Source organism: Canis lupus, chromosome 6 (assembly GCF_048164855.1).
Source record: "Canis lupus baileyi chromosome 6, mCanLup2.hap1, whole genome shotgun sequence".
Classification (NCBI taxonomy): Eukaryota; Metazoa; Chordata; class Mammalia; order Carnivora; family Canidae; genus Canis; species Canis lupus.
In genome coordinates, this window is record NC_132843.1 from 65,103,798 (window position 1) to 65,355,738 (window position 251,941).

General features: G+C 39.8%; 3 protein-coding genes and 1 long non-coding RNA gene across 9 annotated transcripts; 2 read left to right on the forward strand and 2 right to left on the reverse strand.

Moving 5' to 3' along the window:
• Positions 1 to 1,994: 1,994 nt before the first annotated feature.
• SHCBP1L (SHC binding and spindle associated 1 like) lies at positions 1,995 to 47,195 on the forward strand. The gene is made up of 10 exons (XM_072830962.1): positions 1,995 to 2,485; positions 4,967 to 5,116; positions 19,269 to 19,483; positions 20,946 to 21,032; positions 21,104 to 21,322; positions 35,119 to 35,224; positions 43,605 to 43,758; positions 44,959 to 45,209; positions 46,074 to 46,196; positions 46,821 to 47,195. The coding sequence occupies exons 1-10, from the start codon at positions 2,021 to 2,023 to the stop codon at positions 47,070 to 47,072; spliced, it is 2,022 nt and encodes a 673-aa protein (XP_072687063.1). The 5' UTR covers positions 1,995 to 2,020; the 3' UTR covers positions 47,073 to 47,195.
• Positions 47,196 to 54,473: 7,278 nt separating this feature from the next.
• DHX9 (DExH-box helicase 9) lies at positions 54,474 to 113,293 on the reverse strand. 2 transcript variants are annotated; one of them, XM_072830960.1, is made up of 28 exons: positions 113,138 to 113,293; positions 109,454 to 109,586; positions 108,710 to 108,850; positions 86,480 to 86,594; positions 85,390 to 85,502; positions 84,465 to 84,613; positions 82,101 to 82,147; positions 80,199 to 80,335; positions 79,786 to 79,875; positions 79,528 to 79,689; positions 79,307 to 79,384; positions 78,343 to 78,534; positions 73,133 to 73,274; positions 72,630 to 72,712; positions 71,005 to 71,161; positions 68,724 to 68,824; positions 66,568 to 66,781; positions 66,330 to 66,424; positions 65,955 to 66,028; positions 64,662 to 64,814; positions 61,934 to 62,094; positions 61,030 to 61,141; positions 60,273 to 60,434; positions 60,033 to 60,160; positions 58,662 to 58,891; positions 58,184 to 58,299; positions 57,272 to 57,472; positions 54,474 to 55,142 (listed from the first exon to the last, which is right to left on the reverse strand). In XM_072830960.1, the coding sequence occupies exons 2-28, from the start codon at positions 109,562 to 109,564 to the stop codon at positions 54,776 to 54,778; spliced, it is 3,831 nt and encodes a 1,276-aa protein (XP_072687061.1). In that variant the 5' UTR covers positions 109,565 to 109,586; positions 113,138 to 113,293; the 3' UTR covers positions 54,474 to 54,775. The 2 variants fall into 2 exon arrangements, with proteins under 2 accessions (XP_072687061.1, XP_072687062.1); XM_072830961.1 differs by lacking the exons at positions 84,465 to 84,613; positions 85,390 to 85,502; positions 86,480 to 86,594; ... (1 more) ...; positions 109,454 to 109,586; positions 113,138 to 113,293 and adding an exon at positions 82,943 to 83,079.
• Positions 113,294 to 113,355: 62 nt separating this feature from the next.
• LOC140635796 (uncharacterized) lies at positions 113,356 to 132,768 on the forward strand. Of its 2 annotated transcripts, none has more exons than XR_012033119.1 (3): positions 113,356 to 115,290; positions 116,782 to 116,957; positions 130,726 to 132,768. It is a non-coding gene; the product is annotated as an uncharacterized lncRNA (long non-coding RNA). The 2 variants fall into 2 exon arrangements; XR_012033118.1 differs by lacking the exon at positions 130,726 to 132,768 and adding an exon at positions 121,132 to 122,456 and having other exon boundaries at positions 113,358 to 115,290.
• On the reverse strand, positions 122,909 to 160,254 carry NPL (N-acetylneuraminate pyruvate lyase). 4 transcript variants are annotated; one of them, XM_072830964.1, is made up of 13 exons: positions 160,232 to 160,254; positions 157,319 to 157,373; positions 155,318 to 155,403; positions 146,278 to 146,351; positions 144,488 to 144,575; positions 141,031 to 141,088; positions 135,632 to 135,707; positions 133,962 to 134,054; positions 132,620 to 132,768; positions 132,441 to 132,487; positions 130,076 to 130,160; positions 127,350 to 127,389; positions 122,909 to 124,139 (listed from the first exon to the last, which is right to left on the reverse strand). In XM_072830964.1, the coding sequence occupies exons 3-13, from the start codon at positions 155,383 to 155,385 to the stop codon at positions 123,955 to 123,957; spliced, it is 963 nt and encodes a 320-aa protein (XP_072687065.1). In that variant the 5' UTR covers positions 155,386 to 155,403; positions 157,319 to 157,373; positions 160,232 to 160,254; the 3' UTR covers positions 122,909 to 123,954. The 4 variants fall into 4 exon arrangements, with proteins under 4 accessions (XP_072687065.1, XP_072687064.1, XP_072687067.1 ...); XM_072830963.1 differs by lacking the exon at positions 160,232 to 160,254 and adding an exon at positions 159,251 to 159,313; XM_072830966.1 differs by lacking the exons at positions 130,076 to 130,160; positions 160,232 to 160,254 and adding an exon at positions 159,251 to 159,313.
• Between the last annotated feature and the right edge of the window lie 91,687 nt (positions 160,255 to 251,941).

The window sequence follows — 251,941 nt, forward strand, 5'->3', positions numbered from 1 at the left end:
GGACAAATGGTCTCTGTTAATTCTGAATCTAAGAATGAAAAAAACCCCAGACTTTATTTAAAAAAACACACACACACACACACCTTTTTGGAGAAATGCTAGACTAAATAGATTTTACTTTCGGTGAGTGAAATCTGTGGCTAGTACCATTTTAAACAAAATCCAGGACTCCTGACCAAAGGCATAAACTTAGGGTCAAAACGTGATAAATGTCGTAATTATTCCCTGACATTGAAATGAAGACTAATATTTTCCCCAAAATAAACTCAAAATGTAACACAGTGTCCTTCCAGAGGAGCGTGAAGGAAGGCAGGTGTTTTCCCAGCGCTGCTCTCTGTGGCAGCTGTTGGCTCCCACGTAGCACTGTCACAGCGAGGGTGTAAACAGAATTCGTTCCAACTGGCTCCACGCACTTAATAGTCATCCAACAGAAACCGGGGGGCTCACTCCTTCTCCAAAATGTATTATCTTGAGCCGACCTCTATTGTGAGGGAATTCGGAGTTTGCACACAGTCCGCCCAGCTGGAAATCGGAGTCCAGCTGAGGAGTTACATAAAGAAGAGTCTTTAAGGGGAATTTTGAGCAGCACAACAGGGACCTGAATGTAGACTCACCTACCGTTTTTGGCACAAAGTGGCGTGTTCAAAATGGAAAGGTGGTTTTATATCGGGAGCCGTGTGGATAGGCCGGGGGAAATCTAGGTGGCCGCATTTGTTCCCGGGGGTCCCTCGTCGGGGGCAGAGGGTGCCGGCCGCCAGCTCCAGGGTCAACCCAAGGTTCTCTCAGATGGCGTCCGGGGGTGCAGGAGTGCGGCACGGCCACCTGAGGGTGCCTCACAAGCCCCCTGAGGACCGCGGGGCCCCGGGGCAGAATTGTCTCCAGGGGGTGCCGAGGGCAGCGGCGGGGCGTTCTGGCGGGGCCCTGCCCGTGCGCGCCACCTAGTGGGTGCGCCGCCCTGAGCGCCACACTCCCCCGCCCCGCGCCCCCACCCCTCGCCCTCCATCCCCTCGCTCCCCCAGCGCCCCCACCCCCTCACCCCCCAGCGCCCTCCACCCCCTCGCCCCCCATCCCCTCGCTCCCCCAGCGCCCCCACCCCTCACCCCCAGCGCCCCCACCACCTCGCCCCCCAGCGCCCTCCACCCCCTCGCCCCCCAGCGCCCCCACCCCCTCGTCCCCCCAGCACCCCCACCCCCTCGTCCCCCAGCGCCCCCACCCCCTCGTCCCCCAGCGCCCCCACCCCCTCGTCCCCCAGCGCCCCCACCCCCTCGTCCCCCCAGCGCCCCCACCCCCTCGTCCCCCAGCGCCCCCACCCCCTCGCCCCCCAGCACCCCCACCCCCTCGTCCCCCAGCGCCCCCACCACCTCGTCCCCCAGCGCCCCCACCCCCTCGCCCCCCAGCGCCCCCACCCCCTCGTCCCCCAGCGCCCCCACCACCTCGTCCCCCAGCGCCCCCACCACCTCGTCCCCCCAGCACCCCCACCCCCTCGTCCCCCAGCGCCCCCACCACCTCGTCCCCCAGCGCCCCCACCCCCTCGCCCCCCAGCGCCCCCACCCCCTCGTCCCCCCAGCACCCCCACCCCCTCGTCCCCCAGCGCCCCCACCCCCTCGCCCCCCAGCGCCCCCACCCCCTCGTCCCCCAGCGCCCCCACCCCCTCGCCCCCCGGCGCCCTCCATCCCCTCGCCCCCAGGCGCCCTCCGCCCCCCCAGCACCTCCACCGCCTCCTACCCCAGCGCCCCCACCCCCTCGCCCCCCAGCGCCCCCACCCCCTCGCCCCCAGCGCCCTCCATCCCCTCGCCCCCCAGCGCCCTCCATCCCCTCGCTCCCCCAGCGCCCCCACCCCCTCGTCCCCCAGCGCCCTCGTCCCCCACCCCCTCGCCCTCGCCCCCTCGCCCCCCGCCCCTCGCGGGCTGCCGCCCCCCGCCCCCGTCCCCGGCCCGCCGCCCTCGAGGCCCTCCCTGCACGTGGCGGGCTCCGCGGGCTCCGCGCCTAACGGCCGCAGCGGGGCCTCGCGGGCGGGGAGATGGCGTCGGCGGCGCGGCCTCCCGAGCCGGAGGAGTCGGTCGGAACCGGCAGGCCCGGCAGGCGAGGCGCCCAGGGACTCTCCGCGCCCCCCGGGGACTCGCTGGCGGTCGGGACCCTGAGGGGCGCCGCGGCCCCGGCGCGGTCGGTGGTGGCGTCCCCGCGGCCCGGGAAGGGGAAGGCGGGCCGGGAGGCGGCGCGGCGGCGGCTGCAGCTCCCGCCCGCCTCTCAGGCCGAGGGCCGGGCCGCGGGGGCCGCGGGGGCCGCGGGGGCCGCGGGGGCGGAGGAGGAGGAGGAGGAGCAGGCGGCGGAGGCGGCGGAGGCGGAGGAGCCGCCTCTGTCGGTGCCCCAGGAGGAGGAAGAGGAGGCGCAGCCGCTGCCCCCGGTCTGCGTGTCCCCCATGAGGGGGATGTGGCGCGACGAGAAGGTGGTGCTGTACTGCGACCAGGTGCTGCAGGGCTGCAAGGTGAGGGTTACCGTTGCCTTGTGGCAGCCCTGCTGGAGCGGTTGCCGCGCTTTTGGCAGCTTCCAAGGGGTGACAATCTGATCGGTGATGGATCAGTTATCAGTGCCCAGGGTTGCCTCCTGGATCCATAGGCCTCATCAGTGCCCAGGGTTGCCTCCTGGATCCATAGGCCTTATCAGTGCCCAGGGTTGCCTCTTGGATCCATAGGCCTCATCAGTGCCCAGGGTTGCCTCCTGGATCCATAGGCCTCATCAGTGCCCAGGGTTGCCTCTTGGATCCATAGGCCTCATCAGTGCCCAGGGTTGCCTCCTGGATCCATAGGCCTTATCAGTGCCCAGGGTTGCCTCCTGGATCCATAGGCCTCATCAGTGCCCAGGGTTGCCTCCTGGATCCATAGGCCTCATCAGTGCCCAGGGTTGCCTCCTGGATCCATAGGCCTCATCAGTGCCCAGGGTTGCCTCTTGGATCCATAGGCCTTATCAGTGCCCAGCCTTGCCCTTGCATCGATAGGCCTTATCAGTGCCCAGGGTTGCCTCCTGGATCCATAGGCCTCATCAGTGCCCAGGGTTGCCTCTTGGATCCATAGGCCTCATCAGTGCCCAGGGTTGCCTCCTGGATCCATAGGCCTTATCAGTGCCCAGGGTTGCCTCCTGGATCCATAGGCCTCATCAGTGCCCAGGGTTGCCTCCTGGATCCATAGGCCTCATCAGTGCCCAGGGTTGCCTCCTGGATCCATAGGCCTCATCAGTGCCCAGGGTTGCCTCTTGGATCCATAGGCCTTATCAGTGCCCAGGCTTGCCCTTGCATCGATAGGCCTCATCAGTGCCCAGGGTTGCCTCTTGGATCCATAGGCCTCATCAGTGCCCAGGGTTGCCTCCTGGATCCATAGGCCTCATCAGTGCCCAGGGTTGCCTCCTGGATCCATAGGCCTCATCAGTGCCCAGGGTTGCCTCTTGGATCCATAGGCCTTATCAGTGCCCAGGCTTGCCCTTGCATCGATAGGCCTTATCAGTGCCCAGGGTTGCCTCCTGGATCCATAGGCCTCACCAGTGCCCAGGTTTGCATCTTAGTTTTCTCATTTAACGATGTATGCCCACACATAAGGATGCGATGACTTAGCGGTGACTTTGACCTGACAGTACTGCACAGGTCTACACGGGATGGCTGTGGAATCCTGTTTCGTATACAAGATAACGTACCTTGTAACACTCTGTAGAGCAAATACCAGATGTTTCTAGCCTATTTTTTAAAAAATTATAGTGGAAGAATATGTGTATAAAGATATTGGTTGCAATGATATTTGTTAGAATTAAAAATTAGACTCCTGAGTGGCTCAGTGGTTGAGGGTCTGCTTTCGGCTCAGGGCGTGATCCCCGTCGGGAGTGGAGTCCTGCATGGGGCTCCTTGTGAGGAGCCTGCTTCTCTCCCTGCCTATGCCCCTGCCTCTCTGTGTCTCCTGAATAAATAAATAAATAAATAAAATCTTAAAAAAAAATTAGAAACTAAATTTCTGACTGTGGGGATAGTAAAGAATGTGTGGTGGTGGCATATAGTGGAGAGACCCAGGCAGAGTAAAAATGAGGTTTTCAAGAACGTTAGTTATGCTTATCCTTTAAGGTTAAAAAAAAATGCCCCAGGAGACAAAACCAAATATGATTTATATGTATGGATGAATACATACATAGAAAAGTGACTGGAAGGAAGTAGCAACAATGGTTATTTTGGCTGTCAGGATCAGAAGTGGTTTTGGTTTTCCTTACATTTTGTGCATTTCCTTACATTTTCTGCAGGTGAACTGTATTTTATTTTATTTTATTTTATTTTATTTTTTTTATTTTTTTTTTTGAACTGTATTTTATAATTGGATGAAAAATTTTTTAAGAACACAGTTACCATAAAACTAGGACAGTATCAATGGCCAACTTATATCTGATACTGAGAGTTGGAGGAGATGAAGTCTCCAAAACGCAACTGAAAAACGTTTATGTAAATTTTTGTGCCATTAATCAGACAGGCTCTTAAGGACTGTGTTTCACAATAGCTTACATTATTATCCTTGAGGTAGCTGGATTTAAATTTTAAAAATCAAATGGGCAGTATTTGTTGAATGCTTAGCATGCTCATTTGTTTTATACAATGAAGTGCTATCTTAAATTTTTATGTAGTGTTTTATTTTTTTTATTTTTTTATGTACTGTTTTAAATAGTTATTGTATCTTTAAAGTTCAGAAAAAATAATTGCTGTTTTTAAATATGATAATTACTATTTTTTAATGTATAATTACAGTTCTTTCTCCTCAGTGGATTAATAAAACAAATTACTTAAATATAAATAAGTACATGTCTTAGCACTGAATTACTCTATTGAGTGTATGGATCTCTTTTAAGTTTTTAATGTTTATGATATTTTCCAGCAAACATAGATTCAATTTATAAAAGTATATAATTTTATACAACTTACCTATATTTTTTCTTTTGCTAGGCAGAAGATGCTGATGAGGCTATGAGTAAATATCTATCAGAAAAATTAAAGTTGAAAGACAGATGGCTTGGAGTCTGGAAGACTAACCCTGAGTTATTCTTTGTGAAATATGAAGAAGCTTCTATCCCTTTTGTTGCTATACTGGTTGAGGTAAATAATTTTTACCTGATCTTTGTTCTTTTGAGTGAAATTACCAGTTCTTTTTAACACTAAAATATGGCATTACTGATTTGGGGCTTTGACTCTTAAACGGAGATTGATTGACAAAAGGTTATGTCTATTTTAAGTTTCTAAGCAAATTAATAGTGTAAAAAGAAGGGGGGATATTAGCATCCATTTACCTGTGCACAGTTAATTATTAAATGGAATCTAGTGTATCAGACAGTATTTATTAGTTTAATTTTAATTGCTCAAATAACAGAAGTACATTTCTTTAAAATTAGTAACTTAAGCTTTAACAGACTTGGGGCTTCTTTTTCTATCACTTTAATCTTCATTTATCTGTGAAGATAAATTACCAGGTTTAGTTAGATTAAGACAGAAAAAGTGGATCAGAAAACTATTGGTGGGTGCCTGGGTGGCTAAGCAACTAAGTGTTTGTCTTTGGCTCAGGTCATGATCCTGGGGTCCTGGGTTGAGTCCCACATCAGGCTCCTGCTCTATGGGGAGCCTGCTTATTCCTCTGCCTCTCCGTCTCATGAATAAATAAATAAAATCTTAAAAAAAAAAAGAAGAAAACTATTATTTTCTTTCCATGAAAAGTATCCTTTTAGTATAATACATCAACTTTCAAGCATTCATCCTATAACATTTTACTTTTTTAGGTCTATAGGTTAAATGTGGCATATATAATGTCATAAATTTGATTCCCTTAAAGATTAATTATCCTTGTGTAGACATTAATATCTATAATCACAAATGGTATCCCTGCCACAGATATCTCAAATCTATTGTTTTGGTCACGAGAAAAATTTGAAGTTCATTACATTGCACACTACCTGAAAACAATTCAGTTCCATTTCCGTGGAAAAGTAAGTTAGTGGTATTTTTACAGATAAAAATTGGCTTATTTTTGATCATAGAGACTATACAAAAAATATAATAGAGACTTGAGATTAGTTTTTCAATAATATTCTGTGTTTAGTGTTTCTTTGAGGTTTGCTCAATTTCAGGTTTTGAGTAGCCTTTCCCTGGAACTTTCATAACTTCTCTGGACCTTTTTTCATGTAAGAGGAGGTGTACTATGTGGGTATCTTTAACATTTGGGGGGGGCGGTTTAGTCAAGTTTTATGTGGAAGCCTGACAGATATAATACGTTAAGGGAGGATATTTCTGACTGAAATGAAGGGAATGGGTTTTCTCCCGATACCTCATGATAGCCCCTATACTCCATAAAACATTTAAAGATCCTTAAAGTTGTGTGAAAACTCACTGGATTAGATTATCTAGAAATTCTACCAAGTTCTAAGATTTAATATGCAACATATTGATTATTTGTTCTTTCTTACTCCTAAAATAACAAGATTACAGATAATTAGATTGCTTTAGAATCCTCTAGAGATTGCCAATGTTCTTTAAACACTAGAAAGGTAGGAAGAAAAGGGGTGGACAGAGGGAAAATAGTATATTGGAAGATTCTAATTCTTTGAATTATGTGGCAGTCAAACTAGCTCTTTGGACCTCTGAAGGTAGCACTGCACAATTCAGACATTGTTTTGTCTGCCTCTGCTTCTTAAGTCTTACTTGGATTAAAGTATCAGCAGTTGCTATATGATGCTCCTTGTTCTGAAGTCACAATAATTTATTTCTATGGACCTCATTCTCTTTTTATTTAGGTGCTCAATTAGTTTTCTATTGCTGTTGAAAGAATTTACCATAAGGTTTGGTGGCTTAAGCAATACAAAATTTATTATCTTACAATTCTATAGAAAAAAATCTGACATGGGCCCAGTGAGCTAATATCAAGATGCAGACAAGGCTGCATTCCCTTCTGGAGGCTCTAAGGGAAAATCTCTTTCCTTGCCTTTTCTACATTCTGGCCCCCTTCCTCCATCTTCAAAGTCTGTCTTTCTTTCTTTCTTCTTTTTTTTCTTTCTTTCTTTTTAAGATTTTATTTATTGTTCACAAGAGACACACACACACAGAGAGAGAGAGAGAGAGAGAGAGAGAGGCAGAGACACAAGCAGGCTCTATGCAGGGAGCCTGACATGGGACTGGATCCTTGGTCTCCAGGATCACACCCTGGGCCGAAGGCAGGGGCTAAACTGCTGAGCCACCCAGGCTGCCCCAAAGTCTTTCTTAGACTATCTGTCTGGTTCTTTGCAGGCTGGAAAAGTACATGTCTTTTAAGATTCATGATTAGAATGGGCCCAACTGGGTAATTCAGGATAACTTCCCATCTCAACTCCTTAACCTTAATCACATCAGCAGAGTTCCTTTTACCGTGTCGAATAATATTAATATATTCACAGGTTCCAAGGCTAAAGGCATGAATATCTTTGAGGGCCATTATTCTGCCTGCTGCAGGTTCACAACAATAACAAAGAAAAATTTGGAAATATTTGATTGGAACGAAATCTAGCATATCCTTAATCTTGGTTACAAAGTGGTCCAGAAATTAAGGAAACTTTTTTATAACCTCTGTAGAAAGCAGTTTGCCAAAATACATTAGGAATTTTAAAGTAGTTCACTTGTTTTATGTCAGTTATCTCAATAAAGCTGGAAAAAAATAAAAATAACAAAAATAGACTCCCCTGCACAGAATAATAAATGAAAATGGAAAAGTTCACTTAATTTCTAGAAATTTATTCTACAGAAATCAGAAATGCAGAAAAAGATTTATATATTGAATGTTCACAGTGATATTTATAAAATTAAAGATTGATAATACCATACAGCTTTAATAATGAGATGCTGGTCAAATAAATGATGATATATCCATAAAATAGAATATTATATAGTTATAAAACTTATGTTAAAAAAACTTTTCATGATTAAGAAATTGCTCATTGGGGCAGCCCCAGTGGCACAGCGGTTTAGCGCCGCCTGAAGCCCAGGGTGTGATCCTGGAGTCCCGGGATCGAGTCCCACGTTGGGCTTCCTGCGTGGAGCCTGCTTCTCCCTCTGCCTGTGTCTCTGCCTCTCTCTCGCTCTCTCTGAATAAATAAATAAATAAATAAATAAATCTTAAAAAAAAAAGAAAGTGCTCATTGTGTATGTATTTAATAAAAGATTATAGAACTAGATATGCGGTATGATCCAATTATGTAAATTATATAAGTACATAGGAATAAAACTGGAAGATAAAAAGGTTAAGGTTAATGGTGGTTGGCTATTCTGTTGATAGGATTATGGTTGATTTTTAAACATTTTTAAACAAAGAACATGTTTAGTCACTATCAATAAACTTAGAGAATCTATTTTTTTTAGTTTTATTCAAATTCTAGTTAGTTAACATTTAGTGTAATATTAGTTTCAAATGTACAATATGGTGATTCAACACCTCCATACGGTACCCAATGCTCACCACAGTGCACTCTTTAATCCCCATCACCTATTTAACTCATCCCCCCCAGCTACCTATCCTCAGTAACCATCAATTTGTTCTCTATAGTTAAGAGTCTGTTTCTTAGTTTGCCTCCCTCCATCTTCCCCCACCTCCTTTGCTTGTTTTGTTTGTTAAATTCCAAATATAAGTGAAATCATATGGTGTCTTTCTCTAACTTATTTTACTTAGCATTGTGCTCTCTAGCTTCATTCATGTCCTTGCAAAATGGCAAGATTTTGTTCTTTCTTATGGTCAATGTGTCATTGTGTATATATACCACATCATTTTTATCCATTCATCAATTGATGGATGCTTGGGCTATTTCTATAATTTGGCTATTATAGATAATGCTGCTGTAAACATCGGAGTTCGTGTATCCCTTTGAATTAGTATTTTTGTATTCTTTTGGGTACTTAGTATTATTTACTAAATTACCCAGCAATTGCTGGATCATAGAGTAGTTCTATTTTTAACTTTTTTGAGGAAACCCCATACTGTTTTCTAGAGAGGCTGCACCAGTTTGCATTCCTACCAACAGTGCACAAGGATTTCCCTTTCTCCATATCCTCACTAACACCTGTTATTTCTTGTGTTGTTGATTTTAGCCCTTCTGACAGGTGTCAGGTGATATCTCACTGTAGTTTTGATTTACATTTCCCTGATGATCAGTGATATTGATGAAAAGACACATCTTTTCTGTTGGCCATCTGGATATCATCTATTCATGTCTTCAGCCCACCCACCCCCCTTTTTAAAAAGATTTTATTAGTCATTAGAGAGAGAGAGAGAGGCAGAGACACAGGCAGAGGGAGAAGCAGGCTCCATGTAGGGAGCCCAACATGGGACTCCATCCTGGATCTCTAGGATCATGAGAGAGAGAGAGAGAGAGAGAGAGAGAGAGAGGCAGAGACCCAGGCAGAGACCCAGGCAGAGGGATAAGCAGGCTCCACACAGGGAGCATGACATGGGACTCAATCTTGAGTCTCCAGGATCGCGCCCTGGGCTGAAGGTGGTGCTAAACCACTGAGCCACCCAGGATGCCCCACTTCAGCCCATTTTTAAATTGGATTGTTTTCTGGCTGTTGAGTTGGTTAAGTTCTTTATATATTTTGGATACTGGCCCTTTATCCAATATGTCATTTGCAAATATCTTCTCCCATTCTGTTGATTGCCTTTTATGTTGCTTGTTTCCTTCACTGTGCAGAAGCTTTTTATCTTGATGAAGCCTCAATAGTTTATTTTTGCTTCTGTTTCCCTTGCCTCAGGAGACCTATCTAGAAAGAAGTTGCAATGGCCGATGTCAAAGAGAATACTGCCTGTATTCTCTTCTAGGATTTTTATGGTTTCAGGTCTCACATTTAGGTCTTTAATCCATTTTGAATTTATTTTTGTGTATACTGTAAGAATGTGGTCCAGTTTCATTCTTTTGCATGTTGCTGCCCAGTTCTCCCAGTACCATTTGTTGAAGAGACTCTTTTCTCCATTGGATATTCTTCCCTGCCTTGTCAAAGATTAATTGACCATATGCTTGTGGGGTTATTTCTGGGTTTTCCGTTCTGTTCTATTAATCTGTGTGTCTATTTTTGTGCCAGTACCTTATAATTTTTTTTAGTACCTTATAATTTTGTTCATTACAGCTTTGTAATATAACTTGAAGTCCAGAATTGTGATGCCTCCAGGCTTGCTTTTTTTTTTTTCCTTCACAGTTGTTCTGGCCACTCAGAGTCTTCTGTGGTTCCATACAGCTTTTAGGATTGTTTATTCTAGCTCTCTGAAAAATGTTGGTGGTATTTTGATAGGGATTGCATTGGATGTGCAGATTACTTTGGGTAGTATAGACATTTTGACAATATTTGTTCTTCTAATCCATGAGCATGGCATGTCTTCTCATTTCTTTGTGTCATCTTCAGTTTCTTTCATCAATGTTTTATAGTTTTCAGAGTGCAGGTCTTTCGCCTCTTTGGTTAGGTTTATTCTTAGATATCTTACTGTTCTGGATGTGATTGTAAATGAGGCTGGTTCCTTACTTTCTCTTTCTCCTGCTTCATTATTGATAAAGAAATGCTTCAGATTTCTGTATGTTGATTTTGTATCCTGTGACTCTACTGAATTCATGTATCAGTTCTGTCAATTTTTTGGTGAAGGCCTTTGGGTTTTCTTTTTTTTTTTTTTTTAATTTCTTTTATTTATTTATGATAGTCACAGAGAGAGAGGCAGAGACACAGGCAGAGGGAGAAGCAGGCTCCATGCACCGGGAGCCCGACGTGGGATTCGATCCCCGGTCTCCAGGATCGCGCCCTGGGCCAAAGGCAGGCGCCAAACCGCTGCGCCACCCAGGGATCCCGCCTTTGGGTTTTCTATATAGAATATCATGCCATCTGCAAACAGTGAAAGTTTTACTTCTTCCTTGCCAGTTTGAATGCCTTTTATTTTGTTGTCTGAGTGCTGTGGCTAAGACTTCAACCAGTCTGTTCAACCAGTACTGTGTTGAACAACAATGGTGAGAGTGAACATCTGTGTCTTGTTCCTGACCTAAAGGGAAAGCTCTCAGTTTTTCCCCTTTGAGGATGATATAAGCCATGGGTTTTTCATATATAACCTTTATTAGGTTGAAGTATGTTCCTAGTTTAGAGAATCTTTAGTTTGGAAACATTTAAGGGATCTCTCCATGGATTCTGGAAGCTGGTTATTTACCTGGTTTATTATATCATAGTTCTGAAGAACAAATAGTTACTTTGAGCTTTTCTCAACATTTACATCTTGCATTGTGGCTATTTCTGCAAACGCCCACCTTTAGTTATAGAATCCTTGGTTTTATTATTTTTATTTTTAGGGCTAGGGGCAGAGGGAGATGGAGAGAGAGAATCTTAAGGAGGCTTCACTGCCAGCATGGAGCCCAGTCTGGGGCTCAATCTCACAACCCTGAGATCAAGACCTGAGCCGAAATTAAGAGTTGGACGCTTTACTGATTGTACCACCCAGCTACCCTCAGAAACCTTGGTTTTATTTTATTTTATTTTATTTTATTTTATTTTATTTTATTTTATTATTATTTTTTTTTTTTAGAAACCTTGGTTTTAAAGCCTGTTCTGTAACTTGCTATCTGAACAAATTGGAAGCATTTAAATTCACATTTTAGACTGCTTGGGACCATTCTTTTCCCTTTAGCTCCTACTCTGTTTCTTTCCTTTCTTTCATTATAAAGGCCTCAAAATTGTAGTTTATATTAAATGTCTCAATTCCTTACCTTTTGTGTACCCACTTATTGCTAAATGTTTTCTTAGTTTTATAAAAATTAAATATGTACATAATTTATAGAGTCAAATACAGTTACAACGTTTGTTATAAAATGATGTAGTCAGCCAACCTCTATCTACCTCCTGCTGCCATGCCTTGTATTTTCCAGGTGCAGCCAATTTTAACCAGTTTAGTTAATTATTATATTAATTCCCTGTCTCCAAGAATCATGCTTATATTGCTACTTCTTGACTTCTCTGTTTTAGGTTTTATATGTAGGCTCCCACTATGGAAAATGGAGATTTAGGTATTTTATCTACCACCACCAGTATCATTCCATGTTCTACCTTATACCCATATTTTCCACATGCTTCCAACCTCCCTAAATACTTATATAATAATTTTGGTTTTAACATATGCTCTGTTTACCTTCATAGATATGTAGTATCCATTTCATATATAGATAAACCGTTCAGTATACTAGGATTAATTTTCCTTTCCTGGACATTTAAAAACATTTTCCTAGAGTTGAATACCCTGTTTTTTCACTTCTTTTAGTTTGTTTTTTATTTATTCATGGGAGACTCAGAGAGAGAGGCAGAGACTTAGAGGGAGAAGCAGGCTCCTCACAGGGAGCCCGACGTGGGACTCAATCCCCAGAACCAGGATCACGCCCTGAGCTGAAGGCAGATGCTCAACCGCTGAGCCACCCAGGCATCCCTCTTTTATTTTTCTTACAGGTTTGTCCTCGGTTATGTAAATCTTCACAACATAAACACCTCTATCAACTTTGTCTTCTTAAAGAGGTTATCTCTTACACCCTTTTGATCCGCAGTCGATTGGTGATCTCTGTGCCTGATGGATAGCTGTCCTTTTGGGATCTCCCTCCATCATCACGTTAGGAATTCCTTTTGCTATTCTCTTGTACAAATAACCTGTTTCCCAGAATTCCTGTCTTCCTTTATTCTTAATTCTATTGTTTTGGCTAGGGACCTTTTCCTAATAGCTTCATGGGTAAGGACACAAAAAAGATAAAACTATTGCAGTCTTGTGTTCTTGAAAATATCTTTATAGGGCAGCCCTGGTGGCTCAGCGGTTTAGTGCCGCCTACAGCCTAGGGCATGATCCTGGAGACCCTGGATCAAGTCCCATGTCGGGCTCTCTGCATGGAGCCTGCTTCTCCCTCTGCCTGTGTCTCTGCCTCTCTCTCTCTCTGTCTCTATGAATAAATAAATTTTTAAAATCTTAAAAAAAAAAAAGAAAATATCTTTACAGTATCTTCATATTTATTTGAAAAATTGACTAGGAACATGATTCTAGGTTTGATTTTTATGGCCAGAATTAGAAAAATACTGTTCATTTTCAAGCTTCCAGTGTTGGTGATTGAGAAGCCAATATCATCAATCCTTTGATAATACGTATATGTTTTTTTCTCTCTGAAAACTTGTAGGATCTTTTTTTTTGTCCCTAGAGTTCTCCATCAAAATGATAGCAAAGGAATTTTTTGAAACATATGTAAGGAGAAGAGAGAGGAAAGGAGATAATGGCAAGAAAACTTAAAAGGCATAGAACAGATAAGTAGGTGGCAACTGACAGTAGAGCTAAGAAAGTTGAATTCTAAATTTGTATTAGGGAAAACCAAAAAACAACATGATATACACTAAATAACCCCAAAGAATTGATTGTATTTAGGTCTCTGGGCATGGGGTTAAAGATGGAGCTGAGAAAGAATTGGTTGAAAGCTATTTAAAAACAGAGACTTCCATTCCCAGAAAGATGGAGTAGACATTATTTTTCCCTATTCTTCCTACAGAGTATAACAAAAAAAAAACCTGGATTATGTTAATATAAAGCCAACATAAGACTCTAAAAAGATGGATAGAAGGCAGAGTGCCTAGGGACCTCATGACCCAAGGAATGACCATAACTTCCTTGAGGTTTGCTTCGTATATCTTAGACTGGGTATCAGAGAAGCTGGCAACCTAGAAACATCAATAGTAGTAGATCAAAAGTAAAAAATTAAAATTAAAAAGTCCAGGCAGCCAGGGTGGCTCAGCGGTTTGGCGCCGCCTTCGGCCCAGGGTGTGATCCTGGAGACCCAGGATCAAGTCCCACGTTGGGCTCCCTGCATGGAGCCTGCTTCTCCCTCTGCCTCTGTGTGTGTATCTGTCATGAGTAAATAAATAAATCTTTAAAAAAAATTTTTTTTAATAAATAAAAAGTCCCCCACTCCTAAAGGCCTGCTTTCTCTAGTCAAAGGACCAGGAAAGGGGCAACACCACAGGAAGAAAAAAAACAAACCTGCTGTCCCTCTTTCCCCACTGCAGGAAAAGACCAAGTGAAGAACCTAGACTTCCACTCTTGTTAAGTTGTAACAAGGCACACTAACCCCAATGCCAAAGTGGTCTTAGAGAAGACCTAGTGGGGAGAAAATGGGGAGCTGAGTGATAAAGAACTTCTCCTACACCCCTGTTATCAATGTAGACTACATGGGAAGACTGGACTACCACCCCCACCAGTAAGGGGAGACTCCTTCCACTTCCTGGAGCAGTGGTGTCAGAAAAGATCTAGTAGAGAATCAGGACTCCACCCTACTGTGATGTCAATGGAAACAACATGGGGAGCAGAAATGAGATGCTCCTCTCTCTCCAAGCTAGGGGGAAGTATCAGTAGAGATCTCATGTTGAACCTGAACTCCTACCCCAGAATAGCAGTAAAGAAGAAATACCTCTCCCCATTCCTACAGTCAACAGACACTGGAGAATCTGGACTTCACTCCCTATCTGGCAGTAACAGGGTGGAAACTTCCTTTTTATGCCATATTGGTGTCAGAAGAGGACTGATGAAATAAAAGATTTAAATAAGGTCAAGAATCTCATGACATAATATTCAAAATGTCTAGATTTAAATAGAAAATCACTTGTTATCTCTTCTCAATCCCTTGTAAGAATTAGAATAATCTCAACTTGAATGAGATAAAACAATAGACACCAACACTGAGGTAACCTAGATGTTAGATTTACCTGACAAAGACTTTATTATTTTTTTTTAAGATTTTATTTATTTATTCATGAGAGACACAGAGACAGAGAAAGGCAGAGAGACACAGGCAGAGGGAGAAGCAGGCTCCATGCAGAGAATCCAACCTGGGACTCCATCCCAGGTCTCCAGGATCACACCCTGGGCTGAAGGGGGTGCTAAACCTCTGAGCCACCCGGGCTGCCCACTGACAAGGACTTTAAAGCAACCACCATAAAAATGCATTACTGAGCATTTATGAGCGCATGTGAAACAAATGAAAAAATAGGAAGTCTCAGCAAAAACAGTTTTATTTATTTTATTTTATTTTTTTAAAAACAAAGTTTTAGAACTAGAATAATATAGTAACTGAAAAAAACTCAAAAGGATGTGCTGAACAACAGAATGAAGACAGAGGGAACAATCAGCAAACTTGACAATAGAAAGTTAGAAATTATCTAATTGAACACCAGAAGGAATAGACTGGAAAACAAAATGAACAGAGCTGCAGGGACATGTTGGGCTATAACAAAAGACCCAACATTCATGTCTTCTGAGTCCCAGAAAAAGAGAAGAAAAGATGTGGCTGAAAAAAACTTTTGAATAAAATAATGGCTGAAATATGCTGAATTTGGCAAAAAGACATAAAATTTACAGATTTAAGAAGCTGAATGGTAGTATCCTACTGAGAAGGGAGTAAGTCAAAGTTTACTGGCACTGAATGTTAGGATCCTCTTCCTTCTATTCTGACTCTGTTTCTAGCATACAGGCAGTTAAGGCATATCCCTTTAGGCATGAGAGTTGGAAGATTTTTCTATGTTCAGCTCAAAAGAAAAGACCTAAAGATAATTGGCATATTGAGTTCCCATGGAAAGAGCCAGTGCAGAATATCCTGCATTTACAGATAGAACATCCATACTTGTTCCACCCATATACACAGACCTCTTTTTTTTTTTTTTTTTAAGATTTTATTTATTTATTCATGAGAGAGAGAGAGAGGCATAGAGAGAAGCAGGCTCCATGCAGCGAGGCCAATGTGGGACTCGATCCCGGGATTCCAGGATCACGCTCTGGGCCGAAGGCAGGCGCTAAACCATTGAGCCACCCAGGGATCCCCAGACCTCTTTTTTAATGCTCCACCTTTTTTTTTTTTTTTTTTTTTTTTTTTTTTAATGCTCCACCTTTTAATATGAGCAGACAGCCAAGGATCACCAGATATCTAAAGAAACTCTAATAACAAAATAGTGGTTAAAACAGCAGAAAAGGGATCCCTGGGTGGCGCAGCGGTTTGGCGCCTGCCTTTGGCCCAGGGCGCGATCCTGGAGACCCGGGATCGAATCCCATGTCGGGCTCCCGGTGCATGGAGCCTGCTTCTCCCTCTGCCTGTGTCTCTGCCTCTCTCTCTCTCTCTGTGTGTGACTATCATAAATAAATATTTTTAAAAAATAAAATAAAAATAAAACAGCAGAAAAGAAGACATTTTGAAGAAACAAATGATAAGGAGAAGGAAAAATATATATATATACACACACACACATATATTAAAAACCTATTAATATTCTCAGAAGTAAAAGACAAGGCATCCATGAACTGGGACCTATTCTAAAAAAATAGAAAGGGAAGGAAAGCTTTCAAATTCATTCTATGAGGCCAGCATTACTCCAATACTAAAACCAGCTACCAAAACACTGCCAAAAAAGAGAGGGAGAGAACTGTAGGCCAATATCTCTGATGAGCATAGATGCAAAAATACTCAACAAAATTTTAGCAAACTGAATCCAACAGTACATTAAGAAAATTACTCACCATAACCAAGTGGGACTTATTCTTGGGATGCAAAAGTAGTTGAGTATTCACAAATCAATTAATGTGATACATAACATCAACAAGACAAAGGATAAAAACCATATGATCATTTCAATAGATGCAGAAAAAAGCATTTGACAAAGTACAACATCCATTCCTGATTTAAAAAAAATACCCTCAACAAAGTAGGTTTGGAGGGAATATCCTGTAACACAATAAAAGCTATATATGAAAAACCCAGAGCTAATATCATACTCACTGGTGAAAAACAGCCTTTCCCCTAAGGTCAGGAGCAAGACAAGAATGTCCACTGTCACCACTTTTATTCAACATAGTACTGGAAGCCCTAGCCACAGCAGTCAGACAAGAAAAAGAAATAAAAGGCATCCTGGGGATCCCTGGGAGGCTCAGCGGTTTGGTGCCTGCCTTTGGCCCGGGGCGCGATCCTGGAGTCCCGGGGTCAAGTCCCACATAGGGCTCCCCGCATGGAGCCTGCTTCTCCCTCTGCCTGCGTCTCTGCCTCTCTCTCTCTCTCTATGTCTATCATAAATAAATAAATCTTAAAAAAAATAAAATAAAAGGCATCCAGATAGGTAAGAAAGAAGTAAAACTTTCACTATTTGCAAATACTGTATATAGAAAATCCTAAAGATTTCACCAAAATACTAAAACTGGTAAATGAATTCAGTAAAGTTGCAGGATACAAAATCTGTATGCAGAAATTCATTGCATTTCTATACACTACTTAGCAGAAAAAGAAATTAAGAAACCCCTTCATTTCAATTACACCAAAAATAATAAAATCCTTAGGAATAAACTTAACCAAGGAGGTGAAATACCTGTACTCTGAAAACTATAAAACACTGATGAAAGAAATTGAAGACAACACAAAGAAATGGAAACATATTCCATGTTTAGGGATTGGGAGAACAAATATTGTTAAAATGTCCACACTATCCAAAGCAATCTGCAGATTTATTGCAATCCCTATCAAAATACCAATAACATTTTTCACAGAACTAGAACAAATCATCCTAAAATTTGTATGAAACCACAAAAGAACCCAAATAGCCAAAGCAGTCTTGAAAAGGAAGAACAAAACTGGAAGTATGACAATCTAAGATTTCAAGATATACTACAAAACAGTAGTAATCAAAACAATGTGGTACTGGCACAATAACAGACACATAGATCAGTGGAACAGAATAGAAAACCCGGAAATAAATCCATAACCATCTGGCCAATTTATCTTCAACAAAGGAGGCAAGAATATGCAACAGGAAAGAGACAGTCTCTTTAACGAATGGTATTGGTAAAACTGGACAGCCACATGCAAAAGAGTGAAACCAGGCCACATTCTTACAGCATACACAAAAAGAAATTCAAAATGAATTAAAGATCTAAATGTGAAACCTGAAATCATAAAAATCCTAAAAGAGAACACAGGCAGAAATTTATCTGCTATTGCCATAGCAACATTTTTCTAGATATGTCTCCTGAGACGAGAGAAACAAAAGCAAGAATAGGCAACTAGGACTAAATCAAGATCAAAAACTTCGGCACAGAAAAGGAAACAAGCAACTAAAATACAACTTGTAGAATGGAGAAGATATTTGCCAATGATATATCTGATAAAAGGTTAGTATCCAAAATAGAAAAGAAATTATACAACTCAACAGCTCAAAACAATCAAATTTAAAAATGGGCAGAAGACATGAACAGACATTTCTCCAAAGAAGACATCCAGATGGCCAACGGACACATGAATAGTTGCTCAAACTGATCATCAGGGAAATGCAAATCAAAACTACAATGAGATATCACCTCACACCTGTCAAAATGGCTAAAATAAAAAACACAAGAAACAATAGGTGTTAGTGAGGATATGGAGAAAGGGAAACCCTTGTACACTCTTGGTAGGAATGCAAACTGGTACAGCCATTAGAAGACTGTACGGAGGTTCCTCAAAAAATTAAAAATAGAACTAGTGATCTAGCAGTCACACTACTGGGTATTTACTCAAAGAATACAAAAATACTAATTTGAAAGGATACATGCACCCTATGTGTATTGTAGAATTATTTACAATAACTAAATTATAGTAGTCCAAGTATGCAGTGATAGATGAATGGATTAAGACAATGTGGTATATATATTTACAATGGAATATTGTTCAGCCACAAGAAAGAATGAAATCTTGTTTGCAACAACATGGATGGATTTAGAGAGTATAATGCTAAGTGAAATAAGTCAGAGAAAGACGAATACTACATGATTTTACTCATATGTGGAATTTAAGAAAGAAAACAAAAGAGACAAACCAAAAAACAAACTTTCAAGTATAAAGAATAAACAAATGGTTACCAGAAGGGAGTTTGGGTAGGGGGATGGGTGAAATAGGTGGAGAGGATTAAGACTTATCGTGATGAACTCTGAGTAATATATGGAATTGTTGAATCACTGTACTGTACAGTGATATAATGTTAGTAACTACACTGGAACTTAAAAAAAAAGGAAAACAAATAAGGTTTGAAAAAATTGTGTTATTTTATTTAATATTGATCTATGATTACTTTGTGGTAAAGAGATCTTCAAATTTAAAAGAAGAAACTTTGTAAGTAGATCATGTGTGAGGAAAATATCTTTGTCGTTCATTTTGATTTGTAATTACAAATTTTATAATATTTATCTTAGGTAACTTGTAAACCACGCCAAAGCTCATCATCTTGTTTCAAAGTTAGTGTATCTCTTGCTGAGCCTTTTTCTTCTAACATTGCAAATATTCCAAGGGGTTTGGTCAATGAGATTTTGGAAGAACTGGAGCATAGTGTGCCTCTCTTGGAAGTGTATCCTGTTGAAGGACAAGATTCTGATATACATGATATTGCTTTGGCCTTGGAAGTTGTAAGGTATTAGACCTTTTTACCTCTTAAAGTTATGATATTCAAAAAGTTAATATGTAAGTATACAAGCACTTTATAAATAGTTATAGATTTAATTTTTCTTACTGCTGAATTCAATTTGTCCTTTTTTAAGTTTATTTATTTATTTTAAGTAATCTCTACACCTAACATGGGGCTCGAATTCATGACTGAGATCAAGAGTCACATATTCCACTGACTGAGCCAGCTAGGTGTCGATTTTTAATGAACATATTTATAACTCTTAACATTCTCCTGCAGAAGTATTATATATGGGCAATGAAAAGTTTGCCATTTTTTGATCTTGCATTTTCAAAAATTGATTTAAAAAGTTCTAGAGATAAGTAACACTAAATTTTGTTCATATTTAAGCATCTTAAATATATTACATTTTATGTTTCACATGTAAGGACATTACAAATACTAGATGTCATCATCCACATTATGATTGCTTCTTAAATTGATACAATTTGAGAGAAGTTATCCATAAACATAATTCAGAATTTTAGGGGCATATTTTTTTCTTTTTCTTTTTCTTTCTTTTTTTTTTTTTTTTTTTTTTTGAAGATTTTACTTATTCATGAGAGACACACAGAGAGAAGCAGGAGACATAGGCAGAGGGAGAAGCTGGCTCCCTGTGGGGAGCCTGTTGTGGGACTTGATCCCCAGGCCCCAGGATCATGCCCTGAGCCAAAGGCAGACACTCAACCACTGAGCCTCCCAGGAATGCCCATATTTTTGTTTTTCTAATACTTCCCCAGAATATACAAATTTGATTATACCTGAAGTATTATTTCTGGGGTGCCTGGGTGGCTCAGTCAGTTAAGCATCTGCCTTTGGTTAGATCATGATCCCAGTGTCCTGGGATTGAGCCCCACTTCAGGCTCCTTGCTCAGTAGGGAGCCTGCTTCTCCCTCTTCTCCCTCTGTTCGTCCCCCACCTAATCTCTCTCTCTCAAATAAATAAATAAAATTTTAAGTATTATTTCTTTGTTGAACAAAACAGCCAAATCTATGAAATTTGGAACCTGCATTTTACATTCCCACTTCAAGAAACATGATCTGTAGCAACCTTCAATAGAATGTAGATCATCTTGGGATGCCTGAGTGGCTCAGCCGTTAAGCATCTGCCTTTAGCTCAGGCCGTGATCCTGCAGCCCCAGGATCAAGCACCATGTCGGGCTCCCTGTGAGGGAGCCTGCTTCTCCCTCTACCTGTATCCCTCTGTGTCTCTCATAAATAAATACACAAAATCTTTAAAAAAAAAAAAAAAAAAGAATGTAGATCACCCAATTTTTAAAAGTTTGATTTTAATATTAGTTCACTGAAAGGTCATTTACAAATATTTTTCTTAGAATTCATATAAAGAATTCTGACATGAGAATGTCTTTAATTATATACATATTATTGGCTCTTTTTGATCACTTTTACATTATTTTCATTCATCATAGGTTTTTTTATGACTTTCTTTGGAGAGACTGGGATGATGAAGAAAGTTGTGAGAATTACACTGCTTTAATCGAAGAAAGAATTAATTTGTAAGTATAGTTAAAAGCTAATTTAGCACATTTTATAAGATAAACATTGTAATTATATTGATACTTTTCAGGTGGTGTGATATACAAGATGGAACCATACCTGGTCCTATTGCACAACGTTTCAAAAAAACTTTGGAGAAATATAAGAAAAAGCGTGTTGAGCTCATTGAGTATCAGAGTAATATTACGGAAGATCCATCTGCAGCAGAGGCCGTTGAATGCTGGAAAAAATACTATGAGATAGTAATGCTCTGTGGATTATTGAAAATGTGGGAAGATTTACGTCTCCGGTAATAATACTCTATTTTAAACAAAAAAATTACATGGTTATTCTTTTATCATATTACTTAACTTAGGATATATGTTACCCTGACTGAAGTAGATTATAAAATTAGATGTCCAATTTTTGAGATAAGAACAAAGTGCAACTACCAGTATTAGAAAATCATTTTTATATAACTGAATTCAATGAAATCATTGGCTTTTTGGATTAAAAAAATATCATCAATCTAGTTCTTTCCTTATCTTTTATTTTTACATTCTTGATTTTGGCCAAAGCCTAAGAAAAGAGGAGGGAGAGCTCCACCACATATAATATACAAAGTAAAGAGAAAGTTGAATAATTTGGCTGCCTCTTAATTTCTTTTTTTCTCATGGATATTGATAAGTTGTTTTTATAATAAATGAAACAATGTGGATTTAACCAGCATCATTCTCCGTAATACTTCAAAATGTCTTAAAATGTTTTTACATTACTATGCAGTAAAGTATATATTTCTGTCTTTGTTTTAGATAGAGAGGAAAACAGGAATTCTTGCCCATGGTTTCAAAATTAAAGGAAAATTTTGAATGGAGCCAAAGGACATCTGACTATTTCATACTAGATTGTTAAATCTTTTTATGTTCCACCTGTACACGTTCTTTGCCTTAGGAATTCTGAGCCACATTTTATTTGTTCAACAATTAACTGTTAGCCTAAATCTTTTCTTTTTGTATTTTCTTTCAAATTTCACTTATTTTTTTAATCATTAAGAATCTCACTTCAGTGCCTATTTTGATGTTACTGGGATTCTTGTGTAACGAAGCCTTGGGATTACTTTGGGAAATCGGTATAGATAAGATTTTTGAAATCTATTTATCTAGAAATTCAGAGTCAACAAAAGTTGAATTTGAATACAACTTATCATTATTAGACTTCAGATTCTAATAGCATGGGACAACGTGGGGTTCTCTCATCTTAAAAGTTAAATCACAGAGAATCTAGGTCTGGGAGTGGTGGAGTAAGGTAACTGGTCAAACCTTTGCATAGATAACAATTATAAAATTTGGACAAAAATATATTAAAAGCATCCAGCTATTTGAAGGCACTGTAAAATAACCAAAGTAGGCAACAAACCTTGAAATATATCCTTGGGTAAGAAATGGGAATTTGTGGCTTTTCAGTATGAGAGTGATCACCAGGTTTTATAGCTTTGGTAGCAAAAAATGCAATCCAACTATTTCAAGATGGCAAAGCACAGAGTTCAAAGCTGGCAGAACAGCTGGAAATATAGGTGGGGTATCCTGAAAGAAGAGAGTTGCAAAAAGGGCCAGATCCAGAATTTGAGCATAAACTCTGCTCAAATTCTTGACTGACCACTAAACTATACTAGCATTGGTGGGGGAGAGAAATTGGGGAACGATGCTTTTTAAAAAAGTCTGTAGTTGAAGCGTGGAAGTCGAGAGAACTAAACAGATATATCAGCTGATTTTGAGCCCAGACAAGTTACCTGCCTGCTAGAATACAAGACTAACAATCCTTAGAAGAACACAACACAATCTAAAGTTATGAGAATGTATTTTCCAAAGTCTCCAGTGTTCAACCAAAAAATTTATGGGCATGGAAAGAAACCAGAAAATTAGATCCATTCCCAGGGAAAAAGATAGTTAATATAATCTGACTCTGAGTGGGCTCAGATGTTAAGATTTTCAGACAAGACTTCAAAGCAGCTATTATAAATATGTTCAACAAATTATAGGAAAATTTGGAATTAATAAGTGGACAGAGAATCTCAACAGAGAAATGGAAACTAAAAAACAAATAGTTTCAGATGTAGCTCTGATATGTAAACAGCTTGTTAGTTATCACTCACGTCCTTAAGACAAGAAAAAAGATGAACAAAACTGAAAATGATGTTCTTGGACCCATAAGAAAACTAAGGTCATAGGGCAAACTGCCACCTTGAAATCTGGAGAGAGAAGTAAATTCAGAATCACAACCAGGATCTCCTTACCTGGAACAGATAATCCCCTGAGCCATAAACTGTAAGAACACAAATGGTAATTTTGATAAACTGCTGGAGGTTGAGTATGGACTAGTATGCAAGTGAGAAATTCCTGGAGGGATGCATTTCCTAGTGAGACACCCCACATCTCTGTGGGGTTTTTGCCTCCAGGAATCTCTCTAGGTTCTCTGGTGAGAGCCAAGAAAAATCCCATTATGCCTCTAGTTGGGGATGGGAAAAGTTAATATTGTGAAATATACCCAGAGCATCTCCATGACAAAGATTCATTCACCAGAGGAAAAGATTACCATAGCATCTTCCCATCTAGGGGAGAAGGGTATTTCCTTGACTCCAGCCTCTTCTAGCCTTCCTTCCTATCTGGGAAGAGGAGGGCACTACGAAACTTGTAAAGATCATAGTCCAGGGACATAGATACACTAAAAGACTAATAAGAACAATTTCTCTCCATTATACCTTCCAACCACACCAGTTAGGCTCCAGTATAATAACTGGATTATAGCTAAAAGAACAAGACACAAAAGGAGGAGTTTTTAGGGAAGCTCAAAGGCAACAGAGGAGACACAAATAATGGAAACCATAGGAATGTGAGGTGTCTGACACCTACAGCTATAGCAAACATTAAACACAGTTTACCTCCTGGCTAGATTAATATAAAACCTCACTCTAAAAGCCTGTTTACTTTAGTTTCTAGTCAATGCATCATGGTTGGCTTTCCACAAAATATTATAAAACATACTTGAAGGCAAGAAAAAAACTAAGCTTAAAGAGAGAAAGTAAGCTTCAGAACCAGACTCAATTATGATTTTGGAATTAGATGGAATTTAAAATACCTAATTGATGTTAGTCTAATGGAAATGGGACACAAAATGTAAGAACAGATAATGTAAACATAAGATGGAAACTCTAAGGATTAAAAGAAACTGCTAGCGGGATGCCTGAGTGGCTCACCAGTTGAGCCTCTGCATTTGGCTCAGGGCGTGATCCTTGGGTCCTGAGATAAAGTTCCACATCGGGCTTCCTGCAGGGAGCCAGCTTCTCCCTCTGCCTATGTCTCTACCTCTCTCTCTCTGTCTCTCATGAATAAATAAATAATAATAAATGCTAGAAATAAAAAACACTAAATAAAAATGATACTTTTGATGGGTTAACTAATAGATGGAATGAAACTGAGGAAAGAATCAGTGAGCTTGAAGGTATGTCAGCAGGATCTCAAAGAAAAAAAAGAATGAAGAAACAAAACATCCAAGGACTGTGGGACCATTTCAAAAGGTGCAGCATATGTGTAATTGGAATGCCAGAAGAGAAAAAGAGCAAATGCAGCCAAAGAAATATTTGAATTAATAATGGTGAGAATTTTCCACAATTAAATGCAGACAACAAACCATAGATCCATGAAGCTCAGAGCACACCAAGCAGGATAAATACCAAAAAATTCTATACATTAGCATATCATATTCAAACTGAAGACAACTATGAAAAAGGAGTGGGGTGGGGGGGGAGGGAGGAGGAAATGCTTATCTATAGGTGAACAAGAATAAGAATTACAACAGACTTCTTATAAGAAACTATGCAAACAAGATGAAAGGAGTGAAATATTCAAAGTGTTGAAAGAAAACTACCAACCTGGAATTCTATGTATGCAGTGAAAATATTTTTCAAAAGTGAAAGGGTAATAACTATTTTAAACAAAAAGGAAAAAAAATGAGGGAATTTATCACCTTGCAAGAAAAATGAAAAATTATTTAGAGGAAAATTGTTAAAAGTCAGAAACTCCGATCTGTGTATAGGAAGGAAGAGCTTTGGATAAAGAATAAACAAAGGTAAAATATTTTTATTTATCTCAATTGATTAAAATAGCTGTTTAATAGTATTTGTGATGGTATTGGGTGATAATGTATGGATTGGTAAATTAAGTGACAGTAATATCATACTGGGGAGAAATGGGAATACTCTGTTAAAAAGTGCCTGCACTATATATGAAATATGATAGTGTTATTTGAAGGTGAACTAAGATTAACTTAAAATGTATATTGCAAGACTCTAGCCACTAAGCATGTGCCATGCAACTGATTTTCTGGGACAGAATGGTACCCACCCAGCTGCAAGTCTCTCCTCTGGGGGAGGGAAGCAGTCCTTGCCTTGCCAGGTACTTTATTTATTTTTTTATTTTTTTAAGATTTTATTTATTTATTCATAGAGATGCAGAGAGAGAGAGGCGCAAAGACACAGGCAGAGGGAGAAGCAGGCTCCATGCAGGGATGTGAGACTCCATCCCGGGTCTCCAGGATCACACCCTGGGCTGAAGGTGGCGCTAAACCACTGGGCATGCAAGCTGCCTGGAAACAAGGCCTTTGAATGACACTCCGGACCAGAGGAACTTCATAGGCATATTTAGAGCATTTTTTCATCCTAACCCATCAGAATATACATTATCTTTTAATGCACATGGAACATTCTCCAGAATAGATAACATACTGGGTCACAAATCAGGACTCAACAAGTTCAAAAGGATTGAGATCATACCATGCATATTTTCAGACCACAGTGCTATGAAACTTGAAGTCAACCATAAGAAGAAATTTGAAAAGACCACAAATACATGGAGGTTAAAGAACAGCCTACTAAAGAATGAATGGGTTTCTCCTGAAATTAAAGAAGAAATAAAAAAAATACATGGAAGCAAATGAAAATGAAAATATGACAGTCAAAAACCTTCTGGAGGCAGTAATGGCGATCATAATAAGGAAGTATATAGCAATATAGGCCTTCCTCAAGAAGCAAGAAAAGTTTGAAATACACAACCTAACCTTATACATAAAGGAGATGGAAAAAGAACAGCAAATAAAGTCTAAAACCAGCAGAAGGAAATAGTTAAGATTAGAGCAGAAATAAATGATACAGAAACTGAAAAAATAGTAGAGCAAATCAATGAAACCAGGATCTGGTTCTGTGAAAGAATTAACAAAATTGATAAACCCCTAAGTATACTTATCAAAAAGAAAAGAGAAAGGACTCAATAAAATTAGGAATGGAAGAGGAGAGATCACAACCAACACCACAGAAATAAAATTAGAATATTATGAGCAATTATATGCCAAGAAATTGGGCAATCTGGAAGAAATGGGTATATTCCTAGAAGCACATAAAGTACCAAAACTTAAACAGGAAGAAATAGAATATTTGAACAGACCTATAACCAGCAAAGAAATTGAATTATTAATTAAAAAATCTCCCAACAAACAGGAGTTCAGGGCCAGATGGCTTTCCAGCGGAATTTTACCAAACATTAAAGAAGGACTAATACCTATTCTCCTGAAGCTGTTCCAAAAAATAGAAATGGAAGGAAAACTTCCAAACTCATTCTATGAGGCCAGCATTATCTTGATCCCAAAACAAGACAAAAGACCCCACTAAAAAGGAGTATTATAGACCAATATTCCTGATGAACATGGATGCAAAAATTCTCAACAAGATATTAGCTAATTGAATCTAACAGTAAAAAGGATTATTTACCATGATCAAGTGGGGTTTATTCCTGGGCTGCAGGGGTGGTTCAATGTCCACAAATCAATGTGATACATACACCACATTAATAAAAGAAAGGCGAAGAGCCATATGATCCTCTGAATAGAAGCAGAAAAAGCATTTGACAAAACATAACATCCTTTCATGATAAAAACCCTAAGGAAAGTAGAGATAGAAGGAACATACCTCAATATTATAAGCCCTATATGAAAGACCCACAGTTAATATCCTCTGAGAGTTTTCCGCCTAAAGTCAGGAATACAGGGATTTTCACTCTTACCACTGTTTTTCAACACAGTACTAGAAGTCCTAGCCTCAGCAATCAAGACAACAACAACAAAAAAAATGCATCCAAGTTAGCAAGGAAGAAGTAAAATTTTCACTATTTTCAGATGACATTATACTCTATATAGAAAACCCCAAAGACTCCACCAAAAAACTGATACATTAATTCAGCAAGTTGCAGGATATAAAATCAATGTACCAAAATCTGTTGCTATTCTATATACCAATAATGAAGCAGAAGAAAGAGAAATCAAGGAATTAATCCCATTTACAATTGCACCTAAAACCCTAAGATACCTAGGGATAAACCTAACCAAAGAGGTGAAATATCTGTACACTTAAAACACTATGGAAGTAATTGAAGAAAACACAAAGAAATGGGAAGACATTCCTTGGTCATGGATTGGAAGAACAAATATTGTTAAAATGTCTATACTATCCAAAGCAATCTACACATTCAATACAATCCCTATTAAAATAATACACAGCATTTTTCACAGAGCTAAAACAAATAATTCTAAAATTTGTATGGAACAACAAAACCCCCAAATACCAAAGTAATTTTGAAAAGTAAAGGCAAAGTGGGAGGCATCACAATTCTGGACTTATAGCTGTATTAACAAAGCTGTAATCAAGACAGTAGGTACTGGCCCCAAAACAGACACATAGGTAAGGAGGAGGGTAGAGAACCCAGAAGGGGACTCACAACTGTATAGCCAACTAATCTTCGACAGAGCTGGAAAGAATATCCAGTGGAAAAAAGCCTCTTCAACAAATGATGTTGTGAAAACTGGGCAGTGACATGTAGAAGAATATAACTGGACCACTTTCTTACACTATACACAAAAATAAATTTAAAATGGATGGAAAGGGCAGCCTGGGTGGCTCAGCGGTTTAGCGCTGCCTTCGGCCCAGGGCATGATCCTGGAGACCCTAGATCGAGTACCGCATCAGGCTCCCTGCGTGGAGCCTGCTTCTCCCTCTGACTGTGTCTCTGCCTCTCTCTCTCTCTCTCAAATAAATAAATAAAATATTTTTTAAAAATAAAATGGATGGAAGACTTAAATATAAAAGATAAGAAACCATCAAAATCCTAGAGCAGAAAATAGGCAGCAACCTCTTTGACCTTGGCTGCAGCAACTTCTTACTAGACAGGTTTCCTGCCTGTGCCAAGGGAAACAAAAGCAAAAGTGATTAGGACCTCATCAAGATAAAAAGCTTCTGCATAGTGAAGGAAACAATCAACAAAACTAAAAGGCAACTGACAGAAGGGAGAAGATATTTGCAAAGGACATATTGAATAAAGGGCTAGTATGCAAAATGTATAAAGAATTTATCAAACTCAGCGCACCTGGATGGCTCAGTCAGTTGAACATCCAACTCTTAGTTTTGCCTCAGGTCATGATCTTATGAGTCATGGGATCAAGCTGCAGATCAGGCTCCATGCTCGGTGGGGAGTCGGCTTGAGGATTGTCTCAGTCTCCCTCTCTCCCTTCTCAGATAAATAAATCTTAAACACACACACATACACACACACACATCAAATTCAATACCCAAGGAACAATTCAGTTAGGAAATGGGCAGAAGACATGAATAGACACTTTTCCAAAAAAGACATCCAGATGCCAACAGACATGAAAAGATTCTCAGTCACTCTCATCAGGGAAATACAAATCGAGACAACAATGAGAAACCACTGCACACCTGTCAGAATGGCTAAAATTTTTTTTTTAATTTTTATTTATTTATGATAGTCACACACAGATAGAGAGAGAGAGAGGCAGAGACACAGGCAGAGGGAGAAGCAGGCTCCATGCACCGGGAGCCCGATGTGGGATTCGATCCCGGGTCTCCAGGATCGCGCCCTGGGCCAAAGGCAGGCGCCAAACCGCTGCGCCACCCAGGGATCCCAGAATGGCTAAAATTAACTCAGGAAACAACAGGTGTTGGCAAAGATACGGAGAAAGGGGAACTCTTGCATTATTGGTGGGAATGCAAACTGGTGCAGCCACAATGAAGAAGAGTTTGGACATTCCTCAAAAAGCTAAAAACAGAACTACCCAAGACCTAGCAATTGCACTACTAGGTATTTATCCAAAGGATATGAAAATGCTGATTCTAAGGGGCACATGTACCCCAATATTTATAGCAGCACTATAAAGAAGAGCCAAATTATGGAAAGGGCCCAAATGTCCATTGACTAATGAATGGATAAAGAAGATGTGGTGTGTACACACACACACACACGAATATTACTTGGCAATTAAAAAGAACAAAATCTTGCCATTTGCAAGGACATGGATGAAGCTAGAGAGTATAGTGCTAAGTGAAATAAGAGAGACAAATATCATTTCCCCCATATGTGGAATTTAAGAAACAAAACAAATGAACATGGGGAAGAGAAGGAAATATAAAATAAAAACAGAGAGGGAGTTAAATCATAAGAGACTCCTAAATATAAAGAACAAACTAAGAGTTGCTGGAGGGGAAATGGGTGATGGGCATTAAGGAGGGCACTTGGGATAAGTACCGGGTGTTGTATGTGGGTGATGAGTCACTGGATTCTGCTCCTGAAACCAGTGCTGCAGTGTATATTAACTAACTTGAAATTAAACTTTTTTTAAAAAAAGATGTATATTGGGATCCCTGGGTGGCGCAGCGGTTTGGCGCCTGCCTTTGGCCCAGGGCGCGATCCTGGAGACCCGGGATCGAATCCCACATCGGGCCCCCGGTGCATGGAGCCTGCTTCTCCCTCTGCCTGTGTCTCTGCCTCTCTCTCTCTCTCTCTCTCTGTGACTATCATGAATAAATAAATAAAAATTAAAAAAAAAAAAAAAAAAAAAAGATGTATATTGCAGTCTATAGAGAAAACACTAAAATATTTTTTAAAATAATTGGTGAGAATAGATAAAAGTGGAGCCCAAAATGCTTAACTAAAACTAAAAGAGGTGAAATAAATAAATAAAAATAAATAAATAAAAATAAAAGAGGCAGAAAAGGAGGGAAAAATAATGAACAAGTACAACAAACAGAAAATTAATACAGGTATGGTAGATATTAATTCCACTACATCAGTAATCACTTTAAATGCAAATGGTCTAAATATATAAATCAAAAGATAGAGATTGCCGTACTGGATAAAAAGACAAGATCAACTGTATGCCATGTGTAAGAAATCAACCTTACATATAAAGGCTTGGAAATGTTAAAAGTAAAGGGTCAGAGAAAGATACCACATACTAACATAACCATTAAAAACCTGGATTAACTATGTTAATTTCAGACAAAGCAGGCTTTGGGAAGAACTGGTTAAATTATCAGGAATAAATAAGGCATTGCATAATGATAAAGGAGTCAGTTCTCCAAGAAGACATAGCAGTGCTTAATGCTTAATGTGTATACACCCAACAACAGAACATCAAAATATGTGATGCAAAAACTGATAGAAATGCAAGGACAAATAGGCAAGTCCACCATTATAGTTGGGATATTTTAACATCCCTTTTTCAATAATTGATATATCAAGCAATAATAAAGGATAGAAGCATATTCCTCAAATTGATAAAGAACATCTACGAAAAACCTACAGCTGACCTAATACTTAATGGTAATTATGAAACTAGATGCTTTCCCTCTAATATAACAAGGCAAGGATATCTTCTCTTATTACTCCTATTTAATATCACGCTGGAAGTCCTAGATAGTGCAATAGGACAACAAATGGAAATAAAAGATATATAGAGTGGGAAGGAAGAAATAAAACTCTTTGCAGCTGACATAATTTTCTACATAGAAAATCTCAAAGAATCATCATCGTCAACAACAACAATAAAACCCTGGAACTAATAAATGTGAATAGCAAGGTTAATATCCAAAAATCACTTGATTTTTTATATGCCAGCCACAGTTTGAAATTTTAAAAATGTAGTTTATAATAGAACCAAAAAAAAAGAAATATTTAGGTATAAATCTAACCTAAAATATGTATAGGATCTATATGAGGAACACTATAAAACTATGACAGAAAAAAATGTAAATAAATGGAGAGATATTCTCTGTTCATGGATTGGAAGTCAATATTTTCAAGATATCAGTTCCTCCCAACTTGAGGTTCACATTCAATGCAATTCTAATGAAAATCCTAGCAAGCTATTTTGTAGGTATTGGCTATTTTTAAAATTCATATGGAAAGGCAAAACGCCTACAATAGCTAACATAGTACTGAAGAAGAATAAAGTGAGAGTACTCACATTAACCAATTTTAAGAATTATAAAACTATAGTGATCAAGAAAGCATGGTATTGGTGAATAGACACAAAGATCAATGGGACAGAATAAAAGTCCATGAATAGATCTACACAAATATAGTTGACTGGACTTTGGCAAAGGAGCAAAGAAAATTCAGTGGAAAAAGTATTATTTTTAAGAAATGGTGCTACAGAGTAATTGAACATTCATATGCAAAAAGATGAACCGTGAAAGAAAAAAATGAGAAATTGGGCTTTGTTAAAAATAAAAACTTATGTTCTGTGAAAGACACTGTTAAGGGACGCCTGGGTGGCTCAGTGGTTGAGCATCTGCCTTTGGCTCAGGGTATGATCCCAGGGTCCTGGGATGAGGTCTCACATCAGGCTCCCTACAGGGATCCTGCTTCTCCCTCTGCTTGTGTCTGCCTCTCTCTCTGTGTGTCTCATGAGTAAATAATAAAATCTTAAAAAAAAAGGAAAGAAAGAAAGAAAGAAAGAAAGAAAGAAAGAAAGAAAGAAAGAAAGAAAGAAAGACACTGTTAAGAGAATTAAAGACAAGCCAAAAATTTGAGGAAAATTTTTGTAAAACACATATCTCATAAAAGACTTGTATGTAAGAGATGCAAAGATTTCTTAAAATCATTCTGAGTAACAAACAGCCCAGTTAAAAATGGACAAACACTTCTTTTTAAGATTTTTTTTTTTAATTTACTCATGAGAGGCACAGAGAGAGAGAGAGAGGCAAAGACACAGGAAGAGGGAGAAGCAGGCCCCATGTAGGGAGCTGGATGTGGGACTCTATCCCGGGTCTCCAGGATCAGGCCCTGGGCTGAAGGTGGCACTAAACCGCTGAGCCACCGAGGCTGCCCCAAAATGGATAAACATTCTGAACAAACATCTCACCAGAGAAGATATACAGATGGTTAAAAAGTCTATAAAAAGATGCTCAACATCACTGTCATTAGGTAATTGCAAATTGAAGGAATGAGATATCATTACTTATCTATTAGAATGGTTAAAATCCAAAAACAAAACAAAAGCAGAAATAAACAAACAACCCCCCCCCCCCCCCCGACAATACCAATTGTTGGCAGGGGTGTGGAAAAACAAGAACTTTCATTTATTCTTGATTGGAATGCAAACCAGTGCAGCTTCTTTGGAAGATAGTTTGGCGGTTTCTCAAAAGCTAAATGTAGTCTGAGCATATGAATCAGTAGTAGTGCTCCTAGTTGGCATTTACTCACCTAAGTTGAAAATTTACATCCACATAAAAACCTACACAGAAATAAAAAAAAGAGGGCAGCCCGGGTGGCTCAGCGGTTTAGCGCCGCCTGCAGCCCAGGGCGTGATCCTGGAGATCCCGGGTCCATTCCCGTGGCAGGCTCCCTGCATGGAGCCTGCTTCTCCCTCTGCCTGTGTCTCTGCCTCTGTGTGTGTGTGTGTGTGTGTGTGTGTGTGTGTGTGTCTCATGAATAAATAAATAAAATTAAAAAATATATATTACTAAGGAATATTCCAAGCAATTATATGCCAGAAAATTAGATCACCAGATCAAATGGACAAAATTCCTGAAAAGAAACTGACTGAAGCCAAAACAGAAAACCTGAGTGAACCTATAGCAAGTAAGGGGATTGAATTAGCAAATTAAAAACTATCCACAAAGAAAAGCCAGAGACCAGATGTCTTCACTGAATTCTACCAAACATTTAAAGGATTAACATCATTTCTTTAACTTCAAAAAAATCAAAGGAAATGCTTACCCAATTCATTCAGTAAGGCCACTATCGTTACCCTCATACTGAAACCACAAAGACATCACAAGAAAAGAAAACTACAGAATAATGTCCCTTATGAATATAGATGCAAAAATTTTCAATTATATACTACAAACCTGAGTCTAGCAGCATATTAAAAGGATCAGACACTATGACTAAGTGGGATTTATCCCAGGGTTGTAAGGTTGGTTTAATGAAAATGAGTCAATATAATACACCATATTAATAAATAAAAGACAAAAGCCACACCTCAATAGACAGAAAAAGAATTTGGCAAAATTCAATGCTTTCATGATAAAAATTTTCAAAACTGTTGGAATAGAAGGTATATTTCTCAGCCTGTTTAAAGCCATCTATGGAAAACCTTTAACTAAATCCTACTTAGTGAAGGAAAGGGTGTTTCCCCGCTAAGATCAGGAAGAGGATAAAGATGTCCATTGTTACCACTTCTACTCAAATTGTACTAGAGGTTCCAGCTGGAGCAACAGGTAAGTAAAAGAAAAGCCATCTGGAGGGAAAAGAAGAAGTAATAAAATTGTCTCTGTTTGCAGAGGAGAGGATTTTGTTGTATACAGAAAATTCAGTAAAGGAATACTGCTCAGCAATATAAACAAAATGCTGATACACAAAATACCATGATGGATCTCAAAATAGACTGAATTAAAAAAGCTAGACACAAAAGAGTACCTCATATTATTTCACTTTAAAGTTTCATTTTAAAAATCCAAGAAAGGGAAATCTATGACAAAAAGATCAGTGGTTGCATGGGAATAGTTTTGGAGGACTGACTGCAAAGATGCATGAAGGAACCTATCAATGTGATGGGAATGTTCTATATCTTGATCATTGTGATTGAGTAAAATGGGTATACACATTTGTAAAACCTTCTGGAATGGTTTACTTAAAATGAATGTTATGTAAATTATACCTTAATAAATTTGATTTAAAAAAACACTGATATATACTTTTGATTTTAAAACTAGGATTGCTTGATAAACTGTATTTCCTGAATTTAGGATGCTGTACTCTTTGAGCAGCTACTGATAAAGTATATGGTGAAGAAATGTGTGAGTAGTTCTCTTTCTCAAGATCATAACCACTTGCTTAAATAGGTATAAAAAATGCTGAATGGGTTTACTTTTGAAATGTTCAGTGGAACTTTTGAAGCTGAAAAACATTGGTATTAAAGCTGCATCCCATTAGCATCAAGAAATAAAGTGCTACAGAGAACCCAAATGACACCTAAGGAGATTATTAGTAAAGCTACATCAGTTGGTAAAGGAATCCCTTTCAGCTGATAATAATGATAAAAATTATACTCAAACTTTCTTTCTTTTGTTGACACATGATTAAGAGATAGGAAACAGGGATTGTAAGGAAGAGCAGAAAGAACAGAAAGAGTGGAATTAATTAGAAGTTCTCAACAGCAAACAATAATAATAAAAAAAAAAACACAAGTCAGAGAGAAGCTAGAATTGTTCTGTTGGGAGGCCACAGCCAACATATCTATGGATACCGTATCCTTTGAAACAAAACACTATTAGTTGAACACAGTATCTAAAATTGGGCATGTCCCTAAACATTTTTATGCCTCAGTATCATAGGCATAACCCACCTTTGCTTTGTTGTGAGTTCACAATGCAATGGACTATAAAAGCACAATTAAGAAAATTTCCTACTGTATTTGAACAGTTGATGTGACAGGTATTGGTTGTAATGGTTATGTATATAGATTTTCAGGTACAAACAATGAAAATGAAAATATTTTAGAGTTTAAGGATTTAAACACGTAGTCATCTAAAAGATTTTAATCATTTCATTGCTCTCAAGTTGCTCATTGCTCTCAAAGAGCTTAAAATTAGTGAAACCTACTTCTCAAAGATGTTTGGTGCCAAGTTTTATTTTCTAAGTAAGTATAGTTTGCGTCTTTTTCAGTTACCTTAATCGTAATCAATGTTTTCAACTCTAGAGTTCATGGACCTTTCTTTCCAAGAATTCTGAGGCGCAGGAAGGGAAAAAGAGACTTTGGAAAGACTATAACACATATTGTGGCAAAAGTCATGACTACTGACATGGTAAGAAATACACTTTATCTCTATTTGTTCATTTAAGTTGCAGTTGTTTATAATAAAAAAGGAAGCTCTTTGAGGGCAGGGTTCTTGTCTGATATTAATGTCTTATTTCTCCTATTACATCCACTTCAGTGATTAACATAGAATAGATACTAAATAAATAAATGTCAACAACTATTTATTGAGTACAAACCTTGTTGCTAGGTACTATGCTAGTAGTATGGGAAGGATAGGAGACAAATATGAGAAAGACTGCATTTGAGGGAGATATAATTTTGAACCAGATCCACAGTCTTGCTGCTTCATAGATTTGAGAAGTTTGAATTATGGTGGAGATATGGACATGGAAATAGGCAGTTACAACACAGAATGATAAAAGTATGACAGGAATATGTACATAATGCACACAGGACAGGTATATAAGTCAGAATGAGGAATTATGGTAATGCTAGCAGGAAGAAATAACTCAGCAGAAACCTGAAAGATGAGAACATAAACCAGCCCAAGAGGGAAAAATGTTTTAAGTCAAAAAGTAAATATTTCCATCTCACTTGATGGCTCATTAGTATTTCACAGCTGTCTCCTTGAAACATTCTTTTCTGTTGTCTTCTATTACTGTACTTTTCCTGATTTTCATTCTCTGTAATTTTTTTTCTCCTTCTGTCTTCTAAATGCTTGGTACTTTTTTTCTTTACACTATATTGCCCTTAAGTGATTGATCTGATCTGATCTCTTCCCATTACTTGATTATATATACTGATAATCTAAAATGTGTATCCACAGCCCAGATTTTTGTTCTTTTTTTTAAAGATTTTATTTATTTGAGAGAGAGAGAGAGAGCATGAGCGGGTGGTGGGATGGAGGTGGGGCGGAGGGAGAGGGGTAGGGAGAAGCAGACTCCCCGCTGAGCAGGGATTCCCTAGACAGGGCTCCATCCCAGGACCTTGGGATCATGACCTGAGCTGAAGGGAGATGCTTAACTGAGCCACCAAGGCGCACCTAGATTTTTGTTCTTAGCCCCAAACTTTCATGTCCCGCTGCCTATTGGTCATCACCACTTAATTATCTCACAAGTACATCCTCTTCATGCTAGTAGTGTATTACATTCTTTTTTGTTGTTGTTGTTAAGGTACCCCTGAATTCCTAGAATAAATCCCACTTGATCAGAGTATGTAACTATTTTAGTATGCTGTTGAGTTTGTTTGCTAGAATTTGTATTGTTCAATACCTCTATTTCTTTATTGAGCTACTGTCTAGATGTTCTAGTTATTACCGAAAGAGGAGTGCAGAAATCTCCAACTAATTGCTGTTGAATTGTTTCTCCCTTTAATTCTGTTTGCTTCATATATGTTGAGGCCTCATTGTTTGGTGCATTTATGTTTGTTATATATTTTTGATAAATTTTTTTGTCAATAAATAATGTCCCTTTTAGTCTCTGGTAACAGTTGTTAAGTTAAAATAAGTTAAAATAAGTCTGTTTTGCTTAATATTAGTAAAGTCACCATAGTTTTGTTGTTGTTGTTGTTTATTGTTTGTATGGAATATATTTTTCTATTCTGTCAGTACTAACCTGTTTGCATCTTGGGTTCCAAAGTAGATTCCCTTGTAGAAATCATATAGTTGGATCATATTTCTTTATCCGTTCTATCACTCTCTGTCTTTTAATGATAATCCATTTACATTTGAAGTGACTACTGATATGGAAGATATAATACTGATATAAATACTATGCTCTTATATAGCTTCATTTCCCCCACTGCTATTGTCATAAATTACATCTTTATACATCATCTGTTCATTAACATGTATTTATGTTTATTATTTAATGCATTGCTTTTTTAAATCACTAGGAGGGACACCTGGGTGGCTCAGTGGTTGAGCATCTACCTTTGGCCCAGGGTGTGATCCTGGCGTTCTGGCATCAAGTCCCACATCGGGCTCCCTGTGAGGAGCCTGCTTCTCCCTCTGCCTATGTCTCCACCTTCTCTCTGTCTCTCTCATGAATAAATACAATCTTTAAAATAAAGTAAAATAATCTAGGAAACAAAAAGAGGAGTTATAAGCCAAGATTACAATATTTCTTTTTTTTTTTTTTTATTTATGATAGTCATCAGAGAGAGAGAGAGGCAGAGACACAGGCAGAGGGAGAAGCAGGCTCCATCCACCGGGAGCCCAATGTGGGACTTGATCCCGGGTCTCCAGGATCGCGCCCTGGGCCAAAGGCAGGCACTAAACCGCTGCGCCACCCAGGGATCCCCAAGATTACAATATTTCTGGCTTCGTATTTACCAATGTAATTACCTTTACTGGAGTTATTTCTTCGTATGATTCTGAGTTACTATCTAATGTCCTTTTCCTTCAGTCTGAGGAACTCCTTTTAATGTATCTTATAGAGAATATCCAGTCTTTTTTTTATCTGGCAATGTCTTAATTATTTTTCATTTTTGAAGGATAGTTTTGCTAGATATAAAATTCCTGATTGATAATACCTACATCCCCTTAAACATGCCATCCCACTGCTTTCTGACTTCCATGGCTTCTGTTGAGAAATCAGCCATTAATCTTACTGCCAATTGTTTGAATATACTGAACTGCTTCTTTCTCACTGCTTTCAAGATTCTTTCTTTGTTTTGACTTTGAACAGTTTGATTATATGTGGTTTGGTTCTCTTTGTGTTTATCTTACTTGATGCGGGTTAAGCTTCTTGGATGTGTGGATTAACATCTTCCAACAAATTTGGAATGTTTCAGCTATTATTGCTTCAAATATCCTTTTTGTTCCTTGCTCTCTTCTCCTTCTAGGACTCCTATAATACATGTTTGTATTCTTGATGGTATGCCACTGGTCCCTTCAACATTGTTCATTTTTCTTTATGCTCTTCAGACTGGATATTTTATTTGTCCCATCTTCAAGTTTGTTGATTCTTTCTTCTCCCACTCAAACCTGATATCTAATCTCTCTAGTGAGAGGTTTATTTCAGCTATTGTAATTTTCAACAATAGAATATCTATTTGGTTCCTTTTTGTGATTTTTATTTCTTTATTGATAGTCTCAATTTGTTCTTTCCTTGTCCTTTTGGTTTCTGTAGTTCTTTGTCCATGGCTTCTTTTATCTCTTTGAGGATATTTAAGACAGTTGATTTAAAGCTTTTGTCTGATAAATCCAAAGGCTTGTCTGGGCTTCCTCAGAGATGGTTTCTGTCAATTTTTTTTTTCCTGTAAATGGGCCACAGTTTCCTGTTTCCTTGAATGTCTGGTAATTTTTTGTTGTTAACTGGTTATTTTCAATATTATAATCTAATAACTTTGGAAAGTAGAGTCTACCCTATACCCAGGGTTTGCTGTATTAGTTGCTGAGGACTGCAGTTGTACATTGGGTTAGCAAATTTTCCAAACTATTTTTGCAAAAGCTGTATTTCTTTTTGTGTGTGGCTACTGAAGTTCCATTATGTAATCTCAGCAGGTAGCCAGTGACCTGACAAATTTCCATAAACACCTATAGCTAGAAAACAAAAACAAAAATCTCTGTTTTTCAGATTAGCTTTGAGCTGAGGCACTCCTTCAACATTAAGCCAGGCTCCTACAACTGTGCCTTGGCTCTCACCTCTTGCTTGCATAGGGCCCAATTATCAGTGGGAAGCAAAGCCTAGAGTCCTTTCAGATCTCTTCCAAGCATGCATCCAGCCCTGGGCCTGTGCATTTCACTCTAGATGTCCTAGTTTATGAGGTAGCCCTTATTCTTCCAAGAATCTTCCTTCTAACCCTGCTCCATCGTGGACTCTTTCTCTGTCCCAGATAGCTATGTGTATTGTATGTCTTTAAATGCTTTCATGAAGTGATACCTATACTGCCACTAAATTCTGAGGGAGGTGTGAGAAAAAGTCACCTTTGTCAGCCCTTCCTGTGAGATACTAACAGGTCAAAATGTACAACCACATTTTTTTCTTTTTCCTGAAAGAGAGCAAAGGAGGGGCAGAAGGAAAGGGAGAGAGAATTCTTTTTTTTTTCCTTCAAGATTTTATTTATTTATTCATGAGAGACACACAGAGAGAGGCAGAGACATAGGCAGAGGGAAAGGCAGGCTACTTGCAGGGATCCCAATATGGGATTCGATCCCAGGATTCTGGGATCACGCCCTAAGCTGAAGGCAGATGTTCAACCACTGAGCCACCCAGGCATCCTGGAAGAGAGAGAATCTTAAGCTCCACTGTGGAGCTTGGTGTGGGGCTCAATCTCACCACCCTGAGATCATGATCTGAGCCAAAATTCAGAGTCGGATGCTTAACTGGCTGAGCCACCCAAGGGCCCCTCACAACCACACTTTTTTTTTAAAGAATAAGGTTCATGGGGTGCCTGGGTGGCTCAGTGGTTGAGCACCTGCCTTTGGCCCAGGGCCTGATCCCAGGGTTCCCGGATTGAGTCCCACATCGGGTTCCCTGTGGGAAGCCTGCTTCTTCATCTGCCTGTGTCTCTGCCTCTCTCTCTCTGTCTCTCATGAATAAATAAAATCTTAAAAAAAAAAAGAATAAGGTTCATATTGCCACCACCCCATGCCTGCTCCAGCACCAGCAAGCCACAGAAACATGGGCTGTTCTTTCCACAGCTTCTGCCAAGCTGGGGAATAGGAGATGGTAGGTAGGTAGGCAAAAACAACACTTTTTTTTTTTTAACCAAATTTTAACAACTTCTTCATTAAGCACTTCCTTGGTTGCTGTGTTTAATTAGGTTTCAGAGTTCCAAAAATCTTGATTATGGAGTGCCAGGGTGGCTCAGTCAGTTAAGCCATCTGCCTTTGGTTAGGTCATGATCCCAGGGTCCTGGGACCAAGCCCTGCATCAGGCTCTATGCTCAGCCTGTTTTACCCTCTCCCTCTGCCTGCTGCTTTGCCTACTTATGTTCTCTCTGTCAAATAAATAAAATCTATTTTTAAAAAAATGCTGATTCTGTCATTTTTTCCAACTTACTATTTGCTTCAGTGGAAGAACCAATTTTTGGAGCTCTTTACTCCACCATTTTCCATGACATCACCTCTCTTTTGTATCATTCTCTCTTATATTTCCTTCTTAAATGCATTGAGATGTATTCAGTTGTTTTAAATAACAAAACAATGTATCCTAAATACCATACCTCTATCTCTTCTTTTGCACAGCAAAACCTCTTGAGATATTTATCTGTACTTGTCTCTTATTTCTTCCCATTCATACCTCTACTCACAGTGATCTTATTTCTGCCTCCAGAATACCAGTGAAAATGCTCTTGTAGCCAATGTGGGATCAAACTATGGCTAAATGCAGCAAGCACAACACAAGGATTACCACCATCTCCTTTAATCTTTCAGCATCTGACATTATCAACTACTTCTTCCTTTCATGACATCTTGGTCTCCTGATTTTCTCACTACCTCTCTGGTTACTCCTCAGCTTTGAGTTTGTGGGTTTTTTTTTTTTTAAGATTTTATTTATTCACTCATGAGAGACACACAGAGAGAGTGAGAGAGGCAGAGACACAGGCAGAGGGAGAAGCAGGCTCCATGCAGGGAGCCCAATGTGGGACTCGATCCCAGATCTCCAGGACCACACTCTGGGCTGAAGGTGGCGCTAAACCACTGACTCATCCAGGGATCCCTGAGATATTCTTTTATTTCTATTCTATACGTGTTCTTCAGCTTTTTCTCCTAGAGTGCTATCTTTCCTTTTTTATATAATCTTATAGCTAATCTTATCCGTTCCTATTTTATATGTAAACAACTCCAAGATCTTTATGCCTCGTCAAACCTCAGTCCCATATTCTAAGATTGTATTTATTTGACAGTGAGAGCAAGTGAGCACAAGCTGGGGGAATGGCAGAGGGAGAGTTCCGAAAAGCAGGCTCCTTACTGAGCAGGAAGACCAACATGGGGCTGATTCTAGGACCCTGGGATGAGCCAAAGGCAGATGCTTAACCAACTGAACCACCCAGGCACCCTCAGTCCTATATTCTAGACTCTAATGTGCAGTCTACTAGATACTTTTACATAGAGACTCCACCAGTATTTTAAAATAAATGGCACCAAAACTAAACTCATGCTCCCCATCAAACTCCTCTATTGGGTTTCCTATTCTCATGAATAAGAAAAATGAGATGGATTCTAGAGTTCTTCCAAATTATTTATTTACAGAGGGTAATTCTGGTAACCTCCGCCACCAAAGTGTTTAGAATACACACATGAATGAATATAGGGGTTTGCTGATTTAATAAGGATTGAGTTTCAAATATATCTGGGAAAAAATGTTCATTCTTGGTTATAAAGGGAATTTAAATGAGGCAGTGAGGATTTTTGCCTATTAAGGTGGTAAACATTTTAAAAATTTATTATTTTTTAATAATAAATTTATATTTTATTGGTGTTCAATTTGTCAACATACAGAATAATACCCAGTGCTCATCCCGTCAAGTGCCCACCTCAGTGCCCGCCACCCAGTCACCCCCACCCCCCGCCCTCCTCCCCTTCCATCACCCCCTAGTTCGTTTCCCAGAGTTAGTAGTCTTCTATGTTCTGTCTCCCTTTCTGATATTTCCCACTTATTTTTTCTCTTTTCCCCTTTATTCCCTTTCACTATTATTTATATTCCCCAAATGAATGAGACCATATAATGTTTGTCCTTCTCCAATTGACTTACTTCACTCAGCATAATACCCTCCAGTTCCATCCATGTCGAAGCAAATTGTGGGTATTTGTCATTTCTAATGGCTGAGTAATATTCCATTGTATACATAAACCACATCTTCTTTATCCATTCATCTTTCGATGGACACCAAAAGATACCCCACACTGATGAGTTTGCAGCAAAATGAGTTCTCAAGCCCAATTTTAATTGGTTAAAATTTTCTGGAGGGCAACTTAGCAATATGTATCCAAGAAACTTAGTCTTTTATACTTTTGACACAGTAATTCCCCATCTAGTAATTTATCCTAAAGAAATAACTAGATATATGCATAAGGATTTATTTGGTGTAGTATTTTCATATTGAAAAACTGTAAAGCATCTAAAGAGTAACGCAATCAATTATATTATGATATGTCCATATAATACATTTTATGTAATCATTAAAAATTAGGCTTTGAAAAATATTTAAAGACATGGGAAAATATGATGTAATGAAGAGTCAGGGTTCAGGGGTACCTCATGGTGCAGTTGATTAAGCATCTGACTTGGTTTCAGCTTAGGTCATGATCTCAGGGTTGTGAGATCTAGCCCCACATTGGGCTCTGCACTCGGTACGGCGTCTACTTAAGATTCTCTCTCCCTCCCTCTAAAATAAACTTTTTTTTTTTTAAAGTCAGGATTCAAAGGCATGTTCATGTATGGTATGATATGTTGGTATTACAACGAAGATATGCATGGGAAAAAGACTAAAAGGAAATATCTATATAAATACATATTTAGGTCCAGATTTCCACTTTTGTTATCTTTTCATTTTTTTGTTTTTCTTATAACCATTTTTATAAGAAAAAGGATATATGAATGATAATGCCATTTGTATTTGAACAAAATAGTAGATATTTTCTCAGGATATATTTTTAGTTTTCAAATTTAATTTGAAAGTTCCTCACTCTTCCTAATAAAGAAGTTCTTCTCCCCCCCCCCTTTTAAAGATTTTATTTATTTATTTATTCATGAGAGACAGAGAGAGAGAGAGAGAGGCAGAGACATACCCAGGCAGAGGGAGAAGCAGGCTCTCCACAAGGAGCCCGATGTGGGACTCCATCCCAGATCTTGGTATCACACCCTGAGCCAAAGGCAGGAGCTCAACCACTGAGCCACCCAGGCATCCCTCTCTCTTCTTTTCTATTCTCAGTGCAGACTCTTGGTATCTTTTTAGTTATACAATATTTAATATATAAAGTTGTATTGATTTACTAAAATTATAGGATTAGCTCGAGTTAAAGAAAATAAAGTAGTAGACTGGAAAGAGACCTGGTGTCATAAAGATCTGGATCTAAAAATTTGCTTAAGCACTCACCAATTCTATGTCCTTGGGCAAATCATTTCATCTCACTGAGTTTCAGTGTCCTTCACCTGATAAAGAACTATTGTGAGGCTTGGGAGGTAATATGCTAAGTTCAAATTCTGCCTTCTGGCACACAGTCTTTAAAATTAAAAATTTTTAGTGTCTGTAAAATTATTAGTGATTGTAAAGAAAATCCCATATCACCATTTCCTTAGTTGATGGACTGAAGATATTTGGAACATTTAATGAACACAAATACATGCAGTATTTACAGTGTATTACAGTGTAATACACAAGGTAATTCTTTGAGAAAAGCACATTACTGATAACTGATTAAAATGACCTGTTTCAGTTTAATTCATTGTTAAAAATGTACTATTTCTTCTTTTCAGGTAAAGGACTTATCTTCAGACACACTTCTCCAACAGCATGATGATTTAGATTTGGCTTTGGATAGTTGTTATAGTGGAGATACAGTAGTTATTTTTCCAGGAGAATATCAAGCTGTAAATCTTGCTTTACTGACTGATGACATCATTATAAAGGGTTAGCAGGGCATTCTTTGCAATCTTTTTATAGCAATGTATACGGGAAAAAATGTGCATTAGAAACATGATTTACCTAACACAAAAATCCCTACGTACCTTTTATTTTTTTTATTTTTTTTTCCTACATACCTTTTAAATTAAGATTTTCTCACCTGTTCATGAATACTATCTGTACAGGTGACCTTATTTGGACATAATGTACCGAGTGAATCAATGAGATTACTACTTCCCCATGATAATGTAGCAGTATAAGCAGATTCTAAAAAGATCAAAACCAGAAAAAAAAAAAGCAAAAACCCTATTGGTAACATTTTTAATTTGCTCCATCTATATTTTTATCCAAACTACTTTTTCTATCTCTATTGCACTTATCACTGTAGTAAGAAAACCCAAATGTAAGGCTATATTAAAATGTATTCAAACATTTTCTCAGGTCAATTCACACGCAAATTTGCTAAAATAGAAGAGTTTACTAAATTTCTTTTAGGTTCTGAACCTCTTTAGTAATTTTAATCCTGCCTTTTGACATTGCAGTTAGGATATTCCCACTGTCAGGCCAAAAGAAAAGAACCAGGTAACTTAGGCTTTTTTGCCCATCAATTCAAAAATTGAGCAAAAATTCACTATATCTTGATAACTAACCAGTAGTATTTGCTGAACTGCATAGGTAATAAGGACTATCCTTGTCATTTTCAAATTTCATAGCTTTCTGGAAGATTCAATCCTTATTTTTAGGTTGATTTTATATTTAGATGATTGCTTTGGCTACTCTAGATCAAAATTGTGGATATGATTAATCTTGTAACCTCTAATTCACAAGTCTCTGACAATCTTTTTTGTTATGGTAATTTACTATGATTTTGAAATCAGGTTATGGTTAAAACAATTTTTATATCTTAGACATTTTGTAAATGACTGCTGATTATGTAATAGGAAATTGAGAAAAATATATTATGGAATGAGTATGTTGAATAAATACATAGGTACATTTGTATTGACAATAAGCCCAGATTCTTCCATCATGGCATCAAAATATGGACAAAAGATTAAAGTATCTAATTAGTTAACAAGTAGATAATTACATATATTACTTATTAAAAATATGTGAAAAGGACAATTAGTAATAGCAAGTACTATTGCATGACTGAAGGACTTTAAACTTTGGGATTACTGATTTGTTTTTGTCTCTGTGAATCAGGAGTTGGAAAGAGAGAGGAAATTATGATTACTTCTGAACCGTCTCATGACAGTTTTGTGGTGTCTAAAGCTGATAATGTGAAGCTAATGCATCTATCTTTGATACAACAAGGGACAGTTGATGGTATTGTGGTAGTGGAGTCTGGTCACATGACTCTCGAAAACTGTATATTAAAATGTGAAGGAACAGGAGTGTGTGTTCTTACAGGGGCTGCTTTGACAATTACAGACAGTGAAATAACTGGTGCCCAGGTATTTCATTTTATAAAAACAGCTTTACACGATAGTAGATAACTATGAGTGATCTTAATGTGCAAAGGACAACAATTACTTTATCTTTGTATGGAGTTACAATCAAGCTTAGAATCTGGTAAAGGACAAGTACAGAGCATCATAGCACATGTAGGAAAAATGAACTAAGTCCAAAGTAAAGAATCATTAGCTTTAAGTGTGATTTTTTTATAATCTAGGAATTGGCAGCTACAAAACAGATCATGAGTCAGTTAACTTGTTAACAGATTAGTTAAAAATAAAAGAGTTCAAGTCTTCAGATAAGAATCACAGAGCATTAAAAGATTAGAAAATTGAGGGATGCCTGGGTGGCTCTGTGGTCAAGCATTTGCCTTTGGCTCAGATCATGATCCTGGGGTCCTGGGATCAAGTCCCAGTATCAGGCTCCCTGTGGGGAATGGAAAGATTAAAGAATGAAAATAATAGTATCATTTTATAGAATGAATTTCCACCAAATTGAGGAAGTAGATGTTAGCAGCATTAAGGGATTTAGAATACATATAAATACATTTTTATAACTATTTGAAAGAATTGCTTAAGGAGATTTTTGGCCCCCTTCTGGAGATTTCACTTGGGTGGGAGAGCAACGTGACTCAATGAAACTATGTGACCTAACACTCCTTCTAGGCCCAATGATCTTCTAACACAGATAATACTAGTTTTCAACATTTTTAAACATTATAATAAATCATTACCTAATTATATTTTTGTGTAACTTAGTGTTTTGTGAGTACTAATATAGAATTACAATGTTTGTATCTAAAGAAAATTTTGGAGAGGTACATGTGTGTTTTAGAGATTGTTTTATTTGCTTTTAATTTACAGGGTGCTGGTGTTGAACTGTATCCTGGGAGCATAGCTGTTTTAGAAAGGAATGAAATTCATCATTGTAATAACCTCAGAACCAGTGACAATTCAAAAAGCACCTTAGGTGGAGTTAATATGAAGGTATTCTCATATACAGTTGTTATATATACAGTTGTTATAAGAATTAGAATTATCACAAAAATACTAAAGTATTATTTCTAGACAAAGTTTAGTTTAAATGTTATCATTGATTTGGAAAATAGTAAAGATAATTAAAATATGGTTTAAATGATGGCTGCTATAAAACAAGTTTAACCTTCTAATTTAATAGTTTCAACTTAAATTCTTAGTGAATAGTTTTGCTTTTATAAAAATGTTTTCGATTTTTCATTGGGTGGATCTGTATATTATGTTTTGGGAAGTAAGGCAAATAAAAAAATAATGAATATATTAAGAAATATTTGTCTTACTCTCAAAGATTATAAGCTAGCCAGTTAAAATAACCAATTATAATAGCAATAATTTTTAAGTGAAGTGCCTTCCAATTCCTTTCTACTTCTTTAAGTTCTACCTTTCTAGATTCCTCTCTAGACTTAATGTAGTTAATGAAGTTTTTCCCTAGAACTGTAGGTTACATATAATTATTTGAAATTACTTTTGAGATGCAGTTGTTTTAAAGAAATGTGTAAAACCAAGAATTCTAGAGTTCATATCTTATTTTTATAGAAATTATTGAAAAACTAATTTCCTTGAATAATTTAACAGGTTCTTCCAGCACCAAAATTGAAGATGACTAATAATCATATTTACAACAACAATGGCTATGGTGTAAGCATTCTTCAACCAACTGAACAATTTTTTATCGTAGCAGAAGAAGCCCTCAACAAAGGGGCAGCTTCAGGGGATAAAAAAGAGGACAGTATGCTCTCCAGGGTAATGCAGAATCTGAACCTAGAGATGAACAACAATAAGATAGAAGCAAACTTGAAGGGGGATATCAGAATAATCACAAGTTAAAGCATCTGGATTTATGTTATGTTTTATATTTCAGATATTTGTTTAGTAAATAATTCTCATATCCCACAGAAATGGTAGCTTTAATTAAATTCAAACCCTATTAAAACTATTAAGCATTCTAAAGCTTTCATTGGATGATTCATTTTAACTTTTTAATATGTTTTGAGATATAATTCACACACTATAAAATTCACCCTTTTAAAGTATATAGTTTAACAGTATTTACTGTTTTTAGTTATATAGACCCCACCATCATCACTATTTAATTCCAAAACAAATGTGGTTTTATTTTTTTTCAAATGTGGTTTTAAACATTGTTTTTGATACTCAGTCCAGTAAGCAGCATTAGGTGTTCTATGCAGATAATAGGAAAAAATTAAATTTATAGCCAATTCCTGATTCATTCCCGTTTATCTGTGCTAGGAACTGGAATTAGGTAAGAAAGCACTGTAGCACTCACTGTATTTATATAGAATTAGGTTCAACTGTAGGAAACAAGGAAATCCAAAGAGAGGTAAAGAATATAGAAACAGATTTCTTCCTCATATTCAAGAAGGCCAAAGGTAATCAGTATAGGGTTAATAGATGTTCCGTGTTTGTATTTAGTGTAGGTAGCTGTCCATGTTAGAAATTCAAATGTTTTCTATCTTGTTTTACCACTGTAGGGCTTCCCATTCAAAATCACCACATGGGCCAAGAAGATGGCAATTGTTGCTCAAGCCATTATGTTTAAATTCCAGCCAAGCAAAAGGGATAGGACCTTCCTACAAAGTTACATTATTCCAACTTTCATGCCTCCCTCCCGCCATGAGCTAATTACATGGCTTCGCCTAATTGCTAAGAATTTTTTTTTTTGAGTCTTTTAATTGGACTGCTGTGGGTCCTCTAAAATAGGCCGTTTGTTTTCTAAGATAAAACCAATGGTCTTTTTCACAAAGAGAACTCATACTGATTTTAGCACACAAAAGGAAATAAGCACTCAGGCTCACTTATTTTCCTTCCTCAATTTGCCTTTTACTTCATGTGATCTGTAGCTTAGCAACATGTAACTCAGGTAACACAACCTAACATGTCATGTTATCTAAGTTACAGGTCACTCCGTATTGCCATAGAGAATCTGTTGAGGCTGGGTTGAATGGTTGTTTTTCAGTTTCATCAATGGCCTTTTCATGTATTTTTTATACAAGGTCTTGTTAACTGGGTGACATGAGATAATTTTACTTATTGTCATGGAGGCTTTAACAAGAATAGTCTTTCTATAATGAGTTTAATGAACTGTAAGAGGGGGGATTTTCCTTTCCAGTCTTCTCCACCTCCCTGTTTTTGGCTTCAGGAAGAGGCCATAGACAAAGATAGGATCTTTTGAGAGGGAGCAGAAAGAGCAAGAGCTTTGCATGTGCATACTGCTCACTCACAAGTCATTTGCCTTTTTATCTGTTGCCACCGTTGTTTCCAACAGATTTCTCTTTTCCAAGGCCCTCTTCAGAGCAGGTTTTTTTCCCTATTCTCTCGAGAATGAAAAAGCATTTTTTAGATTTTCTAAGAAATTTGATGTTTTCTCCCTCCCTTACCTTCCCATCTCTACTTTCCCCTCCAGTGTACCAAATTATCACAACTTTAAAGGTGTAACACCAATTTATTATCGCACAATTCTGTAGGCTGAAGTTTGACATGGCTTCCACGGGGCTAAAATCAGGCTGTTGACAGGAATTTTCTTTCTGGAGACTTCAGGGGAGTTGTTGTTTTCCTGTGCATTTGGGTGGCTGGCAGGATTGTTTTCTGCAGTTGTAGGATTGAGATGTTTCCTTGATGGTTGTCAGGCAGGGACTGCTCTCCCAGCTTCTAGTGGCCAGCTACATTTCCTGGGTTATGGCTTCCTTCCTCTGTCTTCTGAGGCATTAACAATGGAGTCCCTCTACTGCCTCTTTTTCAGTCTCACTGCTCTGACCTACTCTTTTAAGGACTTGGCGGTTAGATATAGCCCACCTGGATAATCCATAAATTCATCTCAAGGTCTTCAACTTTAATCACACTTGCAAAGTCCCTTTTGCCATGAAAGATACATATGTACATAGTCCCTGGTTCTGGGGATTAGGATATGGACATCTTCAGTGAGGGGCCATTATTCTGCTTACCACTTATTTTAACCAATTTTCTAGGTCAAGGGAAGACCAATCCAAATTCTTTTCCTCAAATGGGATTTAAAATGTTTCCCAGGATTAACTAATCCATGCATAGCTTGCGTTTCCCGATTTCCGTTCTGTCCTTCCCTTTCATTCTTAGAGTATTGGCAATGGGTTTTAGGAACATTACATCCCACTCTGTATGTGCATTCCAAGTAATAACTGCTAGTTTTAAAGTGATACTAAGGGGTCTCTGCCTATGCTAAAGACTGAAATGAGATTTACAATCCAGGATTTCTAAGGACATCTCATCACAGTTGCTGGAAATGGAAACATTAGAATTCGGAAGGTGAAAACTGTACAAATCAAGATTAGAAGAGTGGACTCTGATGGTAAACAAAAAGGGATGAAGTTTAATCCTTTTTTGCTTTTTCATAAGACTGGCAGTGGGAATGGAGACTTTCTTTGTTCCGTTACTCTGCCAGCAGCAGCTAGGAAAGAGCTTCAACTGAAGAGAAGAATGGGACCCACAATAATAGCGCATGTTTTCAGTTTATGAAGTAAAAGCAGTGAAAGTAGCAGGTGGCTACAAATCAAAGAACTGAAAGGCATTCCTCTGGCAGCACAGGGTACAGAAAAGCTGCTCTGATTATTGGAGCAAGTTGCCATTCTTGGTGAGACACCTACCTGAAGTGCCTAAGTATTATCTTCTAGACTGAACAGTTACAACCAAAAGGCATTGCATTTGAGAGGGGTCTAATTTTTCTAAATTATTAAGGTGAAAAATGAGAAAACTAAATATACTGTATACTTTCAGGGACTAAACCAAACTAAGTTTCTTAAACAAATCTATATATAGACAGGTTTCAAGAGTCTGTGAAGTACTGAAAAAATAAAAAAAAAACAACAAAAAACCTTATCAATGAGAGAGAGAGAAAGGCGCAGAGACACAGGCAGAGGGAGAAGCAGGCTCCATGCAGGGTGCCTAATGCAGGACTTGATCCCAGAACTCCAGGATCACACCCTGGGCCAAAGGCAGGCGCCAAACCGCTGCGCCACCCAGGGATCCCCAGTACTGAAATTTTAAGTAAATTTTGTGTACATGCCTTTTGGTGGACAGTCCACAGCTTTCAATTTATTCTCAAAGGAGCCTCTTAGCCAAAAAGAAGCTTACGCCCACTGATTTGGGTAATATTTAAGCTTCCTAAAAAAAAAAAAGCTTCCTTTCACATATTCTTCATTGTTTGGTCAAAGCCTTAAACATTTGTCTTTAACCAAAATGTTTTTTCTACAAAACACTGACAGAAAACTCAGGCAACTTTATAACTCAGTGTATTAATACTGAACATTCAACACTACAAATACTTTGGTGATTTCAGGTTTTGTGGTTGCATAAGATGTACATTTCTTTTACTTACCAATAAACTTCTGAAGCCATTGATAGGTGTCAGAATACTAGGTTGTTTTGGAAATGCTCAGAACTATTACTAATGCCAAAAAAATTTAATTTTATTTAGATTAGAAGGTTAAACAAATCCTATTATTTTAAAAAGAGCTTTACATTTTCAATCATTTGAATAATTACTAAAATATTAAAAATATAGTTATTTTACAATTTTACAGGTTAACATGGAAAAACACAGGTTTACCAGCTAAAATGAGAAGTGTTAAACACTGGATTATGTAGACAATTTCCTTTATTGCCTCTCTACTTAAAATTTAGTTCTAGTTTGAAGGAAATACGCAGTTTCAAAGTCTGGAGATTCCTGAATGATCGCCCATTAAGATTAATTCTAGGGTGACCAACTTGTTCCAGTTGGCCACCCTAATTAGTTCCCAGGAAGAGATTCTTTCCTAAAAGCTAAATTATTACTGAAGTAATCTGATAACCTCAGTTAGCTCTGAAAGATTCAATAGTAAATTTTCCCCACAGGAGTCAGCTTTTACACTATACCTAGTAGGACAGTCCACTAATATCTAAGGCACGCAAACACACTTTTAATAATTTTCCTGTCTCCCGGCCAAATCTTTCAGGGAAATCCAGTGGAATTCAGAAACCTTATTTTCAGTCAAAACCAAAACCCGTCAGTTTCAGTGCAATTCAGAATTCCATTTTTAGTGTCCTTACTGTCCTACAATCCAACTCTGCTTCTAGAATTAGAAGCAGGGAAACTAGCTTTCAAATAGGTGCTTTGGGGCAGCCCGGGTGGCTCAGCGGTTTAGTGCCGCCTTCAGCCCAGGGCGTGATCCCGGAGACCCGGGATTGAGTCCCACGTCAGACTCCCTGCATAGAGCCTGCTTCTCCCTCTGCCTGTGTCTCTGCCTCTCTATCTCTATGAATAAATAAATAAAATCTTAAAAAATAAAGCTCTTTAAAAATAAAAACAAAAAAAAACAGGTGCTTTGCCACAGCTGATGTCCTTCCTAGCTGTCTGTGCTGACCCTAAGCTGATCCACTGTTTATGTTGTCCTGGTCTGTTCCTTTGGCATAGGTGATGTCCAGAGGGTTTTGTATGTGCAGCTCCGTAACATGGGAGATTCCATCAAATTGTAGCTGTTACTTAACACAGTGCCAACAGTTTCTTGACTGACAGCTCTTCGGCATGGCTTCCAACAGATTCCCCCAGTTACCCTTTTGGCCTTGCTCTGGGCCCAACGGAGTTTTTAATTCCCTTCTACATCACCCTCAGTCTCAAAGAAAGCTGCTGAGTCATAACTGCTACAATCTTCCAGCTTCTACACAGTAAAGATGTCATCACAGACAGAAAAGGTCTATTCTCTCATTCCTGCCTAAATTTCTAGAAGGGCAGACTCAATTTGGTCAGTGCCAACTCTCATTATACTTCCAAACCCTTATGTATGTGTGTGGTGGTCTACATATTCCTTCTTTCCAAATTCTCTCCTCCTGTGTCTAGCTACTTTCCATCTCCTGAATGGGAAAGGGGTGCAATCAGCTCTCATTTTGGAAACACTTTCCAGTCACCTTGCACCTGCTGCAACATCCCTTAAACTGAATATTCTCTTTGGTCTAGGCAGACGGTAGAAGGATGCTTGAGAAAGGAAACATAACACATTGGTTGCAGTCTCCACGAGTCTGATCATTTTTTCAAAGAAGTTACTTCTGGATATGACGTTATAATGGACTGACAATTGAAATGGACTTGACTTTCACCTACAGCTATGACAGTCTGACAGTTGATTTTCCTTTCCACTCCCATGGAAACAACTAGAAAACCAAATGATCTATTTTTTAAAAACAATCTCCACACAATTATATGTATCTCTGCATGTATGTGTATATATACCTGAATCAACAGCTTTCACGCATCAGACAAGCAATGCAGAACTGTATAATCACCAAAATAAGGGAAACAAATGAGTCCTAAGATCACTCTGCCTTTCTGTGTGGAGGCACTTTGGTAGATCATGGCAGAGGAAGAAAGAACCAAGCAAAGCACACACAGTCTCACAGAAAAGAAGAGACAAAGGCCGGTTTAGGGAGGATAGCTACAATTTATAGGGCAGAATACAGACAGGAGGCAGCCACAAAGAGAAGGGTTCTAGAAATCTGCATAGCCATTTGCTTAGGTTTTTAGTTAAAGACTAAAAGATTATTAGAGGTCTCGAAGTGGTTCTTTCAACCTTTAGGGGATGTAATTTGACATCTCAGTCATTCTTGATCATCTTGATTTCTCGTTTGTGGTTGAAGTTTGTGGAGAAATTAGTACCGGTTAAGCGAGGCATTGAATTTATACATTCTGTGGTACAAGATTTCACAACACGTGCAAAAGGCAAGAGAAAGCATGGTCCAATGACAAGGCTAGAAGTTCAGTATGGTCGGTAAGGAGGACTGAGGCTAGAGTAGAAGAGGTGAGAAGTTTAGCCTCTACTCTCAAGGCTCTAGGAATCACTGGTTAAAGGTGGGAGTGGGTGGTAGTGGTATTAGATTTGAATGGGAATGTTTATTCTGGCTGTAGTATGGAGAATGGATTGTAGACAGCAGGAGGACTTCCAACAGGAAGATCAGTTAAGAGGTTGCTGCATCACTGTACATCCAAGTTAACGATAGCCTGAATAAAAGAGGTAGTTGGGCTTACAAAAGTACAACTGGAAGGTGTTTTGGGAGAACTACATGTGGCAATTTATAAGGTTTTGACAATTAAGTAGCTGAAACTCCTGAGACTTAAACAAACACTTGAACAGGGAAGAGAGTATAGGATAGGGCACAGGGTGAATTAGGTGGTTTTCTTCAGTCTGGTAAAGTGCTGAGTTCTTTATTTCTGTAGGATACCTAAGCAGCAATGTATGTCAAACAGCAAACAGTTGTTAGTATGATCTGATGCCCAGAAAGGAAGTCTCAGCTGGATACAGAGTTGAGACCCTAAATAGATAGGAGTCATCAGATGATCAACAGCAGGTGATCTAAAGCACATAAATAGAGGGGATCCCTGGGTGGCTCAGTGGTTTAGCGCCTGCCTTTGGCCCAGGGCGTGATCCTCGAGTCCCAAGGATCAAGTCCCGCATCAGGCTCCCTGTATGGACCCTGCTTCTCCCTCTGCCCGTGTCTCTGCCTCTCTTTCTGTCTTTCATGAATAAATAAAATCTTACAAAAAAAAAGGGGGGGGGGACATAGAGAAGATTTTGAAAAGGATACTAATGTAAAATATAACCTGCCCAAGATCATTCATGGGCCCTAGAGCAGCTTTAAGATAGGAGTCCAGTTCTAGTTAATCCAAAGCCTTTGTAATCTCTACTGTACTGTGCTATATCTCAAATAAGCGATGTAAAAATTTATTGAAAACCTAAAATGTTAAAAACATATAAATATCTCTATGAAAATGAACTTGATGCATGGGTGAAGCTTTACTTACCTTCATTCTTTGACTAAATATAACCTTAATTCAAGAATTGTGTAGATTAATTTTAAATTCTAATTAAAATTAATTTTTACACTGCAAAATAACTTAGAAAAGAGAATGGGATCTTGGTCTCAGATTTTATCAAAGACAAAACTTGGGAAAAAGTCAAAATGTTCAGCCCTAGGTCAAAAGTTTTATTCAGGGATCAGAGGTTCATGGAAAATTGTGCACTGACCAGTATTTACTAGAAGAACAACAATTCCATTTCAAGGCTATTTATTCTAAATACAAGTAACAGTATCACTTGGTATACTTTGAAAAACAATACAATTCTTCCTGTGATGCATAAAACTAAGATGTAACTGGCATTGCATAATTATTCTAATGTGTAATGTCAACAATGAACTACATGACCAGTATTTGGTATAATACTTTATTTTCTATTGTATTAAACTAAAGCCAAGAAAATATCAAGTTAATTTTAAAGGCAAATCTTTACTCCTTAAAGAAAAAAATACAAACTGGTAGTTTCAGAATCAGTATATTTTACATAATATAAACAAAACCACTAATGTATCTATATGCTTGGTTTCCTTAAACTATAATGAACCACAAAATGGGTGGAAAATGGGTTTACTTACTGGCATCAAATAAACAACTTGGGAAAACAGGTTGCATGCATTTTTTAACTGTCTATGCATAGGCACTGACATAACAAGTTTTAATAGCCACCACCTCCTCTTCCTTGTCCAAAGTAACCACTCCCATAGCCCTCTCTGACACCCCCTCGCTGGAATCCCCCAGAACCTCTGTAGCCTCCTCCACTAGACCCTCTATAGTCTCCTCCAGAACCACCTCTATAGCCACCACTGACAGCTCCTCTATAGCCTCCGCCATAGCCTCCCCGATAGGAGTTGGAGCCACCAGCATAGCCACCGCCACTGTAGCCTCCGCCACCAACATAGCCTCCACCACCTCCATAGCCTCCGCTGCCATAGCCTCCACCACCATAACTAGAACCTCCTCGTCTATATCCACCTCCATTGTCGTATCGAGCCATCTTGGGAGGACGTGGACCATCTCCATACCTAGGAAAAGTACAAAATCACCACTTTAGCAAAGCATCCTTAATACATCTCAACTAGTCACAAAGCATAAACATTTAGTCATATTTGAAAATTTAATACAATAAAGGAGACGAAGCCAAGTGCACAAATACAAAAAGAAATAAAATCTGACTAGAAATAAAATTCTCCACAGAAGAATGCATCGACTGTAACCATCTGTTTTTCTAAAATTCTTTTTGGTTCATTCTCAAAGATCTTACATTTTGACAGTAGGTCCTTACAGCTTTAGATGGTTCACTTACTGAGCCTCAGCTATACAGCATTCTACAAAAGCAGTAATATGTAAGAGGCTCCTGGAGTTGGCAGTTTGATCTTTATCACCAAGTACTTTTTTGCATTAACTCTGAAATATGTTTTTGAAAAATGCCTGTGATTTATTTACACCTAGATCTGATTCATGTGGCAAACAAAAAAATGAGGTGTAATGAAAAACTGCATAAATCAAGATGTCTCACTTGTTAACAACTCCAATTCAGCATACCCTTATTCTTCCTATGCAGTTTTTCTTAAAGACTAACACTATGAAATTCACAGCTTTTCAAGTCAGAAATATAGCTGGGATCTAACTTCACTCCTTCACCACTCCTCTGTTCCCACCCCCCATTTCAATCCATCACCCATTCCTCCCAATTGTCCTACAAACCTATCTAATCTACTCTTTCCCATTTCAATTCTCCCTACTGTAAATTCAAGCCACCATTATATTCATGCATCCTAAACTCTGATATTTATCCCATCCTTTGTAGGTTCTGGAATTTTGTCCTTCAGGGATTATATGTGAAGCTTCCTTAATCACCATCCTTCCTGCTGAAAGTAATCTCTCCTATTCTAAACACCTACAATTGTTATCTACCCATGACACTTCTTTATCTTTCTTTTTGAAGACTGTCCTCAATAATTCTATATATCTGACCCACTGGGAGAGCAAAGTATACACAATAAATAAGTGTGCTGTTTTAGAAGCTATTTACTGCCTTAGTTTGAAATCCAGTCCTACCATTCACTGGCTGTATAGCCTTGGATCTTAATGTCTCTGTGTTAGTTTCCTTACTCATATTAAAGGGGAAAAAGATCTACCTACATCATAGATCAAATGTTAAAATGAGTTAATATCAGAAAAGCACTTGGCACAGTGCCTGGTACACACTGAATACTATGTGTAAGATTAATAAATTTTAAAAAGTAAACTAGTTATAGCAAAATGGGACTCAGAATTCAAAAAGGACACAGTTCTATATAATAAAATTATTAACAGTTTATAACCAAATGCAGTAATGATCCTTGAAAGGAAGATCAAAGAATTATTCTTGGATGATTAGAAAAATTTTAGTATGTTTCTAATATTAGATAGGTTAATATTTAAAATTTTGGGGTGTGATCATGGTATTGCTATGTGCTTAAAAGATGCATGAAGTATACTGATGTAAAATGTCCTAAGCTCTGCAACTTAGTCACAAATGATTAAGCAAAAGTAGGTGTGTGCACACACAAATGTATAAAAGCAGGTGTCACAGAATGCTGACAATTAGTGAGTTTAGGTTCTAAGACTTTATTGGTGTTCACTGTACTACTCTTCTGCCTTCTCGGCAGATATCAAATATTTCCAAATAAAAAGTTGTAAGCAAAGAAAGATTAAAAAGGTGGAAAAAGTCAACCAAATAAGACATTTTAAGAATTAAGAGAAATTTCACACTTAAGATATTTGCATTCTTGCATTCCCCTACTAAGATGAACCTTGAGGCTTTTCATTTGAAGAAGCTCCGATTTAACCCCTCAATCAACATTTTTTCATTGGAGAAAGCAAAAGAGTACCGTGGAAAGAGAATGGTTTGGGCTCTGTCACTTTCCTGTCATGGGACCGACCCTGGACTTTCTCTGACATGCACTGATACAATATACTATTAACACAGACAAAAATTAGTAACATCCTTTTTTCTGAATGTGTTAACCCGCATTAAATCTCATATTCAGTGTTTGTCTAGAATTTTAACGTAAATAAACAAGGCCTCTATTAGCTAACTGTGAATTTTAGGCCAGTGTAAGATTACTGTCTTCTGCTTGGTTCAAAGAGATGTTACTGTGGTACTCACCGTGTACTGCCAATCATGAGGTTGATACCAGCAGCTGAGGGCCTAGAGATTTGGCGAATCATGTTTAGCATATGTTCATTAACAGGGTCCAACTGGCTGATGATATTAGGCTGTTTGGTTACTTCAACAACCAGAGCTTCCATGGCTGCCCGGAGAGCAGTGATACAGGCAGCAGCTTCATGAGATATTTGCAGTCTGATCCTAAAGCAAAGAAAAATGATAAGGTACAAGAAGGGTATATATAGCAAAGACTACTGTCTCTCAATTTCACACATGGTTAAGTGATGGAATAAATTAAACTTCTTACTAAGTACCAATACTTTCAACTCCTGCAATGAACCCTACTTAGGCAAACACAGGTATGAAGAATGGTAACAGTTTTTAAGATCCACTGCTGGCTACTGGCAGGTATTGTAAACCAAGAAGTCTATCCAGCAAAATATTGTAAGCAATATAGATCATTCAGTTTCCAATAAAAGAATGAAAGAGACTCACATTGCTGGAGTTGTCAAGAATATGACTGAGCCTACTGACTGGTCAACTAAGATCTACTCCCTTTTTGTCAAGTGCTTACTACATGTTTACCAGTAGTCTCTAACCAACATACAGAGTACATGAAAAGGTACCCAAGTTTCAAGTAGATTCCAATTCCCTAGGGTAATATTCATGTGGGGCAGATGTAGCTTCAATGCCTATGCAATTGCTTCCACTGGTATGACTTACTATCAAGTATGAACTGTACTACCAAGATATACCACTACTCTCCAAGAAGAGACAATGTTATAAAACACTTCATTTCTGCCATGAAATTTTGTCATGTTTATTCCGCAAATAAAGTTAGATTAGCAGCTAAATCCCATTACACCTCAATTCTAAGAATGTGGTTTGAAGTTCACATCTGAAAATCCATACCAGTCATCTACGAGCACGATCTGCCCATCAGACTGGACCTTCTTGGAGGCAAAGAGAAGCAACTGCAAGGGAGTGACTAAGGTCATGCCCTTAGCAGAGATGGCTCGGGTTCGAATCTGCAGATGGAAAAGGAGGCAAGAGGAAACAGATGACATTCCAGGTTGTCAAATGCCATATAATTTATTGAATTATGCTTTAAAAATAAAAACTCACATTCCCACCGCGCATTAATAAGTAATGACAATGTAGATTTCTAATGTAAATTTTTCTTTTTTTTGAGGTTGGGGGAGAGAGAGGAAGAGTGTGCTGGGCAGAGGGAAAGGCAAAGAATCTCAAGCAGGCTCCATGCTCAGCACAGAGCCCGACACAGAGCCCTGAGATCATGACCTGAGCTGAAATCAAGAATTGGATACTTAACATACTGAGCCCCACACAGGCGCCCCTCAATGCAAATTTTTCTAAACTAATCTTTTCTTACCTTTTCACCAAATACAAAGAAGGGAGATGGGTACTTCATGTCTTGGCTGCTAAAAGGACAATTAACAGACGACTTGTGGATAAGGGCATTACGCCCTTCAGTGGTGAGAATCTTTCTTTTTTCCTTATGATAGCACACATTAGGGTACACACCAAAAGCCAGAAGAGAGATAACAACATCCAAATTATTATCTGGTCCAGTGTTAGTAAACACTTGGGTCAACAAGCAATCTGTTAAGAGGAATGGGGTAAAAATATCAGATTATCTGGCTAATCCTCGGATTGCATGTAAACTTAAGAAAATTAGGACTGACTCCTTCCCACCTCTTTTTTCAGATTTCCTGTCTTCTCAGAACTTTTGCACCCATATTTTAAGTTCAAGGAGAAATTCTGAGTCTCCACAACAAAAAACTAAAATACTTACATTCTCTTATAGACTCAACCATAAGAGTTGAGTAGTTGAGTGTTTACTTAAAGACAAAAGCCAACTCCTCACTCAGGTTATCATCTACTTGCTAAAAGTGAGCCAGACCTAACAGGTGAGTAAAGTGGAACATCTACTGTTCCTCAGTAGCTGTTTTTTTTAAAGACAGAATGACAGTTCAAGGGGAGCCCACTGGAATGAGGGCTGATGTTTCCACCCACACTATGCTCTTTAGAAGTACTTCCTCATGGTTGAGAAGCATGACAGTGACCACTAAGAACATGGATATATTCTGTGCTGGACAAACCTAAGTTCTAGTCTCATCACTTAACTGAATGAGTTTAGACAAGTAATTTAAACCTCTGTGTTTCCTCTTCTATAAAACAGAGTAATATCTGTATCTTGGGATTATTGTGAGGATTCTATCATATAAGATATGTTCCTTTTTTCCTTTGATTTTGACTTAAAAAATTACAAATTTAGTCCATTTACAACAGAGGAAAACATTTGTCTAGTTAGATTATATCCTTTTGAAATTTGCCATCTTGCCCAACTATGTTCTCTGTCTCTCAACTATAATACAGCTATGTCCAGTTGTGTGCTTCAATTCCCAACTTTAGGAAATGACGCTCTTTTAATATAGTTGGAGAACAAAAGATTAAAAGCTCAACTAATATAAGAAATAAACAGCTAAATTACTCTCTCTCCATCAAATATCAAAGCCTCCTTACTCTCCAGCACACTTAAAGGCACTTAAAATTTAACATGGTAAATTTCATGTCTAAACACAAATGTGGGCAGAATGATCAATCACTGGACAAAACACTATTTGAGGTTATTCAACGAACACAGGGTCTAAAGTCTGAAACTAAAAGACACTGCACTGTCAACGTGCACATGCTACATAAATGTCACTTTAGATAGATCCTTAGAATCTGAGAGTCATACCTTCTGGAAATCCAGAATTAATCAGAATCTCTTTGAGCTGAACTTTGGCTTCCCAGGTCATTCTTAGTGTAGCCATATTGAGTCTCTTGTGCTCACAAAAACGTATCTCTGCTTCTTCTCCACCCATTCTAAAATAGGTAAGAGTCATTTTTTTTAAGAGTCATTCTCAAAGCCCCAAAACACATTAGAAACTAAAGAGAGTTCTCACAGCTTTGTAACTTTCTGCTTTCAAATGCATACCTAGCATCATCCCAAGCCTGGAAGACCGATAAAAGGGCCACATGATCAGAAAATCTGTTTCCAGCAAAATTTCGATGAATATAACCCAGTCGCTTTCCTTCACTAATGAAAGGCTCCGGAAAGCAGGTTGCAGCAGAGATGGTACAGACGGCGTCTCCCACACTGAAACAGACAGGAGAATTCAGCCTCATACTTTCTTTCCAGCAGTTCACGAGCCATACTGTCACTGTGGGTCAGTCTTTACTGGCTATGATACTGCTTTATCAGCACCAAGACTGGCTTAACAAAGAACTTTTACAGTTGCTCCCTCCAGAAGCAGAAAGAGAAAAAAATGAAGGAGCTCTAATATTAATGGATGAATATTTATCATAAATTATGACCAAGTATTTTATTTTTCCTTTCCTTATTCTCTTCCCCATCTTCTCAACTCTCTTAATTAATCTTCAAAATTTCCTGATAAAGTATACCTGTTTTCCTAGTTCCATTTCTCTTTTAAAGACAACCACTTACGCTCCTCAGAGGAACTGTGCTTCCCTTTTGAGAAACTTGTGCTCTTTCCCCCAACAAGCTGGGCCCTGGTACCCATCTACTGGTATCATGCATTCTCATTTCATACTTTGCTTAATATCTGAAGTATGCCACTTCTAAGAATTTAATTTTTTCTTCTGAGCCCATCCTGTTTTTTATGGCAAGGGGAATAAGATCCTGAAATTGTTTTTCTACCATTTAAGTATCAGCAATAAAACAAAGCACTTACTAGAAAATACATCCCATTATCATCATTTTGCCAAAACGAGGCTCAATGGGGAGTTTAGCCAGGATTCGTCCCAGAGGAGTCAACTCATCATTGGCATCTAACGCATCAAGTTCTGTGGGGAAATATTTCTTTATGAGCAGAAACAGTAATGAACACTCCTTTAACTGAGGCAAAGATGAAAAATTTAAGGTTAATTGAGTTTTTAATATTTGTCAAGTCAACTGCCAGCACCATGCCCATAGCCAATAATTCTCTTTACTCAAAAACAGAACAAAACCAAATTCTGGAGCACCTAATAGGGAGAAGGTACTAGAATTAGGTCCTGTAAGCTGTAAAGCTTGAATACAGCCCATGCAAACTCTATAGATAAAATAAAAACTAAAATAACAGCATAAGTACATATGCCCTAAACAAGTCTCATGCCATCTACAGGTAATTTTTAGAGAGAAATGAGATGCGAAGAGCCAAAGTCTAAATAAAGTTCATATAGCAGATGAGTATTGGATTCAAAATCAGATTCCCTTGGCCAATGTTCTTAGTTTTTCCCATGATACTACACCACTTCTATGACATGATTAGAAAATACAAATAGAGATTTTAACAGATACACATAAAATACTAGATAGTGAGTAATTCATATTCTAATTGTTAAATACTGGTGAAGAGGTTTGTGGGTTTTTTTTTTTTGCTTTTTTTTTTTTACCAAAAGAAGACTCATGTTACTCCTTTCTTACCCCATGTTGCTCATTTTATAAAACTGACCACACTAAATACATAAGGTAGCACTGGAAGTCTTACCACAGCCTGCCAAATGTATCTTGATTCATCTGTTACATGTTAGTTGCCAGGACAAGACAAATGGCATAATTAACACGTGTTAGGTAGGTTCTGTGTTTATAGGTACCTCTAAGGGTATGCTCTGCTTCGATCACAGCATCCAAAGGTGGAGGTTCAATCGCCTTGGCCAGAAACTGGCCAATTCCTCCCAGACGCAGAAGTTTTATGCTCAAAGCAATTTCGTGTAATGGTGTTCGGAACATCTCAGGTGTCATATGGGTTTCAAGTCTAAGTGAAGAAAAGCAGAAAATAACCATCCACTCTTGTATATACATGTCTGTCTGACAAAATCTTTGCAGAGAGATAATCAGGTTTATAGAGCTCTCCTTCCCTCACCCTTTTATAATTAACAAAAAATGTTTTGTATTTACCACAAAGACTCTCTGGACAAGACCCTTTTAACTGCTTGAGCAGTGGTTTACCACTTACAGCTTGATAGTATTTTTGTCTGAAGAGTGAAGGAGGATGAAAAAAAGAATTCTTAATGTTATTACCCATACCTATGACTTCAGGTCTTGCCTGCTGACAAACCTGAGTTATAAACAATGGCTAAGAAGGGAGAGGGTGAGGAGACAGGCAAAAATGGGTGAAGGGGAGTGGGAGATACAGGCTTCCAGTTATTGAATGAATAAATCACAAGGGTGAAAGGTACACCCCAAAGAATATAGTCAATTGTATTGTAAAAGTGTTATATGGTGACGGATGGCAGTTACACTTGTGGGAAGCACAGCATAATGTATAGAGTTGTTGAATCACTATGTTGTACACCTGAAACTAATGTAACATCAGTTATCAACAATACTCAAAAACAAACACCTCTCACCCCCCCCACCACCCCTAAATGGTAATAAGACTTTCTGTGGAGATTTGGGCTGATACTAACATTTCCCCACAATCACCTTCCCTTTCTGGTTCGTAAAATTTAGTGCCACCAGAAAGATTTTACAGATCATCTAACCCTTAAAAATTTTAGTAGTAAGTTACTATTACAAAATAATATTAACAATGATAATAGCTAACATTTACTGAGAGCTTACCATGTACCAAAGCACTGTTCTCAGTATTTTACATTATTAACTCATTTAGTTCTCAAATCCTGTGGGTTAGGTATTATCTATCTTCCTCTTTCAACTGAAGAAACAAAGTTAAGCAACTTGATCTCACTTTACAAAATGGGGAAAGAGGTCTACAAGAGTGTAAATATTTAGGTTTACGTGATATAATAGGTATAAATGGTATTAAAATCCAGGTCTCAATTTTTTTTTTTTTTTTTTTTTCTAACTAGGGTCTATGCCTAGCAGGAGCTCAACATGATGGGGCTTGAACTCACAACTCTTGAGATTGAGACTTGAGCTAACATTAAAAGTTGGCTGCTTAACCAACTGAGCCACTCAGGGGCCCTCAGTTCTCTACATTTCTAATTCACTTCTTGGCTATTCACTGTTCATGATGAAAATTCATGGAACAATTTACAGATGATTCCAACACTGCTGGCAAGACACTTAAGTCAGCTTAAATAAAGTTTACATAAATGCAGATAGCAAAAAGAAAAAAAAGCATATAGTGTTATCTGTTTCTTATCCTACAGAAAAAAGAACAAAAATCTTTACTATGGGTTCATGCCATTACTAATTAGTAGGTGATTTTCACTAAGATGTTCAAGTACAGCACTTGTTTCTTCAGTTCAAAGGACAATCTAGGGCAGCCTGGGTGGCTCCGCGGTTTAGTGCTGCCTTCCGCCCAGGGCATAACCCTGGAGACCCGGGATCGAGTCCCATGTCGGGCTCCCTGCATAGAACCTGCTTCTCCCTCTGCCTGTGTCCCTGCCTCTTTCTCGCTCTGTGATCTTAAAAAAAAAAAAATTTCAAAGGGCAATCTAACCTTTAAAAAGTAGGTATCTTCCAAATGTTGCAGCCAGTCTCCTGAGCTAACTTCTGATGCTCAAATAAACCCACATTTACAATTTACCAGGGAGCCATTTAAGTTACCAGGACAAAAACAAGTCAAAGTTTCCTTGGTTTCTCTTCAGTGCATTATATACACATTTGGCCACCTAAATTAAATCTGTCCCGCAATTCTTTATTGTGATAAATATACACATGTAGAAAAGCCCTAACTCTATCTTATAGTTAATCAGTTAAAGCTAATGCACACACATAGATCTTCAGAAACATATAACTATGCATCTTATTAAACCTGGAGTTCAGGGCAGCCTGAGTGGCTCAGTGGTTTAGTGCCTGCCTTTGGCCCAGGGGGTGATCCTGGAGTCCCGGGATTAAGTCCCACATCAGGCTCCCTGCATGGAGCCTGCTTCTCCCTCTGCCTGTGTCTCTGCCTCTCTCTCTCTGTGTCTCTCATGAATAAATAAATAAAATATTAAAAAATAAATAAATAAATAAATAAATAAACAAACAAACCAACCTGGAGTTCAGAGATAAGGATATTTTTTTTAAATCAACAAGTCCCAACCACAAACATTCCCCAAAAGGCATACAGTATTTTTTAAAGTACAATAAGTTAACCATTCTGTAAGTATCAGTAATCCTAAAGTGACCTATGTGGAGCCAAAATAATGATTTGTAGTAAGCAGGAAACAGTATCAAACATGCAAATCACTGACAATCTCATTCTTGGACAATCTTGTTTTTTAAGCCAAGTATCTATCCTCCAATATATGTAACCAAAAGCATTTATGTGCTGAGTTTGTTAAGTTCATAGTGGGTAGAGTGGGGGGATATATTCTATGAAGGGGTAAAAAAACAAATCTGTAATCTTGATTCAAGAATTGGTCTTACCTCTCAAAACGAGCTCGGCTACAGAGGTGAAAGCAGAATCCAGGCCGCACGCGGCCAGCTCGTCCTTTCCGCTGCTCAAGGTTTGTTTTGGATGCCCATACTGTAGCGTAGTTGGTCATATTGTTGTGAGCAGTGAACAGCTTCACTTTCTGCCTAAATAGGAAACAGTGGCTAATTCTAAGATTCACATGTATCACCAGTACATAACTATGGTATTTCCACTAGAGGATGGATACTTTTCAGGTAGCTATGCTGACATGAAGCCTGAGCAACAGCACGAAGAATGGTCAACCTCCTAAGAAGCAGTTACAACACGTCTGTGCCACTTACCAGCTGGACAGGTCCTGGACAAGTTACTAACCTTTCTGTGCCTCATTTTCCTCATCTGAAAATGGCTAACATACTCTTACTGACCTCATAGGGTTTTTATTTATAAACATTAAGTGAGTTAATAAATGGAAAGCATTCAAATAGGATTTAGCACATATATTTAAGTAATCAGTAATTACTCAAGCAAAATTTATTTCAAAATTTTGTATAACCTCCAGCATATCTATGATCTAAAAGTTAGGTGATAAACCTGAGTATGTGGCACTTCTGATGACCTCACCAACCAGTGCTCACACAGTTCTGCTGAACCCCTAAGGCAACCTCAGAATCCTTCAAAGTTCCACATAGGCAGCTGGCACTAAATGACTGGAATTGGCACAGAAGAGCTGCCTGCTACTCACCATTCCTATAGTGGGCACTGGTAGATCTTTCTCAATTACCCCGGGAGGCTGAGGTACTATGTAGAAAGACACAGGGCACAAGCTGGCCAGACAGAACAAAGTTTTGACTTTTCTGTCCTCTCTGTGTATCAATTACCATGTAATTGTGTACTTTTTATCCCTACATAATGCATCCGTGTGTATTTCCCCGGCTCATTGCTTTATCGAATATGAATCCTTTTAATTCTTGAGTGAATGTCCCATAGGTGGGATATTTGTCATAAGATAAATATTGATCATCTTTATACACTGAACAGTATACCACAATATGGCTGTGATCAATGGAAACACCCAATGAGAAATGAGCAAATATCCACGAACAAGAGCAGTGGGAAAGCTCAAAAGTTAGTGCTAAGCTTGGTCACTTTCAACACCAAGTATTAGTAATTAGCCTATAACCAAGTATATATAGTCACAGTATTATAGACACTACAGAACACAGGATTTCAAAAAAAAAGGTGTGATTTTTGAATGGAACATTCTAAAGATTTATTCTAGGCAAATAGGTTCCTTGGAAACTTACTTGCAAGAGTCAATGACATAAACAACATCATTTATGGTAATGCTAGTCTCAGCAATATTTGTGGACAAAATAACCTGTGAAGACATATTAAGAAAAATTATACCTCAGAAAATATTTTCCTCTTACACACTTAAAAGAATCATTTGCTCATGTAACAAATGATGAGAATTCCAGGAGCATTAAAAAAAATTCACCCACTGCCTAATAAAAAACTTACTTATTACTATTAGTAAGCTCAGAAAGAGAAGACCCTTTCTTTCCCTCCTCAATTTAGATGAATTACAATTTTGAGGGAGGTAGCTCTCTGAAGGCCTCTAATACCTGTTTAATATCAATGTAACTTCTAACCCCGTAAGTGTAAATGTTTATACTTACCTTGGTAACTCCCGCTGGTACTGGGTCAAATACTTTGCGCTGTTCCTCTCGAGGAATCTGAGAATGCAGAGGTAGAATCTGATACCTGTGGCTTCCTATAACAATAAGAAAAGGTTAAGGCCAAAAAATAATAGTCTATTTGAAAACTGCTCTACATTATGCACATTTTAATTCAAATATTGACACAACACTACATTTTTTCACATGCTGCCTAGGGCACAAGCAAAAATACTCATACCAAAATCTGGATTCATCTCCAAATGCTTCTGCATAGTATAAATCAAATTCCAGCCAGGCAGAAAAACCAACACAGCTCCAGGAACATTAAGGGTCTCAATGTACTTAAGTAGAGCTTCAATGAGTTCAAAAGGAGTTTCCTTTTCATTCAACTGAGCCATGCTCATCTTTGTCTCTGGACCATATTCATCACCACAGATCAGGTTGCAATTTGCCTGCAAATAAATAGGAAGACATATTTTGAATTGTTTTAATTACTACAGTTCACGAGCTGTCTCTAGATTTGTTCTTAACATTCAAATAACACCTAATGCTCTTATTAATTCTGCTGATTAGTCATATCTGGCATATAGAAGAAACAATTTCCAAAAATGTAGAACCTACTACATGTTGAGATACTGAATTTTTCTCACGACCAGTATTTCCCATAAGCAATGTCTAAAATTCAAGCACAAACTCTTAAATTTGACTCTGAAACTTCTAATGGCTTCTTCTACCAAGTCCATTTCTCTTATGACCATACTCCACTGGTTTCTCAAAAATATTCTAATTAATGAACTGCTCCTATAAATCCTGCCTGTGTATCAATTAACTGCTTTATCTATACACAAAACCTGTGTAATTCCCAAGTTCATCACATACCAAATTTTAATTCTATTTTTTTTCTTTTAAAGATTTTATTTATTCATGAGAGACACAGAGAGAGAGAGAGAGGCAGAGACACAGGTAGAGGGAGAAGCAGGCTCCATGCAGGGAGCCCGATGTGGGACTTGATCCCGGGAATCCAGGATCATGCCCTCGGCCGAAGGCAGGCACTAAACTGCTGAGCCACCCAGGTGTCCCAAGTCCTTTAATTCTTAAATCACTGTCCTGTTGGCAGCTTCATTTGATCATCTATTTCCAAAATAATGTGGTCTGTATTTTCTAAAAAGTCTGCCTTAGGGGCAGCCCAGGTGGCTTAATGGTTTGGCGCTGCCTTCGGTCCAGGACGTGATCCTGGAGACTCGGGGTCGAGTCTCACGTCGGGCCTTCTGCGTGGAGCCTGCTTCTCCCTCTGCCTGTGTCTCTGCCTCTGTGTCTCTCTCATGAATAAATAAAATCTTTAATAACTAACTAAATAATAAAAACATGCCAGGTTCTTTCCTATCAAATTTTGCATTGCTGTTTCATGGTCTGTTCAAATTTCCATATATAAGATGTCTTTTTATATTATTATTGGTCCACATCTCAAAATAAGTGTCATTTTCCTTTATGGTCTTCTTAGGAAATCCCTCATGACTCCCTGGTTTAATACTCTCCATCTGATGCCACCACTACACAGGCTCTATAATCTAGGAGGGGAACTGCTGTTTCGAAAACTTTATTGTACATATCATTCAAGTGGAGATTTTGTTAAAATGTACAGTGATACAGTAGATCTAGGGTGGAGCATAAAATTTTACTTTTCTACCAGCTTGTTAGGTACTGTGACCCATGGAAAACAAACCCTTGTAAAATTGGGAATTATTTCTAACCACATGTGGCCTTTAAACATCTCTTTCTTCCTTTTTCTTTTGACTTTTATCTAGAGAGGATTTAACTTGTAATATGAAAAAAGCTTATCACCCGACATGGAATCCTTTGGAGTAAAATATATCAATTAAAAAAAGACATGAGGGATCCCTGGGTGGCGCAGCGGTTTGGCGCCTGCCTTTGGCCCAGGGCACGATCCTGGAGATCCGGGATCGAATCCCACGTCAGGCTCCCGGTGCATGGAGCCTGCTTCTCCCTCTGCCTGTGTCTCTGCCTCTCTCTCTCTCACTGTGTGCCTATCATGAATAAATAAAAATTAAAAAAAAAAAAAAAAGACATGATAGTCACTTTTTAAAGAAGTTTTTTAAAAAAGATTTTACTTATTTATTCAGAAGAGACATAGAGGGGCAGAGACATAGGCAGAGGGAGAAGCAGGCTTCCTGCAGGGAACCTGATGCAGGACTAGATCCCAGGACCCCGGGATCACGATCTGAGTGAAAGGAAGAGGCCGCTCAACCACTGAGCCACCCAGGTGCCCAAGAAAGTTTTCTATAATGCTAACTCACTGCATGTTTTTACTAAAATCATTGTTTGTGATAATATCAATTTGTCACTAATGAAAATTTTCAATGAAGATTCACTTACATCATCATCCTCACCACCATCGTCTTCTTTATCTTTCTTCTTTTTGTCCTTTGGTGGAGGAATAAAGTGGGTCATCTGAATACAGTCTTCCAAAAAATATTCTGCCAAGACAATCCAGTAGGTAAATATCATTCAAAACTCAAAATTACCTTAAAACCCTTCAATCTGATTCTTCATAAATAGCAAAAAATTCCAGTCATAATAAAAAACCCTTTTTTCCAAACTCAGTGTTCCAATAACTTGGACTTTGAAAGAAGGTGAGATATTTCTCCTACATGGTCCCCCTAAGCCAGATAGGGTACCCTCTGTATACAACACTCAATCATTTGTGGAATGTCTACAAGGTATACACTATGTATACACTGTATACACTATGCCAATATACTACTCCCAAGGTATGGCAGTTAGGCAAGGAAAGAATGTGTATATGGTAACATACTGTAACCCATCCTTCCTCTATCAGGATGCACACATAAAATGGGTTCCTTTTAGTTACTACTATAAAAAAGGACATCAGCAAAGCTGGAATATCTGATCAATTTTATTCCTGTGTTTCTCTGCTGGGCCCAGAAATGTCTCATAATCTATAAACAATACTCCTCTATATGCAAAGAGCCCCACAAAGTGCTACTCATCACATTATATCAAGGGTACACACAACCAATACGACTCATCACTGATGACGTTAAACTTGTTCACTTGAGGTAGTGACTGTCAAGTTACTCCAAGTTACTGCAAATAGTATATACTAGAGTATACAAACATACTCCAAGTCACTGTGAAGTTATTATTGTTTCTCTCTTTCCATACTTTACTCTGTGGAAGCAAATCATTAATTAAACACAAGACACTCCAGAACAGGGAGGTAAGCCTCACTCTTCTGAGGTATGAGGGAGAATATCTACATAATTTTTTTGAAATTATTCCATATGAGAGATCTGTATTACCCATTTATTTATTCAACCACCATATAGACTCATGGGTATTTATTTTATCCCTAGGGTTATAGTCCAGTACTGTGTTTATTTTTGCTCAAATTATTCCAGCTCTTTCAGGTTGGCTCCTGTGTCCATCTCCATCACTGTGGTCAGCAGACAGAGCTAAGAAATATACACATGCACTCTCACCCATGTATTCATACATATCTGTAATGATTTCTGTATCTATTCCCTGGTATTGGAACTTGGACTTCTTACTGACGTTTCCACATGTAATTGTATACCACATGGTTCATTCAAGCTTTCCCTCCTATTTACCTACAGCCTCTCAATCCAACAGTAAACCTGGCTCCCCCATCTGCCATCCACTTATTTTATCAATCTCAATATACATGTAAACAGTTTTAAAACTGTCAACCTATACCCTCACAAGATACAACTCACAAGATACAACTGCAGTTGGCTTTTACTATACAGCTAAAGCTGACCTTACTTCTGAATTTCAAAAATAGCACCCTCATGTAGCCAATATTTATAATTTCATATGCACACAGCGAATTTTTTAGCTCATTTTCATGTCCTCAATTTGACTGCTAGATAGAATCAATTTTTTTAACCAAGCTATTAAATTAAATGACTGTCCTTAAAAAATGGTGAAGGTAAAATATTTTGAAGAAAGTAAAGGAATAGGCCGCCTGGGTAGTTTAGTCACTTAAGTGTCCTATTCTTGGTTTTGGTTCAGGTCATTATCCTTGGGGGAGATCAAGCCCTCCGTCCTTAGGCTCTTAAGGCTCCACGCTCAGTGGGGAGCATGCTTCTCCTAGCCCCCTGCTCTCTCTCTAAAGTAAATAAGAAGAAAAAAAAAAAAAAAAGAAAGTAAAAAAGCTCAAAAATACCCTTATCAGAAATACTTATCGTGAAACACTCATCTTAATGTCATTTTAAAACATGCCTGCTCCAACTCTAAGAAAGATTCTCTTAAAATTTGACTCTGGCTGCTTAAACTTTTTAGTAGTATTTCCCATAAACATCTACATGCTATTATGATTTACACCTGACAGTATGTAATTCTGAAAGTTATCTTTAGCAGTAAGGAAAAGGCAAGAAAACTATTGGATATGCCTACTCCTCAAGTAGTGAATGAAACTTGTTCTTGTTCCTCAGACTATACTCATTACTGCTGGACCAAAAAGCCTGAGAATGCTATAATGTATTTGATATTCTACTCTGGCCTGTATTTTAAATATCTTTTGAACTATGACTCCAACCTCCGGGATTAAGAAAATCCAAACATAATGGAATAAAAGTTGTTCACCTTCCCATTCCACCTCCAAACTATTTACCTTGAACAGGATAAGTTCTCCCATAAACTTCAATGATGGGGCAATTGAAGAAATATTCACAGAACATACTGGTGTCAATAGTAGCAGACATGAGAACAATGCGAACTTCAGGATAAGCCTGAACCACGTCACGCAACACTACCAAGAGGAAGTCAGTCTATTAAAATACAAATGAAAAAATTGCGTTAAGAAATTCATGCTAATCAACAACTAAGAGATTTCTTGTGTTAGATTTCACATCAGTGAAATTCAGCGAAATTCTTTGGTGGCTTGCAGAAGTAGAAGATAAAGCGTTATGGTGGGATTCAATAGTATTTTTAAGAACAGCTGTAGCCTAACAGCTATGGGAATTAGAAATAAGTGCTATTTGGGTAGGAGAAGGGAAGAAAAAATAAATTAATGACAGCAAAGAATTCATCTCAAAATTTTCATTGAACTTTATTATTTGTACATATACATACTTTAGGAAAGAGGGAAAAGTCATGATAAGCCAAGACGCAGTTATCCGATCACCTGCAAAACTAATCTCTAAAATGTTGAAAAGGTCTTATTTCTGGACAGTGCTGTCTAGATGCTTATTCATATTTTTTACTTAAGATTTTTTAAATTGCTTTGGCACTTAAGTCCTTATCTATCTGGAAATGATTTTTGTATCTGGACAGACGGCAAGGATACAAATGCAACTATTTCCTTACGATGACCCTTTGTTTACAGCTCAATTTATTGAAGAACCTATTCACCTTTCCCAATGACCCAACATGTATCACCCTCTTATACCAAAGCTCCATTCAACACATCACCTATTTCTACACTCTGAATAATTCAATGCTCAAACTGTCAATCCATGTACTATTTCAATTATTATGATTTTGAATTAAGTCCTGATATCTGTCAAGCCAAGACAATACATTCTGCTCTTCTCTAGAAACCCTGGTTATTTTTGGCCATAAATCATCTCCATACATATTCATAATCACCTTACTAAAAGTCTATGAAAAATTCTGATGGGAATTTGATTAGACCTGCATTCAAACTGGCTCAACTTGGGGAGAATTAACATCTACAGGATTGACTTATTCTTAAGTATTTGACATTCTGATTATTGCAATAGGATCTTTTGAGTGGTTTCCTAGCTGTTTTTTTTTTTTTATAATACATAAAACACAACTACTGACTTCATGAAATAAATTCTAGTTTCTTCCTAATTTGTCATGATTATAATTAATATTGGAAAAGATCAGAGCTGCAAACATCCAAAAAGACATTACTAATCATATTGAATTTATAACTTACAAAATTTATCCCAGAGAAATATCCAGTTCAAAGAAAAACTAATTATTACAATTCTGTGAATGATTCAATCATCAACTGTTCAGTTACTGAATTACACTACCTCTCACTGTAATGATACTTAATGAGAGGACTTTATTTTCAGAATTCTGGGCTAAAAAAGAAAAAAAGGTTTATCTGCTTGCTAAAAACAAGTGTCTATTATCTTAGTGACTGAAGTTCCTGATTTTGATAGAAGATGTAAAAAGTGGGAAAAGGGAAAGAAAACATTCTGTTTTGATTTTTTTTTAAATTCAGAATATTAGGAGTTTGCTATTAACTTTCAATTTACTTACATTTATGTCCCTTTCGTGTATTTCATCTACAATTACGTGACTGATTCCTCGAATGCCTGCTTCTAATTTTCTTAGGAGCACACCTGTAAAAAGAAATGAGCCCACTTACTGGGGTTGCATTTAAAAGTGCAAAGAAACAAACTTCTAGACAATTAACTATGCTTCGGTTAATATAACCCCAGCATCATTTTAGGGAAGAAATAGTAACCTGTTGTTATTATTAAAAAGGTAACAGCGTGCTCTGAAACACATTTGAAATAGAGTATTAAAAGACATAACTCTAGTAACTTAAGCAGATTTTATCTTCTCTAAGCTGCAACAACCAATGGGTAACATCATGCTCTCATCATGAGAGAAAGTGCCAAAAGTTCTACTGAAATTAGAATTCTGAGACTGGCTCCTTGCCTTTTTATTTCTTGCCACTCTGCACCGTTACCAAGTTTCTTCATAAATAATATTATATAAATCCCAAGTGAAAGAACAAAATAAAACATACTACTGACCGACAGTACAAAACATTATACTGGCATAAGGACGAGGAAGGACAGACTCAAATCGAACGCTATAGCCACAGCTTTTCCCAGGTTCTTCTCCTCTCTCATAGGCAACTCGCTCAGCCACAGAAACTGCACTTATTCTCCTGGGCTGAGACAAGAAAAAAGAAAGTGATTCAAGACACAAAATTAGTTACACTTATTAGGGTTATTAAATTACTATAGTAAATCTGTCCTACTTCCAGCTCGTCAATTAACACCAACAATAGTAACGATCTTTTTAAGCAAGCTCTATAATTTATTAGAATACATCAAAACAAAAAAAACCTACCACTTAATTCTATGGTACAGTCTTAAAGAGTTTTTCATTTTGTATATAAAATAATTCTTACATTTTTATAGAAAATAAACTCTTCACCATTGGCCAAAACTCTTAATATTCAGAGTAATTTTCCAATAAACAGATTATGTATTGGGAGCTTGTTCTTATAACTGCCTACCAAAGTAAAGGCATGTGTTTAAAAAATTATTTAACTGAGCTGTATAGGTATTAGGAAGGTTAGCTCCTTCTTTGCCATACCTACTATGGCCACCTTTCATTTAATCATTTTATTAACTCATAAAGTAACTCTTCATGAATATTTATATAGGTGCTATAGATAGTGCTAGAGACAGAAAATTGAATGAAATCACTCTTGTTCTTGATGAGCTTACATAGCGAGGAAAATAGAGGACATAATAATATGTCCTAAAGGTAAAGATACAGAGGTAGATGGAGATTTATAAACACTGAATGTTAAGTTGCCTTGTATTTGATTTTGTAAAAAGTTCTTGATAACAGGTTGTACTTTAGTTCCTTGCTTAGAGAAAACTTTTCTGAGTTTCATAATTAAATACCAATGTTATTCCAGGTTAGGACATGACTAATTAGGAAATCTAAGATGAATAATAATCTTTAAAGAAAAAAAAAAGTCCAAAACAAAACCTCAGTGACTTCACTAAAGGTGTTAATTATCTTTAAATCAAAATAAGACATGATCTATTCATTTCCATAACCCTAATTTAAGAGTCCTTTAGGGAAGGGATTAAAAGATACCCCCTTGAACATGATGTTGGGTTTTCCCGAGCTTATTTTTTTCGTTTTTTGTACCTTGACTTGCCGAGTTACGCTAGCTTTTACTACTGACCTGTACTCTGCACCTAACTATGAATAAGTGTTACATGAAGAATTGAGCTCTGTATCCTTTAAGAGTTTGACTATATACTTACATCAGGAAATGTAAAAATGATATTCCACAAAAGGTACAAAAATACATGGTTTTCTGGGACCTTTTAAGTTCACAGCTTTCTATAGTCAGGTAAATTCTTGACCCCATTATTGTCTCCTTATTCCATTTTTGTCTTTCCTAAAGTTTTCAACATTCCTACTAAATAGATGGCTTCTAGAAGAACTTCAAATCTATTAGGTTATTTGACTCTTCAGAGGAAGTTACTACTGGGTACTCAGGGGTTGCTTTTATCTCCTTGGGGCTACTTTCAGGTCTACTATCTCTATATTTCCAGCCTTCTAAAATAACCATGGATAGCAGATAGCATATTCCCTAAGCAGTACTTACTACAGTTCTTAAGTATATGGCCTCCAAATACAATGGTCTTAAGAGACTCAAGAAAGGGGCACTAACTAGGTGGCTCAGTTAAGCATCTGCCTTCAGCTCAGGTCATGATCTCAGGGTTCTGGAATCGAGCCCCACGTCAGGCGGGAGCCTGCCTCACTTCTCCCTCTGCAACTTCCCCTGCTTGGGGCACTCTGTCAAATAAATAAAAATCTTAAAAAAAAAAAAAAAAAAAAAAAAAAGAGAGAGAGACTCAAGAAAGCCATCCATGGGAGAGGTTAAAAATTAACATAAGAGGTTCTGAAACCATCTTCAGAAGCACTACGGGCCACATTTCCTTGAATATGCACACAAATCAGTATCAAGATGACTATTCATTCAAACAGCTAAAGAAACAAATGACTCTGCAATCTTCTTCCCATATTTTTTGTACGCTTCTCTGACTTTTCAGCTTCTAGTATCCTTAACAGCTCTGATTTTAAAACAAAAAACCCCTTTAGCTACATACTGAAGAGAAACATTTCTTTTATTCATAAATAATTTGATGGGATTTTTCCTAAGGTGAGTATAGAGCCAAGTGCATTAAGAGTTAAAATATAGGGGCAGCCCAGGTGGCTCAGCGGTTTAGTGCTGCCTTCAGCCCAGGACATGATCCCGGTTGGGCTCCCTGCATGGAGCCTGCTTCTCCCTCTGCCTACGTCTCTGCCTCTCTCTTCTCCGTGTCTCTCATGAATAAATAAATGGAATATTAAAAAAAAAAGTTAAAATATGTATATCATCTGACCCAAAAATTCCATGTTTGTGAATTTATTTCAATGGAATAATCAAAGGAATACATAAAGATTTAGGTGCAAGTATGTTCATCTCAGTATATATAATACCAAAATGTTAGAAACAGTCTTTAAAAATCTCCATCCTTTAAGAATAACAGCATGTGCATAAGACGGAAAATTATTTTTAAAGATTTTACTTGTCAGACAAAGAAAGAGAGAGCACACAGAAGTGGGGGTAGGAGGGAGTGAAGGGAGGGCAAGCAGAGGCAGAATCAGACTACCCAGTAAACAAGGAGCCTGATGCAGGACTCAATCCTGGACCCTGGGATCACCCTTGAGCCAAAGGCAGACATTCAACCACTAAGTCACCCAGGCTCCCACAAATGGAAATTTTCAAGCATAAGTTAAGTGACCATCTATAATAAACATTCCACCCAGAGAAAAAGATGGAATAATTCTCCAAAGCATCTTTCAACTTTATGATTCTATCACTTTATGAAAGAATATAAATAAAAGAGGACTAATAGAAGTGAAAGCTGTGTTCTTATGCAAAGAAGCAGAATACCATTCTGTAACTCATTAACATTTGTTATAGCCTATATATTAAAACCTGTGCATTTCACAGATAAAACCAGTGGAAATGACCAAATTATTTGGAAAAGGACACAACCTAGTGAAAGTTAAAAAGTGTTTATACAAAAGCCATTTTTGGCTAGATCAACTAACTTGGCTTTGATATCTATTAGATGGCTAGTGAAAAAAACAGCTTCTCACTTCAACAGGAAATGACTTTTATTCTACTCATGACATGTGATCAACTTCTGAGTGAGAAGACAAGTTTTCAGCTCATCTGCTGAATTCTGCATCTCTTCCTATATGACTGAACTGTTTTTTGAGATGAAAAGGGTGAGTGGCAGTAAGGAAGGAGGGCAGAGCAGAGTTCAAGATTCCTCTTCTAAACAATACACCTTCCTGAAAAATATACCTCCTATAAGACAGGTAAACATTAAGAGCAAAGATATTAACAAAACAAACAAAAAACAACAAAACAAAGACCAAGGACATTTTATTGGTCACAGTACTGGGTGCTGGAAATTTCACTATCAGGCAAAGGATTCATAGCCAGTTTTGGGAATGGGAAGGGCAAACATTTTTTTAAAGATTTTTAATTTTTTTATTCATGAGAGATACAGAGAGAGAGAGAGAGAGAGAGAGAGAGGCAGAGACACAGGCAGAGGGAGAAGCAGGCTCCATGCAGGGAGCCTGATATGAGACTCGATCCCGGGACTCCAGGATCACGCCCTAGGCCGAATGCAGGCACTAACCCGCTGAGCTACCCAGGGATCCCCTGCAATCAAACATTTTAAGAAGAAAGTTAAGAGTCCTTTCCCAGGGGATCCCTGGGTGGCTCAGCGGTTTAGCGCCTGCCTTCGGCCTAGGGCGTGATCCTGGAGTCCCGGGATCAAGTCCCATGTCGGGGTTCCTGCACGGAGCCTGCTTCTTCTTCTGCCTGTGTCTCTGCCTCTCTCTCTGTGTGTGTGTGTGTATCTCATGAATAAATAAATAAAATATTTAAAAAAAAAAGAGTCCTTTCCCAGAACAACGTAGACCTATGATATTTTTTAAGCCTAAAATGCCATTGATTTAAATGCAACATCCATTCTTTCAATAATCCGTAATTTTTTAAGTCAAAAAGCTCAATTCTTTTTTTTTTTTTTAAAGGTTTTTAATTTATTTATTCATGAGAGACAAAGAGAGAGACAGGCAGAGACATAGGCAGAGGGAGAAGCAGGCTCCATGCAAGGAGACTGATGTGGGGACCTGATCCCAGGACTCTGGGATCACACCCTGAGCCAAAGGCAGATGCTTAACCACCGAGTCACCCAAGTGTCCCAAAAAACCCAACTCTTATATCAAACATAAGACAACAATCAAGATCTACATCAATTTCAAAAATTTTTAAATTTAAAATTTTGCTATTTTGAGGTTCACAACTCCTCCCCAAGTATCAGCTATGTGTCCCAGGTTAAGAGTCCCTAAGTCAAGGTCTGAGGCTGCCTAAGAGGTGGTATCTGGCTTCTTTCTATATAGTGTTCTCCTTCTAAGTGCCAGAAGTACAGGGTTAGAATGGACGGGAACTGCTTCAACCCAAGGCTTGAAAGGGCTAATTAGTTCTTCCCTAAGCTCTGGGACAAACTCACATGCATCACTTATTGCTGGTAAGGTAATACAATGTAGTAGTTAAATGAAGCAAATCGTTTGGTTTTGAATCCTAGTTCCACTACTTCCTGTGTTAATAACTTGGGCAATTTATTTAGTTCTTTGTGCCTTAGTTTAATGAAGGAGAAATACTAAATAAGAAAATATGTACATCTTAGAGTCATAATAAACTTCAAATGAGTTTAGAAAATACCAACTGTTTCAAATAGAACCTGGCATACATAAAGCATTCAGTTAGAGTCAACCATTACCTGTTTTGTTGGCTTGCCTACTCTTGCTCTGAGTAGTAAGGTGGATCTTAAGATGGAGAGGACCAACATTTACATATTAACTTAAGGAAAAAATATTCTCAGTCTTGTCTGATTCTAGGACCAAAGATTACCTCTAGCCCAGACAAGAAGAATCATTTACATGGTTCAGTTCAGCTTATCAGTGAAGGAGATTAGAACCAGACTTAACTTCTTTTAAAAAAAAAAAAAAAAAATTTAAAGGGCCTAATGTGGCTACAAAGGGGAGTTACAAAGAACTAGAAATAGCCTGGCCTCTAGGTGTTTCCACCTCTCAAACTCTATCAACACCAGACACCCCCCTTGTAAGCTGGCTCACTACTTACCTGAGTTACTACAATGTTACACTCTGCTGCTCGGTCATTCTGGATGAAGTCATCTAGAATAAACTGTGGAACTTGTGTGGTTTTACCACATCCAGTAGCACCTCGGATAATGACAACCGAATTTTGACTAATTGCTTCCAGGATTTCACTTTCAAATTTCTTCACAGGCAGCAACTCTCTCTCCTGTAAGATCTTTTTTTTGGGGGGGTGAGAGAAAGAGGAGAGAGAAGAGAGTAAGAGAGTGTGTGTGTGGAGGTGTGGGGCTGGGGAGAGGGCAGGGCAAGGGGAGAGAATCTTAAATAGACTCCGCGCTGAGCACATAGCCCAACATGGGGCTCAGTCTCATGGCCCTGAGATTGTAACTTGGGCTAAAACCAAGAGTCAGGACACCCAACCAGGTAAGCCACCCAGGCGCTCCCCTAAGATCTGTTTCAGAAAAGCTCCACAGCAGTCGAAGTTTTACCAACATATACATTAGAAGCGACTGTCTTAATCCTAAAAAAAAATTTCCCATCTCTATGAAAACATTCCTTCCCACTGGCTTCATACTCAAAAATATATATTTTCATAAAACAACGTATATATTTTTATCTCTAACAGAATATATGCTTCTCTTCACTGAATTTGTGAAGACTCTCTTTTGTGGCTTTGTCCACATCCTTATTTTCCTCCTTTCTCCCTGGACATTCCATACATTCCCCTTCTTACAACATTTTAATGTTGTTTTACCTTAAAAATAGTGAAAAACACCAAAAAAACTTATCTGAATCTCCATTACATTAAGAATCCCAGGCCCTTAACTCAAAAGCAATTATCTTCAGAGGTACCTACAATTAGAAGTTTGGTAAATACCTTTGATCTACCTCCCTAGAAAGGACAAAATGTATTATTCACTATTCTTTTGCCCATACCTAGAAAGTTCTGAACTCTGGGGACCATATGTCTAAATACTTCAATGACTTACTGCTGGCAAATCATGATCCTGTTCCAGCTGGTACATTAACTCATTCTTGAGGTCCATGCTTATTTGTTCTGGAGTAGCCTATAAAATGGTAAGGCAACAGTAAAACAAAAGCACATAACAGCTTCAAATTAAAAACATTTTTAAAAATCTAGAGATCTTAATGAAATATATTCAAAAGTAAAACACAAGGAGTCTGAGCTCAAAAACAATGATGGACTTACATAAGCCAGGGGCCCCTCATCAATGTTGCTACTAGTCCAAGGATTCCAATTAGACTGTGGAGGTGACCAAGGAACCACGCCCATTTGGTTTTGTCGCTGAGATGGCTCAAAGTGAGCCAATTTGCCAAGGTTCAGTACCACAGGCATAAAAGGATCATCAGGCTATTAAAAAATAAGAAAAACAAAAAAAGCAATACCAGTTGCTTGTCTGACTAGGAATGTTCAATACAAAGGTGAACTAAATAATTATATGCTTACTGGGGGCACGATCTCAAGATTTAGCTCCTGAATGATGTTTTGCAGCTGATGTTCTAAGTCTTGTGAGAGATTAACTTTGTAAGGCTCCACCTACAGAAAAAGGATAGCCATAAGAATTACATAACAAACATATGAGCAGTACTCAAATCTACCAGAGTTAAGGCCATGTAGTCAGCATTAAGCCTCAATATTCCTAAAGCCAACAATGAGTCAGTTCCCCATGAAAAGAATAATGATTATTTACTTATTGCCTACTCTGAACACAGTATCATGCCAGACAGATGATCATTCCATTTCCATTTCTTGAAATAAGATTCTAAGAATTATGAATTAAACTTCTTTAGCCAAATACTAATAAAAAGCTAAATGGAATTGCAAAATATCCCTCTGGGCTACTAAGTCTAAAGACTCACTGTCTCTCCTTCTTTCTTCTTTGTAAGTCCAGAGTAAGCTTCAATTACTCCAAGGTGGTAGAGTTGTCTGACAAGTGACAGGGCACAGGACTGTGCTGCCAGTTTTTTATTTGATCCATGTTCACGTGCGAAAATCCCTATAATTTAAGTTCAAGATTACCAAAGACGATAGGATAAATCATCTGAGCAAAGAAACATCTCATCATGACAACTAGGGTCTTAGGTACAAAAGTCTCTCTAAAATACAGAGTATATTACAGACTTTTTCATGCTAATTGCTAACCAAAAGCAATTCCATTAACAGCATATTAAATAACCATCTTGATTATAGGCAGATACTAAGATATGGACAAATCATTATAAAAGCAGAAAACTTATTTCTACCAAGTTGTCATTAATATTGCCTGGTGTTAAAACAATGAAAAAAAAATGCGGTTTAACTTTTGAAAAGCAAAACAAAGAAAGAAATGAAAATGGGTCCAAAGTAGTGACTGAGACCAGGAGTTGGCAATCTTCTATAAAGAATCAGATCATAAATAGTTTAGGTTTGGCAGGCCACACAGTTTGTCACAGCCACTCAACTCTGCCTAAAGCATGAAAGCATCCATAGACAACACAGAAACTAGGGTTTTACAAACGGGGCCAGGAACTAAAAACGGCTTATATATTTTTAAAGTGTTGTAAAAATAAGACAAAAATAACAATGGGTGATAGATGTGACCCGCAAAGCTTAAAATACTTACAATCTGGCCTTTTATCAAAGTTTGTTAGCCCCTGACATAAACAAATAAGCATCGCTGTGTTCTAATAAAATTTTGTTCATAAAACAGGTAGTGGGCTGTATTTGGCCAGAGGCCTACAGTTTGCTGATCCTGGCACCAGACTGAAGCCAACTACTACTCAAATTCTTAAAGAAAATGCCAATACAAAGTTTTTCTCCTCCAGTATCATTCAACTTTAAGAGATGGCTTAAGGCAAGGAAGGGCCACAGATACCTTCAGGCCTACTAGCCAATTTAGTCAAATTAATTCTGAAGGTCAGATCAACTGTACAAGTTGGACTGTCTTTAGCTTCTTTCCCTTAACATCCCACCCAAAGTCTAACTTATTTATAAAGTCTAACTTATTTATAAAGTCTAGGATAAAAAAATTCAACATCAACTCCTGATGATTCATTTGAACGTTTGATTTTATGAGGAAAGTCTTTCACACATTATACATTTAAATTCTTAGTGGCAGTTGCAGAATTCTCCATCTGAAAAAAATCTTAGGCCATTTCTCTCAATCTGCAGATAAGTAAATGAAGTCCCACCAACGTCAGTAACAAAACCAGGTACAAAGAGCCAGTTCCTTACTTTCATGCATAACACACTGCCTGCTTTAAATTTACTGTCTAAGAACAGCAAATACCTGATCATATCTTTGCCTTTTCACTTCCTTTATGAATAACCCCAATCCATTACTGTTTTCTCGGGCTAACTTTTTCACCTCTTCTTGACTCTGTGACTCTTAAATGCACATCCACCTTGAGGTTTCAAATGTTATCATCCAATATATTTCTAAATTTCACCTAGCTACCTGAACAAATTAAAAAAAGACTTTTATGTAGAGAGATTTAAAAAAAAAAATGCTCTCTGACACTAGTGGGCTCCTAAGTAGTCTACCTGCCATCTCTTACCCTTTGAAATACACTACCAGCAATGATCCTTTTTTTTTTTTTTACATGCAAACTGGGAAACCGGGCCCTCTAATTCATATAATTACTAATATTCTAAAAAAACCCCAGGATGCTACCTTTCAATTAATACTCCAACTAATAAAGCTTATATTTATGTGGCTGAAGACTTTAATGTATTACTCCACTATATAAGATTCAAAGTAGCAGGGAAACAGTAACACTTACTTCTGCCCAGCTGCTTGATATAAATGGTCATTTCTGCAATAAAGCTCCTGTAAGAACATATACAAACAAGGTTAGGAATTCCACTGTTAGAAATTTCTAAATCCAGGACTCCCAAATCAGGCAGGCTTTCCAACTGCTTAGGCAAGTCACAGCAAAAAAACCATTGTAAACACTTATTTCTGTTCAATCCTAGAACAAATCAAGTATATGTAAACTTCAAATAATGTACATGGCACAAGACAACTATAATCAAAGTTGACAAGCCAACTGTTCATGAAAAGAAAATGTTAAGGTTTTAGATTCTGTGTTTACTTACTCCAAAGGTTGCAGTCTCAATGGCTAGAACACAAAGGAATTTTCCATTTAGCCTGGGGCCAAGAAATAACACAGGCCCCAAATTCTTTAAATTACAGTTTTGATTATTTTATTGCTTTGCATGGGCCACCCATTAATGACTTCTTTCTGTTAAGCTAGATATATGCATGCATGCACACATACACATGAACATACAAACACTAGGCTTGTATCTGTGGCTCCTGAGGCAGGGGTCTGCTATCTGCCTGCAGTTGGAAGCAGCCCTTGATGACAAAAAAACTTAGCTTATTTATATCACACTTATTTAAATCAGAGAACAAAATGTTTTTGGAAATTGCTAGCAGATTCTAGGGGATGAACTTAGGCCTCAATAAAGCATAAACTGTCCTTTGAAAACTATATGCTTTCTGATCCTTCCACTGGTCAGGTACATTCTAGCCTTGACTTTGTGCTGTGAATAAAAGGTTAGGTAAGGCTTAAGAAAAAAATAAATGTTAGACTCCTTCCTATACCTCTTGTGAACTGACCTTCAGGCACAGCGGCTTCAGGGGTCAAAGGCCACTGGCTTTCAGGGGAACAACATCCACCCTTTCATTAATGACACCGATGCCAGTATGTTTCTCAGCCAGGCTTAAAGTCAGCACTCAATCTCATTCTCCTCCACCTAGGGGGAACAGCGACACCAGAAATCAGTTTACAATAGTTTTCCATGTGATTGCTTAGTTCAGCCTAAGCAGCAGCACATGTGTGTATGAACACAGACCTCTGGTGTTGCTGTCTGTTATGCCTTTAAATAAAGGACATACAAGGAGATGCTGTGTCCTAGCTCCCCCAACTGTCTCTGCCTCCCTCCCTGTCATATCCTGAATTCTTCATTTCTTTGTATCAGGAGTCAATGATAAAACATTGGTATCAAAACATGTTTACAACAAGCTCCAGACACATTTATCTGTTCTTAAAATCACCAAGTGCTACTAATAAGCTAAATCAGTTCAGAAGGACAAAATATTAAAGAAAAATTAATAAATGGATCCTTCCTTTATAACCTCTGAGGGTTTTAAAAAATCTGATGTCAAATTAAGTATCTGAGAATTCAGGAATGAACAAGTAGTAGAAGGCAGGGGGAGCCATGCTCTGAACATCATCTTGACCATAGTGTCAAAGTTTTATTTTAGTAATAATGATTTTAGGATTACTAGATGTATTGGAGGGAGAACACTCTGATTTTCAAGGAAAATACTTTTAATGTATTTTGAGTAATTTTTTATAAATAAAGGACAGCAAATTAAATCATCCAGAAGGTTTCCACTATAGCCTTCTTTACCTTCCAATAAAAATACAGTGCCCCCAGAAGAGTCTAATCCATATGAGCCTTCCTGGGAGTAATAATTACTACACCCTGGAATGCTCTCAGGAAGAATAGCAAGCAGGCTGAGAAACATACTGTCAACTATTACAATGACCTCCTTTTATGTTTTTATTTATTTAACAGAATAAAAGTAGGCTAATTTAACTCACATACAAAGACTGAAGCTATCCTTCAGCTTCACAATAAGCCCTTAAACACTTCAACGGAACTCTTAAGAGTTGGCAACTTTCAAAGCTAAAGGAAAATATGGATCTAGATGCAATACAGTCTACCTAAGACTTTGGAACTGAAGTGTCTAACCTGACCCATTAAAGAAATAAATCCTTGTAACTACCTTCAACAATACCACAGTGAATAAACTCACCACCTAGGGCTGATTTTTAAATCACGGACAAACCACCACTTGTGGCTATGATTTGCCTCTCAGATACAAATGAGAACCTCAAAAGTCTAGCAACACAAATGACAGATTTTGCCGAACTAAAAATCATCCTAAGTGAAAATCATGGTAAACTACTAATTACAAATCAGTGACAATTTTTCTTGTGCAAAGTATCTTCTTTTCACAATTCTCACTGCCAATCCACAAACTGAATCAGATAAAACAAACAAAAATAGAACAATGACTATACAAAACAACTCTAACTTACTATAGAAGGAAAAGACTGAAACAAGCAAACCTGTTGTGATCAGGACCCACTTGGGTGTACTTATATTCTCCTTGGATCTTTTCCTTTTGGAAATACTGGTTCAGACGAGCCTTAGCATTTTCCAATGTCCAGTTTCCATGAAGTCCAGCATTTAAATCCACTTCTTCTGATTCTAAAGTCTATGGAATCAATAATTACAGTTGGCTGCATTAATTTTAGTTTCGTTATGCATGTCTAAGGTATAAAAATATATAACAGTATCTTCTTTGTATCATCCCTTATAATGCAAAAACTTTTTTAGGATTTTATTCATTTATTCAAGAGACACACACAGAGAGGCAGAGACACAGGCAGGAGGAGAAGCAGGCTCCATGCAGGGAGTCTAATGTGGGACTTGATCCTGGGTGTCCAGGATCAGGCCCTGGGCTGAAGGCAGCGCTAAACCACTGAGCCACCTGGGCTGCCCGCAAAAACTATTTTTAATGCTCCTATTCCTAGTCAAAATTGAACTAGAATTAGTTTCTGCTGCATCTGGTGATCCTATTATATAAACAAGCTATTAGTTAATGTACTGTGTATTTACATTATTCCTAAGAAACCTTGACAAATTTTCTCGTGTTGGCTTTTAATACTTAATAAGCTTTTCTATGAAGACATATTTACTCCGAGTGCTCAGGAAATGAAGTTTACTAAGGTAACTAATTATATTTCCTGTAAAACAGTTGGGGACACATTGTACCACCAGAAAAATACGGTTTTATTTCATAGGCAGTTCTAGTGATCAATTATAATGTGTAGCTTAGGGTTATGTTGTCTTGTATGAACAAGCAGCCTCAAGTAATGACTTAAAGAGAATCACTAAATTATTAAGTTGTGAGTATCTTAAGCCTTGCAGTGAACCAAGTACTAAGTCACAATCCTGGATATGTGACAAAGAGTGATATGATAATCTTACCGCTTGTACTTCTTGTTCTTCCTTTCTTGAATAATAATCTTTCAAGTTCGCTCCTCGATCCCAGGTGGGCCCAGGAGGACCATAGCCAGAGGCCCCGATTCCAGAATTATTTTCTATTAGGAAGAAAATTATTGTATTCTTAATTAATCAAACTGTAGGAAGATCCTAAATATTTTAAAGAGTATTCTTAGATTTTGGTATTCTATAACCCAAAGCCAAAATTTCAATTATTTGGAAATGTGCCCCAAATCTTCATGATTTACTTGAAAAGTGTTTCATGATTGAAATAGAGGTGTAAATTGATAATTCCAAGGCTGGTATGTAGGGAGGAGATACTAGCAATTATCATAAGTGACTGACAATCTAGCATACATTTTCAAGTTCATTAAAATTAAGTTCATTAACTGATTAAATTTGTTAAAACCACTTCTTTGCTAAATATGACCTTGAGAGAAACCTGTTAGCGCTAATGATGGGGATAAGTAGAAGCTAAAAAGGTGTAAGAAAGTGATGAGTCTTGGGAAGAAAGCAGAGTAGCTAAAAACAGCTAATACTGCCTGATTATTAACTCTACTAAGTCTATGACATGCTTTTTAAAAAATTCATTCCTCACAACAATCTTATGAAATAAATACTACTGATATTTTCATTTCATAAATACTGGATCTGAGACTTAAATAACTTGACAAGAACCTAGTTAATCTATCCTATGCAGACCAGACCAATAAAAGCTTTGATAATACACAGAATTCAGAAACACTTTGGACCCACAAGGTATAAATCTACAATATATTTGATAGGAATAAGTTAGAAACAAGAAAGGATAATAAATAAGACCCTTTAATAAAATGTCCTAGCTTGTACAAAATCTATCCAGAAATAAAAATTAGTAATGACAGCAAGGAATTAAGCTATGTCACACTTTGTAAGAGAAATCACTGGTGATATTTGTAAATTTATGAAGGCCTTGGGTTGTCTTGACATTAGGAATTTTACTGCAGTTTTCTCTATCCAAATGAGAAAGAGATGAGGACCAAGAAGGATCATGTGTATCTTACCACCATCATATGCACACAATCAAGTCTCTCACCTGCCTTAAGAGCCAAATGTGGAGGAAGAGGCCCTCCCATGGTTGTTGGTAAACCTCCACCCATAGTTGCTGCGGAGTCAGGTGTATCAGTAAGTGGAGGTGGAGGAGGTGCTACCTGCAAGAGGAAAAGTCAGGACAGGGTGAGTAATTTCACCCTCACAGACTAGTAAATTTTTTTATATTTAAAAAGAGGCCCATGAGTCACCCCTTCCTAACCCTGTAATAGTAATATGTTTTCAATAATTATAAAATTATGTTCTCACTTGAGGCAGAAAAGAAGGGTAGTAAAAATTACTTGTTAATTCGCCACCTGGAAATTTTACACGTGTAATATATAAACACATACAGTTTTTAAAAAGAAAGTAGGATTGGTTTATGGTGTATAGCTAACTTTTTTCCATTTAGTAGTTTTATAAATTCATTCCACATTCATGAAGTATCTGTTAGGAACCTGCTATAGAGTCGACATTGTTCTGGGTACGGAGGATAAAATGAACAAAAGAGATGGATGTTCTGTACTTAAAGCCATATCCAAATATTCTAATTCTTACAGAACTAAATAATGAATAAAGTACGTCAAGTATAACAATACTATAGAGAAAAATGAAGTGAAAAAGAGAAATATGGACTGTGTGAGAACACTAAAGTGAACTGGCAAAGCCATACTTCTAGGTTACACATGAAAAAAAAAAATGAAACGAGTGAGGATACAACCAAGAGTATGGGGAGGTGAGATTTCCAGAGATTATGTTCCAAGAAAGATATAAAATATTTTATGTACATATTCTACCTTTTATTTTTTTAAAGATCTGAGAGTGAGCACGCTAGAGAGAGAGAGAGAGACAGACAGACAAAGAGCACACACACAAGCACAAACAGGAGGGAGGGGCAGAGGGAAAGGGAGAAGCAAATGCCCCGCTGAGCAGAGAGTCAAGAAAGGGGCTGGATCCCAGGACCCTGGGATCATCACCTGGGCTGAAGGCAGATGCTTAACTGACTGAGCCACCCAAATGCCGCTCATCTTCTGCTTCTTTAAAGATTAATCTATATGAATTTTAATGACTTACTATTCCATTGTATGGATGTAGTACATATAACTCAAGCTATACCATGTTGATGAACATTTAGCTTACAGCCAATCTTAAATTGTGAAACAACACTGCCATAAACCCTTTGTACTTTGGCTTATTCCTTTCAGGAAAGATTTACTTAAGTAAAATTCCTAGGTCAAAAGCCATCAACATTTTAAAAAGCACCATAGTGCATTACTGAAAGCTTGGACTTCTGTATGTGCTCCTGCACTATATATCTGACAATCTATTTCTTCACATCGTCTCCAATTCTGGGAATTACATCAAGTGTTTTACATCTTTACCAATATTAGTTTATTTAGTTTTTTGTTACAGTAGCCTATCATTTTAATTTACATTTTCTCTGCCTTTTATTCTATCTGGATATTTGTTGTTCTAATTTCTAAGAATTTAACATTTCAGTGCTATTCATTTCACTCTTTGTTAAAGATACAAGCTGCAAATAATTTTTGCTATCCTTTTCCAACTTTGTTAATGCTGCTTATTGACCAAAAGTTATTTTGTTTTTTTTTTTTTTAAGATTTTATTTATTTATTCATGAGAGACACACAGAGAGAAGGCAGAGATATAGGAAGAGGGAGGAGAAGCAGGCTCCATGCAGGGAGCCCAATGTGGGACTCAATCCCAGGACTCCAGGATCACGCCCTGAGCCAAAGGCAGACACTCAACTGCTGAGCCACCCAGGCATCCCTTGTCTTTGTTTCTGTGGTCAAATCTAGTTTCTGCCTGTGAGATCCTTCATAATATGGCCTTTCCTGTCCAAGACCTATTCTGCAATATTTTCATATATGTGTTTATAAATATTTTTTCATTTGGAGATAGCATCATGTAAATATAGTTACTGTTATCTTACAATAATTAAAATTCTTTATTAATATGTGGACCATTTATTCTAACCTTTAAAAATTCTTCTTGGCTATTTTTCAGCATTATTTTTCCTAACTTCTCTAATTTATCACATAATGTTAAACGTATAAAAATTTAGGGCTGTTCTCAGGGAGAACAGCCTTTCTTACAAGAAGTAACTGGTATCTTACGATAACAGAACTCCCACTCAGAAACAGTATATGGCTCTACATTTCATAAAGTCTTCTATCTGTTGAGACAATTCTCCAGATATCCTGTGGTTCTCTAAGTCTTACTTAACATCTTTTCGAGAATGTCTGAATAGCAAATAACCTTGGAAGGTAAAGATAGTATTTTCCTCCAGGGTAGGAAGCAGATTTGTTTCCTATTGAGGATAGTAAAGGTAGGGAGGGTGGCAGGTTTGCCAGCAGCCCCTTTCTAAGACTGAGGGTTTCTTAAACTCAGAAGTACCTCAAGCGTAATACAAACTCAATGTGCCCTCAGTATCCACATGGATCTGTTCCATATTGTCCCCAAAAGTTTTAGGGATACGTGGGAACCAACACAAACATGAAGTACACACTGCCTGCTATTCTATGAGTAATAATACCATTTTGTCTCTGACTCAGAATCTTGTGTCCTCAGCAAGCAGGCTGAAATCATTAGACTGCAAGTATGGTAAAATCTCAGGGCTCTTTATAAGACTTCATGATCTATCCTTCAATAAAAATCTGTTACACTGTTCTTAAAGGTCCATGATTTTCACTTAGGATGATTTTTAGAAGGTCTGCAATTTAATTTTTATATTTAAACTACACAGTCTTAAATTCTTTGTAATTTCACTATTACAGTGAATAGGATTTTTCCCAATTAAATTCTTTATAATAGTTCTACCGATTTTTTTCTCTTATATACCCCTATTTTTTATTTACTGCATGACACTGAGATTGGTGGTGACCGTGCTTGGTCTTTGTCTTAACTTTACAGTACAGAAATCCCCCTAGGGCAATGCATCTCAAACTGTCTGTAATGAAGAACTGGGTTTTCCCCCACCTAATCCACTGGAAACAATATTCTTGTATATATACAAAAAATGGACTCCTACTAGAATATAAAACACATACAAAATACAAGCCCAAGTTTTCTAATTATCAGATTCAACAAATGTAAAATTGCTGTCACAATTCCATTAGTATTTTTAAATGTGCAGGCATTTCTGAACTTAATTCCTTAACATTCTGAACAGCACTACTCTAAGACTTGTTTTTAGTACAGGGTATACTATTATTGTTGTTATTTATTATTTTTTTTATTTTTTATTTTTTTAAACTTTTTTTATTTTTATTTATTTATTCATGATAGTCACAGATAGAGAGAGAGAGAGAGGCAGAGACATAGGCAGAGGGAGAAGCAGGCTCCATGCACCGGGAGCCCGACGTGGGATTCGATCCCAGGTCTCCAGGATCGCGCCCTGGGCCAAAGGCAGGCGCCAAACCACTGCGCCACCCAGGGATCCCCTATTTTTAAATTATTTTTTATTATTTTTATTTTTTATTATTTATTATTATTTTTTATTTTTTTTATTATTTTTTTTTATTTTTAAAGAGATTTTATTTTAAGGAATCTTTACACCCAATGTGGGGCTTTAACTCAGAAACCTGCGATCAAGAGTGTGTTTACCAATTCAGCCAGCTAAGCACACCTATTATTTTTAGATGATACTTTTCAACATTATCAATGAAGTATTTTCCTACTCCATTTCCTAAAGTACTTTATTGGTAATAAGCATTTGGTTTTATAAAAATTAAAAAAAAAAAAAAGATTTATGAGAGAGGGGGAGAGAGAGAGAGAGAGGCGAGCACACGAGTGCATGAACGAGGGGAGAGGCAGAAGGAAAAGTGGAGTGGACTCCCCACTGAGCAGGGAGACTGAGTGGGGCTTGATCCCCCTGAAATCATGGCCTGGGCTGAAGGCAGACATTTAACTTACTAAGCCACCTAAGCAGCCTTCAAATGTTTCTTTCTTTCTTTTTTTTTTTTTAAGATTTTATTTATTTATTCATGAGAGACACAGTGAGAGAGAGAGAGGCAGATACATAAGCAGAGGGAGAAACAGGCTCCATGAAAGGAGCCCGATGTGGGATTTGATCCGGGGACTCCGGGATCACGCCCTGGGCCCAAGGCAGACACTCAACCACTGAGCCACCCAGGGGTCCCCTTCAAATGCTTTTTAAAAAAAAAGCTCTATTAAGTCAAGCACTGAGTAGATAGGTATTTTTCTCTTATGAACTCATTAAGGTGATGTAGCAAGAAGTTTGATTACCAGATTTTGCTTCAGATTTGCTGGAGGTGTTCATATAAAATATGGAATGTGCACCATATTACTTTAGTAAAATATGAAAAATCCTGAATTCTCAAACCTATCTTACCACATGGATTTTTTATAAAGGACTGTGAATCTATAGCTTTTTACTATTTTCTTAATTAGATAAGGGATAGACCTTTCTACAAAGATATTATTCATAATTTTTATTACCTAAAATTTTTACTCATCACTATTCCTAATTCTACAATTTGATTTTATCTCTATTAATTTCTTCCTGTTCTACTTGTTTCATTTTACTGAGTTGAAAACTAGGGACCTCTGGGTGGCTCGGCAATTGAGCATCTGCCTTTTGCTCAAAGTGTGATCCAAGTTCAGAGATTGAGTCCCACGTTGGGCTTCCTGTGAGGAGCCTGCTTCTCCCTCTGTGTCTCTGCCTCTCTCTCTCTCTCTCTGTCTGTCATGATTAAATTAATAAACAGGGTCTTAAAAACACTACCAGTTTATTCATCTAAAAAACTGTCTTGTGCAAAAAGTATTTGATATTCTTCTGAATAAATGACAATTCCTTTGCCCTTCCAAAGTTTTGACCTTGTTCTCTAAATAGTCTATAATTTTTAACTTTCATTTAAAATCAATGTTTAAATTTCCTAATGTTTAGGATTTTTGCTACTTTCTCACATTACCATTTTATTTGGCCAGTATACACAGGAGCATTTCTAATACTAGGTAGAATGGGTATATTGTGAACTAATATTTGTCTTTTTCTTTCTTCCTCAAAGTTTATTTTGATACTGATACCATTTTATTTTGTATGTCATTTATTTGCTATAGCTTTACTCATGTCTTTACTTTCAATCTGTCTAACTGAAAGATTTTATACAGATAGCATATAACTTGAAGCACAGTGCTTTTTCAAGATTAGGGCTGCAAAAGCAAAATACACCTTATTCTACTAAGGATACCCTACACCCTATTAGACAAGTCACAGGAAAAATACAAAACAAAACAGTGGGTAACAATGGTGCTGACCTCTCCTTTCCGCCACCTTGCCTACTCCAGGTCCAAAATCCTGTTCTAGGGCAGCCCAGGTGGCTCAGTGGTTTAGCGCCGCTTTCAGCCCTGGGTGTAATCCTGGAGACCCGGGACCAAGTCCTACATCGAGCTCCCTGCATGGATCCTGCTTCTCCCTCTGCCTGTGTCTCTGCCTCTTTCTGTGTCGCTCATGAATAAATAAATAAAATCTTAAAAAAAACAAAAAACAAAAAACACACCAAAATCCTGTTCTACCTCATTTTCTTTCAACATAAACTTAAGAAACAATTTCTTCCTCAAGTCTTGGTTGTTTTCTTTTAATTCATGAAAGACACTCAGAGAGAGAAGCAGAGACACAGGCAGAGGGAGAAGCAGGACTCCCTAGATCCTGGGTCTCCAGGATCACGCCCTGGACTGAACATGGTGCTAAACTGTTGAGCCACCCAGGCTGCCCCAAGTCTTGAGGTATTTGAATGGGATAACTTCTTGGTTTTCAGTGACCAGGAATATAAGGAATGGAATGCCCAAAATTAATATTTTGAAATTCTAAACTCCAATGTGATAGTATTAGGAGGCAGGCCTTTGGGAGGTGATTAGGTCATGAAGATGAGGCCCCCATGAAAGTAATTGGTGATTTATTAAAATAACAGAGAGATCTCTTGCTTTTTCTGCCATGTGAGGATACAGTGAGAGAATCTTTCATGAACCAGGAAGTGGGCTGTCACCAGTCACTAAATCAGCCAGAGCCTAGATCTTATACTCCCCAGCCTCCAGAAGTGTGAGGATATGTTTCTGTTGTTTATAAGCCACCCAGTCAGTGTGATGGTACTTTGTTTTAGCAGCCTGAACTAAACAAGGAGGATTTGCTTTTTTATATTTATCAATTAAGATGAAGGCAGAGGTAAAGAGGTTATTAACCTCCAGACACTCTATGGAGCACCCCGGCTAGCTTGGTCTCCATTATAGCTGCGCATCCCCTTTGAAGAAGGGTCAGTGCCACCTAGTTAAAAGTATACATCCTGCCCATTACTTTGAAGATCAAGAAATGCAGCTGACTCTCCTAACACACAGAAACAGACAGAATTAGGTAAAACAAGGACACAAACGAGTACGTCACAAGTGAAACAGAACAAAACCACAGCAAGAGACACAAGCAAAACAGATATAAGTAAAATGCCTGACAGAGACTTTAAAATAATGATCATAAAGATACTCAATGGACTTGAAAACAGTGGAGGACATCAATGAGACCCTTATAAATATGCTGAAAGAAGCAGAGGAATGAACTAATGAACTAGAAGAGAGTAATGCAAATTAATCAAGGTGAACAAGTGAGAGAAAATTATGCAAAATAACAGACTCAGGGAACTCAATGACTTCATCAAGCATGATGACATTCACATCATAGAAATCTCAAGGAGAGAGAGAAAAGTGGGCAGAATATTTACCTGGAGAAATAAAGCTAAAAACTCCCCTATTCTGGGGAAGGAAACACATATCTAGATCCAGGAGACACAGATCCCCCAACAAAATCAACCAAAGAAGGTCCACATCAAGACACAGTAATTAAAATGGTAAAAAGTAGAGATAAAGGAAAAAAATTTTAAAGTAGCAAGAGAAGACAGTTACATACAAGGGAAACCCCACAGGGATATCAGTGGATTTTCCAGCAGAAACTTTGGCAGCCAGAAGAAAATGGCAATAAATATGCAAAGTGCAGAAAGGGAAAAAATCTAGTCAAGAATATTCTATCCAGCAAAGCTATCATTTGGAATAGAAGAAGACCTAAGAGTTTCCAAAACAAGGACAAGCTAAAAGAGTTCAGGATCATTAAACAAGCCCCACAAAAAATATTAAAAAGGACTTAAAGTGGAAAGGAAAGACCGTAAGTGAGAGCATGAAAAATAAGAAATACAAACTAGTAAAATGTATTTCTGTAAAAAATAAGTCAATACATCCGCAAAATAAAAAGATGTACTAAAATATGATACCATATACATAAAACACTGGGGTGAAGAGGAGTAAAGAATGGATATAAACTTAAGTGATCATCAACAAATACAGACTGCTACATACAGAGTATGTTATACACAACGTAATGGTAACCACAAATCGAAAACCATTAATGATACGCAAAGAATAAAGAGAAAGCAATCCAAGTATATTAATTACAGAAGAAACCCAGCAAATGATGAAAAAGAATCAGAGAAATATGACAAAAACAATCACAAAATAAGTTTAAAAAAAGCGATAAATATTTATCTATTCTAATTACTTGGGTTCAGTGTTCCAATCAAAAGAGGGTGACAGAGGGGCACCCGGGTGGCTCAGTGGTTGAGCACCTGCCTTTGGCTCAGGTCATGATCCTGTGATCAAGTCCCACATCAGGCTCCCCCCAGGGAGCCTCCTGCTTCTCCCTCTCCCTATCTCTGATGAATAAATAAATAAAATCTTAAAAAAAAAAAAAAAAGAGGGTGACAGAATGGATAAAAAAACAAGACCAAAATGTTGCCTACAAGAGACCCACTTCAGATAGAAAGATACCTGCACATTGAAAGTAAAGGGATGGAGAAATATTTAGGTGTCAAAAAAAGCTAAGGCATCAACACTTCAGACAAAACAGACTGTACCTATATATGTGTGTGTGTGTGTGTGTGTGTATATATATATATATATACTGTACCAATATTACTAAATATTAATAAATTGGAAAATCCAATAAGATATAACAAATATAAATATTTATGCACCTGGCTTGGCAGCATGCAAATACTTAAAGCAGTTAATAATAAACATAAAGGAAGTAATTGATGGTAATTCAATTAATAGTAGGGGACTTTAACACATCACCTACATCAATGGACAGATCATTCAAAAGGAAAATCAACAAGGAAAGAGTGACTTTCAGTGACACAGTGGACCAGATAGATTTAACAAATATATTCTGAGCATTCTATCCCAAAATAGTAGAATACACATTCTTTCAAGTGCATATGAACATTCTCCAGAATAGATCACATGAAGCCACAAAACAAGCTTCAACAAATACAAAAAGGTAGAAGTCACACAAATTTTCTGACCATATGCTATGAAATTAGATATCAACCATAAGAAAAAATTTTGAAAGACCCAAATACAGGGGGTTAAATAATATCCATTCAATAAACAATGAATGGATCAACTAAGAAATCAAAGAAATCAAAAAGTACGTGGGAAAAAGTGAAAATGAAAACACAACAGTCCAAAATCTTTGAGATGCAGCAAAAGTGGTTCTAACAGGGAAGGTTATAGCAACATAAGCCTACCTCAAGAAACAAGGAAAATCTCAAATAAACAACCTAATCCTACACTTAAAGGAGCTAGAAAAAGAACAAAGAAAACCTAAACCAGCAGAAGAAAGGAAATAAGATTAGAGCAGAAGTTAATATAGAAACTAAGATAATAGAACAAATCAATGAAACCAGTCCCTGGTTTTTTTAAAAAGTCAAGAAAGTTGATAAACCTCTAGCCAGACTTACCAAAAAAGAGAGAGAGAGAGAGGGAGAGAGAGAAAGGGCTCAAAGATGACCACAAACTAAAGGAGACAACAACTATTACAAATAACAACTATAAGAAAGTATTATAGAACGTATGCCAACAAATTAGACAAACTGGAAGATATAGGTACATTTTTAGAAACATATAACCTACCAAGCTGAAGCAGGAAGAAATACAAAATTTGAACAAACTGATTACCAGCAAGGAGACTGAATCAATAATAAAAAGAACTCCCAACAGGGATCCCTGGGTGGCTCAGCGGTTTGGCGCCTGCCTCCTGGAGACCTGGAATCGAGTCCTAATCGGGCTCCCAGCATGGAGCCTGCTTCTCCCCTGCTTGCGTCTCTGCCTCTCTCTATGTCTATCATGAATAAATAAATCTTAAAAAAAAAAAAAAAAAAAAACTCCCAACAAACAAAAGTCCAAGATCAGGTTTCACAGGCAAATTCCACCAAACATTTAAAGAGTTAATACCTACCCTTCTCAAACTATTCCAAAAATAGAAGGAAAACTCCAGATTCATTCAACAAGGTATCACCCTGATACCAAAACCAGATAAATGTCACAAAAAAGGGGAACTATACACCAGTATCTCCAATAAACACAGATGGAAAAATCCTCAACAAGATATTAGCAAACCAAATCCAACAATGTATTTTAAAAAATCATTCATCACAATCAAGTGGAATTTTGGGGGGGATGCAAGTATGGCTCAATATTTGCAAACCAATCAATGTGATACATTAATACCAATAAGAGGATAAAAACCGTATGATCATTTCAATAGATGCAGAAAAAGCATCTGACAAAGTACAACATCCATTCATGATAAAAACCCTCAACAAAGTAGGTTTGGAGGAAACATATCTCAACACAATAAAGCCATGTATGAAAAATCCACAACTAACATCATATTCACTGGTGAAAAACTTGAGAGCTTACCCACTAAGGTCAGGAACAAGACAAAGATATCCACTCTCAACACTTTTATTCAACATAGTACTGGACGTCCTAGCCACAGCAATCAGGCAACAAAAAGAAATAAAAGATATCTAAATTGGTATTAAGGAAGAAGTCAGATTTTCACTCTTTGCAGATAATATATTACAGATACAAAACCCTGAAGTTTCCATCAATAAACTTCTAGAAATGGATATAAAACCAATATGCAGAATATAAAACCAATATGCAGACATTTCTTGCATTTCTATACAATAATGAAGCAGCACAAAGAGAAATTAAGAAAGAAATCCCATTTACAGTCACACCAAAAATAAGATACTTTGGAATACACCTAAAAGGCGAAATACCTACACTCTGAAAATTATAAAATGTTGATGAAAGAAACTGAAGACACAAATGGAGATACTTCATGTTCGTGGACTGTTAAGAACAAATATTATTAAAATGTCCAGACTACCCACAGCAGAATCTACAGATTTGATGCAACCCCTATCAAAATACCAACTGCATTCTTCACAGAACTAGAACAGTCTTAAAATTTATATGGAACCACAAAAGACCCCGAAAAGCCAAAGCAATTTTGAAAAAGAAAAACAAAGCTGGAGATACCACAATCAAAACTTTAAATTATATTACAAAGCAGTAATCAAAACAGTATAGTACTGGCACAAAAACAGACCCAGAGATCAATAGAACAGACTGTCTTAAAAAATGGTGGAGGGGATCCCTGGGTGGCTCAGTAGTTTAGCGCCTGCCTTTGGCCCAGGGGGTGATCCTGGAGTCCCGGGATTAAGTCCCATATCAGGCTCCCTGCATGAAGCCTGCTTCTCCCTCTGCCTGTGTCTCTGCCTCTCTCTCTCTCTCTCTCTGACTCTCATGAATAAATAAAATCTTAAAAAAAAAAAAAATGGTGCTAGGAAAACTGATCATGCAAAAGAATGAAACTGAACCACTTTCCTACACCATATAAAAATAAACTCGAAATGAGTTAAAGGCCTAACGTTTAAGGCCTAAAGCCATAAAAATCCTAGAAGAGAGCATTACCACAGATATCTCGGACATTGTGTGGAAAAACATTCTTCTAGCTCTGTCTCCCAAGGTAAGGGAAATAAAAGCAAAGTAAACTACTGGGACTCAAAATAAAAAGCTTCTGTACAAAAAAAGGAAACAAAAATAAGAGACAACCTAGTGAAATGGAGACGGTATTTACAAATGACCTATCCGATAAATGGTTAGGATCCAAAATATATAAAGAACTTATACAGTTCAACACCCAAAAAACAAATAATCCAATTAAAAATGGGTAGAAGTTAACACAATTAAAAATGGCTCCTGGGTGGCTCAGTCAGCTAAGCACCTGCTTTTGGCTCAGGTTGTGGCCCCAGGGTTCTGGGATGAAGCCCTGAGTCAGGCTCCCTGCTCAGTGGGGAATCTGCTTCTCACTCTCCCTCTCCCTCTCCCTCTTCCCCACACAGCCACTTCTGTAGCCTCTCAAATAAATAAAATCTTAAAAAAAAAAAAAAAAAAAAAAGAGGACAGAAGACATGAACACATGAACACGTATTTATCCAAAGACAAACAGATGGCCAACTGGCCTATGAAAAGATACTCAATATCACTCATCATCAGGGAAATAAAAATCAAAACAAGGGTATAAGATAGTACCCCATACCTGTCAGAATGGCTAAAATAAAAAAACACAAGCAGCAACAAGTGTTGGTGAAGATGTGGAGAAAAAGGACCCTCATGTACTGTTGCTGGGAATGAAAATTGGGCATCCATTGTGGAAAATAGTATGGAGGGTCCTAAAAATTAAAAATTACAAATACCATATGATCCAGTAACTCCACTAGAGGGTATTTACCCAAAAGTATATGAAAACACTAATTTGAAAGGATATTATGCGTCTGTAGGTTATGTTGCAGAATAACTTACAATAGCCAAATTATGGTAGCAGTCTAAGTGTGTACTGATAGATGAATGGAGAAAGTGGTATATATACATATATACACACACACACACACAATGGAACATTATTCAGCCATAAAGAAGTGAAATCTTGCCATTTGTGACAACATGGATGAATCTAAAAAGTATAACAGTAAGTGAAGTCAGTCAGAGAACGCCAAATACCATATGATTTCACTCATGTAGAATTTAACAAAGGATAAAAAGAAGGGGAGAAGGACAAATCAAGAAACAGACTCTTAACCACAGAGAACCTGATGGTTAACTGATGGTTACTAGAGGGTAGGAGGGTGGGGGGATGAGTGAAATGGGTGATGGGGTGAGGGAGCATACTTGTGATGAGCATTGGGTGATATATGGAGTGTTAAATCATTATATTTTACACCTGAGACATTGTAAACTATACTGGAACTAATAAAGAAATAAAGAGGGTATTAAACCTGTGCCATAGTGAATAACTTTGGCTCTAAGGAAGATCTAATGATCTGAAAAATTGTTTATGACTTTAAGTGAAATAAACAGGTTATGAAGTAGTATATGCAGGATGCATTCTATCAGTTAAAATTCACATTTAAATATCTAAACAAAAATCTGATAATAGTTCATTCATGCTCTTCTTTACATTTTGCAAAATTTCTGCAATTATTATGTATTAAACACTGTAAAAATGTGTAATTCTAGAAAAATTAATATACATAATAAAACATGAGCTACTGACAAATGGATAGACAATTCAAATGAAAAAAATTAGGGATACCTGAGTGGCTCAGTTGGGTAAATGTCCAATTTGATTTCAGCTCAAGTCATGATCTCAGGGTTGTGAGTCTGAGCACTATATCTGGCTCCACTCTGGGCATGGAGCCTGCTTAAGATTCTATCCCTCTGCATCTACCCCCTCCCCCTGTCCCACTCCTGTGCTGGCTGTCTCGGGCGTGGGGGGTGGGGGGCAAAATATATTAGAAAGAGTTAACACATAAAAGAAATATTCCATTTATTGAATAACTAAAGAAATGCATATTAAGTCAAACTATTATCTTTCATCTCATAAATTAGTAAATTTTAGAGCCAGGTGTGAACTCAACCTGGAACTCCTCCCTGATGAGCAAAGATTTCAACTCCCACTGAGCACCCCAAGTTTTAAGACAAACTTAGGCCTCCAAAACACCTAATTTTAAAAACCAACAGAGTTTATATTCCAAGACCCACAAAACAGTAGCAATCTGTAAAATGTCTTACAGGGCTTGTGTGTTGGATTCCCCTGTCCCAGGGCCCAGCTCAGAGCAGCCAACTGCACCCAGACTTAAAGTGAACAAGACACTGGCTTACATTAAATCTTGGTCCAAGGGATAGGCATCTACTTTAACACACGCATCTACAAGTCTGTTGGAACACCAATCAGGAATAGAAACCAGTAGGTTCTACCTTTGCATGCTTCAGAGCACCAGTATCTCCTAGAAAAGAACCTTTATATGTGTGTGGTGCCCCAGATTTTGTGGCTGCTGCAAAGGGTATACCTCTTCATTACCTGGCTCTCGAGGGCCAGGGAAACTTGTATTCCTGGTCACACAGAACTGTAATTATCAACATCACCCAGAAAGGAGTTCAAAACCTGTCTGTGGCCCCATATTTCATGACTGCTGCCAGGGGACACCTCTAGTTTGCCTGGGTCAGGTGGCCACCGTGACTTACCCTCCGGAGTCCCACAAGACGGCAACCAATGGAGAAAGAGTTATTTTTCTTTTAAATTTTGAGTATAATCAACACACAATGTGTCATTAGTTTCAGATGTACAACATAGTGATTTGACAAGTGTGTATACTGTATTATGCTAACACACCCATGGCACGGGAAGAAGCAACAGATCCAAGAGCAGTCTTTCTGTGGAAGGAGCCCTATTAGCTAATCATCATGACTATGGCCTAAGTAGTAGGCTTCTAATTAAATAGGAATCTAGGGGCTGACTGTAATCTTTTCCAGAGACCTCTGAGGGAAGGCACTACCTCCTTCTACTGTGTTCCAGAGTGCCAGTGTCTCCTGAAGGAAAGCTTTACGTGTATCTGGATTTTGCAGCTAATACCCAGGGATGCCCCTCAATCATCTGGCTCTGGTGGCCAGAGGGGCTTGCATTCTTGGGTTCCATGGGGCTTTGTCACTTGGAGCAACAGTTCTTGGCAGACTACTATCCCCGGAGCATTGTGCACTAAGTGGACTGAGGCACATCTCCAATCTTTCTGTGAAGGAGGTAACTTCATTTGTCCTAAATCTTCAGACAGAGGCAGGCTTCAGGTTTGACACACATTACCTATGGAGCTGCTCTGAAGGAACGTATACAATGGATGCCATCTTAGTGCTCTCCTTCTGCCTTGTTTCAGCTTGTTGATATCTCCCCAAAAGGAGATTATACAGTCATTTAGAACCCAGATATCTGCAACTGCTGCCCAGGGAACACCTCTAGATTAACTGTCTCTGGTAGCCAGCAGCTTTTGGCACCTCAGAACTAAATATATTTACAACTTTTAAAAGCTGCCACCTGAGGGTCAGGCTTCTAATCTACCTGAATCTAGGTGCTGAGATCTTACCCTTTGGGATATTGAGTTGTCTTAGCATATCCTCAACTACTAGGAGCTATTAAAAATATAATAGATCTGCTTGGACAAGCAAAGAGGTTTAAGAAACAATGAAGAGCTGGGGCAGGGCTGAATGAAAAAGTTCATCTCCTACGTGAGGCCTCTTCTTCAAGACTTGGGAGAAGTAGTTGTTTCATCTACTGTATAGAAACCAATAAAGTCAGGCAAAATTAAACAGGAATGTGTTCTAAATCAAAGAACCAAATAAAACCTTAATGAAATGGAACTACAAAGTTTATGATAAAGACGTTAAAATAATGGTCATAAAGATGCTCACCAAACTGGGGAGAACGTATGAATAAAGAGATGGAAAATACATGAAAGTGCTAATTAGAGAAGTTGCAGAGCTGAAAAATACAATAATTGAACTGAAAAAATACATTAGAGGGTTAAACAGCCAGATGGAAAAGAAGAAAGGATTAGTTACCTCAAAGCCAAGGTAGTGGAACATAACAATCAGAACAGGGTAAAAAAAATGTGAAAAAATGTAAAGACAGTTTAAGGGACATACAGGAAAACATCAAATGGACTAATGTTCCTATCACTGGGCTTCTAGGAGGAGAGAGAAAGGGGTAGAAATCTTATGTGAAGAAATAATTTGCTGGAAACTCTCCTAAACTAGGGAAGGAAAAAAGACAACCAAATCCAGGAAGCCTGGAGGGTTATGAGTAAGATGAATCCAAGGAAAACCAAAAAGACATTATAATTAAAATGTCAAAAGGTAAAGACAGGAGAGACTAAAAAGCAGCACAGGAGAAATATCTCATTACACACAAGGGAACCCCAACCAACCAATGAGTAGATTTTTCAGCAGAAACTCCATGGGATAGAAGGGAGTAACAGGATATATCCAAAGTGCTGAAAAAAAATTCCAACCAAGGGAGCCCGGGTGGCTCAGCGGTTTAGCGCCGCTTTCAGCCCAGGGTGTGATCCTGGAGACCTGGGATCGAGTCCCACGTCAGGCTCCCTGCAATGAAGCCTGCTTCTCTCTCTCTCTCTCTCTCACCCTGCATGGAGCCTGCTTCTCCCTCTGCCCCTCTCTCTCTCTTATGAATAAATGAAATCTTAAAAAAAAAAAAAAATTCCAACCAAGAATAAGTTACTGGCAAAGTCATCATTCAGAACTGGAGAAATAAGTTTCCAGGCAAGCAAATGCTAGAAGAGTTCATCACCACTAAACTCGTCTTACAAGAAATATTAAAAGGACTTCTTGGGGCCCCTGATGGCTCAGATGCTTAACCAGCTAAGCCGCCCAGGCTTAAGGGTTAAGGGTCAGTTAAGGGTCACCATCCCAAAGTCCTGGGATGTAGCTCTGCATCAGGCTCTCTGCTTAGCGGTGGGCCTGCTTCTCCCTCTCCTGCTGCTGTATCCCCTGCTGTGCTCTCTTTCTCAAATAAACAGAATTTTGTTTAAAAAAAAAGGGGGGGGGGACGACTTCTTTAAGCTATGGAACAAGAAACATGAAGGAATAAATCTCAACGGAAAAGTTTATATAGTAAAAGTAGTGAATTAATTACTTATAAAGCTAATATAAACATTAAAAAATATAGTAAACAACTATAATTGTAATAAAGGATACACAAAATAAAAAAATGTAAAATAGTATATAAAAAATAAAACATGGTGGTGAGGGGAGTAAAAATGTTGAGCTTTAGAACTTAAGTTACTGACTTAAAAATACAAAGAATATGGGCATACCATTAAAGAAATCCTCAAACCACAGAGAGCAAAAGAAAACAGAAACTAGATAAACATAGAAAACCATTAACAGAATTGCAATAAGCACATACCTATCAATAATTACTTTAAATGTAAATAGATTAAATTCTCCAATCAAAAAAGAGTGGCTGAATGGATAAAAAAAAAAACATGAACCATCTATAGGCTGCCTACAAGAAATACAGTTTATTTTATTTTTTAGGAGGCAAAGAACTTGATTAACTTTGTTTCAAACTTTATTCCCAGGCTTCTTCAGCTTAATTAGCTGCAAAGAATGAATTATGTATAAGCAAAAACTGAAAAGAGCTGTAGTGTCATCCTAGGAGCTTGGGCTTAAAAATATTAAAAATCTAGATTTTATCAGATCCATGAACAAAATTTTAAAAAGCAGTCATAATATAAAATAATAGTTCCCAGTAACCTCAAGTTTTATCGTCTTCAGAAGTTAACTCAATTCAGTTTGCTTCATTCATGGAGCTTCATCAAAATTCCCGTAAGATCTGGAACTTCATCATCCTCTCTGATAGCAAGTGGGGCTTTTCCTTTTTTTAAGATTTATTTATTTATGAGAGTGGCAGAGAGAGATCCAGGTGGGGTGTGTGAATTGGGACTTGACACAGAACCCCAGGATCACAACTGGAGCCAAAGACAATCACTGAGCCACCCAGGTATCCTGCAGGTGGTGCTTTTCCATCCACAGATGGTTGGGACAGAGCTTCAGTCAGTCCTCTTAAAGGAGTCAGACTGTCTCCACCAAGTTGGTTTAAGATACTGGGTAGCGGTTCTGTCAGCTGCTTTGTCTCAGCATGGCCCGTAATGGTGAAAGTGTTTGCCGCCAGAGTGCCTGAAATTTAGGGTTGTTAAAGTGGATCACTGCTTCCTGGTTTGTGAACACGCTCACTTTTTCAATACCAGAGATATTGTTTGTCTCTAACTTCTTTAAAGAGAACTTAAGTTTTCTATCATCTGCTGTAGCTGTTCTGTGAATTACCTTCTTTTGGTAAGCAGTTTCTTCCCACCAATGTGCATGTGTGCTTGCAGTTTGGCAAGTTTCTCCTGGTTCATGACAGTTTCTTCCATCTTGTTGGAGCGGAAATGGGACAATATGAGGAAACAGGGTTGGCATTCAGGGGGTCTTGGGTGGAACCAGCCAAGATTAGGTACACACATGTGGGGATGCAAGATAGCAGCCAGAGAGAGGCCAGAAGTGATCCAAGATTCACACTTTAGATGGAAGTACACACAGAATGAAGTGAAAGGACAGATATTCCATGCAGTGGAAATGAACATTTCCATTTGTCTGGGGTAGTAACCAGACCATAGACTTTGAAATAAAGTGTAATAAGACACAAAGAAGGGCATTTCCTAATGATAAAGGGGGTCAATCAGACAAAAGGATACAGCATTTGTAAATATTTAGGCAACTAACACAGGAGCACCAAAATATATAAAATGCAAATATGAGAAACAGGTAACAGTAGGAACTTTATACCCCAAATCCATCCAATGGGTAATCATCCAGACAAAAATCAGTAAGGAAACACTGGATTTAAATGACTTGTTAGAGTAGATGGATGACAGATATTTAGAGAAAACTGCTAAATACAATGAAAAGAATCAAACATCTCACTTTCCCTGTTTGAACTCTAACTCAGGGTGACTAAATTATTGATAAAAGAGGTTTCTTGTTGTAAAAGTATTCTAACAAACCATGAAAGACTCCTAACTCTGAAAAATAAACCAAGGGTTGTGGAAGGGAAGATGGGTTGACTTGACTGGGTGACAGGCACTAAGGAGGGCACTCAATGGGGTGAGCACTGGGTGTTACACTACATGTTGGCAAATTTAAGTAAATTTTTTAAAAATAAAAATAAATAAAAGTATTCTTAGCTCAAAATCAAAGGACACTGCTAATGAAATAAATCTACACAGTGATCATCGACCACTGCTAATATCACATTACTACATGTCTGCCTTCTCCTGATAGAATAGAACATCACCTTTGGTATTTCCTTGTTCTTGCCCCTCTACCCTATTCAAATTTTAATCTAATCAAGTCTCTAGATCTAACTACCAAACATGGGAAACAGAGAGGCAGAGCAAAATTTTATGATACCACAGGATTGTAATTTGAAAATTCCAAATTCTGGAAAACTAAAGAATAAATGATGTGCTTTTTTTCAACAAATTACAGAGAAAAAAGAGAAAGAGGGTAAGAGAATGTAGTGATTAAATGAGACATTAATCACTTGCTATATAAATACAGACATCATTTGGAACATGATTTAAACAAAATGTAAAAATTGGATTTGTGAAACAGGAAAATTTGAATACTAACTGGGTATTTGAGGACATTAAGAAACAATTACTAAAATTTTTTAGATTTGTTAATGGAACTGTTTTTAAAATGGATTATCTTTACAAGATACTAATTGAAGTAACAATAGATGACTGATAGGATGCCTAGAATATGCTTCAAAATAATCTGAAGAAAGCAGAGAAAGACTAGAGATGAATCATGACTGGTCATATTGTAAAATATTGCAACTGGATTATGAAAACATGCATTCATACTATTATTCCTACTTCTGCACACATTTGAAGTTTCCACAATAAAAAAATTATAAAGTATCCTTTGCATTCAGAAACAGGTTACTTCCAGCAAAAGCAATTTGTGGAATTAAAAGGGCAAGTAAGTGACATGAACAAGGATTTGGCAGGGATGAAGAGGTGAGATAAAGATGGTAGCTAGGAGCACCTCATGGTTCAGTCGGTTAAGCATCTCCTTTTGGCTCAGGTCTAGATCTCAGGATCCTGGGATTGGCCCTCCCTGCTGAGTAGGGAGCTTGCTTCTCTCCCTCTCCCTTGCCCCATGCTTGTGTGCAGGCTCACTCTCTGATAAATAAAATCTTAAAAAAAAAAAAAAAAAAAGAAAGAAAAGAAACTTGCTCTTATGAACTTTTATTCTTTATGAAAGTCTGGGGGGAAAATGAAGTTAGAAGAGGGTTTTTTACAACTGACATTTTGGGCTGGACAATTCTTTGTTGTAGGAGGCTACCTTGTGCATTGCAGGATGTTTAGTAGCATCCCTAGCCTCCAACTATTTTGGGTCAGTATCCCTGTCACCCCCTCCAGGTTGTAAAAACAAAAATGACTCCACACATTACCAAACATCCCTGGGAGACGAAATCACCTCCAGCCGACAAGCACTGTGTTAGAAGAAGTGCTACTAAGAAAAATGAAACAAAGAAAGGAGATAAGAAATACCAGGTTAACAGTAGTTAACTTTGACAAGGATTGCTGTGAAGAGCACTCAAGATAGGAAGGATACTTATATACAAAAGTCTTGAGATAGAAAGGTGTTGGCATATTGAGAAATGGCAAGAAAGCCAGTGTAGCTGGAACAGAGGAATGAGGGGGGAAATGGCAAATGCATACTGACCTCGCAAATAACATGAAATCTAGGGGAAATACAAAAACACCTGCCCAAAAGACCCCCAAGCTATATGCAGGCCTATGAACAAAAGCTGGAAGATTCTGAAGGTGTCTTGAAATGAGAAAGCAAGGAATAGAAAAGGCTGTACAGGTCTATTAGGGCTGTTAGCCTGAAGAAGACCATGTTAAGCAGTTAAAACTTCAAAAGAAAACCCAGTCTTTCTGGCCTGAACAGAGAATATGAGCTTGGGAAACAAATGCTGCTAGAATATAAGGAGGCAATCCTGGAAGGGAAAGAAGGAAGAACCTCAAATTATGTTTTTAAACTCTGCCTAACACTGAGGGGGGCACTTGACAGGATGAGCACTGGGTGTTACACTATATGTTGGCAAATCGAACTCCAATAAAAAAAATATACCAAAAAAAAAAACAAAACAAAACCAAAAACTCTGCCCAAATCCCTGGATAACCCCTGAACAACACATGTACACGACAAACTTCAAGTTGCCTACCAAGCATCAGAAAACTGAAGTGAGATTTGAGCTATTACCCAAAGATAGTGTTTGTAGTAGGAGTCCAAATTGCTTAACAGTACAACAAGATCAATAATCTTTTGAGAAATATAACATTATTTAGGGTCTTTACAACATAATTATCGTAACACCCAAATACAATCCAAAATTACTTGACATACAGAGAAAAAGGTGAACAAATCTCAAGAGAAAATACAATCCACAGAACTCAACCTGAGATGACCCAGATGTCAGATTTAGTAGTCAAGAATTTTAAAGCAGCTACTGTAACTATGCACAATGACATAAAGAGAACTCACATTCATATTATGAACACATGCTTATAATGAATGAAATGGTAAGAAATGCCACCAGAGAAATAAAATCTCTCTTTTTTTAAAATTTTATTTATTTATTCATAAGCAACACAGAGAGAGAGAGGCAGAGACACAGGCAGAGGGAGAAGCAGGCTCCATGCAGGGAGCCCGACGTGGGACCTGATCCTGGGTCTCCAGGATCACGCCCCGGGCTGCAGGCAGCGCCAAACCACTGCGCCACCGGGGCTGCCCTAAAATCTCTTAAAAAAAAAAAAGAAAAAAACACCTGATAATTCTGGAAATGAGAAAGATAATATATGAAATAAATTCACTGGATGGACTGACAACAGCAAAATGGACAGAACATTCTGCAAACTTCAAGATATCAGAAGTCATTCAATCTGAAGAACAGAAAGAAAGAAAAAGAGAAAAAGCCCTAGGGACCTTTAGGATAATATACAAAAGTTTAATATGAGTCCCAAAAAGAGAAGAGAAAAAAATGAAGTGAAAAATTTTTTGAAAAAATAGCCAAAGATTCCCCAAGTTTGGTAAAAGACATAAATTTACAGATTCAAGAATCTCAGCAAATTCCAAATGGAGTAAGCACAAAGAAAACCACACCTAGTCACCTCATAGTCAAACTGCTGGAAACCAAAGAAAAAAATAAATGCAACCAAGGGAAAAAATACATTACACAGAGGGGGAAATGATTTGATTATAATGGACTTCTCATCAGATAACAATGGAAGAAAATAAGTGCTGAAAGAAAGGAAACTGGCACAAGAGAATTCTATGTCCAGTGAAAATATGCAAGACAAAAAATAAAATAAAAAATATTTTCACATAAAAGAAAATTAAGAATTTGTCACCTGCAGACCTACACTTTGAGAGGAAGAGGCCAAAAGATACAGAATAGGTCATAACAGATGGAGTAAATCCCAATGTTCCAAATATTTGGAAGATATTTGCAACATTCTTTTCATAGCTGGAAAGAATCTCTAAGATCATCTTGTCCAATCTCTTCATTTTGCAGATAGGCCAACCATTTGCAATTATCTAGTGGTACAATATACTACAGAGTGAGTCTCTTAACTTCTGGGTCAAAGCAATGGAAGGAAATAAAACATACACATTAAGCTTTATAAATAAGTCAGAATACAGTGAAAATAAATTGTTATAGATTTTTTTTCCTAAAGTTTTGATAAAAACTGAATCTTTTAAGTTACCTTAGGTATTTACTTAAATCATAATGTGAATCTTCTTATATTGTTATGAATTCCTCTATTTTTGTGAAAACTCAATTTTCATTTTTAATTAAATGCAAAATAAAGTGTATCAAAAACACTAGAAGGGAGTCTTTGTTGCATATTTACACAATATAAATGAAGTAATCATTTTGTATCAAAACACAAGAATGATATGCCATTGCACAAAATAGAAATTTTCCTCTGCTGTAACAAGGAACTGTCAATGGGGGTATACGCTGCGTCCTAAGGTATTTCTGATTTTTATAGTGTGTGTGTATATAATGTTCTCTATATTTTATTTTTATGTTCTGTATATCTTTTCAAGTATACAGAACTGAAAATTAGCTCATGAATGAATGAAATATATAAAACCATAAGACACACAGATAAAGGAATTTCCCAACCCCACAAGTCAGGTACATAATGAGAATAATATCCCAATCCTCAGGAACTCATCCCAAGGCTCTGAGAAAACAAGATTCTAAGGTTCACCAAAGAATACATTAATATATTTAAAAACATCACTGAAAAATCATCACCCTGTGTCTTTATACATAGGGTTGGCATGACCTTGTGACATATATTTTAAGTGCTGGACCATAAGCACTTACCCCAATAGCTGGGACTTCCTCACTCTTTACTTCATTTATCCGAACCAAATAGTTAACAAAATCTCTGGCAGCATTGCTCTGTGCATCTTTTTTATTGGTGGAATTGCCCATGCCAATGTAATTATAACCTTCCACTCGAACCTTTAACAGTCAGGAAAAAAATGTATTAGAAGAGACTAACTCAGGTTAATTCTGGGATTTAAAAAATATGTAATTCAATAGTTCATTAAGAGGTAATAGTCAAACTTTGAAGATATACTCTATAAAAACATTGAAAATAACACATCCAAAAGAATTTACAAGCTAACTTATAAGAAAGCTTGAATTGTTTACCACTGATAAATATAAAAACAACAATATTAATTTATATGGTTCAGATATTCTCTTCTGTAACAGAATGTTCCACATTAAAATCTGATTTCATAAGACTCAAGAACAAGCTCGTCATCTGTATTTAAACAACTTAACTTGAGGCAATCAAGAATCTACTTTCTACAGGAATTAGTAAAACTGCAAACAGCAGTACTGGGGAAGCTGAGGAAGATACATGTTCTAACCAGAATTCACCTTTCAGATTTGTTTTAAAAGTAACGCTCACTTGAAAATGATTTATAATGAAACAGAATAGCAGGCAAGCGACAACAAAGAACAAACAACACATTACTCTTTCCAAACAGAAAATACTGTTCTAACACCAAAATAAGTGTCAAAAATCACATAAATGTAAATTGTATTCTGTAGTACCTCACACATGAATTTCTGCCTGTTTTTGTTCCCCACTGCTCTAATTTCATAGGATGGGGTCATCTTCCTTTTGCCACACCAGGCATACAGAAAATTTTTAACATCACCCATGATTCAAGTGTCTTCTTCAGACCTAAGAAAACAAAAGTTACATCACATTATTTATAACAGCAAACACTGCAAAGGACCAGTATCTCTGGTTAACTGAAAATCTAGATTAAACACAGGATATTCTACCAGGCTATTAAAATTGCCTATGACAAAATTTTAATGACATAGTTGGAAAGCCTACAACATGTTATATGAAAGACAGGATATAAAACTACACAATTTGCACTATATAAAAGGATATATGCATAAATCAAGACCGAAAAAGAAATGTCCTTCAAAATGGTTACCTTTGAGTGACTACAAGTGATTCTAAATCGCCCTTTTTATTCTGAGAGAGGAAGAGAGATAATTTTAAGCAGGTTCCAAGCCAGCACGGAACCTGTAAAAGGTCTCTATTTCACCACCCAAGTACCCTTGACCTTTCCTTAAAAACATTTTATGAGGTCTCTGGATAGCTCAGTCAGATGAGCAGGTGATTCTGGATTTCAGCTGGGGTCATGATCTCAGGGTCCTGGGGCTGGGCTCTGCATCAGGCTCTGTTTGGGCAATGGACAGAGTCGACTTGAGGATGCTCTCTGCCCCTCCCCCACTCGTGCATGGGCATGTGCTCTCTCGAATGAATCTTTAAAAAAAATTTTAGGTAATGTCCTCCTTTTTACAATAGGCACCTTATGTGTTTTAACTCATTTAACCCTCAAACAATGGGAGATAATTATATGGTAAATACTATACTATTATCACCTCTATACAAAGGAAGAAACAAGGCAATAGAAAGTTTAACTTCCAAATCACCCACTGTGGAGGCATAAATTAAAACTACAAGATTAAGAAACGGTCATCTATCATGTTGTGTGTAAATCAGAGTGTTTATTCTCATTCTGAGGTGTCTCCTAGCAGACTGTCCTCAAAGTTGTAGGTTATGTATCACACTACTAAGTCCAAATACACCAAGTATTCAGTACTTAGACTAAAAACACTAATCTGGGGCAGCCCCGGTGGCGCAGCAGTTTAGCGCCGCCTGCAGCCCAGGGCATGATCCTGGAGACCCTGGATCCAGTCCCACGTCAGGCTCTCTGTATGGTGCCAGCTTCTCCCTCTGCCTGTGTCTCTGTCTCTCTCTCTCTGTGTCTCTATGAATAAATAAATAAAATCTTAAAAAAATAATAAAAATACTAATCTGTTAAGCACCCAATCTCTCCTTTAGGCCTTTTTATTCATTATAATTTGAGGATACTAAGTTTTCTTGATATGCACCATACCATACTTGTTGGCACTCTCCCTCTAAACTAGTTTATAAATACACCAAATGATATGGAGCCTATGAGTCTAAAATCTGAATCTAGGGATGCCTGGGTGGCTCAGCAGTTGAGCACCTGCGTTTGGCCCAGGCCATGATCATGGAGTCCCCGGATTGAGTCCTGCGGATCGAGTCCTACGTCGGGTTCCCTGCTTGGAGCCTGCTTCTCCCTCTTCCCGTGTCTGTGCCTCTCTCTCTCTCTCTCTGTGTCTCTCATGAATAAATAAATAAAATCTTTAAAAAAAAAATCTGAATCTAAATCAAAAGCAAGATATATGAAGGATGCCTGGGTGGCTCAATTAAGCCTCTGACTCTTGATTTCGGCTAGGGCCACAATCAGGGTCTTGGGATAGAGCCCTGGGTGGGCTCTGAGCTCAACAAGGAGTCTGCTGGAGATTTTCTTTCCCCCTCCCTCTGCTCCTCATTGCACATATGTGCGTGCGTGCTCTCTCTCAAAATAAATAATAAGTATTAAAAAAAAAGGCAAGATATCTAAGACCAAACTTAATCTGGAAAAGATATGCAAAAAAAAAAAAATAGTTTGTGTGTGAGAAGAAACCCTATTACTTCTTCTGTTCAGTGCATTTTGTTAGCACCTAAATCTAACGTCATGAAACTGGACCCTAGTATAAGGTTATTCTGTAGCCACAGGTTAACCTGGGTAAATCCTATTGACCGAAAAGCGGTGGAAAGCTCCCGATGTCCATCTGTAAATTCCACCCCTGAATAATCAACTAAAACAAACAAACAAAAAACAAAACAAAACCAAAAAACAAGAACCTCAGGGTGAAGGAGTACCATGAAATATGAAAGACTACACTATCAAATTCCTTCCTTAGGCAGTCTCAACGAACGCCACTATACTCAATTATCAACTATATGCTGATCGTGCCCAAACATATATTGAAATAGTCTTTTCAAAGCTCCAAAATCAAGTATCATCCAACTACGGCGCTCATGTGCAAACGCTAACCTGACATCTCAGTAAAAACAGACGTTTCCTTTCCACACCTGACCCTTCCTCCCCGCAGTCCAAGTGTTTCCACCTCCTGAAATGGCACCGCCAAGTTACCCCCGTCACAAGCTGGGAGTCCTACGCTCCCTTAATAATGCCCTCCACAGCCATCCCTTGGAGGACTCTCCGTTTGCACACCAGTCAGTAAAGCCTTAGGGGATCATCTACATGTAAACGACTTTTCCTAAACCCTTACAATAATTATGCAGATGAGAATACTTATTCTCCCCGTTTAATAAACTGAGACAAAAACAAAACAAAACAAAAAAACCCCACAAAAATCCCCAAATCCTTCGCCCCAGAGAAGACAAGAGCTCTCTCAGCTGGGAGGAGCCAGACTTCCAGGCCCGGCAGGCGGGCTCCTGACCTACACGCCATTCCGCCTCCAAAACCAGCTTTGCACCCCCTGCGCGTCTGTCCGTCCGTCCGTCCGTCCGTCCGCTGCCACCACTGCCGCACCCCCCGGCCTCCTGCAATCACGCCCTGGATCTAGGTATCTAAATCGCCGTTTTTCACGCTGACCGTCCTGAAACCCATTCTCTTCACCCTTCAAAATACGCTCTAGGTAACAGGGCCTCCTCGCCGTTTCTTCCCCAACTCCCGCTCTCAAGCGCTAACTGATCCCGCATCTCGGAGCTGACGCATCCTCGACCTCATCCGCTCGGGAAGTCCGCTCTCCCCCCGGCCGCCCGGGTGAAACCAGCCTTCTCCCTCGACGACCTTCCATTTTCTCAAGCTTCTGACCGCAGCCTGCAGACGCTGGTGTTGCCGGAGCCTCCTCCCACCGCCGAAACCTCCCCGCGGAAGAGGGAGGGACTGCGCCCCCACGTGCTCACCGCCCCGCCACCGCACCCGCAGGACAGCGCCCGGTCTTTGTGGCCGAAATGAATGGATGAAGGGCCTCGGGCGTGTGCGGCGTCACGGCGGCCTCGCCAGCCCCGCGATCCCGCCAAGAGCAAGCACGGCGTGCAGGCCGCGGGAGAACGTGGGGCTCGGGGCCGCGGACGAGGGTGTGTGGGGGGGCGGGGGTAACGGGTCCGCCGCACGGGCCCGGGCAGCGGAGGCAGGGGGAGGCGGGGGGAGGCGGGGGGAGGCGGGGGGAGGCGCGGCGAGCCGCATGCAGCCCGTAATCCGGGAACCCAGCGGGCGCCTCGCCCCTTCCCCCACCCGCCACCGCCGCCCGCGCTTCGCAACAAAGCCCGGCTGCAGGAGCGCGGGGCCCCGCGCCCCACAACGGGTGGCAAAGACGTCTCTACCCTACCGGCGTCCGCCTTCCGGTGTCCGAGAACGCAGCCCTCTCAGAACCCTCCGTGGCCGCGGCCTCCCTCAGAGACGCCCGCTTAACGCACCGCAGCTTGCGCGGAGGCGGCGGAGAAAATGGCTCCGACGGCTGCGCCAGGGGGGCGGGGCCAGCGCGCGTACGCATGCGCAGGGAGCGAGCTCGGGGCCGCGGGCGCCCCGGGGGGGAGGGGCGGGGCCGCGGCTACCGTGCCCGCGCGTGGCGTCCGGTTGCCAAGGAGATCCAGACCCCATTCTTCCCGTGCTGTGCTACCTACCCTAGACTCCCTTGGATAGATACGGAGGGCTGTAAATGATATAGATGTCAAGGACAGATATAGGGCTTAGTTCTTACATTAATTAACATCAATGTTTATTGAAGGGTGTTTTGTTTTGTTTTGGTACTAGGCACTATTGGTACTAGGAAATAGCCATAAATAAGACAGATGTGAGATCCTTTTCTCACAGAGCTTGCATTTGGAGATGACTTCTGTGTATGATAGAGTAGCTTTTAGCAAACCAATTCTCTTGCCAAAAGCAACTCCAAAATCTGAAGCAAAAAAAAAAAAAAGCCAAAACAAGACAGCTATTGGAAGCATTAGAGGCAAGGCAGCTAATATCCTGGGGAAAGGGAAACATGAGAGCTTTTTAAAAAAATTTTTTTTTCACATCGGAGCTTTTGTGTCACTTTTCACTTTGATGCATTTGCTGATTCCTAAGCTGCCTAGGCTAAAAGCTAGGTAGAGCATTCAGGAGCCTCATGGTACTGGAGAGACAAAACCTGGAGTTCACCAAGGCACAGAGCCCAGACTTTCATCTGATACCTCCTGCAGGGGTACATTCTAAAAGCAAGGACAAACTCAGGTGAATGAAAACCAGCCTTGAATCATCTCACTTCCTCGTTGGACCAAAGTGCTCTAGCTTTCTCTTTCTGCCAGAAGAGGAAGACAGAATGACCTATAATTTCTATAATTTTTTTATAGAATCGCCCAAATTCAATAAAAAAAAAGTCCCCAGGCAAGCCAGGAGACAAAACAAATGACTGAAAATCAAGAGGAAAAAATAGAACTATGATCATAAATGATTCAGATATTGAAATTATCAGAGACTTTATAAAAATTACAATTAGTATGTTCAAGAGAATAGATGAAAACACTGGAATAAATATGAAGTATCAAATAGAAATTTTATTTTATTTTTTTTTAAAGATTTTATTTATCTATTCATGAGAGACACAGAGAGAGAGGCAGAGACACAGGCAGAGGGAGAAGCAGGCTCCATGCACCGGGAGCCCGACGTGGGACTCAATCCCGGGTCTCCAGGATCGCGCTCTGGGACAAAGGCAGGCGCCAAACCTCTGCGCCACCCAGGGATCCCCTCAAATAGAAATTTTAAAAGTGAAAATGGAATCACCAAAATTCCGGACTTAATTAATGGGTTAATAGATTGTATATAGCAGGAAAAAGGATTGGTTAATGGTAAATAAATAGATCAGTAGAAAATATCCAGTTGGACCTTGCAGAGAAAAGCAAATGATAAATACACGAAAGAACCTAAAAGATGAATGGAACATGGTGAAAAGATATAGTATACATCTAATTAAAGTTTCAATAATGGAGGAGAGATGGAATGGAGAAAAAGCAGTATTTGAAGAAGTATTATCTAAAACCAATGAAGACATAAAGCCACAGATTCAATGAAAGCTTGCATTTGAGCAGACAATAAAAAAGAATGCAAATAAAATATTCACTGGAAATAAGTTGCTATGCAGAGAATTAAATGTAATGTTAATGCTGAGATAGAATTTGCCTGGGTGGCTATTTTAAACTGGATGGTTAAAAATATCATCTCTGAAAAGTTAATATTTAAGCCAACATCTGAAAAGCAGACAAGAAGATAACCATGTGAGGATCAGGAGAAGAGAACTGCAGGCTCTTATATTCCCCTGTAAGGAGGAAAAGAGGTAACAAGTCAAGTCAGTTAGGGCTGAATAAAGTTTGAAACAGAACAATGTCTGTGTTCTCAAAGTACCTTGAGCACCATGATCTTCCCAGCTGGGCAGTTCCAAAGATTATCAGTTGAAGAACAAGACATTTCCAAGGGAAACTCTACCACCGGTCAAGGCAACTCTTTACGGTAAACACCTAAGCTCTTAGTAGGAAACGTCTGCAACACAGATAACTGGATATTTGGGAGGAGAGGATGGTGGGGAAATAAATGGCTGTTATTTCTTCATATGATCCAAATTCCTCCCTTGGAAGCAGAGCCGATGGCCACAGTTTTTGCATTTTATTTCATTCCTTCTGATCCATTTTTCGTGAATCCCCTATAAGAAAGTTCTGTGGTTCCCTTGACTGTGGGTCACAAGCATAAGTCTTTCCTGAACTCCCTCAAGGGAAGTGAACTGTTTTGGCAGGTCACCATGCTTTTAGTTATACACAGACTATACTAAAAGAATTCACCCCAAATTTTCATACATAATTAATTCAGTTAATTGTGGTCCCTTTCTTTTAACTGGAGTATTTACATATGTAAAGATGAACAACCCTTGAATGTACAGCCCCTCATGTTTTTGTTTTTTAGCCTGTGTGTACGTACACCAATAGAACTACCACCCAAATACAGATATCAGCCATTCCTATCATCCACTAGGTTATCTTGTGTCCTGTCTCAGAGGAAACTACCATTCTGACTTTTATGATGATAGTTTTGCTTGTTCCTGAACTTCACAAAAGTGGAATCACGTAGTATTGTACTGTTTTGCATCTGGCTTATTTCACTCAACATAATACTTTTGAGATTCATGCGTGCTGTTAAATATAGCCATACTTTTTTTAAAAAAAATTGCTATTAGTACCCCATCTTATTATCCACGATTGGTTTATCCATCCTCCTGATGATGGGGATTTGAGTAATTTCTAGTTTGGGCTAATATGAATAGAGTTGCTATGAACACTTCTGATTAAGTCTTTGGCCTCTCTGCTTTTAATTTTAGTTTTTGTTTGCAAGGGGAGAAATGACAGCCTTTGAATGGTTTGCAGTACTAGAACTCCAACAAGGCAATATTTAATAATTGTATTAAAATGTGGCCCTAGCTCTGTAAACTTTAATTCAACTATTATTAACAATGAAGGAAAAAAAATAAAAATAAAAAAAAACAATGAAGGCTTAGAAATAGTTGAGTTTTCTGATCATGATTTGAAAGAACTTAAAAGACTTTGGGCAGCTTATTAAAGAAGAAATTCAGAGGCTAAAGGAAAAGAAAATGTGGATTGAATGGGCCATTTCCACAAAATCATCTCAAAGTTTAGTTTTCTATTGCTACTTAACAAATTAGTATAGACTTGGTAACTTAACACTTGGTTATTATGTCACATTTCTGTAGGTCACATTCTTGGTAGAACATTAAAAAGACTGTGGTCCTATTTGCTTTAGGAAGAGTAAACAAATTTTATATTGCTAGGTTTGAAGTGTTTTAAGTGGCTGGTCTTGTCCTACATTGGTCTAAGATTGGTCTTTTTGGGCAATAGCATACGGAAAGGGATGGTAGGTCACTCCCGAGATTGCTTTAAAAGACTATGATTTCTGTTTTGGGCTCTGGCACATTCTTTCTTCCTCTCTTTCCAGAGAAAGCAAGCTGAAGCCAACAGCCAGCAAGGCACTGAGGCCTGCTCACTACTATATAAGTGAACCAAGAAGCAGATTCTCCAGCCCCAGTTGAATGTTGAGATGAGTGAAGCTCTGGCCTATAGCTTGACTGGAACTTTGTAAGACACCTTGAGCCAGAACCACCCAGAATCTGTGTGAGTTAATAAATGTTTGTAGTTTTAAGCTGCTAAGTTTGGGGGTGATTTGTTATATGGAATAAATAACAAATGCAACTATCTTCTATATCTAGGTTCTATTCTTCTTTCATTCCTTGCTACCACTTTCTTAGTTAGAGCTTTACCACTGGGTATCAATTGCAATAGACCACCAAATGGTTTACCTGTTTCTTGTCTCTGCTTTCCAGTCTACTCATCACACTGCTTCAAGAGTGACATTTTTAATACAAAGTCATGTCACGTACTTCACCATCTCATATGCACATCTTTTTAGTGATGACTCATTGTTTTCCCTTTTCTCATCCATGCATCTTTGATCTGCTTGTTCCTCTCAAATCACTTAGCAAAAGGCATCGCCTCACTATATAAGTCACTGTTCCAAATAGTCACATGTGGTGGCTCATTCAAGAGCCCACAGATATTTTTCATTTCCTACCCTCTATGGTTAGATGGAAACAGTAAAAACTTCCCAACCCAGGAAACAAATCTGAGACTGGCACTATCATCTGGGCTCCATTAATAATAAATGCAAATTTCTATTGCAGTTCTTGCCTCAGGTTTAGTATCATTTTCTACTTTATTTTGCCAGCTATTAGTTAAAAGATTTAGCAGTGATGTAATGTTTCTCTGTTGTATAAAGAGCCTATACTGAATGCCTTGGATAGCTCTAAAAACTAATACTTCACTGTGTTTATGCTGTGCCAGATAACTATTCTAAGAACTTTATTATTTGGTGTAATCCTCATAAAAACCAGGAGATAGATAATAACATCAAGAGATAGGTATTCTAATTCTGTTATAGATAACTGAAAGACTGAGAAGTTAAATAAAATACTGTAGGTCAGATACATAGTAATCAGTGGAGCCAAGACTTGAACCCACACAGCCTGGATCTGAGCATATATTTATAACCATGAGGCAAATCTGCCTGCCATACAATATGGTATAGTGTTTGTCATTTCATACTATATCGAACCTGACTCTCCACTACATCAGCAGTAGGTCCTTGGGCTTGAATCTTAGGGAGAACACTAGCTAAGAAGTATTGTTAAAAGTAGACATATGGTTTTAGGATTTTCGGTGTGAAATGTAGTCTGGTGTCACCCAGTTAAGATTCATATTCTGGCTCTGCCACAGACCATGTGTGACCATAAGGTATTTAACTTCTTCTTGCTACAGTTACTTCATTTTTAAAATGGGAAGATGCTATGTTGTATCAATTCTAAAATACACTTAACAAGAAAAGTGTTAACTACAGTAACTGATGGCTTAAAAGCCAGGGAGGCTCTGAGCTAACATTAAGTTCAAACCTAATGCTATAGATCCAGAGAGAGATGCTGCTGAGTGGAATTGTGCATGCTCACTACCTGAGCAAACAATACAGACTTGGAGTGAGGACAGGGCCCAAAAGATGCTAAACACAGCAAATACAACATAATAAAACAAAAGTTCAATCATTTATTAAAAGTCGAATAAGCTGAGTGAAGTAAGTCAATCGGAGAAGGACAAACATTATATGTTCTCATTCATTTGGGGAATATAAATAATAGTGAAAGGGAATATAAGGGAAGGGAGAAGAAATGTGTGGGAAATATCAGAAAGGGAGACAGAACGTAAAGACTGCGAACTCTGGGAAACGAACTAGGGGTGGTAGAAGGGGAGGAGGGCGGGGGGTGGGAGTGAATGGGTGACGGGCACTGGGGGTTATTCTGTATGTTAGTAAATTGAACACCAATAAAAATAAATTAAAAAAAAATAAAAGTCGAATAAATAATGGTACTATTAACAGCTTGAGATTTAAAGGACTGATGACTTGTTTAATGTGGTGAATGTCATAGATGAAGTACATAATCCAGATTCCAACAGAAATGATTGTATAGGTTTTGAGGATGAAGAACGTAACATATCTGATAGCTTTAAAATTATTCCCTTCCATGTCATGTAGTTACGGTATTCATGGATGCCAGTTTCTATTAGAATTCATTTTTGTGGCTTGCTGTGCATATTGATCAGTGAACACTTGCTTTTTTTTTTTACAAGCAAACATGACATTGGAAATCATTCACATGAGTTATTTTTCTATATCTGTTGTACCAGTTTCTATGGAGCCATTTGTTTATCTACAAGTTTATTCAAGGTCATTGGATTTTGCAACTTGCTTTGTTCTGCTTTTACAATTCTATTTGCTTTCTCTGCCTTTTTTCTATGGGAATCTGTTTAAATTTAGTTAACACTTTGGCTGCTTCTCACTTATGTAGCCACTGAAACATCATATTAACATTTGCTTTAATGGTTCCCATATTAAGGTGTGGGGCTTATTTTCCCATGCATTGGAGCATTTTGTCATCTGCTTATATCAGCTTTCATGGATACTAATATACATCTATAAGATAGTGAGATTTTACATTTTTTCAGTGTTAGTTTCACATATCCAGAATTGTTAATTTCCCATTGGATACTAGTGTATTGTCATTTTGTTATAACAAAATAATATGTTTCCCTCTGCAAACTACTTTAGAAAGACTTTTCTTTCTTTTTTTTTTTAAAGTAAGCTCCAGGGGCAGCCCCGGTGGCGCAGCGGTTTAGCGCCGCCTGCAGCCCGGGGCATGATCCTGGAGACCCTGGATCGAGTCCCACATCGGGCTCCCTGCATGGAGCCTGCTTCTCCCTCTGCCTGTGTCTCTGCCTCTCTCTCCCTCTGTGTCTCTCTCATGAGTGGATAAATAAAACCTTTAAAAAAAAAATAATAAAGTAAGCTCCACGCCCAGCATGGAGCCCAGCACTGGGCTTATTATTATTATTTTTTCTTAAGATTTTATTTATTTGTTCATGAGAGACACAGGGAGAGAGAGGTAGAGACACAGGCAGAGGAAGAAGCAGGCTCCATACAGGGAGCCCAACGTGGGACTCGATCCTGGGTCTCCAGGATCACGCCCTGGGCTGAAGGCGGCACTAAACCACTGAGCCATCCAGGCTGTCCCCAGCTTAAACTCACATACCTGAGATCAAGACTTGAACTGAGATAAGAGTTGGACACTTAACTGACTGAGCCACCCAGGTGCCCTTTTTAAAAAAAAAACTTTAAATAAAAGTAAATGGGATAAACTCACCTATTAAGAGAAAATGTCTCTTAGATTGGAACACATAGCAAAATATGTTTGCTCTATTTAGAAGAAACATCTACAGTGAAAGATTCCAACTTGAAAAAAGATGGAGATGTTCCAATAAACCTAATGAAAAAATAACAAAAAAATGTTGAATATAATTTTAAAAAATGCATAGCTGTGCTGCCAAGAAAGTAAAGATATACCTTAAAAGTAAACAAAAGTGAAAGGAAAAATGAATCAGAAGAGGCAAGAGAACCCTGATGTAAGTAAGCATCTACCCTGAGGACTGCTGATCCCAGATGGACTTGGGCTTTCTTTCACTGAAAGCTGCCTGGGGCTTAGGAGAAAGGAGACAACGCCTGGAGGCTGCCTAAAGTGCAGACGCTGGGTTGCACTCAGAAGTCAGAATGCTTTACACCTGCAGTGAAAAGTGAACAGAGACAGTAAAACAGAAATAACAATAAAAAACAAACCTAGAGGAGGAGCACATTTTTAAAAAAGATTTTATTCATTCATTCATGAGAGACAGAGAAAGAGAGGCAGCAAAAGGTAGAGAATACTCAGTGGAAGGATTCAGGAGGGCTGCTCACATTGGGAACTCAAAGCTGACTGAAGTGATTTCCTTAGGGAAAGGAGAAGGACAATACTAACTGGGTCAATGTCCTGGAGAGTCCAGATAGCAACTGCAACCTGCAGACCTCCCAGGCTTGTGAATATTACCTGCAGTCTTAGTAAGAGATGCTTTAGATTGTGCCCATTCCCTCAAGTTCTGAGATTGATCACTTGGTTGCAGTGTAGCCTGAGCATTCCCAGGAATGTGGTATGTTGTCCTGGTGCCAACTCCTCCTACCTGAGACAGGGGATCTTAAGCGGGGCCAACTAGACTTGGACTCTTGATCACTCTGAGACCCTGACATGCTTGCCTGTCAGTGGGAGCCCGCTTCCAGGACCTCAAAGATAACTTGGTTATGTGTGCTTGCTGATGGGTGAGAGGCCCGTCCCTCACATCAAAGGTTGATATTTGAAAATTTCTTCTGTGCTTACAGGACTTCATCCAACATCTGGCTCAAATCTGGGAATTTGGCATTAATGAAGGTCATTCTAGCTGCTGTGCAGAATAAATATTGGAGGTGAACATGATGTCCAAGCACCTAGGTGCACCATCTGGCATACAACTTGAACACTCTGTAATTGGTATATAGACACAGCTTAACAAGTCCTGCTGGATATAGGCTCTATATACATTTTGTGCATTTTGTGGAATCTGTTCCATTATCTTTACTAAGCTAATGTGTGATTAAGATTTAGGAAATTTCTGTAAAGTTTTCCTTCTGGTTGTCTAACTTAAAGTACTAAAAAAGTGTCCTATGTATCAAAAGATTTCTCAAGAGTCACCAAAGGAGTTGGCAGTGAAAACATGATTTGGGTTATTCTGTCCACCAAGTAGCCATTTCTCAGCCCCAGGAACCCAGAGTGCAAGGCAATGCCCCACCTCTACCTTGGGCTTAGCTCTGCCATTTGTACAACTTTGATTCCAAGATTCCTTCTTAGTTTAACTGAAGGAAATTGGGTTGAGTGAACGTGTGATAAAGATAGTGGTTAAACGGATTAGATCCATTCTTTACTCTTCTTACTTTGACAGGCATGTAAGTCCCACTCCATTCTTCCTCACGTGAAAGCCCAAGGGAGCCCAGTTGGATCCTGGTCTTGGACTACAGTCATTATAGGATGTCCCTTACCCCAGCCCAACCTAGCCTTCTCTCAGGCTTCGGATTCCTGACAGAAGGGATTTTATGTACCCTTCATGGATCATAAAAAGGAAATTTCTCTCAAGTTGTAGCAAACAGACTTTCAGGGAAGAATATGCATTACCCACTCCCCATGTACACTAGTGAGATGGCATTTTCCTACATCTGTGAATAAATCCTAAGTAAAACCAGTCCCTGGAATCACTTTGTCCTTCCACCAGCCTCAATGAATTAATCTCAGAATTCTATCTTGAAAAAAACATGGTTAAAAATCCACTTTTAGTGTGCTGAGTGAAGAATTTCATATCATTATTTTAGTTTCAATATTAAAAACTAAATTCAAAGGTAACAGTAAATTTATAATACTCTAAAAGTTTACTTTTGATAAAAGGCATTATTAGTAACTATTGCTGTGTAACACTCATTTCCAAGGAGTTGGATGTTAGAACACACAGAGCTAAACTCAACCCTGGTCATTTAAAAAAAATTCTCTTATTTCTCTTTGTGTTCACAAGATTTCATTAAACATCTTCAAAGCTATCTAAGCACTGACTTCAGAAGAATGAAAACAGAAAAACAGAGTTCTTTACTGGATAGTCAAGATTTATCTTCATTGAAAAAATTAATTTGGCCTTAGTATACTTATGTAAGGATATGATACCTCCTCAACCAAAAATCTCCCTTTTCTTCCTTTTCAAATTAATGGCTATAAAGAAAAGTTTCAGTGAGAGAATATAAGCTCACATAAGTCACTGCAGTTCACTTTCTTACTCTGATGTCTTACTCTTGAAGGAGAAGGAAATAGGAGAAAACGGCACATGTCATTCCTGAGCAATAAAAAAAAAAGAGTGAGGAGCCACAAATATAACCCTTAACCAGCTGATCAATTGGCAAGGGTAACTAAATCCACAGATAATTTCAAATTCACATTTCAAAAAGGTTTCTCTTTTTAAGAGATAAAATATAGAGAGTAAAACTGTTACGAATTTCAATACTTCCCTTTTGCCAATGAGGAGACTCATTAGAGATGAAACAAAAACAAAATCCTAGGTAATTGATAGCCTGGAAAGTAAGGTTTACAATTACCAAGGGTTTACTGACAATACACTTTATTACTGGGAAGCACTCACCAGGATTTGTTGGAAAGGAGACTAAGCAGCCATACTGAGAAAGAAGAGAGTAAAGAGGATGTGTAGGGAAAGCTAGAGTGAAATCTCTGGGTTCTCCCCAAATCTTTCTTCACTGAAGAAATGTGCTGGAAGTGTGATCAGGAAATAATAGTAGCCCCCGGGCTTATCATTGAAGGGACGTTGGCCTTCACTTAGAATAATTCAGGGCACTATGGGGGAGATACTTTCTTCCCAATGGGGAAAGGGAAAGTGTGTGGTGCCCAGGAGAGCTCTTTGGTTCTTTGAGACTTTGAGCTTTTAGAAATCCCCTGTATAGCAAGAGGTGAAACTTGCGTTCATCCTTGGGGAGAACCTTTTCTTTTTTCATGGAAACTTACTCTAAATGGGCCCTTTAGTAAAAACTAAAGCAAGTCTTCACCCAACCTAGTGTTTTGGGGGGAAACTGAGACATCACAGTTAATCTGAATTAACTAGAATTCTATTCTAGAATTAGACTGAGCAGTGAAGTGAGTTGGGGTGTTAATAGTTGTGTAGAGTTGAGTCACGTTGTAATTTGGCATTAAAGTGTACCTGCCTAAACTCAGAGTTGTCCTAGAGCCCAAATGAATATTTATTAAAATGAAAGTACATTATAATGGTTTAAAATTAGAGAATTTTAAAATAGGATTAAGAATCAGAAATCAAAATAATGAAAGCTCCTAAAGGCAGATAGAATGAATCATTATAATTTTCCTCTTGATTCCATTTCATCCATATAAGTAGAAATTTCTCCACAAAAACTTTGTGAAATATCAAATGACTCAGAGCTCATGACTCCTTTTACAGTTTTTGCCCCTTCACAAAATAAAACATTTTTAGGATCACAGAAGATACTTAAACACTTGTTGATTGAGGTGAGATTTCGTTTGCTAGAAAAGAGTTTAGTTTACCTAAGTCTCTGAGAAATGAATGCACTATTCAAGGTACACACTCTGATTTGATGAGAGAGGCACTAGCTACAGGATTCAAAGTTTCCATCCTTTAAATCAGTGGAAAGAAGGAAATCCAGGCTCTTCAGCTTCGCTTTTGCATTATCAATAAACTCCCTGGAGGCTTTCTGCAGTGGAGGCCGGGGTGGGCCCATTGGAATTCCAGAGACCAGAGTCATGATGGCTTTGGTCTGCGACACTCCAAAACCTAGATGGGAAAACAAGGAAATATGACCAGGAGCATCCACTTTACCACAAACATTCCAAAGAAGAAATCGTATTCTTACAGTGACTTCTACAATAGGATAAGGTGGAAGAGAGGGGAACATTTTTTATCACTATGGCAGACTGAGCAGACATAGGAAATCCCTCTTTCTGCCTTGAACATATAGAACAAGTAGAGAGTTTTTCAACAAATTGACAAGCTGCAAAACAAAAGAAAGGAAGACTCAATGTCAACCTCAAAAGCAAGAAAGAGGGACCAATGGTATCAGGAATAAAGAGGTCGGTGTGGTGAGTTGCTGAAGCCAAGTGGTGCATGAGCAAATCTGATTCAGGGATATACTGCATGGATCACATGACACAGGACTTCATTGCTAAGAGAGAATTTAGTTTAATCACATCTAAGAAGTCTCTGAGAATGGCATTATTTAAGATGCTGCTATTTAAGAGCTGGCGTTATAAAGCTGGGGCAGGAATGCTAGATGAACCCTTGGGTCTGTGCATAGCAGGGGGCTGAAACTAAACTCCCTGTGCAAAACTGGTAGCCAGCCTTCTATAAAAGGCAGTAGAAGAAAACCTGGCCTGCTGGCCTGGGGACAGAGGCAAGGAAGCTTGACTTTTGCCAGGTTGTGGATGGAAAAAGATCATATGAAAGGAATCAATCCCAAGCCTGTGCCACATATGAATGCTGAAACCATATTTGCATTAGACCCTTGGTGTAAAAACCAGACTAAGAAATTAACCTAAAAAACTGGTTAGAATTGGTGAAATTATAGTGTCCAACAGAGGCAAATGTAAAACCACTTGTTAGGACCCCTTATAACCCAGAGCACAATGGATTCTCCAGAAAACAACAGTCTCTGAAAACAAGTTCAGAGTTAAAAATTACAAAACACATGAGAAAAAGAAGCTGCACAAGAGCTAGCAAATGCACAACTGACAAATCCCACATCCTGAGATTAGAGGATACCAAATTCTGAAAGAGACCTCACAGAGATAAAAGAACTGGACTAGAAGCCATAGGCTAAGAGAAGAGCATATATATAAAGAACAAGAAGATTGGGATACCTAGGTAGCTCAGCGGTTGAGTGTCTGTCTTTGGCCCTGGGCGTGATCCCAGGATCCGGGATCAAGTTCTGCATCGGGCTCCTCGCAGGGAACCTGCTTCTCCCTTAGCCTGTGCCTCTGCCTCTCTCTCTTGCTGTCTCTCATGAATAAATAAATAAATGATCTTAAAAAAAAAGATCTGGGAAAAAGCAAACAAAAATACTAGGAATGAAAAATATATATTCAGTGAAATGAAATAGTAGAAAAGAGAGCTGAAGGGATGCCCGGGTGGCTCAGTGGTTGAGACACCTGGATGGCTCAGTGGTTGAGCATCTGCCTTTGGCTCAGAGTGTGATCCCAGGGTCCTGGGTTTGAGTCCCAAGTCGGGATCCCTATAGGGAACCTGTTTCTCCCTCTGCCTATGTCTCTGCTTTTCTGTGTCTCTAATGAATAAATAAATAAAATGTAAAAAGAAAAAAAACAGAGCTGAAGATAGAATTAGGGATTTTGAAGGTAGATCTAAAGAAACAACACAGCACAGAAAGAAAGGTACTTGTTTTTTAACTGGCTATGGCTTTTGAGCCCAAGGTAATGAGAAGTAACTTTCTTTTGCTAAGCTAACTAATCATAACAACTGAGCATCTGGAAGAAAAATAGCATGACCAAAGATACAGAGAATAGTTTGATGAATGCAAAATGGCCGTCCCAGGCTTCTTACAAATGGCAGAACAGGGAGCTACTCTCATAACAAGACTACGAGTTTATTAAGTCTCTCCTTGCCTAAATCATGAATGCTCCAACCCGCCAGGGAAGTTTGAAATGATTTCTTTAAAGATATGCTCTTTTAAACCATAAAAATTATCTTCATGAGTCCATTTTTTTCTATCTATCTATCTATCTATCTATCTATCTATCTATCTATCTAGGCAGAGAGAGAGAGAGAATATCCAGAGCAGACTCCAGGCCCAGCACAGAGCTTGATCTCATGACCCTGAGATCATGACCTAAGCTGAAATCAAGTTGGATGCTTAACCTACTGAGTCAATCAGGTGCCCTGAGTCAGTCCACTTTTAAAATGCAAATATTCTGGCAAGAGAGTAAATACTTTCAGCTAATATCTCAGAGCTGTAGTTGGCAAAAATGTTGCAGTATCATACTGGTATACAGAATGATCTTATATATACACAGGTACAAGTGTAGTTCTAATTTTAATAGTTCAATATTTATTTAAATGCACCTTAGGAACATGCATAGCTGTCATGCCAAACCACAGTTTTGTGAAAAGCATTGCTTAGAACAAGGGAATAATAATAGGTAAGTTAATTGTACTTATGGCACATAAATATGACAAAAATCATGAAAGTGAAAAGCAAATGGGAAACACTGTCTCTGAAGGATTAAGGGAGCTAGCGGAGAGCTTCTTCCCTCCTGCAAGAAGGAGGGACATACCACATAATAGGTGCTTAGGGCTCGGCAGGAGTTGCCAGGACAAGACAGGCTCTGATGGGGAGGTGGGAGGTCTGCCAAGAATAAACCTAAAACTTTTTCTGGACTCGACCCAGGTTCTCAGGAAGGGTCAGTCTCCTCAGGAATGGGGTGAATGGTGGCATCTGTCATTTGTGATGGGGTAATATTTAGGAGACCCTGAGAAGGTTTCTCTATGCAAATTCACTGTATTTCCCTCAACTTTTACTTTGTCATATTATCTAAACCTCCATCCACTTGAGCTTACTTATGTTAATAAACTCTTTTTACGTTGCAAATACTCTTGGGGGAGCTGTCAGTCATTCACAATTTAGTAAGATCTATATTCAGACTGCCTTCCTCCAAGTACTCAGGCTGCAATCAGCCAGTGTGCTAGAACTCTAATGAGTAGAGGCAAGTAGCAGGAAGGAGTGCTCAGAAGGATCAAAAGATGGGATGCAGAGTGGGGAGACCAACAAAGTGCTAAGATGGGGGAACGAGATTTGTTGAAGGGTGCCAGAGACCTGCTAACTAGTTTCCATTTTATAGGGTGGGCCCTGAAGCTAGTATGGAAATAAAATTCTGCTTGCAACAGAACATTAAAAGGTGTCCTCACTGAACCCTCAAAGAAAGTGATAGTGTTCCATTTCCTTTATCCTATTAGCAAACAAAGCAGGAAACTTACCTAGTTTGAGCACAAAGTTGATAAATCTCTGAATACAAAACTGGAAAGGAAAAACAAATCTACAGTCAGCATCACTAAGCTGTGATAACAATTAAAGAATTTTGGAGGTCAAAGGACAGAAACCCCAAACTAAAAGGCCCATACACCTTAGTTTTCTGAAGCCTTGTCAGAGTGGACAAAAACAGCCAAGTGAGGATGGTTGAAAATCAGCCAGGATACGGTAAGATTTTTTCATACATGTAAGTTTTATAAGAAGAGTCCATGCAGAAAAGCAGCACCAAAGATAGAATTGAACAATAGACTTAAGATGGCGGTAGGCATCCTTTATCCATCTAGCTGATCTTTATCCATCTAAACTTATCAGTTAGTGTGATTGTTTTTAAAGTGAGGTACACTAGCTTCTGGGGTACTCTCTAAGATAGTTAAGGGGCACTCTGCCAAGGCTAAGATTTATGGGAATAAATAATTTCTGGATCCTCCACTTTCATAAGTGCTATTTTCTAAAACTGATGAGACTATGAATTTGCATGGAGATGCAGGTTGTCATTTTAGATTTCTCTTTCATAAGTGCTTCTTATCCCACTTTTGAAGGAAATAAAGACATATCTTCTATATCACTGCCTTGGGACACCCCTGGGAACCAAATAAAGGAGCAGATCAAAATATTGGTATTGGCATCGACAAAATGACAAAGCAATTCCTCTAATTAACAGGGAGAGTCCTTTAAAAAATCATAGGGCTTTCAACTTTTTGCTTTCAATGTTGCTATTCAGGTTGTCAGCTGAAAATCACTAAAGCATTCTGTGATTTTTAACACAACCCAAAAAACTGTGCAAAGAATTGAGTGACATTGTGATGACAAAATTTCTTTCATTCTTACTACTGATTTACAAGAACAGGGTTCATAGCACTTATTTCTCTAAAAACAAAAAAACAAATAGTATCAATGCTGAAATTTAACTTATCCTAGCATTATGTAATACTCATCCATGAATTCGTGAACTAATTCATAAGAGACAGACTCTCATCCATTTAAGAGATGCATTTTCAATAATACTTTTACGTTGTTTTAATCAATTAGTTTAGAAACAAAAAATTCAGTGAAGAATGAAATTTTAATACCCAGAGCCTTACAAACATCTATGTATATGTTCTTTTCTCCCTCATACACAAACTGTAATACATTACATTCACAACTCTGTAGTCTGCTGCTTTTGTACACTTAATATATCATGGAATCCTTTCAGATCTATACACAGAAAATGATCTCATCCTTTTACAGGCTGCATGTAATTCCATTGCATAACTGAAACATAATGTTTTTAACTATTTCCTTATGGATGGATATTTGGGTTGTTTCAGTCTTTTGCTATTATAAACAATGTAGTATGGAATATCACTTATATGTGTCATTTCACTTATGTAAATATAACAGATGGCATTTAAGCCCATGAGAATGAATAAATTCTGCCCTTTTTGCTTGTCTGCTTCTTCACTAGACCGCAAATTTCTTTATAGCAAGAGACCAGCTTTCCTTAAGTTATGCACTTGACTCAGCCCTTAGCATATGAATAAAGGAGTCAGTGAGACCCACTCACACTAGCCTTCTGTAAGAAAAGACAAAGAATGTGGTAAACTACATTCCTTACCAATACCATTTTGAGTGGGATGACTTATTTGAGTGGGACTAATGGGGTAAAAAGAAATGGAAACTGAGCCAGACATTAAAAGAAACTACTAAACAGAAGGGCTCCCTGTCATTCAACTCAGAACAGGTTAGAATTTTCAGAAATAATTTTCTTTGGGAGACTAACTTATTGGGACTGAGCACCCATTCTTTTTTGTTTGTTTGTTTGTTTTTGTTTGTTTTCTGAGCACCTGTTCTGATCTTGCTTATGCCTTTCACTCCTACTTACTTTCTTGGGATACTCCAGTTACTTTTACTATCTTGAAAATCCCTGCACCTCTCGGCCTCCGAAAAGTCCTTCTCTTCTGCCCCTGCTGTTTCCTTCCACCTCATTCCACTTACCTCAAGTACACATATTACCCAGCTGCGAGACTGGTTCTGCCCTTCATGAGGCTCTTCATTCCCTGGACATCTAGCCTGCCTTCCGTGTAACATCAACAGCAGCCATCATTTCCCCTGGGGTCTTCCCTGTCATCCATCAGCTACTGCTGCTTTTGTCTTCCTGTTTCAAAGCCAGCATCTGCTTTAAGATCACTCATTTGGCTCTTGTTTCTGCCCAGTAGATGCTCCCAGTTCTCAGCACATGGTAGGTGAAGATGACTGACCTGCTCTGACTTTGGATTAAGTCTCCCCATTTTGGGTTACCAGCTTCACAGCTTTTTCATATCCTCTGGAGATTGGGGTGTGAAGTCCTCAAGGGGATGCATTATGGTCATTTCCCCAAAAATCTATCACTATTGTTTTATTGTCACAAAAATACTTTGAACATAGAATACAAATAAGATCATTTCCAGGAGGGACAGAGAAGGTCATTCCCGTACGGGGCCTGTCCTGATTAGACACATAGGCAACACAGACAATGGGGATAGGTTTGGCTTTAAATAAGAGCCAGTAAGAAGCCGAAGGAAAGTAAAGACAGATGTAGGTAAGCAATTTTAATGAGGGCAGGTGTGGCAGGAGTGCACATGAGAGAGAATAAGAATTATCCAGTGGGGGAAAAAAGTGGCTGTGATTTATATGATGGGAAAAACAAGTTAACCTGATGGTTCAGGGCTGAAGAGAAGTCCTTTTGTTCAAAAGCCTCCAACATCTGGTTTGTCTTTTTTCCCAGGTAGTTATAGGTACTGGAAAGAAAACAGTACATACTGCAGGATCAGTAACTCAGCAGAGAGGTCTAGATCTTTAAATCCCTTTGATGTTTAAAAGGGAAAAAATACACCAGGCCTTCCAAAAGTATTTTTTTGGCCCTAATCTATTAGAGATCAAGTGTCTTCAGTTCTGAGTTGTCCAGCAACAGTAAGCAGTGCCTAGAGGAGGCACAGAGTACCAGAGGGGATAAAGGGAAAGGAAGGAAAGTGGGAAAAGGATAATATTAGAATAAAGGGAAAAAAGCTAGAGGTGGAGGTGTGTTTGGTAGCCAAACGCCTGCCCGAGGGCACAGGCACAGGCACAAATATAGATTCGAACTATTGGGTAAAATATAGTATCTGAGGTGAGGCCTAAAAGCCTTATGCTGAGGAACTGGGTGAATGGGGCAAGCCCCAGCAGATTATCTGAATTCTCTGCCAATTTATACATTACCTGTAATTTATATGCTTATATATTTTACATATTACCTATCAATTACTTTCTAATAATAATAAGGATCATAATAAAATGAGAGATCATTTCTGGTCTATTCTGTTCTAGGTGCTTGACATAAATCATGTCTCGTCCTCTCACAGCCCTGGCTTCTGTTTCATTGTGAGGAAACTATGACTTAAAGAAGGCTATACAGTTGTGGCAAAGGCTTTTATCACATCACGCCGCTATCTACTACAATTCAGCAAAAATGAAAGTGAGAATAAGTTATTTGATCTGATAAAATGTGGACTTAAAAAAAAACCCTCCAACTTTACTAGTAAAGACAGGTACCTCAGACTAATCACAGAATTCTTAGAAAAACCATCAAGGTAGACATTTATAGAAATTCTTAACAAGGATGTTTCCCCAGTTTCTAGCAGCTTCTCATATAGCCAGTTTCCAAAAAATATATTTGATGTACCAAGAACAGAGTGTTGTTGGTATTTCACATATGGAGACCCTAGAGTGAACAGTAAGGGATTCCAAGAATATGATGTTCACATTATCTTCTGGTAATAAAGTAAGGAAAAATAAAATATAATAGCTGAGATAAGTCACTTAAAGATGTGAAACACTCCTAAGTCACAATATATTTGAGGAGCTTCAGAATAGTAAAATTCAAATTTCAGGGCTCTCCGGCATATTAAATTAGAGAAGTATAATTATAATGAAGAAGAAATAAAGTCTAATGAAATGTACTTCGCTTACAGATTATGTGGACAAAATTAAAATGCCTAGTATGGAGGCCAAAAAACAAAAGTCATCTTTGGGGACAAAACTAGTAAGAATTTCATGGTCAGTAGACCTAGGCATTCAGGTTCCCTTGGTAGAAATGTCCTTGTGGTGACAATGTATGTTGCAGGCCAGTCTGGCTTGGTGAATAAGCCATTGAGATTATACACCTAACTTATTCTTCATCAAAGCTATGCTCACCAAGACATGTTATCACTATTACTTTGCTTCTCCTACACTTTTCCTATAGGGAGGAAATGCACTTTCAGTTAATATGAATATTTCAATCAATCACTTGCAGGCACATTTCTAATGAATTAAGTTAACATGTGCAGTGGAGATGCTAATCGAATTCCCTGCCTTCCCTAAGCCTCTGCTGAGTAGGCATCAGGCCACAGAATTCTACTTCTCTGGCTGCAGCTGATTGGACTCAGATATGAACAGGGAGTGTTAGCCAGTAATATCCTGAGATGCCACGACTGGGCAGCCACGATTGGCCATGTGCACACTGAAGCATAGAAAATACACAAGGAGAGCAAGAGAGGGAAATAAAGAGGTGTGCAAAGAGATGCAGGGGTAGAATCTCCAGAGGACCATAGACGGAGAGCCATCTGCCATGGCTGTTGACAGCTTTGCTGTCCTGGGTTCTCATTTTCTCTGAGGCTTGGCTGCATTTCCTCCTCTTGAGTTTTATGTAATTTCCCAGTAGTTTATAATAATGTATCTTCTTCCACATTAGCTACTTTCAATGGGTTTCTGTTGTTAGCAACCAAGTAATTTCTGCCAAATTCTGTGCATGCTCTTAGCTCCTGGGCCTTACCTCTAATTGCAACAGATGCTTCTAATATAATAACAATGACTGAGTTGCTAACAAACTGCTAAGCCATACTTAATTCCTTTTTACTGAAAGACTAGGGGAAGGAAAGGCCATTTTTTGTTAGACATGGTGTCCATACAAGAAGTACAACCACATAGGCGGCAATGCCTCCATGGTGGGGGTGGGGGTAACTTTCCATTTATAACTGTTGGGAAAAATGAGTTAGGCTTACCTGCCCACTGCTCCGGTGGCTCCCATCACCAGGGCACTCAATAGTTGCTAATCAAAAACAGACACAGAGTATTCACTTTTATGAAAAAGAGTAAGAGACAAGATGCTGCTATATAAACAGCTTTACAAATTGTTCTGGAGGGCAACTAACTGGCTGGGATAGGCCAGTGGGTGACTTACCTCATCCACCCCAAAAAGGAAAGCAAACTGTCGCTGGCGATTCTGATCAACACACTGCCCGAAGTCTAAGAGATCTGTGTCACTGAACTTCAGCCCTTGGAAGGTGGGGATCTTATCCTGAATCCCATCCAACAACTCCTCGGCACGAACTGCTCAAAACAGTAAATACCTCACTAATCTGCACACATCCAGAAAATGTCAAATCCCATCTTGTAGCACCCCTCACATTTGCACTGAGTGCCAGGGGCTATTCTTTAATGGACATCACTGACCCTCACCTAGTAGTTCCTATATATTTATCAGATTTCAGCCCCAAGGTTTCCATTTCTCAAAGACAACATATGAATGTTTCCAAAGCACAACTTCTACTTTTTTTTAAGGAAGTAGGAAGGAATAAAATCTAAAAAATACTCTTTGTGTCTCTCATAAGTAATAAAAATAATAATCCACTAATAAGTTTCCTCTAATTAACAATCTCCTTCCTGGAGAAGCATAGTAACCATAAAAGAAAAGCCCAAAAGAAAAGTGAGGAAAGATCAGAGTAACTTCCTGTGTGCCAGACACTGAGAATACAATAGAGTACAAGGTAGACACAGTTGATGTCCTTGCAGGGCTAATAGGCTTGTGTCTTCTCATATAAGAAGTGGATGTATGTGTGATAGACAAAAGGTGTCTGCTAGAAAGGCATCTTTCATTATAAGTTAGTGTCAATGATAAAAGTGACTTATTTTTATTTTATTTTTTTTTATTTTTTTAAAAGATTTTATTTATTTATGCATGAGAGACATAGAGAGAGAGAGAGAGAGAGAGAGAGAGAGGCAGAGACACAGGCAGAGGGAGAAGCAGGCTCCATGCAGGGAGCCTGACATGGGACTTGATCCCGGGTCTCCAGGATCCCACCCTGGGCTGAAGGCGGTGCTAAACCGCTGAGCTACCAGGGCTGCCCCTTATTTTTTTTTTTTTTAAAGAGGAGACCATTTTGCTTTATTTTTTTAAAAGATTACTTATTTATTCAGATAGAGAGAGAGAGAGAGGGAGAGACACAGGCAGAGGGAGAAGCAGGCTCCATGCAGGGAGCCCGGCGTGGGATTCGATCCCCAGTCTCCAGGATCACACCCCAGGCTGCAGGTGGCGCTAAACTGCTGTGCCACCGGGGCTGCCTGAGAGTGACTTATTTTTGATAAGACTGACTTATTTTGGAGCCAATTGGAACCATCTGGTGACCAGTTTTATGTTTGTGACATGAGGTGGAGTGAAATGTAGTGGGAGTTTCTTAGTGAAATGGTAAGATGTGAGAGATGGAGGGAAAGAAACATTGAGAGAAACATGGAGTGGTACTTACTCTTTACCCCTGTCAAGGCCGGAATGTGATAGTAATAAAATGGCAATGCTGGGGCGGCAGCAGCCACCTCCTTTAGGAAATTAATCAAGACATCTGAAAGAATAGCAGGAAAAGCCATGATGTGAACAAGTATAAAACAATGGCTTTCCCTGGTAAAAAATTAACCGTCTATTGAACTGCAACCATCCCTCTCAGGAGCTGAAAATTCTCTATCACTCTTACCATCCCTGAGATTGTTACTGCAATGTCTTTGCAACTCGCTTCATTCAAAGTTTTATTTTACTTTTCTGTAGAAAGGCCAAAGTAAGATGATTGCTTTCCTACTGTACTAAAATACCATTAAAAAACTGGCATGACACATAATAAGAGAAGCTCACGGAATACTCTTATAAAAGCCAGAAGCCCATCAGTAGGACTCTTATACTCTTACCCCACAGGGGTAAATGTGGTCAGTGAACACGGGATTTTGCATTAGGATCAGAACCATCAAGTTGTAACTGAGAAAATTCTATAACAAAAGATAAACATTTGCTCAAAGAGGGAAGTTGTAAGAATAGTGGCACATCTCACAATAATTCAACCAGGGGTTGGCACTTTTCCCGTTTGGGGAGAAATCCAGATATAGCAGAAGAGAATTCATTCTAGTTTACTGAGGATTTGCAATTTCCAACATCATCTTCTGTAAGCTTTCACTGTGACCTTACTGTAGAGGATTAATAAATCCAGCAGACTCGCTTATACTGGGTAGTGGGAGAGAGAATCTTAGGTACTCCATCTGAATACTGTGATGATGTACTCTGTCCCTGATAAATATTTGACAAAATTATTATGTAGAACTCATTATTTTTCCTTTACTCTTTTTGGGAAACGTATTCATGTAAAATTTTTATAACCATGTGAAAAAAACGTTTAAAATGTTCATCTTCAATTCCCCAAATGGCAGAATTTAAATTACTTATCCTATGTTAACAATTATTTTCTACCAATAATAGATGATATTTCACAATAATTTTGATTCAATCACATTTGGCTATGAATTTATTTAATCATGCATGCAATCATGGATTGTCTGTTTTCAATCCTTTCAAAATTTATATTTCTTTGTTTGCTAATCAGAAGGATTAAAAAGACTCAGTATACTTGGAAACTACAAATAGTTTCCATAGAGAAAGCAGACAAGAAGGAGAAAGCAATTAACTTGGTATTTTGGTAGACAATGGATCTTTCTGTGAAATCTCCCTCAAATTCATTAGTCACTCAACCTTGAATAGAACACATAGTCTCAAGATGCCCATCACTTACATTCCTCTTTTTTGAGAAAAATAGTCATGCTTTGCTGGACTATTTCCAAGCCATGTGACTCTGACATTCTACACAGCCAACTCGACTAGGAATGGACACCTGACTCAACCACAGGCACCTGTAGGTTGACCTGGGGCTTGGTGAATGACTTAATCAGGTCACTTGGAAAAAGAGTTGAAGCCCTTCTTAAAGGAGCCTTTTCTTTCATGGATCCAGGGAGACCAGATATTCTGGACGCTGTTGTACTGCTGCAACTGCACACCATTAGTCCATACAACTACTTTCATAAGTTCAGTATAACCAGTTTGAATGAAGTCAAAAAGAAGTGGACCATGTAAGGCACTGTGTGTTTTAGACTATCTGTTTACCTTTGTTCCATGGCTTGAGAAAGAAAGGTGCAATGACAGCGATGCCATCGGCTCCAATTTCTGCTGCATGTTGGGCCTTTATGAGAAGAAAAAAGACCATTACGGGTCTGGTCACAATTCTGATGTCTGTAGGTTGAGGAGTGATTCCCCACATCAACAAGCAATTAATTCTCCGATAAGAGCTGCATGTCCTGCAATTCTACTCAGCTTTGATACTATCTTCCTGGAGACAGAATCAGATTATGGGTTAAGGGCTCAGTCCTATAAGACTAGCCTACTTCCCTGAACTTTCGATGCCTGTCACAAGCCCACGTCATCACCTGTGCTTCTGACTGACTGGCCACCGACTTGGAGGTTCTAATGATCCCTTTCTTGGGTCAATTAATTTGCTAGAGTGGCTCACAGAACTCAGAGGAACATTTTACTTACTAGACCATCAGTGTATTATAAGAGTATATAATTCAGGAACAGCCAGGTGGAAGAAATGCCAAGAGCAAGGTATGGCGAGAGGGCTTGTAGCTTCTCTGTCTTCTCCCAAGTGTGAGTGCACCACTCTTCCTATATCTCCACATGTTGACCAACCTGAAAGCCCTCTGAAACCTGCCCTTTTGGGTTTTAATGGAGGCTTCCCGGGCAGCCTGGGTGGCTCAGCGGTTTAGTGCCGCCTTCTGCCCAGGGTGTGATCCTGGGGACCCAGGATCGAGTCCCACGTTGGGTTCCCTGCCTGGGGCCTGCTTCTCTCTCGGCCTGTGTCTCTTCTCTCTCTCTCTCTCTGTCTCTCATGAATGAATAAATAAATAAAATCTTAAAAAAAAAAATAATGGAGGCTTCCCTACATAGGCATGGTTGATTAAATCACCGGCCACTGGTGACTGATTCAACCTTCAGTCCCTCCTCTCTCCACAGAGGTGTAAGTCAGGTAGGACTCAAAGTTCCAATCCTCTGATCACATGGTTGGTTCTCCTGGCAACCGGCCCTCATCCTTAGCTGCTTTCTAAGAGTCACCTCATTCACATAATAGGCCATCTTTATTGCTCTCATCACAGAAAATTGCAAGAGTGTTAGGAACTCTGCACCAGAAACTGGACAAAGACCATATATATATTTATTATAAATCACAATATCACAACCATCTTGGAATAAGTGATTTATTATATTCACCTACTGCTTAGATACTGATAGTTGTAATAAATTTCAAATTTGCCAACTGATACACCACAAGATAGCAGAAAATTAGCCAAATGTAATAATGAATGTCATTACCAGGAAAATCCCAAATTGCAAAGTAGAGACCCTGGGTGGAGGTGACCTGTGCATTTAATCTTATTCTTCAGACTTTGTGAATGCAAAAATACTTTGCTAAAGGAGACATGAGTGGTTCATTGTGATAAGTTATAACTGTGAATAGAGAAACTCACAAGTATAATTTCTCTTCTAGTGTTCAGCCCAGGAGTCTCTCCTGTCCAATGATATAATAGTCATATTTTAAAATTTATTCTAAGTGTATTAAAAATTTTAATTTATGGATTGGGAATGCAGTTGAGAAAGGTTCAGAAGAAAAAGATTATGCACATAAAGGAAGATTCATCGTACCACTATTCTGAAGTTTTCTCAAATTCTCCCTCCAAAAATGACTATTTCCTTCTGCTGGGCCTTCAAAACATTCTTATCTATTTCAAGTTAGAGTACCTTAAATCTACTACATTGCAAGAGAGTGTATACGGCTACTGTTCTCAAACAGAAGGAGTTCCCGAAGGCAGGGGTCAGATCTTAATCACTCGTGTACAGTTAGTTAATTATGGTGCTGCGCACATAGAAGGGATTTGCTGACTGCTTCAGAACATGCCCCCCTCCCAACCTAAAAGGGAAAAACGCTTTCCTCTGAGACTTTAACTAATAATATCAATCTCTAATAGATGTGATTTGCTTTCTGCAGAAGTAGGAGAACCAAAGAGAAGACCGGGATATAGTCTAAAGACCAATTGTGACATTGGGTAGAATTTCATTAACACCAGTTGGATGTAATATGTTTGAACATTTGTTTAACACTCTGTTTTGGACAAGAGTAGAAGGATAACTTTAGCTGAAAACAAGGAAAAAGGAAACAGCTAAAAGACAGTTGATGCCTGTGCCCATTCAAATATCATCCAATGGAGTTACAGCTAAGCAGATACCAAATTATGGTCTTGTTGGAAAGATTTTCCCCATAGTAGGGGATTATCTCTATAGCAGGAGATTATACTAAGATTATTTCTATACTATTCAAGTGTTCAGCCCAATGGATGACAGTCTTTCATGCCATGACAATATTTTAAAATTTATATTACACATACGCAGTTAAAAAGAGATGAAAACAAATTTCCTACATCCTACTACCTTAATTGAAAGGTCTATTTTAAGAACAAATCAAGCATAAGAAGGATAAATCAAGCCTCCAACTCCTGATTCTAGGTTTATTACACAACCATCTAGCAATATACCTTCCCTGTGGCTTGCCTAAGAGCACTGAATTGCAATTTTGTGAATATGTATTATACGCCCCATCTCTAAATTCAGTAATCGGAAAGACAAAACCCATCAAGAAGATGTTGGGGCTAGATCAAGTCACTGTAATCTTTGGAATCAGAATATATAAATTCTGAAAACATGTTTAATTTAGTAGTGGTCCAGGTATTGGGCCTTCTGGTAAACACCTCAATACTTTTGATCTTTCTTTTTTTACCCAATTCACAAAGTCCTCAAAGTCACCAGGTCAGGTACTTTTCTGCCAGAAACTTTAACTCCTTCCATTCCTGCCCTTTGCTCCATGTAATCTGCTAATCTTTAAACCTGGAGCAATCCAATTGTTTGTGTTCTTGAACCCATGTTCTGGTAGAAGATTGTAACTAGAAAGAAATTTTTATAACTTAGTTGAATGGTGGCAAGACAAATTTATGACTTCTAGCTTCAGTTGGTTTTTAGCACTTCTGAGCAGTACTTCTTAAAAAATTAACTAGTTAAGGGTGCTTGGCTGGCTTAGTTGGTAAAGCATGTAATTCCTCATGTCAGGGTTATAAATTCAAGCCCTACCTATGTTGGGCATATAAGCTTATTTCAAAAAAAATTTTTTTAATGTGACAAAACCACATAAATTTACCACCTTAATCATTTTTAAATGTACAGTTCAGTAGTTTTAAATACATTCACATTGTTATGAAACAGATCTCCAGAACTTTTTATCTTGCAAATCTGAAACTCCATACCCATTATATAATTCTTTCTCTCTCCCTTTAGTTCCTGGTAACCACCATTGTACTTTTTTCTGTTTTTATGAACTTGACTACTTTAGATACCTCATTTAAGAGGAATCATTTAGTATTTGTCTTTTGGTGACTGGCTTATTTAACATAAAGTTCTTTTTTTTAAATTTTTATTTATTTATGATAGTCACACAGAGAGAGAGAGGCAGAGACACAGGCAGAGGGAGAAGCAGGCTCCATGCACCGGGAGCCCGACGTGGGATCTGATCCCGAGTCTCCAGGATTGCGCCCTGGGCCAAAGGCAGGCGCCAAACCTCTGCGCCACCCAGGGATCCCTAACATAAAGTTCTAAAAGAGGTTCACCTATATTACTACATGTGACTGGATGGATTCCCTTCATTTTTAAGGATAATATTCCATTGTATTGTTAAAAAGAAAACCACAGGACCCAAATGGAGTCACTTATGTTAGGTCCCACATCAGCAAACCAAGACTTATACCTAACCTGACTGCAGTTTCAATTCTCCCAGGAATGTAACGTTTAAACTGTCCACATGGAATATCCTGGTCAGCCCTAGGAAATTTACTGCCAGACCTCTACTATTCCCCTTAGGAGGGCAACCTTGCTTAAAACAATGTGTTCTTTGCTAATAATCTCTTTTTTCTTGATTCCTCTCTGTCTTTAAAACCTTTCCTTTTCCATAGCCTGATGGAGCTCCCTTCTCTTTGCTAGACTGGTTGTTGCTGGATTCATGAATCACTCAATAAAGCCAATTTGATCTTTTAAATGACTTAGTTGCATTTCTGTCCTTTAATACTATGTATGTACCATGTTTTTGTTTTTTTTTAATCTGTTTGGCCACTAACGGGCATTTGGGTTGCTTCCACCTCTTTCTATTGTAAATAGTGCTGATATTAGGGGGATCCCTGGGTGGCTCAGCGGTTTAGCGCCTGCCTTTGGCCCAGGGCGCGATCCTGGAGTCTCGGGATTGAGTCCCGCGTCAGGCTCCCGGCATGGAGCCTGCTTCTCCCTCTGCCTGTGTCTCTGCCTCTCTCTCTCTTTCTTTCTCTATCATAAATAAATAAATAAAATATTAAAAAAAAATAATGCTGATATTAACATGGGTGTGGACAATCTTCCTGTGTTTCAGTTTTCCTTCTCATTCTCCCGGGGCAGCGACTCTCAATTTTTACCACTCTTCACATCTGGACCCCATCTTCCATCTCCTTCAGGCCCAGCAAATGGCTTCACCTTCTGCTTTTGAGAGCAACTGAGGTTGGCTCAAGTTCTCGTTACTTGCAAACTAAACTATGTCTATACCCACCCTTACTTCGCTCAGAGAAAGAGGGACCTCTGTCTCCTATTCAAAACTCTGCTCCAGGAGTTACCACCTTGGGCTACTCATTGTGGTTCTGTGCCTGCTTCTGGATGGGGAGTTCTGAGGCCCCACATCTCATATTCCCCAATGACAGTAACTAATATATAGCAAAAACGGTATTGAGTTTAACTTCAGCATAAAAAAGGAGCTCCTTCCCTTCTGTGGAATCAAACAAATGAACATATAAACAAACAAAAAACCAGAAACAGACTCAAACACAGAGAACACACTGGTAGCTGCCAGAGGGGAGGAGGATAAGGCGGGAGGATGGGCAAAATAGGTGAAGGGGATGAAGAGGCACAAACTTTTTTTTTTTTTTTTTAAGAGGCACAAACTTTTGGTTATAAAATAAGCAAGTCACAGAGATGAAAAGTACAGCATAGAGAATGTAGTCAATAATGTTGTTAATAACAGGGATCCCTAGGTGGCGCAGCGGTTTGGCGCCTGCCTTCGGCCTAGGGCGCGATCCTGGAGACCCGGGATCGAATCCCACATCGGGCTCCCAGTGCATGGAGCCTGCTTCTCCCTCTGCCTGTGTCTCTGCCTCTCTCTCTCTCTGTGACTATCATAAATAAATAAAAAATTAAAAAAAAATGTTGTTAATAACATTGTATGGTGACTACACTTATCATGGTCAGTGCTGAGTAACACACAGAATTATTGATTCACTATGTCATTCACCTGAAATTAATAGAACACTGTATATGTTAACTGTGCTCCAATAATAAAAGAAAAAGGAGGTCCCTTGAGTGGTCTCTCTCAGATGGACCTACATACATACCAGTTCTTGTGACTCTTTCAAGCTCAGGGCTCCTACATGAATCACTACTTGATCCAACCTGCAAAAGAGAAAACACTGTTGGATCACTTGGAAGTTTACAGTAATATAGAAGGGCTGCACCACACAGGTTTGTGCTGGTTTTGGCAGTGAACTAATATCTCACTAATCTCAATCTCAAAACTATTAAGTTCTATAGTGGTCTATTTGAAATTAATCTAATAATGGATTAAAAAAAAAGAATATCCAGAGAGTAAAATTTAAGGTCCAACCAAGTGGAATTTTGAAACCATGAATCAATTAATCAGTATTTGAAGATATACTCTGACAAAGCATTGTTTTAGATGGTATATTTGATGGTGATATGTGCATGGAGATTGGTATGAAATGGAGGTATTTTTGGTTGGAGATAAAAATAAAGAGGTTCTTCAAAGAGTACAGCCGGAACAAGCCATATGAGAAATGAATTCACTGTAAAAAGTTTTTTCCTGTCTTGTAAGTCCTCAGAACTTGGCCTCTTATGAGAGGTTTCCTCTGAGACCCTAATATTCATCTTTGGGGTTGCTCCATGTATCCCCATGGGCAGAGGCCACAGTGAGTGACACTGGTGTTCAGAATAGGATGAATAAAACGCAGCTGTGAGTCCAGTCATCCCAACGACTCTTCTGAGGGACCCTGAAAAACTCACATGCCATCCTCAAGGGATGGAAACACAACATTCTTGTTTAGGTCTCACTAGTGAGTCCCCAGTGACTCTGACTTGTCGTGCCTCAGGTGAAATGGGCCCTCACTAAGAAAGTGATGTGATTAGGTTTGCATTTTTATTCTTATTTTAAAAAAATATTTTATTTATTTACTCATGAGAGACACACAGAGAGAGGCAGAGACATAGGCAGAGGGAGAAGCAGGCTGCATGCAAAGAGCCCAACTCGGGACTCGATCCTGGACCCCGGGATCATGCCCTGGGCCAAAGGCAGATGCTCAACTGCTGAGCCATCCAGGTGCCCCAGGGTTGCATTTTTAAAGATTTTATTTATTTATTTGAAAGAGAGAGAGAGTCAACAGAGAGGGTAGGGGAAGCAGAGGGAGAGGGAGAAGCAGACTCTAAGCTGCACAGGGAGCCCAATGACCCAAGTGTTCGGTCCCAGGACCCCGAAATCATGGCTTGAGCTGAAGGCAGACACCTAACAGACTGAGCCACCCAGGGCTATATAACCTCAGGGTTGTATTTTTAAAGTATAAGACCTCTGAAAGGAGAAAGGAAGGTTGACTGCTGGACTCTTACCAGCAGCTTTTCTGCACAATCTCCTTAAACCTTTCAAACTCCTTCTCCTGGCTTAGGTTAAAACGAGCCATCCCATTCCTTCCCCCTTCCCCCCTGCTGCTAGGTGCTGCTACAGAAAACCATCCTATGGCTTTCATACCAACCTGTCCTTTCCCAATTTAAGAGAACGAGGCTCCAAAAAGCCTTCTGGTCATCATGACTTACTTCCCTTCCAATTCCCCGCAGTGGCTACTTCAAATCTGGACTATTCTCAAGCTCTTGATTCCAACCCAACTCCTTGTTCCTGGTTGATGTCCTCACTTACAACACACCAGAAGTATAGACATTTCATACACAGACTGCCACACTTTTCCTCTTGTGTACCTCTATGCTTAGCCACATCCTCATTTATGCTTTCTTTCCAGGTGTCCTCTGAAGTTACTCTATCTTTGGTTTTGTTTCAACCTGCCACCCCCTAGACCTTCTCAAAGGTATCAGCTGTCTTCTCTCTCTTAAGCTCTTCTCCCATAACAATGTCTTTTCAGCAGAGAAACATGCTCAAGACTTCCCCACTTTAAAACAAACTACCCTTCTTTTAATCTTGCTTCCTCCTCCTTAACCTACCACTCCATCTCTCCTTTCCTTCACCAGAAAATGTTCTGAGAATGAGCTGTACTCATGCCCCCCACCCCTGCACTTCTGCAGCCAATCCACAGTTCACTGCACACTGCGTCTATTTCAACAACCCGACTGGCTCCATTCTCTCTGAGGTCATCAGTCACCTCAAACCAAGTGGTCTTCTCAGCCCTCCACCTGAGGACTTGCACAACATCCAACATTTATAACAAATTTGATGATGAACACAGCATCTACTGCAAATGATTACAATGAATTCCTGTATAATACTTGCTACATGCCAGGCACTGTTTGAATCCTTGCTGCACCATTTCTGGTGCTTTTCTTAATGTTGATCCTTAACATTCCTCATTTCTCTGTCCATGGTCTTTATCTTTTGGGGCCCACAATCTGACTGGAAATGAGCTGAAAGCCAATGCATCACCAGAAACTGTCTCTGTGGACATGCACTCAGCCTTGCATACGGTCTCAGAGTACTCGAGGTGCTCTGAAGCCCTTTAGGGATCCCCAAGGAGGTCATGGGCTTCACACTGACAATATCTGCTCTAGGCTCACTTGGCACTTACCTCTGATCTTCGCCTCCATCTAAGGCAACATCTCTCACTGCCTTCTCTCATCCCTGTTTATGCTATTTATCAGAAGAATCAGTGTTACATTTCATGATCTGACATCACCATTGGATGGCAAGCAAGCTGAAGGCAGAAACATGGTTTCATCTCCCCAGTGCCAGCACAGTGCGGAACACACAACATCACAGACAACAATTTCTTTGTTTCTTGGTGAATTGAGTGTGCTTACTGAACTGATCCTGTCCCATTTGTTTACCATGGCATGAATTGAGCATTATAACAAAAATATACCATTACACTGAAGTTTAAAGGATACCAAAAGTTCCCTAAGACTATAAAAGGAAGCACCATAAAGAGCATGCTAAGTCATATGCACAGAGATGTAGGGAAGCAAGGGCTGAAAGAAGCATCAGGTACTCATCCCGAGAGGGGAAGGGGCAGGAGCTGTTCAGAAGGGCAAGGGGACAGCAGTCTTTCATCAGCACTCCCCCTTCTCATCCCCTCAGTTCAAGGATGAGTAACCCAGGGGATTGGCTTTGTCAATAGATAAGGGGCAGCTTCCAGCTTCTAGATAGGCCTTCTGGGAGCCAGGTGGGCCATACAGTCAGGCTGCCCTTACACCCAGAAAGGAGGGGTGCTCCTCTGCCTCAGCTCCTCGCCAAAGTGCCAAGATCCTCATGCCTTGAGCCTGACCTCTGACCAGAAGGTGGGAGGCTGTGTCATCAGAAAAGAGCCATACTCGGGATCCCTGGGTGGCGCAGCGGTTTAGCGCCTGCCTTTGGCCCAGGGCGCGATCCTGGAGACCCGGGATCGAATCCCACGTTGGGCTCCCGGTGCATGGAGCCTGCTTCTCCCTCTGCCTATGTCTCTGCCTCTCTCTCTCTCCCTCTCTCTGTGTGACTATCATAAATAAATAAAAATTAAAAAAAAAACCAGCCATACTCTAGGCAGCTCTCTTGAAGAGTGCCTTTATCCTGGTAATGCCACTCACTTGTTCCGCCCTTTTGTCACCCACTCCTCTGCGACCCGGCGACGCTCTGAGACACTCAGGGACAGGCCTTCTCCCGTTGTGCCATTCACTGTTCCAAACAGAGAGACAGTTAGTGGGGCCAACCAATTCCTTTTGCTCCTCCAACACCAACACTGAAGTCAGAACTCCCTGCTTAAGAGGAAGGGGAAAGATCAGAGGATGGAATCTGGATGGGAAATGGCATGTTTCCATTTTTATCTAAAATTTTTTTTAAGCCTTTTTTTTTTCCATTTTCACCTTGTTCAAAGCAGCGGGCAGGTGAATTATGACTTGTAATTACATATCTGTCCTTGCTATCAGGGACAGATAGCAAGTACTTGAATACAGACTTAGATAACTATCCTCATTTTAGGCAACCCTCCAAACACACCTCCCAGTTCTATTATTTGGGCTTGAATGGCAGGAAAACCAACACTGCCCAGTACTGGGATGTCAAAGGGGCATAAGTGGGAGTTACAAGGACAGTGGTGCATACTACAGGTCTACAATGACCTCAGGTTATAGTTTTACGTGATGAGCAGATTCAAGGACAATCTTGCCATGGTAATTCATAAGAAAACACCAAGGATATTAATATTTCTTGTTTAAGCATTCTTGCGTGGTTACTTGTCCTCACAACAACCCTGCAAAGTATAAACGATGCTTCTCATTTACAGATGAAAAAGATGAGTTTCTGAATCACTAAATTTGAAACCAGAGCTGTGTGTTTCCAAAACTTTCCCTTCTAATACAATAATCTCTTAATGGACCACAGAAAGTATGCAAATGGCACTAGGATACATTACTGGGGCCTAATGCATATGGCAGCATTTTGGATCTCCAAATACTGAGCACTCAGCTGGGGTAGAGAAGCAGGGGTGAGAGTAGGAAAGAGTGTTTTTATCACTCTTTTGGGCTCTTGAGACACTTCAAGTATGCTCTACTAGTAGAAATGTTCCTGCTTCTTCCCTATACCCAGGGGAGATCTGTGGCCCTTTGGAGAATAAGAATCCGTCTTCCCTGACCATGGCTTGCAGTTGTAGGGGGACACCAAATGATTCTGTAATCAGATTCTGGTTTTGACATGTGCCCTGAACACCTTTTTGCAGTTTTAATCTGCCTTGATTATGACCTTGTACTTCCAGTCCTTGAGGGGCCCCTGTTGGTAGAATAGTAGCTTGAGAAAAAGCTATAGTGTCCAGTTTAAGGGGCCAAGCACCCAGAACACTAGGCAAGGGGCAACTCAATCATAGGTAAGTATAGTTCTCAGTCCTAAAATGTTCAAGGTCTGATTTTTAAAATTTCTATTGTCTATGACATAAATGAGGGTAATGCTGGACCTGTGACTCTTTTGTGTTCTGAATTTAGAGCCTTTCTACATTTATTGTATGAAAGGTCTGGGTGAAGACACAATAAAGCTCATTCTTAAGAGAGAGCGGTCTGGATTTTGCTGTTACTCTACCATTTCTTGGCTAAGTGCCTCTAGGCACTGTAAATAATACATCTGAGCCATAAATTTTCTTCTTTAAGTTGGGATAAAAACAATACCTTATCTGTTTTGAAGGTATACTACCAAATTAGATAATCTCTTGAGGTATTTTCCAGGTCTAAAATTGATGAGTCTACAGATTCCCAAATTTTACTTAGCTTAGCTAGGCTCAATCATAACTTATGACACAAGACACTGTGACTCCCTAACTAGTAACCAGGTGACAGCTACTTTCTAAGGAGTGGACTAGAGATATGTAGAGAAATCTCTAAAGATGACTCACCAAAAATATTCTTCACTCCCTGTTCTTCCACAAGATAATCCACATACTGACCAATGACTGAAAAGTTGATTTCTCTAAAGGACATGGGGAAAAAAAGGTAAAAATAATGTATATTTAGTCTTTAGATTATTATTCAACCAATCCTCAAATCTATAAGTGGCTCTCTTTTGTTAATAGTTATTAAAAGTCCACCCAGCCGTATTATACTAAGCAAAATAAGTCAGTCAGAAAAAGACAAATACCATATAATTTCACTCCTATGTGGAGTTTAAGAAACAAAATAGATGAACAGAGGGGAAGGGAAGGAAAAGTAAAATAAGATGAAAATTGAGAGGGAAGCAAACCATAAAAGATGCTGAACTAAGGAAACAAACTGAGGGTTGTTGGAGGGGAGGTGTGTAGGGGGATGGGGTAGCTGGGTGATGGGCATTAAGGAGGGCACCTTATGTCATGAGCCCTGGGTGTTATATGCAACTGATGAATCACTAAATTCTACCCCTGAAACTAATAATATACTCTATGTTAACTAAATTGAATTAAAAAAAAAAAAGTCCACCTACCTAGTTTGTAAAATTCTTAGCTTACTCTAAATAACCCCTGGATTTTTCCTTGTTTGTTTTCTTTTTTCCTTGCTTTTTTTGAGTCTAGTGATTTTTCTATTATCTGTATGTGCCTCACTTAGGTGAGCAACACACCATTACTTGTCAGCAAAGGTTTTACATTTACGCATCCCTACAAGTAATATTTAAAAAGTAATTACTTAGTAGATCTTTTACCCTTTTGGGGAAGAATGATGATTGGGGCCATGGTTAAATGAGAATTTCACATTTTCCACTTGGTGAGAAGCAATCATTTTTTAAGCTTACAAGATAGGAAAATTTGATCTTAATAATTTAAGAATTTTAGCACTTAATATTTGTGACAGTCAATGAAAGCTTCAATTTTATTTGCTAGCCTTAAATCAAAGAAGATTAACATTGGAGAGGAATTTTGTTATCTCTGCCTCTCAAAACATGGTCTGTGGAAGAGCAGCATAGGCCTCTGGGGAGTTTGTAAGAAATGCGGAGTCCCCAGCCTCATACACCTACCCAGCCAAAATCTGCATTGTGAGGGGATCCCCTTGTGATCTGCATGCACTGGGCAGTTTGAAGAGCAACGAACTTGTAAGGCTCTGACACTTAAGGCAATAAGTGTACCTGGGTGGCTCAGTGGTTGAGCATCTGCTTTTGGCTCAGGTTGTGATCCTGGGGTCCTGGGATGGAGTCCCGCATCGGGCTCCCCACTGGTAGCCTGCTTCTCCTTCTGCCTATGTCTCTACCTCTTTCTCTGTGTCTCTCATGAATGAATAAATAATATATTTTTTTAAAAAGGGGCTCTTAAAAAAAAGGGCTCGTTTCGTTAAAATCATATTGATTTTAAAATCTAGAAACTGACTCACACGCATCATATAAAGTGACCTGTTCTCAATCAAAATGCAGGTGAGGATGATGGGGGATGGAGAGTGAAAATCCAAAGGAAAACTGTGGCTATGGCTAGCAGGTATCAAATATCACAGAACCCACAGTTACATCGCCAAGAACAAAAAGTACTAGTTAGCTTCCATTTACATTTTGTGGATGGGGCCAGAGAATTAAGTTTCATTTCAATCTTATTAACATCTTTTTCATCTTATTGTATTCCTTGACAAACAAACAAAAAAATCAATCTGATGCATATAAAAACAAAAAAAAAATCAAAAGGTAGTTATCACAGGTAATAGGAACAAGAGAGATAAAAGCAAAGAATGCACAGGTGATCACTGCTCACAACATGCAAATGACAGCTGAGCCAGCCATTGGGAAGACCTGCTTTAAAGAGAGCAGACTCCCTCCTTGATGGCTCCTGGTATTTTAACCTTGCTCTCCCTGCCCCACCTGCTCAAATGCAGGGAGGCTCCCTGAATGCACAACAGGACCAAATTTAGGTTGTTTTCACCTAAAGGGAGGATGGGCAAGTTATCTGCCCAGATAATCTATCTCAACACCCTCACTTACGTGGGCTTGACCAGCGCAACTTGAAATGTCTACGCCTCAGACATTCCTGACCATTTAGAACTGGCTCCTGGCTGCTTCCACCAGCCCGTCACCACTTGGGATAAGCTCTGAGATGCAGGAACCATCAGCAGCAGCTTTGTTTGCATATGAACTCAGATTTTTGACCAATAATGTCCATCCTGCTAATGCAAGCAACCAGGAAAGAGCTCCCAATCACACTTCCAAATCACAGGTTGGAAACTGGAAATAAACCTAGTGGGCAACAGCCTGCATTAGAATCACAGATTTCAATATGGTGGCTCCTGTACACTTTCACTGAAACCTTGACACCTCCTCAATCCTATTCCAGCCTGTGTACTCAAGATCACCTACAGTAGGCTTGGCTTCTTCACCAAGGAGGAGCCTGTAGAGCTCCAGATGGTCAAGGGCTGGTAGGTAATTGTACTCACTTTGATGTGTGTTCTTTTGGTTTGATCTAATGTTTCTTTGGAAAGGGAAGTGAGAGAGCTTGTTTCCATTTTCAGAAATACTTAAGGAGAGAAACTGTTTCTGTTAGGGGGTGTATGTGTATATCTCCAAATTGGACTCTAAACTCAGTTAGGGACCCATTCTGTGAGTAGGCCTCTAATGGCCTAATACATGGGCTCAGCACTCTACCTGGCTCCACTGAAACCATCATTGCTGCTGTCACTACTCCCTCATGACAAAACCCAGAAATACCACACACCCTCAGCAAAGTTCATATCTCTCTTACTATGAGGATCATCTTGTAAATTGTTTATGCACACCCTCCAGGCTAGAGCAAGGACCTCGTGAAGGTAGGCACTGTGCCATTTATACCTTACAATCCCTAGTCTGCACCTGGCAGAGTGTGGAAGCTCAATGATGATGAAACTCTCATGATCTCTGCCTTAAAAGCAGCTTATCCCCACACCTGCAGGTTACACTTAAACTTTACTATTAACTGAGGAAAGGAGATGGCACAGTATACAAATAACTAGAATATTGAAGAATATATGTTGAAGGCTATGACTGAGTTAAAAAGTGTACAGCGGTTCAGATGAGGGATGAATCATCCCAATTAGGGAGGCTGCGAAAGGAGACTTCAAGAAGGAGGTGGATCTGGGATAAAGAGGTTGAAATCCTGTGCTCTTTCTTCCCTCTGATGTTCTTCGGTTGCTATCTGGCCCTGTGCTGGTGTCCTTCTCTTTCTAGGGAGATAGCTACACCCTTAGGCAGATCTAAGCCAGTTTCTTCTCCTTCCTCAGTGAACTCCACACTATTTTATGACTTCAGTGGGTAGTGCTTACATCTACATTGACCCTGTCCTCCTATGCCTTTAGGCTTTGCTGGATGACAGCTATAATTTCCCTTGGGTTAGGGGTGCTAATTTGGGTGATACATTATCTATCCCTTCAAGAAGGCAGTTGGTTGCTTCTTATAGAATGTCCTTAGCCTACAGGAGTGACACTAATAATAGAATCTCTGGGCAGTGATAGAGTCACGCAAAAATGTCCTTGGATGGATAATCTTTTGGAACTACCAAATCCTTAGAGAAAGAAAGGTTGTAAAGAGATGGCTCCTAAATATGTTTTGACTTCTATGATGTTAAAAATTGGTTTTCTTGTTTAAAAAAAATGAAAGCCAGAAGATCTAACGAGGACAGGCCTATATTACTATGCAGCACCAAATGGCTGGGAAAAGCAGTGGCTGTCCCCTTTGGAGGCACAGAAGCTTCCCAGACCACCTCAGGGATTTCAGATCTCTGCCTGACAAGAGGTGCAATTTTGCAGCCCTTCGTGTTGTTGCTCAGTGGCTACAGTCACCAGTGAGCCCAGGGAAATCACCTAGAGCTGTTTCCATAGCTGTCACCAAAGTACCCCAACAGCAGGACCAGGGTGGGAGCGGGATGATAATTCTCTCTGGGTACTTAGCTCCCTTTCCTGTTTTCTCACTGTAATCTACCTCTCTGTGGTATGTCGGTTTGTGTTTATTGCTGCAGGCACTGTATCAGGTATCTGGAAGTCACTAGAGATAAGGCAAGCAGTAAGACCAGATTATTCTCCTCCCTGCTGGATGGCCACTTGGGGCTCACTGCTCATAGGAGTGAGAAGTGGCATAAGCCAGTTCATTTCCAAAGGCAGGACTGGCTTTCCATGGCAATGTCTCTACCTTTGTGAGCCCCAAGAACACACTAAGTACTGCCACCTCGGCCGAGTAACCCAGAACCAAATCCCATGCTTGCTGAAGTCACTCCCCTACTTAATTCTGATTTAGGATCTTAATTTAAATTCCCAGGAGTTTGGATTCCTTGCCGTAGGTCCATGATTTTCTTTTAATAAAAATACTTAACTTTTTTCATATTATAGAAGCTATGCGGTTTATTTTTGAAAGTATATACAATAAAAAGGAGGGGAAAACCCACTCATTATCTCCTTGGAGATGATTACTCTTATTATGTTTGACATTTTTCTATTCACCAGTACAAAATACAGTATTTTCTTAAATAAGTATGGTCATACTGTACAAAGTATTGTAATATTTTTCACTTAGCATGTGTATTCTCCCACAACTTCAGATCTTCTGTTCCTATACTGGCTACACAGCATTCGATCGTATAAACAAACAGAATTAATTTAGTGAATCCTCTACCCTTGGACATTTAGTTTACTTCCAAACTATGTAAGAGGAGAGAATGTTTATCCAATTATTTTTGACACAAATCGACGCCCTGAGTAGAAACAGTCTGAAACAGCATGTAGGCTGTATCTCTTCTCTTAGGGTAGAAGGGTAATAGAATTTTTCTAAAGTGGCTTTTCAGAGAAAAGTCTCTATTGTTATTCATTTCCTCTCCTGGTGTATGACATAAAGTGAAAGACTTTCATTTTGAGAATACAGAATCACCAGGCAGGTCTTTCCATAACTGGCATACTTGTCAAAAAATCTGACGTCCTTTTTTTTTTTTTTTTTCTGCCTTTTACATATAACTCTCAGCATTCAAAATCAGATGAGTTATGTGTGTTTTAGGCATAATAACTACTTGGCTACTTTAAAACTCCTTTGGTGGAGAAGTATTCAGAAACCACAGCTGCCCTGGCTTGCCAGAAAACATTCTGTTCTGGGAATCTGGGTCATGTAGTCTCCCAACACAGTGAAAAAGACAATACACAACTCCGACTCCAGTGGTCCAGGCCCTTTATGACTGGGGTAACCAGTGTGTTTTTACTAAAGGGTGTTGTGAGGATTCCCATGGTGAAGCCAAAGGCATTTGAGGAAGAAAACAACTTTCTTCCTAACATTGCAGCCAATCTGAAATGGACTTTCTGTTTTAACAACTGCACCTGCTCCATGGGAAGAAGTGACTTCTTGAGACAACTAAAGGAAGCAAACATCTTCTACTCTAGTGTAGAAAGATGAGAGTTGAGATAGGTAGAGAAAGACCTTTCTCTCCAGCTATATGGTGAGGTGCAGCGTGTTAATGTTTAGGATCTTGGTCTCATCAACTGCAGAAACAGAAGTTGTGGTTCTCTCTCAGAGTTGTTATGAATGTCCATATTCTGATTTATGGACAGAATATGGACATTCAAATGCCGGCATGACTGACATAATAGTAGTTAGCCAATCAGTGTTAGCTTTTTTTCCTCATGAAATAACAAAATTTACCATTCACTGTGCTAGATGCTGAAGATAACAAAGATAAATAATAAACATGTTCAGTCCTTGTATATTGCTTGGTACTCAAAAAATATCTGTGGAATAAAGTGAAGCAGCTCAATGCTTGTTGGGAGAGACAGGCATGTAACAAACAGTTATTATAGTAGTCATAAATAATTCTGATGTAATGTGAAAAGGCATGCACATGCTGCTGTGGGATCATAGGGGGAGGACTCTCTAACTCTTTATTGGAAATGGGGAAGCACCACCAGAGGATGGTTTTGATGGATAAGTAGAAGTGTTCATGTGCGGTAGAGAGAGGAGAGGATGATGGGAGAAAAAGGTAGAGGAGACAGAATGTGTAAAGGCACAGAGAGAAGAAAGAACACAAAGTGTTTGGGAAAACAGAAATGTAGCAGGAGAGGTATCCTGGGCAGTCTGGGCTTTAATTTTAGATCAGTTCATCTCAGACTTTATGGTGCTAAAGGGACAGTTAAAATGCACATTCTGATTCAGTGGTATGTAGTAGGGCCTGAAATTCTGGTTTTCTAGCAAGTTCCTATGTGATGTAGAGCAAATAGTCCATGGACCATATGATGAGTAGTAAGCCTGAGACAAAAAGGAGTCAGCAGAGATTTTTTTTTTTTTTTGTCAGCAGAGATTTTTAACACCAGAGGCTACCCTCTCTGAATTCAAATGGGCCTTGGAGATGATATGGCCGAACTCTTTACTCTGACAGAGAACTTTTAACAGGTGACAAGGCCTCCCTAGAGTCAGACAGCTAGTTGATGGTAAAGCTGGAGCTCAAGAACCCAGATACTCTAACTAAAACCCATTTAACTATGTTCTTCCTGCCAACTTCTCCACTTTAAACATCAACTTATATTCAGATTTGAATCTGAGTATTTCTTAGAATTATAAAGAAAAAAGGACGCAGGGCAACAGCTCTTGTTCAGCCATTCTTAATCATGGAGACTGTGGCCTACGTTATGAGCCAGGTTAGGAAAACACCCCTGATGGCAGGTCACCAGCTAGAATTTCCAGTTATTCGATTCCATGTGACCCTTCTTTCCAGAAACATGTCAGAAGTTCACACTTCCCTGCGGGCAAGGAGGCAAATGCCGACCTGCTCTTGGTGGCTGCTCCAATCTTGTTTTGTACCCACAGTAATGTTTGGATGGAGCAGATGGTGGGAGAAAGGGGAGCTAATATAGCTTACATGCCTACTACGTGCCATGTACTGACATACTTTTTAATTTAATTCTTAAGAGCCTTGCAAAAAAAATGCATTCTTATTTTTATCTCACACATCAGGAAAGTGAAGGTCCTAGAATGTCCTGGAAGGGAAAAGAATTGATGAAAAAAGAAGAAACAGAGAAATAGAGGAAGCAGGGCCAGAGGTCTTGGGGGATAGAGAAGGATCCAGAAAAGCAGAGTCATTTATCTCCATACATAGGGTCTGGCGTCCTCTGGAAAATAGCAGAATAGGGAGGAAGAACACACCAACACACTGAGTCCCACATGTACAAATGAGACTGTTTGAGAAGTGTCTTCTAGGCTGAGGGGTCTGATTAAAAAGGTTACAGCAGCATTACAGTTTGCTGGGAGCCTGCAAACAGAATCCTTCTCAATAACAGGAAGTGAATCCTGCCTGCCCATGCAATCACATGATTTATCTATTTTATTGGCCTCACAAGTGGCTAGCACATCCACAAAGAGCTGACTTCAGCCTTTCCTCGGAACTTACGGAGATGGAGAAGCAACAGAAAAATTGCTATGAATCACTGAGTAATCTAAATGCCATCTCAGCACGAATTTGATTTAGATCTAGTCAGGATGGGATTTTTCATGAAATTGAGAAGCTGGAGGTCTTGAACTCCAGTGATCTAAGGGTAAACTGTGATTCAGCCAACTTGGAATGAGAATACTAAGTCCTAAGAAACTTCACCTATTTTAAAGGGGTAGAGTAGGGGCACCTGGGTGGCTCAGTTGTTTAAGTGTCTGCCTTTGGCTTAGGTTATGATCCCAAGGTTCTGGGATGGAGCCCTGAGTTGGGCTCCCTGCTCAGCAGGAAGTCTGTTTTTCCCCTCTCCCTGCCACTCCCCCTGCTTGTGCTCTCTGTCAAATAAATAAACAAAATATTTTATTTATTTATTTATTTTTAAATTATTTTATTTATTTATTCATGAGAGAGAGAGGCAGAGACATAGGCAGAGGGAAAGGCAGGCTCCATGGAGGGAGCCTGATGCGGGACTTGATCCCGGGACCCCAGGATCATGCCCTGGGCCGAAGGTAGGCGTTAAACCACTGAGCTACCCAGGGATCCCCTAAACAAAATATTTTAAAAAATAAAGGAGTAGGGTAAAGGTTTGCAAATTCAGCAACAGAAGACCAAACTAACTAAAAGCTTTTCTTAAAGATACCTTAAGTGCCACACCTTCCTTTTATTCCCATCTGATGCCACAAAAATGGTTCAAAGGAACCTACTGACCTAAGTGCATCCTGACCCTGTGCTGAGCACCATTATGTGGATTATCTCACTTTGACGCTCAGAACTCCACCATGCAGGTTAATTATCATTGTATTTTAAAAAGAAAGAAGCCAGAGGCTTAAAGAAGCTAGAATTCTGTTTTGGCAGACTGAGCCCCCTAACATGTCAAATGCATTTAGATAAATCCCCTTATGTTCATGCAATGTCCAGAGGGGTTATACACAGTGTGTGGACACCCATGGCACATGACCGTTAACTGACAGTACAAGCAAAGGACTGCCATAACATTCGCCTGGGAGTTAAGTGCTTGTTTGGATAATGAGTTCTCAGCAATCATCTGTTGCTACCTCTCACTCCTGCAGGCCCCCAACATTTAACCCATGTGGAAATGAGACTGTAAATATACTAAGGGGTCCATCTTGCAGTTAACTTCCCCAATTTCCTCAGGGTAGGACATTTTCATCACATCTGTGAATAGCCTGAAGTGGAATCATGCAGCTATCTAGGGACAGGATCTAGAGGGGCCCAGGCCAGGGCTTTGGAGCAAATTCTGCTAAAATGAGATTCTCCTCATCCAACTCCACTGGCCTTATTTGGGAAAGTCAGGGCAAATCCAAAACGAATTTCTTTTGTGGAGCTACCAACACTGGGAGAAAGGCAAGATCGTATTTCACCTTCTCTCTTTCTGCAGTTTGTGATATAGAGACCTCTTCTCTGATTTGGGATTAGAGACAGTACAGAGAGGATGACAGAAATAGCTACCTGGCAACAGTACCGCAGAGATCTAAGTGACTGCTGTTAGAACTTCTGTCCATTTTGGTGGAGGGAGAACAGACCCCCTTAGGTCCCAAATGATAGTTACCCATGCTCAGTCATTGGTGTGATGGTTGCAGCAACAAGACCTTGAAGCTTCTTCTTCGGGGAGGCCATTGAGCTGCTGAAAAAAGTCTGCAAAACATACAATGCAATTCCTCTCCTTCTTCAAGGAATGTCAATTAATGATAAAACTGCCAGGCAAAGTCCATTCCCAGTTTAGAACTATGAAGAATGCTTATAGGTACACAAACACTCAGAGCAAACGAACAGAATGTAAAATGTAGAGCTTAATTCTGCAGAGGAGGAGACTATTTTTAAAGACAAGAGAAGCGGGGAGACGAGAAGGGAGCAGTGTGCTGGGAGAGAACTATCAGAAAGGCCTCCCACTTTATACAGGTGATTCAGGCAGTCTAAAACCTTGAGGAGCAGGGGTAAGTAACAGCAGACTCAAGAAGGAACACGAATCTAACTCAGGGAGGTCAAATACATAAAGAAACTATTATTTAAATTATAATATAGTCAGGAGAAAAGGGAAATCCCTTTTTCCGTATCTTCATTCTTTTAAGCAACGATCTCACCTAAATCCAGCGCTTACAAGTTTTAAGGGCTTCAGTGTGATCTGCTTCACTATCTTCAGATTTCCCTTTCATATTCTAATTTTGACCAGTTCTGCCCTGTTTTCCCACCTCTAGTAAACCATGTAAATTCCATCATAAGTGTTTATGCACCTCTCAACCCACTAGACCAAGCTCCCAAGGACAGGGAATACATTTCATTTGTCTTTGCTTTTCCTGTGCTGAGTTACCTGCTGGACGCCTTATGTTCAATTAAAAAGTGATGAATATGTGAGTAACTGAGTGAGGTGTTTAAACTGTAGCTGGATGATGACTTCCACACACAGGGAGATCTGCTGAGAGACTCAACCTGACTCTACTCATTTGGGGCAAAAGGGATCTCTCACCATCTGGCAGAGAGTACATCTGTCTAAACTAGTGGAAGAAAGTCTAGAGGTTGTTGAAAACAGGCAATGAGAGGCAACAGAGTATCATAGCTAATAGCTTTGATTCCCCAGGCTGACTGCTAGTTCAGTTATCATCTTTGCCATTTACTAGTTATAGAAGTGCATTATTTTTTGAGCTGTAAGACATAAATATTCAAAGCCACAAATTCAAAGTCTAACAACTACAGAAGAAAATATAATTAGATAGTATTTCGTGACAATTAAACAAAAGATGGATGGCTTAAAGCAAGCCCAGTGATGCCTATATGTAATGGACAAGATGGGGTATATCACAGTTCTGAAGTCACTGGCACATTTAAAATCCCAATGCCTACTACTTAAATTTGACCTACATAATGTAGTGATTACAAACTATTTCATTTTGTTTGCTCTTTATAACTGTTCATCTCATCTCTCTAAATGGGAATATAAATTTATGGAGTACAAAGATCATATCTTCTACTCTTTCTATATCCCCCAAGAGTTCTGGCTTGGGAGAGCCCTTAAAATCTGAAACAGGACAAAACAAGGAAAAAGACATGAAAGGGCACAGGATGGCAAAATGTACTGCTTTTGTAGAAAGCCAACACGATACTTCCCCTTACAGGTATGTGCCTAGCCAAACTTGCTCCTGAAATTAAGCCCAAATCCTTCAAGTAGCTTTGCTCTGTACAAAAGGGCAATAAAGGGGCACCTTATCTGATATATGGGATACTAGGATTTCTCTGACTTTTCCTAGTTTGAAGATGAAACTAAAATCCTGTTGGAGGTTTTGAGAGATAAATGGGAGTCCACCAGGAAAACACAAGGCCATGACACAGGCCCTGTCCATCCCAGAGGAATGTCTGTGCATTAACTGAGATGGATGCTATGCCTGCTGCATATCCTCACCCAGCACTCCTACAAGCATCTGAACTCCAGATACCTCAAAGTGAACCTGCCAACCTGTCCCCTCAGATTTCTTCCTTTGTTCCTTACAGTGGAGGGGTTGGAGCACTAGCTCTGGAGTCAAACGTCATGGGTCTGCATCCTGGCTCCACCACTTACCAGCGGGGCGCCCCTGGAACTGTTAATCACCTTCTCTGTGCTTTCGTTTTCACTCCTGTAAATAACAGTAGTCATAGTTCATAGGTTGTTGAAATTAAATGAATTAATTCTCATAGAGTGATTTAACAAGAGAGCCAGGAACATAGTAAGTACAACTATGAAGTTTTGTCAGATGGCTACAGGATGTTAGCAAGGATTGTTTGTTTTTTACCAGGGCCTTCTTTCCTGCCATTTCAGCTTTACTGGTACTGCTTCTCCGACTCTCACTACTCTGGTCCATCCAGGGACTAAGTCATTTCAACGTTCCTCTCTTCCTTCCCTACAATCCTTCCCTCCCCCACCCCTTACGGCCCCTCTCAGAACTTACCCTTTGTTACTTCTTATCTAGACCAACGAGCACAACCTCAGGACCAAGGGGCCCAAAGGGACTCAAGAAGGCTCAAGTGATAAGACTCTCAAGAGCTAGGTTCATTGCTAAAAGTCTCTTGATTCAAACACTACCAGGCTGTTCACACTAGACTTCTGTATGAGCTTTCAGCTGCATCCATTTCATATTTAGGGCAATGGCATTGATATTCTTAGGACTGTCGGAAGCTTGGATGGGTAGTTTTATATCTGCTTTTGATCAAAAGAAATAAAATTAAGTGCATGTACATGCAGTGTGGTTAAAACATTTCAGAAACATAGAGCCTGTGGGGGTGTGGGGTCAGAATTGGGAATGATTGCTCTAATCCCCACTCTCCTCCATCAATCCACAGACTGCCCGGCTAATCTCCTGGCAGCACAGACATTTCTGGTCCTGCCTTTGCCCTGCTCAGAAAGGCCAATAACTTCCCCCGTGGCTCCTGTAGGAGAAATACCAAACTCACTGGTCTAGGTCTCTGTATAGATCTCTTCATGCCTGAATGCACCCGCTCAACTGAGCGCAGTTGCTCCTCCCTACCTTGTCTGGCCTGCTTCTTTTCTCCTGAAGCACTCTCATCTGGAATGACATCTCCCACTTCAGGCCCTCGAGGCCAGCCAACTTTTAAAACTCACTGGAAAGCTAGCAAACATTCCCTGATCTGCCAAGATAATTTCTTATTCCTCAAACACTTGCTTTTCTTTAAAAACTGCATCAGTTATTAGGCTCTTTACAAGACAAGCCACCAGGGGGGCAGGAACAGCTTCAAAAATCTATCTTTTTGCACAGAGCAATACACTAAATGAGCAAAATTGGCTGATTCTGTGAACACTGAAACTCCAGGAAGAGAAGGGGCAAAAGGTCACAACAACGGTAACAGATAATGGTTGCTATTTTGTAAGTTTGAATTTTAAATAAACTAGGTAATGCCAAGCTTTAGTATTCTTTATAGTGTGTATCGGAAGCAAATAGAATGTTCTCCAGCCTAAGGCTTGACGTGAATTTTGTATGTTAACACTGAAACCCTGGGAAGGGGCTATTACTCTCGAAATCTTGTACCTCTACTCACAGAAGACACTTAGTACAACGAATTCAAGTTGCCTAAGTCAAATCTTCTTAAAACAACAGAGTTTAAAAAAAAAAAAAGTCTTTTGGGGAAAAGGATGCCGTTCTGGGTGTATGACTCGAAAACTACATGGAAAGGAAACAGAAAATGGAGAAACTAACGAAACAAACACTGAAAGAAAACCCAGAAATACAAGCAAGTTCCCACGGACAGAAGGGGTCGATCAAACGCCGTCGCTCAGGCGGGTTTCGCTCCACCGCTGCCTCGGGGCATTTAGAGGAAAGGAGCCCTCGAGAAAGCTGCGCGCTCCGGGAAGCGTCCGGGCGGGAGAGCCCCGCGTCCAGCCGCTCCGCCCTCGCCCTCCTCCGGCGCTTCTCGCCCCCTCCCTGCCCCGAGTCCCGTCCCGCGTCCCTCGGCCCCAGCCTCCCGGGGGCTGGCTCTCTGCGTCCCCCGCCGCGCTCACCCGCCGCGCGCCCGTCCGCCGCTCCCCGCCGCGCCTCTCCCCGCGCCGCCGCGAGCCGCCCGCCGCGCCCCTCCCCTCCCCTTCCCTCCCCGCCGCCGCCGCCCCGCTGCGCCCCCTGCCGCCCCGCTGTGCCCCTGCCCCCGCCCCGCCGCGCCCCTCCCCTCCCCGCCGCCGCCGCCGCCGCCCCGCTGCGCCCCTGCCCCCGCCCCGCTGCGCCCCTCCCCTCCCCGCCGCCGCCCCGCCCCGCCGCCGTCCCGCTGCGCCCCCTGCCGCCCCCCTGCCCTCGCCGCCGCGCTGCGCCCCCTGCCGCCACGCCGCGCCCCTGCCCCGCTGCGACCCCCGTCGCCCCCCTGCCCCTGGCGCCGCCCCGCTGCGCCTCTTCCCCGCCACCGTGAGCCGCCCCGCTGCGCCCCTGCCGCCACGCCGCGCCCCTGCCCCCGCCCCGCTGCGCCCCCTGGCGCCCCCCTGCCCCTGGCGTCGCCCCGCTGCGCCTCTCTTCCCCGCCACCGCGAGCCGCCCTGCCGCGCCCCTGCCCCGCTGCGCCCCCTGCCGCCCCGCTGTGCCCCTGTCCCCCCGCCGCCCCGCTGCGCCCCCTGCCGCCCCGCTGTGCCCCTGCCCCGCCGCCGCCCCTGCCCCGCCGCCGCCCCGCTGCGCCCCCTGTCGCCCCGCTGTGCCCCTGTCCCCCCGCCGCCCCGCTGCGCCCCCTGCCGCCCCGCTGTGCCCCTGCTCCGCCGCCGCCTCGCTGTGCCCCCTGCCGCCTCGCTGCGCCCCCTGCCGCCCCATTGTGCCCCTGCCCCCCCGCCCCCCCGTTGTGCCCCTGTCCCCCCCGCCGCCCCGCACCACGTGCTCCCACGCCGGGGCCGAGGCTGCGGGGGCCCGGGGCTGTATTCGCGGCGCGGCCCCGAGACCCTGCGCAGGCGCGCGGCTTCCCTTCCCTCGGCTCCCTGCACGGCCTGGGGCGAGGCCCGGGGCTGCGAGCACCTGAGCGGCCCCGCGGTTCCCGCCGCGCGTGGGGCCGCGCGCCCGGATTCCGGAGGCAAACGGTCTCTTCGTCTGCTGCTCAGCGGGTCCTCCCTTGGGCGGATGCCCCCGGGCCCCTTTTCGCCTTAGCTTCTCCCCGGGGCCCGCAGCAGCAGGCGGAGCGCGGCTGAGGGCCTTGGACCGCTGCTGTTCGGAGCTCGCCGAGCGCCCTGCGCGCCCCAGCCCCGCCGTGCTCTCGAGCTCAGAGCGGGGACGGGTATGAAAGGCGGATTAGCTCCTAAAGCGGTAGCTTTCCGGAATATTCTGGAGAACAGTTGAAAGAGTTTTGGAAGGGAGGAGTCATTCTAAACAAAAATTACTCCTCTACTTGCAGGAGTGTCAAGAGTTTATTTTCTAATATCATGTGCTTATTGCTAATAAATCAGAAACACAGCCATAAACAAGGCCTCAGCTCCCTCTTGCTGAGGTGAATTAACCTCAATTTTCCGTAAAAGGCAGTACCGATGCTTAATTTCATTTAGCAAAAATAAATTTCCCAAAGGTCCTTCTAGTTTGCAACGTGCTTTAAAGTCCATTAGAGAAGTTCTTTCATTGCACACAGCTCCAGAAATTAATTCATTTATCAATTCATAAAACAATCGTTTGTGGTGCGTACTAGTCTTTAAGTTCATATTTTACAGTTGGGGAAGCATCATCCCGTTCAGAGATTTAGAGAGTTTAAAGTGATTTGCCAAAGGCCAGCGTGCCTGCAAGTAGTTGAGTGGTATTTAGATTCCAGTAGTCTGAGAGATGATACTTTCTTTTTTAAATGAATTTTATTTATTTAGTCATGAGAGACACAGAGAGAGGCAGAGACACAGGCAGAGGAAGAAGCAGGCTTCGTGCAGGGAGCCCGATGTGGGACTCGATCCCAAGACATCGGACTCACTCCCTGAACCAAAGGCAGACGCTCAACCCCTGAACTACCCGGGTGTCCCTAGATGATACTTTTAACCACTACTCTATGTTATCCTGCAAAAAAGGAAAGAAAAAGGCCTAGGTATATCTCTTTGTCTTGTAAGGTTGATAAGAATATTATATCCTACTGGGAAAAGGTTAGTAATTTTTTTTTCAAAGTCACACTTTAATGCACGCAAAATTAAATATTTCAGTACCCCAAAGGTATAGGATGTTAGGCTGAATTTTGTCAACCACTAAACCAGTAAGCTAAATGAATAAACTACTGTTTAAATAAATACAGTAGTACAAAGCACTGCCTTCTAGTAATGTGTTGGGAGTTTGCTAAGAAACAGATGCTAAAATGGGATTTGGTGTGCAGGAAATATATTGGGAGGAGGGACCCAGAGAAGGCAGGGAGAGCCTTGATTGCCATGCAGGGCTGACACCTGTGGAAGAAGCTATGGAAACAAGAGGGTGGAGAAGGACAAATTTCACTGGAATGAGGGAAGCATTGCATCAGAGCCTCCACTGTCTGCCCTTAAGAAACTCACAGCTTTTCCAATGAATTGTACGGAAAACATTGGTCTTTAAGAATATGTATGCCTGTGCAAAGATATGAAACACTGAGGGAGGGGAAGACCTTAATCTGGGCAGAGGGGTGAGTGTGTGGGTATGTGTGTATGTTTGTGTATGGTGAGGCAGTGGAGTGTTTTTGAAAAGTCTTCCTGGTGGAGGTGACACCTGAGCTGTGCTGTCTTAGACAAGGAGTAGGCCTTAGAAGAAGAGAGAGGCAACAGCAAAAGGCTCACTACTGGCCAGAAGTCCTCTAACACTTGTCTGATAAGTGGCATGGGCCCTGGGACCTTTCTTCTGTGGTTATACAGTATTGTCTCATCATTACTTTTCACGCTTTTATTTCTTGCCCCCTAATTCCACTACGAGGTGGTCAAGGCAGGTGCTATGTCTTGTTTCTTTGTTTTTTCCACGGTGCAGAATGCGGTGCTTATCTACCTACAGGCCTAGAGAGTGGGATTTAGAGACATTTACTCCCTTCAACTCTCCTTTGTTTTTTAAAAAAATATATTGAGGTTCCACATCATATTGTGTTTGTTACAATTCAAGTTTGAAACTCAGTGATGTGAGGAAAAGAGCTTGGGGGATACATGTTCCATCCTGGGAGCCGGCAGTGTAGCCCTATTGCAGCCTCCTGAACTGACAGGGGGGAAAAGGTGGTTCCCTAGAAGGGTTCCCCCTCACCTTCGTGTAATGATGCTGAAATGTTTGAGTACCAATTCTAGTGTATGGAGGGTACTCCCCATGCTAAGAAGGAACAGTTCTCTGACACCAGCTGGGTGTCCTCCAATTTAAGTCAATTCCAATACTATCTACTCAGAGATAGCATCAGATTCCACAGATTAAGGGTTCAGTCCTACAAGTATGCCCTCCCCACCCCACCCCTACTTCAGACACCACATCAGACCCAGGCTCTTACCTATGCTTCCGACCCCCTGGCCCTAAACCAGAGGTTCCCATGACCCCTTCTTTGATTAATTTGCTACACCAGCTCACAGAACTCAAAGAAACATTTTACTTACTAGATCACTGGCTTTTATTTATTTATTTAAAATATTTTATTTATTTATTCATTCATGAGAGATACAGAGAGAGAGGCAGAGACATAGGCAGAGGGAGAAACGGGGATGTGGGACTCAATCCTGGGACCACAGGATCACACCCTGAGTCAAAGACAGGCGCTCAACCGCCGAGCCACCCAGGCGGCGTCATCACTGGCTTTTATATAAGGATCTGATTTGGGAATAGCCAGGTGGGGGAGATTCCTGGGGCAAGGGATAGGGAAAAGGCTCATAGTTTCCATGTTTTCTCTGAGTATGAGTACACCACTCTCTGAGAATCTCCATATTCACCAACTGGAAGCCCTCTGAAAGCCCTCCTTTTTGGGTTTTTATGGAGGCTTCATCACATAGGCATGATTGAATCACTGGCTATTGGTGATTAATTCAACTTTGGAGAAGGTTGGGGGTGGAACTGAAAGTTTCAACCTTCTAATCACAAGGTTGGTTCTCCTGGCAACCAGCCCCCATCCTAAGGTGCTTTTCCAAAGTCACCTTATTAACATAACAAAAGACATTTATTGCTCTCATCTCTTAGAAAATGCCAAGAGTTTTAGGAGCTCTGTGCTGGAAATGGAAGACCAAATACACATTTTTAAAAAAATTATAAATCACAATATCACAGTTGTCCTTACCAGAAAAGAGGAAACGGATTGTAGACAGCCAGAATATTGCTACACTGGGGAACACTCACGAAGGAAGGAGAACGTAATTTGGATCTTGGAAGTGTTGCAATCCATTGGTGGGCCTGAAAAAGTCCAGAGGTGAGCAAGAAGAGTCCTTTGCATTCCTTGTAAAGACATATAATCAAGTCATAGGTATGAGAATTACTCCTGGAAATTCTGATTGTGTGGGCATGTCGATGGGGCTGATGGAAAAGCCCAAGTTTATTTTACATCAAAGTCCAGAGATATTTAGAGCAGGGAGCAGGCCCTGAGGACAGATTGCTGGCCCCCAGACAAAGACCCTTCCCTTTTAGGGTTTTATTTTTGCTGAATGCCAACTAGTAGAGTGACATCTCTTGAGGGGAGAAAAGTCCTGTGCAGAAGCTGGGTTTCAGAGAACCGTTTTTGGGGTCACAGGAAGGGATAGTTTTGAGAGCAGTCAACTGTCTCTTGACCTAGCCCTTTGATGAACGCATATTGGGTTCCAACATAAAGGGAAAAATAAACAGGACATGCACTTTCATATGTGGCATTCTTAACCTGGGATCTGTGACTACAGATTTTTATTTGTAATAGCAATAATCTAAATCTTAATAATACTAATCTTTATTAAGATACTATTCAATACCATACAATTCACCTATTTTTAGCAAATTTTATTATTCTTTACTGTAATTTCACAGAGTTGTGCAGCCATTGTTGCAATCAATTTTAGAACAATTTCATGTTCCCCCAACAACGCATATAGGTAGCAGTCATTTCCCCTTCTTCTCCTCCCCCTGGCTCTAAGCAACGGTGAATCTTTCTGTTTTTATAGATTTGCCTGTTCTGGACATTTCACCTAAATGGAATCATACACTATGGAGTCCTTTGAGTCTGGCTTCTTCCTTAGTGTAATATTTTCAAGGTTCGCAGCAGGAATCAGTACTTCATCCCTTTTTATGGCCAGATAATATTCCATTGTATGGATATACCACATTTTATTCATTGGTTGATAGATACTTGAGTTATTTCTGTTTTCTAGCTATTATAGATAATAATCCATAATTATTATGGATTATTAAATAATCCACTATTGTGATGGCAGATTTTAGATCTCTTGGAATATTGTGGTATCCTTTTTCCAGTGGAATTAGTTTATAGCACCCTAAGTCCTTACCAAGGTCCGGGCTTTTGCATGTGCCCGGGCTGCTCTGCTTCAGGCTGACAGCGACTCATTCTTCAGATCATGGCTCAAATGTAACCCTCTGGAGAAGTTCACTTGCACAGACCCTCCTCTTGGCACCAAATGCTTTTCCTTCCTATCACAAGTCAGTAGTATGTTTAGTTCTCCCCAGGAGGTGGTAAGTTTCTTGAGGACAGTGATCTGTTTTTTCTCTTCCTTGGGACACATATAGTGCCTGCAACATGGTAGGCACTCAAAAATAGTTGAAATAACACGCAATGCAGAATAAATCTTGATAGGTGAGAGCAGTATCCTAGCTCTGTTGCCTGAACATAGACTTTTGAACTGATGGGAGGAGGGTACCTCCTTGTTCACTGGTGTTGATACAAGATTAAGGACCCCCGTGGCCAAAAGGGATGGTGTTGACACAGAGAATGAGACCTAGGGAGCACTGAGGACACAGGAGCTAGATAAAAAGGACTGTAATACCCCTCTGAGAGCAGGAAGGCGGGATTCCTGATGTGGATTAAGTCTGGAGGAGGTTGCCTTGTTGCTGACTTTGAGACCCTCTTTCTGAATTGTATCTATGGATTGGAATGCCAATGGGCTACCCACATTGATTTATCATCTCCATAATAATTGGAAAACCTTTTGAAAATTTGGGCCTAGGGTACGTGGGTGGCTCAGTGGTTGAGCATCTGCCTTCGGCTCAGGTCACGATCCCGGCGTCCCGGGATTGAGTTCCGCATCCAGCTCCCTGAGCCTGCTTCTCCCTCTGCCTATGTTTCTGCCTCTCTCTGTGTCTCTCATGAATAAATAAATAAAATCTTAAAAAAATTTTTTTTGTTGGAGTTCAATTTGCCAACATATATCTTAACACCCAGTGCTCATCCCACCAAGTGCCCCTTCAGTGCCCATCACCCAGTCACCCCAACCCCCCACCCACTTCACCTTCCACTGCCCCTTGTTCATTTCCCAGAGTTAGGTGTCTCTCATGTTTTGTCACCCTCACTGATATTTTCACTCATTTTCTCTCCTTTCCCTTTATTCCCTTTCACTAATTTTTATATTCCCCAAATGAATGAGACCATAGAATGTTTGTCCTTTTCTGATTGACTTATTTCACTCAGCATAATACCCTCCAGGTCCCTCCACGTTGAAGCAAATATTGGGTATTTGTCATTTCTAATGGCTGAGTAATATTCCATTGTATACATAAACCACATCTTCTTTATCCATTCATCTTTCGGTGGACACCGAGGCTCCTTCCACAGTTTGGCTATTGTGGTTATTGCTGCTATAAACATTGGGGTGCAGGTGTCCCAGTGTTTCACTGCATCTGTATCTTTGGGGTAAATCCCCAAATAAATAAAATCTTTAAAAAAAAGAAAATTTGGGCCTAGTTTGATGACTAGCAAGGGGGAATTATGAGGATGCCATAGTTTGAAGACAGAAGAGGAAGTTAGTAATATTTATTTTGCTTGGCAGGGCTTCTTTGACAATATTAAAATAATTACAGAGGCAAACCTCCTTTTGAAGAATGGTCAGCCTGTATTAGGCATTGCTTACATGAACATTAGGCTGTTGGAAAGCACACAAGTGAGGCTTGTTTTACTTGTGACAGTACTCTGTACGATTCTTCAGGGATCTCAGAGAGAAATAAACCTGTCGTCAAAAGCATCCCAATGCTCAAGCGGCTCATATTATGAATTAGGTGAAAACTCACCACTAGGTGACAGTCTCTCAGCAGAAATTGCTTTCTCAGTTAATGACTTTTCCCCCACTGAAAGTTTCTGGGAATATCAGTAAAAATAAAAATATTAGGTAATCTTTTTCTGACCCCATTTCCGTATCCTGTTTTCCCCCAAAATTGGTAGAGCTGACATCCTCCATTTTAAACATTCTTCTTCAATTTCTGTCTCAATATTAAAATAATGAAAAAAATGATGTGTGGAAACAGAAATCAGACATAGAAAATTCAGTCCCCCGTAAACGAGTTCTTTGGGTTTTGGAGATAAATATGGCTGTAAAAAGAATACTCTCAGTGGTCTTGACTTTTTGATGTGTAGGGAATACTTAAAAAAATCTGGTTTAGATTTAGTTTATGAGGATTTTCTCCCTGACGAATATAACTCTGTGCTTCCTTTCAGCATTTGAAGTGAAGATGGAGCCCTTAGGAGAAATATATTGTAGCTCATTTATGAAGAACTTTCATTTTATGTCCTTCCTGAGTGAAGGAGAAACTCTCTGGAGCGCGTTCAGTGAGGTAAGTGCAACTTGAAATTTCATTTGCTTCCACCTGAGGCTGCTTCAGTTTTGGGTAATAGCCTAGTTCCAGCACTAACAGTCTGGGTTCAGGGAACTTGGGGCGCCTCCTGTCAGCCAGTAGCAGGAGGCCAGAGCTCACATGGCTTCTGGAGGGGGCATTGGGGCCTCACTTGTGCCCAAGCCATCTGGGCGCTGTTGTCTTGGACTAGCAGACTCTGCTTCCCCTACGTCCCCCATCGACCAGGTCCTTCTGAGCCTACCCAAGAGTTCCCACAAGTTATTCTACAGTCTCACTCTTATTCCTGTGCTCCATTTCTCAGCTTAGGTATCTTAGTTACAGCGAAACTATGTCAACTCTGAAAGAAATGCCTACAATCTATATTTGGCCATACTTTTAAAGGTGGGCCAAGTAGGTTAAAAAAAAAAAAAAAAAGCAAGAAAGAAAAGTGAAGTACAGAACAGTATTTATTCGATTCTTCCATTTGTATTAAACGAAAAAAAGTTGCGCGTAGAGGCGTACCTGTATGTGTAGGTATGTTGTCTAGAGGGATTAACAGTGATATTCAAATATTTAACAACTGGGTCAGCATTGGGAAAAGGGGTGGCTGCTGGCTTTAGATCTGGAAGCATGCTGAAGATCCTCAAGGATCTAAGCTTTAACTCATTTATTTTTATTTTTTAAAAGATTTTATTTATTCATCAGACACACACACACACACACACACACACAGAGGCAGAGACACAGCAGAGGGAGAAGCAGGCTTCCCATGGGGAGCCTGATGTGGGACTCCATCCCAGGATCTCAGGATCACATCCTGAGCCAAAGGCTGATGCTCAACCACTGAGCCACCCAGGTGCCCCTAAGCTTTAACTCTTTAATGATGGGTTGCAATTCAGGGGGGCATCACTCCAGGGGCTTCAAGCAGCAGCTGGGTACCAATCTAGAGACTCTTTAAAGGGTTCAACAACGTGTGGTTATCCTAGTGGATGACGACAGCTCTCAGCCGTTTCTCCTGGAAGTGTGTGTGTGTGTGTGGGGGGGACTCAGGGGTTGGAGAGACTTCTTTTTCACTATGCCCTTTAGTACTGTTTGAGATGTTTTGTTGTTGTTTGAATTCTATTCAGTCATGTACTCGGAGATCGAATTTAATTTTGTTTGGCTCGGGGGTGAGTCTTATTTTTAGCATTTGGTTCTGGACATTTCTGTCGAGTCATACGACTCCAGTCTGCCTACAGACGCAGGGCTGCTCTCTTTACTGCTGTCCTACAGAAGCCCTCCCACCCAGGGCTTTGCTTACACCCCTCTGCTCACCTGGCTGACCCCCTTGCACCCGCGCCGTCTCCACCCCCAGTCCTCCATGTGGGTGTCTGAATCAGTCTCCTTTGGTTACTTATCCTGCATCTCTTGTCTCTGCACCTCACCAGACCTCAGGTCCATGACTAGCTAGGAGAGATGTTACTCGGCCTATTCTCGTGGACAGACAATAAGCGCTTTTTTGTGTTCACACAACTCTTGTGTCTGCAGCACCTGCACTTCCCTAAGTTTTGTCTGAGCATCAGCCTCAACGGTACTGGTCATTGTAACCACGGTAATAACTCACATTGCATTGTTGTGTGCCTCCGTCTGCTGGTGCAGAACCACCCCTGCCTCCGTGTCCTGCCGGCTGTGTCCAGGAGGCAGGGTGGCACAAGCAGTGGGCCCCCTTCCATCCTTTCCTGTTAAGCGTTTAGCTCCTTGTTGGTGTCCCCTGCAGTGAAGCCACTAGGGGGCAGTGTCTCATCTCAGCCACTCAGCCAAGGTGGCTCGTGCCTGGTGCCTAAAGGTGTGGAGAGAAGCCCTGTCTCTTCCTGTCACCCAGGATGTACCTCTGCAGGGCTCAGGTTTGAGTCTATGGAGCCAGGGCAGGGAACCAAAGAAGGAGACAAGGCATTTCTGGTTTCCCATCCTGCTTCCCTTCCTGTCCTCCTTTTCTCCACCCAAGGCTGTCACAAAACCATCTTCAAGCAGTGGCTTCCTTGAGTCTAATCAACTCCTAACCAGGTCAACTGTTCCCTTAGATTTATCAAACAAAGTTGACCTTTTGTGGTGGGCACAGCTGGGCTCAGGCTGGCACCCTGGCCACACATGTTCTATTCATACTTATCTCACTGCGTGGTAATTATCTGTTGGCACGTCGGCTTCCCTGTTAGACTGCTGGTTCCTCAAGTAGGAGCTCCTGACTGTGCGGTATTCATCTTTGTATGGCCAGCACCCAGCCCCTGCCTGTCACGTGGCAGACCTTGATACATATTTTTTGAAGAAGAATCAAATACAGTCATTTTGCATAGATAACGAAAAAGAAAACCTCTTGTCTTTACCAGAGGGACATCCAGGCAACACACACAGAGGGAGGGGGAGCTATTTTAAAGGGACATCCCCGACCCTACAAAATAGCCATTCAAGGCTCTCTGGGTTCCTTGAGTCCTCAGGGGAGGAGAAGATGCAGGGGCAGAGTGGCACTTCTGGGAGAGGCTTGCACTGGTCTTTTCAAGAAAATAACATATTGAACAACTGTTTGTCTGGTTACATCGTGTTGTGCACCTGCCAATTGAAAAAAACAAGGACAAAAGCATGACAGGGTACAGTATTGGCAAAACATACCGATCGGAAAGGGAAAAGGCAGATGGCATACAGGGAAAGAACATTTTTATTTGTATCATCCCAAATTCGGAGAAATATGGTTAACTCCGTGCTCCAGTCACCTAGATGTTCACAGAGGAAGTAGAAGTACAGGCTAAGGCACGGATCTGCTAATGCTGGCTCTCGGGTGTTCCTTCTCTTCTTATTTACTAGAAGTAAGTCTGATGTCATGTAATAGACCACTAAGCGTAAACGACTCTTCCAGAAAGAGAAAGAAGTTGTGTAACTACCTGACTTTATTCTCTGAGAAGCAAACCCATGAATCACAGCCGAGGCAGACACTCTTCAGCTAGCGTGTGAGACTCACAGAGGTACTAATTATGTTTATTATAATAATAACAATATTTAACACTGGCTTCAAGGCATCGCATTTGCAGAAACTAGAAAAAGGAAGAACATTCCAGCAGGCTTCTGGATACTCAGTGGCAGTGTCACAAATAATCACAGTCGCTGAATACTTTCAGGGATGGGGAACGAGGGTTTAATTTTAGAGGGAGGTGTTAAGCGGTGTGTCGAAGGCCACACCCGTGGTAAGAAGTGTCTCTAATTCTAGAGCATGGCCTCTTTCTCTTCACAGCAGCGCCTCCGCCATTGGAGGATGTTATGGTGTAAAATCTTCAGATGAGAAACGTCACTTTCCTGTGATTTTAAAAAGGTCTTGTCTGGTCACATGTTTTGGTTTCCATGTTCTATATACATAAAAAAAATGTAGGGACTAAATGATTTGTGAGGTGACAGCAGGTCATACGGAAGGGGAGTGGCGGGAAAGGCCACAGCCCTGGAGCCTCCCACCACCCAGTGTGTCCCCTGTTTGGGGTTCTCCCCAGCTCTGCCTTCTTAGAACCTGTCACAAAATCAATCTACCGGTCTCCCACCCCACCCACCAACCAGTAAAGCACTCAGCATTTGTCACAAGCCCACTTTGTTGTTCCTCGGTCAGTGTTTAGTGCTGTGGGGAGTGCCAGAGCCGCGCCAGACAGGCCCCTGCCACCCTGGTGCTTGTAATCTAGGTGGAGAGACAAGGCAAAAATACGTGACACAATTACAGAATCTGACAGAATGTAATAAAGTGCTAAATTGTGTGGTACAGACAATTAGAGAACAAGACAGTATATAATAAAGTGCTAATTGTGTGGTACAGACAATAAGTATAATAGGAGTTCAGTGAAGGGATGGATGAGTGTGGGCTGCAGTCTTCAGGGAAGGCTTCTCATCATGTCAGGGCTGCCGTGTTTATCCGGTGCATGACGGGAAACTGAATACGAAATAGAGGATGGATGAACAGCAGAATAACTGTGCTGTACTTTGATATCTCTTCTCTGTCTAGATGAGGGCAGAAAGGGAAAGGATTCTTTGAGAGGTGGCCTTCTCCATTTAAAATAAAGATCCAATAAAGAAATACCTTGTTTTTTCTATTAGTTGTGTTACAGGAAGTTTTCACAGAAACTTACAATCATATTTTATTTTAAAAAAAGATTTTATTCACTTATTTATGAGAGACACACAGAGAGAGAGAGAGAGAGAGAGAGAGAGAGAGAGGGAGAGAGGGAGAGGCAGAGACACAGGCAGAAGGCAGGCCCCATGCAAGGAGCACGACATGGGACTCGATCCCGAGACTCTAGGATCCCGCCCTGGGCCGAAGGCAGACGCCAAACCGCTGAGCCACCCAGGGATCAGAAATGATTTACAATCATATTTTAATTTTTAAAATATGATTTTAATCATATTTTAAATTGAATGATGTTCTACTTGGTACTAGGTGAGTTCAGTGTTTACAGAACTCATGTTGTAAATCCTTTTTGTTAATGAAGAGTACTTGACAGATAATCACTAGTTTGTATGAGACCTCTTAAAGCAGGTAAATAGATACTCTTTTTTACTAGTGGCAGGATTGATAAACCTTATGCAAGGTAACTTGACAGTGGGTACCTCAGACCTTGAAGATGTGCCTGTTCTTTCAACTATCAGTTTTTCTTTGGGAATTTATCCTAACGACGTAATCATGGCTGACTGTAAGAATAACTCCTCTACAAGGATCCTTATCAAAGAGTTGAGAGAAACTGGGGACAATCTAAATGCTCCCAAATAGAGGACAAATGAAATGGATCAACATACTTGTAAAAATGGAGTGTGTCATCAATAAAATGTGGCCACGCAAAACCATTTAATGTGATGGGAAATGTTCACAATATATAGATAAGCGAAAAAAGAAAATGCTACAACTCCTAGAGTGTGATTCCATTTTTGTGAAACACGTGTTTTATGCAGAGAAACATGTTTGAATGGTGAAGATATATGTTATTTCCACTTCTTTATGCTTTTGTGAAATTTCCACATGTTTTCTAAGCTACATGGTTTACTCTGAAAGAAAACATGTATTAAAATCCTGTGGTTCTCTGATTTGTATTGAAAGTATGGAGAGTCATAATTTGGACTGTCATCGTCCAGTAAGTTTCCTGAGAGTGGAGCAGACCTGTCCTGGGAAGGTTCCTTCAGACCTAGAAGGTGGAGGTAGGTGAGAGCTGCAGATACTATGCAGCAAAGAAGTTTTGGGCCAAGAGATAAGTGTTAGAAGCATTATTTCAGGGGTATCAGGGTGGCTCAGTTGGTTAAGCATCTGCCTTTAGTCCAAGTCCTGATTCCAGGGTCCTGGGATTGAGCCCCACATCAGGCTCCCTGCTCACATGTTCTCTCTCTCTCAAATGAATAAATAAAATCTTTTTTTTAAAGAAACATTATTCAATTTTTCTTTGAATTATAAATAATTCCTATCTAGCAGAATGTGTACTTATTTTCACAAACTCACATCAAGCTAGGAGGTAATGAGAAGTATGCATACTCTTTAAGGTTTTTAAAACATAAATTTTTAGAAGCAGAGCCTGTCAGGGTGCAGAAAGCCCTGGACATGGATCAATTTTTAGGATTTCTGGAATACTAAAAAAAAAAAAAAAAAAAAAAAAAAAAAAAGAAAATAGTATAGAGTACCAAAACAGAGTTTCAAAAATTGTGGTGTTCTAAAAATGCTTATCTTGAGGAAATCAGTACCTTTAACACAGAGAATACAAAAACAGGAAGTTAAACTTCATGTTAAGAATATGTTGAAAGTGTGGATTTGAGATCTTTGGTGAATATTTGAGTCCAGGCTAAATTAGGCCCTGCCTGGAAACCATGTGGGGGATGTGGGATGATTGAAAAACATCGGAAAATATCTGGGAAAGACTTTGGAATTTTGGGTTCAGGGGATTTTCCATGTCTAAAGTGAAAACAAAATACTCTTTTTCTATTCTGAGAACTTTATTTAGAACTATGTTGAAAAGGGCCTTTCTCTGAAAGATTTCAATACAAAAGCACGATATTTTTTTATCTGATGACTTGGTGACTAATTCCATTTCTAGATTTTTATTCATTTTCTAGATTTTGACTAATTTAAAGTCTTAAAATATACATGTTTCAACCCCTTCTAGTTAATAATTTTCTATTTTTACCTCCTCATCTAGCTTCTCATCTCTTTGTTGGTCTAGTGAAAATAAAGTACAGTGAAGTCAGAATTTTACCATCTTTCCTGTGCCCACCCCCTTCCCCAACAGATGGGAACTCCTTGGATACCCAGGTTTTTTTTTTTTTTTTAATTTATTTATTCATGAGAGACAGAGAGAGGCCGAGACTCAGGCAGAGGGAGAAGCAGGCTCACTGTGGGGAGCACAATATGGGACTTGATCCCAGGACCCCAGGATCACAACCTGAGCTAAAGGCAGATGCTCAACCACTGAACCACCCAGGTGTCCTGGATACCTAGGTTTTTGAGAAGTCAAACCTTAGCTAAAACTGGGATATGTTTGCTTCTCTTGAAGAATCCATCCTGTAGGAAAATTTCCTTTTGCCAAAGTGGGCAGCATCCCCATAGTTACAAGTTGTGAGGACTTGTCCCTACACATTCCCTCGTCTTTCAATTAATTTGGGTGAATTAACCCCTCTGTGCTCCAGGCTTTCCATTGGATGAGAAAAGTATAGTGCCCAGCTGAAATATTTGTGACAAATAGCAGCCTGAGCTGACATGGACAAGCCTTCCCTTCCATTACTGCCACATAAAAAGCCTAGATAAAATACCAAATATTTATATACTACCAGTCTTTAAAAAAGTAAAGAAAATAGTCTCATTCTTAGTATGAAAAAAGAACTCAGAGCCAGTGTGATAATTGTTGCTGGTGATAGCTAATGGTGCTGGAGCTACATGTGGGTCCTAGAATCTGGAGGCTCAAATATTAAGGCCATGTGGGGACAGGATATGCGGCCCCAAGGCCAAGTTTAGGCTGGGCACTGTGACTAGGGCTATCAGATTTAGCATTTAAAAGTACAGGAAAGGGGCACCTGGGTGGCTTAGTGTTTGGGCATCTGCCTTTGGCTCAGGTCATGATCCTGGGGTCCTGGGATCTAGTCCCACATCGGGCTCCCTGTGGGGAGCCTGTTTCTCCCTCTGCCTGTATCTCTGGCTCTCTCTCTGTGTGTCTCTCATGAATAAATAAAATCTTAAAAAAAAAGTACAGGAAAAAAGTCAATCAGAGAAGGACAATCATCAGACGGTTTCACTCATGTGGAATAAGAAATAGTGAAAGGGACTATAACGGAAAGGAGGGAAAGTGAGTGTTTCTGCCTCTCTTTGTGTCTCTCATGAATAAATAAAATCTTAAAAAAAAGAGTCTCTCTGCCCCTCCCCCTCTGTGTACTCTTTCTCTCTAAAAAAAAAAAAAGTACAGAATGCCAGCTAAGTTTGTTTACAGATAAACAATGAACACTTTTAAAAAAGATAAGTATGTTCCAAAAGTTGAATGGGACATATGTATACTAAAAAATGTTTATCTGACATTCAGATTTAACCAGGTGTTCTGTATTTTGTCTGACAACTCGATGACAGAGTTCTCTCAATAAATCCTGGGGGCCAGGTGGGGTGCCTCATCCATGAAGGGGTTGTGTAACTACCTGACTTTAAGTACCTTGGGGGTAACATTTACAACTGTTGTGAGGAAGCATAAAGGAAGCTTTAATTGATCTGGGGCTATTGGTGGGAAAATGTAAGTGTCCCCCAGGCCTTACCATGAGTTAATGTAGGATTCAAATTTATATAACCTATGGAATATAGGAATCTCAACCTGAGAAATTACCATAAAAACTGGTCTAGGACCTTTAGAACCTCAGAATTTCACCAGAGACAAACTGCTATGTTAGGGGTATTTCTACAACTTAGCACACAGGTATCCATTAGGATGACTGGTCCTGCTGAAAATGAAGTCTTAATAAAAAATTACAAATCAAATGAGGAAATGAATCATCCTGAAGGGGAACCTGGAGATAAAATAAACAGGAAAGTTAGTTATCCTAAAACTGAACTAACTTAAAAAATCTGAAAGAAATCTGAAATAGGTGACTTTTAAATGTCAGAGACATAAAGGAAGACACAGGATAAAAGAAGAGTATTATGAAAGAAGGGTAGGTTTATTTGAAAAAGAACCAAATAGAAAGCATAAGAATTAGAAAATATATTTGTGGACTTTAGAAATTCAAAGGGACCTGTTAAATACTATATTAGACTTTTGAAGAGAATGAGTGAACTACAAAAAAGAACTAAGACAAAAAAAAAAAAAAAAGAAAAGAAAAGAAAGAAAGAACTAAGACATTCACCTAGAATGCAGCATGGAGGAATAAGGAGGTAGAAAAAAATGAACATGAATAAGAGAAATGGAGGTTAAAATTAGGTCACTTGTGCATGTGTGTGCGCATGCCCCCCCCAAACATACACTTATGCACACATTAAAGAAAATATAAGGAAAGGGGACAATAGAACAGAGGTACAATTGTTGAGGTATAATAGAAGTTGCTTTAAAAAACGATCCTGGGGCATTTGGGTGGCTTAGATGGTTGGGCATCTGCCTTCAGCTCAGGCCATGATCTCAGGGTCCTGGGATCCAGCCCCATGTTGGGCTCCCTGCTCAGTGGGGAGTCTGCTTCTCTGTCCCCTCCTCCATTGTGCGTGCTCTCTCTCAAATGAATAAATTAAAAAAAAATCTTAAAAAGACCCTACAATATAGAGGCCTAAAAAAGATAGAAATTGATTTCCCATATAACAGTCTAGATGCCAAGGGCTGGTGAGTGGCTCTGTTATTTTAATCTGTGGCTTCTATTTCAGGATCCCACTTGATTTCTTTAGCTCAGGCTCTGGGGTCTGTATCCAAAGCAGGCATGGCAGTGGTTTGGCAGTGGGGTGGAGAGTTGAAGGGAAGAGAGGAGTCAAGTCTGCCCATGTCTTTTAAAAACACTATCTAGAAGATACACATATCACTTCTTTTATCACAAACCCATTAGGGAAGCAGGGAGAGGTCCTGTGTTCCCAGAAAAAAAAAAGTGATAGTTCTTCTCCCAAAGGAAATAGAGAACAGTCGATATGAGAGGACACCTAGCAGTTTATCCTGCAGAAGTGAGGCAATGCTAGAAGAAGTCATGATGGGGAATTAGTTTCCCAGAATTGACAAAAGATAAGAGTGCTAGGAATGAAAATTAGAGCATGTCCCAAGCAAGATAACTAAGAACAAATCTCACAATGGACTAATATTGCAGACTATTAAAGAAAAACAAAATATTAAAACAACTAGAAAAAATAGATTAATTACAGACGAAGGACAAGTAGATCAGTAGTAAACTTTTTATTAGCCTCAACAGACACTAGAAAACAATGAAATATCTTCAAAGTGTTGATGAAAAATAATGTTCAACCTAGAAATCTATATCCAACTGAATTGTCATTCAAGAATTAGGAAAAAATAAAGGCATTTTCTGATAAATAATTTAAAAATAGACTTTTGCTGAAAGACCTACCAAAGAATATGTTTTGGTAAGGTGGACATTGAATCCAGAAGGAAAGTGTTGGATGCAAGAAAAAATCGGTCACCTCCTCCCTGTATAATATTCTTAAACCCAATTACACTTAAAAACTCATCAGCAACAATGTGGCAGGATGATGAGGAAGAGAGGTACCATGAACAGTGCATCAGGTCAGAAGGTTTGTGACCTTTGCTATGACACTGTATTTTTCAGAACTTCAGATAAGACTATATATTTATATCATTTACTCTAGCTTAATAAAACAGCAACAACTCAACTCTAATTCATATAATCTTTCTGATTTAGAGATGGGCTTTGTTATTTATTTATTATTAATTAATTACTTAATTAATTAATTTATTTTTTATTGGTGTTCAATTTGCCAACATATAGCATAACACCCAGTGCTCATCCCATCAAGTGCCCCCCTCAGTGCCCGTCACCCTATCACCCCCACCCCCCACCCACCTCCCTTTCTACCACCCCTTGTTCGCTTCCCAGAGTTAGGAGTCTCTCATGTTCTGTTAGAGATGGGCTTTGGATTATGATAGTCTTGGTTCAAATCCTTGCTCTCTCATTGACTAACTTCATGATTGTAAGCAATTTAACCTCCTCAAACTCAGTTTTCATATCTAGGAAATAGAAAAAGTAATTATATTAGGGTTCCTGTATTAGTCAGTGTTCTCTAGGCAATAGAAACTGACTCTTGGCTGAATAAATGGAAATGCATTTTATTTAAAAAATACCAGGTGGATCACAGAACTGGTGAGTGGACTGGAAGTCTGGGCTTGAGGCTAAGTCTTGGCATACAAAACCCCAAACCAATCCACAGATATGATAGGAAACTCCTGCTGCTCCACAGCTGCTGTTTCTACATCAGAAAGGTATTATTGCAAACCCTGAGAAACAGTCACCACAAAAACCGGACAGCTCTGCTTCCCCCTCACCAGCAAAGATGCCAAGATGGAAGGGCCATGTAGAACTTTTTGTTGTTTACTTTTGAATCAGTAGCTTATGATGGTGTCCCTGATGGGCAGGAACTAATCCATGTGCCTGAATCCTAAGATTGCAGATTGCATTGGGACTCTGATGTTGAAGTGGTGATAACTCATGATTTGAATATTTTTTCCAAATTGAGAAAGGACACTCAAAAAAGATAATAAGGTGCCATTGACAAGGATAGATAACCCATAATAGTAGTAGTAATAATAGTAACATAATAGCAATGATAATGATATCTACTGTCTAGAATCTGAACTCTCTTCTGTTTGGGGAATCCACCATTTTGAGAGTCTTGCTAGGTAAAGGATCTTCATCCTATAGAAGCCAAAAGAAGGCCAGATGCTGGTTTGCTTGAAATTTGGACATGAGACAGTATGTGGACATGAGACAAGCTCTTGTCCTGAGCTGTCCAACAGTAAGAGTGACAACAAAGCAATGGCAGTTTGCTAGTCATTCTAAGACTAGTCATTCTCGTGGCTGCAATATTGATAGGTATGATGTTCACCTTCCAATGTTCAGTAGTGATGATGACAGTAGGGTGCAGAGTCCACAGCACTTACTCTCATGGTGGACATCTTTTTCCTTCTCTGAAAATGGGTGCACTTTACTTTAGAGGGTGTGAGAAAGCGTTCAGGAATTGCTGAAAAAGGTCTCTGAGAACCATCAAGCACCTAATCCATGCCTCTCCTATCACAATTGCCAGCCTTGGGAACATAGCATAATATTTAGAGTTCCAAAACAATAAGAGAATAGATAAAACATGTTAAGAGGATACAAAGATCATTCATTCATTTGACTGTTATTATTCATTGACCATTACAAGATTATAAATGCAATACTACATTCACTCACTGGGATAAGTGACAGATCACCTATTTTGACAAGTGGGTTATTCCTTCATTATATTAGTGAGCAATTGAGATGTTTGAATTTCAGCTGTGAAATGTCTTTTGAGTATATTCATTTGTGACTCCAGATAAGGCTGATTCAAAATTCTCTAGCATATTACAGTTACTCTCAGTTAAAAAAAAACAACAAAACTTGACACCTCATTGCCAGAACCTTGTGTGGTAGGAATGTACAATTAATTTACCAAGGTTTTTCATTTTGTTTTTGTGTTTCTACTGTATAGTGATGTGTCTCTGTAATGTTTCCCATCCAATATTTGTGTGTGTGTTCCATTAGTCTTTTTGTGGCATTAAAACTAGAAAGTGATGGTTGGAGGACTCTTGAGTCCTTTTGGGCTCAGCCACCTTTTGGAGAGGAAAAAAAAACCCTCTTAATTTATAGCATTTGTCAGTTGCCAGGGTGAAATACTCCCACCATGGCTAATTTCAAGCTACCAATGTGGTGTCACAAAACATGGGGTTGGGAGGACATGTGCAAAGTCAGTTCTAGCTAGCTGGAGGCAGCCAGCTCCCAAGGCATGCCATTGTTTGCATTGTAAATGTTTGATCTTAAGAAAACTCAATGTAGGCCATAAAACATACTGTTTAGTTTCATATATCTTAAAGCTATACTGGCTCCAAACCAAAAAAACAATAAAGCAAAGGTAGATTCCTAATAAAAGTTTTATCCCAAGGAAACCTGGAAATGTATTGTCCTAAACTTCTTTAAAACTTGCTATTTTAAATGAACAGGAGGCAAAGACATCTCTTTCTACCCTAAAGTGAAGATGGAGAGGCTTCTGTTCAGGTGGGAGCCCCTTTTGTGATTTGGTGTAGGAAGGAACCTTTATCAATAGTACTGAATCATGTCTTAAACATTTATATGGTGCTTTACAGTTTTCTTCATTTGATTCTCCATTTTGAAGAGGAGAAAGCTTACCAAATGGAAGGATTAAGACTTGATTGTTTTGATTCCAAATCTGGTGCTTTCCCTGCCATCCCAAGGCAGCCAGAACTTTCCTTGGTTCCTCTCTCTCAGTCCAGCTCAAACAGGATGTTTTCTTTCCTTTGCCAGGAAGCAGGTTCTTTCATCAATCCCTTTTTCCCACTTTCAAAAAGGAAGTTCCCTTGGCCTTCGATGGACTTGCTATTTTCAGCATCTCCTTGGATCACATCCCTGCCAAAGCCTTTCTCCGCTGACAGATAGACTGCTGTGACTAAGCACTCTTGCATCACTCCTCAGAAGGGTGACCTGTCCTGTGTCCCAGCAGTGCTGGAGGAATGCAGGGCTGGAGAGCTACTGGGGGAAATGTTAAGGCTCATCATGAGAGATACCATGTGTTGGGCTGAGTCCTTCTGCTGTCTCTCTGATAACATTGGTCCACTCTGTTAATGGTGCTAATGAATTTTTCTGATGCCAATGATTAGTGTACAAAGTCTGAGGCAGCTCAGAACCTTACTTGTTTGGATCTAGAGGCACGCACAGCAACAGCTATCACTCAGCAGTTTCATGCGAGAATGGGAACATACGGATTGCATAGGAAACTCAAAAACCACTCATATTTATTGTGCATCTGTTGTGTCCATGGTTCTGTTGTAAGGCCTGGAGAATCTCAAGGTAAAGTGTTGTTTTCATTCCTCCTATTTGTACATAGTGGCAAAGCAGACATACACACGTTGATGGTTGTAATTGAATGTGTAGAGACAAGAGCAAGCATGGGACAAGTGTGTCACTCTGCCCAGGGGAATGAAAGAACGGGAGCTAGAATTTGAAGGATAAGAATGATACCAATTCTGTAGTGCTTACTATGTTCCACGAACTGTCCTGTTCTAAACATTTTCCATATATTTACCTATTTAGTTTTTCAAAAACCCTATAAGGTTGGTTCGGTTATCGTCCCCATAGGAACCTGACTCACAGAGAAGTTAAATCACTTGCCCGATGTCAACTAGCTGGGGAATCGTAGAGATGGGATTTGAATCCGTGCCACTAACCTCTGCACTATATTTCTGTGATTTGCTAGGATTAGGGAAGTGGTTGGATTAGCATGAGCTGGGGGTGTAGATGATTTTTCAGGCTGAGGAAATAGCATAGGCAAAGGCCCAAGGATGTGAGAAAATACGACACACTTGTGATCCTTGCTTTGAATTTTGGTGGGAAGGCAACATAGAGCCATTCAACATACACACATTTTCTTTCATTGCAGAAGTTTTCCTAGAGGATATTTGGAAAAGAATTTATCAACACCATTTCTTAAATTTGAGTGTTTTTAAATGACTACTGTCCAACTGTTCACTCTGCTAACTTGTCGGCTGAGGGTTGTTTTAAATACATCCCCAGAAGGATATGCATTTCTTGATTTCCCATTATTCCTGAAATTGATTTATTCTACTGCAACTTGAGATCAAAATTGCAAATGGATTTCCACAGAAGGCAGTTAGCATTTCTGGAAGAAAATCTACCACAAAGTATATTCTTGGTCATGGCCAAAGTTCTTGGCACTGTTAGCAGTTGATCACCAAGTGAGATAGTGTGCTCCATGTAGTACTTTACCATCTCCTCAGGATACGTGGTATGTGCTCGAAGGTATGTACTTTAGTAGCAACAAAAAAGTATGGCCATATTTGTCCTAGAGCAGGACCTAAGTGGAGGATCAATCACCTGGCCAATTCCATATTTCTTTGGTAATTTTCTGCTCTCGATACTCTGAGATAGGTCATTCATTTATCCTTTCAGCATCTTTAAATATGCACTGTAATAAAAGCTGGTAATAACAATTACCATTAGTAGAGCTTACCCTGTGACAGACACTGTGCTAAGCACCTTAAAATGATCACATTTTGTCTTCACAATAACCCCACAGAGTAGGAACATTATTACCCCTGGAGGAGAAAATGGAAGGATTAGGAAACTTGCTCCATGTGACATAGCTTATTGAGCTGGGAGAGCTTTTCATCAAAGATCATCTTAGTCCAGAACCTGCTGTGCCAAGTCATCTCCTTATGTCCAAGTTTCTATAGCAGGCATGGTTAGGGATGCAAATGACAAACTGTAATCAAGTCAGAATGAGACAGGTACAGAACACTGGTTCTCAGTCTTTTGACCACTGAAGTGTATGGCATCCGAGAGGCATGCATGAGCTACATTCTCTGGGACAACACCAGCCTTATGCATAATTTCAGTCCTTTCCCCTTTTACCCCACCCTCCTGCCCCGGAAAAGCATATTACAATACACATGAGTAAGTGACATTATTATGAATCAGAATGAATTTATGAAGATTATAAATCCTTTGCATATTTTCATACAGGAAAATAGTGTCTATATATCTCAGGGCACAAATAAAAGTATCTGAGAAATATGATATTTCCTTTGTTTCTGTAAATCAACTTGAATTTGGCTCTGGACACCCTGCCTCTTGGACTGAGAGGAAGTTTAGCCTCTGTTATTTTGAGCTAACCCTTCTTACTCCCTGTGAACTTGTGTCAAGATTCTGGGCTCTGATGCAGGGCCAGCGTTGTGTAGAACAATTATCTATACTGGTTCCATGGAGACAGCAACTAGCTACTTTTGGCTCCCAGGATCCATTTGGCACTTGGGGCCCTGAAATCCATGAGGAATCTGGGAGGCCTAAGTGAGAATCCAGCCTCTCAGATTCCCCAAAGCGACGCAGGGTCTTTTCCTCTGAAATCCCTTTGACCTGTCTCTCTTCTCCCTAAGCCAGGCCAGTTCTTTTTCTCATAGGGAAATCCCTCCCCATTTTCTCTCTGACGCTCTTGCTCTTTTTCAATGATCAAATTTCGATTCTCCTTGGTGGGTTGTTTCTCCTTGGAAGAAGGAAAAAAAAGCAAGCTAGGAAGTGAGGTATCTTTTCTCTTTGTTCTTGCTGCTAACTTCCTGTAAGGCATGTAAGCTAGACTCTACTTGAATTAGAAGGGGAAAGTAGTAATAAAAATAACAGGAATGGTCATTAGGGTAGAATTTACATGGAAGCAGATATCCTTCATTTCTCCTTTGTATTTTCCTCCTCTTTCCTTCTCTTTCTTTTTCTTTACAAAATGCAAATAACTTTGTTTTTAATTATAAAAGATGCCCTTGAGCAAATTAACACTCAACTACCGAGTGGTTTATATTTTTTTCAGATGTCTTTTTACTATGCATACAACATTTAACAACATTTAAGAGATATTTGAGTTCTTGCTGTGCCTCGTAAGCTTGTATGAGGAGGTTACATTTCATTTGAAGTGTCAACCCAGTGGGGAATCTACAGGGTAGTCACCAAGAATGTTTTTTACATGTTTTAAAGATTGTACCAACTCTCCCATGAAGAGCAGATTTTCAGGACAATACACTGTTATACAGGTCCAGATAAGACCTGGGGATTCTGGATCTGGTTGGTAAGATAAACAGATAGGACCAGCTGGGTACTGGATATGGACATAAAGAGCAGTGAGGAATTGAAAATGATTTTCAGGTTTGGGGCTTGTGTAGCTGTGTGTGTGTTGTTGTCTAAAGATAGGAAAGTCTAGGGGGAGGGGGATGTCCTTCATTTCTTAAAACTCGGCCAGAAGAACACTTGCTAATTCCTGGGACTTTCTAGAGTCTTGAGCAATGAATTTTGGATATAAATCTTTAAAAAAATTTTAAAAAAGATTTTATCTTTATTTATTCATGAGACACACGGAGACATAAGTAGAGGGAGAAGCAGGCTCCCTGTGGGGAACTTGATGTGGGACTTAATCCCAGGACCCCAGGATCACACCCGAGCCAAAGGCAGACGCTCCATCACTGAGCCACCCAGGCGTCCCTCGGATGTGAATCTTGACCAGGAGAGCCGCAAGATGATCCAGTGGATTGAAGGAAGAACATTTAAAATTACTATTTAAACTTGTTTATTCTTCTTATCCTTTTAAAAGTGTATCTTCACATATGCTTTATAATATGCATATTAGGAGCATGTGTTTTTCATATATATACATTGGCATATCACTTATAAATAAATAAGAATGACTAAATTTAAAAAAAGAATAACCTGAGGGTTGTAGTGGATAGCTAATTGTTCACTGAAGTCTGTCCTTCATTCCAGATTATACAGTTATAGATGAGAGTAGTTGTAGCTGTAGTAGCTGTTCAGCCAGAGACAACTCTCTCAGACCCCTCATAAGTAGCTGTTATGGGTTTTCCCCAATAGGAGGTGAGTAGAAGTGATAGGTGTCAGATCGGGACCAAAGCTTTTGAGAAACAGGCATGCCTCCCTTGTACTCTTACCTCTTTTGCTGGCTTAGATGCAGAAAATAGCCTGGTCCTGGGGATGATGGAGGTCTGTGATGGATGGAACTTGCATCCTGAAACATTGCTGGGAGGAGAACTACTCACTTACCAAGAACATCTACCTCAGGCTATTACAGGACCACGAAATAAACTTTTGTGTGTTTGAATCATGACACATGTCTCAGTCTCTGTTATTTCTGCTTAGCATACAGGGAGCATATCTAACATTTTTTATTGAGATGCATGTGAAAAGTATTCGGAGGCCACTGGTCATAGCACTTGCCAAATGCAAATGTCAGAGTTGTCTTATCCTGTCAGATGCAGGGGACAGCAGCTTGCCATTTCTAAGCCATGCCCTCACTTAATTAAAAGTTGTAATTATCATAGAATGATGTTTAAATAAGCTGAGTTTTAGTTTCGCAGAAAGTGAAAATTTTTAGGAAGGCTCAAATGCAGATTGCCATTAATTATATAAAAAGCAACTAGCCTATTGGTAATCCAAGGGTCATCTTAGAAAATGTGGAAATACTCAGTGAACATTATTGGAAGAAATCAGTGAAATTCAGCAAGATGGAACATTTGTTTGGCACAGATTTTCCTAACATTTGCAAATACTTTCATGTGCTCAGATTTTAGCTTAAATTGTCTTCTTTCCAGGTCTGTGGACTTTCAAGATCCAACTGTTTTCTAGTTACCTTTGCAAATGAAATAACAGTGCTATGAATTCCCTCCACCACCTTCCCTGGGGTTTAGATGGTGAGACTCAGCCTTCCTCAGAGCATTTAGAAAAGGGAGAGAATGATGTATCAAGGCAATATTCCTGGAAGCTGAGATCAACAGACCATGATTAAAGTCAGCTTGCAGTTATATTGGCTGAGAATGTCATGCCAGCTGCTTGCAAACCCCACAAGATGACGGATGTCTTACTGCTATCCTTATTGCTCTCCAGAATTTATCAGCAAAAAAGAAAAATGGGGATGGTTACAACTCCCAGATATTCACAAGTTCTTTTTGCAACAGTGAGCAGTGAAGGCTTGGGTGACAGTTATGAATGAATCACTGGCCATTTGTATGGTGGCGGGAGGGAGTCTGAACCTTGGCACCATAATCAAGAGAAGCAGGGGCTACCTGGGCTACCTGGACAGAAGGGGCAGGCGAGGCCTTAAGAGGGCTCTCATGGCAGATCCATTGTCATTCTAACTGGAGAATTATAGCTACTTGCTGTTTGGGGGAAAACTCATTATTAAGATTAGGGAAACAAAATTGTATGGCCTTTACTCACTGTGGAGGAATAAATGGTAGACAATATAGAGAAAATAGAGAATGGAAATCTCGCATGGGTTCAGGGGTGAGACATAGGAGTTCTGGTGTTGTAGAACTGGGGGAAGGATCTGTAGGAGGGAATCCAGGGGCTACTGGCTAGGGTGGCACAAGGATGGATTTGAATCAGTCCTCTTGGGTCTTGATGCTAACTAATTTCCTTCCTTTCCTTTTTCCTCTCCTTCCTCCTAGAAAGGGAGCTAAGAATAAAAATGCTGGAACCTGCTGTTTTATTTTCACTCAAGAAACTGATTAATGAGGGCTGCTGGGTTTAATCAATGGTTGTCTATTTCAGCTTAGAAAACACTATTTTGGGGAGTGGAAAAAATATTGGCAATCATTCACCTTGTGGAGAGCTGCATTATTTTGCAAATGGTTAAAGGAATAGACTTTGGCATTACAGAAGCCTGGGCTAGGAAACTTGTGCCTCCATCTGAGTTAGAATATTTAATAGATGTGCAACTTCGAGTGCTTACTTCACCTGATCCTTGGTCCCCACACCCAGGAAATGGTGGTAATAATACACTTGCTTCTTAAGTTTGCTGTAAACATTGAGTAAGAGCCTTTTATGTTGGATAAATGTTAACTCTCTCCATTATGTATCTATCTTTTCTCTTTTTATCTTTTCAGAGGTAAGATAGAGATTGTATTTGTTTATGGATAGTTTGGTTTAGAACCCCTGATCCTGGTTAAATTTCCTGCTGAGTGTCTTCCCCCACTACTCTTCATTATTGAATCTGGACGGTTAACATCACCTGTATTCATTTCTGTCTGGAACACTACCCTCTTTTTCTTGTCTTAGGATGTTAAAAATGAACTGATAACAAAGGGAAGTTTGCTTTATTTTCCTGAAGAAAAGCTGTCGAATAATAATTGAAAATCTATAATTTTTTGAGCCTACGTAGTGTTAGGCACCCTTACATACTTTGTGCAGAGCTGCATTATTTTGCAAATGGTTAATGTGCCATCTCTGTTTTAGGACCATGTCATCTAAGAGAGAAAGAGTCTAGAGGCCCAAAGTCAGTGTAATGTCCATGGACTAAGTGCACTAAATCCCAACTATTGTATGTGATTGTATGAGAACTTCATTCAAGCACTGTGCCACTGTAATCTCTTGTACATAGGTATCTCTTGTATCTGGGAGACAGGGAAATGTCAGTGAGGGTTGTGTTCAGGAAGAGGAACTACCTGAGGTATTTTAAACAGAAGGGGGATTAACATAGGAGACTGGGTGCTTCCAAAATTACTGGAAGAGGTAGAAGGAATGTGCTCTAGGCTAAGCCTCCAGAATGACCCCTAGTACTTTGCAAAACTGACCCATGAGAGACATGAGGATCTCTCTCCCTGTTAGGAAAGGCAGCCAGAGACTATAATCATTGATTTTCAGAACACAATGACATAGATCAAGAGATCAGAAAGACAGCATTAAGAAGCAGCTACTGATACTGAGTTGGGGAATTAAACAGTGGACTGTGGAGTCTGGTAATCTCGATGGCCCAAGCACCTCTCCACATTCACAAAGGTGGGGACTAGGTGCTGATAACACTAAAATCATCTCTGTTTACAGAAAATAGAAAAACAGCAGGAAGATAGCTTACCATCCTCTAACTAGAATCTGGAAAGTGTATCTTTTTGCTTCTAGCCTCTGTCACATTGGAAAGCACTTGGAAAGAAGTGAGAACAGATTCTGAGCCACAGTTTATCAAATCCTGCACCTTGCCCTACCTGAGTCCCATTATATACACATCAAGCTGTCCAATTCAACAGTATGTGCTCAGCAATACCAAACCAGTTCATTGAGGGAGAGAGAGAGAGTTAAATATGGTTAGCAATTATGTTGAACACTCTACTCCAGGAGTGAATGTCAGATCTGGTGTGAGTGTGTGATGGGAGGGGGACATGGGCTGTCTGTTTCCTTGGTGTACCTTGCACAGTCAGAGAACCTTGCTGTCTAGGCTTGTGTACTCTGAAAAAGGGAGCCAAGTGATCAAAGAGTCGTATTATTGTCACAGTCTGGGTCAGACACAAGACCAAATCTTCTGTGTTTACAAGATAAAATGGTAAGCATAAAAAGTATTCTAGGAAGATAATATTTTAAAACTATGAGTTTTTCTTTTGTGGTTGAAATTTTATTTTATTCTATTTTATTTTTTGTGGTTGAAATTTTAGACCGCTTTTCCCCACCCTAATCCCATAAGACATGGCCTCGCTGTACTTCACTTAGAATTCAGTAGGAATCAAATCAAATGGGAAGTCATGTGAAAGTATATTGTAAACTAAGAAGTCCTACCTAATATCAGGTATTAGTATCATACATAGTACCTTACATGGAATGGGTGCATTTAACATTTTAAAAATTTAATTTAATTTAATTTTTTTTTGCATTTAACATTTTATAAAATTTGTTCTATCATTATCTCTCTCTCTACCTTCCTCTCTCTGTTTCTCTTTCCATATATATAAAAACATAAAATTTTTTTTTAAGTTTTATTTATTTATGATAGTCATCATCAGAGAGAGAGAGAGAGAGAGAGATAGAGAGAGGCAGAGACATAGGCAGAGGGAGAAGCAGGCTCCATGCAGCGGGAGCCCGACGTGGGATTCGATCCCGGGTCTCCAGGATCGCGCCCTGGGCCAAAGGCAGGCACCAAACCACTGCGCCACCCAGGGATCCCTAAAAACATAAAATTTAATAGGGATAAAGTTAATAAGAAGAATTGTAAAGTCTTATTTAAGTTGTAAAAATTCATTTGCAACACATATCATGAGCATTGTGTTCTAACTGGTGTGAGAAAAGGAGAACATAAAAAAATTACCAGTTTCTCTACTAGGTCTCATACTATTATGTAATTATAGATCTTACATCTTACTAATTGTTCCCATAATGATTTTTTACAGCAATTTTTTGTTTTTGTTTTTGTTTTTGTTTTTGTTTTTTTTTTTTTCTGGTCTAGGATCCAATCCAGAATCATACATCTGGAATGGTTTTCTGGCCTTTCTTTGATTTTCATGACTAATAATTTTGAAGAATTTAGGCCAGTTATTTTTTAGAATGTTCCTCAAATTGGGTTTGTCTGATATTCCCTCATGATTAGAGTCAGCTTATGCAATTTTGGCAGGAATATTAAATAAGTGGTTAATGTTTTGTGCACTAAATTGAAAACACTATCCAGCATAGATTCAGTAAGTGATAGTTTGAAGATCACTGGACAGGGAGTCAGCCTAAAGTGGAGGCCAAGTTCTGCCATTTAACCATGAGATATTGAGTTACAATAGTAAAAATGATGATAGTGATGATAGTAATAATAATGACTTTATTTGGCAATATGTAAAGTACTTTTACATTCATTATCTCATTTTATCCTTTATCTCATAAGGTAAAAATGATTCTGACTTTATGGATGAGGAAACAGACTTGGAGAGATCAAGTTCTTGCCCAAGGTCATACAAGTGGAGAGAGGCAGAACCAGGGGTTCAAACCCAGGTCTCAAAACCAGGCTCTGATGCTTGTGCTTCTAAACCCACATTCAGGAGTAGAAGCCACATTGCCTTGTTTGGAATTCATTTCTAAAAGGAGAGGAGTAAATAAAACAAAATGCATAAGGTAGTAGTGCCCAGCCTTGTGGATTTCATAGAGCAATAAAAATAGTTTTAAAAATTAGGGAATAGACACAGGGATTTTATTCTTTATATTGCCAAGTAAGAATATATTTTTTAATTAATTAATTAATTAATTAATTATTTATGATGACAGAGATAGAGAGAGAGAGAGAGAGAGAGAGGTAGAGGAAGAGGGAGAAGCAGGCTTCATGCCGGGAGCCCGACGCGGGACTCGATCCCAGGACTCCAGGATTGCGCTCTGGGCCAAAGGCAGGCGCCAAACCGCTAAGCCACCCAGGGATCCCCCCAAGTAAGAATATTAAAATACAAAGCTATTTCATAAAAGGACTTTTCAATTTAAAAAATATAAAAAAGCCATAATTTTAGAATAAAAAACATTCTTCGAAATTGAATATATTAGTTTGTGGCATACTCAGTACCTTGTCATTAATTTTCCCAGTTCGCTGGGGCCTTGTAAAAGCTCTGCCCAGAACAGCCCCCATCTGGGGTGGCATTTGGGGAGCACTGTATGATACTGTCTTCTTCCTCTGTGGTCCAGTGGCTTTATTCTGCCTGACAACACTGTGAGCAGGGAAGGGAACAGTGCACAGTGAGATAGAACAAGGTTAGAGGAGAGGGGAGAATTTCAATATTGAGGAGTGTGTATGTTATCAGCTTCTAGGATTTATGGATTGCCTTTGATTCTTCTCTCTTACTTACTCACCACTTTTTGCCCTGTATTTACTACTGTTGTTCTTTTTTTTTTTTTTTTTTTTTTAACCCCATCCCAGTTCCTCTTCCTTTGCTCCTATGTTCCTTAGCCCTCACAGTTCTTTGGTTGAACATCTGCCTTCAGCTCAGGTCATGATCCTGGAGTGCTGGGATTGAACCCCATTTTGGGCTCCCTGCTCAGCAGAGAGTCTCCATCTCCCTCCCTCTGCTCCTCCCTCTGCTCATGTTCTCTCTCTCTCTCAAATAAATGAAAAGTCTTAAAAAAATTGAAGATGACACAGACAAATGGAAAGATGTACTAGCTCATGGATTAGAAGAATTAGTGTTGTTAAAATTTTCATACCACCCAAAACAATCTACAGATTTAATGCAATCGCTATCAAAATACCAATAGTATTTTTCACAGAACTAGAACAATACTAAAATCTGTATGGAACCACAAAAGACCCACATAGCCAAAGCAGTCTTAAAAAAGAATAAAACTAGAGGTATTGCAATCCCAGATTTCAAGATATGTTGCAAAGCTATAATAATCAAAACAGTATGGAACTAGTACCAAAAAAGACACATAGATCTATAGAACAGAATGGACAACCTGGAAATAAACCCACTCTTAATCTATAATAGTTGATCCATGACAAAGGAGGCAGCGATATACTTGGGGGGAAAGGCAGTCTCTTCAATAACTGGTGCTAGGAAAACTGGACCACTTCCTTATATCATACCAATAATTTTTTTAATGGATTCGAGACTTAAATGTGAGATCTGAAACCATAAACTTCAGAATTACTGCACAGGCAGTAATTTCTCTGATATCAGCCAAAGTAACATTTTTCTAGATATGTCTCCTGAGGCAAGGAAAACAAAAACAGAAATAAACTATTGGAACAACATCAAAATAAAAAGCTTCTGCACAGCAAAGGAAATATTAAAAGACAACCTACTAAATGGGAGAAGATATTTGCAAATGACGTATCTGATAAAGGGTTAGTATCTAAAATATACGAAGTGTTTCTATAACTCAACACCCCCCCAAATAATCTATTAAAAATGGGCAGAAGATGAACACATATTTCTCCAAAGAAGACATACAGATGTCCAACAGACACATGAAAAGATGTTCAACATCACTATCTGTCAGGGAAATGCAAATCAAAACCACAATGAGATATCACCTCATGCCTCTTAGAGGCTAAAATAAAAAAATACGAAAAACAACAAGTGTTAGGATACAGAGAAAAAAGAACCTTTGTCTACTGTTGGTTGGAATGCAAAGTGGTGTAACCACTATGGCAGACAGTATGGAGTTTCCTCAAATAATTTAAAATAGAACTACCATATATCCCAGTAATTCCATTACTGGATATTTACCCAAAGAAAATTAAAAAAAAAACACCCTTCTGTTTATTGCAGCATTATTTACAATAACCAAGATGTGTGGAACAACCCAAGTATCCACTGACAGATGAATAGATAAAGAAATTGTGGAGTGTGTGTGTTTGTGTGTGTGTTATGGAATATTACTCAGCCATAACAAAAAATGAAATCTTGCCATTTGCAGCAACGTGGATGGATCTAGAGAGTATAATGCTAAGTGAAATAAGTCAATTAGAGAATGACAAATGCTGTATAGTTTCACTCATATGTGTAATTTAAGAAACAAAACTAACCCCAAAAAACGCTGTTAACTATAGAGAACGAGCTGATGATTACCAGAGAGGAGGTGGGTGGGGTAATGCATGAATTAGATAAGGGGATTAAGAGTACAGTTATCACAATGAGCACTGAATAATGTATAGAATAGCTGAATCACGACATTGTACACCTGAATCTAATATAACACAGTATGTTAACTATACTGGAATTAAAATAAAAAAAAAATGGGCAGAAGACCTGGTAGACGTTTTTCCAAAGAAGACATGCAGATGGCCAAAAGACATTTGAAAATATGTTCAACATCATTATTCATCAGGGAAATGCAAATCAAAACCACAATGAGATATCCCCTTATATCTGTCAGAATGGCTAGTATTAAAAAGACAGGAAATAAGAAGTGCTGGCAAGGATGTGGGAAAAAAAGAACCCTTTCACACTTTTGGTGGAAGTGTAAATTGGTGCAGCCACTGTAGAAAATAGTATGGAGGTTCCTCGAAAAGTTAAAAATAGAACTACCATATGATCCAGCAATTCCACTACTGGGTTTTTTCCAAAGAAAATGAAAACACTAATTCAAAAAGATATATGCACCCTTATGTTTATTGCAGCATTATTTACAATAGCCAAGATATGGAAGCAACCCAACGGTCCATCATTTGATGAGTGGATAAAGAAGATGTAGTATAACAAAAATAAATTCAAAATGGATGAAAACCTAAATGTGAGACAAAACCATCAAAATCTTAGGGAAGAACACAGGCAGCAACCTCTTTAACCTTAGCTGCAGCGGCTTCTTACAAGACATGTTGCCAGAGGCAAGAGAAACCAAAGCAAGAATGAACTATTGGGACTTCATCAAGATAAAAAGCTACTTGCACAGTGAAGGAAACAATCAACAAAAATGAAAAGGAATCCAATGGAATAGAAGACATTTGGAAATTACATATCTAATAAAGGCTTAGTTTCCTAAATCTATAAAGAGCTTATCAAACTCAATACCCAAAACCCAAATAATCCAGTTAAGAAATGAGCAGACGACATGAATAGACATTTTTCCAAAGACGACATCAGATGGCCTACAGACACATAAAAAGATGGTCAACATCACTATTCATCAGGCAAATACAAATCTAACCCACTATGAGCTACCACCTCACACCAACACCTGTCAGAATGGCTAAAATTAACAACACAAGAAACAGATGTTGGCAAGAAACAGATGATAAGAAAAGGGAACTCTCTTGCACTGTTGGTGAGAATGCAAACTGGTGCAGTCACTCCAGAGAACAACATGGAATTTCCTCAAAAAGTTAAAAATAGAACTACCCTATGAGCCAGCAATTACACTACTAGTTATTGACCCAAAGGATACAAAAGTACAGATTCAAGAGGTACATGCACCTCGATGCTTATAGCAACGTTATCAAGAGTTGCCAAACTATGGAGAGAGCCCAAATGTCCACTGATTGATGAATGGATAAAGATGTGATATATATATATAAAACAAAACCGTGAACATATGGGAGAGGGGAGAAAGGAGAGAGGGAAACAAACCATAAGAGAATCCTAATGATAGAGAACAAATTGAAGGTTGTTGGAGGGAGGTGAGTGAGGGTTAGGCTGGATGGGTGATGGGTATCAAGGAGGGCACTTGTGACGAGAACCAGGTATTGTATGTAAGTGATGAATTACTGAATTCTACTCCAGAAAGCAATATTGCATTGTATGTTAGCTAACTAAAATAAAAATAAAAATAAAAAAAAGATGTGGTGTATATATACAATGGAATATTACTCAGCCATAAAAAATGGGATTTTTCTATTTGTGACAACATAAATAGACCTAGAAGATATTATGTTAAGTGAAATAAGTCATAGATAGACAAACACTTTTCAATTTCACTTGCATGGGGGTTGGTTCTAAATAAGAAAACAAATGAACAAACAATAACCACAGAAATAGACCCATAAACCCAGAGAGTAAGCTGATGGTTGCCAGAATGTAGGGGGTTCAGAGGAAGGGCAAAATGGGTTGCGAGTGGGAGGGACAGGTCTCCAGTTAGGGAATGAATAAGTCACAGGGATAGAAGGTACAACACAGGAAATATAGTTAGTGGTGTTGCAGTAGGGTTGTGTGGTGACAGATGGTAGCTATACCTGGGGTGAGCATAGCATAACATATAGAGGTGTTGAATCACTACGTTGTACACCTGAAACTAATGTAGCATCATGTGTCAACTATAATTCAATATAAGATAAAAATAAAATAGCCGTGATTTTTACAGAAGGCAAAGTCACGGGTGCTGCTTCTATTAGGGAAGAGTGATGCCTTCAATTATAATAGAATGAAAGGCTGCATTTCAGAGGTGAGCAAAAATCAAGATGCAGTCTTTTTTCCACTCCCAAGTTCATTAGGTCCCTGAATTCTATTCATGGATCCCTTAGAGGAGGGGAAATAGGAACCCCAGGTTAAAAGCCCTATTTTAAAGTCTGTACTCCCTGCCCATTTTCTTATTTTCTATTCTTGTCTCAGTTTTATGATTCCTCAAATATCATGTTGAGTGCCAAGTAGGTATTAGGATAAGCAAACTTCTGTAATCGGATTTTTATCCCCATGGCCCCGGGTTGCTGCTCTCACCAAAGTCACTAATGTTCCCCCAAATACACCTTTTTCCATCTCCATATTGTTCCATCTTTGTGCACCTTCAAACCCCAAACCATTCCTTCCTTGGAACTTTGTCTTTCTTAGGCTTCTGCAGTAGTGGTTTTTAAACCCTCTCAGTGGTAGACTCACATAGGGCATTTTTTTAAAACACAGGGCTGGGGTTTTGTTCTCTGGGTCTGAGGGAGAAATTCTGTGGTGGGGTCCAATCTACATAGGTTATTCCAATTTGTACCAATGGTTGAGAATTACTTCCTAAGTGATTTATGAGTACTTAATGTATGCTTTACACCCACAACTATAATAATTAATAATAATAATAAAATAGCCATCATTGTAGACCTTTTTTCTCTTTCAGTGAATTTCAAAATGTACCTCTAAATCTTTTCTTGGATTCCTTTCTCACTTTAAGAGTAAAAACAAAACAAAACTCCACCTTCTTCGATAAAGCAATTTATATTAATGAGGAAATGTCTGCAAGATGCTTCTGGAATCAAATGTCTTTTATAAGAATAAATATCATACTTTGTTTGGGAAGCAAACTGGGAGAAGGCAGAGGTAGATTATAAATTCCAGGGGTGGCTTGTAAAGTTCTCATTCATTACAATGACAAGCAGTGTTAATCTCTGTCTAAGAATGTGGGACAGGCAGGAAGTGGACTTTTGCAAATGTGAGGTGGCAGATCTAGTGCAAAGTTGTAGAACCTTAAGACATTGACTTTCAAAGTTGGAAAGAACCTTAGCGTTCCCTCATCTCCATCCTTTATCTCAAGCTCCAATCCCTGTTGTGAAGACATCCATCAAGACCATATCATGAATTTCATAGTTCCCAGGCACATTCGTTTTTGTAGATCTCTTGTTCCATAAAAATATTTAAAATTATATTTTATGACTCTATTGGTACTATTGACCATAATCCAGGCTGGATTCATGATTATGTATTCATTTTTCTTCTGACTTTAAAAGAAACTAAAATTAAAACATTTTGTCGGTCCCCAAAGGAATCATAGGCCCTAGGCACTTGGCTCCTATACCTAAGGGAGATATTGGCCCTGCTTCCAGAAGGAGAAATCAGTATCTTACAAAGCAGCTCATATATTCTATTTAAGGATGCTTTTATTTGATAGAAAGTTCTTTCTTATTAGAAGTTTGAGTTGAAGTTTGCTTTTTTATTTTTTTTTTAACTTAAAGACTTTTATAGTAGTTCTTTTCCCTAAAGAGAGTCTAGTCCCTTTTTCCCATGTGCTATGTACTAGAGCCTGGCTATTCAAAGTGTGAGCCATACACCAAAAGCCTTGACATCACCTGGAGGCTGATTAGACATGCAGAATCTCAGGTCTCATTCTGTATCTATTTAATTAGAATCTGCATTTTAAAAGCTCCTCAAGTATTTATCTTCACATTAAAATTGGTGAAGCATGGTATTGGACAGACTAACAATAGCAGATATTTATTGAGCACTACTTTATGCTGGGCACTATTTTAAGTACTTTATCTTTTATCTTTATCTTTTCAACAATCTTACTTATTTTTCCCATCTCAGAGTTGAGCAAATTAAGGCACAGAAAAGATGAGGGACTTGCTCAAGGTTTATCCAGTGTGTACAAAATCAAACCAGGCAGTGTGACTCCAGATGCCCTTTATGTCCATGCTGCTTTGCTCATCTTTACATGCTTCTTTTGAGAAGTTGCTGCTGCCTTGCTCACATACCAGGGCAGGAGCAATTTTTTTTTATACCACTTAATTCCACCCTCTTGTTGTATCTGAGTGGAAGAGAGGTGGATCCCTGATCCATGCTAGGCCATCCACAGCTATACTAAAACTTATGATTTGGATGATCTGCTAAAAAGTAGTTGGTAAGCTGGACTTCATTAGAATTAAAGACTTCTGCTCTGGGGAGATAATGTCTCTAACTTATCTTCTTGTTCAGAGAAAATATTTGCAAAAGACACATCTCATAAAGGACTGTTTCCAAAATATACAAAGACTTCTAAAACTCAATAATAAGAAAACAACTTGATTAAAAAATGGGCTGAAAACATTAGCGGATACCCCATCAAAGAAGATATACAGATGGCAGATAAGCATATGAAAAGATGCTCGGCATCAAATATCATAACAGACCTGCAAATTAAAACAATGAAGTGCTATGATACCGCTACTAGAATGGCCAAAATCTGGAGCATTGACAACACCAAATGCTAGTGAGGATGTGAAGCAATAGGAATGCTCATTCATTGCTGCTGGGAATGCAAAATGGCACAGACACTTTGGAAGACAGCTTGGTGGTTTCTGACAAACCTAAATATACTCTTACCATGTGATCAGCAACTTTGCTTCTTGGTATTTATCCAAAGGAGTTGGAAACTTATTTCCACACAAAACCCTGCACATGGATGTTTATAGCAGCTTTATTCATCACTGCCAAAACTTGGAAGCAACCAAGATATCCTTCAGTAGGTGAATGAATAAATAAACTGGTACATCCAGAAATGGAATATTATTCAGCGCTAAAAGGAAATGAGCTATTGAGCCATGAAAAGACAAGGAGGAACCTTAAAAGCATATTCTCTCTTTTTAAAATCAAACTCAACACCTAAAAAGCAAATAACCTCATCAAGAAATGGGCAGAAGACATGAACAGACATTTCTCCAAAGAAAACATACAAATGGCCAACAGACACATGAAAAAATGCTCAATATCAATCTCACTGTGGTTTTTCTAAAACACACACACACACACACACACACACACACACACAATGAGATACCACCTTACACCAGTCAGACTGGCTAAAATGAACAACCAGGAGACAACAGTTGTTAGTGGGAATGCAAGCTAGTGCAGCCACTCTGGAAAACAGTGTGGAGGTTCCTCAAAATGTTAAAAATAGAGCCACCCTATGACCTAGCAATTGCACTATTAGGGATTTACCCCAAAGATACAAATGGAGTGATCCACTGTTTATAGCAGCAGTGTTCACAATAGCCAAACTATGGAAAGAGCCCAGATGTTCACTGACAGATGAGTGGATAAAGAAGATGTGGCATATATATATATAATGGAATATTACTTAGCTATCAGAAAAAATGAAATGAAATCTTACCATTTGCATGACCTGGATAGAACTAGAGGGTATTATGCTAAGTGAAATAAGTCAATCAGAAAAAGACAATTAGCATATGATTTTGCTCATATGTGGAATTTAAGAAACAAAACAGAGGATCATAGGGGAAAATAAAAATAAGACGAAATCAGAGAGGGAAACAAACCATAAGAGACTCTTAATGGTAGGAAACAAACTGAGGGTTGGTGGAGTAATGGAGTAACTGGGTGATGGGCATTGAGGAGGGCACTTGATGTCGTGAGCACTGGGTATTACATGCAACTGATGGATCACTAAACTCTACCCCTGAAACTAATAAACACTATATATTAATTAATTGAATTTCAATTAAAATTTTTAAAAAACATATTCCTAAGTGAAAGTCAATCTGAAAAGGCCACATACTGCATAATACAATATTCTGAAAAAGGCGAAACTATGGAGACAGTAAAAAAATCAATAGTTGCGAGGAATTGGAGGTGAGGGAGAAGAGATGAACAGAGGATTTTTAGGGCAGTGAAACCAGTCTGTATGATACTATAATGATGGACACATGTCATATATTTGCACAACACCAAGAGTGAACCCTAATGTAAACTGTAGGCTTTGGATGAGTATGATGTGTCAGTTTAGGTCCATCAGTTGTAGTAAATGTACCACTCTGATGGGGGATGTCGATAATGGCGGAGCCTATGTATGTGTGGGGGCAGGGGTATATGGAGAATTTCTGTACCTTTCTTTCAATTTTGCTGTGAACCTACAACTGTCAAAAAATAAATAAATAAAGTCTTTAAAAAATAAGTCAAGTTGCTAGGATTCTCACTCAATGGCATTTAAATGAAGAAACTTGAAAAGAAATTTGCTAGTTGTTAGAGGAAGAAGCAGATGGGGGGCCTGTAGATGAGTCATGTGAAAGGTGACTTTTCTATAAAAAGACACTTGAGCTTCTGCTACAGTAGTGTTTAGACCACCTTAAGTTCAGATCTACTCCCACTCATTTCTCCAGGAGGCTGAGGCCTATTATAGCCTCATCTCCTGGATTTCCCTGGGAGTCCCCTTACAAGCCCTGTACCTATCCCATTTTAACTTGAGCTAGCCTGAATGGGTTTTTGTAGTTTATTATTCTAAAAACCAAACTACAATCATGCACATTCACATATTTGAAAACACCTTTGCATTTTTTTTAATTTATTTTTTATTGGTGTTCAATTTACTAACATACAGAATAACCCCCAGTGCCCGTCACCCATTCACTCCCACCCCCCGCCCTCCTCCCCTTCTACCACCCCTAGTTCGTTTCCCAGAGTTCGCAGTCTTTACGTTCTGTCTCCCTTTCTGATATTTCCACACATTTCTTCTCCCTTCCCTTATATTCCCTTTCACTATTATTTATATTCCCCAAATGAATGAGAACATATAATGTTTGTCCTTCTCCGACTGACTTACTTCACTCAGCATAATACCCTCCAGTTCCATCCACGTTGAAGCAAATGGTGGGTATTTGTCATTTCTAATAGCTGAGTAATATTCCATTGTATACATAAACCACATCTTCTTTATCCATTCATCTTTCGTTGGACACCGAGGCTCCTTCCACAGTTTGGCTATCGTGGCCATTGCTGCTATAAACATCAGGGTGCAGGTGTCCCGGTGTTTCATTGCATTTGTATCTTTGGGGTAAATCCCCAGCAGTGCAATTGCTGGGTCGTAGGGCAGGTATATTTTTAACTGTTTGAGGAACCTCCACACAGTTTTCCAGAGGGGCTGCACCAGTTCACATTCCCACCAACAGTGTAAGACGGTTCCCTTTTCTCCGCATCCTCTCCAACATTTGTTGTTTCCTGCCTTGTTAATTTTCCCCATTCTCACTGGTGTGAGGTGGTATCTCATTGTACACCTTTGCATTTCCTTGAGATACCCCTTCCCCAAGTGAAACATCTCTGATTCTACCTGCTAACCTTCATGCCACGTCTCCATCTCCACTCCCTCTCTTGGTCCTTTCTCTATGGATCATACAGTTGTAGCCTTCAGAAATGAACCAGTAGGAAAGCTGGAATTGGAAGCTACTTTGTGGCACCATGTGAAGGGAAATGAATGGGCCTCCTAATCTCAAAAGTCTTCTTTAGACCCTGGAAAGTCTTTTCCTCAGAGCTTTAAAATTGGTTGTGGTTACAGGAGCGTCTCTAAAGGGGCTACAATATCATCAAAATAATGATGAGCAGCTGAGAACAACACCCTGTGCCAGCCAGTAAGAGTAGGTAGGTCCCTTGAAGAAAAGCAGTGAAAATCAGGGATGAGAGGAAGGCCAGAGGGGTGTTTTTTTCATCCTGCCCTGGCTTTAAGGCATTTCAAAAGAGAGACCCTGATGGAAGACTTTGTCCCCCAAACTCTGGGGAAGGAACAGGTGTGCAAACTGACAGGTAAGTAGTTTGTAGCAGTAGAGAGAGAAACTGTGGTCTCTTTCCCCCTTGTGGTTGTCGTGTTCAGGTCAGTACTAACTTTAGCCCTGCTGTCCTCAAATGGGGACAGTCCACTAGTGGATTAAATCCTCCTTGAATGACTAAGAAGCTTTTAGCCAGAGATCAGAAGAAAGGAAAAGAAATTATTCCATCTATTCTCTGTCTGGTGCATGATGACTTCCGGGGAAGCCATTCTCCAGTGTCTTGTGGCATAATAACACTTTCTATTCCTATAGCATTGGTCTCTTGGGAGGTTTCCTCCACAAACATTTTATCAACTGCTCTCATCTGGGTGTTTGGAATGGCAGGAGGAAGCAAGGACAGCGTTTGGCTTGTTTTCTTCCTGATGACCACTCTTTTAGCCAAGAGCTCAGGACCTTGGCAAGCAAGAGAGGATGTGGAAAGCAAACGCAAGGACTTTGTCACTATATGGAATAGGTTCAAATAATGCACCTCTAGTGGCTTCATATTGGGTATCCGCCTACCCACTACTATGTAATTACCTTCATTCTATCACTTATTTGCCTTCCTTCAATGTGGGGTAAATTTCCTCATTTTTAGATGGGGAATTTGAGGCATGGGGAAGCTGTGGAGAATGACCAAGTTCTCATGCCAGGCCACTGGTGAGTCTGAAGCAAATGGTATCAAATGTTCAGCTCCTGACACACCTCTCCACCTTCTTCCTGCCTTTGGTGAGGAGGGGACTGCTCCAGAGCTGAGATGGGCTGGGACTCACTTAATCTGAGGAAGTTTGTCTTGACACAAGTTTGAGGATAAAGGGGAGGTGTCACTGGAGCTGTTGGGCATGGCCCCAGGATGGTTGGCTGACCTTCAGACAAGCTTTCCCTGGACCTGCATCCAGTGCCGTTCTCATCAGATCAGGCTGCCTTTCTGGGACTTGAACATATCTGAAAGGATCTGAAGGGCATTTCAGATGGTGCTAGGACGTAAATAGCTATTGCAGGAGAATGTTGCCTCAGTGATGCGATGACTGAATCAGCATGGCATTGAATTAGCAGCAATCTGGTGCTCAGGATAATGGAGTGATGGTAAATGAACATTATTGCATTTTTACGCTGTGAATGAGTCCTTAGTAAAAAGGATAAATAGCTTCCAGGTGTCTTGCCACAAGAGTTAAACAACTGAGTCACTGGAGCTTGATGGAAGAACAAGTAGCAGCATTGAAGCTCCTCATGATTCAGCGGCAGCCAACTTGGATTATTCCCAGGTCCAACTTTAGCATCATTCTACAGCCACCATGGCACAGTCATTTCCTCTGTTGGGAGTGCACAATGGGCAGAAATTCTAGTGAAGGAGACAAAGCTGCCACTGTCCCACCTGACTAGACATCCCCAGAAGCTATGGGCTGCCTACGCCATGAAAGGCTGTTCCTGAGAGGAACCACCTGTCAAGGCTTGGGATCACTGGCTGTCCCTGAGCAGGCCTGATGGGCTGACTCCTATAGCTGCCCAGGATGAAAGGTCATCCTTCAAGAATGTTCCATCAGGTGGCTCAGCCCAGACTCTGTTGTTGTGGCAGGAGATGCAGGATTCTCACTAAGGTAGTGTTTCTGGGCCCTGACAAAAATAGGCTGGCAGTTCTTACCCTCACAGCACTGATTAACTACCAGGAGGACTTGTGAAAACACACAACAGTCTGTATGGTATCCTTAAATGGGAAGCACACTGAAATTTACTTGTTTCTGCTTGGGAAAGCTCCAAATTAAAGGGATACAAGTAGCTTGGTATTATTGCTTTTGTTCTCACAGTTGCTGAAATAGCTCTGGCTCTCCTGGTTCAGTTCATAACTTCAGTTGCAATCACGTGTGTCTGAAGATAGGTCGGGTGGGTCAGACCTTCTGAATGGGTATTATCCTTTGTTCAAAGGGAATCTACTCATTTTAGCTTGAAGGAGTCCTTGGCCAACAAATGAACATGAAAAGCCCACAGAAGTCCCTAAATATGGATGATTTCATTGATAGTCTTAACAATTCATATTACTGTGTTTGCATTTAACAGATAATTGTAGGAAATAACAGGGGCATGTGTGGCCCCCTTTCCATTGGGCAGCTTTGTAATTAAATGCCCACATTGCAGATTTGTACTGAGGGACAGCAGTGAATTGCTTCAGAGGTAGATGATCAGAAAGGTTGGGGGGAGCTGGCGATAGTGTGGGAGTGCAGCAGCAAGAGGGTCTGCAAAGTAAATTGTAAGATGGACTCGGGGGTGTTTAGCTCAGGGAAGAATCACCAGGGAGACAAGCTGTCTTCAGATGTTTGAGGGACTCACTTGCCCAGGGCAGAAAGAAATAGGCTGCCCCTCTATTATCCTAGGAGGTAAAACTTGGACCAAAAGAAGGTAGATGCAGGGACACAGTCATGTATATGTGGGAAAAATCTTTAAAATAGGATACTTGGAAATTTAATGTAAGAAACAATGCTTCAAGTTGTTTAGAATGATGGAGGGGAATGCCTTGAGCAATGATGAGCTCCTGATCACTGGGAAGCATTCAAGCCAGGGTGGGCATGGCATGGATTCCGGCATTTGGTGAGAGGTTATACCCGGTGACCTAAAGTTCATTCCAATTCTAAGAACTTAGCTTGTGGTTTGACTTAGATGCTGACGTCATTTGCTCTTACATGAATCAAATATGAGATTGGTTTAACAATGTATGTTGGAGAAGAGCATGTTTATGCACTAAAACCTCACTGATTTAAAATAATTGAAGGGGAAAGCCAGTTTGGTTGATGAAGTCAATTATGAAATGCTTGTAAATAATAGAAGGCCACTTTATGACTTTAAAATCCATGGGTACATGGAATTATGTCTACCAAAGTTGCCTGATCAAGGTTCTGCTTTAATAATAGAGAATGATTTGTAATCATCATATCAGAGCACCATGCTTGTTGGCCTCTCTTAGATTGGAATTAAATCATTTGTAATTCAGTGTTTGAAAACAGTTGGCCTCTTAAGGAAATAAACAGACCCCTCAGAATTTCAAGTATTTGTTTGTTGTCAGCCCTTCCTTTTTTTCTGTTGATAATGCGGAGGGAAGCTTCCGATCAACTCCTGTCAAAACATCACAGTAAAAAAACCCAGAAACTCACCATGAATAAATGAGATTTTTGCTGTATTTTTGCTAGATGAATTTGTCATTTTTCTAGATTGGATAATAGATTGCTCGAAACTCATGGAGGGAAATTTTCTGAGGCTGTATTAATATCTATAGGGTGTGGCAAAGAATTGGATTTAACTTTTTTTTCACTTGTCAATATTTAATGTTTGAAAAACCAACATATTACATGATTGTATTTATATGAAATGTCTAGAATGGACAAATCTATTGAAATAGAAAGTAGATTAGTAGGCTTGGGGTAGGAAGTGTGGAATTTTGGAAGAGAAATGGAGAGTTGCTGCTAATGGGTGCTGGGTCTCTTTCTGAGGTGATGAAAATGTTTTTATATTGATTGTGGTAACTGCACAACTCTGTGAATATACTAAAAACCATTGAATTTTATGCTTTAAACAGGGGAATTATATGGGATTTGAATTATATTTGGATAATAATGGAGCTGTGTTGTGAGCTGGTGCTCTGGGCACTTGGAATAGAATCTTGAAGAAGACTAAGTCCCTGCCTTCATGGGGCTTGCATTCCAATGGGAGAATAAGGCAATAAACACGTGAGCAAACATGTAAAAACATAATTTTAGGAAGAAATAGTACTATGAATTAAAATAAAACAAATAAGGAAATAGAGAGTGATTTGTGTCTGTACACATGTGTATATGTGTTTATGTGTGTGTCTGAGTATATAGCATATTTGTATGTATGCATGCGTGTATTGTGTGCATGTGTTATAATGTGTGCATTGTGTGTATATGTAATCTGTGTGTTTTTGTTTACATATGTTCTCTATTTTATTTTTTTAATGTTTTACTTTATTTTTTTATTTTTTTTAAATTTTTATTTATTTATGATAGTCACACACAGAGAGAGAGAGAGAGAGGCAGAGGGAGAAGCAGGCTCCATGCACCGGGAGCCCAACGTGGGATTCGATCCCGGGTCTCCAGGATCACACCCTGGGCCAAAGGCGGGCACTAAACTGCTGTGCCACCCAGGGATCCCTCTATTTTAGATGGTGAATTGGGAGGCCATCTCTGGGGAATATAACTTTGAGCAGAGATCTGAATGAAATGAAAATATGAGCCATCTGGATAAGTGAGATAAGTATATGTCTAGCAGTGCAAAGACCCTAAGGCAGCAATATCATTGTCTGTACAACCAAGAAGAGGGGACAGGAGGACATGGAGCTAGTCAGAAGAAAAGTTGGAGAGGTTGGCAGGGGTCAGGTCAGGTAGGTAGTAATCATGGTAATATCTGTGAATTATTTTAGTAGCTCAATCTTAGCATTAAAAATCACCATGAACTTTGCATGACGTATTATGCCATCCATAAGTGCTTTTTCACAACCGTTATCTGGTTTGAAGCTCACAACAGAAGTTGCGATTAGTCATCTCAGTCTATAGATAAGAAAAATGTGGGACTTGTGATGAATACCAGCTGCTGTATGGAAGTGTTGCATCAATAAATTGTACACCTGAAACTAATATTATGCTGTATGTTAACTAACTGGAATTTATTTTTTTTAATTTTTAAAAATATTTTATTTATTTATTTGAGAGAGAGAGAGCACAGGCAGGGGGAAGGGCAGAGGGAGAGGGAGAAGCAGACTCCCTGCTGAGCAGGGAGGCCGATGAGGGACTTGATCCTAGGCCCCTGGAATCATGACCTAGGCCGAAGGCAGATGCTTAACAGACTGAGCCACCCAGGTCCCCAACTAACTGGAATTAATTAATTAATTAATTAATTAATTAATTTTCTAACTGGAATTTAAATAATATATACTTTTTTAAAAAGGAAAATGTGGGAAATTGTCAGTAATTCTCCCTGTTCCACAAGCCCATGATCTCACCTCAGGACATGGCCTGTGTCTGCTCATTCATCTATCCTCATTTCCTAAATCAGCACTTGGCATAGGAACAATAAATATTTATGGACTTGACTTCTTTGAGATCACAAAGTGAGTGGACAGCCAAGCCAGAACTTACATTCTGGTCATCTCACTCCAAATCCTATCCTGTTTGCATTGATTCATGTGGGCCATATTGCTGTTCTCTTCAAATCACAGAATGATGAGATGACAGGGTCTTCAGTGCTCTTCTTCCCAATAAGTTGGCATTTGCATCCTCCATGGCCTGTGGGTGTATATGCAGTTTTCCAGGTCTCTGCTGAAAGGGACTATGATCTGACTCTCTTATTACACAATCCCACTTTAACTGGGGGAGTAAGGTTTTCTTAGCATAATCAGGTGACTTCAGCATAATTCATTTTTATCCACTGACTCTTACAGTTTGGCAACTTTCATCTCTACCTTACTTGCCGGCTCCCTCTTAGTAAAGCTTACCATCTCTCACCCTTTATCTGCATAACAAAGTGGTTGAGACCATAGGTATTCAAACCCTGAGGTGAGTTCAAATGTTGACCCTGTTCTTAATCTGATCTTTGACTACTGGCCACTCTGAGTATCAGTTTTCTCATCCATAAAATGGAGATAATAATACTATTGATTTCATGGGGCCGTTTTGAAAGCTAAGTGTGTCTGCATAGTGCTTGGTACATTGCCTGGAACAGAGGAAGCGTTCAGTAAATGTCAGCTATTAGTAGCTGGTATGCTTATGCCCTCCCCCTCTCTGGTACCACTCACTGTAAAATTATGGCCAGGGAGGCAAGAAGTGAGAAAATTGCTTGTCAGTGCTTCTCAGTACACAGAATTTAGGATGCAATTGTGAAAGGACGGTTAGGTGGTCAGAATACATCCTTGGTTTGGAACATAACGTGTGCAGAGGTGGAAATTAGGGTTGATTAACTTCTAAACATTACACAGAGGTGGAGGAGGTGGTGATTATTGAGTGTCCTCAAGTAGACTATTTCATATGAATTCTGTGGCTGTCATTGAACTCTCCAATTGGAGGCTATTCTTACCAGGTGGTGATAGAAATTGGGGATTAGAGATTCAGGAGAGCAATGTGGGCAGGGATGAAAAGCCATTGATAAAAAGAGCCATTTGTTTCCCTTCCTTTTTCCTCTCTCAGATTCTGGAAGAAGCTGCTCTCTCTGGTCTTCACTGGTGTTTTGTCTCCTGTTAGCAGGATTGTCACTGTTGCCAGGTAACTGGCTGGCACCTGTAAGGGCTTTTGGAGGAATGGCCTATACTTGGCTGCTTGCTTGCTGGCTGGCCGGGTGACTGGGAAGGAAGTGCAAGGGGTCAGAGGTCAAGGCCAAAAGGAAAGGAAGCATCAGAGCATCTACACACATACTAGGGCTGGTGAGGTCCTCACCAGGCTAATGGGAGAAGAGGAGGCCTGAAAACATGGAAATACTAAGGAAATTCTCAGCACCACCTTTTCCTATTAATAATAGTCTCTGGCACATTAAAAAGCCAATAAATATAAAGCACCTTGGAAAAGGAGCAATTTGACCTGTCCCCCCCCCTTTTTTTTCCCTCCTTTAAAAAGAAACCTCAGGATGCCTGAGTGGCTTAGTGGTTGAGCGTCTGCCTTTGGCTCAGGGTGTGATCCCAGAATCTGGGATTGAGTCCCACGTCAGACTTCCTGCATGGAGCCTGCTTCTCCCTCTGCCTATGTCTCTGCCTCTTTCTCTCTCTGTGTCTCTCATGAATAAATAAATAAGATCTTAAAAAAATAAACAGAAACCTCATTCCTCATAAATTCCAGAAAATATGTGTATATGTATATGACTGTGGGTGCCTTAATACCCCCATCCATAGCATGTTAATTCCTTCATCTCAGTACTCAAGGTCAGGTGCCCCAGCAGAGGGAAAAGATAAACTGTCTTGCCAGGCTGTGTATAAGCCTCTCAGAAAGCCATCTTTCAGGTGTTTTTTCTCTCCTGGGTTAAGCACGGATTCTCTCCCTAAAGAGGCAGAAGGTACTGACACTAGAGAAAGAGCAGATGGAGAAGTGAAGGAGCAGCTTACTCTAAAGCAGCATATTTCATCGTTCACCTGAAAGCTGAGTATCCTCCAGCACACAAGCAGCAGATCAACCCATTTTCACATGGCAGAAGCTGTGAGTGTCAGCTAGAAGGGACCTAGGAGGTGATCCAGTATGATTCCTTACTTCCAGGATGAGGAAAGACCAGAGGTTAAGTGCTTCTCAGGTTCAGGGATGAGACTCCAGATCAAACCTTCCGTGAAAGAGAGAGAATGTCCTCCTAATTCTCTAGCTTTCACATCTTTCGGTGTCCTTACCATTAACCTACAATCTCTTGCCCCTCAAAATGCTTCTAAAACGGTCTGCCTGGCTCTCCAAGGGGTATTACAGCCTCACCGTTCTGCCCTGGCCAAATTGACCTGCCATCCATCTCTGAACTGTTTCCCATGCTCATACGTGGTCTCAAGGTCTTTTTGTAGTTTCCTCTGAAGTGTTGGCATTATCTCTCTCCCTCTCTCCATCAATAAATGTTCACTGACTCCAGCAAAAGCATTGATCTTGATTTCTTGATCTATCTCCTCATTTCCTGATTCCATATATATTTTAAAAGATTTTATTAATTTATTCATGAGAGACACAGAAAGAGAGAGAGAGGCAGAGACACAGGCAGAGGGAGAAGCAGGCTCCATGCAGGGAACCTGATTTGGGACTCGATCCTGAGTCTCCAGGATCACACCCTGGGCAGAAGGTGGCACTAAACCGCTGAGCCACCTGGGTTGCCCTCCTGATTCCATATTTCATATTAACTACTTTTAATGTTTCCATAATGATTGGTTGTAGGAAGTTTGCCCAGAGTATAGCCGACCCATGGCCTGTGGAGATGGGAGAGTCCATCACAGGAGATGTTAGATTTTTAAAAAAGATTTATTTATTTATTTGAGGGGGGTGGTATGCATGTTTGCACAAGTGGGAGTAGGGGCAGAGGGAGAGGGAGGAGCAGACTCCTTGCTGAGCAGGGAGCCCAATGGGTAGCTCGATCTAGGACTCAGATCATAATCTGAGCTGAAATCAAGAGTTGGATGCTTTAGTAACTGAGCTACCCATGCATCCACCCCCTTTGTAAAGTAAGACCAAATAATAGGTCTTAAAGAAACGATAATTTCATTTAAAAATCTAAGATAATAATTCTAAAATATATTTATTTCTATTTTAAAAAATATATATTTTCTTAAGGCATATAAATAGCATAAGCTACTCTTTATTGAGCACTAAGTATATGCCAGATCCTGAAATAGGTGCTTTACATGTGTTATTAAATATTATCAACAATACTTTTATGAAAGTATTGTTATTACAATCTAACACAAGTAGGAATGAATCCCAAGGAAGTTAAGCAGCTTGCTCAAGGTCATGCAGTGAGTGGGCTTTTTCTAATTCTATGGTTTGTGCTCTTTCATAATATCAGGTTGTCTCCATTAATAAAATAGTTTTGGCTTATCATCTTAGATAGATGTGAATACAATATAATACATTGACATTTAAAAAAAAGATTTTATTTATTTGAGAGAGAGAGAGTGTGTACACATGAGGGGGGGCAGAGAGACAAGCAGACTGCCCCCTGAGCAGGGAGCCTGTCTGGGGCTCCATCCCAGGACCATGAGATCATAACCCGAGCCACCCAGGCACCCCATAAACTGGCATTTTATGAGTCTTAACAAAGCAATTGTTGGTTATCTACTGCCAGGTAACAAATAGACTCCAAAACTAACTGTTTATGAAAGTATTTATTATATTACAGTTAGGTCAGGAATCTATTCATGGCTGGGTTCCTTGGCTCAAGGTCTCTCAGAGACTCCACTCAGGGCTTCAGCTGGGCTGTAGTCATCTCAAGGCTCCCTGAGGAAGGATTGGCTTCTGAGCTCATTCAAATGGTTGTTAGCAGGATTGAGTTCCTTGCTTGCTGTTGACCTGGGCCTCAGTTCCCTTCTGGCTGTTGGTTCAGGACCACCCATAGTGGTGACCCCCAAAGATATGAGATCCTAATCTGGAATCTGTGAACATTACTTTAAAAAATTAAAAATCTGTTTTTCATTGTGGTAAAATACACATAACATAAAATTTACCATATGGTAAAGCTTCGATTGTTGAGATTAATGCTTTTGAGATGAGATTATCCTGGACTCTTTGGGTGGACCCTAAATGCCATCAGAAGTATCCCTACTAGGGAGGCACAGAGGGAGATTAGACAGAAGAGGAGGAGGCAATGTGATCACAGAGCCAGAGATTGAAATGATGTAGGCACAAGCCAAGGGATGCCAGCAGCCACCAGAAATTGGAAGAGGCAAGGAACAGATTCCCCACTAGAGCCTCCAGAGGAAGCACAGCCATACTGTCACCTTGATCGTGTCTCTGTGAAACTGATTTCAGACTTCTGGCCTCCAGAACTGAGAGAATAAATTTGTTTTTCTTTAAGCTACCTAGTTTGTGGTAAGCTTTTACAGCAGCCACAGGAACTAATAGACTGCCCTCAGCCCCTTGCCATCTGGGCCTCTTCATACGGCACCTCACAACACGACACTTCCATTTCATTGGTCACAGTAAGCAAGGAGAGCCAGAAAGAGTGTGAGCAAGATAGAAGTCACGACTGTAGAACTTAATCTCAGATATAATATCCCATCACTCCTGTTGAATTTTACAAATTAGAAGCAAATCACTAAGGTTCAATCCAGACAGCAGGGGAGGGGATTATGTGGAGGCATGAATACCAGGAGGCTGGGGTCATTGGGGACCATCATAGAAGCTTCCTACACAGCAACCTGTAGTATTTGGTATGAGATAAAGGGAAACCAGAAAGCGTCTCAAATTGCAGACTGGCCTCTGCTAAATGTTTTTGTTTAGTTTAGTGTTTTTTTTTTTGTTTTGTTTTGTTTTTTCTCTTCTTGCTTGATTCCGTTGCTGAAGCAGCATTTACTTGGAGGTCTCTTGTTAGGAATGACATAATTTCCTATAGAATCCATTTTGATCCTACTTTGCTGGAAAAGACTGACCACATAATCGCTACCCTTCTTTTCCATACCAACCTAAAAATCTCACATCTTTCATGTAGACTTTCAAGATCAATTGGAAGTCTTAAATAGATTCCCAATACCCTAAACATAATAAACTCATGAACTTCATTCTTTTCTGAAGGAGGGAAACAGCAAGACATCCATAGAAAGATTCCAGCTAGGGCTGATATAAACAGTTTACTTACAATTATCAAAGTAATTTTGTTGCTGGGTTTCTGCTGAAGCAAATAGAAATTGTTGCATTAAACTCTGTTTATCTGGGATGGTACTTTCCACAAAACAGCGGAATGGATGGAGCTGATGGTCAGATAGATCGGTTGTCTCTCCCTACGCATCTCTTCCATGTTGGAGTCCCGCCACTCTCCCAGGGTGTTGTGATCCATGTCAAAGCTTTACATCTCTTACTGGGTTGTAGGGCTGTGTCCTAGGGTTCTGGGAGCGTGATTTGCTGGCCAACTGAGTCCTAATCACCTAAAGAGGCTTGATAAAAATACAGTATGTAGGCCCAACCCAGTTTTGCTAAATCTATGAAATCCGGTGTGGGACCCAGAAACCTATATTTTAAATAAGCTTCCCAGGTGATTCTTATGAACAGTAAAGATGAGAACACTAACCTAAACCCTGTTCCCTGCTCAGGCAGTTATTGTAGCTGTCTGTGAACACTACCCCATCTGCCCTATCATATTTATATTTTCGCAGTCATTCGCCTTTTTTAAGTATTTGGAAATACTTAATACAGTATTTCCTAATTAGTGATAATTTTACCTACTGGTGGTAGGCGAAAGGATTTCGGGGGTTACATGTGTGACCATTTAAAATGATGATAGTTGTTTTTGTTATCTTTAGAATATTTATGGCAGATTGTATAAGTTTTACTTTTTGGGAGTGATACAGAATTTCTTGAATGAATTTATTTTTATGGAAAAGAGTTAATTTAAAGAAAATATATTAACTAAATAGTATGTAGGTGGTGTGAAGATTGGGCAGAAACAATGACAGACAGAATCAAATGGTTGAAGTTTGGGAAACTCTCCTAACCCAAAGGAAAAGCTATTTGTAGATTTCAGGCATCACAGTGGGAACTGAAGGAGGCATTTTGGGGCAGAAAGGCCCTTTGTACGTCATTGCCAATGCTTTTATGTGGGGCAGGCCCTGGTGATCAGTATCTGTTGTGAAGCTGGTCAAAATAAATAGATGAGCCATGCCTTCACAAGGTGTGTCTCTTGTGAATATAGAGAAGAGAGAGCCTAAGTAATAAGTAGTTGCAAACTGGTGCAATAAAGCTGTATAAAGGCATAAATATATTCAATATCAGGACTGGTTCTTGGTAAAAATGCAATGGAGATAAGGCACCTGCCCCCCTCCTACCTCCCCCCACCAGGTCCTCTCTCTGTCAGGGGCATGGCAGCATGCAGTCCCCTCCTTCCTTCTCTTCCCCTCTTCTTTCTCTCTCACCCTGACCTCATCAAATTTTGCTCTCAGGGCTCTTATGTTTTCAGAGTTGTAAATGACCCATATTATCCCTAGGCATTGGTTTTCAAATTCTATTGAATTAAAGCATTTTAGCACAAAAATGAACTAATGAATATATTTTCTTGGACATGAAAAGAAAAACCCACCTTATTTTCTTTAAAAAAGAAATATAGCAGTGACTTTTCTTTAGTTACAGATGATTATAATGTCCTGTAAATAATGTAATACAATATGTTACAACAATTAGATTTTGGAAATCTGATTCATCATATAATATATCATATAATATATTCATTAAGTGTTTTTTTTTCCATTGTATTACATATAATGTAATACAATATGTTACAACAATCAGATTTTGGAAATCTGATTCATCATATAATATATTCATTAAGTGTTTTTTTCCATTTGAAATCTTAGGACTGTGTTGCCCTGTATGGAAGCCACTAGCCATATGGGGCTATTGGGCATTTGAAATGGGGCTAGTCTGAATTGATATGTGTTGTTAGTGTAAAATATACACCTAATTTCAACAACTTAGTATAACAAAAGAGAATGTAAAATATATTATTAATAATTTAAAAAAATATTAAGTATTTGTTAAAGTGATAATATTTTTGGCTATATTGTATTAAACTATACTGTATAAATTAATTTTATCTGTTTCTTTTAACCTATTTTAATGTAGCTACTAGAAAATTTAAATTTATGAATGTGGCTCATATTAACATATTAGTGGTTCACATATTTACGTGGACATCATTGCCTTGGAAAATACTAAATTCAACTTGCAATAAATCCCAGCCTGTGGTTGACTTGACACTAAATGATCATGAACTCTGAATTTCCCAACATCCTCTATGTGCTAACAGTGCAAAGTTATGGCTCTTTGGTTCCTAACTTGGGTATTTAGGTCAATTCCCTTACCTCCTTAGTTAATATTAGTAGATTCTATTACAGAAAGATCATCTTGGTCAAGCCTAATTCTTATTAAACCATACCTTATAATGAGACAACATAAAAATGTGTAGAAAAGTATTTGGATCAAATACAAAGTCAAAGAAGAGCATAGGAGTATCAGGATATTGAAAACAAGTCCAAGATTCCTTCAGTTATTTTTATCTTTGGCTTATTGATGAGAATCTTCCAATCTTTTTATCTGGCAAGTATTACCCTCTTCTCAGGTGGAATATTTAGACTTCATAGAGCTCTTTTTGCTGCAAGTATCATAACACTAGGCATTGAAAATCTTAATTATCATCATTATAATTGAGTTCAACAGCTTCCACTTAATCAGTACCCATGAATGAATTTAGAGTATTAGATCATTTTGTGACCTACCTGCTTTTTGCTTACCCAAATCTGAAGCCGAAATAAATAATTTTGGCATCCAAGCTGTATCTTTTGTTTTGGCTATGCTATTAAACAATACTATTGTGTCTGCATATATTCCCAATTTTATTAGACAGTGTAAATGAACACTTGGTACTGGAGATGCATCTGCCTGAGTCTTTCTTCATTACTCTTCTTTTTACCCTGAACCCTGGGTGGTCCTTGACATCATCCTTAGTTCTATTTGCTTTGCTTCCTCAATCTTTAAGCTGTCCCTGGTCTCCTTGCACTCCAGTGCGGCTTCAGATCTGAAAAATGAGTGAGTCACTCCGAATGTACTGTCCAGTCCTGTCTTGGCCAAACTTGTATCTGAGCCCAAATCTCAGCCCTAGCTTAGCTCCTACCTGCTGGCTATGTTTGTCCTACCCTGTCAAAATTCCTTAGGCTTTTGATACCTGATGCCCTATGTCACTAACAAATTCTAGCAGTCATCAAAGTCAATGAATATATAGCAAATGGATACTAAAATGCAGCATAATTCTACAATCTTTCATGAATTCCCCTAGGTAATTAATTTCCTGGAATATTGAGCATGGTACATCATTCTTTCTTTCCTTATTTATTTTTAAAAAAGATTTTATTATTTTTTAAGTAATCTCTACACCCAACATGGGGCTTGAACTCACAACCCTGAGATCAAGAGTTGCATGCTCTACTGACTAAGCCAGCCAGGTGCTCCTGGAGCATGGCATATCACTTCTTACCCAATACTCTTGGAAATAATCTGAAACAAAGGATGAAAAACCTTTCCACAAAATTGTGTTGAGATTTAATTAAGAGAAAACCCTGTATAATGCATGTAACATTAAGGGGAGTCACTGCCTATAGATACAGCATTTAGATATCCTTGTATCCTCTGTTTTGAAATCCATCCACCTCACTCACACTTTTGACATTGAAATCCTTTTTCAAAGAAGGCTATGGAATCATGAGATACACTTGTTTCTGTGTTCAGATTTCCTATATGTCTCATACATTGGATATTTTAATTTGCCAAAATGACCTTTCAACTTGGTTTTATTAAGCTGTGATGGCTTTCTGGGAAGCCACAATAACATTTGCCTTTCTAGCCAGGACTGTACCTGAGGCACGTGCCACAAGAAATCACCTAGTGTAAAGGATTCTTGATTCTTCTTGCTGTAGTACTTTTGTCTTAAAAGAATCTTCCAGGAACTTCAACTCAAACAGCCATTCCTCATTTTGTAATAGCATGTTCCTATTTGGCAATCATTATCAACATATAACATTCAGTTCCTAATAATAAAATTGTTTATTATTAAAATTGCTAAATTGTATTACTAATATAATAATTTTATTATTATTTCTTAGGTGCTTCACAATAACCATCATTACTCTTAAGTTCTCTGCCATGTTGGTAAGTCTGAGAAATCTTTTGCTGAAGATCTTCTATCTTCTCCTGGGAGGTTTTTCTTTTTTTTTCCATTTTTTAAAAAGTAGGCTCCACCTGATATGGGGCTCAAACTTACAATCCAGAGATGAAGAGTTGCATGCTCTACCAACTGAGCCAGCCAGGTGCGCCCTCCTGAGAGATTTGGGCCAAAGGATTTAAATTCTGTTGATGAAATTATAACAGCCAGGAGAGAGAATTTGGAGTGATGATATGTGTACTTTCCAGGCTCTTAAAATTCTAGCATCTAGTTGTTTCCTTATTTGCTCATTGTTCATTTATTCATTCAAGAAATATTTATTTAATACCTGTTTTTCGATAGGTTCTGATTGAGGTACCGGGAATGTAGCAGCCTAGAAGATTCAGAGCCTTAAAGACAGGCAAAGCACTGCTATCGTGCTGTGTGTGTGTGTGTGTGTGTGTGTGTGTGTGTGTGTGTGTGTAGAGGGAGGGAGAGAGGGAGCAGGAGAGAGAGAAGGTGAGGGAAAGAGAGAAAGTGAACTAAAACAGACTTTCACTTCTCATTTCATTTGGGTTAGTAGTTGCAGATCTAGCAAATATTATTCTGGAATGAGATGTGAGGATTGTTCTGCTTACATTATAGCAGAGTTTCCCACATTTTTTTGAGAAGAGGAATCATAGTTTTCACAGAACACCAAACAATATCTTGGGAGTATAGTTGAGGAAAACATCCAGGTGATCACTGATGATCTTTCTTTCTAAGTTAACCTTTCTAACGTTGTATATATACCCCTTTTTGTTCCCACTGCCAGTAACTTAGTCCCATTCATTATCTGCCATACCTGGGCCATTGCAATAATTTTCCATCTGGCCTTCAAGACGGTAGTCTCTCCGAGTGCCAAACCATCCTCCATGCTGTACTAATATCAGCAGCTTTTTACTGAGCCATCTTTAGTTGTAAGTGAGGCTCGGAGAGATTAGGTGCCACAAACGAGGTCACATAGGTAACAAGTGGCAGTGACAATTCTATTAAACTGGTGTTTTTCAAACTGGGATCTGTATAACCCTGGAGGTCTAAGGACATTCCCAAGGACTCTGTGAAGGTTTGTAAACTTTGTGTTTTCATTTAAATCATAATCCCTGGGCAGCCCAGGTGGCTTCAGGGTTTGGCACCGCCTTCAGCCCAGGTTGTGATCCTGGAGACCAGGGATCGAGTCCCACGTCGGGCTCCCTGCATGGAGCCTGCTTCTCTCTCTCTCTCTCTCTCTCTCTCTCTCTCTCTCATGAATAAATAAATAAAATCTTTAAAAAAACAAATCATAATCCCTTAACCTCAGGGAACTAGACCACCCAAAGTGACTCTCTCCTTACTGAGGACTGCAACAATTCCACTTGTGTTTGTGCTCATTGTAATGTTAAGGCGAGTAATGTTGCTTTAGTTGGGTTTGGCTTTTCAGAAAAAAGCAGATTGAGAAATTCTTTTCAGGAGTGGTTGCAAAAATCTTGATTTGGAAGAAGACTTTCCCATCTTTTCTAACTCTAAGGAAATGTTTAACTATTAGCTGGAGGGTTTGTCCTATCCCCTTGGGGGCAGGATGGACACAGGTGGGTGACACAAGGCTTGGAGAATAGGCAAAGAGGAATTATTTTATAGTATCAGGTAAATAAGAAAATAGGAAGGAATCCAACTGCCAATCAGTCAACCAACAGGCAGCAAATTGGAGAAGTTACAAATAGTAGAGTGGAGCCAGGTCTCTTTGCAGTGCTAGGTTTGTGAGGGCTGAAGGTGCAGGCTTGTTTCTACCTAAATCTCCAGGGGCTGTGGATGTTTCTGAGTGAGTACTGAAGGAGCTACCAGGTGGCAGGTGGACTAGAGCCCAGGTCCCATTCCGTGCTTGAGAAGGAAAGGACAATGAGAGATTCTTGCGAATTTTTAGAAGAAAGTCATGGGTGAGGACAAGAAGATAGAATGTATGTCGGATAAGATCTTCAGAAAACCTGCCCTGGTGGATTTCCCTACAAGGGAGGAAAGTGAAGGTTTCTCGAACCCTTCAGTCTTTTAGTGCAATGCACACATTTTAAATGTGGCCTAGGGGACAGGTTACATCAGAACTGCTTATAATGCTGGTAAAAAATACAGCTTTCTGGGGCTGACTCAGAATCTTGGAATATCAGAGATTGGGACCGGTCAGTTATAGCATTCCAGAAAATTCTTTTTTTTTTTAGATTTTATTTACCCATGAGAGACACACAGAGAGAGACAGAGACATAGGCAGAAGGAGAAGCAGGTTCCCTGCGGGGAGTCCAATGTGGAACTCAATCCAGGGACCCTGGGATCATGACCTGAACCAAAGGCAGATGCTCAACCACTGAACCACTCAGGTACCCTGCATTCCAGAAAATTCTTAAGCATGTTAGAATTTGAGATCTACTGGCCTAGGGACTTTCTCTACAAGGTAGGGGACAGAGGGAAGGATTCTAAATTTTTCTTTTTGAAACCTGGCCAAACTCTATTCAAGAAAAGGTGATTATTTACTGGAGTGATAGGGCATACATATTTTAAACCAGTGTGGGCTCTTAAAATGGAAGCACCCCCAAGAGAGAGAATGCATTAAGTCCCTATATATTAGAATCACTCAGTTTCTTAAGGACAGCAAGAGGGACCTGGGCTCCATTGTGAGTCAGGGCTGAGATGTTAGAGGACAGTTCCTGTTAAGAAAAAGATGAAAAGAAATGGTGGGAAAATAAAATTCAAATAAAATTCTTAGCTTTGACCATTTCTTCTTACCTTTAAGGCCCCTTGCTTATTACCTCTACCATCTTTCCCAAACCTGATCCTTACACGCGGTTGCCTTTGCTTTCAAGCTAGGGAAACTTTTTCCTTCATCAGCTCTTTTGTGGATGTGTTTGGAATTTTGCCTAAACAAGGTCTGCCAAACCTGCTCCTGTGTTATCTTTAGTATCTCCTTTGCATATGTGCCCTGAGGAAGTGAGATCCTCTGTGCATTCTTTCTTCTGATGAATATTTGATTGGCAACCTTAAAATTTTTCTTTGTGTTTAAATTATAAACTCAGTGCAAGCACAAGGCACCTTTCACAGTCTTTTAAACTACATGTCAATATGTGTTCTTGTGGAGCTATAATTACCTATTATTTCATAGCTTTCTGAATTAAATATTCATTAAACAAAAGCTGAAAATGGTATTAAATCTATATAAAAATTTTAATGTGCAAAAATTACTAATCAGAGTGTTAATGTAGCATTATCAGGATTTGACTTATGTGGCAAGGAAGGACATTACATTTTTTTTACTAATGCTTTGTTCTTTAAAGCCATTCACCTTTATAGAATAATGCACATTTTCCTAGAATAATGAATTATTATGTGAGGGAGTTTCAAAATGTAAATGAGAAACAATTTCACTGTACTGTCTTTGGGGAAAGGAAAGGATGTGATTTTTGAATATAAATAGAGGTTTCCCACTTTTGCCAATGATCAGAACTAACACAGCAAGTAGAAGAGGGAGCATAGTGGATAGATGTAGGCAAAAGCATTGCTCATGGATGTGGAGGAAATAGGACTTCACCAGCCCAGGCTGCTCCTTCTCCCTCAGGGTGTTCAGGGGGTAGAGAGAGAGGAAGTTGTGTAGAAGCCAACATCTTTCCAATCCATGCAGGTGTACACGTCTTCGGGAGATAATGTCTCTAATGCAATCAGCCATTTCATTAAAATGTGTTTGTTCAGGTACTACGTGAACCTTGAAAGAAAAAAAGATCATGTTAGAGGGATGCCTGGGTGGCTCAGTTGTTGAGTGTCTGCCTTCAGCTCAGGGCTGAAAAAATAAAAAAGAAATGTAACTACCCAAAACACTAAAAGTCACTTGAAGATAGTTGCCTCTAGTGAGTGGGAATGGGGTAAGGAAGACAGTTATTCCTTTTAAAGCCTTTCTATATGATTTTTAAAAAGATTTTATTTATTTATTCATGAGAGACACGCAGAGAGAGAAAGAGAGAGAGAGAGAGAGGCAGAGACATAGCCTGAGGGAGAAGCAGGCTCCCTGCAAGGAGCCCAATGCGGGACTCGATCCCAGGAACCCCGGATCATGACCTGAGCCAAAGGCAGATGCTCAACGACTGAGCCACTTAGGAGCCCCTAACTTTCTATTTCTAAGTAGTATACTTGTCCTACCTAATTTTTGATGGATTATTTTAGGATATATCTGTTGATTGCTCCCCATCAGACAGGAGTATTACACTATTCTCCATTTCCCGTTTTAATTTTTAATGCAGCTGATAGTTCTGTTGGTTTCCTGTTTTCAATCTTTAAAAATTTTTTAAATCTCCTTTTCTTGTTCAATCATCTTTAGAAATGGATAACTCTGGGCAGCCCTGGTGGCAAAGCGGTTTAGCGCTGCCGGCAGCCCAGGGTGTGATCCTGGAGACCCAGGATCAAGTCCTACATCCCACTTCCTGCATGGAGCCTGCTTCTCCCTCTGCCTGTGTCTCTGCCTCTCTCTCTGAATGAATAAATAAATAAATCTTAAAAAAATAAAAAAAAAGAAATGGATAACTCTGTATGTTAGATGAAGAATTTAGCATATGTACCCTTCCTCTATGTTTTCTTCCTCTTTATTAGCTCCATTAAATTTTGGCTCTTGGATTTCATGGACATTATCCATATTGTTTATCATTTATCCTTATGCCAAACTTCTTTTACCTGTGCGAGCTAGAGAGGTCTCTGTTCTTCAGGATCTGAAGAGTCCATACAGAAATGATTTGGATCATGTTATTTATGTAACCGTATGTTCCGTTTTCTTATGTACTTAAAGGGATCATAAACATTTTCCTGGTATTTTTATTTTTTAAACTATCATTCTCCATGGCTGTAGACTATTCTAATATGTTAAATACACAGAAGCTTGGCCTTGGCTTTGTTATTTAACCAGCACATGCTATTCGACTTTGGTTTGGGTTTAGTCTTTGAAGCTCCACTAGATGAATATCTACTTCAGTATCATTTCTGACATCTCTAAAGTTGAGTATGAGCAGTGATTATATAATTGCTTATTTATCATCATAAAATAACTGTAACAATACCTATAAAATGAACACATTGTGCTATTTGGATTTGTTGTTAATATTGGAGTATTGGTATATTAGAACCTTCAAATACGGGTAAGTTTTATTCTAGTTGTAATTTGGAGTGAAAAATCTCTTTATGTGCTTTATTTAAATCTCGTAGTCAAATGAAATATAAACATACGTTGATTTTTGTAAGTAAAACTCTGCAGTAATTAATATGATTGTGGGAACTAAAATTTTAACATATAAAAATTACTAAGAAATTTCAGGTAAATAAATAAGAAAAGAATGTCAGGGGATCCCTGGGTGGCACAGCGGTTTAGTGCCTGCCTTTGGCCCAGGGCGTGATCCTGGAGACTCTGGATCGAATCCCACGTCGGGCTCCCGGTGCATGGAGCCTGCTTCTCCCTCTGCCTGTGTCTCTGCCTCTCTCTCTCTCTCTGTGTGACTATCATAAATAAATAAAAATTAAAAAAAAAAAGAAAAGAATGTCAGTTAATATATATAAGAGAATACATTAGCCAGATTACTTTAGAGAAAACTATATGCTTTCTGAACCTACAAATGTTTATAACATTAAGTTAATTATAACACAAGGTACAGAAATATAGAGTAGCCAATATTAGAATTCTAATCTTTGTGGAATTATTTGGTGTTCTAAAATCCATAACATTAAACAAAATAGCCTATAAAAACTATATTTAGTTTTTAGTTATTTAATTTGGTTTAGGTCATGAGTCTCTCAAGGAAAGGTTCTATTTGGAAATTCTTCACATTTTATGAGAATAAGTAAAAAGCAGAATGTCAGTTTTACTTCCTTGAAATGTCATGAAGAGAAAAACTCCAAATCATGAAAATCAAAATTCATCATAACTGTCTTCAATCCTGGCATATTATTAATAGCCAATACTTAAATTGTACTGTTCTATTCTCTCTATATTTTCACTTAATGCTCCCAGTGGATCCTTGAGGTATGGATATTATTAGCTCATTCTAGAGATGAAGAAATTCAGACTCAGAGATATTAAGCAATTTATCCAGGGTCACACAGCTAGGAAGAGGGAGAGCAGGACTTGAACTCAGGCAATCTGATTCAAATCTGTGCTCTTTATCAAGGTATCTCTTATGTAAGAGATACCTGAAAAATACTTAGATGGCTTTCCTGGCATAAAGCAAGCATCCAAAAAAAGTTGATTCTTGTCATCAGTTGCTGGCATGGGAAGAGCTGGAATGAGAGAGGGGGAGGAGCTGATGGGTTATTCACCTTTACCCTCCCAGCCTCTGGGGCCTGGAAGGTGAGGGGTGAGGGAGGTGTACATGGCCCCAGGGAACCAAGAAGCCAGCTTCAGCCAGGAGGGTCTAAGATAACAAAAGCCTCCAACAAAAGTCTCAAGTCTGGTTGTTGGGCTCCTGGAGGCCAGGGAGCTGCTGCAATGCACAGGCTACTGTGGCTGGGCTCCACCAGCAGTCTCCTTCTCACTTTCTAAGAGTAACCAGGGAAGTCTGCAACATTACAGTTTCTTTTAACATTAGGTGCATGACTTCCTAGCTCTGCTGGGGAGGATTGTGGTAGGATGGAGATTTCCGTGCAGTGGTAGCTTATCACAGCACCACGTTTAGGGGGCTTCATAGAACTAGCTCTTCCTCCAGGTGAAAAGAGGGTTACCTAGGGTTGCTTAGAGGCTATTTATAAGCACTCTATAGTGAAAGCGTAGTAAAACTAAAACTGTTTTCTTTAAAACAGAGAAGGTTTGGAAACCTAATGATTTTTCTGGGATTAGCCCTATGTAGGCACAAATGCAATTCTTTCCTAAGGGCAATTATTGCCAGTTTACTATAATTAAGAAATGCAAACTGCAAGCCACTGAGAAGCCAGTGAGTAGGAGTTTAGGGCCAAGATGTTAAAGATCCAGAGGAAATTGAAGCATGCTAATAGCAGTTGAGGAAGCTGAGACAGCTGTTTTAATTGCACCTAAGTGTTCATAATTTATTAACTGTCTTCTTAATAGTGCAACCTTTAACATGTGTGCAAATGGTCCTCATGAATTATTAACATTCATGTTTTGTTACTTTGATGGGGTTATACTTTATTTTTAAAGCTCCATTAATATGTCTTTCTTTTCCCAGACTAGGGAAAGTCTGGCTGATTAAGTCACATTTTACCTTGACCTCAGGTACCACTGCGTAGCCAAGTCGATCAGATTTTAAGACACAGAATCTAGTAGAAAATACACTACCTTCAGAATACCAAGAATACCAGCCTCACAAAGTCAACCTTATAAAATGGTGGCACATATTCCCAAATTTCATTTTTAGGTCCTTCTCCCCACTCCTGGGTTCCCGGGATCCCACAGGTACTCTAGCACTTCTCACTGCTCCTTCTCATATGAGGTGGCTCTTGGATCCCTGTCCTATCACTCACCCTGATTCCCATCACCAGATCCCCCCTGTGTGTGTTCCCGCTATGGCTCTGCTGAATGACCAGTTGGTCTCGCTGGTTTTGAAACTGGCAAGATTCAGATGCTCTTCTTGGTCTAAGAAGTATACAAAGAAGTGTTAAGATGCATCCAGTCTGGGTCCATAGAAGTCAGCAGCAGTCCTGCTGGGGAGTATGGTGGGCATCTCCCATATTTTTCGGTCTGCTTTAATAATTAGCTTTTTGAAACGCTTCTATAATACTTTTACAATTTAGAATCATTAATAATGCTGGGATGCCTGAGTGGCTCAGTGGTTGAGCCTCTGCCTTTGGCTCAGGGCACGATCCTGGGTCCCGGGATCGAGTCCCACATTCAGCTAGCTCCCTGCAGGGAGCCTGCTTTTCCCTCTGCCTATGTCTCTGCCTCTTTCTCTGTGTCTCTTATGAATAAATAAATAAATAAATAAATAAATAAATAAATAAATAAAATCTTTTAAAAAAAGAATCATTAAAAAGGCTGAATAAAGTGCAAAATTAATCTGAAATGAAGGCATGCAATGGAACAATGTAGAAGGTTAAAAATTGCTGTCATGATGTACTGAATTGCATTGTTACTGGGGTAGGCAGCCTCCAAGAGGCCCCCCCCCAAGGACTCTAGCCCCCTGATTTTCACACATTTGTGTAGTCTCCTCTTACATTAGTTTGTAGGACCAATAGCATGCAGCATAAGCAATGGTGTATTACTTTTGACACTAGATTATAAAAGATTGTCGTTTCTGTCTTGGATACTCTTCTACTACCTTGCTCATATTTTCTCTCTTTATCTCTAAATCACTACTCTGGGGGAAGCCAGCTTCCATGCCATGAAGAAACTCAGGCAGCCTATGAAACCCAGCCTGCGTGCTGAGGAACTGAGGCCTAAGGACCTCCAGGGCTGTGAAAGAATACATGTTCCTGCTTTATCCCACCTAATTTGTGGTAATTTGTTATGGCAGCCCTAGCACACTAATCCAGGTTAATTTGTGAGGCAACAATTGATAATGGAGACAATTATGTAATCAAGTTATACTTATACTATACTCATTGACTTTTTTTTCAATGAATAAGTATGTGGAAAGGACACCTGTTTCTTTGGGCCACTTTTCTGTGTTTTTGGCAATTTTGCAAAATTTTACCTGGAACTACCTTCTTCATCAGGGCTGGAGGGCTCAGATGTGTTTAGACATGACACGCTGGGATGCTTAAAGCATATAACCTCAAACACAGAACCTATGGTGCAGCTATAGGCTGGGGCCCTGTGGCACAGCAATTCTGATATGTTTGATTTTGCCTATCTCTACCAAGAAAGGGGGGGGGAGGATGATTTCATGTACTCTATTAGGGAGTGCACATTTTGATTAGACATCAACAAAATAAAAATTTTTTTTAATAGAATAGCCTTTTTTTTTAATTTTTATTTATTTATGATAGTCACAGAGAGAGAGAGAGAGAGGCAGAGACATAGGCAGAGGGAAAAGCAGGCTCCATGCACCGGGAGCCTGATGTGGGATTCGATCCCGGGTCTCCAGGATCGCGCCCTGGGCCAAAGGCAGGCGCCAAACCGCTGCGCCACCCAGGGATCCCAAAATAAAATTTTCTGCTTACAATTTTACATGTATGCGATTGGAAGCATTTTTCATAGACTAACGACTCAGTAAGCTTCAAATCTAGCTTCTCTACTACCTATGTACCTCCAGTGTTGCTCACTTTCATGTTATGATGTGCCCTCTGGCTCTGTATCTTTATGTTGTAAAGCTGAATGAGTTAGCACAGTCGGTGATAGGAGTCCTCCTGGAAAACCATTCCTATACCAGGGTGGCTAGAAATGATTTGAAATATATGTGAGAATGACTGATAGACACAGAAAAGCTCAAGCTAAATGTATCCCTGGCTCATCTTCCCCTTCGCATATCCCCAAAATACCCTTTCCCGGGAAAGAAGCACTCTTTTCTTTGGCATTATTGCCTCTAGGGTGATATAAACATAATATTGCCAGTGGCCGTTTCTACCTCTCTGTGACGAAATCTTGCCAGAGTGAAGCATATCCAAGAAAAGCAGAATTAAGATAAGGGTAGGGGGTGAGAGGAGTGGGGAGATAAAGAGACAGACAAGGGTGGTGGGGTGGTGGGGGAATTTATTTCTGATGATATCTCTAGATCCAGTTGTGATTGAAGCCAAATTTAGCTTTTCACTTACATGAGCCAAGATATTACAAACACCCCTGTTTCTGCTTAACTGAGCTTGAATTGTTTGTCTTTTCCTTCTTTTTTCACTATTGCATCCTCAACTTCTAGAATTTGACACATGATAGGCACTAAATAAATATTTGTTGAATGAATGAATAAAATGAATTTCTTTAAAGCAGAAATGGCCTTACTAAATCAGGAAGATTTTTAAAAATTATTTATAATCAAGGTAGAATTTCAGTGCTCTAGACCATGTTATTGATAAGTATACATGGTTAAACAGAGAGGGAGCACACTTGGGTCACATTAAAAGCTAAGGCCTAGAGAAAGGAATGCACTAGACACGCTCAGAGCACGTGAGTGTGGTGGTCCTGTTGGGTTGTCAGTTTCTGGAGGGTGTGAGGATGATGTTGAAAAGGTAGGTAACTCATCTCTGAGAGATTTGGATGATCAGCTGAAGAACTTGGCATTTATTTGGTAGCCAATGAGAGTCAATGGGTGATTTTTAAGCAGAGAAGTAAGATGTTGTCCCTTCATGGATAGTTTCATTTTAACAGAAAACCCAAAGCTTCTACCTAAAAGGATTTACTTTTACATAATAGAAATGTAAAGTCATAAAGCAGGTTAGTGAAGATTTTGTGAAAGAACTTTCAATAGTCTCAAATTACACCATGTAGGCTACTGCTGTTTTATGACTATTTTCCTGTGATAATCTGGGGTTAAGTTCAGTCATTTCACAAAAACCTAGTTGCAACTTTTAGTACTGTGAAATAGAAACACAAAGACCTAAAAGGAGTTAAAGGAAAGAGAGATGATAAAAGAAGAAGATGCTTTTTCCTCTCTTCGGATACATTTTATCTTTTGGAAAAATTCAAAATGATGAATAAACTATTTAAGATAAGTTTTCAGCAATGCTAAAACCATCGGATGATTTAAAAGTGAAACATCTGAAGAAGCAGAAATTGTGTGAATAGCCCAGAAACTAAGACCAATTAAGCATACTCTGATTGGAACCTAGAGTAAGTGATATAAATCAGACTGGAAAAAATAGGGTGTGGTCAAATTAGACTGGAAGCATGGAGGAAGAAAACAATTTTGTGAGCAATCCACTTAGAGTATGTAACATATTTTATACCCATAGCTAACAACAGGACTGTAAATTATGTAAATATAGTGCATTTATTTTGATTACACTACAACATGCTATTTGTTTCTTCTTTTCTCAATCTATACAAATAAAAAAAGCTTTTTATCTTTGATGTAGATTTCAGAAATGTTATATTTCTGATTTCAAGGCATCTTGTTATTTCTCTTGCATTTACATCAATTTTCTTCTTTTCATGATATCTCTTGTGAAAATGCATTTGTTGTTTGTAAGTACATTTTTAGAAAAAGTTTAACTTTTTATTGTCTTCTAACTTAAAATTATATTTTCTGGTTTTGGTTTCTGTGAGAGAGGAAAAATGATCCTAAGTGTTGATACTCCCTAGGGTAAGGTTACTTGGTGCTGCTCAGCCTCTGGCTCTTGTGACAATGAGTGCTGTAAGTAATAGACATGGCAAGGACAGAGGGCTGGGTATAATAATTAGACATGTGGGACTGATGGGGTCTAAGGAGCTGTTGAGACAAGAAAGAACCTAGAGGAGTATGGGAGGAGTTTGCAGGAGGGGATTGGGGGTGGGGAAAAACTATTTGTATAAGCAATTTTATGGAGGTTTTGACTGGGGATAAAAAGTGTCATACCTATCACTGAATCCCTGAAAAATTCCCATAAAAACATTGCATTTCTGTTTGTTGCTCTTACAATCAGATTTGTGAATATGTGAGCATTTTTCTGACTTATCAGTGTGTTGAGATTGGATTCAAGGTGAGAGGAGAAGATGGCCCAGTTTTATTTGGGTTACTTTTTTAAAAAAAAATATACCATTCTATGGTGATTAAAACTATAAAAAGAAGACTTTCTGTAAAAGAAGGTCATGACAACAGCTATAAAACAGTGTTTTTCTTTTTTAGTACCTTTCAAATTTCTCATATTGTTCTGGGGTTCCAGATTCTGTGCTGCTTCACATGTACTCATGAACTAATTTTCTTAGCTACCATCTGGTTCCATCAATTTTTTTCTTTTCTAGTTGGCTTTGGTGATGTCTTTGATATCATGGCCACCATCATGTCACAGATGTCCAGTCAAGTCTCCATTGCTTATACCCACCCAGGTGTGGCTGACTTGACAAATGCTGCCAAAGTTAACCGAAGCTTTGCCACCACTACCTGATGAAGGTGATGCCTCTGAAGCTACCATAGTACTGCCTATATTTGATATCATACCATCTCTGGCATTTCCAATTCCAGATGTGGACGCTGGTTGTCCACTGCTCCAACTGCAGAATCCATTCTGTTCCCTTTTGGTTTTTACTCTAGTCTCCTCTCTCTACAGCACAGATATGAGACCATGGTTATAGGACACACTATATAACAAGAACCAGGAGGCAGAACCAGCTCAGAAATGCTGGTTTGTTCTGGGATCTTTCTTATAGGTCTCATTGCTCTCTTACCAGAGGCCATGTATTTGTCCCTGGAAGTGCTTTGGCCCATCACATGAGGCTCCTCACACCCCCGGTCATGTTTATACTCATCTTAGTCTCAGCATGGAGTTCAGGCCCTTATGTCAGCTTTATGAATAACAGTTTTCATAGCCCTTTCATTTGTATTTTCTCCTTGGATAAATATTAGTGCATGTATCATTAGGATGATTGGTTTCTGTCTCATACCCAATAAAAATTCCAGTTTTGAAAGCTGTTATTTAAATATTCATTTCTGTATTTATTTATTGGTTCATTCAACACATATTTAATTAGTAACTACTATACACCAGGGACTGTTCTGGGATTGAGGACATGCCAATGACTAAGACAGACAAAATTTTTCTCTTCTTAGAGTTCTTAGAGTTCACCTTCCCATAGGCAGACAACAAGTAAACCAACATGATGATTTCAGATAGTGGTAAGTTCTCTGAAGAAGTAAACCTGGAAAGGGAATCAAGAGTGACAGTGGGCACTGGTGTGGGGGGACACTTTTTGAGATAGGGTGATCCCTCAGGGCAGGTCTCTCATAGTCTCTGAAACATCAAACTTGTAGTCCTTTTACTTGCAAATAGTCCCTTCCGGGTGTCATCATGCAGTCAGCTGGGGAGGTGATTATATCTGTGTGCTGAGGTCAGAGGTATCATCCTCTCAATAATTTCAGTTCAGTCATTGGCATGAAAAAGGAAGGAGACACTGTTGATTTCAGGAAGAAAAATGGGATTGACTTTTTTTCTGTAGAGAAATTATTGATGTTTCCAGTGGCCTCTTCTGCCCCCACTCTCACCCCCTAACCTCAGCATGATTTTTCACCTTCTTATACCAGAACATAGTGTGGCCCTCATTTAACTGTATGTAACTATAATGCAGCAGGTTCTTCTTCTTCTTTTTTTTTAATGCAGCAGGTTATTCAAATAAACAAATGCACAAGGCATTTTCTTAAAGCTTATACAGTCTTCCTAACTATTCCGTAGACATGAGTGTCCCAGATCACAGAGCGAGTAATAGCAATGAGGGTTACTCAGAGTGACTACCTGCTAGGTGCCAAGGACAGCTAGCACATACTCACTCCAATTTTCCTAGGAGACTAGCATTAGAATGCTCATTATGTGTTGGAGGAAGTTGAGGTTGAAGAGATTAAAGACTGTCAAGTCACACAAGTACTGAGCATAATTTTCTGCTTGATCCCTCAACACCATTCACTTTCCATCAAACTATGATCATTCCTAAGGTGAAATCAGGCATTTGTAGGTGACCCCAGAACCTCTATGATCTAAGTTGTGAAAGAGTAAAAGGTCTAAAATTCAATCTCATGTCCCTAAATTGCATCGTATCTAAGAGCATAAGCCATGGCGGGGGTCACACAGATCTCCCTTTAAATCAGGCTGCAGAACTTACTAGCAGTGTGACTGTGGGCAATTTTTGGAGACTTTCTGATTCTCAGTTTTCTGATCTGTAAATGGGCATAATAAACACACACCTCAAAGGATTATTTGGGAGAATTAAATAATTCCATATTCTGTTTTTAGCACAATTTTTGGTGCATATGAAGTTCTCAGTACATTCTAGCTAATATCATGCTATTTCACTATGGCAGGCCCTAATATTGCCAGTTTACAGCCACCTACCTGGTTCCTTGCAAAGAAAACCACAATTTTCTATAGCTGTTAAGCAACCACAATACCTGACAGGCTTGACAGCTACCTCCCCATCTCTGGGAGGTAGATTATGATTGGTCTAAGCCAGAAGTTCTCAAAATATGGTCCTAGGATGAGCAGTATGAATATCACCTGAGGAGTTGTTAAAAATGCACACATTCAGGCTTCACCCAAGATCTACTCAATCAAAAACTCTGGGAGTAGAGCGCAGCAACCTGTGTTTTCCCTAATGTTCTAGGTGACTCTGTTAAAGTCTAAAAGCCACTAATCTAAAAACAATCATGATAATCTTATTCCCCTTTCTGATAATTGGGTTAAACATGGGTGTATGACCAAGTTTTGGTCTATAGAACCTGAGAGCTGGGGAGGGAAAGCATGCTAAAGTTTTCTTGGCTCATTTAAAGAGGTGCATTCTTCTTTGCAGGATGCTATAAAGAAAGCAGAGCAGAAAGGTAAAGAGAATTGGGTCCTTGTTGATGCTGCTGAGCTGCTGAATTAGCCAAATTTTGGACTTCCCCTTATGTGCTATAATAAAATTATTGATATGTAAGCTACTTCCAATTGTTTTTCTTATTTGCAGCAAACTGTCTAATATTCCCACATAACAGTTGTCTCTTGGGTAAAGCAGTGCTCTTTGGAATGTAGAAAGATTATGGTGCACTGAAAATGTGGGCTTTAATCATAGTAATTATTTATTTTAGTTTTCTTTAAAATTACTTATATTTATTTAGTTTTATTGGTGGTGGAGGGGCAAAGCATTCATTTTGTTTTTTCATTAGACTCTGGATGAGCCAAGAAGATGTCAGACAGCTCGATGAAGAGACACTTAGTTGTTCACATGTGTCCAATGATCTGGATGTTTGGCTTCTGAAAATGAAAACATCTGGAGCACAAAGCAGTGTTTTCACTTTTCAGCTATATTTTGGTATCATCTTGAGACCATTATTAGGAAAAGCCAGGAAGAAAGGATTTATGCAAGAAGTAGGATCACCCAAGAGTATCAGTGACAAGGTGTGCCACCCATATTGCAATTACTTGCTTCATTTTTTCAGTCATTCAGAAGAACTGAAATCTGTCATGTTTAGCATACTGTGTTATAGGGGGTAGCTATGACTTCATATATAAATATTACTTCATAGATGGAAAGATGGTCTTTGTCTTCTAGGAGCAAATAGTTTAGTTGTAAGCAACTGGTATAATGAAATAAATTGACATGGTAGAGATTGGTAAGATGTTTGTGGGGGTGTGGAGACAGGAACTGCCATTCATTCAGTTATTCAACATATACTCATTCTTTAATGACAAAGATGCTGTTTTAGGCTTTGGGGGTACAATGATAAGCATTACCAGCTCTGGTCTCTACTCTCATGAAGCTTACAGTCTAATGGGAAAGACATGAATGTATAAACACGAAACATACAGTTATAAATGCAGATAACGTGATGAAAGGAAAGTACTGTGCTATCAGAGAGAGTAATCGGGGTGATGCAATTTGCTTTGGGTGTTCAGTAAAGGACTGTCTGAGGATGTGACATTTAAGTGAAGACCTGAAGGGTGAGTGGGAGGGAACATGATTAAGTTTGGGGGAGGCGGGGGAGGAAAGGTTAGAAGCATCTTCTTACAGGAAGTGGCACTGAAGTCGAGTCTCAGAAGTCAAACTAGTGTGGTAGAAAATGCCTCTACATGTGCACATAGAGAAGACTATAAGGAATATACCAAAATGATAACAGGATTTTATCTCTGGGTAGTGTGATTGTGTCTACTTTTTAATTTTCTTGTTTCTGTTTTTACTTACTATATTTTTGGTATACTCTCTTGTAATAATAATAATAGAGTTCCATTAAAATAGTAATCCTAAAAAGAAGGAAAGAAAAATGAAAAAGCATTTTCAAATAGGCAATGATGGGGTCAAGTTTAGGTGTAGGTGTCTATGGCCAGGTGGGGTTGGGGGCAACTGGGTCAGATTGCAGGCAGCAGTTTGCAGTAGTTAAGTAACTGCTGGTTGCTGGAATATCTTCTTAGGACTACAGCATGCCAGTGGGGAATGGGGGTGAGAGATGGCAAGAAGTCAGGTCAGGAAGGACCTTTGTGGTCAGGAAGAATTTTTTTTTTAAATTTTTATTTATTTATGATAGTCACACACACACACACACAGAGAGAGAGAGAGAGAGGCAGAGACACAGGCAGAGGGAGAAGCAGGCTCCATGCACCGGGAGCCCAACGTCGTATTTGATCCCGGGTCTTCAGGATCACGCCCTGGGCCAAAGGCAGGCGCCAAACCGCTGCGCCACCCAGGGATCCCAGGAAGAATTTTAAGTCTATTCCCTGGTCAAAATGGAGTAAGGAGATCAGATCTATATTTTAGTGACACCCTCCTGGTGATGGTGTAGGGATTTTGTGGGACAATAGCAGTCAGCAGGGTGAGCAACAGAGAGCAGGGCAGGGCAATTTTGGGTGTTTTTAAGTGGTACACGCAATGGAGTAACATCTGCTGCTCTTCATGGCTTATTGGTAAATTGGGCGATTTTTGTCTATATAGACCAAAGTGGCGGAGTTGAGTGATTAAAACATTAACTTCAAATGATTAATTTAGGACCAGTCTGATGGGGCGCCTGGATGGCTCAGTTGGTTAAACTCCAACTTTAGATTTTGGCTCAGGTCATGGGAGTCTGCTTCTCTCCTTCTCCGTCTCCCTTTGGCTCTCTCCTGCCCCGACCCCCATAAATAAATAAATAAATAAATCTTAAAAAGAAAGATCAGTCTGATGCCAAACAACTGGGTGGCTGCAATTTTTTAAAAAAAATTTTTAGTGTCTCAGCCATGTAGTTCTGTGTAGTAGATTCCATCTCTCCTTATCATAGTCTTCACCATTTGTCCTTTGTGGGTCTTAGGAGGATCAAGAGCACCTGTCCTTTTCCTACCTTAGTGAGAGATCAGAATGAGATCGTGTCTGTAAAATGATTGATTTCCTCACACACAAATAGCACTGAAGTATAAACAGTCATTATTATCTTCTCTGATGCCAACTTTTTGTGCAGGTTTTAATTTTGTCTGTTCGTTTTAACCAAATCTTAGGTCTCCATGACTACAATAGAAGAACAGAAGGAAAAGAATACTTCTGTCTCGGAACATCCTAAGTGGCATTGTTTATTGTAAAATGTGGATATTTTAAAGGATGCCCACATTTTTAAAAGGTGTAAACGCTGTTCATATGGTGTTCCAAGCCAGGGACCCATTTTTATGTTCTAGTCGTGGGTGATATGTGAACACATTGAGAAGATATATCAATAAAGACTCTAGAAACAGACTAAAAGGATTCATGATAAGTCCTTGTAGAATTCTACATGAATCCACGTAGAATTCAGATGCAGCAAAATATGTTTATTTACTTAGCTTCTAGGGCAGGATCATCCGAGCTCTCTGGGACCTGGGTGGTAAGGTCAAGTGTGGCCATGGATTGACATCCGAGGAGTTGTACATTCTGAACACCTGAGTAAAAACTCCAGGAAAACTGTCATGTTTTCATGCATCCTTCATGGGTGTATAGCTAGCCTTCCCAGCATGATTAGGACATGATGCTAAGTCAGCAGCTTTTTTCAAGAGGCAATGAGTGTGTTAGAGGCTTTGCAGTTAGATTGGAGTCCTAGCTGAGACGCTTATCTGTCTGAACTTGGACAAGTTCCTTGACATCTAGACTTAGATTTCTTCATCTGTTAAATGGTAGTAGCAAAGCCCACCTTCAGGATTATTGTAGGGAAATAAATAAAATATATTTATAAAGTCCCTGGCATTTAAGAAAGTCTTTAACTGTTGCTCTTACTGTAGTTATTATGTACACTTTTAAGCTGCAGAGAGCTATGCATGCAGCTACTCAAGATTTTTTTTTTTTTTTTTTTTTAGTAGGCTCCATGCTGGACTCCAAGCCCCAAGGTGGGGTTTGAACTCATAACCCTGAAATCAAGACCTGAGCTGAGATCAAGAGTTAAACGCTTAACTGACTGAGCTACCCAGGTGCCCTGCTCCTCCGGAATTTTTATTTTGAAACATAATACGAATGTGAAGCCCCAGGGTGGTGGAAAGCCAAGGAGAAAAATAAGGGCTGGCATGGTGGGAAACCAGAGTTAGGGTTTCCTGGGGCTCAAGGAGCTGAGATCCTAGGCTCTGTGCAGCATCTGAAAATTTTAAGAACTTAGCCAGTATCTGGGGCCAGCATGTTCCAGGCTGTCACTACAGATGCCAAGTGCTTGTCAGACAAGGGTATTAGGGTGATGCCTGACTGTGGCCACATCGCAAAGTCCAGTGGTCCCAAAGCTGAAGGTGGGGCCGATGCTGGTTGACCCCAGTCCACTGAGTAGCTACCTTGATATTTGTCACTGGTGTGTGTCCCCAGCCACTTCTCAGTCCTCCTTTCCTTCCTCCTGGGTCTTGTCCTAGTCAGGTGTTCTGCTTCCAGTCAGGTACCCAGTCTGTGTCCTATTTTGGTTCTCAGCTTAAAGAGAGCAAACCTCTGCAAAGGTATTTGCTGACAAGGTGGGACCTGTGTTATTTTGAAAAGAACTCTTGGAAACTGGAAGAATTACATTTTCATGGAAGAATGATAGGCAACAGGTTGATGTTTGAGGTCCGGGGGCTCTGTCTAGCATGTGTGATTAAAATACGTCATGATTTAGTGGCCACACCTTCTGCTTAGAAAGCCAATACTTGCCAGAAATAGTGATTTTAACTCTTTTTTTAAAAAACAGCTTTATTTATTTATTTAAGAGAGAGAGAGCATGAGCAGGGAGGAAGGGCAGAGTGAGAGGGAGAAAGAGACTCCCCACTGAGCAGGGAGCCAGACAAGACAAGGTAGGATTTAATCCTGGGAACCAGGGATTATGACCTGAGCCGAAGGCAGTCACTCAACCAACTGAGCCACACAGGTGCCCTGTGTTTTTAACTCTTACCAAGAGGAGGGAAATAATCAGCGGAGTGCTTCAGTGCAGGGAGGTACTGGCTTATTATCACCTGTTCATTTCCAGCCTGCTGCATTTTGGGCTGACAGTAACTCAATTGCAGAGCAAGGTGCTTGTGTGATGTACCTCTGGTGCCTCATCCACCTGCTCAAGTCAGGAATCCCACGCAAGGGGATGTCATGTAAGGGGGTGTTTCCTCTGACTTCCTGATGCCTGTTGCTCTGCACTGCCGTGAAGGTGCTGGGGAGAGGTGCCAGGGAAAGGGACAAAAAGAACTTTATAAACATAGAATGGGAGATTCTTCTCACGGACTCTTGATTTCTATGACAGAGTGGAAATAATATTACTCCTACCTACATTTTTTCAGGTCACTTTTTGGTTTTCAGGCTCTGTGCTAAACACTTTTCATGATGTATTGAACACTTGTGGTTTGTGCTTATCCTACATTCCTCCTCATCATCTAGTAATACCATCTGGGCTTGTCTCCTGGGACCCACCCATCCTCAGGTGTATGTTTTATTCACCTCCTCTTTACCGCATTGGTGATGGTTATAGGGATGGCTGGACACATGGCACCTGACACTGGACAAACGGGATTGACAGCAGTTGCTTAGTTGTATATACTCAGTGGGGAGGAGACTGCATGTCACACAGAGCCACATGGGGATTGCACTTGGGAGTAGAGTAAACCAGCAAGGGTTGTGGGAGGCAGACTCCATAGTACCAAGAGGACAGGGTGCCCCTTGGTTTTCACATGAATATATGATTGGGTTATCTGAATGATTCCATGAGTTGACAGGGAACTAAACCCAGCTACTCAGGGTTAAACCAGAGTTGAATTTGGTCTGTTTGATACAGAGGGTCATTTGGCTAGGGAGGAGAATTTGTGGTTAGGCCCCCTAAGGTCATCCTTGTTTTCCCCAGATGTTAAAGCACACATAATATTGGATCTTAATTTTAGGCCTTATAGCACACCTGTGAATCCAAGTTCTGTGCCCTCCCCTGGTAGTGAGGACGGATGTGTGATCTATTCTGGACTAATCATGGTCTCCCTTTAGGAAATATGAAACTTGAGTTGAATGAAACAAGGTGGGAAAAATGAATAGAGTTGATTAGTCCAGATAGGGCTGCCCTGGGTAAATTGTCCATTTCTGTAACCAGGAATCTTGGTGTTTCCCTGGACTCTACCTTTTCTGGGACCTGAGTTTCAGTTTTCCCTCTTGAGTTTGGGAGCTGTCTCATTGATTAAATTGCCCAGAGTTGGATTCTGTTGCTTGCAACCAAGAGCTGTAGTGTTCCACATTTATTTGATACAATAGCCCCAAAGGGTAGGCCATTTTTATTATCCCTGTTTTATAGATGAAGACACTGAGGCAAAGAGATTGTTAGGATTTCCTCAGTTCACAAAGCGAGTAAAGGGCAGTAGTGAGATTTGAAAAAAAAGAATTGACGATAGTTTGCAATTTGGTATCTTCTTAAAGAGAGAAAATAAAGGTAGCTTGTCAGAACTAAAATTCCAACTAGGTAGGGGAGTGCCAATGAGATATAGTATCATTCAATGGCACTGCCTGGTCCCCTCATGATAGGTGCCCATCCAGCCTTTGACCCTACAGTTCACTTAGAGTTGAGGATGCTCAGTCCCTGGGTTCTAAAGCTGGCCACATTGATGTGAAGACCATAATCAGACCATAAAACAGAAAGATCATCCTTTCAAAGGACTGTGGTGAGTTTGAGCCAAGCATGTTGTTGTCTGAGTGGAAAGAGTATGTGTGTACACTGCACAGCTCAGAGATTCTTGTGTCTTTTCTCTCAATAAACAGTTATGCCCAGCCTTCAGTGAGCAAGGAGAGATGGACTGAGGAGAGCAACACTGGTTGGAGTGTAAATGACGAGACCCTAGGTTTTCCCATTAAGACATAAGACCCATAAAATGAGGATTTTGCAAGAGAGGTGTATGATGTCCTATAAAGGATTAAAAACAAACAAACACCACTGCAACCCTAAACATACATAAAAGCACATCTGCAAAAGTAGGAGGAAAATCAGGAAAAGAAAGAGCCATTAAAACCAAAGAGAAGGGCAGCCCTGGTGGCTCAGTGGTTTAGCGCCGCCTTCAGTCCGGGGTGTGATCCTGGAGACCCTGGATCAAGTCCCACGTCGGGCTCCCTGCGTGGAGCCTGCTTCTCCCTCTGCCTGTGTCTCTGCCTCTCTCTCTCTCTCTCTCTCTCTCTCTCTGTGTCTCTCATGAATAAATATATAAAATCTTTTAAAAAAATAAAACCAAAGAGAAATTAGAAGAAGATATGTGGAAAATCAGAAAAGACACTTTGGTTAGGTCACTCTTTCTACGTCAAAGGATGTCAGCCATCCCTGCATTCTGCACAGGTGATTCTTTTCCTCCCTGGTCCTCTCCCTGTGAATAGCTGCTGAGGGGAGCTGAGTGTCAGTAAGCAGATGTTGGGGCAGCAGTGTGTCCCCGGATATTCATTCAGAGGTCACCACCTCAGGCCTGTGGTCAGACAGGGAGTGATTTCCTGCTGGCACACAGCTCTGGAGCTCCAGGAGAGGGCTCCTGGTAGCCCTGAGCCCTGTTCTGCACCGAGGCCCAAACTTACTCCCCAGACTTTGCAGTCAATGGTTCTTAGCAGGGTCTGGGAGTGTCAGAGCAGAAGGACACAATCGGCCTCTGTCTGGAGCCAGCCTGGTGGCAGGAGAGATGGAGCTGTGTTAAGACACGCAGAGCTAAAATTATCTTGCCCTTATTTCTGCAGCTGAAAGACACATGCTGTGAAAGTCATGGGTATTATGCTGTCAGTCCATTGATGGCTTCAAACCCCTCGTCTGAGCCATGATTTCATCTCAGGGGTGGGGGAGTCCAGGCACGCCTAGGGCTGACAGTAGCTGTGAGACAGATCCTGTCTGTCCTTCATGCACTTCCTTGAAGGACACCAGAGAGCCCAGGCCAGGCTTTCTTCTCCACTATGACCTGGGAGGTACTATGAGCAAAAATTCTTTTGTCAGGTGACCCCATGAAGAGATGAGGTCTGAGTAGAAGACACAAAGAAGAAGCAGACTGTTCCTGGTTGACTATTCAACTAACTAGTACTTCTTCCCAAGAGTTGCTGCTGCTTAACCTACTGGTTATAAATTTGAAGTTAGACTGCCTCCAGCTGCAGTACTTCCAAGCCACGTGTTCTTGGCTTAGCCTCTTTCAGCCTCAGTGTTACCATTGTGCAATGATAAACTTACCTCGTGGTTTGTTGTGATGATCAAAAGAAACGATCCACATAAAAAATGTAGCACCATGCTGGCAGAGAGAAAGTATCTAATATCTGTTACTTGATGATGGTGACCAGATAAGTTGTCTTAGGTACCTCTGCCCCTTGAACTCTTTCTGGTCACAGCATGAGGGTCGTTTGGTCCCAAGGTAGGGAGTTATTGGATTCTCCTGAGGGCAGGTGGAGGTAGGGGTAGGAAAAGAAATCAAGATGGTCTGACAAATACTGAAATCAAATTCTTGATGCTTCTGGGCACACCCTACCCTACTTCATACTTGGATTTGGACTGTTCTTAGAAAGCTGGACTTCTAGATTCAAGGCCAAGCTCAGAGGGCCACTGTTCTTAAAAGCCTAGACTTGTAGGTTCAAAGCCAAGCTCCAATGGCCAAGTTCTTAGAAAGCTGGACTTGTAAGTTCAAAGCCAAGCTCAAATGGCCACTGTTCAGTTACTCCAATGTTCTTAGTGGGCAGGAGGCCATGTTCCTCAGCTGGACCAGCTCTGAGCAAAGCAAAGTAGGAAGACTGTTTTTGTCTCTCCAACCGTCTTCCTCAAGGCCCATTTTACAATAGTAGTATCTTCCAAGGCATGTGGGGTCTTCTTTTCTAGTTCCTATCAATACCTTATTTTAGAAAATGATCTGAAACAAATTCACACTGAGATGTGAATGACTCACAATTTAAAGTGTTACTTCTTCAGGGAAATTTGGATTTTCATATAAAAGAATATATACTCCCATATTAACTTTAAGAGTAGGGAAGGCATTCTGGGGACATCAGGTCTTCCTATTTAGGTAGTTAATTACCTGCTTTATCTTGGTCTTCAAATTTCTCCTCTGTGGCTCAGCTTTCTAGGTGGCATGACTAGCGCCAACTGAACAAGAGATCTGAATTATTATTCTGACTTATAGAATGTATTTCCAAAAAGTTTCTTGGTGATTCTGAGGCACTGAATCTCACCCTCTCACTTCCTACCTTGTTCCTAAAACTCTTCAGTTATAGGAGAAGCTATTAAAATTGATGGCTGCTTTTTCCTTGCTGAGTCAGGGGAATGAGAGGCATTTCTGGGAACTTGAATGCCTTCCAAGAATTGGAAAGGGCTGACAGTTCTATATACAGCCGTGTTTTAAAAGGAACCTCACCTTCCACATCCCATGTCCTATTATTTATGCTGTAATTTACAAATGTACATGTACAAATATTTACTCTTACTGCAGCATTGATTCAATGAATGTTATGGGTCATTTCTAAGGCTTTCTGCTTCATGCTCACCTATATTAATGCTGTAGACGTAGATAGAGTAGCTTTTTTAAGACCATAAAACAGAAAGAATTTTTTTTAAGAAACCATGATACAGAAAAAGAATATCCATAATGTATCCTGTCATTTCACATAACAATAGTTGCCTTCACCATATGCAAAAAACACTATTTGACCTCTGAACCTGATTTCATAGGTCACTTGCAGTCAGGAGGCCGGAACTCATGTTTGCACCTGGCTTGCATGGGCATCAATGGACCTGTGTGTCATGAGTGCCTCTGACAACAGCGCTAATAATGTTGGCCCTTGGTAATCCTGGCTAGAGGTGCCTTTTGTGTATTCTTCACTCATTTCTAGCATGAGGCCTCTTTCTCTCCTAGCAGTCTACCAAAGACATCTCAAAGTGTCTTTGATAGAAAGACAGAAACGGGGGCAGTAAAAATGGATCTGGAATTCACACTAACAAGAGACAGGCACATAATCCACATCACCAATTCCCTTTGGTGTAGTTGAAATGACAGAGAGGGAATGGAAAGGAACCAGTTTTAGTTGGGGAGAATCTGGGTGAAGGTTTAGTGCCGGGGAGCTACACTTTTGTCCTGCTTTCCATATGGGTGCAAGACAAGCCCTGCCCCCTTACTTGCCTTTTCTAAATTGTCATGTTTTGCTTCTGTGGATGACTGAATGGGGAAGGCTTCTGCCCTTTGAGGGAGAGTATAACAGATTCCAGGCACAGGGCTATAAGCCAGAGGGAAAGCTGTGGGGGGGCAGGGAGGGGGGGACTTGCCTGGAAATCGTTAAGCTCAGGACAATGTGAGACATGGAGTTTTTGCTTCCTCTGTGATTAACTTGTCAGTAAATTCAGATGTGGAGTCTCCAGGGGAAACCTCTCTAACCCATTATCGTGAATGCTCATGTACTTTTTTAAGTGATTCCTGTGCTATTTTATATAAGTTGAGAAACTTGCATTTTATACAAGCAGAGGAACATAGAAATCTGCAGTGTGGTTGCTGGAGGAATCCCTATTTAGCTGAGCCCTACTAGATCAAAAGCCACCTGGGCCCTGTGGATATTTGGGTTAAAAACACTGCTATTTAGGGGCACCTGAGTGGCTCAGTTAAGTGTCTGCCTTCAGCTCAGGTTATGATCTCAGGGTCCTGGGATAAAATCCCAGTGTCAAGCTCTCTGTTCAGCAGGGAGCCTGCTTTTCCCTCTACTTCTTCCTTTTGCCCCCCCACCCCCACCCCACCACTCAGGTTCTCTCTCTCTCAAATAAATAAAATCTTTAAGAAAAACAATGCTATTTAGGCTATTTAGGCTCATGTTTAAAGCTATAATGAAATCTCAATTGTATAAATATAAAGTCTTTATGCACTCTTTTAAAGAAGATGGCAAATTTCTTTAGGGCAGAGACTGTATCTCATCCTGACTGTGTATCTTCTGCAAAACCAAGTGCCATGCTATCCCATTTGTTGCTGTTCAATAAATATTTGTTGAGTGAATCATGCAACTTGAGGTTTCACTCCTACAAATTTTTATCTCAAACCAGCTTTTCTCAACACTCAGCCCACTCCACGGCCCCCTCCCTGACTTCTCAGTCAATGCATGTTGAAGGAACGCTAACAAAACATAATTAGGAAGGTACATCTACTTTGAAATGCACACACATAAACAAATGTGGGCCAAAGGCAAATTGAAATGATTCTTCAGAGTTGTCTTTGGTTATTATCCATGACCCTGTGCTGGCCCAATTTTTACAGATAATCAGGTTATAGTTGATATTGGTTCTGCATTTTTATTTTAGAACAGAGAGAAAAGATGTGAGGATGCTGTAAGCATGGACTAGGAGAAAATAAAGTTATGAAAACCCTGGAGTTGTGATGAGTTGAAGACACAAGACAAAAGGGTAGTATTTTCTTAGCTGAAGTCTATATGGATTTACCATTAGGCCACCCCTGGATGATTTCTATTTGCTATGTCTCCAGGTTGTTCAGTGTTAGGGGTGGGGTTGCAGGTGGTAGGTAGGATCTGTGAGACCAGAGCAGTTTGTCATTCAGATTAGAAGCCACAACTTTCCCAGCCCTCAGGGAACAGTTTTGGTTTATAGCTTCTGTTGTCACATAAGCATTTCTCCCAAAAATTTAGGTTGTAGGAAAAAGTGGCCCCTCCCCTTCTGAGGGGAGGAGTTGGGAGTTTGGAGACGGTGAAGTGTAGAGGTAGGGATCTTTTTTTAAATTAAATACTTTATTTATTTATTTATTTATTTGACAGAGAAAGAGAGCACAAGCAGAGGGAGTGGCAGGGAGAGAGAGAGAGACAGACAGACAGAGAGACTCCCTGCTGAGCAGGGAGCCCAATGTGGGGTTTGATCCCAGGACCCTGGAATCATGGAATCACGACCTGAGCCAAAGGCAGACACTTAACCAACTGAGCCCCTCAGGCACCCCTAGAGGTAGGGATCTTTGCAAAATTTATATCAGGGCTCTGACTTGGAATTATATACCGAGTCTGAACCATTTGGAACCCCTCTATTTTGTCCAGTATTGCAGAGTGCAGGGCACATAACAGTTAACCAATGAATGAATGAGTGGATGAGTGCATGAATGAACTTGCTGAAAACAGTCAAAACATTCCTGCCCTTTTGTCATTTGCCTACACATTCCAGTGACCCACTGCACTCCCATTTAGAGGAGGTGACTTACTGGGCCACGTGGTTACAATTAGACCACTGTGATAGTAAGTGTGCTAGGTATCATGAGACAAGTTTTTACCTCTCTGGAAATACTGGGTTATCCCCTGGTCTAAAATTCCCATCATTGTTATCACTTAGGGGTTACATAACAGAGTTAAAGAATTGAATTTCTTTTAGGAAGTCACAGAAAATGGACTATGTGCTTATTTTGGACATCACAGATAATGGAACTATTTTACTCGGTATTGGATCTTTACCTCTCTCCCAGAGGTAGGTTAACTGATTGATTCCTTTGTAAATGAGTATATGAGATATAAGGCAAGTGCTTTTTTTTTTTTTAAGATTTTATTTATTTATTCATGAGAGACAGAGAGAGAAAGAGAGAGAGGCAAAGACACAGGCAGAGGGAGAAGCAGGCTCCGTGGATGGAGCCTGACGTGGGACTCGATCCCAGGTCTCCAGGATCACACTCTGGGCTGAAGGCAGGCGCTAAACGGCTGAGCCACCGGGGCTGCACCCCGCTGAGCGCCCCCTTTCCCCTGGGGGCTGCCCCAAGGCAAGTGCTTTAAAAGCAGAGCAGCTGGGATGCCTGGGTGGCTCAGCAGTTGAGCATCTGCCTTTGGCTCAGGGCGTGATCCCGGGGTCCTGGGATCGAGTCCCACATTGAGTCCCACATCGAGTCCCACATTGGGTTCCCTGCAGGGAGCCTGCTTCCTCTTCTACCTATGTTTCTGCCTCTCTCTGTGTGTCTCTCGTGAATAAATAAATTAAAAATCTTTAAAAAAAAAAAAAGCAGAGAAGCCATCAGTGATGGAGGAAAGATTAGATAACAGGTGACAACTCAAGGATTTCAGCTCAAAGATTGGACTTTTGCCTCTGCCTACTTAGATAGAAGAATCTGCTTCCCAGTTTCATCCACGCTCTGCCCCATCATCAGCTGGACATCAACATTCTTTGTAAGCAACATTCAGTTTTTCAGGTTGCTGGATGTGACAAATGCTTCTAAAGACTAATCTGGAGGTCAGCCCTGAAATCCTAGCTCATCCCAGGAGCAGCAGCTCCCTCTGCCACAAGCACTGCAGAAATCTCATTCGTGGTCCCTTTTAAGGGGCAAAAAGTTGCATTTGTCCCAAAGGAAGATGGGGCATGAATGTGGCCCAAGAGAAGTGATAACTCTGATCCGCCTTTAATTCTGAGTCTAGTACCTTGCTGCCAGATACAATTTCCTAAAATGCTATTGTTCTGATGTCACAGTTCTGCTCAAAGACATCCAGTGGCTGTCCATTGTCCATCAACTCAAACTTCTACTCTCGGCCACCAATTTCTCTTTGCCTCATTTGCTGCAGAGCTGTAGGTAGAGGAAAGAAGGGGCCTAGGTGTCACGTAAGAGCCATTTAACAGGTTTGTGAGAAAACACAACAAACGTGTTGGGTAAGTTTATATGAAATTTTTTTTTACTAATGATTCATGATCTCTATAATTTATTTATTAAAATTGGGAAGGTTGGAGAGAGCATTCAACTGGGACTGGGAAAACTCAGATATGAATCCTAGTTCTGCTACATTACTACAATAAATCCTTAGATAATTTAGTTATCCTCAATTTCCTCAAAGGCACTTAGCCCACTGGATCGTTGTGATCAAATTAGTTGATTACAAAAGAGTCCTTTCAAATATTAAATTTTAAATTCAAAGCACTTTCAAATACAAAATCTCATCAATTAATGAAAATTAGAGATTTGTGTTAATTCTTAAGAAAGGCATTGTCTCACGGTTGTTATTGTTTTGTACTTAATAAAATGTGAATCTAATAAAAAGTATTCAGTCTTCCTGAGACACCTATGACTTCCAGGCACTCTGCTATTCCATGAAGGCTATGGAAATTAGGCATTGGGAGAGTCATTCCACATGTTCTGCAGCCAGCGGCAGCCTGAGGAGAACCTGGAGCCTCAGCCAGGAAACTACCCTGGTCTGGCATTTCCTTACCGTTGGAAGAGAGGTCAAGAACAGTGCTGCCCTTGGTTTCATTTTAGGGAAGGGATGCTAAGGCGTTGGAAATTGGTGTGCTCATTAAAATGCACAGGGATAAAATAACCCAATCAGTAGTAGAATGTATGCGAGGTGGGGAGGGGTGTATTTTGGGGGGGGTCAGGTTGGGGTGAGTGGTTACACCTGCTTCCTTCCATTTTCCAGGGCAAATGGCTTCAGCTGCTGCCCAGCAACAGCCAGTTTATCAAAGCCTTTGAGAGTGGCTTTCAAAATGTGTCAGCCAATAGCCAGACAGGACCAGCCTAACAGCTGAAGGACGCCCCCTCCCCTTCGTTGGAGCAGAGAATGGGGAAGGAGCAGATGGAGGCCCTTCTCCCCTTGGCTGGCTCCCAGGGCACATTGTTATGCATTCAGGACTCAGAAGCAGAGACCAAGGCACACTCTTCACACACTTCTACCCTTGGCCCAGAGCTCCGGAAGGAGTCCCACAAACCCCTCTGCAGTCCTCTTCATGTGGTGTAAGGTGTCGGATCTTATCCAGTGCACGCACCCTGGAAGGGTTTGCTCGCCTATTAAATTTGCCTTTTCATGTGGCATTAATCAAACAGCTGAACCATGCCGGCACTGCTGGAGCACAGCATTCATTATAGTTCCCAAGGGATCCCTTTCTCTAGATTTCAGAACTTTGGCTCCTGGAATAGAGATATCCTCCTGCCAGGGAGGCCCCAAGTCTGCAGCATGTTGCAGGCCACTCAAGAGACTTTCCTTCCCTACATCCTCATTGCAATCCCCATGGTTCTGTGAATCCCCTCGGATTCCTAAAGTCCCTGCAGCTATGAAGCCGACTTTGGGGAGCCACTGCACAGAGAGAAGAGCCTCCAACAGGGATGTGTACGAGGGTTTTCTGAGGACACAGCCATATGGCGCATGTCTAGCCTCTCCCGTAAAATACTTTCCATGTTCCCTGTGGCAAGCACCAATCCCCAGAGGCTAGAATTAGGAAAATTCTCAGGCCTGCTTCCTTGTCCTCCTGACACTGAGGCTTGAGTCTCCCAGCTAGTCTTTCTCTCTGGAAGGTGTTGGGAGCAGTCTTCTGTCTACAGAAGCCCGCCTCCTCCTTCCACTCCACTACCCACACACATGGAGCAAACCACATTGGGCCTTGCTGATAGAAACACCCATTCAGCCGTAGCTCCCCTTTCAATATCTTTGATGTCAGATGGAATAGATGAAATGAATGAGGGCCTGGTTCTATCATGATGTGGAAAACCTCTGGCCCAAGAATGAAGGAGCTCAAGGCAATGAAAGTACAGCAGGAGGAGAAACTGGTTTTTTGAAGATCAAGTTGTTAATTTTAATTCCAGTGTAGTTAACACACAGCCTTATATTAGTTTCAGGTGTACATTATCATAATTCAACAATTCTGTACATTGCTTAGTGCTCATCATAAGTGTACTCTTAATTCCCTTCACCTGTTTCACCCACTTGGTCTCCCCCCACCCCCCATCTCTGGTGACCATCAGTTTGTTCTCTAGATTTAAGAGTCTGTGTCTTGGTTTGTGTCTTTTTTCCCCCTTTGTTCATTTGTTTTATTTCTTAAATTCCACATATGAGTGAAACCATGTGGTATTTATCTTTCTCTGACTTATTTCACTTAGCATTATACCCTCTAGCTCCATCCATGTTGCTATAAATGGTAAGATTTCATTTTTTATGGCTAGATAATATTCCATTAAAAATAGATGTGAGATATATATATATATATATATATATATATATATATATATATATATATATCTTTCTTTATCCATTCCTCTATTGATGGACACCTGGGTTGCTTCCATAGTTTGGCTATTGTGAATAATGCTGCAATAACATAGGAATATTTTTGTATTCTTCATGTAAATACCCAATAGTATGATTACTGGATTGTAGGGTAGTTCTATTTTTAATTTTTTTGTAATTTTTTATAGGAGTTTGATTTGCCAACATATAGTATAACACTCAGTGTATTTTTAATTTTTTTGAGGATCCTCCATACTGTCTTCCATGCTGGCTGCACCAGTTTATATTCTCATGAACAGTACACGAGGGTCCTTTTTTTCCACAACCTTGATGATGCTTGCTGTTTCTTGTGTTTTAGATTTTAGCTATTCTCACAGGTGTGAGGTGATATCTCATTGTAGTTTTGATTTGCATTTCCCTGATGATGAGTGATATTGAGCATCTTTTCATGTGTCTGTTGTCCATCTGTTTATCTTTGGAGAAATATGTGTTCAAGTCCTGTGCCCATTTTTAATTGGGTTGTTTCTGACGTGTCAGTTGTATAAATCATATATATATATGTGTATATATATATATGCATATATATACACATATATATATAAAGATTTTATTTATTTATTCATGAGAGACACAGAGAGAGGCAGAGACCTAAGCAGAGGGAGAAGCAGGCTCCATGCAGGAAGCCTGATGTGGGACTTGATCCCAGAACTCCGGGATCTCACCCTGAGCCAAAGGCAGACACTCAACTGCTGAGCCACCCAGGCGTCCCTCTTTATATATTTTGGATACCCTTTTCAGATATGTCATTTGCAAAAATGGAGAGGCTGCTGTTAATATGAAAGAATGAATCAGAATGCGTAGGTCCTAGCTCCCTCTACGCAATAACCCATCTTGGGCTTAACATTTTGCAGGATTATTTAAAAAAAATAGTCTAATTTCATCCAAATAGTTTATGTTCCTCTGGGTGCCTTTTTTTTTCCTCAGACATACAGTAATCTCTGAGCACTTACATAGACATGCTGATTACATGGAACTACACATTCAGTACAGAGATGTGTGTATATAGTTGCTAACTCCTCCTGTTCCAATTTTTTCAGTAAATTCTGTGCTTATGAAGTAAGACTTCTTTCAGAGTTCAACAAAATAATGATAAGCATCTGACTCCAGCTGGGACCATTCTGCCCTTTTCTTATTCAGGACTTATTTGAACACTGAAAAAGGACTTTGCTTGGTAGCAAATTCATCCTCACTTAAATAATATTGCTGGCTTTTTTTCACCCACAAAAAAGGAAAGGTCCTGGGGAAAGGTAAATCTGACTTTAATCTTAGAGGGGAAATAATTCTGTATCAGGGAAGGATGTAAGTTTCTTCTAGAACTTTATAAAATTGGTTCTTTGGGATGCCTGGGTGGCTCAGCAGTTGAGCATCTGTCTTTGGCTCAAGGCAAGATCCTGGGGTCCTGGGATCGAGTCCACATCGGGCTCCCTGTGAGGAGCCTGCTTCTCCCTCTGCCTGTGTCTCTGCTTCTCTCTCTGTGTCTCTCATGAATAAATAAATAAAGAAAATCTTTTTTTTTTTTTTAAAGAATTCTTTTTTGGCTTTCCAGAGAAACGGGATTATTTTTCTTCAAGGAAAGTTCAAGTAGAAAATAATAATAAATGGCCTTATTAAGTGCTTTGATGGGGCAGACGTTTCAGTAAGTGTGAAGGTGTCAGTTCATTTGTGATCTCTGTTTTACAGATATGAAAACTGAGGTACAGCTGGGTTGAGTCACTTGCCTCAAGTCACACAGCTTTTAAGTCGAGGAGCTGGGATTCAAATGAAGACAGTAGGGTTCCAAAACCTGCCCTCTTTAGTCCTAAGATGGATACAATAAAACAAAAATCTAAACAAAGAAACAAACCATACACTGACCCAGATAGTGTCAGCTCCTTATTCAAAGTCTATCAACTAGTTTGTAGGATCTGCATGGCTTTGGCTTCTTCCTTCTCCTTGATTTTATTATTCTTGCCTCTGTTATCCAGTGGCTCCTGTGCCAGAGTGTAGTAGGGGAAGGGAGAGACAGGGGAACTCAAAGCCGTTCACTTTCCATGATCATCAGCCATTCTAGAAGCTGTCAAGTGAGGGAAAATGATTATTTGTGTCATCCTTCCCAGTATTGTCTCTGGTTCCCTGAATTAGAGACATTATTAATGCATTAAAGATTTTGGAAACACTACCCTTCCTCATGGCCTTTCTTTTCTCCTACTTCAATTTGAATCATTTTAATAAGCACCCACTTGGCCTTTGGCAAGGAAGAGTTGTGGCCCACTACATATTCTCAGTTATATGATTCCATCAATTGAAAGATGAGTTATGTTTTTAATGCAGCTTTATTTTTTGAGGGTCATTGACATGGATAGGGGTCACCAACCCTCCCACATTATAAATATATGCTGATTATAAAACATCTTGGACAGAAATGTTAAAATGTGAGAAAAAAGTATGGTTTAGAATTGAGAAAATGTATTTTATTTCCATTTTTCAACAAGGAATAAGCCATATTAAGGTAGTATTTTTTAAGGGTTCCTCTTACATGATCTGCCCTCTCTGGGTATCAAAATTTTGATTACAGTAGTCAGCTGGAGTTCAGCCTGGTTCAGATACTATTTTTAACAATAGCTGAAGGGTTGCTTTTTTTCAAGACAAGAGAAGGATTACTTAAGAATAAGAGAACTGACTTATGGAAGGGGTCAGAGCTTCTTTCTTGTTAGAAAGGGGCTGGCTTCAATGGTTGTCCCTTAATGAGCTGGAAATTGAGTGAAGATGCCCACCTAAGGCAGAAGGATTGAAAAAGTCAAGGGAGGTGAGTCGGGTTTGAGATCATCAGGGCAAGTAGAGAGATTCAAACTCTAGAAATAAATTCAGATCTAAGGGTTTAGAATAAGAGACTAGGTTTGGAGCAGCAGCAATGGAAAAACAAAAGATGGGCTTATTAGGTCATCATTGAGAAAGGCCTTGGCATGTCTATGAATTATTTTCAGAGCTAGCTAGTGGTATTCTGGAATTAGATGGATTTTGACAAAGGGAGGAAGGCAGGATAGGGAAAATGAAAACTAGAGAAGAAGCCAAGATTCTTTTGTTCATGGGAATATTACTAGCAATGGCATCCTTAGCACAGTGCCTGGCCCATAGGAGGCACTAAATAAACATGTTGATTAAATTAATGCATTGTTTCTCTTGTAGAGGTTCATTAATCTTTTCTTTTTCTTCTTTTTTAATTTTTAAAAAAGATTTTATTTATTCATGAGAGACACACAGAGAGAGGCAGAGACATAGGCAGAGGGAGAAGAAGGCTCCCTGTAGGGAGCCCGATGCTGGGCTCCATCCCAGGACACTTGAGATCATGGCCCAAGCCAAAGGCAGACGCTTAACTGACTGAGCCACTCAGGGCCCCCTAGGTAATAACTCTCTTATTCTTTCATTTGCTTCTCCATTGTCTAGTGACCACTTCTGTGTACTGGGCCATTCATGTTAGATATTAGTCTCAGAGTAAAGGCTTTTTTAAATGCCCGTTTAAGAGTGATTGTAGGCAGTGTTGCAGTTTCTCAAAATTCAGATTTGGTCCGCAGAGTCCCCTCAATAGGATTGCTGAGCTTCATTAGCTGCACTGTTCAGAGTGTGCTGGAATGGAGGAAGATCGTTTTCCCTTAAAGTGTTCTGGGAAAATGTGAGTTGGAAGCTATTTGTTACAACATGTCCATTTTTGTGGTGCTGCAAATTTATGCCACTTGTATCTGCTGCAGTGGTGGGAGGGGTCAGAACCTGCTCCAGTGTAGGCTTCAGGTCAGTCTGTAAAAAGACTAACCCCCTTAGCAGAAGTTATGATTGTAAGATATCCCCTAGGTGTTTTACCAAGTAATTATTTTGTATATACAATGTTGTAGGCTAGTGTTCCAAATCAGTTTTTGTATGTTTCTTAAAGATTTATTTATTTATTTATTTATTTATTTATTTATTTATTTATTCATGAGAGACACAGGCAGGCTCCACCCAGGAAGCCCGATGTGGGACTCGATCCCAGGTCTCCAGGATCACGCCCTGGGCTGAAGGCAGCGCTAAACCACTGAGCCACCCAGGCTGCCCATCCGTTCCCAAATCAAATCCATCTATAGTTGCCTAAGATGTCACTAGTCACAGAAAAATGAGAGGAAAAAATAACACAATGTAGTGTATGTGTGTGTTTGTGTGCATACGCATACATGGCCATGTGTATGTGTACATATTTAAATATTTCTTTAGATTAATAGTTATGTAACTAAATGTGGGTGCAGGGTTGCCAAGTGTACTTTCATGGGAAGAATTTTCCTTCATTCTGAGATTATCTCCTTTGTGTTTTTGGCATCAAAATTATCTTTATTTTATAAAAGGATGGCAACGATAGGTAACTTTTCAATATTCTTATTTGGAAAAATAAAAATTTGATGACTCCATGGTTGCTATTTGGGAATTTTATAAATGTAACTGGGCCATGATTTACAGGTCTTGCAATCACTGAAATGCTACACTAGACACCATGAAGGGCAAAGAAGGATGACTGTTTGCTCCCCAAGAGTAAGCAATTCCTGTTAGAAAATTAGACACTTTGGCAAAATCGCCTGCACAAAGTTAACTTCCAAAGCTGTATTTGATAAGTGGACTATGCTACAATAGGTGAGTAAATTAATGTACCTATTATATATAATCACCCTGAGGCAAGGAAAGATTGTTCAAGGTTTTAGAAGAAACAAACACAAACTGACTTTTTCATAAAGCCTGGATTTCATTTAGTTGATTATGTCAGTTTTGTTCTTTAGTGTTAAAAATAAAGCTGGTTGAGTACAATAAAAATGACTGGTGTTCAGGGAATGGAGCTAGAAGTACCCAGAATGGGCTTCGAAACCTGGGCTAGTTTATGATGTATTAGTGAGCTTTTGCTGTGTAACAAAACATTCTAAAACTTCTCGGCTTAAAACAACAACAGCCATTTATTGGGGTCCTAATATTGCGGGTCATCTGGGCAATCTTGGTTGGGCTGGCTTCGCTAATTTTGCTCATATGTCCACAGTCAGCTGATGGATTGGCTGGTGGCTGGATTATCTAGTACGACCTCACTCATATATCTGGCATTTGACTGGCTGTTGGTTGGCATGATAATGGTGATTAGGTCATGTATTTCTATTCATTCAGTAAGCTAGTGTGGATTTCTTCACACGGAGGCTGCAGAATTCATAAGTGCTCCCCAAACCTCTACTTGTATCCTATTTGCTATTGCCTGATTGGTGAAAGCAAGTTACATGGCTGTATCTAGAGTCAGTGTAGGAGAGCATAGCCAGTGGCATGGATATAGAGAGCTATGAACAAATTGAGGACCATCACTTCTGCAGCCTATACTCCTGGTGATATATAATACCCGAGTAATGGTCTTATCAAATTGCTAAGCATTCTTTGTCCAAAGTCTTCCAAGGATTTATTTCATATGAGCAGGAGAGATATAGTACAGATTTGTAGAATTATAGGAGTGGAAGAAAATGTATAGATAGCCTAGCTTAGCCCTGTCATTCAATAGAAGAGGAAATGAAGACCCAAAGAAGTTGGATGACTTGTCCACAGAGATCTAGTACTGGTAAATATTTTAGGCATCTATGCCTACACCCCGGGAATTTAATCTTGGTTAAGAAAGAAAACTCCATTTCATCTTTGATTTTTTTTGAACACATTGGGATGAGGTGAGAAAACCAAAGTGACATAAGATATATTTTTTGGCTTCATGGAACTTAGGGTCTAGTGGGAATACACAGACAAGAAACCAGATAATTAAAAATACACACACTCACACAGACACGGATAAGTATAGGATGTTCTGAGGAGCAAGGGGGGCATGAATCCTGAAGTTGCAGATGGGATATCTGTTAGTATAGTTGTAGGATCATTCCAACCTCCTACAGAATGATCTGGTTGAGAGCAGAATTCCTGGAGAGATATAAATTCTATTCTCTATAAATAAACTTCAGATATGTGCAAGTTGCAGACTCTGGGTGATGCTCATGTGTGTGTTTACAGATGAACACATGCAGGCCTGTGCCCATACACACCCAAGTATAGGGAGGGTTGAACTATACAGATCTATATATAAATTGATCCATAGATTGAGATTCAGCAGCTCTCTTTGTTCCTTTTTTTTTTTTAAGATTTTATTTATGTATTCATGAGAGACCGAGAGAGAGAGAGAGAGAGAGGGAGAGAGAGAGAGGCAGAGACACAGGCAGAGGGAGAAGCAGACTCCGTGCAGGGAGCCCGATGTGGGACTCCATCCCAGGACCCCAGGATCATGCCCTGGGCTGAAGGGAGATTCTCAACTGCTGAGCCACCCAGGTGTCCCACTCTTTGTTCCTTTGACTAACTGTATTTATCTTTCCATTCCTCTATTCTATTTCCTTTCTATTTAGAATCTCCTTCTCCTATCCTGGGCCTGGGTTCTTTTGATTCTGTTTCCGTGTTTGTTTACTTTCTTTTTTCAAGTTGGCAGGCTCTGCTTTCTCATTGCCAGAGGCTCTCTTCTGCTAAAGGACGTGGCCCCCTCTCTACTTTTCTTTTCTTAAACCTTAAGCGTTAAGTGTGTTTCCTTTGACAGGTGATACTATATGGGAGAGCAAAGAAGAAAGCCTTCCTTAACAATGGCTAATCAGAGAGATACAGCCACTTTTACTGGAAGTAGAATATGCCTGGGAAGGGGAGGGAGCCTAACAAATCATTTAAGACTGAGCTCAGACATTCACTTGTGGGGTGTGTGTGTGCTCTCACGCATGCATGTATGTGTGCATGTGTGCACACATGTGTGCTTGCATGTGTGCGCATGTGTGAGAAAGACACACTCTAAGGGAGATATTTAGACCTCACACTTCAAAGGAAACGAGAAGGTTAACTAATTTCTGATTTTGGTTTGTCAATGGTTCTGTATGTCTGCATTATTCAGGACATGTCCTAACTACAACCAAGGACAGCTCCTCTGTATTTTCTACTGCTGCCGTAACAAATGATCACATTTCAACAGTTCTGTAGGCTGGAAGTCTGACACAGGTCTCACTGGGATAAAAGCAAGGTGTTGACAGGGCTCTGTTCCTTCCTGGAGGCTCTAGGGAAGGACCTGTTTCCTTGCTCATTTGGGTTCTTTAGCCACACCCGGTCCCTGGCTCCATCCTCCCCTGTTCTGCCTCATCCCTCACCTGAGATCAAGTCCTGCTGATCCAGCCATCCCAAGTCTCTGTACTTTGTTCCTTCCTCCCAGGTGCCCTGTTTTATGTTGGTGCTCTCCCTCTCGCCTGGGGATTTACTGGCTGGATTCCCTCTCTTCCATCCCTCACCATTCAGCGTCCTCTCAAAACACAGGTCTGATCATGAAAATGACTTGCCCAACATTCTTTCATTCAAAGTGTTTTACTGTCTGGTCACAATGTGCCTCTTAAAACACGTCCTCCAAAGTGGCCTCCTATCCCACTTCACTTTCTGCTCCAGCTTCCCTAGAAAGAATATTCACGATTCTGCTAACATACCAGACACCTCTAGACTCTGTGCCTTTGCCCAGGCTGTTCCTCTGTCCTGAGTCTCACTCCCTGGCCCCAAGCTTGTCAGAATCCATGGGTCACCTTCAAAGTGCAGGTCAGATGAGACCTCCTCTGGGAGGACATGTGGAGGACATGTGTGATGTCTCATTTAGCTGTCTCTCTTCCCTCACCCCTGGTATTGAGGTGGCACTGAGTCTTCAGCTTGCTTATCCATGCCTTAGAGTCACTTAGTTAAATCTCGCTCTCCTCTGGATCATATGACACATAACTTGGTTGTCTCGTCACCCTTGCAATTCCCAACACACAGTAGACTCCAAAGATGGCTTGCTGTATTGACCTGATTTTGTTGAATTGGTGTGATGTTTTGTGCAGCAGTGAGATGGTGATTGGGACCATCTGCAGAGGCGAGGCGGTGTGCTGACCATCCGCCATCCCCGACGGGTCGTCTGGGGTGGCGCCCGTTGGGACTCTGGAGACAGGCTTGAGGAAGAGCACCAGCTTGCACCAGGCATGGACAGCTCCCTAGAAATTCTCAGCACGCCGGTTCTTCACCCCCTCTGCCTCCCATCCCCTCCCTCCGGAGAAGGCCTTTATTTGAGATCTCTCTTCCCCTCATTAACTGAGCTTGTTGCGTGTTCCCCAGCTGCAGCTTTCTTTGGTCTTCTCCACTGTTTGTTTATTTTCTTCCCCATCAGCCTCTTCCTCTGCTGTGCTTGTAAATAGAGCTGATGACTGTCAACTCTGGGGCCTGTGTGGTGAACCTGCCACGTGTCAGTGGGCAGGTCAAGTAGACTCTAGCGTCAGATACTGTGGGTTATCCCTCAGGCTCAGAAGCTTCCCCGGGCACTGGCCCAAGCTGCCCAGCAGATTTTGCTCCTGACCATCCAAACGGAACTTTACAGACAGAACCATCACCTGACACAGTCTATCCCTACCCGGCGTGGGGGGCTCCCTCTGGCTCCTTGTTCTTGCCACTGCAACCCACT

Coding starts and splice junctions, on each gene's coding strand:
- DHX9 (XM_072830960.1), bottom strand. CDS start 109,564: ATGGGTGATGTTAAAAATTTTCTGTATGCCTGGTGTGGCAAAAGGAAG. Junction 80,336..82,100: donor TATCAAGCAGCTGGGCAGAA/GTAAGTGTTACT, acceptor CTTAAATTATAG/GGATTTTCGCACGTGAACAT. Junction 66,782..68,723: donor ATGGTGGTGAGGATGATGAT/GTAAGTGAATCT, acceptor ATTTATTTGCAG/GCAAATTGCAACCTGATCTG.
- NPL (XM_072830964.1), bottom strand. CDS start 155,385: ATGGCCTCCCCGAAGAAGAAGCTTCAAGGTCTTGTTGCTGCAACCATC. Junction 144,576..146,277: donor GGGAGTGAAGAATATTTTTG/GTGAGTCATCTT, acceptor TGTTTGGAACAG/TGAATGGCACAACGGGAGAA. Junction 132,769..133,961: donor GGCCTTGACAGGGGTAAAGA/GTAAGTACCACT, acceptor TGTTTTGAGCAG/TTCGTGCCGAGGAGTTGTTG.
- SHCBP1L (XM_072830962.1), top strand. CDS start 2,021: ATGGCGTCGGCGGCGCGGCCTCCCGAGCCGGAGGAGTCGGTCGGAACC. Junction 2,486..4,966: donor AGGTGCTGCAGGGCTGCAAG/GTGAGGGTTACC, acceptor TTCTTTTGCTAG/GCAGAAGATGCTGATGAGGC. Junction 5,117..19,268: donor TTGTTGCTATACTGGTTGAG/GTAAATAATTTT, acceptor TATTTATCTTAG/GTAACTTGTAAACCACGCCA.